The sequence below is a fragment of the Nothobranchius furzeri genome, chromosome 8, assembly GCF_043380555.1.
Source record: "Nothobranchius furzeri strain GRZ-AD chromosome 8, NfurGRZ-RIMD1, whole genome shotgun sequence".
Taxonomy (NCBI): Eukaryota; Metazoa; Chordata; class Actinopteri; order Cyprinodontiformes; family Nothobranchiidae; genus Nothobranchius; species Nothobranchius furzeri.
In genome coordinates this window covers 61,419,893-61,703,491 of record NC_091748.1, presented here as the reverse complement: position 1 = coordinate 61,703,491, position 283,599 = coordinate 61,419,893, and the positions used below count along the sequence as shown (strand labels likewise).

The 283,599-nt window shown below is 42.1% G+C and overlaps 7 protein-coding genes across 14 annotated transcripts; 4 read left to right on the top strand and 3 right to left on the bottom strand.

Moving 5' to 3' along the window:
- Positions 1–30,797: 30,797 nt before the first annotated feature.
- LOC107392739 (profilin-2) lies at positions 30,798–37,764 on the top strand. Of its 2 annotated transcripts, none has more exons than XM_054752275.2 (3): positions 30,798–31,099; positions 34,733–34,925; positions 37,531–37,764. In XM_054752275.2, exons 1-3 carry the CDS (start codon positions 30,971–30,973, stop codon positions 37,626–37,628), a joined length of 420 nt encoding a protein of 139 aa, XP_054608250.1. In that variant the 5' UTR covers positions 30,798–30,970; the 3' UTR covers positions 37,629–37,764. The 2 variants fall into 2 exon arrangements, with proteins under 2 accessions (XP_054608250.1, XP_054608251.1); XM_054752276.2 differs by lacking the exon at positions 37,531–37,764 and adding an exon at positions 37,162–37,486.
- Positions 37,765–40,605: 2,841 nt separating this feature from the next.
- Positions 40,606–74,733, bottom strand: rnf13 (ring finger protein 13). Of its 2 annotated transcripts, none has more exons than XM_015970690.3 (10): positions 74,536–74,733; positions 72,784–73,010; positions 72,462–72,542; positions 60,515–60,637; positions 47,706–47,793; positions 45,628–45,718; positions 45,067–45,172; positions 44,780–44,873; positions 41,295–41,375; positions 40,606–41,122 (listed from the first exon to the last, which is right to left on the bottom strand). In XM_015970690.3, the coding sequence occupies exons 2-10, from the start codon at positions 72,895–72,897 to the stop codon at positions 40,758–40,760; spliced, it is 1,143 nt and encodes a 380-aa protein (XP_015826176.1). In that variant the 5' UTR covers positions 72,898–73,010; positions 74,536–74,733; the 3' UTR covers positions 40,606–40,757. The 2 variants fall into 2 exon arrangements, with proteins under 2 accessions (XP_015826176.1, XP_054608249.1); XM_054752274.2 differs by having other exon boundaries at positions 72,918–73,010.
- A 4,780-nt stretch (positions 74,734–79,513) lies between these two features.
- ppp1r2 (protein phosphatase 1, regulatory (inhibitor) subunit 2) lies at positions 79,514–93,419 on the top strand. Its single transcript, XM_015970689.3, has 6 exons — positions 79,514–79,876; positions 86,834–86,941; positions 89,860–89,943; positions 91,754–91,863; positions 92,565–92,750; positions 93,086–93,419. Exons 1-6 carry the CDS (start codon positions 79,743–79,745, stop codon positions 93,094–93,096), a joined length of 633 nt encoding a protein of 210 aa, XP_015826175.3. The 5' UTR covers positions 79,514–79,742; the 3' UTR covers positions 93,097–93,419.
- A 3,678-nt stretch (positions 93,420–97,097) lies between these two features.
- Positions 97,098–147,768, top strand: acap2b (ArfGAP with coiled-coil, ankyrin repeat and PH domains 2b). Of its 5 annotated transcripts, XM_015970684.3 has the most exons (26): positions 97,098–97,369; positions 104,552–104,609; positions 112,109–112,228; positions 112,859–112,912; positions 118,035–118,093; positions 121,422–121,605; positions 125,718–125,762; positions 125,847–125,942; positions 128,594–128,668; positions 129,674–129,685; positions 133,898–133,960; positions 135,992–136,104; positions 136,340–136,391; positions 138,568–138,668; positions 138,785–138,890; positions 138,978–139,186; positions 139,837–139,906; positions 140,055–140,149; positions 140,266–140,468; positions 143,316–143,417; positions 143,907–143,999; positions 144,099–144,325; positions 144,480–144,589; positions 144,663–144,773; positions 144,979–145,040; positions 147,438–147,768. In XM_015970684.3, exons 1-26 carry the CDS (start codon positions 97,317–97,319, stop codon positions 147,539–147,541), a joined length of 2,577 nt encoding a protein of 858 aa, XP_015826170.3. In that variant the 5' UTR covers positions 97,098–97,316; the 3' UTR covers positions 147,542–147,768. The 5 variants fall into 5 exon arrangements, with proteins under 5 accessions (XP_015826170.3, XP_015826171.3, XP_015826173.3 ...); XM_015970685.3 differs by lacking the exon at positions 133,898–133,960; XM_015970687.3 differs by lacking the exon at positions 143,316–143,417.
- A 21,057-nt stretch (positions 147,769–168,825) lies between these two features.
- Positions 168,826–198,513, bottom strand: psmd1 (proteasome 26S subunit, non-ATPase 1). Its single transcript, XM_054752277.2, has 25 exons — positions 198,360–198,513; positions 197,942–197,985; positions 197,565–197,638; positions 196,277–196,446; positions 195,968–196,176; positions 195,648–195,791; positions 194,442–194,668; positions 194,269–194,329; positions 194,041–194,169; positions 193,871–193,959; positions 193,683–193,761; positions 193,417–193,590; positions 193,188–193,299; positions 192,820–193,016; positions 192,341–192,436; positions 191,844–191,908; positions 182,367–182,481; positions 180,657–180,773; positions 179,820–179,922; positions 173,904–174,073; positions 172,412–172,504; positions 172,034–172,120; positions 170,928–171,095; positions 170,175–170,340; positions 168,826–168,999 (listed from the first exon to the last, which is right to left on the bottom strand). Exons 1-24 carry the CDS (start codon positions 198,373–198,375, stop codon positions 170,194–170,196), a joined length of 2,886 nt encoding a protein of 961 aa, XP_054608252.1. The 5' UTR covers positions 198,376–198,513; the 3' UTR covers positions 168,826–168,999; positions 170,175–170,193.
- htr2b (5-hydroxytryptamine (serotonin) receptor 2B, G protein-coupled) lies at positions 184,015–188,947 on the top strand. Of its 2 annotated transcripts, XM_070554186.1 has the most exons (3): positions 184,015–184,452; positions 187,385–187,585; positions 187,824–188,947. In XM_070554186.1, the coding sequence occupies exons 1-3, from the start codon at positions 184,209–184,211 to the stop codon at positions 188,774–188,776; spliced, it is 1,398 nt and encodes a 465-aa protein (XP_070410287.1). In that variant the 5' UTR covers positions 184,015–184,208; the 3' UTR covers positions 188,777–188,947. The 2 variants fall into 2 exon arrangements, with proteins under 2 accessions (XP_070410287.1, XP_070410290.1); XM_070554189.1 differs by lacking the exon at positions 187,385–187,585.
- A 3,890-nt stretch (positions 198,514–202,403) lies between the features above and the next one.
- On the bottom strand, positions 202,404–206,919 carry LOC107392732 (uncharacterized protein C2orf72). The gene is made up of 3 exons (XM_015970681.3): positions 204,204–206,919; positions 203,821–203,937; positions 202,404–203,397 (listed from the first exon to the last, which is right to left on the bottom strand). The coding sequence occupies exons 1-3, from the start codon at positions 204,901–204,903 to the stop codon at positions 203,327–203,329; spliced, it is 888 nt and encodes a 295-aa protein (XP_015826167.3). The 5' UTR covers positions 204,904–206,919; the 3' UTR covers positions 202,404–203,326.
- Positions 206,920–283,599: the final 76,680 nt, after the last annotated feature.

Genomic DNA, 283,599 nt, shown 5'->3' with positions numbered 1-283,599 from the left:
AATGCGGTCTGCTGATGAGGCAGCAATCATTCGCCAGAGAGGCAACCTCTCATGCTTCCACAGTGACTAGGAAGGCTGCCATGTTCCTTCCTGCATCGCCGGTTCTTGCGCCCGCACGCTACAGCCGAGCGCGCCAATCAGCCACCCGAGCTTATGGCCCATCCATCCTCTGCGGCTGACATGGGCCTCCCGTCCTCCACGGGCAACCCCTTGGGTTGCCCCTCCCTTCTGTGGAGGTGGCAGTCTACAGAAAGGGCTGAGGATGTCTCGTGTGCGTCAGAGCTTACGGCCTTACCATCCTGAAAAAACCAGATCTTGTCTGATATTGGAAGCAATCCAGGGTAGGGCTTGCTCAGTACCTGGATGGGAGACCACTTGGGACTACCAGGTGCTGTAACCCAGCCTCTGCACACGCAGCTCCTCTCTCATCATGCCCAGGCATGGACATGTGCTTGTCACATGGGTGCATGGATACACAATATCTACATGGTCAGGCTCCAATATCGGTATTGCCCTTCTCCATTTGCAGGGACTGTGGAGACCAAACAGACATCAGATCAGTCTCGCTCTCAGTTCAGAACTGCTGGAACTACTGGGAAAGTCGGGAGGAATCAAGCCTATTCTCGATCTTTCTGCTTCGAGGCAGTAAGACACTTCTGCCTGTTGGCCAGGTTCTGAGTTATGTGCATCCAGGCGATCAGTTCACCTACATCAACCTGAGAGATGCCAATTTTCACATTCCGGTGATCCCAAAACACAGGAGATTCCTGCGTTTTTCCTTCATCAGAGCTCAGTTTCAGTGCAACATACTTCCTTTCGGGTACTCCCTTGCACCGTGTGCCTCAAGGTGGCGCTCCAACCACTATGCGCCCAGGGCATGAAAATCCTAGATGATCTCCTGCTTCTGACCTGCTCCAAGTCCGATGCAGACTCGCGGACGTTGGCAGAACTTCAGGTTTGGGTTTTCTGTAAACAGGGAGGTGAGTTGATGACTCCGCCTCAGGTGATTCTTGGGAGTGGAACTGAACTCCGGGATCATGAAAGAGCACTTGTCACAGTCCGGGATTGTGGACTTAACTGCGATGCTCAAGCACATGTGCACACATCACTCTGTGACGGCACTGACAGTCATTAAACTGATGAGCATGATGAGACGCATTCAACGTTGTCTCTGACGTCTCAAGGTTCGCCTGATCCACCACAAGCGTTACATCTTGTCCGTTCCTTCCTCGGTGAGGAGGGATCTGCAACATCAGGTAGTCCCCGGACCCTGAGAAGACGAGTCCCGCTGCATGGCCTCCCATGCCTCAATATTTACAGTCTCATTCTGTCAGGATGGGTGGGGACTACATGTTTGTCCAATTCAGTGGGCGACAGCTGGCCTCCATGAATTTATGCGCGCCTAAATGTGTTTAAAGTCCTGATGATCCACAAAGCGACTCTCCACTTTGCATCTCTGCTCCAATCCACAATGTTGTTGTTCACTCAGACAACCAAGTCGCAAATGTGTATCGTTAAGGCAGGGTTTACTCTGCCATGCTTCTGTGGGTAGCCAGAACACTTCTGTGCTGGGCTCAGACACACCTGTCTATAAAAGTGGTTTGCAGCCTGGGCATTTTGAATGTTAAAGCAGACATCATGTCCAGATGTGGCACACATCACTGGGGGGTGGCGTCACCACCCCGATCTCGTGTCTCATTTTGGGAGAGTTTTGGGGATGCGGCTGTGAATCTGCTTGGTCTTGCGAGAACACACTCTGCAGACTGGGGTTCTCTTTGAGCTCACAAGATTGTCCCGTTCGGTATGGACGCTTTAGCCTACGAATCATGGCTCAGGCTCCTGCTTTACATTTTTCCCCGGTTCCGCTAATTCCCAGCCTCTTGGTATGAATTGGGCAGGTACAGCTATCAATTGTTCGGGTAGCCCCTCAACGCAGCGCAGCTCCTTGGTCTTCGGAACTGCAGCTGTTGGTGACAGTGCGTCTGTAGTGCCTGTTTTGGATGGGGGATGCGCTTCTGCAAGCAGGCGGAGCCGTCAGACACCCACAAATCCTGAATCTACATTTGTGGGTTTGATTGCTAAACAGTTACACTCAGTGTCTCTTGGTCTGTCATCCGACATGATCCAGACCATTCAGAAAGCTCGCGCGTCATCCACAGTGGTCTCATATTCGGCTAAATGGGCTGTGTTCAGCGCTTATGTGAGGAGTGTACTTGATCTCCTCTCCTGCCCATTAGCCAGCATTCTGTCTTTCATACAGATGTTGACACATGAATGTGTGACTCTGCACTGCGATCTGGCTGTGGTTCTGCGCGGGATGTCATAGGCTTCCTTTGAACCTTTGTACCAGGTTCCAATAAAGGCTTTGTTCCTCAAAACCACATTGTTGCTGGATTTGACGTCATTTGAGAGAATTAGCGACCTAACTCCTCTCTCTGTCTTGCCATCTTGTCTCAGGAACTGGAATGATGGGTGTACAGCTGTTCTCTGACCCAAACCCAGCATTCTACCCTGAAGAGCATCACAGACTCTTTCAGGTCCTGAAACATTTCTCTGGTGGGGTTCTCCTTCCCCTCATGTGTCAGAGTAAGGTGATGCATCCCACCTGCTATGCCCAGTGCATGCGCTCAGACTCTTAAGTCTCTCGCACAGCTCAGCTGCGCACTCCGCAGCAGCTGTTTGTTCACTACAATGATTGTTCCAAAGGACAAGCTCTGTCATCTCAGCGTCTGTCACATTGGCTGGGTGACGTCATCACAAGTGCCTCATCTGGCTTGGACGCTCCAGTCAGATTAAAGTACATTCTAATCAGGCGGTTTCTTCCTCTGTTGCATTGCGGGCTGGAATGTCTGTAGCAGACATATGCATGGCTGCTTCATGGTCTTCACCACCGGGTTTACCTCAGAGATGTGTCCACCAGCCTCGTTACTGATGTGGTGCTAACGCACAGCTCAGCTTAATCACAGCTGTCGCTGAAAGTTCTTATCAGAAACTTTGCAGTTTCGCTTTTGTCATCCTTGTGTTCTTAAACACCTTTGTTGACATGTCCTTACAGTATGTCACATTGTGTCGTCTTGGTTGTGACAGTTTATCCCCCACCAGTTGCTAGTCAACCTTGGGGTTGATTCTCATCAGCTATGCACTTTCATATGCTGTCATCATGTCCTCCAGCTGTTCTCTCATGTTTACGCCCGCCGACAGCTGTAGAGGTTTATTAGGTGGAGCCTCTGAGTCTGCTCAGGTTTAGTTCTGAACCAGTGTGGCGTTGACTATATCTGGCTCCGCCTTTAATCCAATAGGCGATGGCTTAAAAGGCGGAGCTATACGAAATAGAACGTTGGTTACGTGTTGTAACCCCAGATTCTAGGAGTATAGCGTAGCCCTTTAAGCATCCTGGCCCCACTGGTTCTTTGGGCTCAATAAGACTTATGGAGATGAGCTATGCTCACTGGGCCCTTTTATGGGGCCAGGGCCTACCTCGGAGGTGGGCGTACATAAAAGCTCTTCAATGATTGGTTAAGGGGGATGGGATTAATCCAATAGGCGATGGCTTAAAGGGCTACGCTATACTCATAGAATCTGGGGTTACAATACGTAACCAATGTTCTGTCAGGTTGAATAGTGAAAGTTGGTGGATAGCCATTAAGTCAGGGCTCTGGCTGGGCCATTCAACTACAGTCACAGAGTTGCTGTGAAGCCACTCATTCGTTATTTTAGCTGTGTGCTTAGGGTCATTGTCATGCTGGAAGGTAAACCTTTGGCCCAGTTTGAGGTCCTAAGCACTCTGGAGAAGGTTCTTGTCCAGGATTTCTTAGTACTTGGCCGCATTCATCATTCCCTTGATTGCAACCAGTCATCCTGCCCCTGCAGCTGAAAAACACCCCCACAGCATGATGCTGCTACCACCATGCTTCACTGTGAGGACTGTATTGGACAAGTGATGAGCAGTGTCTGGTTTTCTTCACACGTACAACTTAGAATTCAGGCAAAAAAAATCTATCTTGGTCTCATCAGACCAAAGAATCTTATTTCTCACCATCTCTGCGTCCTTCAGGTGTCTTTTTAGCAAACTCTATGTGGGCTTTCATGTGTCTAGAACTGAGGAGAGGCTTCCGACGGGCCACCCTGCCATAAAGCCCTGACTGGTGCAGGACTGCAGTGATGGTTGATTTTCTACAACTTCACTCTGGCCAGACCTAATCAGAACAACACAAACCATTCTGTTGGTGGAGGTCATAGTTCTATGGGAGGAGGATGTGGAGGCTGAAATGAATGGAAGCATTCCAAGTCTGCGGACCTGGTATAAGAAGGCTGGCTGGAAAGCCATTAGCCCCACTGAAGTGGGAAGCAGGGGCTTTGTTGGGCCCTCAGCAACATGGGATGCACAAGAGCAAGGTGTCAGAAATCCATCAAATATCTGAGGTGGCTGAGAAGGGCAGCGTATAGCTGTGGCTGAGGATAAAAAATAGAAGTCTGGGGTCAAATGACACCCAGGGCATCAGTAAGGGATGGCCGGAGAAAACCCAGCCAGAATTCCACTACAAGGAGATGTACTTGGGTTAACGGAGCAAAACATTGATGACTGGTGGTCCCCAGCTGATGACCTGCTTATGACCAGACAGGTGGTTAGAAGAGCACACCTGTGCAAAGGAACCAGTAGGTGTGCAACAAGCAGCAATGCTTTGCAGGTAAACCATCAACCTCTGCATCACTTTTTAAGAGAGCCTACCACAGGGCTATTCAATTCCAGGCCTCGAGGGCCGGTATCCAGCACGTTTAAGTGGTTTCTCTGGTCCAACACATTAGATTCAGTGGTTGAATCACCTGTGCAGAAGCTCGTCAGGCTCTGCAGAAGCCTGCTAATCACCTACTGATTGAAATCAGGTGTGTTGAAGTAGGGTTAAAACTAAAACGTGCTGCATACCGGCCCTTGTGGCCCGGAATTGAAAAGCCCCGGCCTACGACCTATTTAAGGACATGAAAAAGGCCCAAATGCAGGGGAGCAGATTTTAAGAAAGAGATTGAAGATTTGTATTTAAAACCAGTGAATTTAAATTCAACAATGACGAATCAAGTAGAGCAACCAAAGGCACAAACCTGATAGAATTTTTCTTTTATTTTCTTCCTGAATTCCCACTTTTAACTAAGTTTCAAGCACAACACAAGAGCTGTTTAACATCCATCTCCAATCAAACCTGTGACTACCTCGCGTGCGTTTGACTTGCTTTTATTCATCATTTTCAGTGTGTGTGTGTGTGTGTGTGTGTGTGTGTGTGTGTGTGTGTGTGTGTGTGTGTGTGTGTGTGTGTACACAGAAAAGAACATCCAGTACACTCAACCCTTTTTAAATACATTAAAGGTCACTGGGGAAATAACTTTACTGTATTATTCCACCGCCACAGCTCACTAATCATTGAATTACGCTGTTACATAATGTCCAGTCGTCAGCTCACAAGGTCTGTACAAGGTCTGTGTGACAAAAACAATCTCATGCCCTCCTCAAGATACCGCAGAGATGAGAAACAGGACACGAGTTGACCCGCAGCAGTGGAACACACATTGTTGAGAGACTGATACGATGTGGAAAGATTATGATTGGGTTTATGGAAACATCATTGGAAGGAGATTAGATGAGTTGACAGCTAGCTACAAATGTCTCTCCTGAAGGTTTTGGTGGCTTGATTAAAACGTTTGTCAGTGGGAGGAAACGTAGAACAGGAAAGTGACTTTTTTTTAACGAGAACAAACTGACTGTAACTTATTCATGAGTGCCAAACGGTGCATGTTCCCACTCCGAATTTACCTGGAAACAACTTCCTATAAAAGCTCTGTTGCAACATCGGTCCCATGCAACAAACCCCCTATACTTAGATGCCCCTCTTTAGCAACGGGCTGTACGTGGACTTTCCCGGCCCCATCCCATCTGTTTGTGTAGCTGGTTGTGTTTATTTGCTCTGGTCTGAGGGTGAAGACTGCCAACACGCTGGCTCCACTTTCTGCATATCGCCTCAACAACAACGCCAGCTTTGTGCAGTCTGTATTTTGGGGCCAGCGGTCACTTTCAGCAGCTCAACCTTGGACACGTCGGGCCTTTAGCAAAGCCTTGTGGGGTTCGAGAGTGCACAATCAACAAACAGACCTACTAAACATCCATCAGCCCTTTCTAAAAAAATGCTTCCTCAGAGGAAAGGATACAAGGGGTTGGTTCAGATCAACCTGACCAGCCTGAAGGGGAAATAATGAAATGTGCTCGTGCACCTCGTCCGTGGTTTCGGTTTTATTGGGCTGCATTTCCACAGAAACACTCTTAGGCTTGTTAGTTTTCACCCAGACCATTTATTTCCTCGTCTTTGGCTGCTAATAAAAGTAAAAAGGTAAATAAAGCTTAAATACTGTTACAAGAATCTTTTTTTCCGAAGAAGTTCTGTCCTTTTTTAACCACATTAGCCTGACCAAGCTGAGAGTTTTGTGTGGCGTACTTTTTTAATGCTTTTTTTGCTTTTCTGTTGATGTTTGCGTGCTCGTAATTTTTGTACTTCCTCAGGAAATTTCTCAGAAGCAACCCAGGGGACTCAAAGTTTAGGAGCCGCACAGATTAGTTAATACTCTGCAAAAACTAATCCAGAAATATACCATAGGTCTATTCTCACTAAACATAAAAAGAGGACTCTTTCCTCTGTTTTAGATGTATGGTTATTGTCTAATATCCAGAATAGTGACACGGTGGTGAATAATTTCTGAAATTTCATCTTGTGCAAAAACAACATAAACAGTTCCTTTTACAAACCCTTTTACAAGCAAAGACAGGTTTGGTATAATAGTGTATTGCATAAGTTTCCAGCCTTCAATGTCAACACTAAGTTTATATCATAAGGAAACTGGATGTAAATTAGGGGAAATTTCTCCTTTTTTAACTGTGAACTACAACATTTGGGTCGTGGAACAGTTGCATATAAGCCATTTTTAATTTTCTATGTCTTAACAGTTTCCAAAACTGATTGCAACACATTCCTGCAGGCAAACAAAACAATGTTTAACTTGATCTGGGGTAATGCATCTTATACAATATTCAGTTTCAGCCCCTCAGCTAATCAGTGACATCACCATTCATCCCCATTTATTCAGAGTTGTCATGAAGGCTGAAATTGGTATCACAGTGTTTTTGAGGGATATGCTCTTTTGCTCTGATCTTCTAGTCAGAACAGGTTTATTTCGGCATGACTAGTGCAGAAGTAAGCCTGTTCCTTCTTCTGTTTTATTTTGAAAGACACGTTTTTTTCCATTAAATGTTCTTTTTCTCTTCCTGTTTATCTTAAACTGTCCCTCAGCCCTGCCATTGTTTATCCTCTCTAGCTTTGTGGGTTTTAACATTTTTAATTGAGGACTTTGTGTTTATCTTCCTCTCTGTGAGTTGCATCACATTTCATTATGGCTCATCTTTTGTTTTTAGACTGCACCGGGGGTCTGCCTTTAAACATTTACAACATTTGTTTTGCTCTGTCTTGAAATTTATGTTGCGCAATTTCATCCACCTGTTCCAATTATCATACAAACTGTTTTGACATCTGATCTGAGTCATAAACATTTATTCATTTGTTTTCTTTCATTTAATCTATTTATAATACATAGGTGTGTTTCAGACTGATTAAAACCACCACTTCCTCCCCTGGGACAGCCATAGTGATATATGTGGCTATCCCAGCAATAATTTATACTCATCATAAACCAAAAAATACATTTACGTTACAGATGCACCAATATGAAAATTTGGGCTGATACCAATTTCCAAAATTACAGGGGAACTAGACTGTTTTGGCTTGCTTTTAGCACCTCCTTGTGTCCGTTTGTAGATCAGAAACCAAAACGTATTTCCTCACTGTGAGTTTGTACTTTTTAACACCATAATCTAACAGCTGAAATGTCTCCCCAGCCTTTCTTACCTCAGTTTCACACTGAAAGCATCGGTGGCGCAGAACTGCAGTGGAACGTTACTGCTTCGAACATAATCCATTATAGTCTATGGAGTGTTTCAAACCAGCAGCGATGCTGCAACTTCCAGGCGTGTTCCAGAAGCAGGACGCTGCGCCGCTAAAGATAGGATTGGGTTCTAATTTTGCCGCGTGCCACGGATGCATCGATTTCCACAGTTAACATAAGGTTAGACAGGAAATCACACACGGTTTCAGTGTAAAGTCACTGGTACATTTCATAATAAAAGTACTGCAGTGATGCAACTTCATATAAATGAAGCATAAGTGTGACCTAACAGCTTATTTACTCACAGCATTGTTCCAGAAGTGCAACGGTGTGTATTTCATGGCTTTAATCCTGGCAGTGGAGAGGAACAACATCATATATTGCATTAAACATTGATATCAAACGTGATTTCCTTCTTTTTATTTTAATGGCAGATTGCATAAACAAATCGTGACCTGAGTCCAGCGAAGAGCACTTCAAGGAAGCACTTCGGGGGCGCTGGTGCCTATCTCCAGCGGTCAATGGGCAATCAGGCAGGGTACACCCTGGACAGAGAGCCAGTCCATCGCAGGGCAACACAGACACACAGGACAAACTATCACACACACACATCTAAGAACAATTTGGACAGCCAAATAAACCTAACAGTCATGTTTTTGGACTGTGGGAGGGAGCCGGAGTACCCGGAGAGAACCCACGCATGCACAGGGAGAACATGCAAACTCCATGCAGAAAGATCCCAGGCCGGGAAGCGAACCCAGGATCTTCTCGCTGCAAGGCAACAGCTCTAACCACCGCGCCACTGCGCAGCCCCAGATCACGACAGATTTACATAAATTATTCATTACAACCCGTTTGAAACAACAAGTACAAAGTTCAAAGCCTTAAAACTCTTACAACACAAATGAAGGCCCCCTTCTCTGAAAAGTAGACAAAATTGCTTCAGTGGAAGGACGACATTTCCGATTGGGAAAAATATTTTGTTTATCCATAATCCTGAATGAGACTGTGGGGGTTGCTGCACAGTTTAAAACTGCAGCACAAACAGCAGAAAACAGAAATTTAGCTTATACAACCACTTAGCCTGAACAGTTATTCCTTAAATGTGCAAGAGGGCAAATGTCCTGATGTCCTGACGTCACTCCAGTCCTGATGAAGTGCTTCGAAAGACTGGTCCAGAGTCATATCATGTATTTCATCCCTCCCATCTTTGATACAAGCTAATAGGTCTACAAAGGATGCTGTAGCTGTTGCTCTTCATGCTACTCTGTCCCACTTGGAGCATCATGGGAACTACGCACGCCTCCTCTTCGTTGATTTCAGCAGTGCCTTCAACACTATCCTGCCTGACAGACTGGTGTGCAAACTGTCAGACCTGGGACTCCCATACTCCACCTGTCTTTAGATAAAGGACTTCCTGACAGATCGTAAACAAAGGGTCAGGGTGGGCCCCCACTTTTCCTCAGCTATCACCGTTAGCACTGGCTCCCCCCAGGGCTGTGTACTGAGCCCCCTGCTCTTTACGTTGTACACCCACGACTGTGCACCCGTTCATAACAGCAACATCATTGTGAAATTCGCAGATGACACCGCTGTGGTGGGGCTCATATCGAAGGGAGAAGAGTCTGCCTATAGGCACGAAGTGCAGCGGCTGACAGCGTGGTGCACAGAGAACAACCTGCTCTTGAACACAGCAAAGACAAAATAAACTGTTGTGGATTTTAGGAAAAATTAAACTGATATCAGTCCACTCCATCAATGGGGACTGCGTGGAGAGGGTGTCTGATTTCTGCTTCCTGGGTGTACACATCATAGATGACCTGTCCTGGGGTGTGATGGCAAAGAGGGCTCAACAGAGACTTTATTTCCTGAGGGTCCTCAGGAAAAACAACATCTCACAAAAACTGCTGATGTCCTTGTATCGCTGTTCCATAGAGAGCATCTTGTGCTACTACTTCTGCACATGGTTCTCTAGCTGCACATCAGCACAGAGGAAATCACTCTAAAGCAGGGGTGTCAAACATGCGGCCCGGGGGCCGGATCCGGCCCGCAAGCGGGTTAAATCTGGCCCGCGAGACGGTTGTGTAAACTTTATTTTCATACTTTACAATGTAGAGTGAAAATAAACGTATCTTTGTGAGCAAGTTTTCTCTGTAATGAGTATAAATAAAACAAAGCTGCGCTCAAGGCTCACACAAGAACTTGAATCACATCCTGAAGTTGGCCGCCACTCAGGATGTGACTTCTGATATTGATGTGCTGGTGAAAGCTAAAAGATGTTAAGTAAAATGAGTCAAATATACTTTAAGTGCTGCATGAAACTGATCTTGCCATGTGATCAGTAAGCTCTGAATCACTAAGGAATGTTTTTTTTATTTGTTGATTTTTTTATTTTCCATTTTTTCAAATTTTCAAGTACACTTCAGGTGTTGTACTTGTACAACACTGTCCTCAGGCTCCAGCCTCGTTTTATATTGATTGTATTAAAACAAAGAAAACAATCTGAATTTTTTTTTTTTATTTACCGGTCCGGCCCACTTGGGACTAGATGTCCCTCAATGTGGCCCCTGAGCTAAAATGAGTTTGACACCCCTGCTCTAAAGGATTGTGGAGACCGCCCAGCAGATCATCGGCTGTCGTTCGTCTTCTCTGGATGAACTACACAACTTCTATCAGGGCACTGAATGGCAATCTAATTTCTAATTAATGCATCTAATTTCGTTGTACTTGTTGCAATGACAATAAAGGTTCTTTTATTCTATTCTATGTGTGTGTGAAGAAAATGCAGCATGCTCTCCTGCTAAACCGTGGCTCGGTGAGTATTCTTTCCTGAGAAATTGAAGATTTCTGAGCCCCAGCCAAGCTAGCATCCACTGGAACAGTTTCTTCTTTGTGTTTGTGGCCCTTTGCTGTGACAGACTTTGAATGATGTAAGCTATATTACCTCAGCACAATCGGTATAAACAAGCACTTGAGATGAAAAGGACGAGTCTTTTGTGGGGAAAATCTGCTGTTATTTTTCCCTTCCTCTTCCTCCTAGCTTAGATATTTATCTTGACTTTTCAGCGCCTCGACTTGTTGTGATAAACTTGTGACAAACACAAATTCCACAAATTATTTGCACGATGAAAGTAGTTTCGTTAATGAGCCAAAAAAACCAATTTGATAACATTTGTATCTGAAAATCCCGACGGGAACATGGAGTTCTGTTTATTGATTTATGAACATGTTTTTGACACATTAGATTAAATTAATTCTGTAAGATGAAAAATTGTCTTTAACATTAATTCGTGTTCATACATGCTCACCGCTGCAGCTGCGGCACATGATGATCAACGTGAAACGAGAACCTCTTGAAAATCTTTGAAAAGCTACTGAAGGAATCAAACTTGGTCTCTAATTTTTCTTTTCTGATGATGATGATGATGATGATGATGATGATGATGATGATGATGATAGTGACAAACCTAAAATTTCCCATAAGTGATCAGTTGGAAGGAGAACTGTGAACTGTGGAGGCTTCTGCTTGTTATTTTCACGTGGTTTTCATACTCGTCCATGGCCTCTCATGTCCTGTGGGATACGAGCAAATGAAAGAGGCCACAAACATCAGGGTAGGAAGTGTTTGTACTGATGTACTGTGAGCCAAATCCCTCTGAGGCCTAAAACACCACCAGATTCTCTCACTGTGGGAACAGCTCGTGGTTTTAATTAATTTGTCGGTAAAGCTCCAATTTTGATGATACTGTGACATTTTTTAATCCTTTGTGGACTTTTTGCCAGTTTTATTTTAATAGTGTTGTACTTTTCTTCCTCCTCTGCAGTGGTGCCCCCAAGGGGTGGTCAAGGGGGGCCTGGCCATTCCTGACACCCCTGCCCCCATCCCCAAGGAAGAGCACCTCTATCTGCCTTAAAGCTGTCATTCAGTCATTATTTTAATACATTTGCCTTCTACGGGAGCCCATGAGGACAAAATGCATTTACCGAATTATAACAAACAGTTACAAAACTTTCATCATTCTTAAATGTTGTTGTTTTACACATGTATCTCTTCACTTGTTGCCAGTGATGAAAGGGAGTCTGATGTGATTGTTATTTTGTTAAAGTTTGGACTCCCCAGGGCATTTTGACCCTAATGGGCATCCGTTGGTAAGGTTTTACTCCAATGCAAAAATACTGCTTGCTTGCAATGATTTAAGTATCTACTGCCCCATTGCCAGAAAAAATGCACACTATCACTTTAAAGTGCTCTGGGGAGTGCAAGCTTCAGCAATATGACAATCACATAAGACTCTCTTTCATCAGTGGCAATGAGTAAAGAGGTAAATGGGTAAAACAACAACATTTATGAATGATGAAAGTTTTGTAACCACTTTTTTTTTACAAATCAGTAAATGCATTTTGTCCTCAAGGACTCCCATTGAAGGAAATGTGGCATCTAATATTTTCATTAGAAAATACATATTTTCAGAAAAAGAGCATGAGCCGTTTCTCCCATAACAATTGATTGTGGAAAATAGCCATCACCCAAGTCTGCATCGCTGCGGACTTGGGTGAAATGCGGATAAAGGGTACAAAAGGGTCGTGATCAACTTCCGCTTGAGAAATATGACACCCTATGCACTCGCACCCCTGGTCGGGATTGTGCATTTGAAGGGCGCAAGGCTGGAAGTGCGAGTATTGAGATTGGCCTTAGACCCGCTCCCATGTAGTTTAGACCTGATTTTTATGGTTATATGTTAAGAAGCTGCCAATATTTTTTAACAACTGGGCATCATTTAATTCAAGAGATTAATGATGAAAACTACACATTGTCCCTTTAAGGTTGAAAGCAATGCCTCTCGTTCATAAAAGCACTCCTCTAGCCAACAAAACAGAGCTAAAACAAATAGTTTTACAATCATTAGGCCAATGTTATATTGTGTATTCATATATTTAGATTTTAAAGATTTACTTGTCCACGAGAAAGGTCGCCAACCATACATCAGCCGAGGTATATCCTTAAACACTCGCGTACGCTCTGTGATTAACATCTGTACGTAAGCCGTAGTCTAATGCTATTGGTTAGTGCTGACTGGCGCTGAGTTCATATTGTATTGAGCTCAATTGGACAGAGTGGGCTTAGGAAAAAAAAATAAAAGTCGTATTTTCTATATAACAGTAGGGGGACAATTCCAGATAGCAACTTTAATATTAACAGCATGCAAATATCTTGCCTCTGATAGGATAGCAGCACTCTACCACTGACTCTATTTGCTTTGCAATGTTGATGTTTTATTTCCACAAATAACACAAGCTTGAAATTCAGCCACAAGTTCTGCGTTGTGGATTTGCTAATGCTAACGATTAGCTTCTATTACTCGAGACATGCTAGTAGCTCTAAATAACACAGCAAAGGACTTACAATCAAATTAGATTGTGTTAAAATTTTTATAGTGAATTTACAAGACAAATGTACTAAATTACTCACTGGCTCCATATAACAAAGTTAGTGACTGAAAATCGATGAGCTAATTCACACACTTGTCCTCTATCATCCCAGCGTGACCTGTTGTGTTGTTTTGTCTCTGGGTTGACCGCTTGTGTTTTGTGTCGTGACTCTGAGCTGATTTTGCCTGCAGCAACAGAGACAGTGTTTGTAAAAAAAAAAAAAAAGAAAAGAGGGAAAGTAAAGTTCTGTATGTGTTACGTGCCTCACCACCACACTTCGAAGCTCGCTTCCAGCTAAATATGGATTCATTTCAAAGTGAGATAGACGGAATCCTAAATCTTAACTCCTGCTCTGCTGCGGTTGCGTCGGCCTTGACGGGAAATGAGCAAGGAGGACAATCATCACAGCTGCAACATGTGAGTAGCACCCTGATACTTCTTAAAGTTGCCAAACACCACCTCTGCACCTGTAATCCAATATAATCACCTCTATTGTTCAAATGAAATCATATTGAAAATGCAATTTTTAAGCAATTTTCCCTAGCAACTAATTCTAAAGATCTTTGACCTTCCTAAACTTGCCAGTGTGCTTCCGTTTTTTAATCTGCCCATTGTATTCCAAATCCTGAATGACTTAATTTCTTAATTGCACAGCTTGAGAAGGTCTTATGAGGTCTCAGAGGCCAGGGGGGCCATCCGGAGGGTTGTATTGAGGGAAAAGTTGGGGGAGAGGTCAAAACTAAAAGGCTAAAGATGTTCAGTTATATATATATATATATATATATATATATATATATATATATATATATATATATATATATATATATATATATATATATATATTCCCGAGTATCACATGTGTTTTGGATTTTTTTTTTTTTTTTGTTTTAGCATTACTGGTAAAGCAGATGATGTGAACAGTTTAATTTTTATTCAACTTTTTAAAGTATTTTATTGTAACTGACCACAGCTCTTAAAGTTGAACTTTTTCATGGACTGAGATCAAGTTCAAATAGTTTTTTATGAAAACTACTTATTTATGAGCTTGCTTTTGTTGGTGTATCAGATCAAACTAACCAAATAAATTACTGTTGTGGAAAAATGAATTACTCCTTTGTAATTAGGAGTTTTACTAATTTCTTACCAATAGAACCATTTAGTTCCCTGTTATTTTGGGATGAAATGTGCTTTGTTCCTCAGAATGTGTTTTTGCTTTGGAGAACATTGTGACTGTTTCTTTACTATTCAGCATCACAAATCAGCATTAAAGCAGCTGAAAACCAGAAAATATCTGGAAATTTTAAAGATACTCACGAGTTTAAACGTGACAATGTTCAGAAAAACAATTCTGAATGTTGAAATTATGATATAGAAACGAAAAGTACATTTCATAGCACGACCCATATAAACAATGAATACACGTGTGACATAAAGTTGTAGTGAAGTCCTTTTACCACAAGATGTCAGCGCTGAGCAGTGTAACGCCATGGACTGCACCCACAAGTTGGTCCTTACCTAATTACAGGGCAATAATAATATTTTAAAGATCTGACTAACTTCTGCTCAACTTTGCAACTTGTAAACACTTTTTTTTACCAACTTAAGAGTCTTTGTGTTTCCTGTTGTTTATGCAAATGTATTGCAGGATTCCTGAGAAGTTGGAGCTGTCCACATATTGTTTTATGGTGTTTAGACTTGTGGGGCTGAAAGTAATTGTGAATGGTAAACTGTGCCCATGGTTGTTGTTGCAGAAGGAATCTGATCTTCATCAACTCTTGTTCACTGGGACCTAACACTGGCAGTCTTCAGGCGAGTGTTGGGGGGGACACCCTGGACAGGACTTCAGTCACTCTCTCTAAGTGACAATTTAGTCTTCAGTTTGCCTGAAATTCGTGTTTTTGATCTGAAAATTCACATGCATGGGGGAACTTAAAAGTTCCAGGCAGAAAGGTTGCAGCATGGATTCAAACCTGCAATCTTCTCTATGTGAGTAGAGAGAGGAAATGGTGCAATCAACTGCACAGCCATGTGTGCTTTTCAAAATTTTCTCTTAGATTTTGTTTTTTATTGTTCCTCCATCTTCTTGTTTCACCACTGAAGAGATTATTTTTGTTTGCAGAAAAGTGGGTGAGAAATAAAAAAAACTCTGAAACATTATTGGTGCTTCAATAAATAATTAAAACAGGTAAAAAAAAAATTTAGGTTCGTTAGAAAAACTGGCTCTAATATATTAACTCTCTGGAGGCAGGCGTTGCAGATTTGCAACGTTATAACCTACCTACCTGGTTACTCCACATACGCATGTCATGAGCATTTTTTAACTCAGAAGTACCCCTGAAGGACTTAGTTGTTCGTCCTTTTATCAAAACTTATTTTGAGCCTGGGAGGGTTAACTCACACTTACTGGAAGGTTTGTCCTAAAAAAGATTTATTTCACTTGCAAATGTCCCATGCTGTTTTCAGAAGACCTTCTCTGAAGACTTTCCCAGAAGTTGTTTGTGCGTGCGTGTGTGTGTGTGTGTGTGTGTGGGGGGGGGGGACGTGACTGGAGGTGTGTTGCTCTTCAGCTGTAAGCACGTATCTTTAACGAAAGGTGTGGTAGTCAAAAGCTCAGCCAGGAGCCGAGAGCTGAGTCGCTCTAACTAAGGAGGAAGAGGTCATTCCAGAAAAAAAGTCAAGACCAGGACCAGTTCAGGAGCCCAAAGCTGTCACTCAACATGTAGGTTCAATCACACTATTTCCTTAATTAATATTTAAATTGTTATTATAAATGAATCCACCTTGGTTTCTAGGTGACTTCCTGGAAAATGACATGTTTTTTTTTGTCAGCAGCTAAACTGCTGAACGAAACCTTTTTAAACGATCAGACAAAAACTTTAAAGAATCTAAAATTCTTATTTAGCTAAAAACTTTAAACAGGACAGCCAATAAGGGAAAACTCCTGTTATAATTATTCCTTTTGGGACACCAGGAACACACAAACTGCATAGAAATTCTCATCATTTATTTTCTTTGACTGAAAGCTGTTCATGTAAAATGTTAAATCTAAATATTACAAAGTTATTAATGATTCTGTTAGTTAACTTGGCTTAAAAGTGAATTTTAGAAGACATTTGTTACTATTTTATACATTTTAATTCAAGACAGATTAACTAAATCGCAAAAATTCAGACTTAAAAAAGTGTGTTTAAGATTTCTGACACGTTGCAGTGAAAGGTCTTGATCATCAAACTTGATGCATTAAATATTTACTTACAGTGTATACAATTTCATCCTGTCAAACTAAACAACTCAAAGTCAAAACAACTGAAATTTTATTGCATCCACAACCATGCTTTGTAGTAAAACATAAAAAGCGTTATTAATATTATTATTTTTTGACCAAAGTCACAGAAACACATCAAAACTTCAGCTAAATGAAAGAAAAAATACAAATATGCATATGAGGATTCGGACAAGTCGACGATTAGTTTCCAATAAATGCATTTTCTTTAGGAGTAAAGTTTTAATTCATATTAGCTGGACTATAGAACAAACCAACAATCTCATGTGAATGAAACAAAAATCGTCGCTAGCTTCTGTTTTTTTTATAGAAGCCCTTTCCCGCCACTCAGATAAAAACGATGATCTCATAATTATGAGATAATAATGAGATTTTTTTTATCTGAGTGGTAGGACTGGGCTTCCATAGTTAACACATGAATAAGGGACATCCTGCCTTTCAAAGCTAAGGCTGAACAATGAAAAATAAGATCTTCTATTGTCTTGAATGTAAGCTTTTACTTTGTGTTATGGATCAGGTGCAGGAAATCCATTAGCTGTGGTTAATGTTTGAGAAATCACTACAATAATAAAAAAAGAGAGAGAGAACAGCGCCACCTACAGAAACCAGAGGGACGTCCATGGTTTCTTCACCACCAAGAGAAGAAACAAAACCTCAAACATAACAAAGTATGCTGAACTTTAATATCACAGCCATGCCTCAGGTAGGAATATTTAATCTACAGTATGTTGCAGCCATTTGATAAAATCTATGATTCAATTCAATTCAAAAATACGTTATTAATCCCAGAGGGAAATTGATTGCTGTAGTAGCTCAGAATAATAATAATAATCAAGTCATCAAAGAGTTATTGTATATTACAATGGCTGTTGGCAGGAAGGATCTCCAGTAGCGGTCAGTGTTGCAGCGACACTGAAGAAGCCTCTGACTGAAGACACTCTTCCGTTGTCGGACAGTCTTGTGAAGAGAATGCTCAGGGTTGTCCATAATTTTCTTGATTCTCTGGAGAATCCTTCTTTGCATTATCTCCTCCAGTGGCTCCACAGTCGTTCCCAGAACAGAACCAGCCTTTTTTATTAGGCTGTTGAGCCTTTTCAGGTCCCTGCTTCTGATGCTTCTACCCCAACAGACGATGGCTGAAGAGATTACACTCTCAACAACAGAAATGTAGAAGATCTGCAGCATCTTGCTACAGACATTGAAGGACCTAAGCGTCCTCAAGAAGTGCAGTTTACTGTGTCCCTTCTTGTAAACAGCTTCGCTGTTCTTTCTCTATAGTCCAGTCTGTTGTCCAGGTGAACTCCAAGGTATTTGTATTCCTCAACCACCTCTACATCTTCTCCCATGATGGAAACAGTGTTTGACTCCACCCCGTTTCTTCTGAAGTCTAAAATGTAGCATCATCTCCTTTATTTTGTTCACATTCAAGGTCAGATGATTGTTTCCACACCATGCCACAAAGCACTACACCAGCTCTCTGTACTCAGCTTCCTGTCCATCTCTGATACACCCGACAACTGCAGAGTCATCTGAGTATTTCTGTAGATGACAGGTCTCTGATTTGTACTGGAAGTCTGAGGTGTACAGGGTGAAAAGGAATGGTGAGAGTACAGTCCCCTGTGGTGCTCCAATGTTACTGATCGCCTGGTTTGATGCGCAGTTCTTCAGCCTCACAAACTGTGGTCTGTTTGTCAGGTAGTCTTTAATCCAGGCGATAGTTGAGGCCCCCACCTGTGTCTTCTGGAGTTTCTGGCAAAGTACATCAGGCTGGATTGTGTTAAATGCACTGGAGAAATCAAAGAACATGACCCTCACAGTGCTGCCTGTTTTGTCCAGATGACAGTGGGTTGGTTGAAGCAGCTGGATGATGGCATCTTCAACTCCAACTCCATGGCGATAAGCAAACTGCAGCGGGTCCTGATATGTTCTAGTTTGCTTATTCAGGTGGACCAACAGGAATCTCTCCAGGACCTTCATGATGTGGGATGTCAGGGCAACCGGTCTGTAGTCGTCATTGACTGATGGGCGAGTTTTCTTTGGAACTGGAACAAGGCAGGATGTCTTCCACAGGACTGGAACCTTCTCCTGGGCCAGGCTGAGGTTGAAGAGGTGCTGCAGAATCCCACAGAGCTGCTCTGCACAGGCCTTCAGTACCCTGGGGCTGACACCATCTGGACCTGCAGCCTTGTTCGTGTTCAGTCTCTCCAGCTGCCTCTTCACCTGACTTCTAGAGACAGATAGGTGGGAGGGGGAGGTAAATGGGGCAGCAGCATCTCCCGACTTGGTTGAAGACAGATTTATAGAACCAGAAGAGTCCATGACTGCGTTAGAGGACAAAAGAGCTGGCGTGCGACAGGAAAATGTTGGATCAGAGGAGGATGGTATGTCTGATTGGCTGGGGACAGGCGAGGAGAATGCTGGGTTTGTTCCTGAACTGAACCTATTGAAGAACTTGTTCAGTTCATTGGCTGCGTCCAGGCTGCCATCTGTGCAATCCTTCCTCTGCTTGAATCCTGTGATCTTCTTCATCCCTGACCAGACATCTCTGATTATTAAATTCATATTTTCCTTATTATTGTAGACTCAGCACCCCATATCGATAGAAAACACAGAATTTTAGAAATTTCTGCAGATTTTTTTAAAAGACTAACGGAGGCATCACATGGTGGCATTTAGACCCTTTGCTGTGCCACTCATACATCTAACTCAGGTGCTTTCCATTTCTTCTGATCATCCTTGAGATGCTCTTACACCTTCGTTGGAGTCCAGCTGTGTTTTACTATACTGATTGGACTTGATTAGGAAAGCCACACACCTGTCTACACCTTACAGCTCACGATGCATGTCAGAGCAGATGAGAATCATGAGGTTAAAGGAACTGCCTGAAGAGCTCAGAGACAGAATTGTGGAAAGGAAAAGATCTGACCATGGTTACAAAAAATATAGTAACTAAACTCCAAAATAACTTTTTTTTTTTTTTTTGCTAATTAACTGTATAATTGCATCTTTACACAGCTAAAATAACGAAGGAGTGGCTTCACTGCAACTCTGTGACTGTTCCTGAATGGCCCAGCCAGATGACTTAAACTCAAACTGACAGAACTAGAGAGGATCCCCAAATCCGGGTGTAAGAAACTTGTTGCATCTTTTCCAAGAAGACTGATGGCTGTGTTAGCTCAAAAGGCTGCTTCCACTAAATACTGAGCAAAAGGTCTGAATATTTACAACCATGTGATATTTCAGTTTTTCATCTTCAGTAAATCTGTATACATTTCTAAAATTCTGTGTTTTTCTGTCAATTAGGGGTGCTGTAGTTACATTCATTAAAAAAAAGTAATTTATTTGATTTTAGCAAATGGCTACGACATACCAAAGAGTGAAAAATTGACGGGGGTCTGAATACTTTGCGTACCCACTGTAAATCATAGTTCAATTGATTATTAAATTAAAAAACAAGCTATAAATCTTACAAAGTTCAAAAGCACACAAGATGTAAAAGTAACATCTCAGATTGTAAATATTCTCACTGTGTGTTTACCAAAGGTTGATTAGCAGATATTAAAGTGTCACGGGAATATTTCAGGACAAGAAGCTTTTTTTCCTGAATTTTTTTTAGATCTAAGCAAAGAGGAGCGGTTTTTAATCTGTTTATCACTAGGAAGAAAAAAAGACTAACATCAATAACAGATTTGCAAAGTGTAACGTCCAGAAAGGGTCAGTTTTCACCTACGTATTGACCTACATGCCACCGGTCATCTGCAGACATAATTCCATCCTCTAAAGTGGATTTTAAATTCTATCTTCCAACAAGCCAGAAGGACACTGCAGTGCTTGTTGACATTTCAGGGGGAACAAGATATCAGCCTGTGTTCCCAAACAACGCTTTCTTTTGATAAGACCGCAGGATTTGCACACTCTCATGAAATATTAACTTTTACAACTCATAAGTTACATAATCATTAAATAAACACATGCTTGAATGAACAAATGTTATATGAATAATAATATTAACGTTTGAATAACCTACACCTAATTCAATGAAGTTTAAATGAATTTTATTATTACAATGAATCATTTTGATGTTATGATCGGTAATGTTTGGTTTAACAAGTGAATCATTGTCTACACTCATACACAATGTTCGGACTGGCCATCGGAGGAAAACTCTCTAACCACAGCATCTCTTTGACAAGCTGTCAAAACCTGCTACACGCTACAGCTGACACAGAAACTCGCTCTTTCAGAACAAAGCTGACACAGCCAAGACTCCTTCAGAGTCCGTCCGTCTTAGACACAACCAAGCTGTTTGTTGTGACCTGGGAACAACTCGAGACCAGTCTAGCGCAGTGGCGTGTCCAGATCTTTTAAAATGGGGTGGCCCAGGTGAGGCAACACGTTGTGCATGGGTGGCACCAATGGTTATGCTATTTTTGTTTTACCCCCAAGCCTTTCTTGGACAATGAAAAGCCTATTTAAAGGTAAATTAGTGTGGTGGCACCTGGGGTGGCCAATCAGATTCCAAGGGTGGCATGTGCTACCCCAGGCCACTCCCTGGACACGCCCCCGGTCTAGTGGTACTGCGGTTGATCCTGCGGACTTCGGTACCTGGGGGTTCACACAGATTCCCGACATTACGGATCTACCACAGGGGTTCCTATCTGGGTGCATGGGCACGACAAGACTGTGTCTGATGTCGTTTTGATGAGAACCAACTTTGTTAGTTTAATGCAGACCAAATTTGTTTCACACCCAGAACTCAGTTTCTTCTAGATACAAGGTTCTGATAAACACACACCGTTCAATCATCACACATCACATTCCATCCACGTATAGTCATGTTTATGTTTATGTTTATGTTTATGTATTTAGCAGACGCTTTTGTCCAAAGCGACTTACAAGTGATAATCGGCATTTTGCCCTTGAGGCTAACAACAATAGTAACAACAACAAATTGACATCAGTCATGGAGAGTAGGGAACAAGGAGTGGACAGTAGAGAGGGGGGACGGGTGCAGGCAAGGTGCTAGTTAAGAAGATGCTCTCTGAAGAGCAGGGTCTTCAGGAGTTTCTTGAAAATAGAAAAGGAAGCCACAGTTCTGGTAGTGTTAGGAAGGTCATTCCACATTTGTGGAACGATGCATGAGAAAAGTCTGGATTGTCCTGAGCGTGGTGTAGGCACTGCTAGCCGACAATCCTGTGATGACCGGAGCGGCCGGGCCGAGACGTAAGCCTTTGCAAGAGGATTCAGGTAGATGGGAGCCGTACCGTCTCGGACTTTGTATGCTAGTGTTAGCAATTTGAATTTGATGCGTGCCGCTAGTGGTAGCCAATGGAGCTCAATGAACAGAGGGGTGACGTGTGCTCTTTTAGGCTGATTGAAGACCATTCATCCTTCACATTCGTCCTATTTAACTTGTCTAATTTGTTTAGAAAATAAATGTCTTACTTTTTATAAACCTGACTTTGTCTGAATTAACACGAAGTGTGTTTGATCACTGAAAAAAGCAAAGAATCCTAAAATCTTCTGATTAAACATTCAAAGACCAATAAGGTTGATATCCTATATTTATATAGAATATCACATCTTATTGGTCATAAGTTAAGGTAATGTATTAAGCTTAAAAGCAACAATATTTACCCCTTCTACAAAAGTTTTAAATCAAGTACCAAATCCCATAAGGGAGTGTGTGAAACAGAGATGGGTGAGAATATGAAAATAACCATTCAGTCTAAAAGTCACTCCAGTCTGTGTGAATCATGACTATTCATCCATGCAGAACACTGGGGCTTTATGTCCAGTCTGTATATGATCATACCAGTGAACGTAGGCTTGCATGTGCATCGGGATGCCCAGCAGCACTACAACAGCCCTCTGAACACAGGACTTTGTGTCACTTAAGTGAAATTTTGTTCAAATACAACAAACTTTACAGTTTTTCTGTACTTTTATTCAAGAAAAACAAACACAAACCAGGATTTTAAAGATTAAAACCGCAGCTTTATGCTCTATTCTTTTAATTTCAAATTTGATTTGTTTGATGAATTTAAAAACCATCTGAGTAAAGCGATCATAACTGTTAGCAAATGCATGGCTTTAATTTTTTTCGTTGTGCCCCGGGTTGCATGAGAGGCCCCATAGCCGCACCATCGCTATTCAAATCCAAACTTCCCCTCTGAGCCTCCGGGCTTTATGTAAAGCTGCTTTTCATATGTGTGGTGACTGTGCGTCGAGTGAACATTTGCATTCTACCATTTGGTTCATGAGAGAAAAGTTGGGTGTGTGCGTATCAGGATCTATTTGCATGTGTGTGTGTGTGACGTCCGTGCGCTGCAGTCTTCTCCGAGGCCATGCAGATCGCTGCCTCAGATGGGCGGAGTGCATGACTCTGAAAAGACTGCCTCATTGTGCATTCCACTGGGTTTTACACAAGCAGAGAGTGGCTGTTGACTATTTTGGGTCTGAGGTCAAAGGTTACTTCTCAACCTGTTAGCATGCGTCGTGAACAAAAGTGACATTTTTAACGACGGTGTCCATTTTTCTGCTGATTTCTGTGATCCAGTAGAGTAAATGCTGACCCCTCCTGAATGGACGGTGTGCCCACCTCCAACTTGTTGCTTTCCTTTGAGACAATCTTTGAAGTGAGGAGGACATTTCCAGAGAAAAGAGCACCACTAATGCTCCATCTTCTCTACCTGAAGCTGCTAAATATTTGATGCTCCTCACACAAACTGCTCTGGAAAGGAATAAAAGAAACGGTTTCTTTTAAATCATAAAATGTGTATGTGACAGCTTTAAAACAACTATCCCATCAGTGCCATTTTCTGTTACTTAGTTTAAAAATCAAACCACAACACACATGAGTCTGGTTTGGGCAAAAAAAAAAAAGTTAAAGTACAAATGATTGTTTGGAATTGAGTCAAATAAATAAATGTTTTTCGAATAATTGTATTTGAAAATACACAAACCATTTGTTTCCTGTGTGGGTGTGACACAATGAGTGAACTGGGATCGTGAATAAATCCTTTTGTCCAGTCGTGGTGAAAAATGGTCAGAGCTGTTTTTGGCTCCAGCTACATGAGACGGAGCAGAACCATCAAGGACGCCTGCAGGTTCATCATGTAAGGTTGCGTTTCATATACTGAGTTATTCTCATCCCAACAGGGGAGAGGATGAATGCATCCAGGGAATATTTAGGAAGTCTTCATGTTAAAAAACAACATGTTTATGGACATGACAAAATTATTTTAAACATCAATTCACACATCCATCCATGTTGACTCATTAAAATACCAAATTCATCCAAAAGGGTTCAAATGAAGGCAACTGGACTACTTTGGTTGCTTTCATTTGAACCCATTTGTATTACCATGACCTGGATGACTGAGAACCTTCACCAGCATACCAAATTCATCCATCTCTATCACCCATCCAATCATCTGTCCATTAGGCATCATTTATTCATCCATCCATGCATCTGTCAATCATCTATCATCCTATCTATACATCCATCTGTCCATCATCTACTGTCTATTTATTCATCCATCCATCCAATTGTCCCTTATCTCTCATCCATCCAGTATCCATCATCCATCCATCCATACATACATTCATCATTCATCATCCATCCATCTGTCCATCATCTACCATCTATTAATTCATCCATCCATCTAATTGTCCCTTATCTCTCATCCATCCATCCATCCATTATCCATCATCCATCATCCATCTATCCATGCATACATACATTTGTCATCAATCCATCCAATTGTCCCTTATCTCTCATCCATCTATCCATCCAACCATCCATCATCCATCCATCCATCCATACAAACATACATTCATCATTCATCTGTGAATCATCTATCATCCATCCATACATACATACATCCATCCATCCATCCATCCATACATACATACATACATCATCCATCCATCTGTCCATCATCTACCATCTACTCATTCACCCATCCATCCATCCATCCATCCAATTGTCCCTCATCTATCATCCATCCATCCATCCATCCATCAATACATACATACATACATACATGCATGCATGCATACATACATACATACATACATACATACATACATACATGCATACATACATACATACATACATACATACATACATACATACATACATACATACATACATACATACATACATACATACATACATACATACATACATACATACATACATACATACATACATACATACATTCATCATCCATCCATTTGTCCATCATCTATCATCCATCCATCCATCCATCCATCCATCAATACATACATACATACATACATACATACATGCATGCATGCATGCATACATACATACATACATACATACATACATACATACATACATACATACATACATACATACATACATACATACATACATACATACATACATACATACATACATACATACATACATACATACATACATACATCATCCATCTGTCCATCATCTACCATCTACTCATTCACCCATCCATCCATCCATCCATCCAATTGTCCCTTATCTATCATCCATTCATCCATACATACATACATTCATCATCCATCCATTTGTCCATCATCTATCATCCATCCATCCATCCATCAATACATACATACATACATACATACATACATACATTCATCATCCATCCATCTGTCCATCATCTACCATCTACTCAGTCACCCATCCATCCATCCAATTGTCCCTTTTCTATCATCCATTCATCCATACATACATACATTCATCATCCATCCATCTGTCCATCATCTATCATACATCCATCAATACATCCATCTATCAATACATGCATACATACATACATACATACATACATTCATCATCCATCTATTTGTCTATCATCTATCATCCATCTGTCAATACAGCCATCCATCAATACATACATACATACATACATACATACATACATACATACATTCATATATACATACATCATCCATCCATCTCTCCATCATCTACCATCCATCCATCCACCCATCCATCCATCCAATTGTCCCTTATCTGTCATCCATTCATACATGCATACATACATTCATCATCCATCCATTTGTCCATCATCTATCATCCATCCATCAATACATCCATCCATCCATCAATACATACATACATACATACATACATGCATGCATGCATGCATTCATGCATACATACATACATACATACGCATGCACGCACGCACGCACACACACACACACACACACACACACACACACACACACACACACACACACACACACACACATACATACATCCATACATACATACATTCATCATCCATTAATACATCTGTCCATCATCTACCATCTATTCATTCACCGATCCATCCATCCATCTATCTATCCATCCATACAATTTTCCCTTATCTATCATTCATCCATCCATCCATAATCCATACATACATACATACATACATAAGTTCATCGTCTATCCATTTGTCCATCATCTATCATCATCCATCCATTTTCTTCCTCTCATCCAAGGTCAGGTCAAGAAGGCTGCAGATCCAGGTGAGAAACCAAAATATCTCTCTATGCCAGCTTCTCCTGGGGTATCCAGAGGCGCTTCTATGCCAAAGGGGAAATTTAATCTCACTAGTGAAATCTGATTCTGCTCCAGATCTCCTCCTAATCGAACATACCTGGAAACCCTTCAAACCAAGCAAGCCAGGAGGCATTATCCAAGTCAGATGTCTGAAGCACCTCATCTAAGTTTGCTTGATGTGGAGGGACAGCATATCAGGGACAGCCATCCTTCTGATGAGGCTTGTTTAGGATGCCTGTATGTTTTGTCTTATAATACACATTGTTTCCATGGGAGTGGACTGGAACTGATGAGGACCAGCATTTTGTCTTACTACTTTTTTCACCACGACAGAGTAATGCCCTCATTTCTGAAGACAAAGCCCTGATCCATTGGTCTATCTTGTGCTCCATCTTACCATCACTACTGTACAATAAACCAATAACCCTCAGGCATCATTTTAATAAATTTACCACCCTCTTCTGACCTTAGAGGACAAAAACATCCTTCCATAAAAGTGACTATAAAAAACGTATACTTTTTTTGTGCTTCGTTTTCATAGATCTGTTAAACAACTTCAGTCGTGCTCAAATCAATAAAAATTTGTCATTACTGCAATTTATGAAAAAGGAAAAAACAAATGAGTTATTTTCTCAAAAATCGATTTGCCTCCAGGCAGGTGCATAAACATACTAATTATTTTTGTTTTCTACACTTTGAAGTTCAGCAAGACAGTGAAACTGTGTTTTATTTACTCATCAGAGGTCAAGTTGACCTTTTGACTTCAGTACAAACAGCAGAAGATCTAAAGAAATGTGTATAGTTTCTTGCCAGGGCTAAATGACTGAATTTGGTGGTGAACAGTAAAAATCACAAATTTGACTACTTTTCTCCAAAGTAAAACCATAATGTTACTGAATGCATGATTATTTTTGCAGATGTTACAGAATCAAAAACTGTGGCTTGAATGGAAGTCTGATGTTTTTGTCCTCGATAGAACAGGATGGGAAATTTTAAATCTGTTGCTACACAAAAACTATTGATGCAAAAATTTAAATTTTTTAGATATTTCATAACATAACCTAGACTGAATTGTAATAAATGCCACAGGCAAAAAAATTATTTTTGGAAAACAACTCTTTTTTTTTTTTTTTTTTTTACAAATTGCAGTAATGACATTGAGTAATCAAACTGGAATTTTAAGGGTTAAAATCCTCAAAATGATTACATTTTTATAGGTTTGGGCAGGGCTGACGTTTAACAGATCTGTGAAACGAAGAAAAAAAAAAAAAAAGAATGTATCCATTTTTTATAGCAACTTTTATGAGCGAGCGTTTTTGTCCTCTAAGGTCACGAGGGTTTTATCTAGAGTTTCCTTGGTCTTTTTTCAAAATTTGTCAGGAGAGAAGTTTTGCAACAACATTTTATACCAGCAGTAGCTCAGGAGGTAGAGCGGGTTGCCATGATCGGAGGGGTCATGGGTTGGATTCCAGCTCCCACCAGGGGTATTCTGCTGTTGTGTCCTTGGGCAAGACACTTCACCCAACTTGTCTGTGTTGGTGGTGGTCAGAGATGGCGAGGTGCCAAATGGCAGTCTCGCCTCTGTCAGACCACCCCAGGGCAGCTGTGGCTACAAAGTAGCTTACCATCACTGGCAGTGTGCATGAAAGTGTCTTGAGTGTCCTAAACAGCGCTATTCACAACATGCCCTATAGGTTATAAATTGTAAGTCGCTTTGGATAAAAGCGTCTAATAAATAAATAAACATAATATTTAAGTTTGATGTATTATTATTATTACATGCACAAACAATGCTGGTGTATGGAGGACTGCCCCATTGACTGACATCCATAGCAATGACCATGTCACATAGTGCATTGTCCAATAGCACACTGAGACAGTTTGAAAGACACCCCAACTGAACTGTCTCTATAAGTCATGGACAGACTATATATTTACATTTATAGGATAGCTTGCCAGGCTAGAGCTCATCAGTAAGGGCCTGGTGATCTAACCTTGGTTTATAGGTTTTTTCTATGCTGCAAGAAGCCACCTCCATGTGGACCCACCATCGGCAGGTAATAAACTCAAGTGTGCAACTGAAGCCATGTGAGAAGCAAGGACATGGGTATGCTGCACATCAAAACAGTTTTTAGGTACATGGACACAAACAATATGCATGACTTAACTTTAACCATAGCCTATGTGTTAAAGGGGACATATTATTCCAAACTCACATTTTTTAAATTATTTTCTGTTGCCATGTGGGTGTCTACTACTAACAAAACAGCAAAATGTGTCCATTCAGTTTTTTTTTTGTTTTGTTTTTTTGTCGGTGTTTGGCTTTAAGACTCATGTGCCCAAAACAAGCCATTTCAAAAAGTCCTGTTTGTGACATCATAAAAGGTAAAGGTAACATGGAACTCCCTCTCACCTGGAGAAGAGCTGATGCCATTGGACTAGTGGCGACTCTACTCAGAGCTTCTCTCAGATAACAGAGCTTCTTAGCTAATAGCAGCCTGAGCGAGGGAGGGGTGGATGTGGTCAGCTCCAGCTTGTTTTCTAAAAGTGATAGGGCCTTGAAACAGCTCATTCTGGAAGGTACTGAAACTTTCAAGAAAAACTGCTTTAATTACTTTGTGTGCGAGGAATTTTGTGCAAAGAACTTCATAAACATGTTTTTTATAAACCATAGAACTATTTATAACTTGACAAAAAGTCGTAATATGCCTCATTTAAACATTTTTATAAGTAAAATAGTTATCTTTACATCTTTTGTTTATCCAAAAGAATTTGTCCAAATAATAAAGCTACTAAACAGAGGCACATTTCTCAATAAGTATGACTTATGTGGCTTTGGATCACATGCAAGCACTGACCTTTGCTAAAGGGTTGTTTTATTCCATCACAAGGCCCTTCAGAACAACCTTAAAAACGTTACTTTTAGCACTTCAGCATCTTTTTCAGGCTTCACATTTTTACATCAGTGTGATAAAAAGGAAAATAAAAGGAATAAAAGGGAAAGAACTGAGAAGCTGTCTCGCCCAGCTGTGATGATGACAGAGCATTATTCTAACAGCCCATTTCTAAACAGAAAAAACAAGTTAGATCTTCTGTGTCTGCGTGACTCATTCTCAGGCTGAGCAGTGGGAGTTGCTAGTCCTACTATTTTGACTCAGCTGAGGTGCAAAACACAGGTGGCCATGGAAACGGCTGTCAACCAATGGGAGACAAGGATATGGGTGTGGCTGACCCACTGACAGGTTACATTTTTCAGTCTGGTCAGTAAATAACTTTTTCTGCTTTCTTGCAATTCAACAGAAAGCCAAAATTTATTAAGTATTGGAATAAAATATATGTATGTAAAACTATTTAAAAATGTATACCAGCCCTGAAAGATAAAAAAGAAAAATATGTTTTTGTTATAAGTTTTGTTTAATATGTGTGTCAGTGTGTATTTTTGTAATTGATTGCATTTTTGTGGCTGAAGGAATAAAGTTTACTTTTTTAAGTTTTGATGCACTCAGCTCAAATTTAAAGGTTTTGGAAGCAAATCTGTTTTAATTTTGATTTTTTTAAGTAATACTTATTTTGCTTGTAAAGGCCACTAAATGGTGTTCTTTTTATTTGCCCTTTGCAGCAATGCATTTGTCACGGAACACAATCTATAGCCTGTAACTGATTTAATATGGCAGATTTACCTTTGTATAAGTCTTTACCAGGTAGTTTATGCTAAAAAAAACATCCCAAGATGAGAGAGAACATTTCTTTTACAATATTATATTTAGCTGAAAGTTGGCAGTTGCACAGGTGGTGCATACAGGAGAGGAACAACAAGACCACAGGTCATGGTTTCCATGGAGCAAATACAAACACAGACATATGTAGGCCTGGTGGCTTGATATTGTCCTGCAGAAGTCAAAGGTTTGATTTGATAAATGACATCATCAGTGTGTGTGTGTGTGTGTGTGTGTGTGTGTGTGTGTGTGTGTTCTGCTGAGCAAGTAAAATGTAACTTAAAAAATTTCGTACATCTCAATTAAATAACTGGGATATTATTTAGATTGTGAACACGTCATGCATTTTGCATAAATGTGAAACACAAATAAGGGTACTTACCATCGGTACTTACATTGTGGTCAAACACTGTGTTAAGCTTGGCTGCTTCAGAGCATCAAACACTCATACTGTTTTTAAAGTGTATTTTAGTTTATGGAACAAATTTAAATGCTTAGATTGCATGTAAAAACTAACTTTTTGTGCTTTGATGATAAACTGAATTTAATAATTAATGTTTAATTCTACGAAATTTACCATTATGTGACACTAGTTATAATCTATAAACAAATAAAAAGGCTTTAACCCAACAAAGAATCAGGAAGGACTCGGAACAGGCTAGACTTTAAGGAACTGGAGAAAAGTAGTCCGTGTAGATTATTGCCATCATGATCCACGGTAATATTCCGCAGCTGCGCATGAAACGAGGGAACAAGGACGAACAACGACTCAAGCGGAGGGATTTAGGGAAGGACTACACCCAAGCCTCTGTCTGATTGCGGCGGCTTCTCTTCGTTGCCTGGACCTGAAGAAAGCCGGGACGGGACGGAGCCGGGCGGTTTGGTTGTTGGAAATCCGTTAACCACCGATAAACTTAGCTTTTCGTCTTATAATAGACGATTGTGGTTTAATTTTACTTCACTTAGTTTTCCCGTCTCAGCACCAATATCACCAACATGTCCTGGCAAGGCTACGTGGAAAGCCTGATGGGTGATGGCAGCTGCCAGGACGCGGCCATTGTTGGATACGTTGACGCCAAATACGTCTGGGCATCTTTTGCTGGTGGTTCATTTGCTGGCATCACGGTTAGTAAGGTCTTTTTGTCAGCATTTTTTACATTTGAAAACGTGGAAATCGTATTTTCCGTGTCTGAACGTTTTGTCTGCATAGCCAGGCCTTGTATTGAGTGCGGTACACATGGTATCCGGTGGACACACGTAAACTCTTTGCTATACGTTTGTATTTAATAAAGTATTTATTTGCCTTTGAGTAAGGTTCTTGTTTTGGTTTTGTGCAAGAAAGGAAAACTACCGTCACCCGATATAACCCAGGCGAGCGACTTTGGTGGTCTATGAACTAGGCTAAATCGGCTAATAGTAAAGCTAACTAGCGTGCGCTGCTAGTGTTGTGCCAAAAAGAGAACCCCTGTCGTCAGAAACCGTTCCGTCACGGAAGGCGCGTTTGAAGACATTTGTTCTAATTAAACATTTAATTGAACGTCCAAAGTAAATGCTTGTCTGTGACAATATGTAACACTTGAGAACAACATTTGTTTGCTATTTAGGATGAATGTTTAGTGGCTGGCGAGGCTGCCACAACTTGTCATGAATTTCTTTTTCGGCACGACACTGGCCAGTTTAGTTAAACTGTTAGCCGGCTGAAGAATCAAATTTAGCTCCGTATTAGTTACGTTTGTAATTTTTTTTATTCACAACTAAACAATCGGTGTTGTTACCACTTAAACCTTTTCGGGTCTAGTGCTAAAGAGGCTGGTTATTCTCATTGGAAAGTCGGTGGAAGCTAAGAGCTAGCTGCTCTGACGCGCTAACGTACCGTTGGTCTTTTTCTCTTGTTCGGCTCCTGTGAAATATCACAGTCATAACCGCCCACTTTCTCCAAAATGGCGGATACACTCCCAGTTTCATAATAAGTACTTCATACAAGCCAATCGTAACGTAAAATATTGTTCCCTGTGATCGAACAGCGTTTGCTGTTTAACAAAGCTTATTTTTATTGATTGTCGTTAGTTTTTTTAATCCTCTCTGGCTTTAAACGGTCATTTGCTGCAATTTTCCCAAATGCCTCCATTTTGTCCTTTTTTTCTTCTGAGCAAATATTTTAAAAAGGTAAATCTGAGGTTAGAAACGTGCAGCTGCAGCAATTATCTAATAGCTTTTCTAGAACGTTCTTATCGTATGAATTAAACCCGGAGCCCTTTTCCGCCTTTAGGCGAGGCTTCTTGGGAGTGTCCCTGTGCGGTTTATTGCTTATTCTAATCGATTTGTTTCCCTGTCCGCTGGAAAACGTCAAAAAAACTATCAATGTAATATTTAAAAGTATAACACGATTTTGTGATCCTTTTATTTTCTTGGGTTACGTGCGTTGTCATTCATTGCTCGTTGCTTCTGTGAAACAGTCGCTTCTGAAGAGTTATATTCAGGCTATTAAAATGAGAGGACTGAGATTTATTAGATGGTGAATATGCATTACGAGGGTAAAATTATAATTTATTCACTGATACGACCAGTACATGTAGCCTCCATGGTAATGTTATCTTAGACTGGAAATCCAAAGTCTTTTTGAAACCTTAAGTGTAGTGGGTGTGATCTTTTAAGGGCCCTTTGTTCTGGAGTGTTTGAACCTACCTTGATCAAAACTGTCTGGTGAAATTAACTTTTTTCACACAGGGAAACATTATCGTTGTTGTTACTGGGGCTGCCTATCAGGTTTGTCAGCTTTGAGCCTCATTCACAAAGGGTGTGGAATGGACAAGGATCAGAATTCGTGCAGCTTCCACAAAAGCTGACAATCATGGAGTCTAGTCAGAATTTACAGACTTCAGTGAGGAGCAGATCAATATGTGAAGCTGCTGAGTCTTTCTGCATGATTTGTTTTTTTGCAGACACCACATGTTAAAGTACATGAGACAGGAAATAATGTGGCAGCTAGGTGTATCCAGGTTATTTTAAGAAATATTTGTGTTGCATCCTTCAGTTTTCTGTTATCAATGACAAGTATATTGGTTCAGTTTATAGTACGGGATGGCGAGTGTGGCTTTTGTTTAGCTGCTTCTTTCTATACATGTAGTTATCGTAGGAACTCATGAGCAACAGTGAGATGTTCCACACACACGATTTGCAACAGGTGTAATTAACAGTTCACCTGGAAGCTGCACAGATTCCAGTCTGCATCCGTTCCATACTCGAGTGTAAATGAGGTTTTAGACTCCTGCAGTTAGCCCAACATGTCTGAGCTCCACAGCTGCACATTTCAAAGAGTCAGTACTGATTCTTTTTACCTTTAAACTAGGGCTGTAGCGAAGCCTCGACAAAGTCGACGGCTCGATTCTAAAAATTTGTCGACGTCAGATCCGGAAGTCGACGCACCGCGCCCACTTGTTGCATCCCCAGGAGTTTGTAAATAGAGGAGGAATCTGCCCGTTTTTCCTCTAGTTCGCCCTCTTCTCCGCCTTCACTAAAATCTCCGCCAAATACCGAAGACCCGGAACAACGTCCGTCCACTACTAGATTATTTTCCTGTTTTGCCCCTTCGTCTCCCGGCAACGGACAACAACTTCCGGGGTCAGATGCGCTGCTTCGTGTCTATCGCAGATGTAGAAAATCACCGGGAGCGCTTCTCCCTTCATTAAGGAGCTTCTTTCAGACATGAGGAGAGCTGTTTTGGTGGTAGCAGTCTCTCCTCCGTGCTGGTCTGTTTGCTGCTGGGTGTTTTTGGTTTATTTAAACTTGGTAACTTGAACTTAACGTTGGTAAAGCTACTGTTAGCATCTTCGCTAACAGCTTCTTGCGTTGGGATAAGCTGTTACGTTTTGGTTTAGAGTTCATCTTTTTTGTGGTGTAGATCTCCCTTTTATTACATTTAGAGTGTTGTGGGTTTTCGGTTTAGTGTAAAATATCACCTGAGTTTGGTTTAACCCGTAAGACCACTCGCCTCACGCACATAAGTGACCAAAACAAAGCAGCATGGAGACACTCCATCTTCTACCACCTCTCAGGCAGCAGCCTGCACTCCCAAGTTCTACACGTCACCAGAACATAACCAACCGCAACACAATAAAAGCAGTGTTATACAAAATGGAAGGCCTGTAGTGTTTATTCTCTTACAGTAAGAATTTATCAATTTTTTTGAGGAATTTATTTGAGATTTTCTGGTTTTTGTTAATTGTGCAATAGAAAAATAATCATTAGATTAATTTTCTAAATAGTCATTAGAATAGTCGACTATTTGATAAAATAATCGTCAGAATAATCGTTTTAAAAATAATCGTTTACCCCCAGCCCTACTTTAAACTGTTTTAATCTTTAACTTTGCTCTTATGTTTGTCAGCGTTCTGATACAGCGGAGCCTGCATCACTTTAGTTATTCTATAGCTGGGTTTTGTCTTAATTGCCCTAGGGCAGCTGTGGCTACATCATAGCTCATCCCCACCAGTGTGTGAATGGGTGGAAGGCGCTATACAAATACAGGCCGTTTGCCGTTCAAGAAGTAAAATGTTTGATTTTCAGTATAACAGGTACATTTTAAGCGAGTGTCTTAAATAATTTGGAATTAATTGAACACACCACAATTCAAGTAAGTGAGGTGGCATGTATTTGGTTAACATTTTAAATGTCAGATTCAACATAACAAACCAACAGCCCCACCCCCACCCACCATAACTAACAAGTGTGGTTGACTTGTTTCTGTTTTTGTTTCAGGCTGACGAGATCGATATAATAGTAGGAAAGGACCGAATGGGATTCTTTACCAGCGGGCTGACCTTAGGTGGTAGAAAGTGCTCAGTAATCAGAGACAGCCTCTTAGTTGACGGTGACTGGACAATGGACATCCGGACAAAGAGTAATTCAGGGGAACCAACATACAATATTTCTGTAGGCAAAGCAGGCAAAGGTGAGTTCTGCCTCCATCTTTAGTGTAGTTTATTTTTTGTTACACAGTAGTCTGCTCCAAGTTTTTCTTCTTTGTGTTGTGAATGCATGTTGTACAGGCGTTGAATGCACCTTTCCTCAATATATGACAAGCGTAAAATTACGAGATAATGCCTGTAATTTCAGTAGTTACAATGGGGTTGGCACGTGCACTTTAACAGACATTGATGTATGATTATTTATCAAGGTCCAGATGTTCTGCATGAAGTTCATTTTAACCTGGCCTCCAGACTCCTCCTGTTTAATTCTACAGAGGCACATAAGAGGCGGGACTAGCCAGCTCAAAAATAACCAGTTAGAAAAAAGACAGAAATGCTGACTGTACTGTGCGACACTGTAGTTGTTTTTATTTATTTATTTGTTGCTGTAGTCAAAAATGGCGTCTGGCGGCACAAACGTATTTTAGCCCTTCTACTTGTTGTGGTTTTAAAGACCGGTCCAGGTAATTTAGAACAGAGGAAAGAGCCGCAACTCCGCTTCAGTCGCCATGTTTATGACAAACTAGGCATTGTTGTACACTGCTCAGCGCTGATTGGCTCGGTTATAATTCTCAGGGGGTGGAGTTTGAATACTATTATTTGAATAGATTTCCCAGACTTTCTGTGTGCAGAGTTTAACAGATGAGTCTGGCAGGCCAGGCTAGTTTAACTTCATGTAGAATAAACCTGTTTGAATGATCAAATAACAAAAAATATCTGTCAGAGTAAGAACAGTTATGTTTGGTGTAATGTGTCTTGATTAGCTTTTTACTCCCCTTTCTAGTTTAGGTTGTAAACTAAATAATTGTGTCCACTCTCTGAGATCACACAGCTGCCAGACATACTGGTGAAGTTAGACGTACACAAAGTTCAGAGCTACAGAGACACGTTTGATAATACGAATGAGTCTGCGACTGTTGGTCACATTTGTCCCGGAACACATTTTTCTAGTAATGCTGTTTTAAAGTTTCTTAATCTTACATGGACACTACATGGGGAAAATTAGTTGTAGAGGCCTTTATGGACTTCCCTGGTATCTGTGCCAGTTTTCCTGTCTGAAAGTGTCCCTGCACCGTTTTCCACACACTTCCGACACTCAGATTTTGTAGGTGAAACTATTTGAGGACAAACTAATTTCAGGTTTTCCACACTGACCTGAATCTCAAGCCCAGGGTTTCCTTAAACCTTCCTGAATTGCATGCAACTTTTCCTTCCTGTTTACACTCCCTAATTGTTTTCGGGTGCTTAAATGTTCTCGCATGTATTGAGGAGAGGTTTGTCAAGCATGTTGATGCATGTGTTTTAGAGATGGTCCAAACCTTGGGTTTCTTATACTTTGCTGCTGGCTTTTTAGCTAAGTGCAGTCTTCCTGAATAACTCGTTCTTGGTCTCGTTTGCCACACTTACAAAGTAACAAAAGCAAGAGTGCCCCGATTCAGCTGGTTTGACAGAAACTGGTGTTTGCATGTGGTAACGGTGTAGAGAAATGTTTGTCAGATGTCAAACCAGAATTGTAGTGAATTGTGGCTAAATAAGTTGTTTCTAATTTGCTTCAATGTCAAATTTATTAGTTTTGTCAGATAATAACCAACTCGATTTTAAGCATTTTCTAAATATGTCTGTGGTACTTGAGTTAATCAAGCTTAGTTTGAAGTGTCCATTATAGTCAGCGTTGAGCCTGGGCACTTGTTTCATAAAGTCCTAACTCAACATTTGCTCTTTGTTAGAGATGCATTTCCTCCTTGAGCAATGCCTGATCAGCTGGCTGTGAGAAGTAAAGATGCTGGATTGAAGGAGTGTAACAGACATTCTTGTATCCCGTTAGATCTTCTCTAGGAAGGAAACCAGAATTTGGCAAAGGAAATAAGTTCCCACGGTGGTGTGGAGGGTGACAGGTGTTTAAGGCGGGGTAGATGCAAGCTTTGCTGCTTCTGCTTGTTTTGATTTTTAACAAGCTCATACTTGAACGCGTTTGCATGTATTTCCTAAGTCTTGTCAGGCTCACAGTGTCGTGTAACGTGATCTGTCTTTCATCACCAGCAGCACTGATAAGAAAAAGGTTTCGGCCTCAACATTCAAACTAAAAACTGCCATTGTCCTTCTCCGCCGCTGTCTTGTCTTGCCTTACCTGCTGCTTTTTGGCTCGGTGCTTTTTTTTTCCCTCTTCACTTGTGATTTCCACATCCTTTCTAAATGTTCCTTCTGTCTCTTTTCTTTCAGTCTTGGTCTTGGTAATGGGCAAAGAAGGGGTCCATGGAGGTGGATTGAATAAGAAGGCATACTCGATGGCAAAATACTTGAGGGATTCAGGGTTTTAGTTTAGACATATCTGTTGTAATGGAGGGAGAAAATAATAAAAGGAAAACAAAAAACACATAACTCAGAAAAATGGACAAAAAAAGTTCATCAAGCCACTTTTCCTCCCCTGGCTCGTTAAAGTCCCAGGACAAATTCTGACAGTGCGGGGTTCAGACCCGCCCCTGACATTGTAGCTCATGTTTAGCTAAGGTGGAAGTGTTTTAATTATCATCCCTGCTGTCTCATTCATTTTCTTTTTTTTTATTTGTTTTTGTCCCCTGTGTACTCCAGTATTGGTTATTGTCATGGGGAAGGAAGGTGTCCATGGAGGGCTGCTCAACAAGAAAGCATATGAAATGGCTGACTACCTGAGGAAGCAAGGATATTAAAGCAACCCATACCCAGCTAGCAGCTCACCCTTGCCACCCAGTTGCGTTTCACACTACTTCCAGCGTTAGTGTGTAATTTTTTCCTGCCTTTTCTTCTTTCCATTGATCCTTTTCTGTTATCCCCCCCCCCCCCCCCCCCCTCCAACACACATGATTTGTGTATTCTTATTTCTCATTTAAAACGCTTTGAGTTGATCACAGCAAAGATGAGCATGTTGCTAAACAGGATGCCATGACGAATCTGTACTTAACCAAGACCAGCAAAACATCCGTTCTGGCAGAATCTGTAGACCATGGACGTTATCGCATCTGTGTGTAGTAGAAGCTCCGTGCTTTTTTTTTCTGGTACCTTTCACTACATCCTCCCAGGTTTTTATCAGACACTCCCTCCTGAAGCAGCCTTTGCCTTTGGAGCACTTGAGCTCTAACCGCTCATCATGTCTTCCTTTTATTTCCTCCATTTACAGGAGGGGAGACTGTGCATATCTTGGACCACCAAAATTTATGATAAACTCTCACCTGTAGCTTCTTGCCAAATTTCTTAGTATCTTGATCATCATCCCCCCCCCCCCCCCCCCCCCGCCAAAAAAAATTTGTTAGCTAAAATCTGACACTATATGTCTTGCTTGAGACCCTTTAATGAACACTACCCTCCTGGGTCACTGTACTGTCCTGTAACCAACTTTATAAAAAAGGGGGGCTGGTGGTCTGTGCATGGGATCAGTTTAGCTAGCGGTCATAAACCAGCTGTGTTGGCGTTGGTCATGTCCGATCCATAGACTCATGGCATTGCAGCCTCCCAGACTACACTAACCCATGGACATTCCACAGTAACAATGGCTCAGGCTCTTAACACTGTTTAGTTTGCCATCTCCTGTTATGTTTTTTTTTTTTTGTTTGTTTAATTGAAAGACTGCCATTTTATTTTTTGGAGAGTAGATATCCCAGCATTTAACCATCTGGAGTATGTTCAGTTAGAATTTTGTTCTTTTATCGGACCAAGTGTAGTTGCAGCTCGGGCGTTCATACAAGTGCTTAAAATCGTGTGAGGTCACCAACCTCCTCTGATGAAAAGTAACGTCACATTATGGCTGTTTAGAATTAGAAAAAGCTACATGACAGAGGGCGGAGTATGAAGATAATATTTGTCTGTACTGTTTGGGGGGGGATTGTCTGCATTTGTACAAACCCGTACTGTGTTAACTACATAACTGTGGAATAAATTGCCTTCTTTCTAGTCAGCTGAGCGCTGGGGTATCACTGGGTCTGTCCACGCTCAGCACTGCTAAGTGTAACGTCCAACAACTAACTGCTAAAAGTAGAAATGGCACTCGATGGGAGGGGATTGGTTGGAACGAAGATGCTCATGGTTGTCCTGTTGAAACCAAATTGCAGAACCTGTGTATCCTGTGCCATAATGTAGAGATCTGTACGATGGATTTACCCACTGCTGGCGAAGGAGTCATTTCATCAGCACATTTCTTTTAGCTACAGCTCCATTGTTTAGGCCTTGTGGGATATGTGTACTCATAAAAACACTGTTTCAAATCCTGTTTGCTGATTTGTTCATTTCCTTTCCTCACCACTTTATTTTGTTTTCTTACTTCTGAGATAGTCTTTAATGCATCGATCGTATGCATAAACCAAGAATGCCATAAATTGATTTATCACCTTGTTTACAAACAGATCAAATAAATTTATTCCAACCAGATACTTGTTTAATGTCATTATTTTTCTTTAAGTGTTTTTTTTATAGTTCTGGGAAACCTCCAGTCATGGACTTGACCTTGAAGAAAAATAACCCGAATCAAACATTTTAGTTTAGTCACTTCCTGTCTGGTTACATGTCTAACAAGTTAAGTTTGACTCCTATTACACCTCCAAAGCAAAATGAACAATAACATACTTTGAATTAACTGTAAAGCTTTGAGGGTTATAAGAATAAAAATAGAAATAATTAATACAATTTTTCTAGAATAATTCCTTTAAGAAAATTCTGATGAATCCCTCTAGAAGTATATGGGGTTTATTCACTCGCATGATTTTTTAAAATCTGAGGCCTTCTCGTTCTGTCTGTTTAGCTGGGGGAGTTTTATGGTGTCCGAAAGCAATCCTTGTTTATTCAAATGAAATTTATTCAGTAATGAAACATGTTGGATGATGTGACCATTACTTTAGAGCATCTTGTTTTTAGGTCCAAAAATTGGACTGAAAACAAACTAAAGCAGATCATGATATGAAGTCACGTATCTAAGTGGGATCAGACATCCCTTTATTTGATCATGTACAACAGCAGGCAGAAAATGAGCAACATTAAATAACCAAAATAAACAGGATCTTGCGGTTTAATTTGAACTATAAAAGCATGATTCGTGACATTTTTGGACTAAGGTCCTTCGTTAACTCACATGTAACAAACTGGCTGAAATGTGTTTATAAACAAAGTAAAACCTTAAGAAATTGTTTCCTTGTACTGAAGTGGTTTGTTCTAAGAACAGGAAAAACAGAAGGCAACGATTGATAACAAAAGCAGTTTAAAAATAAAACGGCATTCGCAAACTTACACGAGAATATTTAAATGCCTGTTACATCAACCGGTAATTGAGTGTTAAGTCAGCAGAAGTTTACCACGAATTTAATCCACTCTTTCATGTGATTGCCTCGTGAAAATGCACATTCAGCAAGTTTTCACACAACTTCCTTGGGTTTCACTTCCAATGGCGCTCGCAGCTAACGAGCTGTGGCACAAAACAAGTGAAGCACTTTCTAATGCATTGCTGCAGCTTTAACTGCCTAAAGCTTCAAATGGAGCTGAGGCATGGGCCTGTATCTACATCATTCACCTTAAGGACAGAAGACAACATGTTGCTTATATACAGACGGTGCTTCTACTGGACGTGTGTGGAACTCAAGCTCCTTTGGTTGGTTCAGAATCAGATCTGCTGAGGAGCCTCCTGATGCTGCCACTTTGCTCTATGAACCGTGAAACTTTAAACTCTTACCAAAAAAAAAAAAGACCAAGAACTGGGACCATGAACCAGTTTTGCACCCCCCCCCCCCCCCCCAACTGAAGTCTACAGCTGTGAGGTGGGGGAAGGTCAGGCATAGGTGACTGATGTAGCACATCTGTCAAGCTCGGGGCAAGTCTTGCTCATGGTCCTCGGAGCATGGCTGCTGCATCTGGACCACCACAGTCTCCACCGTAACCTCCTCCTCACGGTCACTGCTGTCCAGCTCATCCTCGTACTCTGAGGAATCCTGGTCTCGCTCTGAGTGCGACGCTCCCGACATGGTGCCGAAGGAGTGAGCGCTGGTGGAGGCCAGGGAGCGAAGCAGCGGCGTGCTCTCCGACACCTCGTTCTCATCGGGGCCGCTGTCCCCCTCTTCTGAGTCAGACTCGGAATCGCCCTGAGAGGGGACCACCTTCTGCTTGCACACGGGACATGTTTTCTTGGTTTTGGTCAGCCAGGGGTCCACACACTTGCTGTGGTAGGCTAGAAACAACACAGACATTTTAAGACATTTGTTGGAATTCAAATAAACAAAAAAGGCACTTTTAAATATTTTATAACAGTATCCAGATCTGATCACACCTTTTCAGCTCTATGCATTAGTTTTAACGTTAGAGCCGATGTGATTTAAAGTTCATGCCTGCAGAAGGCTCACCGTGAGAACAAGGCAGGACTCTGAGTTTATCTCCTCCTTCGTATTCATCCAGACAGATGGCACACACATCGTAGTTATCTCCTAAAACACAGTACATGTTTAGAATTGAGCTGTTAAACAAACACATTTTATTTCTCTGCTAAAATCTAACATTACAAACTGAAAACAAGAAGTTTCTGACTGGAACATATCTGATCACTTTATTAAACTTTGACAGGAAACGGTAAATGTTCCTATTCACATCACGTCAATAGCTGACTGAAACATTTTTGCTGCTGGGATTGGGTAGCTTCATGATGTGTAAGGAAATGAGGATCGCCACAGCCTTGTGAGTCTGATTTCCTTCAATTCTTTGTCCAAATATGTCTCTGAACCCACTGGCTGTCCCACCCATCCAGACCTGTCCCCCGGTCTGCAGACAGAGCAGCCTTTTAGCTGCCAGCATCGCATTTCCTGATGTAATAGGAGGTGCAAAGTCCTTCACTGCACTGAAAGCTCAGGAATTAATCTACGTACTCCCTTTCAAATTCCTCAGCGTTCTTCTGTCCCATCCTCTTCCCCCGGCATGGCTGCAGGGAGGAGGGTGTGGGTGGGAGGGAGGGAGGCTGTGGCTCGGAGTGTTTATGTAAGCTTTAAAAGAATATGTTTTCCCTGACTGGACTTTCTGTATCTGTGCCAAAGCTGCATGTGACCGTATAAGGAAGGGGAGTCGCACCGAAACCCCCACCTCCTCTGCTCTCTCCTCTCTCTTCCTTCTCTCTCTGAGCATCAGCAACTAAACAAAACACGCCAAACCCGTTCTTCCTCTTTACTGCTGCAGCTCTGGTTTCACGTGTCCCAAAGATGGATGCAGTCGTCACCCTGATAATCTTTGACCCAACTCTTTTCTAAAGCAGTCCAGCGCCCTCCCCAGTGAGGCGGGGTGTTTTGACGCGGTAAGGGAGGGCGGGAAATCCGGGAAAACTGCTTTCTGTGTTCCGTGAACACTAAATAAATGTTATAAACAAAGTAATTCCTTCAAAGGAGAATCACTGAGTGCAGAACTCTGCTGCAAAGCATAATTCACACTGGTCCCCACTTAGCCTGATCACACAAGCTGCTGTGGAGGTTCCTCCCATCTCCGGTGTCTCACGTTCGTTTATTTGCTGTGACTTCAGTTCAAACACAAAAAGCAGAAGCTACCGAGTCCAATTTTAATTAGTTATCTTTTATTTTTTGTATTTTGATCACGCAACAACACCAGAATCCTATCTGGCGACGGTAATCTCTTGCCTTCACATTCATAGCTGTGAGAAATCAGTGCGGCTCCCCCCTCGTTTTCATTTTTCATCCTGGATGCCAGAATCCTTTTGGCTCTCAAGAGGAACAACGCTGGCCCACTGAACTTCGGATGAGCGATGAATGTGTTTAGCAGAGTTGGAGCGAGCGAATGAAAGTGTGTGTGACCGAAAAACTGCGTCTAAGGAGGAGGGGAAAAAAAAGAAAAATCACCTACAGTCTGACACAGCCTGAGCCAACCAGACAAGGCCGACTGGCAGCGAGGCCAGAGAGAGAGTCCCTCTGTGCAGACATCGACATGCTACACGCGCGCGCGCACACACACACACAGCAGCTGCTCTGTCTTCCGTGGGTCTGCTGAAGGGGGGGTAGGAATGTCCCCGAGGTCAGAGGTCAAAGACGAGGCTAGGTCCTGTGAGTGTGTCCAAGAGCCTGAAACCATGTACTCCACCAGGTTTGCCGTTGATGCGGGGGATGATGTAACGCTCTGTAATGAACGCTGAGCACAAGTCAAGTCAACGGGAGAGCAGCGGCGCTCCTACATTATTATATAACCCTGCACACACTGACACAGATCTCCTGTCAGAATCACACAGGTAGCGTGGTTTTTATTAGTGTTGTGCATTGATCGTACAGACACGCGCCCTTTTACGTTACATATGAAGTTTGGTGTTTCACATCACTCCAACCAGAGATCATCACAAAAGCTTGGTTAGAGAGAGTAAAACGAACATTCAGATGTTCAGCTGAATAAATGTGTTCAACAACTGCAGCAGAATTGTGTGAAAATAATATTAAATAACCTGAGAAGGTGGCAAGAAATGCTCATCAACAGGAAGGCATCATGCCAGAACAAAAGCACTGGCAAGAAAACGTGATTTTTCATTTCAGAACTCACAAACACCTCTGCAGCAACTTTGCAGGAGGGAACAAATCACAGCTCTAAAATCAACATGGACACATTATCTCAGTGCTTCTGGTCACTGCTGCTGCCTTTGTTTAGAGCCCCTGGAGTCCAAACTCAGCGTTAACTGCAGAAACTAAAGCCAGGGGCACAGTTAGAAATCCTTCAAACCCTCCGCAGCACGCACACACACACACATACACACACAGACAGACACAGCTGTTTTATCCCTAATAGAGCTCATAATCAGAACTGAGTTTAAGTACAAAACTGGTGCATGTTTCCTTTAAATGGCTAGAGGAACACAGATCTGTTTAATTCATGTTATTAGTCACATCTTCACTCTCTCTCACACAGAGGAAGGACTCCATAACAGCACAACTTCTAAACAGCAAACGTAGAGTCTGATTCAAATCAGGACAATTGGTTCCTTGCCAGCTCTGCATCGCTCACAGGGCTTTAAAAGGTGATCACATAGAGAGTTGGCGTCCCCTTCCTGTGTGGCTCTGACTCAGCCATGTGGAGGGCTAAAGTTGACTGCAGAAGCCTCGTGGAACCCCTGAGTCAGAAACTTCAAACACGGTGGATTGCTTTTAGCTAGCGTGCTGCTAACCAAAAAACCGCCAGCCAGGGAGGAGTAGCTTGGCTCACTATTTGCTCAGTTTGCAGCTTTGAGCGGTGGGTACTTATGATGCACCACCCATTCTCCCCAAAGCTTCCTAGTGTTTCCCTGAACAGCTGACTACAGTTAGAAGCTGCAAAATCCAGCTGCTGCAGGACACACAGCTGGCACGAAACCCCTCTAAAAGGAAGGATTTATAATCGGTATGGAGACATGCAGTTTATTCACTAGAGTATTTAAAGAGGAGGTTGGAACAATTCCTTCAAACAAAAAGCTGCAGAAGCTGCTCTCCTGACAAACAGACAACACACCACATTCCAGATCACCAGTCATGTGTCCAGCCTGTAATCCGCCGTGGTGTGGCTCGGTGGAAAAATCAAGTCCGTATTAATCCGATTAGCACCAAGGTGCAGTGCTCCTCAGAGGAATGATGTGTCATAATACATGGATTACGTTTCTGTTCCGACTTGGATCATGTGAGAGGAAGACGTTTGTGAGCAGGTGAAAGCGGCAGACACGGCTAACCGATCCCAGACCATCTTATCGCTGTTGTGCCCTCTACTAAAGTCAGACTCTGGCTCCACTGAAGCGCAGTTCTGATGTTAAAGTTACAACAACAGTTACGCCTCCACATTTCACCCGTATGGTTTTAAACTGTGACACCCACGGCCACTTCCCCACCTTTCTTGTACTTGTGGATGGGAAGTTTCTTCAACTGATCTTTGCGCAGGCGGCTCCTCCGAGCTCTGCGGCGGTCCTGGACAAACTTGGTGATCTGGTTTTAAAAGAAAAAGAAAACGGATCTCAAAAACCAAGGAAAAGGGAATGTTTTTAATCCAGCCTGGACGTTAATTTTTTAATTTTTTTTTTTTTTTTTACAAGAAGTAAAAATTTTAAAATTGTGTTTACATTTTCTTATTTAGGGAAAGACTGGGTTAGAAAATATAAAATACCCTGAATATGCCTACCATAAAGACAACAATGAGGATGAGGCAGATTCCCACGATGATGAGGAAGGGGATTAGGTAGTACTCCAGAGGCAGGCTGAAGTCTGGGACGAGGACCACGTGTCCCCTGGTCACACAGCGAGAGCATTTTCAGATGGAGGATGCATTTCACACAGACGTTATAAAGTGATAACGAGCCACGCATCAAGGCAGCACTTAAAGGATTTTTCACCTTCCTGTTGTTTAACATGGTGACAGTCACATAATGACATGTATTAAACCTCCCTCTGCATCCTCAGTGCTAAGAATGGTAACCCTCAGGTGTGAGGACACATAACAAACACCTTGTTTTAAATTCAGACTTCTGCGCCCACATGGAGGCTTTCCTTTTAAAAAGATTACATTCGCACAACAGCGGCTTAAGCTAGCTCCCGTCCTCGGCAGATTTCAGAGCGATGCTCTCAAAGCTAACCAAGACGTGCCCGAGTACGAGGCTTTACAAAACATTCAGAGATTAGCAGAAAATGGTTTCTACCTGAACTGAAGGTCAAAGAAAATCTAACAAATGGGGTTTAGACTCACCCCTTGTCATACATGTAGTCATCTTTCAGAGTATTGGCAGTCTCCTCACCCACAAACACAGAGGGAATAACGATCTGCTTCACCACATCCACTAGAAAGAGCAGGAACACGACAAGCATACAATAATTACATCATTTACTGTTAAAGAAATTCCCCTAAAACACATTTTGTTAAGCATTTCTAATGAAACTGAATAATGTTTTATTCAGAGTAAAATGTAGCATTTTGAAGATAAAATCTCAAAGTGATCTAAAGAGCTAAGATTGAAAATAAACATTTTAGCAAAACGAACTGAGTGAAATGGTGTCACACTTGTTAAGAAGGTTTACGATTATAGTTCTCAAACGGATGTCTTTAAAATCTCGTCTCGTCTTCTTCTGTCTACCCGGGTCCGGGTCGTGAGGGCAGCATCCCAACTAGGAAACTCCAGACCGTCCTCTCTCCGGCCACCTCCACCAGCTCCTCCGGTAGGACCCCAATGCGTTTCTGGGCCAGTTCGGAGATGTACTTTTTCCAACATGTCCTGGGTCGACCAGGGGGCCTCCTGCCGGCAGGACATGCCTGAAACAACTCCCTGGGGAGGCGTCCAGGAGGCATCTTAATAAGATGCCCAAACCACCTCAACTAATTCCTCTCGATATGGAGGAGCAGCAACTCTACTCCAAGCCTCTCCCGAATGTCTGAGCTCCTCACCCTATCCCTAAAGCCTGATTTATGCTTCTCCGTCTGCGTCAGTGCGGAGACACGCAACGCCATTATCCGTCCTTGCGTAGGGCTCCGGCAGGCACGCAAGTACGTACGGAGTCGAGCCCACTTTTTTAAACATCCGTCGAACGAGACGGATTACGCAAGCTTGTGATTGGTCAGGATGCCGCTGTTGTTTACAGTGCCGCCATTGCAAAGAGAGCCGAGGATAACTAGCGGCAGACACGGAGAAGCTTGAAGAATACCTCGCGAAAAAACTCTAAAAATATGAACGTTTCATCCTCCCGTGACTGGAGGAGTGAAAAGATGTGCAGCAAGCGTTTTATTTGTGGACGGAAATGATAGGAAACGTGGGTTTAGAGGTGGGGAGCGCATGAAGAGGTGGGAGAATGAGAGACAAATATGTCCGTGTTAAAAGTCTCTTATATACACAAAAAACACAATATAAACACACGATCTTGGACCGATACATGACAGGATACCACAGAACAGCTCTACGCCCTCTGTTGTCCTGCCGGGCAATTGCTTTGCAACACTCTCCAGGAGACGGAGAAGTATGAGAGCAAAATGCTTCCATCAATCCGTGCGTGTCTGTCCCTTGCGGAGCTGACGGAGAAGCATAAACCAGGCTTAAGGCTGAGCCCAGCCACCCAGCGGAGAAAACTAATTTTGGCCGCTTGTATCCGTGATCTTGTTCTTTCGGTCATTACCCAAAGCTCATGACCATAGGTGAGGACTGGGCGGTAGATCAACTGATAAATCGAGAGCCTTGCTTTCGGGCTCAGCTCCTTCACCAGACGCTGCTCCAATCCGCCTGTCGATCTCTCGCTCCCTCCTTCCCTCACTCGTGAACGACACCCCGAGATACTTGAACTCCTCCACTTGAGGCAGGACCTCTCTCCCGACCCGGAGTTGGCAAGCCGCCCCTTTCCGGTCGAGAACCATGGTCTCAGACTTGGAGGTGCTGATCCTCATCCCAGCCACTTCATACTCGGCTGCGAACCTCCCCAGCAAGAGCTGTAGGTCAGAGCCTGATGAAGCTAGGAGGACCACATCATCCACATAAAGAGGAGATGAGATTCTCCTGCCACCATCTTTAAAATCAGTTGGTTAAAACCAATTAACTGGTTTAAATGGACAATCAGCACCTGCTGTGAGTGGGGACACTGGCTGAGGAGGAGTACACCCAATCAGGACTAAAGTAAACCTGAATCCTGGGTCCATCCAGGCTGCTGCTGCAGGGCTGAAGAATAGTTTACCCTTACATAACATGCTGTGACTTCAAATGCATTTCCACTGAAGAAATCCAAAGAGATGCAATGATAAATGTTTCTAATTAGCTGGTTATGTGGTGTGAAGGGACGGGGACTTACGGTCATTGGAAGCCATGCTGATCAGGTCCTCCGAGTCCACATTATAAACAACAGCTGCCTTGTAGCCAGCTTTTTGAGCATTGAGGACCTGAGGAAAGATCAAATATTAGTAGACTCAAATCAGATGTGACCTATGAACAAGAAAGTTGGACGTCGGCTAGAAAGAAATGGTTATTTCTTTATGTAGCACCTTTCACAGATGGGAATCACAAAGTGCTTCACAACAACAAAAATAAAAAACAGGAAAAGGGGAAATCTAAAATAATTTAAAAGTGAGATCAAAGAGACAAGTCTTTAAAAGCTTTCTAAAACACAAAGAGTGTCTAGTAATCGTGTTTCCATTATAATCCCGCTCAGTCTGTGTGTATTTTGTATGTACTCAGGTGTTTAAACTGTTGCATAAACCTACCACAATGTCTACACTTTCACTGTTCCCAGATATGACCTCAAATAGGCGCCTTGGGCTTCCCGACAGGGCCGCGGAAGACGCTTTATAAATAAAGCTTTGATTGATTGATTGAAATAAATGGATAAGCTGGCACCAAGTTTGAAAACCACTGTGTGATCTAAAAATGAGGCGATTTCAATATAACCAAGGTGTGGTTCACTGAAGAACCATTTATTATTAGTTTTTCTAATTATCATTGGTTATTTTGAGTTTTTCATGCAGGCTGAACATGAAAAGTCTCCTACACCTATCTCCTGCATTAGCATCCAATTGAAAATAGATGGTGAATCGCTAGGATTTGAAAAGCCTGACAGTGAGACAACACATTGTCGCTAACATTCATGAACTTGCCCATCTTGACTTGCGATGGAATTGCCAGGAATCAGCAGAGAACATCTCGGCCTAGTAGTAGCTAACCGTTAGCATTAGCAACTCCACCACATGGCAAAACTCCTTCAGGCTTGTGTTATTTGTGGAGCTAAAACATCAATGTTGCAGAGCAAACAGAGATAGCAGTAGAGTCGCATTGTTTTCAGCCAATCAGAGGTGAGATGTCCAAATATCAGGAAGTAAGACTCCAAATCCTGCCATATGAAGCTCTCCTCTGATCTGGCAGTCTTCTAGATCCTGAAACAGGTGCACCAGGGCTTTTTGTACCCAGAGTAACTTACAAGGCCTTCATTTGTACTAGAGACAACTACAAATGTGTCAATTAAACAAGTGAATCACACCTTTAAGTAAATCTTTACAGTTTTACAAATGGCCTGTATTTGGCGCCCGTACACAGGCTCCACCGGTCGAATTTGCAACCTTCAGATTACGGGGCGAGCACTTAACTCCTGTGCCACCGTCGCCCCTAGATGTTGAGACCTGATAATCAGTAGACAATCAACTGAAATTCATAGCCTACTGAATAAAAAAACAAACATTAAAGCCACTGACATATATAAATATCTTAAACATATGGAAGACGTTTGAAAGGTGAAACTACAAGTTTTTGTTTGACTGCTGCTATGCAGGATATTTGGAAGCAAATACTGCACATCAACAGGGAATGTGAATAAAGAGGAATCAACATGCACAAAGAAAGAATAATTCCCATGTCCCTAATGTCCCGTTGACTAAAAGGCAAGTGGGACGTCAACACTCATTCTGAAACCAGGGACCAGGGGAGATTTTTCCTCTAAATGAAAAGAGATGATTACGTTTTAGGAATTTATTTGCTGGTTTCACAGTGTTTTCACAGAACATGCCATTTCAAATACTGGGTGAGTATTTAAGGACTTGTTGAAAGCATTTAAAACGAGCTAAATGGACTTTCCTGCAAAGCCAAACACGTGCTGCATCACACCTGTGAGGCCGTTGTTGATGCTGTGACAATAAGTTAGCGGTTTCCTGTTAGCCATTGTTGTGGCGAATCAGTCAGCAGATGTGATGAAGGAAAAAGGATGTGACACTATCACCCAAGAATGAATCATTGTATGTTTTTACACAAAGACATAAATGCTGGACTGTACATCTTTGTGAAACAGGAGAAGAAAAAAACGGATTAACAGAAGTGGTTATTTCAAAACTGGGAATGTGGTTCTAGTAATCTAAGTTTATTTAGCTGAGATTAAAACCAAACATGTCTACAGCTATACTGAAGCTTGTTTAAACAGGCTTTTTATGCTATTTTAGTAACAAATGCATCATTTAAAAATATATCACAAATGGAGAAGTGTCTTCCTCTTTAACAACTGAAAAGAGTTGTTCAGATCCCTCAGGAATGACCCCATAGGCATGCCACTTAGCGCTTGTTTTGGGGAAATTTCTCTGATTCTTTTGTGACATAAGTGGTTGGTTCAGCTCTTCTGGTTTCCCTGAAACAATCCTGTGTTTGTTAGGCAGTTTGCTTCAGGCAATACTCTCTGAACCCAAAAAACCCTTGGAGAAAAAAAGTTTTGGTGCCTGCCAAAGACAAACGCCCTCCCAGGACGATGCTGCCATCGCCATTCTACTACCAGGGCCAAGCCTGGGTTCTGGTTTCCTCCACATGCAGGATTGGAGTTGGGACCAAACAAGTTAAACTTCAAGTCATCATACTAACGCTAACCTTAACCCTAATATTCAGCCATGAATGATGCAAGAGGTGATCTGATTTTAGATTCTGGCACCTGAAACGACGAAATAGAGTGATGTTAATCATGACTCAGAGCATGTGCCAGCTTCCTGGGGTAAATTAACACCCAGAACCCGGGCGTGAAAGCGAGAAGGATATGAGCCTGTGTCGACTCTATCAACCAAGAACAAAGGGAGAAATCTGCATTGTTTGAGGCACACAATAAAACACAAGTGATGTGAAATAAAAGAAGTTGCTAAAAGTAACCTGGGAAATCAGTGTGTGTGTGTGTGTGTGTGTGTGTGTGTGTGTGTGTGTGTGTGTGTGTGTGTGTGCACGCGCGCCTAGCAGACTCTTTGTCCTCAACAGCGATGTGAGAAAATCTATTTAGACCTGTGAGTGTGAATATTGTGCATGCACGTCATTTTTTAAGGAACAGTGCCGTCTTTTGTCTGCTCCCTGTCGCTGTGATTTTATGCACAAGCATACGTGAAGCAGTGTGTGCATGAGCTGCAGCATTGTTATCCCATGTGTTTGCCTGTGAGTATGCTTTGTGAGGAGACATCAACGGCCACTGTGTGCATGTCTGGACGAGTGACGCACAACACACTTTGTCTGGGTGTGCGTCTGTGCGTGTCCTGAAGAAAACACTTCATTGACTATTTTTCTAACGGAGCTATGAATTTAAAGCTGCTGTAGCACATCTACAGAACAAGCTAGGTTCTAAACACAAGCACGGTCACGGAACACTCACCCCTCCCCTCGAGTATCTTCCCTGAGACGCGCTTCCGCCGCAACCAGAAACCTGCGATGCTGAAGGAAACAAGATGGCCCTAAAGACCGGTCGCTGGTTTCTGCGTCCAAATGTCTTTTGTTGTCCATGATTTCAAACGGTGTTTTTCTTTGTGGGACTCTGGTTGTTTGTTCTAAAGCTGATGTGGTAGCAGCCAGCTGTTTCTCCTTCTCAGACATTATTGTGCCACGAATCTCTCAGACTGACAACCAGAGGGTCCAATAGTTGCTTTGGGTCCAAAATGTGTTATAAGTCACGCTCATCTTCTTCTGGACCATGGGTCCCCGGAAGAACGGTAAAAGGAATGCAAGTCAACGGGGCTAAAACGTTTTTTTCTAATTCCACTTGTTATGTGCCATGGATTTCACATGATGTCCGTGAATTTTAAATGTGCCTTTTGATACCAAGAACTCTCTTATTCGTGAACGGGGGAAACGTTATTTTAGGTTTGTATGACAATAAGTCCAGGACTACAAATATGCTTCACAAAAGTGACGTCATCAAACCATACATGGAGAAAAACAAGAGGAAAATGGCTGTAAGTTTAGCGAACTTAAATCCTTCCTTCAGGAGGAAAAACCCCACCATAAATGTGGCCATGTGGTAAGTAGCAGCTACGCTAGAGGAGAAGAGATTCTGTGGTGACGTCGTATATGCGACGTGCCGATATCTAATGTGTAGTCATGCTAATTACGAACTTTTACAAGTCGATAAATCTCAAAGTACGTGACGGGCATAGTCGAAACACCCATCATTGGTTTTCATTGAAATTACAGTACAACATAGGTGTGATCCAGGGTCTAAAGCAAAGCAGATTAGAAAAAAGCTCTTTTAGCCCCGTTGACTTGCATTCATTTTTTCGTTCTTCTGGGGACCCGTGAGCTGACCGCAAAGGGAGGAGACTTAGGCTCACTGTTGGCGGAGGTTTTTAGACAAATGTGAAAGAACCAATTCATTAATTCTTTTGTTTTTTATCCTCACAATATATTCATAGCTATGTTAGAATGTTGCATGAAAAACATTTTTAAGCTAATTGTTTTCCAAATAGCAGCTTTAACAACTCTGTGTGGGAAAAAAATTGCGCTGTATGACTTCCTTGCAGAGCAAAGCTCACTAGTTGTGTTCTCACGCTGTACGACTCGATGCTCAGACGTGGCCTGTCTGCAGGTTTACGGAAGCCAGAAGAATCGTAGTAGTTCCTCTCATGTCAGTCTCATTCACAAAACCTCAAAACACCAATTACAAATGATGAAATTCTTAATTGAGATCGTCAGATGAAAAAAAGAAATCTTGTTTACTGGCTCTGTGCTATTTGTAAGAGCTTTGGACTCCGCATTTAAGAATAACTAGTCATTTTTATGGATTTGTAAGGCCTTAATTATGAAAAATCTAATTTAAGCATTTTTTAAGGGTGCTTTTCTTACCTTGCTTTCTGATTGGCTACATGTCACATTCAACAGGCTGCAGAACATTTGTCCTTGTGGGTAAACTACAAACTCTATGACATTGGGCCAAGACAATCAAGATGTTGAATATTTGTTATTTATGTTTGGAGTTGGCATGATGGCTTTCCAAGCAGACCTGAGCAAACAACACACCACACCTGGCAGGAGTTAGTGATGTGTTGAAAACATCAGTTTTTGAAAAATCAACTCTGAATTGATTTTTATTAAAAAATCCCCAAACCTAATTGAATCAATTCGTAAGTCCAAAAAGTTATTTAATTGTTTAACACAGTTGGGCCTTTTTACACCTTTTTACAGTCTAAAAGGGTTAATTCAGTCTCCCCCGGTGAACTGGGACTCACCCTGTGTTGATTGAATTACAGGCATATTATTAAGGGAACTGACCCATTTCAGAATGGAAATGGACAGATTGGACTAGATCATGATAATCAATTCTAACTCTAGAGAACTGGAATCAAATTGATTCTTGAAATCTGAATCGATACCCAGATCTAGCAGGAATATCTGATAAAATTGTTTTAGAGCCATAACGGTAATCAGGGGCATCCTTCAGCCTCTTGGAAAGGGCGACTCAGGACAAACACCTTATTATCTTGCTGTGTGAACCAGGCCTTGTTTTCTCAAAGATTCCTGTCATGTGCTCAGATTAATTCTTATGACAGATGACAAATGATCAAGAACAGTAACGTGAGAGCAAACTGGCAGATTTGGATCCTACATGATGACTTTGAGCTTAAAAATGAGGAAGACCTGGGCAGAAGGAGGTTCACCCCAGGCTTCGTTGAGGCTTGTATGGCTTTAAGACACAGAGAGTCACGTAAGAATAATACTGCTCTCCTGCCTGGCTGGCTGAGGATGTGTTGCATTGTGGGTAGAGCAGATGCCATGGTCCAGCAATGCAAATAAAACACTAGAAAGAAGATTTAAACAGTAAATCTAGTCGGGCTTCTGATATTTTCACATTTTTTGACGTTTATGTGATTAAAACATAACTGAATATAATTAGAAACTTTGCCTGATTGCCACAGATTATCCTTTATACTACCTGGTAAAGACACAAGTCACGTGTGGAAAAAGCCTGGTACAACAGGTCTCTGAAGGAGTTTACGGGTAAAATAGGAATCCGTTCTTGTTCGGAAGCCATCTGGATGCCAGTATGTGGTGTCTGGGATCTGCGGAGGAATTTAACCTCTACCGCCGGCTCAACCTTGTGTTTGAATGGGCACAGATAAGAACATTTTATGCATTCCTGAGCCGAACCAGAAGGAAGGAGGCGGAAAATGAGACATGACCGTAACTGGGAACAAAGAGAAAAAAAATCACTAACGCAAAAGCCGATGCCACCAAAAATGAATACAAATACATCACTGGTAAACATTTTGGGAACAGCGTTGCTCAACCACAACCTACAGAACATGATGCTTTTAATATAACAGATTTATAATCATCTCTGAACGATTGATCCAATTTTTGAAGGAAAAGTCATTTTAGACACATTAAATGAACTTTTTTGCTTAGTTTGTGTAATTTTTGTAATATCTATTAATTTATTATTTCTATGTCAGCGCCAGACAGTAAATACAAATTTAAATAAGCAATCAGGCTGTCAACACCTGCTTTTAAGAACCTGTTTTTCAGAACAGAGGTAGCTGCTGCCTGGAGGCCAAAAGCAGTTGACTCTGCTTTTTCAGCATGGTGTAAATCTGTGGGCTCGTGTGGTAATCTCACGAAAAGTGCTGCTCAGGAACAGATGCACGTTTCCAGCCAGCCGTACAATGTAAACAAGGTATTTCAGCGTTGCTTCTACCACAAGTCGCTGCCCTTTCCATCCTCGTGTATGTATCTGGGTCTGCGTACAACAGCTGCACACGTCTAGGACCGGAGCTGAATATCTAACCGTAACAGAGCAGCACGTCTCGGTTCTGATCAGCAGTTGTGTGTTTTATCTCTAAGATGACGACTTGTAAGGACATTAAATGTTAATAAATGTGAGTTTGGATTGTTTTGGCTCTATTTATGACACAAGATCAATGTGATGCGTATGTGTGTGTGTGTGTGGGAGGGGGCTGCTGATAGCATCACTACTGCTGAATCACAGCTGTGCATGTGTGTGTGTGTTTACAGCATCCTCACATCTTCTGCCAAGGCCCCTAATGCAGCCCTGCAGCTGAAACACACTTCTTGTTCTCTTTTGCTCTTCTTGTTTAATAAACTTTTTTCTTGTCATGTTTTTTTAGCCTGTGGAAGTTCTCAGTTTATGTAAAGCTGGTTTGACTTGTGTAAAGTATTGTATTGTGTAGGTATTTTTCACATTCTCATCAGATGGCAGAATCAGTTGTTCTTTAGGTGACGTTTGAGTTCCTCCTCCTGATCAGGTTATGCCCTTTTTTCTCTTTGATCACGTTTTCACCTCTCCTCCCCTCTCACCTTGGTTCTCTTCATGCCACCCTTTTGTTAATCACACTCCCAAACTCCAAAATGTTCCCTTTATTTTTCTTTAACCATCAAATCCTTCCTTTTTCTCTCATCAACATTTACATCTCTCTAACTACCAGCTTCTTCAGAAACACCCACACCCCATCAAATCCTTTCCTTTCCCGCCCTCCTTGGTGTTTCAGAGGAATGCTGCACTGAGCACAGTTGGGTCTTACTTTCAAGGTCCAGAGACGAATGATTAGATAAGAGAGGTCAATAAAGCTGCAGGGAGGGGCCACATATCCTCGTAACAAAGTGCTGCTGCTATTCTTGCAATACAAGTGAGCGTGTCAAAGGAACTTTTCAAACAAGTAGAAGTAATTAGCACACACTTGAGCTATGATACAAAGTATTTTCAGATTGATCTATGTAAATAAATCTGAATCCAGCTTTCTATTTGTGTATTTCCATATAACAGAACACAGTATCTGTGATTGCAGGGTGTTGATGTGCAATTAATGTCCCTCAGAGGTCAAAGAGAGCAGGCTGAGCCCTTTATTGTCACAACAAACCGAACAAGACATAGTACACATGCAAAAACACAAGAGATATAGTTAGTGTGCTGCTGCTTTTTCCTTAAACGCACACATTTGAGTTAGTCATACATCCAGTCGGCTGTAGTCATACCCTGTCACAAGACTGAGCTAGCGCGCGCAGGAAACCAGATGGTTGTCTGAGCACAGACAGAAGCCTGTGTGTGCGTGTGTGTGTGTCTTGAGGGCCATAGGTCATTGCAGCACAAACAGACTGCACTATGAAAATCATTTACTGAGAGGAAGAGGTAGGCGAGGTTAGAGGGGAAATTACCACTCAGCCAAAATCCTGACCAAGTCCGTCTGCGGCTTCTGAAAGAAAAATCTCTGACTTTTCGAACCGGACAGCCGGGACCGTTTCCCACCTGTTACAGGGAAAATATGGCTTTGCTTAAGTACCACTCCCTGCTAATCTGCAGACAAGCATCATTCGCTGATAATAAACTAAAGAAGCAGGAGCCTCAGAGCACCACACCTTCCAGTAATATAAGAGACTCTGACCTTTATCTCGCTAATAGTTTTGCATCCTTACACTGGTTGCATCAACGAACAACTTGTTGTTCCTAGTTGTGAATTTGATTCAATTCTACTTAGATCTGATCACTTCCAGTTAGGGTCTAATGATAACTTGTCATAAAACTACAGAAAAAACCTTTACGAGAACGGATAAAAGCATCAACATGTCAGGGAAACAGGTCAGACTAGCTGAATGCTTTATTTACTGTAGGCGTTGCACACAGCTAGCTTACTTACCAAAATGAAGAAAAGCACCTGTTAGCAGCTTAAACAAAAACAGAATCCACTATTCATGAAGCTAAAATATTGCATTTCAGACTCCCATCTTGACTCAATATTTCCTTTGTTTACATACTTTTATTTAGTCATTTTCATCTGTCATCCTATTTAATTTAACCAAGAGAAAATAAACAGGAGTCAGAAGTAACGATTCAATTTTACTCCCAATATCTACAGGGTTGGACATATAGTACGTTAGTTCAGTTACTAAGGCTGGGTTTTTTCCCCCACAGATGACCCATAACTGATCTTTATTTTTGTCTGAACAGAACAGATCCGATTTTTTCAAATCCATCCAGGTCACTTTCACATGTGGTACTGAATCAGATACATATCTGATGTTTTTTAAAACAACTTCAGTCTGAATGGACATGTTGCATTAAATCCACCTCCTATGTCATGTGTCAGCGGAGGTGAGCGTTGTGTGCTGATGTTCATGAGGGACTAAGGCAAAAACAGGAGGTTAAATGGGCACTCAGCAAATCTATAAAAAAGGATGAGAAGCAAAAATTTTAGAGGGGGGGGGGGGGTCCTGAATTTCCTGTCAACTCTCCAAACATGGCAGGCAGGTCACCACAGGGGCGCCCCCAAACGTCAAAGAATCCCACCAAACAGGAAGTGCAAAGCCTCACTCTCTTGAGATTCTCAACAAACAGCAGAGGAATGCTACCCCCCCCCCCCCCACACACACACACACACACACACAAAGAGTGAGTATGCTTAATAACATCTCTTAAATTGATCCCCTTCATCCCCTCGACATGCAACCCCCTTTGTGCCATCTCTCATCACAACTCTACACTTGTGAACACACACTCACACTCCATGGGGGGACGTGAAATAACACTTCAAGCAAGGTTAAGTGGGTGAGTGTGTGTTTTATTGGCCATTATGGCTGCAGATCCATTAAAACTGCGTCGGTTCTCACTGGATGCTAACAGCTAGATGCAACAGCTGCAGGAGGCTGCAAAAGGATATGAGAGGGAAAGAGAGAGAGAGAGAAAGAGTGAGCGAGAGTGAATCGGCACCATGTGGGCATGTTGGGGGCGACACCCCAGCACACCAAGTGCTTCTTCTCACTCAAAGGATGGAATCTATTAATCCTTTGTTTCCCTGCAGCTTCTGGAGGGAACAGAACCCAGCTGAAAGGCGAGGGAGGGAAGACGGAAGGGGAGTTTTTGTGCAGAGTGTGTGTGTGTGTGTGTGTGTGTGTGTGTGTGTGTGTGTGTGTGTGTGTGTGTGTGTGTGTGTGTGTGTGTGTGTGTGTGTGTGTGTGTGTGTGTGTGTGTGTGTGTGTGTGTGTGATTGAAAGGTCGACAGCCACATGGCAGCGACAACGTGTGCTCAGAAGATGGCCAAGAAGATTTAAGAAGAGACAGACAGGATAAGAAGAAAAGGAGCGAAGAGCGATGTAGAGACAAAGCCTGCAGGCAGGGGAAAAAGAAAGATTGTGTGTGTTTGTTTGTTTTTAGCAAAAAGAAGGATCACACTACATGTGTGTGTGGTGATGTCTGTAGATATGACCAATCTCTAGGGCATAGGCTGAACCAGACCTCCCAAACAGACGAAGACTGGGAGAGAAAATTGGAGAAGAAGAAAAAGAAAAAGAAGAAAAATTACAATCCATCCATTCAAAAACAACTGCAGATCTTAACCAGAACAACACAGCATCCACTTCTTCCAGAGGAGAGCAATTTGTCCCACTTTTATCAATAACTTTATATTTTTTCATATTACGGAAAATTGTACTAAACAGAAAATTTCCGTTCAAGAGTGATAATAGGTAAATGTGTCGTACTGATGTATAATAATAAGGTCAGAATGTGGCCAAAAAGTATAAAGATTCAATCATGAAGTTATTACTTTAACTGTTTTAGAGAGACGTGAATTATCAGACAAGTCTAAAATAAAAGCAAAGGCCTGAATGTGTTCTGGGTAAATCATAAAAACACAAAAACACCACTCATTTGGTATTTTTACTTTGTATGCACACACTCACACACATACACACACACACACACACACACCTGCTCAGCATTACCATAAATCCTGCTTCTGAGACCAGATGGAGTTAGCAAAATAAAAATACAACTAGAAGAAAAAGAGGAGTTTATCGTAAATGTTAAAGCTCACACCGGTCAGAAAGTGTGTCTGACACACGGCTATGTGGAGTCTAGTAACAGTTCAGCAGACATCCCAGCTTTGTGTGTGTGTGTGTGTGTGTGTGTGTGTGTGTGTGTGTGTGTGTGTGTGTGTGTGTGTGTGTGTGTGTGTGTGTGTGTGCGTGTGCGTGTGCGTGTGCGTGTGTGTGATGCAGTAAGGCCTTATAAGGACGTAGCTGTTTCAGAGTTACATCAACAAGCTGAAAAAAGAGCACAGAGAAAAAGAAAGGAGCGATGAAGTTAATGAAGCAAGATGAAAGCAATTAAAAGTTTCAGACCAAATGCAAAAAGTAAAGAACAACATTTAAGAGGTTAACCAGCAACATGACATTTGGAGAAAAAACTGAATGGTATGTGCAAAAAAGTTCCTCAAATGTCTCAAAAATGTTCTCAGGTTCCTCGTGTTGAGTCAAGGGTCCTTGTTTTTATGTTACTGCAATTTGGAATATTTAAAAAAAATCCTGAGTCTCACACCGGCTTTCCACTAGATGCATAAGCGGCGCGTAATGTACGTTTTACCAGCAAACTCAGCAGTGCGTCCTTCTCATTAGGAACGTTTTCCTGACAAGCATTGGCAGCAACAGCGTTCCACATAGCTGGTCCCGCAAGGTCACAACATTTATAGGAGAATTACAAAATCACGTGCAATTTCAACACTTCACACAATAACAGACAAGGAGAAAGACAGGAGCATGTTTTAAAAAGGTCTGTGGTTTATTTTCTGTAATTTATTTTATAGCGATGGAGGCGTCACAGCAGGTAATGATATTTTTTATTTTTCATTTTAACTAATTAAGCAATAGGAAATATGTATGTGTCTTTTATTTTGAAAGTTGGCAACGTTTTAAACTGCTCCTGGGTTTGACTTACTGAGCTTCTGGAAGCAGGTAATAAAAAGACCCGACGCATAGATCACAACAGATCACAACATGCCCTATAGGTTAAAATTGTACGTCGCTTTGGATAAAAGGGTCTGCCAAACAATAAACATAAATTTATCCGAGCAACGCAACACTATATTTCTGGGATGTCTCAAGGCCCGCCGCTCCGAGTCCGGTGGAAACACACAGCTTAGAACAGTGGCTATTAGCTGTTTACTACAACGATTGCAACTAAAATGAAAAATTAGCTAACTCAACATGTACATAAACCACACGTACTGAGCCAACATGAGCCCCCAACTCAACGAATGTAGGTCTACTAATTCATTACAATCGCTACAACTACGTACCACCCCTCTCTCTAAAGGAACACACAGACTTTTATTGACCAAAACAAGTGACAAATGAAAAAGTAATGTTCTGTTCCCCAAAGACCTGCCTCTGCCAGTGACCCAGTTCGGTCCAGATTCCAATCTGGATTGACTAATGCTGTTTCCAGCAACCTGGCTTCAACTAGAAAAAGAAGGATTTTTCTCTCTCTTTGTTGATTGACCTGACTTTTTACGCTCCTCTATTTTTGCTCTACTCTGTCAACATGTAAGCTATCTCTTCCTCCAAAGCCGTCCGCTCCAGACACACACTCACACACAAACAGCCCTCACTAGTCTCAGCACCGGGCCCGATGCTCCACTAATGCCTCGTTTTTCTTTAGCTTTTGACTGCTTTGCTAACTATTCAGGTGGACACAACTTTTTTACTCTTTTTATTCAGCATAAAAAAACAGCAGGAAAGGAAAGAGAAGCAGGCCAAGTGTGCTGCACAACCAAGCAGGAAATTGTATTTAGGGAAATAGCTGCTTCCTGTTTTTCTGTTCCAACTGGTTGATCCACAGGCTCCAGAAAAAGCTAACTCAGAAACACCCCTGCTGTCTTAAATGCACTGTAGAGCAACACAGAAGAGTGTAGGATGTCACAAAGCTTAACATTTTTATAAATCCACAGCCAATAACCTACAATGTGGTTGCTTCCTGGTGTTTAAGTTCATATAAAGAGTTTGGCGTCCCATGTTCCTGGTGTAAACTTGTGATCACACATGGGTGCTCCATCTAGGGTGTGGTCCACTTTCAGCAGGAGCAATCCAGTTCAGAAAAAGTACCTTCATGTCAAAGTTGCAGTCAAATCGTTTGATGAGCACAAAGAAAGCGCCTGTCAGGTTGTCCCTGGGAGGCGGTTCGATCGGCACGCAGGCATTTTCGGGTCGAGCGCCAATCAGGAAGCCCTGTGAGGAGGACATTTAAGAACATAAGAATTTTAATTCATCAAAAAAGGTTAAATAATCTAATCAAATCTATACATTGTTATGATTTTATTCCCACCCAATCCCAGCTCCATGACCCATCTGACAAGAGTCATCTTTGCTCCTCCCTTCTCCCAGATAAAAATCTACTACAGATATAAACAGAAAAACTAAACTAGAAGGGTATTTAGAGACAGCGGCCACCTCAATCTGCGCCACTTTTCCTCAAATCAAATCAAACTTTTTTTATAAAGCACAATTCATACAATAAATGCAACTCAAAGTGCTTTACAAATTAAAATGACCCCACATTCCCATCCTACCCATAAATATAAAAGCAGTATGACAATAATATCCCCCATTACACTCATCATCTGACACACACACACACACACACACTTATAGACATAAGATAAAAAAATGGAACACAATGGGCTGAGCTCAGATGAACCAGACAAGCTAAGTTGGGGAGCCACCTGCCCGGACAGCAGCAGATCCACAGCAGCAGCCGAGGCACCGACACACGGGGCCCAGGGGAGTGAGGGCGGAGACCCCCCACCTCCACCCAGGCACACCCGGTAAGCACCCAGCCCGCCACAGCCGACCACCGCCCCCGGGGCAGAGTGCTCCCACAGAGGAAACACTGGAAAAGGATGAAATAAGGTTAAAATATAAGATGGTAAAATTGTTATAGAATAGAACGTATAAAGATAAATAAATAAAATGAATAAATCGGTAATAAAAATAATCAGTTAAGAGCTAAGCTAAAAGGTGAATCTCTATAAGATATTAAAACTCTGATTAAATAAAACATGTAAAATAAATAAAACAATAAATAAATAAATAAATAATGGATAATAAAAGTAATCAGTTAAAAGCTAAGCCAAAAAGGTGAGCCTTGAGCCTGTTCTTAAAAACTTTCCATTCTGTCTTTCTCTATTTGTCCCATAAGCTGACAAACAGAGCAGCTGCTACAACCTGACACAAGGCACAGTTAAAACAATCAAACATGGTAACAGAAGCATGATGCACAAAAAACACACTCAAGAGATTCTCCATGTGTAACAGAACCGGATATGAAGGACGCTATTGTTCTCAGAGTTCCCTGAAAACTTCTGACCCCTGCATTTCCTATCTTCATTCCTTTCCGCTCTTGGTTCCATTTCCAGCTGCTGCTTTGAACTGAGAGATGATGAGATAGGGGGAAATGAGAGGAGTCCAACGGCAGAGTGAAAACGGGATTAAGAACACAACTAATAAGAACTAAATATGGAGGCTTGGTCTATAGAATAAAACTAAGCAGAAAAGAAAAACTTCACTTTTCTAATTTAGTCTTAAAAGCCGTTACACAATTAAAAGGGAATGAGGTTTCAGAGGCTTTGCTCCACTTGTGCAAGTGTAAACAACACCGATGTGTCTCAGAGATGGGGACGAGGAAAAGGATGGGTGGACTGCGGTGGGACTCAGCTGCCATTTCCATCTCTGCATCGATCCTGGTCTCACACAAAGCTGTAGCTTTAAAACCCGACCCTTCCTGCTGAGGAGTCAGCACTTTCTGTCACATGTATAAACCCGACATCAGCTCGCAGCAAACTCATCTCCTGGAAGTTCATCTGGCCGACCTGTCAGCAGACACGTGTGTCTCTAGCTGCTCAAATGTAAAAGGATGTGGACTTATGCAGCATCTCCTGATCGGGGGTGGAGGTAGGGAATGTGAGGAAACACTGCCATCACCTGTGTGTGCCTCCAGTGCAGCAGCTGCTGGCTGCTGGCTGAAATCACTGTGCCACTGCCACACTTCCCCCTCATGACGCTAAAACTAGCTGCGTGAGCGCCCTCTGTTGGAACTCTCCTGGCTCTGAATGCAGATACAAGATCCTGCTAAGCAACAAAAAAAAAAATATCTAGAGGAGGAAAAGCTGAGACGTGCTCCAGTTAGTTAAATTATTTTTGATATGCTGTGATTTGAATATGTATAATTAAATATGGTAACTTCTTAAAGGTTAAGGCACTAGTTACTTTGATGAGTGCTGGTCTGAGATTAGTCTATAAAGTCCTGCAGACTTTTTTTTAAGACTCAATGAGTCTACATTTAGAGTCAGGGCTAAATCTTTAGCGTTTTGGCTAAAATATTTAAAATACATGTTTATAAAGTCAGAAAATCAGGCCATGTTAGGAATTTTTTTTAATGTATTTCATATAAAGCTAAGCTGCATTTTATGTGGAAAATGTTTGTTTTGCATGGAGACTTACAAAACATGGTCCAATCCTGCTGGTTTTATTTTATGGTCATCCATCCATTTTTATCCGCTTACCCGGAGTCGGGTTGCGGGGGCAGCAGCCTAAGCCGAGAGGCCCAGACTTCCCTCTCCCCAGCTACCTGGGCCAGCTCCTCCAGGGGAATCCCAAGGCGTTCCCTGGCCAGCCGAGAGACATCGTCTCTCCACATGTCCTGGGTCTACCCTTGGGTCTCCTCTCGGTTAGACATGGCCAGAAAACCTCACCAGGGAGGCATCCTAACCAGATGCTCGAGCTAACTGGCTCCTCTCAATGAGCAGCAGGTCTACTCTGAGCCCCTCCCGGATGACTGAGCTTCTCACCTTATCTCTAAGGGAGAGCGCAGACACCCTGCAGAGAAATCTAATTTTGTCTGCTTGTATTCGCGATCTCATTCTTACGGTCACTACCCAAAGCTCATGACCACATGGTGGCGCAGTTGTTAGCACTGTTGCCTCGCAGCACGAAGGTTGCAGGTTCGAAACTCGGCTGCGGCCTTTCTGCGTGGAGTTGTGTGTTCTCCCCATGCATGCGTGGGTTTCCTCCAGGTACTCCGGTTTCCCCCACAGATCACAACATGCCCTATAGGTTATAAATTGTAAGTCGCTTTGGATAAAAGCATCTGCTAAATAAATAAACATAAACCATAGGTGAGGGGAACGTAGATCGACCGGTAAATCGAAAGCTTTGCCTTCTGGCTCAGCTCTCTTTTTACCACAACAGACCGGTAAAACGCTCGCATCACCGCAAAAGCAGCACCAATTCACTTATCGATCTCACGCTCCACTTTCCCCTCACTCGCGAACAAGACCCCAAGATACTTAAATCCTCCACTTGAGGCAGGACCTGGTCCCTGACCCGGAGAAGGCATTCTACCCTTTTCCGAATCAAGACCATGGTCTCGGATTTAGAGGAGCTGATTCTCATCCCAGTCACTTCACACGCGGCTTTATGGACACAAGAGTTTAAATCTATCAATAAGATAAACGAGACTCATATTTTTGTTAAAAGCAGGTGTTTTTTTTTTCTTTTTCTCGATTAGACAATAGCCTGGATGTAAACGTCAAGATGTAAACGGCTGTAACCTGACTTAGAGGACACACAATTTTGACCCACAGACTCATTGCTTTATACTTTCAAGTATTTTCATTTCCTCTCCATCTGACATTTGTAGCAGGTGGTAAATCAGTGCTAGAATGCCGACAGATGAGGGGAACGTTCTGTGCTGTACCAGAAATCATGAGTCCAAATTATTGTACAGGGATTACATTTAATCCTGTCAGAGTAAACCGTACTATAGGGCTTGTTTGCAGCTTTGCTGTGGGCTGAGAAGAAAAAGGAGAGAAAAAACAAAGGAATTGATAATTCACTCAACCCTGAATGAGTCTTCATTTAAGCAGATTAAACTCCGTGCAACTTCCCGTCCAGCTCTGTTGATGTTCAGAACCCATGGAGGAGACCACGACAGGAAGCAGCTGAAGCTACGGAAAATTTCATGACACGGACAGGAGGATTGGGCGTTTAACCTCCATTTTTAGATGATTCCTCACAGGATGATTCACGGGAGCCAAGTCCAGGGGCCTTTATACCGAGTTTTTCTTTTTACCTGCACAGGGGTGCTGTGGTAACAGAGGGGATGTGTCTAAATATAAAACAAAAGTAAAGTGAAAGTAAATGTACGTGTAGAACAAACTTCACACTAAGAGATACTTCCTGCTATTAACAGTACTGGATAAAATGCCTGTTTTACGGTGAGCAGGGGTCGCAATAATCAGATATTTTTCATACCGTGTTTGACCTTTTTTCTTGTAATGGTAATGGAAAAATATTAAGGCTGGCCATTATTTTGACAGATTGCAGTTAACACTCCAACTCCTGCAGGTGTGCAGAGATTTTAAAGGGATACTTTGCAACTTTTTCATATTTTTAAATAACTTTCTTGAGCCAGCATGTGCTAAAATGACCCTTTACAGGATTAATGAAAGGCCAGCCAGGCCCTATCGCCCCCTGTGGCCAAAATATTCTACTTGCAACTTCGGACTGGCGAGCTGCTCTGGTTCCAGCACATTTCCTGCATGTTTTAGATCATGAACCCAGCTGACTTGTTTAATTTAGTGATGAATCACTTATGGCGACACTAGGGAAGGCTGGGGAGGCATTTGAGCTGTTAGGTCAAGATGTTAAAAAGACGAACGCACAGCAACAAGTTTTGCTTTTGGTTCTACAAACGGACACTAGGGGGTGCTAAAAGCAAGCCAAAACTTCCCCTTTAAACATTAGCACAGAGTTCATCACAGAGGTAGCACAATCAATCAAGAAAAGATTCCCATCAGAGCATTGTGTCACATTTGGACATCTTTCTCTACGCATCTCGCCAAGTGGACAGGAGCTAGGAGTGTGTGTGTGGCAGTGGAGCGCAACTTCCACCTTCAAAACAACATTTAAACAGCCCTGAGTCTGTCGCCTCCTCTGCAAGCCCCCCAAAAGATTTCTGATCATGCAGAGCAGGTGCTCAGTTCAAGAAGGGAAGACAGACCTTGCATTTCAGACACGGCCTGTGAAATTTTCCTAATTTAAAGGGACTTTATGGAGTTTTGAATTTTTATGCTCGCAATTGCCCCCTCAGGCCAAAAGCTCAATGGCAGCTTCAATAGTAGGCTCGTGCACGAGGCGCACATGCTGTACGTGCACACTCCTTAACAAAAATAACAGCTGAGACAGTCCCGTGTCTCTGTGTGTGTGGGGGGGGGGTGGGGTGGGGGGGGGGAGGACAGAGGACAGGAGAACGCACAGCTAATTAATTAAATAATTTGGTTCTGTACCTTTCTCTTCAGCACAGCTGACAAAGGTTTATGATGGGTCAGTCTTCCTGCAGGCTCAGATCATTCCCTTCCCTTGCTTGAAAAATTGTACCAAAATGAAATCTGAACCCACATCTTTTTTATCTGTGAATTCAATGCCGTTCGGCAAGTGTCAAATAAAAATTTGTGCATCTTACTGTAAAAAAAATACCATTAAGGTAAAAAAGAAACTATAAACAAACTATGTTCACATCCAGAATCGAACCCGGGTCTTCTGCACGAGAGTACGACGTCTTAAGAGGTGAGCTAAAGCACCAGTGACGTCTTTGGTGTCTGTAATATTTATATCCTTGATAACAGCTGAAACAACGTTCAAAAAATGGTTCGGAGCAAAAATGGCTCGACCCGAGCAGCTCTCTTTTTCTGTGATTTTACAGAAAAACAGACAATCACGGTAAAAATGCCAGGGCTCATTCTACAGGACCAGGGCATTGCAGGAGAATGTATGAAGAAGAAATTTATTATTTCTATCCATGTTTTGGCTGTCAAACTTCCATAATGCCCCTTTAAGTGAAATATTAATATGTTAATGGAAAACTCTGGTCAGGTTGCTTGGACTAAATATTAATTAATGATATTCAATATTATTATTTTAGAAATGAAAGTGACAGAAAAAAAAATCAATCATGACCGAGTTTTAAAACCATGTCTACAAAAATATTTAACGCAACATCTGACTGTGACAATGATTTATCATTATAATTTTTATATTATGTCTAACTGTCAAAGTTTTGTACTTAGATTTGGACCTTCTTGGTGTCTGGTATGGAATTAAAATCAACCTCAAGACATCGATACAAACACGAGTCTCAAGAGCTCCACAGACGACAACCTGCATCAAGTTTGCTGATTCAGAAAGGTCACATAAGAAAGACTTCCCTCCTCCTGAAGCCTTTTCAGGCTAAAACCCCCTCTTGCACTGAAAAGTTCAGCAGAATAAAGCCTACTCAGGCCACCTGTAGACACCAATAATAGAGAAGAGTAAAACAGGTAGTTTAGCTGTGGCGAGTTCAACAGAAAACAGAAGAAAGACTAAAGGCTCCTGCAGAGGCTTCAACTCCATTGCCAGATCTGGGAAAGAGCCTTCAGGCAGAAACGCCTGACCTCCTTTAAGTGACTGAAACAGATGGGAGGATTTGCTCGTTTGAAAAGAAGACGGACTTGATTACTTGCTGCAGACAAAACATTTAAAAAAGAAATTGAGCAACTAACAGGTGGAGTGAGGTTTGGGATGCCTCAGAGGCCTTTTCACATGTAACTACTTGGTTTGAATCCATTTGCAGGCGTTTTCTCCTGTAGGAACAGAGTGGGCTAGCTGCCTTAAATGACTCCAAAACTGAAATGAAAAGGTCACCAGATAAACGCTGACTTTATACAATAAAAAACAAACTTCCAATCATTCAAGACTGACATCAAAGACACCTCCCACATTTTATGACAATAAGTTGCAAATTTGGTGCTTTAAATTTGTTAACAAAAACAGGCAAGAATTCATGCATTCACACAGTCAGTGTGCTAATATAATAATATAATAATGCTAAAATGCTCAGATGGAATCACTTCTTGATTTATTATGTTACATCCACAATGTTCTGTGTGTGAGGTTTACAATGTCAGAACACCTGCATGAGACAGGTGTTAATTACAATCTGCCAGAATGACTCACCACCTTCAGATTTCACAAACACCGTTAAAAATGATCAAATACGGAACATATCTTGCTATTAACGGCGTGCGCAGGCCAGAGTGCTGAAGCTCGGCGCATTATTATTATGAAGCTAGGGCACATGCGGAGGACACACACACACACACACACACACACACACACACACACACACACACACACACACACACACACACACACACACAAGCAAAATATACTTGTTTTCAATTGCATTTATTGTGTTTATTTTTCTTAAGCCCACCCACAAATGAGTTTCTGGCTATGCTAATGGTGACATTTGACAGACTTCTCTGAGCTCCGCAGCCATTACACTTTTCACCTCGTGCACCCCCTAGCGGCAGCTTGCGCACCCCCGGGGGTGCGCGCACCACACTTAGGGAATCCCTGCACTAGATGATTGGCTGGATGGATGACTTACAGAAGTTACGTTACCACATTCAAAAACATTTAGGCAATAAGAAACATGAATTTAATAACATAACTGCTAAACTCTTTCCAAAATCTATGTAAAAGAACAGATTCGAAAAAGATGTGCAATATATTTTGGCCGAGTGGTATGATGACGCAGAGCAGATCTAGAAACCACAGCACCAGAAAACTAGCATCAGCATTGTAGTCTCTCGATGGAATTACCTGAAGGACCATCAAAGTCTGAGGAGTCACGCCAAGGATGCAAGCTTTCTGCTCCACGGTTAACAACATTTAACGTTACAACGATGTGGTGTGAAACTACCTTGAGCCACACTTGCAAATTATTATAGCTTGTGGACAAGAATTCAGGGTTAAGAAATAGGTTATGGTTTATTCATATTAAACACTCTACTTTGTTTTTAATGAAATGCTTATCTGACTGGGTTTCATACCAGAACCAATTCCCTTAAATATTTGGCCAGAAACTAAATTTTCAAAATGTAGGATAAAAAATATACAAATCTAATTTCTGAAGGAATATTAATTAGCAGCTTTTGTGCAATTACATGCTAAAGTTAAATGTATTTAGTTCATAAACCGATGTAAATATGGAGTTAATGACCTACAACATAGAGGTTTTGAGCTCAGATGAAAAAAACAAGGTGCTTCTGCTGCATAAAGTGTGTTTGTTCTGATCACAAGCTTATTGTTGTGTTGCTTAAAGACTGGAGGTGAGCGTAAACATCTGTGTTATGCAACTAAAGACAGGAAAGGCTCTGTCTCCGTCCGGAGACTCCTTCCCTGTGGGGAATCCTCTGGAGTCAGAGCAGGCTTGTGCTGTCTTGTGATTCCAGAGGTTTCTTTGGGATTATAAAACTGCAAAAAAAGTGACACGATGATTTAAAATTCCAACTAGGGTTGGGCATCGAGCATCGATTGGAACCCGGTGTTTCCCTTACATAGACGTAGCCGTGGCGGCTCGCCACGGCTGAAATCCCAGCGCCACGCCTACAAGATCCCGTTTTACAGATTTTTTTTTTGCGCTGTTTGTTGAAGAAGCAGTGGGAACTACTCTGTTGTTGCTTATGATCACAGCCAGCAGGCAGCAAGAAGGAGGAGGCAGGGCAGGGTGGTTACAGCTAGGGATGAGCCGGATAAAGCATTTTTGACGAATACGAGCATGAAACGAGTAAAACTCGTAAATATCTGTAATCGTGCTGAAGAAAAATCCTCATTGGGTAACTCACTGCCTTCACGCTCTGTGATTGGCCAGTCACATGGAGCACCCACCCCACCCTACACACAAAACTGCAGCCGGAAGCTCAGTCTGGCTCATGCATCAGTTTAATCAAATTAAAAAAACAAAAGTTGTGTCTGGTTCTAGTATTTCATATTTCCTAGTTCACAATGCATGATATTAATATATTAATGTTCTGATTTTATTGAAAAACTTGTTCTGTAATAGTTCCTTTACCATTATGATCAAAAATATTTAATCTCAATTCTGAGGCTGCTCTGTAAAGTTTTCAAAAAAAAAACAATACACATAGCAACTTCTGATCAGTCCATATCAATTTCAGATTTAAAATAATGTATTGATGTAAACCACACCCACTAATTTCCAAATAATAAATAAGAGGTGCATTCATCTGTGTATCTCCTTTGATCCGCATTAGTGATGTTTTCAGCACCAGAACAATGAAGCAAAGAAACAGATTCCTGAGTTTGTTAGTAATTTTATTTATTAGGTGCATCTGATCTGTTCTATTTTTCTCTGAAATCAGATCAAATCAGTGCTTCTATGGGTTGTCTCCTCTCTGCACTAGAAAAGTTTACTTTATTATAATGTTCACTGTAATGCATCTTGATGTTCTTAACAAATAAATTAAATCAAAGATATTGGACAATAATGCCAAATATGTAAATTTGTGTTTCAGTCATTTTTATACTGGCTTAAAAATCCTTCATTAAGTCTACTAAGCAGGGGTGTAGAAGGTGTTTAATAGGGCCAGCCCAGTAATGATCTTGGACCAAAATAAAGGGAGCAGAAAGTCAAATAAAGGGGGGCAGAAGGAGATGTTTTTCCATACACCAAGAAAGATTAAATGCCAAACCCCCCCTGCAAAGTGCGTCACTGAGAGTTTAAAACAAAAATTATTCTTGTGCAAATATTGGTGTGTTCACCTTTAATACTAGTTATTAAATGCAGCAGTTGCTGGATTAGGGCAGTTCAAAGTGGAGTGCATCAAATAAAACAATATTAACATAAAGGTGAGACGTGTCATAATTCTCAACAGAAATTGTTCAGAAAGGAAATTAAAATGTTTATAACTTTGTGTGTGATTTATTATTATTATTATTATTATTGTTATTTATTGTAGCAGAAGCTGGTGTGGTCCACCACAGAGAAAGCTGCTCTAGCATGATGACAGGTTATTGTTCAGTCTTCTGACGCTCACGTGTCTGACTGCTGACGCTCCGTGTGTGTTTTTATTTCTGCAGAGACAAATTCACCTCACACCATCCAGTTTGTTCTTTAAAGCTTCTATTAAAGCCACCGTGTTGACGTATTTAACAAGTTTCCTCTACGCTGCAGGAGTTAAAGTTTACATCACGGAGTAAAAGTTCGGCAGATGCGTTTGTTCATATATGGCCGCTGTGCGCCGGGTGGGGGGAGGGGGGACGCTGTGCTGCAGACAGACAGCTGGTGTGATCAGCTCTGAAAAGCGTTGATCACAGTTTGCAGATCACGTTTATTTTTCATGGAGATCGGCCGCGGATTCCTCTTCCGTCTGCATACTAGGAATCGAAATAAAAAACGTTGAGCGATTCCGGGAAAAATGAACAGTTGGAACCGCTTCCAATCGATGCTCGATGCCCAACCCTACGCAGCTGCATTTAAGCTTCACTTTCTGTCCTGACTGAATGCAGCAGCAGCATGGAGGTGTAGTTCTCAGTCATCCTGGACATGATCATGAGAGTTTTAGCTGAAAACAGCTGGACGTTTCTGGATATGTTGGAGACATTTAGCCTCTCATCCCAGAGGCTTCTTCCAGACTTTGGTTGTGGTCAGAAACAAACTCACTGGTTGTGCTGCAAGTCTTTCCTTTTTTCTCCAAAACATGTTTTTGTCTAAATGAAGGTGATGTTGTTGTTCGTAGAATTAAAATTCATGTTGAAGTTAAGATTATTTCATCAAGTAGGACCTGTGGTTAGCTGGCTCATGTAAAGCATGTCATGTCTGCAAAGAATCGGAATCGGGAATTGATAGGAACCGGAATTGAAACGAGGAATCTGAATCATTCAAAATCAAACGATGCCCAACCCTAATTCCAACACATTGGAGAGGTTTCTAGCAAGTTAATGCCTCAAGCAGGAGGAAAAGAAACAAGAGCCACTGAAGCTGCAACAAACCTAAATATCAAAACAGCAAAGTAATCACTCTAGCTGCTTTTAGCTATTTCTCCTGTAACCTTTTGTGTATTATGAGAGTAAATGGAAGAACAAATGTCTAATTCCTCTGTGATCAGAGCAGCATGTTTGTTTAGTGTTCAGTTTTTAATCTGGCAAAAAAAAAGGAGACAAAGATTAAAATTAAATTGAAGGCAGAACAGAAGACAGAGAGACTAAGCACCGTTACATAATCCCAACATTCCTAGTAAACACAGAAAAAGCCCAGTGACAACATGATTATCCCAGCTGTTTGTCTGGATTCATATCAGTCATCATGTAAAGTCCAAAAAAATCATTAGAAGGTCCAGCTTTAACAACACGTCTGGATGGAGAACGTTTTCAGTCTTTTGTTGACAGATTTGGACAACGTCTCCATTTTTTTTTTTTTGCCAAGGAATAATTTTCATTTTACAGATAATCCAAACTAAACTTTGCTGTAAATGAAAATGGACTTTCTTCTTATTTTTATGCACCTATTTAAAAAAGATCTTAACCCTAAATGCATCATGGTGTCACTTCTCATAATGAGCAGTGTGATCATAATGACTCAGAATCACACACGTCCTCATGTGACTGTAACAACATGGTGGTAGATGATGTAAGGAAGTAATGATGTTAAAATGACACCCTTGAAATTCAACAAACAATAATTGTCCAAACACACAGAACTAAACCTCCTCATGAGCACCTAAACATTCTGCTATCAGCTTGACTCTGAGTAAAGAGCCTTTGTGCAGCAACAACAAGCTCTCGACTGTGGGAAGCACCACAATGGCCGGCTTAGATGGCAGACATGAATCATCCTCTCTGTTTGTGAGCTTTGTGCATTGGCTTTTAAGAGCGGTGCTATGTGTGGCAAGCAGAAACTTCACAACAACAAAAACAACAACACAGGGTACTGACACAGCCAACCACACTTCAGGTATATGAATGAATTCAACTTTATAAAAAGCTTTTTTATACGATTTTTTTTGGGGGGGGGGGGGGGGATCAGGAATTTTATGACAGGAAATCAAAAAACTTTCTTGCCTCCCTAATGTACGTCGATGTGGCTAAACCTTGGTTCATAGGAGCTGTAAAGTAAAAAAAAAAAAATACCACCTGACACATTTGCACTCACCTTCAATCCATCACTTGGCAAGCGGTAGCCAAATCGTGCAGGCATGTCGTCAAAGTTCTCAGTTCTGTTGTCAAATGAATACTGAAACACAGGAAGATACGATCAGCTGTGACGCTCGCTCGGATGCATTAACACTCACAACTGTTAACAGTCCAAATGCGAAACACACAACAGTACTTTCAGATTGTTTTGTAAACAAAGCAAGCCGGCTGTTACAGAAGCCCATCACTTCATGAGAGGAGGTTTGACCATCTGTAGGACTGGAACTGCAGAAGTGTATGCATGCATGTCTATTTATGCACCACTGTGACGGTTCACTCACAGCAGCGATATCGGCCTCCACAGGCAGCAGGTTGAGGAAGGCGAAAAGCTGAACGGTGAAGATGGTGTAAATCTGCGTGGCAGATAGCATCAACATTCCCAGAGACAGCAGCATCTTGGCATCACGTTACAAACCTCTGCTTCTGTAGTGCTCGCACACTCTCACACAAATATCCACTCAGACTGTCTCGTAGCAGGGATCCTATATGCCGGCTGATGCTGTTACACCTAGAAAATACAGATGATTTGTTTGCATAAGAACTTTTTGGTTTTGCATTATTGCTGCAAAGAAATTTAAATTAGATTTGAAATCAAAAACTTATATTATGGAAACATTTTTTAAAAATTAGTGATGCACTGATATGAAATTTTTGGGCTGATACCGATATTAAGATCACCGTTATGGCCGATAACCGATATTTGCCGATACCGATATACTGACATTAATGCTTCTAAAATCAGCAGATTTAGTTTAGAAAGAAGATTATTAAAGCTGAATTTACATTATTATGTACACACACCACACACATTTAAGCTTCTGAGATGATTACAATCACTGTCGCATGACTAAACAAATACACACCACCCCCCTCACCCTCTGAAACAGGCAGACAAATGGAGATGAGACAGAAAAAAATAACGGTTGTTAATATCGGCCCGGTTTTATTCATCGAACCGATACCGACGTGTTAAGAAATTACTAATATCGGCCGATACCGATATTGATGCCGATATATTGTCCATCCCTAAAAAAAATAGGTCAAACTTTCAAATACATATGTGTGTAATTTACAAACAGTTGCATATTTTTATTCTTACACTTAAAATTATTCATTTAACTTACTCATCATATTAATAATAACAATAACAATAATGCATTTTATTTATAAGCGCCTTTCAAGGAACACAAGGACACTTTACAACAATAAACAACAAAGAAACTAAGTTAAAAACAGCCCAAAAATCCATAGAAACCTTAAATTATAAACTAGATAATAAAATCAATGTGGTTTGAAAAGGTGTCACAAGCAGTAGGCAGTCTGAAATAGGTGGGGTTTTAGTCTAGCATATTAAATGTAAACATTTACTGAAGGATTTTATCAGGACACAATTTACTTTTAACTTTTTGACCTGTTACTATTTTCAGTGTATTTAAATATACTACTCAATGTATTACATTTGATATAATTTTTTAAGTCTTTTTCAGAACACAGAAACCCTATTTTAGTCTGATTGTCACGAGTAACGATGTGTTATAACTTATTTTATTTATTTATAAATAATCAACACCTTAGTGTTAATTTACTTTTAAAGAAGGACAAAATATGTTTCTGGACAGTCGGAAATACCACGGTATTTAACAGAGGTTAAGAGGTCACAACAAATGGGAACAAGTGATCAGATGATGTCTAAACATCAAGTGACAGTGGTCGCCTTTTCTGAGATAACTCTCTAAGATGATAACAACATGTCTATAGGACAAATAAAGAGAAGATGATAAGTTACAAAACCATGTAACAAGAAATAATAACATTAGTAAACTACCGTTGAACTCTCCCAAACGCGAAAATAAAAACTAAACATTTTACACACGAAGACTGGTTGCAATGATGCTGAGCATTTTCGTGATTTAGCCGTTAATGTTTAGATGAATATACGCAAATACCCTAAAATGTACAACCGAAACAGAACCCAGTCCGTTAGCATGAGACTAGCATTAGCAAACGAAGCTAAACTGTTTCTGGGTGTTTACCTTTAATTCTGCTCGGAGCCTTGTTGTTTGCGTGGAATAAGCAGCTGTCAGCGACATTGCCCTCGTTTACTGCGCGTCATATAAGACAAAACACACCACCTCAAACTACGTGTCTGTAGTTAATTTCATTTAAACAGTTGGTCACAAAATACGATCATAAACGCAACTGCTTAATCCCCACTGCTAGCTATTTTCTTTTCATGTGTGAGAAAATTAACTTCCGCCCCGTGTCACATCAATTTAAGAGCTCTGATTGGATGAGCTTCCTGTCAATCATTTTATTCCGGAAATGACTCTAAACATAAACAGATCCACGTGATATGGAAAAACTCATTTGCTTCAGTTTACAGTCGCAGTCCGAGCTTTAACTGCTCGTTAGCTGCCTACCGGAACATTTAATAGACAGTTATTTTTAAAAAGTTACATTAAAAGTCTATCTAACACGTGTTGTCATCGAGAGATGAGTGAAAGAAGAAAGACAAAATCATGACCAGTCAATTTTTAAGTCTTTCGCACCATCTATAGAAAACAGATTGCAATCTTCAATGACGTTTTGAATCTCTGTGTTTAGTTTCAGTCTACATAATTTTAGAAAAGGAACTTTTATGATAAATATAAATATACAATAAGATTTATACTGGAAAACTGATGCAAAATTAATTGTCAGTAAAAAATGTGTTATAGGGTGTCTTTCACAGATACGTACATCACAAATCAGGACAAAACATTGTAAACAAGGAGGATCACCGACCTCAAAATACTGTAAACAAGGAAAATGTACAAGAATAGAAAGTGGAAATTTGTAAACAAAATCAGAATCATTATAAACTAGGAAGATGTATCAACATAAAAAATAGTAAAGATGAAGGTATAAACATAGTCAAAATTATCTGCACAAATAAATGAGGAAGGCACATAGAAGAGGTAGGTTCTTAAATGTTTTTTTGAACCTCCACACTTAAAAAGATAGTTTGAGAGGCAAGCTGTTCCACAGTCTGGTAACCAGAACGTGAAGCAGTGTTAGACTCCACCCTGTTTCTTCTGAAGTCTAAAATCATCTTTGTTTTGTTCACGTTCAAGGTCAGATGATTGTTTCCACACCATGCCACAAAGCGCTCCACCAGCTCTCTGTATTCAGCTTCCTGTCCATCTCTGATACATCCGACAACTGCAGAGTCATCTGAGTATTTCTGTAGATGACAGGTCTCTGATTTGTACTGGAAGGCTGAGGTGTACAGGGTGAAAAGGAATGGGGAGAGTACAGTCCCCTGTGGTGCTCCAATGTTACTGATCGCCTGGTTTGATGTGCAGTTCTTCAGCCTCACAAACTGTGGTCTGTTTGTCAGGTAGTCTTTAATCCAGGCGATAGTTGAGGTCCCCACCTGTATCTTCTGGAGTTTCTGGCAAAGTACATCAAGCTGGATTGTGTTAAATGCACTGGAGAAATCAAAGAACATGACCCTCACAATGCTGCCCGCTATTATCACTGTCATTAAATTGAAGTTGGACAGATGACTTGAATATCACTTGAACATTCAAAGTTAAAGACTTGGACTTGACTTTGACTTCCACATCATTGACTTTAAACTCAACTTGGACTTGGTTGTATTTTCACTTGGACTTGACTCGAGACTTGACTGGAAAGACTTGTGACTTACTTGTGACTTGCAAAGCAGTGACTTGGTCACACCTCTGTGAAGCAGTATGTGTGGTTAAAAGCTGGGATAGGTAGACAGGTGCCTGGCTGCTTAGAGGTGAGCACAAGGACAGATTCTATAGGGAGTCAGTGTCAAATAGAACCAGGGAATGTGAGCATGTCTGCTGGATTTTGTTAGGAGTCAGGCTGCTGCGTTTTCAATGGCTTGAAGGTGTGAGAGGATTTTTTTTTTCAGACAAGAGCGTTACAATAGTCCAGACACATAATGAGACAAAGGCGTGGATTATTTTTTCCAGGTCTGCAGTTGAAAATGTTTTCAGGAGTTTTGAGATGTTTAAGAGAAGGAAACACGAACAAGAGATGGATTTGATGTGTGAATTGAAGCTTAAAAAGGAATCAAAGATAAGTCCTCGATTTCTATCACTGGACTTGGCTGATGAATAAAAGGAAGCAAATGCATGATTTATTTTAGGATGTCGTGTTAGCATTCAGAACATGAAAAGAGACGGACAGTCAGTTGCTGATCTGGGTCAGACAGAGATCAAGGACTAAATAGCTAAAGGGAGAAAATAGAAAGAAAACAATAGAAGTCACAGAACTGAGCCTTGTGGGATGAAACAGTGGCAATTGTTTTAAAATCTATGAATCTATAAAATCTTTTATTTACAAAATAAGGATGAGAAGCAACTCCACTAGTATTAAAATAGAAAAGAGAACGATGATTAGTTTAGCATTTATAGGATGGTACAAATGCACAAGGCATGACAAGCAGCAATGCTTTGAAAGTAAACAATCAACCAGTATCTGCATTAATTTAATGTAAATGTATAAATATGGATTTTTATCCAATCATAAATTTCAGTTTTTAAAATATCTTCCATCATCAAACATACAGAAGTTGAGATGATAGTTGACTAACAGCAGAAATATACAAGCTGCGTTGGCACGTGTTAATTCTCTTTCCCACCATATCTTAACAAGAGTCTTCATATTCTTTGTTAGGTATGCTTTTATCTGCTCATTTGATACAAGAAAAAAACAATAAATCAGAGTTAACATGTTTAAAAATGAAGACAGTCTTGTTTTTGGGCTTTTAACTAAACAAATTATAAAGGCTGACTAACTTTCCACATTTGAAGTCACGTTGGCTGTCTTCTTTTCAGGTGTCTTTGACACTGAACTTGTTTTTATAAGAGTCACAAATGGTGAAAACTTATTGCTGCACGTCAGGTGAGCAGCTGACCCAAGACCATAAAGCAAATAAATCAGTTTTGTGTTTCATCACATGCTACAGTGCCCTTTCATGTCCTTTCTTCTACACAGTTTCACAATGCATAGAAACACAAATGTTCGTTTTCGTTTACTCAGAAAATCTTTCTGAATTACTTTACGATTAGATTTCTTTACTTTTTTTTACCTTTTGTCTGAAACTTCTAAACCCTTTTCAGCTAACATTCATATTTGTGTCCTTTCCTGTTTCAAACAAAAAAAATCTCCAATTATAAAAACAGTTGAATCCTCCACATTATCAAACTAATATGATGACTAATAAAGGGTTTTTATTTGCAAGTCAGTTTACAGAATATGTTTTAAAGCAGCTGTTGAAAATGTGGAAAACAAATTAACCTTAAATATTTTTTCATGACTCTGAACAACGTTCTAGCATAGCATAGCTATACATATATTGTGGAGATACAAAAGAAACATAAATAATGTAAAAAAGCAGTTTTCTCACCTTCATAAAAACCTTAACCAATAGCACATTTCAGACCTAAAGCAACTACTGGACCATCCGGTTGCAGCACATACCTGGGTCCTCCACTCATAATGCTTTTTCACATTTAGCAACAGAACACCACTGGTGTGAGAGGTTCTCCGCTCAGTGATATCAGAGAAGGAGAAACAGACGGCTGCTACCACTTCAACTTTAGGACAAACTATCAGAGTCCCAAAAATAAAGACATCATTTGAAGTCATGGACAAGAAAAGAAGGTTAGGACCTAGAAAATGGTAATTGGTGTAAAGTGCTCTCTCGTATCCTCTAGCAACACAAGTTTCTGGTTCCGGTGGACGCAGAAGTGCAAGAGGGGAGAGATGAGTTTTCTGTGACTGTTTAAATTCAAAACATAGATTGTTTGCAGATTCACTTTAGCAGCTTTTTCTTTTGTGTTTGTATACAGTTTTATTGTCAGCACTTGACAGGTGGCACAGTCTGCAGGTTTTTGCGGGCCTTGTCTGCCTTCAGCTTATGAATGTGCTTCGTAAGGATGCACTTGTTCTTGAAGACGTTTCTTTTGGTACTTCAGGTAGAGGCTGTGGTACATGGTAGCGACACAGCAGATGACGCATGATCCTCAAGCGGGGCATCCAGCACAGCTTCTCTGACATATGGGCATTAGTGGTACCCTTCCTTTTACCTGTGCCTTCTCTTGCTGCATGCTGACGAGAGTTAGCATTAACAATCTTGATGGTCTTGTTGAGGTCCAGCCAGAATTTTACCTTGCTGCAGCACAGGACGCTGAGTCCAGCCTCTGGAGCCTGAGCATGCTCATGGCTGCTACTTCAACAGGAAAAGCCACTAAAGCAGCTTTAATGTGTCTTCAGATCTGTCTGTTGAGAAAGAGGAAGTTGCTGTAATAAAGACATTTCTGTCCCTCATGTCTACCTTCAAGTAAACTATTTTTACATCATTTACTACCATTATGATAATTTCAAATTGATCTTTTTTATAACACTTTTACTTCTCAGACAAACATGGATATTTCAGATGGATTTATTTACATTTCATATCACTCTGTCTCTCTAACACTGTAGAGGTCTTTAAAAATCATCTAAAAACTCACGTTTTCATCCAGGCGTTCCCTCCCTAAATGTTCAAAAAGATGGCTTTGTTCGGGTTCACACCTTCACTTTGTTTATACTCATGATTTTATTTTCTATTTTATGACTGCTATTGTTTTTCTGATGTTTTTATTGGTTAGAGGTATTTGCCCTGATCTTTATCATGTTGTACAGCGCTTTGTGATTTAAACCTGTGAAAGGCGCTATATAAATGAACTTTTACTTCCTTACTTACTTACTTACACTTTTCCATTAAAATACTACAGGTTACTACATAGTACTATAGCTTTATCTTATATATAAGATAAATATATCTTAAATACATATAAATGCTTTTTTTAATGCATGTCCTCTTCAGTGGGTGTTATTATCCAATGTGCCACTAGAGGGCGGCAGCGGACAGAGAGAAATCACGAAAAATAAATCTCGCGATGGTTTGAGGTAACCGCCAGTAGCCGTGTTGCCTGGCTGGTACAGTTGTGAACAACCGGTTGGAGAGCAGACATGCTACCACAGTCCATTCCTGCAGGGTCGTCTTATCTGGCGTTCTCTTGAGTTTGAGAAAATTACTTCGCTATGAAGGACTCTGTGTTTGGATCAGAACCGGTCTCTTGATCATATTAATCACCTAAATAAATCACGGAACCATAAAGTCGGTTGAGGAGCGGCAGTTTGAATCCAGTCGGGGTCTGCTTCAACGTCTGCGGGAATGGCAGCCCCTCGACCGATAAAAGGGATCTTGAAGAACAAGAACAGCGCCCGAAACGTGACATCGCAGCCCGAAGAATTGCCAGAGGAGAACGTAGAACACTCCCCGCCGGTTCTCTCTGAAGATGATCATCAGTAAGTTTCCTGCTGAGGGTGTTACCCTGCCAGCGATAGCTGAGCATTTGTTAGCATGTCTCAGTTTCGTTAGCCAGCTGTCTGAATCAGAACTTTGTGGGTCTTTTTCTTTCGAGTATATATGTTAAATGCCCCTAGTCACAACCTTCATGTTAATTATGTCCGTTTTCTCGCGTTTGCCTCCGTTAACCGCCTGCCAAGCTAGTTTACTGTTTAGCTAACGTTAATAGTCACGTTAGAGATGGAATTGTACAACAAACGAATAAATAAAGCTGACTAAACACACGTCACTTTGACATTTCCTTTCAACCCAGCACCGTGGGAGTCAAACAAGGTTGTTGCAAGATTAAATTGACAATCTTATTTCTTTATTTGATAACCTTCCAGGTTTTTAAACTTTCACTCAATTCTTTAACAGTCACTAGAAACGGTATCCAGTATAATCAGCTTGAATTTATTCTAGAATGATCAACCTATAGCTGTTTTAGAATTGATTTACAAAGCATCTGTGTTGTTTGCCTCATTTGTGAGTGCCACAAAATGCACGCTGAGCTGAATTATCCTTCATTCTCTTTATTGCACTAAAATATTCCTCCTTGCAGCAGCTTCTGTGGGAAATAGGTGCAAACACAACAAATGCTGCTTTAACATCACATCCTTCCTGGACACTTTCCGCGGCCCTGTCTTGGATCTTGATCCTAGTGGACTGCTTACATTTTATCGGCTTTGCTTCCATCCTGATGTTGGCCAGGATAAGTCTCGCAATAATTCCCACTGTAGTAGAAGTTTGAGTCAGTGATTACGTTTCATTAATCAATTTCCCTCTGGGATTAATAAAGTATTTTTGAATTGAATTGAATCACAGAGCAATGCAGGGCAATTACGTTGCCTCAACAGTTTTATAGTGTTAGTAAAACTTTAAAGATTGTGAAATTTGGCCCTGGAAGTGCTGAATCAGCTGTGTAACCACCCAGTGGGTACTTTGCCTCAGGGTTGAAGTGACAAGAGTATAAGGTTGGTGTCTTTTCTATCACAAGCAGTGACGCGTCGATGTTGCAGTGAAGTGCAATGCCCCAAATCGCTGCACCTCTTAGCTCATTACATACACACACAGAGAAAAAACATGGATTTATTTGGGTATTGCATTGGAATTCGCTGTTATTATCCCCATCATAGCCAGATATTGACAAGGTGACATTAAAAGGTGGAACAATCTGAATTGGTGTGTGGATTTGACACTTAAAAAATGTATTAATATCAGATATTTTTGGTTCTGTCACTGGAGAGCTGAAATCAAATCTGGGTGAATAACACCTGAAGCAGCAATAGTTGTGGGGAAACACAGAAACATTTGTCTCAAGGTTAATGCCTCTGCTTCAAAAACCCTTTCAAACTTCATACCTTCAGCAAGTTTGGAACTGAGATGGACAATATTTAAATTGAAATCATGAATGAAATAACTTTCATTTCTTTTATACAAACTGACAACTTTCAAAGCCTTTAAGCCAATATACAAGCTGTTTACTCTCTGTTGTGCAGCGACAATTTAACACCACCCACTTGTCAAATGCTGCAAATCTTCTGCTGCTAGCAGAAAATTCTGCCCTTTTGGTCCTTTCTGTGATGAAAAGTGGCCAGATTGAAATACCTTGAAAGATGCTCATCACAAATCAGGAAATAATTGTACAAATGCTCTATTGATCATCGACATAGAAATGACTGCACAAATGAGTAGCTGTTGCTGAAAAGACTCATGAAAAGAGTGTACTGCCAGTTTGAGTGTTGGCGGGTCAATCCTCACACTTCCCACATGTCAAAGTGTCCTCATGCAACCACAAATTGACCCCAATCAGTAGATCTGACAGAACAAAATCCCTGAGTTTCTTGTCTCATCTTTTTGTTGACTTTGTTGACTTGCTTTCAACATTATTTACTGAGAGCAGCTGGTTGTGAATGGGTTAATTTAGGTTATTGTGTAAATTCATTTTGAGTGGTCAACACGACTAGAATAGTGTTTTATAAATTCAGTCCATTAACATATGACATGGGTCTTTTTTTAACTAATTAAATTCCGATTGTATCTCACTTGTAAACAGATCAGATCTTGTTATTTGCTGTGTTCCCATTTTGTAACATTCCAGCCAGTTGAGTCATTAGAAACAGGTCCTCTGAGCTGCTGCTTAAGAATTAGGCCATTGAAGGATAGCAGTTATTAGTGAATTCCTATCCCTACAGTGAATGAAGCTTTTTCAATGTAGTCACAAAAATACTCTCTTTGAGTGACAAGGAAGTGGAGGAAAAGTGGATTTCCTTAAATGCAGAATAAAGCCTGACCAGGATCTACAATGATGCTATGGCCACTCAGCGGTGCGTTTGAAGCACCAATAGCCATCAGACTGTGTGATTGCAGAGCATAAAGGCTTTATATGTCTGCTTTAAAGGTGTGGAACACTGAAAAATCTTTTTTTATTATTATTATTTCCAGTTATAATTGGTCACTTTTGAATTTTCCATGCAGGCCGAACATGACAATAGTCTCCTACACCTATCTACTGCATTAGCTTCTGATAGAAAATAGATGACGAAGCTCTAGGATTTAAAAGGCCTGACAGATCTATGTCACACCATTTAAGACCTGGCTTTGAATAAGAAATTACATGTAAACAAAATTTCCTGATTGATGTAACCTGAATGTGGTCAAGTTCAGGGAAAGCAATGATCACATTAAGCTGTGTGGGTTATTCAGGCCTCTGTTCCATCATGTAGACGTCTAATAATAACATTAATAGTCCCAACTGGAGTTGGATACATCTATACACTAAATTTGTGATAATGTTTCAGCTCCTTTTATGTGGTTAACAGTCCAGTGTAGACCTCACGCATTGTCATGCATATTTTATGGATGCTTCCATGAAACACAATCTCCCCCCTCTGTCATTGAAGCCCCATCTTGGTGGACACTAACTGTCATGAATCTGGATCATTACAATCTGAACAAAAACGTAAACATGATTTATACACTTTAAGATCATTTATACAATTTTATCTCTTCAACAGTTCATATGGATACAAAAATGATTCTGGTTTGCTTTCCACCTTGTTCTTTTTTGTGCAGGTGTGAAAACAGTAATCGCACTAGAACACAGACAAAATAACTGTACGAACACCTGTTAGAGGTGGTGTGGTCTTGCTACGGCTCTAAATAAACTGGAGAGTGGTTTGTTCATAGTGTGAATTTGAAACAAATGTCCTCCTGTAGCGTTGCATTCTAGGATGCGGAAAGGCACAAACATCAGTTGGTACTGAGTAGTTTCTAGTGAGTGAAAAGTGAACCAATTGCTTTTGTGGACGATCAAGTATCTTACTAATGCTTTAAAAGATGACTAGTAGGGCTGGGCAATATGGCCTCAAATCTATATTGCGATATAATCTGAAAAATGTGCAAAAATGATATTTATTGCGGTATATTTTTTCCCTCTGTTTATATATGTCAAAATGACATGCTTTTAAAATCCTTATATGGCAAATATATTGCGGCAGAATAAAGACGTCCAAAAAGTATAGAATGCTCCTCCTCCTCTGCCCTCTCCATCCTTGCAGTCACTGCCATTCTGTTGTTCAGATGTAGGCGCGGGTAAACATCTTAGTGACGTCATGTGTTACCACGATATCGCGATAGAGCCAAAAACTCTATCATTACCCAATTTTATATAGTTTCTACCTTATATCGTTTATATTGCCCACCCCTAATGACTAGAATTATGAGCTCTGAATGAAATGAAATCATAAAAACACAAAATAGTTTAAACAGTTCATGAACATATCAGGGAGAAAAGGTTAGACCACGTTGTTATAGGTTCACTATGTGACAATAACGTAATAATGACATCTTGTGGTCAAATTTGGTTACTGCAGTGCATTTTAAAAACACACCATTCACATTCTTACTCATGTTCCCCAAGTTTGATGGCTGTTGCCAGCTACGACTCGACATCTGAAGATTCTAGATGACGAACAAAACATGAGTCATACATACTGTAATAAAAATATTTCACTGTAATATCGAGTTTTTGGTAATTGGAAAAATGTAGTTTGGGATTTGCTTCTAATCTTATATTTAGTGTTAGCTCAACATTAGCCTCTACCCGTGTTTAACCGATATTAAAAGTAAAACAAAAAGATCCTATGCCATCTCAGGGGTACGAGAAATAACTTCTTGATCGCCCTGATTTGCTGGTTTAGGATCTTTACTGCTGCATTTATCTGGCAATTGTATAACTACCAATGATTGCAGAGCATCATTAGCTAGCGCAGACTTGTCAACATTGCAGGCTCACAGATTGTAAACAAAGGCTATCTACACTCAACAAAAATTTAAACGCAACACCTTTGTTTCTGCTCCGATTTTTCATGAGATGGACTTAAAGATCTAAAATTCATTCCAGATACACAATATTACCATTTCTCTCAAACATTGCTCACAAGTCAGTCTAAATGTGTGAGAGTGAGCACTTCTGCTTTGCTGAGATAATCCATCCCACCTCACAGGTGTGCCACATCAAGATGCTGATCCGACATCATGAGTAGTGCACAGGTGTACCTTATACTGCCCACAATAAAAGGCCACCCTGGAATGTTAGTTTTGTCTCACAGCAAAATGCCATAGATGCCACAAGCATTGAGGGAGCATGCAATTGGCATGCTGACAGCAGGAATGTCAACCAGATCTGTTGCTCGTGCATTGAATGTTCATTTCTCCACCATAAGCCGTCTCCAAAGGCGTTTCAGAGAATTTGGCAGTACATCCAACCGGCCTCACAACCGCAGACGACGTGTAACCACTCCAGAGAGAGAGAGAGAGAGAGAGAGAGAGAGGAAGGAAGGAAGGAAGGAAGGAAGGAAGGAAGGAAGGAAGGAAGGAAGGAAGGAAGGAAGGAAGGAAGGAAGGAAGGAAGGAAGGAAGGAAGGAAGGAAGGAAGGAAGGAAGGAAGGAAGGAAGGAAGGAAGGAAGGAAGGAAGGAAGGAAGGAAGGAAGGAAGGAAGGAAGGAAGGAAGGAAGGAAGGAAGGAAGGAAGGAAGGAAGGAAGGATGGATGGATTTGTAAATATATTTTTGGCCAGTATTTGTTAAAATACATAGATTTTTTTTATTATTGTTTTCCAGTTTATTCATCCTTTGCTCTTGCCTTTTCTCTTTACTAAACATGCAGGATGGGTAAGAAGGATTAAAGAGATAGTGGTCGTTCTAATCCATGTTGGCCATCTTTCAAGTTTTGTGTAATTATTTACTCTGCTTTCTGAGGGCAACCCAGAGGGAACAGAGATTTGCTGAAATTCTTAATTTGGAACTGTATAATCTAAATGCAGCGCTTTTATGAGTAGTACCCCTAAAGATATCCTGTTTAGAAAATCTGCTTCTCAGAACTTGTCTGTTTTGTTTAAATATTTAACCAGAGATTGTTCATATTTGATGAAATCTGTGTGAGGGGATAAGTGGTGCTGTGAAACAGGAGGCATGCTTACTTTGTGTTTTTTAATAAGCAACATTCTCCACTGCGAGACAATGTCTTCTGCAGCCGTTCCTGCTGCTGGGTTCAGGTCACCGAGCCGGACATCTCCTCGCTGCCCTCTGACTATGCTACCTGATAGCATGGCACGGCTCAGTTCTCGGAGATGACTCACTCTATTTAATGAGTTTTCCTGAAGCGTTATGTCGCCAGCTGTTGACCACCCTGGAGAGGTAGTGATCATCATCAGCTGCTCTATTTTTAGGGTGCACTAGTAGCTGGTGTGTGCTGCACTAGTTTTGTGTTGTGGAAGCAGTTGCTTCAACTCCGTGCTACAGTTCATCCAAGTGGGGGTGAGAGTAGTTGCGGGGGAGCACGCTTTTGGTGTTGTGTAACTAAAGAAAACTACAATGTTTTAAACATTTTATAATATTACTACAAAACTAGGACAACTGTCTAAAAATATTACCTTGTGAGAATTCCATAAGATGGCAATCAAAAGAATCCAGTTCTCTCCTTGTAAGTTTTACACGCTCTTCCTCTCCAGCACACCTGATTCAGGTGGTTAAATGACCTCATCAGCCTGCTACTCACCCATTTGTTTCAAATGCAGGGAAACCTGCAACATGGTGGTCCTCGACGACCAGAATTTACTGAATTTTCCACACAATCTAACAAGTGAGCTATTTTATAAAAGGAGCTGCTGTTCATTTAGTTGACTTTTTGCATTTTATTGCTGTGCAGTGTTGGATTACTTGCATGCATATTTACAGGTCAATTTTTAAAATCACTTTGTCACTATTGTTTTTTTTAAATGCTTATAGACATATTTTCTGTCAATTGATAAACAAATCACCCTCGTTACTACTTATACTTGTCCTTATTGCATTTTAATTCCAGCCTCCCTGTTTAGCGTCTAATATTTATATGATTTAACTATTTTTGTACTTATTTACCATATAATCAATGTTCTTTTGTTCCATTTACTCTAAATGACTCACATCTCCTAGAGAGGCAGATCTTTGCAGGTGGGGAACAAGTCATCTTTTGCCATCTCCCACTGCCTTCGTGCCTCCTGTGACACCCGACCTTTTTCATTAATAGAGTTGATGGTGATGCTTCAGAGGACAGAGATGTTTAATTGAGACATTTGATCCATTTCCTCCTCACAGCTGATCAACACCCACTTCTTCCTATCTGTGGCTCCACACAAAAATAGTTTCATGTCAGGGGTCGTCTTCTTAAAGATGACATTTCTGTTTTTATTTTATTTTTGTCTCAAACACTTCAAACATGAAAGCAGTTGGAGTGAAAACTGGGCCACCTTCTGCACCACACTAAATCCAGTATCTCCTCTTGCCTGAGGTGGATTAATAACTGGTGTGCAGTGGTCCGCGCTGAGTGCAACTCTCCCTGTCTTAACCACCATTCTTTTAAAAATCTCCTTGCAGAAAGAAATCTGCGAAATGGGATGAGATGAACATCCTGGCTACATACCATCCAGCTGACAAAGACTACGGCCTGATGAAGATCGATGAACCCAGCACTCCTTATAACAGGTGACACTCTACGAGTGGAATATTCATAATCCCACACATTGTTGTAAGTCGTGGCTTGTAACAGAAGACAATACGATATGTATTACAATACTGGGAGGTGGCGTCCGCATGAAGAGGTGAATGAGAATGAAGGACAAATTTGGCCGTGTTATAAAGTCTCTGAAATATATTTAAATATATAAACATATTAGTACACTATTGTGGATCGGATACGTGGGTGTTATGGTGGCAGGATACCACAGAAAAGTGCTACGCCCTCTGTTGTCCTGGCGGGGAATTGCACTGCAACACTCCGCTACCTGAACAGAAGTTTGAATGTGAAAGTCTTTCCGACACTTCGTGTGCGTCTCTCTGTAGCGGAGCTCATGGAGAAGTATAAATCAGGCTTAAGACACATCCAGTGCTATCACAAGATGCCATTATTCCATCAGAAAACTGAATGGTGGCGCAGTGATTAGCACTGTTGCCTCACAGCACGAAGGTCGCAGGTTCGAAACTCGGCTGCGGCCTTTCTGCGTGGAGTTGCCTGTTCTCCCCATGCATGCGTGGGTCTCCTCCGGATACTCTGGTTTCCCCCACAGATCACAACATGCCCTATAGGCAGAGGTGGAAAGTAACGAATTACATTTTCTCACGTTACTGTAATTGAGTAGTTTTTTTGTATATTTATAATTTTTTATGTTGTTTTTAAAATTTGTACTTTTACTTGAGTATGTTTTTTAAAAAATTGTAATTCGCTACATTTTAAATCATATCCGTTACTGAGTAAAAATAAATTGTAGGCTTAATACACTAAAAATATTGCGAGTTGCAGCGTCGGAACAGAAAGAGACACCTGCATGAGTGCCGCGTCTAAACCGGGGGGGGGGTATACTTGATAACGAGGACAAACAGCCATTTTTACCGCAGTTTTGCTCAAAAACATCAGTTCAGTCCCTGTGATCCACTCGCTGTTTACCTCAGCGCTCTCCTCTCATTGGAACTTGCATCTTCGCGCACTGGTGTGACGTCATCAGAATTCTGCTCGGTTCGGTAGCCGGACCCCGTGTTTGAAATGTGTTTCCCTACCGCTCCGCACGGAAGCGGCAAAATAACGTTTAGCGCTCATCAAGCAGATTCTCTTAAAACAGAAGACCTGGAGGCCTCTGCGAGTTAAAACATCCTGATGCTGTTCAGTGTAAACATTGTGCTCCATCCCTGTGTTTGAACTCAGAAGATGCTCCTTGATGCCACAGATATGTGATGATCTAGCTTGTTTCTTTTTTTTACTCCAGAATAAGAGATTAAATTATTACAAAAGCAGTTTAATGTAGTTCAATTAGTCATTCAAAAGATTCCAACATGCTGCTGGTGTGTGTGTGTGTGTGTGTGTGTGTGTGTGTGTGTGTGTGTGTGTGTGTGTGTGTGTGTGTGTGTGTGTGTGTGTGTGTGTGTGTGTGTGTGTGTGTGTGTGTGTGTGTGTGTGTGTGTGTGTGTGTGTTACACATATAGGACTGCATGAGACAGTGTGGTTTAATCAAATCCATGCATCCTATATCTTGGCTGAAGTAATGGTGAACAAAAATAACTTATATTTCATAAATGACATCTCAATAGTGTCTATGATAATGTTTTATCTTATATTGGACCTATCTTTGGTCTGGGAGGTGTAACATGATGCAAGCCTTTTAAAACATGTTAAAGTGCTACAAGAGGAGATAAAAGCATGAATTTAAAGTTCTTGTTTGGAGACCAACCTTCACAGTTTGGAGGCTCATGCTGGTGAGGAGACGCCATTAGTTCTAGTAACACCTGGGCTCCCAAGGCCTGTTCTGACAGGATGGACGTTACGGGACCCTTAAGGATTCTAGTTGGATGATTGGAGGATTATTTAGGAGGATTGGAATGAACACACTGATTTCAGTGGTGAAGGGTTAAATGAGTGAGTGAACCCACTACCAAGGATGAACTCTGCTAACTATAAAAATCAGCTTCTCTAAATAAGCATGAAGGTCAGAGAGGAGCTCTAGGATGGACACGAATAAAGGAACTGTAATGTAGAGGTAAAGTAGGGCAGGGCCAACGTTAACAGCTGTCATACGGTCCATTTGAAATGTTTGACTTTCATTTAGCTTGTTATGTGACAGGTTAGAGCACAGTCTTGTGTTAGTTTTTTCATGAAAACAGTGAGATACCTCACACACTGATGGCACCTAAAAATATATTATTTTTTTCTCAAAATAAAGAATAATTTTAATCAGAATTGAAACCTACCATCCTAGAAAAACCTTGTCCAATCAATGTGCACGTCCTGTTCTCACTGATTGGATTTGATCCATCAAATTGTGTGTGTGTGTGTGCGCGTGCGCACGAGCGAATTGTGAACTGGCGTTGTGATTTTGCCCTACTTCGATGTAGCCATCCTTACGCTGACAAAAATGTAACTAAGTAACTTTTACTTTGAGTACATTTTATTTACGATACTTTTTACTTTTACTTGAGTAAAAATTTAGGCAATTACTTTTACTTGTACTTGAGTAAAAAATTATCAAAGTATTGGTACTCGTACTTAAGTAGGAAATTTTCGCACTCTTTCCACCTCTGCCTAAATTGTAAGTCGCTTTGGATAAAAGCGTCTGCTAAATGAATAAACATAAACATAAAACAGGCAGGAAAATCTGCTGCCACCTAGCAGTCGGAGTTTGAATTGCAACACACGACAGAAATACAGTAAATGTTTAATTGTACATTTTCTGCAAAACATTGACAGACTTAAAAAAAAATGGATTCAGTATCAACACAAAATATCGCAAGTAGTGTTGCAGTATGTACTGGATATATCAGAGTGAGGAAAAGTGACCAGCGGCTCAGCATCCCAAAATGAGTTAATCACTGTCTGTTTTATTTATTTATTTATTTTTTCTTCTTCCCCTTTCCAGGATGGTTGGGGATGATGATGATGAGGGGACACACAGTGACTCAGACGGCCGGAGTGGACTTGAAGCTGATGACCTGGCCTCAAAGTAAGAATAAAAACACCACACACATGTAAAACACACCAGCATAAGTTTGAGGAGAGCAGGCAATGTAAGCAAATATTTCCTCCTGTTTCGACAATGGAAAAAAAAAATGTTAATTGGTGAAATAGATCACACACACACACACACACACACACACACACACACACACACACACACACACACACACACACACACACACACACACACACACACACACACTTCTCAAGATAAAGGGAGCACAACAAAAAAAATCCTGGATCTGAATGAATGAAATATTCTCATTAAATACTTTGTTTTTCTACATGGTTGAATGTTCTGACAACAAAATCACACAAAAATGATCAATAGACATCAAACACATCAACCCACGGAGGTCTAGATTTAAAGTCACACTCAAAATGAACGTGAAAACACACTACAGGCTGATCCAACTTTGATGTAATGTGTATTTAAAACAAGTTAAAATGAGGTTCAGTAGTGTGTGTGGCCTCCACATGCCTGTATGACCTCCCTACAATACCAGCACATGCTCCTGACAAGGTGGTGGATGTTCTCCTGAGGGATCTCCTCCCAGACTTGGACTAAAGCATCCTCAAACTCCTGGACAATGTGTGGTGCAACATGGCGTTGGTGGATGGAGCGAGACACGATGTCCCAGATGTGCTCAATTGGATTCATGTCTGCCTTTGTCTTGCAGGAACTGCTGACACACTCTAGTTACATGAGGTCTTGCATTGTCTTGCTTTAGGAGGAACCCAGGGCCAACTACACCAGCATGGTGTTTAGAATCTCATCTTGGTACCTAATGGCAGTCAGGCTATCTCTGGTGTAGCACATGGAGGGCTGTGCGGCCCCCCAAAGACGAGCCACCTCACACCTTTACTGACCCACTTCAAAACCGGTCATGCTGGAGGATGTTGCGGTTTCAAGCAAGCACCACCAAGCAATAACACTTTATTCATTTGGAGTCATAGTTAGGGGCAGATGTTTGACCTACAGAAAAAACATGAGCAGATGTGAAGCAGGAGCGCGAAAAGCATTTTCCTTTAATCCTATCAGACAGCTTGTATCCTACTGGTGCGCCTGTGTTTATCTGCCACTCCAAGCTGATGTTAATGGGAGCTTGACGAGTGTTGTTGCTCTCGGCCTTCGTGCTTATGTAAGTGCATTCATGCTGGGGCTGGACCAAACAGTTCATGTTTGTTTTACTGAGAGGACACTGATTAGCTTCAGGCACGCGGGTCAATTAGCTGCTGCTTTTGTTTGCTGCTGTAGTGAATCCCCTCTGTTGTTTTACACCCCCCACATAGACATCACTGTACAACATCTGCTCTTTTCTTCTGTCTTCATCTTTCATTTATACACTCGTTTTCTCCTCCTTTGGCACTTGTACATACTTCAGCCTTTTTAAATCCATCCATCGATGCTGGTCTGATCCAGTTATTGTAGCTGACCTCTAGGGTAATACGCGCTCTTCTCCCTGGCTGGAAGGATCATGCCAGCTGATTGGAGAGTAGTAGTACAGTTAAACGGGAGTTTCCCTGGCTGGAGGCACTTGGAAGATTTTCACCACCATCCATTCAGCCAGAAACTACTCTTCCATCTCTCCAACGTCCTTAAGGCTCTTAGTGAATTTAGGAGGTTGGGATGATGACCTGAAGATGTGAGTTACCACACATCTCCACCACTGCATAGCCTCTCACCCATCTCTCTAAACCCCCTCCCCTCCATGTGTCTGCCTTTACAGTGAGCTTCGTGAGTTTATGTTGGCTAATAAAACCCTCCTAATGTAAATATGTCTCTTGTTGTGTAGGCTAGTGGCCGCTGAGGGCGAAGAACCTCGCTTTATGAAAGAAGAGGAAGAGGAAGAAGTTGAAGAAAGCAGTGAGGAGGAAGAAGAGGAGCTGACACCAGAAGAACAAGGTACACCACTTTTGTTCTTATTTGAACAGATTGTCATCTTAACAATTTGGTATCCATGGCAATGGGTACCAAAGTCTATTTATACCTGTCCTCTTTAATTTAAATGGTCCTCTGCAGCTGAGGGTGACTCCACGCTGCTCCATAGTGAGGTGTTGGCAGAAAGGGATCTGTCTGAGAAAGTGTTCTTTGACCTTATTGCTGACTTTCCTCTAGACACACACACACACACACACACACACACACGCACGCACGCACGCACGCACACACACACACACACAATGTGTCCACAAGCTTTTGACCGTTCCTTGACCTTGTTCATCTGTATGTCCTCTCAGACATTAATTCCCTGTAAGGCAGAGTTATTGGTGGAGCCGAATAGTGCGTGCACACACACACACACACACACACACACACACACACACACACACACACACACACACACACGCACGCTTGAAACTTGATAATATTACTTGATCTTGTTAAGGTTTATGAGTACAGTTGCATGAAGAAACGACGAAAGGTAGAGAGGCGTCTTTCCCAGGATTGTCATATATATGAAAAGAACCCAATGATGGAGGTGCTGTGTGTGAAGAGAGGACCAGCCCACCAGTTTATACAGCTCCTAGTGGGCAAACACGATACAGACACAAGAGGTTGATGTTTATCTGTGTTGATTAAATCATTTCTACCTTATTTTGTAGCAAAAAAGAAGCAGTTTCAGATGATGAGGAAGATGCATTATAATGAGGGCCTGAACATAAAGCTGGCTCGTCAGCTGATTGCCAAAGAGCTTGAGGAGGATGAGGATGAAGATGAAGATGAAGATGAAGAGATGAGGGACGACACCGAGGAGACCGAGGAGATCAGTGTTGACCCGCCACAGGAAGGTGACGACTTGTGCGCGCGCGCGCGCGTGTGTGTGTGTGTGTGTGTGTGTGTGTGTGTGTGTGTGTGTGTGTGTGTGTGTGTGTGTGTGTGTGTGTGTGTGTGTGTGTGTGTAAGCAGGTGTCAGCCTCTGGGTCTGAAAAGTGACTCAGATGTAGGCGTGTCTTAAACCTTAATTGTTTCTGAGGCTCATATAATTGATTAGAAATGACTGATCTGAAAGGATTTGATAAGAACAATAATGTAAATAACAAGTTTATCTAACGCTTGCAAGTGATGCTTGGTTTAAAATGTATGTTATGATTTTTGTTTGATCTCGTGTCTGTCGTGTCTCCAGGTGAATCGTAGACGAGGCCCGTCTCTCACCTTCAGCTCTGTGTCGACTCCAAACTCTTAAACATGCAGCAAACACCAGTTCAGCACCTGTAACATCATCTCTCAACAGCCAGTAACGTTCTGGTCACCTATCTCATCTTCTGTAGAACTAGTGCAATACAACCTTCCAAAATAAAACAAACCTCCTGGAGTCAACACACACACACACAGACTGTTTCCTGTCCTGCTTCTCGTCTCCTGTTGCCAAGAATGTCCTCCCTCCTCACAGCTTGTCTGGACTGGCTTTGCACTGATGGATATGTTATTCTGACCCTGAGAGGAGGATCAAAGCCTTTTCAAAAAAAAAAAAAAAAAAAGAATAAAACAAACAACAAAAACTTGAACAACGTCAATAACCGGACTAACTGAACCAGCGTGCTGGTCCTGGAAGAAGCCAGAGGAAACCCCACATCCGAGACATGAGCGTGCTCAGATGGATCTTTTATTTTTTCCTCCCTTGTGACCGACCAGGTGTTGCTTTTTGTTCTTTTATCAATACTTGTGATCAGAGCTGGTTAAGAAGACGTTTGGCTTTAAACAATTAAAGTGTTTATTTGGTTTGGCTGTTTCACTCAAATTATTCCATCCTGGCACAAAGATCAATCATCTAAAACCGAACTAACAAACGTAACTAAAGGAAAGCTTAGAACTGAGGATGTGCTTCACAGATTGAGTCGGCTCTTAAAAGGGACATCAGGAGAAACGATGAGCAGACGTGAGTATTACAAAAAAAAGCAAGACTGACCCTGTTTCAAGTTTACAGACATTTATATCTCATGTCATCAGACTTCTGGCCACGTCCAACCGGGAGGAGACCTAAAGGTAGACCCAGGACACGGTGGAGGGACTATGTCTCTCACCTGGCCAGGGAACGCCTTGGGATTCCCCCGGAGGAGCTGGCCCAAGTGGCTGGGGGGAGGGAAGTCTGGGCCTCTCGCCTTAGGCTACTGCCCCCGCGACCCGACTCCGGATAAGCAGATGAAAATGGATGGATGGATGGGTCATCAGACTTGGTGCCACTTTCAAATGGAATCAGCTTGAATCTGTTTGTTTTGACGTTACTACGACCAAACATCGTTTGGGTGTTTCTTTGCTAAAGAAGATCTGAGCTGTAGAGGGATGGTTGCTGAGTTACAGTATTTAATTATTTAAAGATATCTGGAGGTACAGTATTCAGGTGTTGCTGCTGAGGGTTAGCATGTGCTACTGATGAATAGGACCCTTTGTAAATCTCTTAGTAGAGCTGAAGCGTCAGCAACCTGCGCTCACTGCTTTTTCTCATCCAATCAGAGCTTCGTCAAACTAAATTCGTCATAGAGATGTCTGATTTTTCACCTGATGATGTCACATATAGTTTTAACGCTGCAGCGTCGGATCTACTTAAGCTTCTTGCACAGAACGGCGAGGAAAGTTGTGCTATTGATGCTACTGACGTACGTTGGAGGGGAACATTAACCACTAAAGATTACTGAAGGTGTTCAGGGACTTTTGTACTGTTCCAGGTTTCAGGAGTGTCACTGTTTAGTCTTAAAAAGCAGTCCCAGTATCAGCTAAATGGCTGCTCACTGTATGACTTCACAGACGAAATGTGAAATGAAAAGGCACGTTCTTCGTCATCTTTTTCTCCTCACTGTGATTGGAAAAGCTGAGCTTTTTAATGCTGAAACACAAATGATCCCAGCAGATTTCAAGGCCTCTGCCAAAGTTCCTTTGTGATTTTTCTTCCTCCTTAGATTTGAAGATTTGTGATGTGAAGGAAATTACTTTTTACCTGTTTCCAGCAGCTGATAAAATGCACAATTTCTTAAATGGACAGAGGAGTTGAGCAGTTGCTTAATAAAAATGCTTTTTGAAAACACAAATGTATTGAAAAATAGAATTTTTTTGGACTATTTTCTTGTGTTTCTGCCTCAAACGTTTAACTGATTAAAAAGTTCTAAAATCTTTGATTTTTGTTTTCTCACCTATAAAACAAGCTAAAACATGACTGACCTGATCGCCCACTGGGTGGTTATTACCTTTCAAATGTGCCTCTTAAGTATTCATGTAAAAATGATGAAGCTTTTCTTTAGTCTCATTTTATTACCTCATGTTTTGCATCACTTCTGCCCAGTTTTTTTCTTTTTGTTGACCCTGGCTGTCAAAACCATGTTTTATTTGATTTTCCATCTCCATTTTGTCCTGTTTGCATTTTCATAAACATCAAATTGTGTATCTTTTCCCCTGCCTTTCATTAAACATATTGATAGAAATAATTTTGTCAGATCTGTTTGCTTTGGTTCTGAATGATGCAGAAAAAAATTAAATCGGCTTCAGATTTCTTCGATTTCATATTTTCCATTTTTTGTTTCTTTGTTTTTGTACTTAAACTTTTCCCTACTGTGTTTCTCTTGTCATTAAAAGTAGATCCTGTAGATCCTACAGGACAATTTTCACAAAAGGAAATCCATTAAAATTATTCCTTATATTAATTTCAAATAATAAATGAGCATCTTATTACAATGCAGTCTAGGCTCTTTTTGTCTTGTTTTCTTCTATAATTTCCAGTTTTTTACAGGTACTACTAAATAAATTGAATGCTGCATAAACATTACATAAAATAAATATGGACAGAAATGTCAGGCTCCTAAAAAGTGTTTACTTTTATGCATCAATACTTGGTTGGGTCTCATTTTGCATGAGCTTCTGCATAAATCCAGCATGGAGACCATCAGCCGGTGGCTCTGCTGGGGTGTGACGGAAGCCCAGGTTGTTTGGATACAACCAGCTGTTGTAGAAATTGAATGACCTTTTATGGCTTCCACTCAAACTGACCCAGACTGCGAGATCATTTACAGCAGGCAGGGGCCTCCAACCCTAGTCCATGAGAGGGCCCCTATCCTACATGTTTTAGTTGTTTCCCTGCTCCAATTTACCTGATTTAACCAGTTCTGCATGTGGTCAAGCTCTACAGATGTTTGTTAATCACACACACATTAAAATTAGGTGTGCAGAAGCAGAAAAACCTGTGAATTGTAGATGTCATATGCAGAATCATAAATAGAAGTAAAGTGTTATTCGTGCTATTTCAATAAAACAATAGAAATGTAACAATTGGCATTACTCTGAGTTGTCAAATAATTCCATTTTACTTTTATGCTAGACAAATACAAAATACAAATATTTTATTAAAAGGTTAATTTAGAAAAAATTTAATCTAAACTGCCTTGGTAGTGGAACTACCAAATAAATTAAATTAGCACCACTAGATGGCGCTGTTTAACCACACACCCCAAGTCCCCACGGGGTTTTGGTGTATCTAATGGGATGAGGATGGCGCATTCTAAGGACAAACGTGTCATCTGTCGTCTTATCTAAGCGAGCAACGGCGTTACAGTGCGAGAAACTAAGACATCTGCATAATTCTTCCCCGATATAACAAAAAGTGTTTAACCCTTTTACAGCCAAATGATTGTTTTGTGCCCATTAAGAGAACTGTTGGAAAGTGTTTTAAAAGTATTAAAATGGGTCCAGGCTCCCTTTAGATCAGGAAGCTCCGGTCAACTAACCCAAAGATGCTCAAAAAGAAAGACCAATCACTCTTGTGTTGTCTTTCTACAATCACTGGTTTTTACTTTATGTGCTCTTCTTTAACACGGACCGCATAAACCCAGGTGTATTTTATTACCACATTATTGTTCTAAAACAAGAAACTGTCATTCTAATTGTTCTGTGTAAAAATGTAGTTTGTTGATTTTTGTTAGAACTGTCAAATAGTTTCCAGTGCAACTTATCTATCCGCCACCATAGACATGCGCAGTGCTCACTGTCCGGAGTGCCGTTTTCCCCATTTGCTCTAGACGATCTTTGAGAGGTTCTGGAGAAAAGCTCCTCGCGCAGGCTGCTATGATCCAGCAACTGGGCGACACTTTCTGTGTTCAGCCCTGACTGCTGCGTTGGAAACTGTTTGAGGCTTTTTTCTGGGGCACTGATACTATTAAACAAAACAACGCTTATGACTACTATCCAGCGACTTTTTAAATTGTAGCTGCTGGCCTCCGAGGCTAGCTGGCTAGCGGAGCGGTGACGGAGCGGAGCCAGCTGGTCGGACAAACAGAAACGTTAGCGAACAAGCTAATTAGCCTGAGCCCGGATTAACGTCTTCAACCAAACAGAGCAAAGCAAGTCTGTGGGCTCACTCACCACCGGAAAACATGAAAATAACTGTGGATTTCGAGGAATGCCTGAAAGACTCCCCGCGGTTCAGGTGAGTGATCACAAGTAATGTCCCCCGCTCGTTTTTTAAGGTTCCAAGCCAGAAAAGTATCCAGCTAGCTGCTTTCACAACGAAACGCACTAGCTGTTGTTTGCCTTCTACTTTTCTATTTTTGTCTCTAAGAATACTGGATCCAGACGGGGAGGGTGCTTGGTGGGGCAAGGAAACCAAACAAACTTACTGAGCTACTCCAGTGCCCGTCTTCTGTTGATAAATTATGCAAAAATTGGAAAATACATGAAATATTAATGTAGGAAACTAAAGGCTGTTGCCAATAGTAGCTTTTAAACACCGTATCAGTTTATTAGTAGTTAGCAATCACCTCTTCCAATCAGATTACTTTGGGATTGTGTTAAATCTTCAATGCTTTGTTCGTTTAGAACCTGAAACACCACACACTTGTTCTAAAAGTCTTTCCATTCATATGAGATCAAACACCTCTTTGAAAATATTAAAAGTACAAAAGAGTTCCACCATTGTCTAAGTGTTCAGTGTGTACAACAGGATATTTTAGAGCTGCTGATGTTGTATTTTTTCATAAAACCAGATATGAGGAACTTTGATTTTGCAAGAGGAGTTCTTGCTAAGATGTTCATTTCCAAATTAGTCATCACTGAGAAGAATGGCTACTTTAGTGAAGAAACTAAAGATTTACACACAGGATTTTTTTTACTGTCAGACACGAACATGGTGGTTTAAATTAAAGATAGATTTTAGTGTGTTTTGCTTGGGATTGTTATACCTTCCCTTGCTGTTTACACTCATTCATAGACTGTTTTAGCTGTTAAATGCATACTTTTTTTTATCTTCATCTGACTTTTTTGGCATCAGCAGCTTTGTTACTCAATATGCACGACTGCTTTCCTTTTTCATGTCATCGCAACAAAAGAAGATGTAAAATGAGATGTTTGCATTTAACTCTCTGTCCTCCCCAGTTGATCTGTAGTGAGAATGCCTCGTCCCTCATCCTTTCACAGTCCCACACTCTGCTGCTGAAACATCCTCTCCCAACTAAACAAGAAACAGATGTTAGAAAGTTTCTTTAGAAAGATAGTGTTTTTTATTCAGAGCATTTCTTTTTGGGTCACATTCAAGAGTTTGACCCAAAAGAAGCTTCCCAGACAGCTGAGAGATCTTATGACATGCTATTCCATCTTTTAAGTTATTTTTTAATTGCTTTTAACATAATTACATATGATCTTATTTGGGATTGCTTGTGGATAACAAAGCTTTATAAAGCATCTTTGAACTCTAGAAAAATGTTAAAATAACCTTCTTTTTATCCATTCTCAAGCATTTCCATCCCTTTGTGTTGTATTTATTAACCTTTTGGATGCACACCAAACATTGCATGCAGGGTTGTGCATGTAGTAGATTTTATATATGCTTGCACACTGCAGGTGATTCATTAAAGATCTAAAAAGCACACCACACTTGATCAAATATGGAGATTTTTGGGCTTTGGAACAATGTCTATTCAAGGTTAACAGTCTTGGGCAAAAGAAAATGGGATGCAAGTTAGTGGTAACTGTTTTGAATGTGTTGAGGGTGCAGTTTTACTCAGCATCCCAGCTTTAGCTAAGGGGAAAAGGCAGCAGCACCACTAAGTCCACATGCCTAATATAGCTGTTATAACTTAATTTGCGCAGCCACGTCACTTGTCTGTCCTCTTGTTGTCTGTGCTGATGGAGACATAGCCATTAATAAATATTACAGAGTCAGAAGTTCTGGTTATTAATCTGTTTTTAATCCTGATTTCAGATATCTGATTTCTGTTTTTTTATTCATAAGCAAGTACTCCATCATCATAATCAGTCACTAATATTTTATGGAAACATGCAGGAATGTCTGTTGCATGAGTTATAATTTGAGATGCTCATTAGACTAAATGAAAAGTCTCACTTTATACTTGTTACTTTTATTATTATTATTATTATTATTATTATTATTATTATTATTATTATTCAAGGTTTCTTCCCATGAAGTCTCGATAAGCATATCCCTCTCTGGCTTTTTTCCATACCCTTTGATCTCTGGGAGAGCCATCTGTCAACATTTCCTGTCTTAAACTCTGCTGGAGTTCTGTATTTATCAGATGCTGTCACAGCTCCGTCTCCCTCTCCAATTGTCAGTTTTACTCTCCTTTTTCCATTCTCCCCCTCTTTTTGTGATTTTTCAGCTTTAGACAAACAAACAAAAAGAGCGACAGAGAAAAGAGAGAATGCCTGAAAACATGTATTCTATACAAACACTCACTTGTAAAACATCTGTTTCCATTTTGGCTTTTGCTTTCAGAGACTATAAGAAGACCCAAATGTAGAGAAGGTTGTTTTAAGTGGTAATTTGGCACACCCACAGGTTTTTCCCCCCATCTTAATCTCATCGTCACTTTGGTTGAGAAAGTGCCTTGGCTTTCGGCTTTCAGGCTGGAAGATAAGTATTTTTGGGATGTACACTCTCGTAGTCTAGTTTCCCTCTTGAGAACAGACATCGGACTCAGCCTTGAGCTTTCTTGGCTCCTCCTCAAGTATGATGACTGAAAAACCCCTTCAAAATGTTGCGGCTTTGCTCGCCACATGTCTAGGAACAAAATTTGACCATATTTGATTCCTTTCCATCGTGCAGAGTACCAATTAGACCTAGTATGTGCTGTATAGATTATAAACCTATTTCAGCTTGTATGGGCAGCTTCAGACCTTCAATAAAGATAAGTTCCATTCAAATAACCAGAATATTTAATGCTCCTTTCTAAATAAATCATGCAGGGAACCAAGGGATTAGAGCTGGAAAGACATGTTTTCAAATGCAGTAGACATTTACTGCCCAGAACTGAGCTTATTTCTGTAATTATCAGCAGCGTTTGTCTCTCAGTTCACTCTCCTCACTAATTACAACACTACTGCATACTCCAAAATAGACTCTGCTGATTTTGAGCTTGGATGAGCGCCATTATATGAAGTCAGTTGTTGAACGTCTTCTGTTGCAGTTTCTACCTCTGACAGCAGCCAAGAGGCAGCAGATACACATGATGATGCTGATACTGAGATACGATCTGACCAGCTGGCCCCCATTCAGATCTGCTTGCATCTTCAGCTTTAAATTTGAGGGCTTTTTTTCCCCTCTTTGGTCACGACAAAGTGAATGAAATGCCAGGCCTAAGATCTGAAATTTGATTAACTGAAATGGCAAAAGCTGATACTAAATCAATTGGTTGACCTTTAAAAATGTTTTGTTCCAGCTTCTATTAATCATATTTTTATCCATCATTTATGACTTAATCTGATATGTTTCTATTAGGGCTGCACAATAAATAGCAAATGTACAGTCATCGCAATATTGGCATGCGCAATACATATATCAGAAAGTACAGAAAAAAACGCAATGGTCAGCTCAAGTGTTTGCTACACATAATGCATTTTGTCAATCAAACAGAAGCATGAAGTTTTTGACAAATTAGAAAGGGTCCTTCACCCATTTGGCCAATCGGATGGGTTCTTCTTATAGGTTACGTGCCCCCTCTAGGTGGACGGCACCTAATTTGGATGGCTACCTAACTACCCGGGCCCACCAGACTCATCCTCTGTTTAATTCTGCACAGAATTTCTCTGTGCAGAATTAAACAGAGGAGTCTGGCTGGCCAGGCTACTAGCAAACGCCCGAGTTAGCTTCCTTCTGCTTTTCCCAGGATCCACTGATTGCCTTTTCTTGTTCTTTTTCTTTTCCCCTTTTCTCACATCTTTTGATCACTATTTTTCCTTTTTCATGTTTTTTTTGTTACTTTTAAAAATTGTCATTGCAATAATAATCACTGTTACCACGCATCGCAGGTCTTCCTATATCATGTAGCCCTAGTTTCTATTACAGTCATCTGACCTTTAACTGAGCTTCAACTCATTTTACACAGTGTCATATTTGTGTGTTCTCTCCTGCAGCATCATGTTAGCTTCAGTACTATTCATTCCACTATGTTTGCTGTAGATACTGAAGAGACTAACTTCCCTCTTTAGTGTTTCCTTCCTACAATCAAGGATGTTCACCTGGTGCGAAAGTGTGAGCGGTCTATTATGGCTAGCGATTACAACATCCAGGACACTTTCCCAAAGCTTGTAAGGGGCTATCATAAAGTTATGACTTCATTTTGGTGATGCTCGTGTGTCTAATTGTAGCCCCCCCCATGTGTTACCACAGCTTCTCTGTGTAACAATTACAGGATCTACGTCACAGCTCTGAAGCTCACCCCATTCTTCACATTTCCATCCACAGTAATGGATGAATTGTTTTCCATCTTCCACCTCTGTTATTTCAGCCCAGTAGAGTATAGCAGAACCCCTTTTAGTGCCTGTTGGTTTTAGCTTTTGGAGCAAATTCTTTTTTTTAGAACAAAGCAAACACTATATATATAATTGTGTCTGCACGTTGCAACATAATTGCATGCAGATGGAAGAAGAAGTGATTACATAAACACTGCATGACTGTTTAGAACGTAACAAAGAAGTAGTCAGCTGTCTTGTAGTTAAATTTGTTGAAGTAGGCATTCTTGGTGCTGACTGGGATGTTTCCTGTAGTTTTCAAATAATTTGTACTGATTTAATCAATTTCCCTCTGGGATTAATAAAGTACTTTTGAATTCATTTGAATTGAATTATAGTAGTATGGAATCAAACACAGAATAATCTTTATTTTCTTACTATTTCTGTCAGTTTAATGATCCGTAGGTGTTCGTTTTGTTTGTTTGTTGGGCCAGCAGGGTGAATAATGACCCTGTTGGACCGCCTCACTTCTGCGTTTGTAGCACCGCAAGCTGCTGTCCAGCTGCCACATGGAGCTTCAGAGGAGGCCCACGTTGTTTTTGGAATAGTGGTCTCTAAACCACTGCTAAAGAATGAGGTCTCTCTGTTTTTGCATCACAAATGCAGACAGATCTTTTCACCAGCACTTGTTGGCTGAAGGGAGCCAGTGCAATAAAAATCCAGTTTTCTTGTTGTTGGCATAGACAGGATTTTAGTCACCCGCAGTAAAAAAATAATCTTTAAGTTAAGCCTACATTTGAAAGCTGTACCAGTTTGAGACAGATTTACAACTTGGAAAATTAAAACCTCATAGTGACCAGAAGGTCATTGAATATACAGCAAGAGTTCAGTTCAGACTTAAGTTGTACCTGGAGGTACATTTATTTTGCAGTGAGGTGAGTCCTGGCTTGTTTAAAACAGACAAATAAAAAACATATGGCACATAAATAACATAGAAACACAGCGATAGCTCAGGAGGTTGAGCGGGCAGATTCGATCCCGGCTCCGGACAAAATAATTCTGCTGTTGTGTCCTTGGGCATGACCCTTAATCTACCTTGCCTGCTGGTGGTGGTCGGAGGGACCGGTGATGCATGTGCTTGGAAGCCTCAGTGCGCAGGGCAGCTGTGGCTACGTTGTAGCTCATCACCACTAGGGTGTGAATGTGTGTGTGAATGGATGAATGATGAATGTAGTCCAAAGGGTTCAAATGAAGGCAACTGGACTTGTTTGGTTTCTTGAAGATGTTTCGCTTCTCGTCCGAGGAGCTTTGTCAATTCTAACTGGAATATGGGAGAGTCAAGCTTATAAGCTGTAGCTTCACCAGCATGATGCACTGTAGTGTAAAGTGTTTGGAGTCCTCTGACTCTGAAAGGCGCTACACGTGCGGGTAATTTATCATTGATCATAAAAGCTTAAGCTTATTTAAAAGGCTCGTGGCAGTAGGGATCCAGATGGACTTTGTACCTGTCAGGAAGACAGTGTGTCGGGGTGCATCACATAGCCAATACAATTAAGAAAACAACAGTCTTGAGTCCAGTCTGATAGATTTTTGGGAAATGATGTGTAACATAGGATGTGCCTCGGGGATTTTTGCATGCTCAACTTCACTGTAAAGAGAAGTAGAACCTTTGTCTGTGATACTGAATTAGCCTTTTAAAAAATGTGGGTAAGACAGTCTTTCCTCTTTTTAAAGTATTTTAAACCACACAGTTTGTCCTTTCTTGGGTTCACTTCACACCAAAACACTTGACATGAGACATCCCACTTCCCCAGTTTATGATAATGCACTTAAAACTGTGTTTTTTGTTCTGCAATTTAAGTTTGTTTCAATCTAGGCCAGTTTTGTCACAGAGGTGGATTTTTAGTCAGTTAGTTTATATAAGATGATTCAAATGTGTGTATTTTACTCCACGGTCAGAAAATCACTATTGAAACTTGAGGTCTGTGTGTGTTCCTGTTTGGTTCTGTTTGTCTCCCCGTGCAAAATGTGCTTACAGCATTCTGATTGATGACGTATGTTATAATTAAAAGTCTGTGTGGCTGGCTCTCTTCCTTTCTTCTACTCATTATCTAGACTCACACGGCACATGCTCCAAAGTCAGATCTGTGAGGCTATGGCCCAAATTTCCTTTTCGACATCTTATCCTGTCAGCACTTTCACAAGTTCCGCCTACAGGCTCAAGTTTCTGGAAAGTTGTTCTAAGGAAATCTAGGAGTTTGAAGATGAGTTCATCTCTATTCTGTGATTGCATTAGAATCCAATAGAAATTGCTATGGTTTGTACACACAAGCTCAGCATCTTGACCATTTCACCCTGCTAGTAAGCAGATGTTGACAGATGTCGCTCAGTGAAACCATATGGATAAACAAACAGCTGCAGGTAGTTTAGGAGCTATTTTTAATTAGCTATTATTAATCATTGTTAAATAATGAGGAATAATAATTTGTTTTCTAGAAAGGAGACCACATTTGAGCTGAAATGCTCAAATGAAAACCATCACTGTTAGTGTTTTCTTTCCCCTCTTTTTAGTTTATTGACATGAACAGTTTGGATAGAATTTATTAGAGAATAAAGAAAGTGTGCAGATTATCATCAGAGAGCAGAGATTAATTCTCAACGCCCGAGTTTTCATGAGTTCTTCAGGTTTATTTTTCTCTTGGTGGGATTTTAAAGCTTGGAGGCTGTTGATTTTACAGACAACAAATCTGTGCCTCTCTGTTTGAAAGGGCAGACCTGGTTCTTGTTATCAGGCCTGACCCAGAGCAGCAATTTGTTTTTCCACAGTGATTTTTGTCGGTGTCTTACAAATGTAGAAGGTCTTATGCTCCTCTTGTAGTTTTCACAGGTGCTTATAATAAAACCTGTGTTTTTTCCATCACAGAGCCACCATAGAGGATGTGGAGGGGGAAGTGTGCGAGTTGGAATCCAAGCTGGACAAAGTGAGTACCACCCATAAAAACATTGATTAGTTCATCACTTTCTCCACAGTGTGAACTGGCTACTAAAAAGAACATGAGTGAGAAGGTGCAGGTTTGTCCCCGTCTTCATCCCCTCTGTATTCTCTTGTCCAATTACATTTTATTAAGCAAAAAGGACAAAATGTAGGAATTCTATAGTGAAACAAAAATCACAAAACAGTCTTTGTCAGTCATGTTGGATTGAATGTTAAACTGAAACAGATTTCATTCTCAGTTGACTGGGGTGGGGTGGGGGGGTAAGTTTTTATCTTTTCACAAAAACTAAAGAGGGACGTAGACACTTTTTGCAGTCTGTGAGCCTGCGGGTTTGCTGAGTCTGCGCCATGCTAACGTTGCAGTGCCGGCATTTGTAATTTAGCATCAACAGACAAAAAGCTTCAGAGTTATTTAAAGAATCAAAGCTAGTAAACCGGAATGACCCAAAACCTTCTTCTCCTAACACCCATTTCACACTGGAAACATCAGCGGCATGGAATGGCAGCGGAATGGTTTACTCCCGAGCTTCAATGCTGTCCAGTACACACCGAGAGAGTCTGTGCCATGGATTGACTTTCTCGCTGTGCTCCTCGTTGAACTCTCAAGATCACAAGCTCCCTCGAGATTTCAGTGCTCACGGTTTGTTTATGCAATCTGCCATTAAACCAAAAAGAAGAAAATCACTCTTTATATCACAGTTTGATGTCATAAATGATGTTGTTCCTCATCAATGCCAGGGTTAAAGCCATGATAAACATACTGTTGCACTTCTTGAACGGTGCAGGGAGTAAGTAAGCCATTAGGTCACATGTAAGCTACATATATGAAATTGGATTGCTGCAATTCTTTTACTTTGAAAATTAACAGGGATTTTACACTGAAACTGTGTATGATTTCCTGTCTAGCCGTATGTTAACTGTCGAAATTGACGTGTCCCAGATATAGCTCTAAAAAGTGGCCCTAAAAAGTATCTCAAGCTGCTTTTTGAATTACCAACAACTCAATACTACAGTGAAAAGTATGTATGAAGCGAATAATGAATCAGTTGTTGTGTTTAACTTCTTTTCATGAGTCATTCAGAATTATAACAGCAAGACGGAAAACAACTGCACTTCCTTTAATGCTGGAGAAAAATGATAATTATAAGTGTAGTAAGTGCTCCTACTGTTAAACACTGATCCATGGTGCTGATCCATATCTGGCAACTCAACGGAACGGCAGTAAGACGATAACTTTTGCTTAGAAAATTGATTTACTCTGACCAAATTTAACCACATGATGTCATTTTTACGCCATTCATACATATTACACATTTAAATATGTTTTAGCATTGAACACAATTGCTGTTTTCTGGTACTGTAGTTTCCGGATCTGCTCGGAGGCTTGCGCCTGCTGATGACGTCATCATACTTTGGCAAAACCGCTCGGCCAAAATATCTCCAGATAACATCTGTTTTTCAGTTATGTTATTTTATTTATGTTTGTAAAAAGTTTGACAGTTTTGTTATTAAATTTGTGTTTCTTACCTCTTAATTGTTTTTGAACATGGTAAAGTAACTTCCGTAAGTTGTACATCCAGCCAATCAGCTAGTGTGACGTCATCAACAGGCGCAGGACCCCAAGCTGGCCAGAAGGAAACATGGCTTGCCTAAAGACACTAGACACGTGTCTTATGTACTTTAGACCAGATTTTTATGGTTAAACTGTACAAAGCCGCCAATATTTTTCAACAACTGGACATCATTTTATTCATTTTTAACAATGGGAATATTTCCAGAGATTAAAAGTAAAAACTAATGATTACCTCTTCAAGTTTTGATTAAAAAGTTGCAACAACACCATAACCCACACCCAACTACAAACTTCCTGTTTATAACATATTAATCAATCAATTCTATCTTTCCAACCCCTTCTCCGGTGTCCAACAGTCTGTACATCCCATTCTAGTCGACAAGTAGGCTCTTAAGGGAACTTATCAAGTCCATCTGAGGGTTAGAGTTTTAGAAAAATGATCGAAACGTCTTTTTTCCTGTGGTAGATTTACTTTTGTGAAACTTTGAGCCTTGAGCCCCTATGTTATAGTTTATTTGTTAACTACATTATCACTCCGATTGCCTGAACCTTAAAACCCAAACCAAACAGAGTTTTTGAACCTTATCCTAGAAGAGCAAATCAGCACCCCACCTCCCACCTCAGCACATCCCTGCTGAGCTAAAGTATGTCCTCCAGCTGTGAGTGAGACCTTGAGCTTGGAAGAAGCAGCTTCATTGTTCCTGGACTCTGTCGTGGAGTCCCAGCCTCATCCTGACCCCACCTCTGTGACTCAGCCCGGCTTCACTTCCCCTCATACTGTGGAGAGGAAAGATCTGCCAGGGAGTGGGTGTGTTTGCTGCATGAGTATGGCTGTGATAGTGTGTGTGCGTGCAGGCGTGTGTGTCACCCAAGCTGTGGGTGGAGTCAGGCTTACAGAGACTAAAGTCTCTTTTTCAGCTTTGTTTGCTTAGCCACCACGCACGCACGCACGCACGCACGCACACACACACACACACACACACGTAATGTGCTACAATGTAGCCACAACTGCATTGGGGCACACTGACAGAAGTGATTTAATTTGCTCTCACAGCATCAAAAATAAGTAACTGTTGTTAACCACCCAACTCCAGTTTCTTCTAAATCTGTTCTCCTCTAAAGGTACAATAAGTAATAATTTTACAATTAAATAATCACAAAACAGTTTAATGTCTCAATCATGTTGGAAGGAACCGTCACCTTGAACCGTCACCTTATCGTGGTGGAGGAGTTTGAGTGCCCTAATGATCCTAGGAGCTATGTTGTCTGGGGCACTTAGTGCCCCTGGTAGGGTCTCCCATGACAAATTGGTCTTAGGTGAAGGGTGAGACAAAGAACGGTTCGAAGGATCTTTCATGGCGGTTAAAACAAAGAGTCGGAGTACCCGGCCCGGAGGGTTACCGGGGTCCCACCCTGGAGCCAGGCCTGAGGTTGGGGCCCGTGAGCGAGCGCCTGGTGGCCGGGCTTTCGCCCATGGGGCCCGGCCGGGCCCAGCCCGAACCGGATACATGGGCTCGTCCAACTGTGGACCCACCACCCGCAGGAGGAACATGAAGGGTCCGGTGCAATGCGAATCGGGTGGCAGACCAAGGCGGGAGCCTTGGCGGTCCAATCCCCGGACAAGAAAACTAGTTTTTGGGACATGGAACGTCACCTCGCTGGCGGGGAAGGAGCCGGAGCTTGTGGCAGAGGTTGAGCAGTACCGGCTAGATATAGTCGGACTCACCTCGACACATTGCATTGGCTCTGGAACCCGAGACCTGGAGAGGGGTTGGACACTCTACTTTGCTGGAGTTGCTCCGGGTGAGAGGCGGAGGGCTGGGGTTGGCTTTTTGTTAGCCCCGAGACTCTCTCCCTGTGTGTTGGGGTTTACCCCGGGGGACAAGAGGGTAGCTTCCTTAAGCCTTCGGGTCGGGGAACGGGTCCTGACTGTTGTTTGTGCTTATGGGCCAAATATCAGTTCAGAGTACCCACCCTTTTTGGAGTCCCTGGGACGAGTGCTAGATAGTGCTCCATCAGGGGACTCCATTGTCCTGCTGGGGGACTTCAATGCTCACGTGGGCAATGACAGCTTGACCTGGAGGGGTGTGATTGGGAGGAACGGCCCACCTAATCTGAACTCGAGCGGTGTTTTGTTATTGGACTTCTGTGCAAGCCGCAGTTTGGCCATAACGAACACCATGTTCGAACATAAGGATGCCCACCGGTACACTTGGTACCAGGGCAGCCTAGGTCACAGGTCGATGATAGATTTTGTAGTCGTATCATCTGACATGCGGCCGTATGTTTTGGACACCCGAGTGAAGAGAGGGGCGGAGCTGTCAACTGATCACCACCTGGTGGTGAGTTGGATCAGATGGCAAGGGAACATGCCGCGTAGACCTGGCAGACCCAAACGCATAGTGAGGGTCTGCTGGGAACGCCTGGCAGAAGAACCTGTCAAGACGGTCTTCAACTCCCACCTCCGGCAGAGCTTTGACCACGTCCCGAGAGCAGTGGGGGACATTGAGTCCGAGTGGACCTTGTTCCACTCTGCGATTGTCGAGGCGGCTGTTGCTAGCTGTGGTCGTAAGGTGGCCGGTGCCAGTCGTGGTGGCAACCCCCGTACCCGCTGGTGGACACCAGAGGTTCGGGGAGCCGTCAGGCTGAAGAAGGAGGCCTACAGGGCGTGGCTGGTCTGTGGGTCTCCGGAGGCAGCAGACAGGTACCGGATAGCCAAGCGGGGTGCAGCAGTGGCAGTTGCCGAGGCAAAATCTCGGGCGTGGGAGGAGTTTGGTGAGGCCATGGAGAAAGACTATCGATCGGCTCCAAAGAGGTTCTGGCAAACTGTCTGGCGCCTCAGGAGAGGAAGGCAGCAACTCGCTCACACTGTTTACAGTGGGGATGGGGAGCTGCTGACGTCAACTGAGGCTATAGTCGGACGGTGGAAGGAATACTTTGAGGAGCTCCTCAATCCCACCAATGCGCATTCCGAGGAGGAACCAGAGCTGGGAGGCCTGGGGATGGACTGTCCGATCTCGGGGGCAGAAGTTGCTGAGGTAGTCAAACAACTACACAGCGGCGGAGCCCCGGGGGCGGATGAGGTTCGTCCTGGGTATCTCAAGGCTATGGATGTTGTAGGGCTGTCATGGTTGACACGTCTCTACAACATTGCGTGGTCATCGGGGGCAGTTCCTAGGGAGTGGCAGACCGGAGTGGTGGTCCCCATCTTTAAGAAGGGTGACCTGAGGGTGTGTTCCAACTATAGGGGGATCACACTCCTCAGCCTCCCTGGAAAGGTCTACGCCAAGGTACTGGAGAGGAGGGTCCGATCGATAGTTGAATCTCAGAGGAGGAGCAATGTGGTTTTCGTCCTGGCCGTGGAACTGTGGACCAGCTCTATACCCTTGCAAGGGTGATGGAGGGGGCATGGGAGTTTGCCCAACCAATCCACATGTGCTTTGTGGATTTGGAGAAGGCTTATGACCGTGTCCCCAGGGGCACCCTGTGGGGGACGCTCCAGGAGTATGGGGTGGGTGGCTTTCTGTTAAGGGCCATTCAGTCCCTTTACCAGAGGAGCGTGAGTTTGGTCCGCATAGCCGGTAGTAAGTCGGACCTGTTCCCAGTGAGGGTTGGACTCCGCCAGGGCTGCCCTTTGTCACCGGTTCTGTTCATCACTTTCATGGACAGAATTTCTAGACGCAGCCGTGGTGTGGAGTGTGTCGAGTTTGGTGGCAGGAGAATCTCGTCTCTGCGTTTTGCGGATGATGTGGTCCTCCTAGCTTCATCCAGCTCTGACCTTCAGCTCTTGCTGGGTAGGTTCGCGGCCGAATGTGAAGCGGCTGGGATGAGGATCAGCACCTCCAAATCTGAGACCATGGTTCTCGACCGGAAAAGGGTGGCTTGCCACCTCCGGGTCGGGGGAGAGGTCCTACCTCAAGTGGAGGAGTTTAAGTATCTCGGGGTCTTGTTCACGAGTGAGGGTAGGAGGGATCGGGAGATCGACAGGCGGATTGGTTCGGCATCTGCAGTGATGCGGACGCTGAGCCGATCTGTCGTGGGGAAGAGGGAGCTGAGCCAGAAAGCCAGGCTCTCGATTTACCGGTCGATCTACGTCCCAATCCTCACCTATGGTCATGAGCTTTGGGTAATGACCGAAAGAACGAGATCGCGGATACAAGCGGCCGAAATGAGTTTCCTCCGTAGGGTGGCCGGGCTCAGCCTTAGAGATAGGGTGAGGAGCTCGGACATTCGGGAGGGACTCGGAGTAGAACCGCTGCTCCTCCGGATCGAAAGGAGCCAGTTGAGGTGGTTTGGGCATCTGGTCAGGATGCCTCCTGGATGCCTCCCCGGGGAGGTGTTTCGGGCATGTCCTGCCGGCAGAAGGCCCCCGGGTCGACCCAGGACACGTTGGAGAGGTTACATCTCCAATCTGGTCCGGGAACGCCTTGGGGTCCTGCCGGAGGAGCTGGTGGACAAGGCCGGGGAGAGGACGGCCTGGAGCTCCCTAACTGGGATGCTGCCCCCGCGACCCGGACCCGGATAAGCGGAGGAAGACGAAGACGACGAAGACGAATGTTGGAAGGAAGGTTACAATGAAACAGATTTCATTCTTAGCCGGCTGGGGTATTTTCAGTTTTTCTCCTTTTAAAATGGCCAAACAGGGATGTAGTTGCTGTTTACAATCTGTGAACCCACAGGGTTGCAGAGTCTGTGTTGGCAAGCGCTGCTGCGCCGGCATCCGTAGTTTGACATCGGCCGGCAAAACACAGCACATCCTTAGCCAGTAACAGGAGCGACCCAGAAGTTACTGTACTTTTAAGACGAGTGGAAAAGAGTGACCAACATTGTTTTTACTGTACTTTTTTATTGTTTTTAGGAGAAAATGTAAATAAAAAACATCACAAGCATGACATTATTACATTACATAATTTTCCCGTAAAAGTCTATCACAAATGCTGTGAAGATAGCCTGAAGTGCGCCCTCTTGACACAGGGGAACAGATTTCAGGGGAACAAAATTTCTCAACACTTGTCCCGCAGTGAATCTTGGGATTTATAGAGGTGAGAAAACTACACTGTACTTGTTCTCAAAATTAGGCAAAAGAAGAATGGATTTCAAGACCATATTGAGCACTCTTTGAATTTGGACAGTCTTTGTCACGGCGCTGTGATGTCTCTGGCCTTAAAATCCAACCTCATGAGTACGCAACCCCTGAATTTAGACACAACGGCAATCTTCCCAGCTTGTTGCAGGCCTACAATTTTGTTTCTGGTGTCCTTTGACAGTTATTTGTTCTTGGCCATAGTGGAGTTTCAATTGTGACTGTTTGAGGTTGTGGACAGGTGGCTTTTATACTGACGAGTCCCAACTGGTGCCATTAATAAAGGTAACGAGTGGGGGACAGAGAAGAAATTTCCATTCTGTGACAGACAGAAATATTGTTTGTTTGTAGGAGACCAAATACTTATTTTCCACCATAATTTACAAATAAACTCTTTAAAATTCAGACATTGTGATTTTCTAATTTTTTTTCTCATTTTGTCGCTTATAGTTGAGAGTAAAGCTATGAGGAAAATTACAGGCCTCTCTCATCTTTTTAAGTGGAATAACTTGTGCAATTGGAGACTAACTAAATACTTTTTTGCCCCACTATTTCTCAAGCTACCTTCTCAATTACCAACAACTTGATATTATTGTCAAATGTATTTATCTACATATCAACTTACTGTGGATGACTCATCTTCAGTTGTTACTCAGTGTGTTTACGTGCACATCTAAGTCAATCTAAAGCAGCAAAGTGTTGGCTTAAAGCAGTAGTTCGGTTTTCTGATTCTGCATTTAAACACTCTGGTTGGTTTAATACATACAATTTCTGACATGACTTTCCTAATGATTTACTCAAGCATCTTTCATTTTTTTCCCCTCACTAGATGGTGAAGCTGTGTATTGGGATGATCGATGCTGGAAAAGCCTACAATGCAGCCAACAAGCAGTTTGTTAACGGGATCCGCGAGCTGGCCCAGCAGTCTGCCAAAGATGAGGTCATCGAGGTAAACGACAAACAAACCTGATCAGTCTGGGTTGTAGAAAATCCCCAAGCTCTGCTTGGATTCTGTCTCGTCTCTCATGGGCCAGGGTTCATTCAATATTATGATAATCTGTTGGGAACAGGAAGCCTCAATTAGGCAAAAGATGAGCCTGACTTCATCATTTTTTCCTACATGTAGTATCCTGTACTTCCTCTTTGTTTGCATGCACTGCCCTATTTCCACTCATTAAACATTACATTAAGTTTTAAAGAATGAGCTAACGGGACTCTGTGATGCCCTCTGCATGTTGTAAAGGTCAGATCTTTTTATTTTCCTCACATGAATTAGCATGACAAGACACATACTTCCTCTCTGTCTGTTTACGTGGTTCAACGTCTCACCCTAAAGTCTGAAATTTTACCCTAGCATGTACTTGGAGATTGAAACTCATTTCCATAAAAACTTTTATCAGCCATACCCGAGGAGCTTTTGTTTGTGTGGTGTGATACCAAAAAGGAGTTTTCCTTTAAACAGTTTTTGTTGTGCTTTATTTTTATGTTTTTACCCATCAGAAGTGAAAAGACATGATCCCGTTCTTCTTTTCTCCCTCTCTGCTTGTGTTCATGGATTTTCTCCATTTTCTCTCCACAGTCTAGTCTCACAAAGTTTGCAGAGAGCCTCCAGGAGATGATCAACTATCACACGGTACGCTGCCAACCGGGGATGTATTGTTATTTCCCCCTACAGCTGCTGGAGGATGACAGAATCCAGATGTGCATCTAGCTCAGCTCTTTAACTGTCAAAGTTTACGTTTACTGCTCCACTAGATCGAGTATTACAAAGAAGAAAAACATGTTATGTCGTAGACTCTGGCTAAGCAGAAGGAGAGTATTTATGGATAAATGTCACTGTAAAAACCTGCTGCAGGACATTTCTTCATGCAAACATTGGTTGCCCTAAGAAAAAATAGTGAAACCCTGTTTGGGTATGCTACATTGTTGGGATGAATTATGCATCAGTGGGGTAAGCGTGGTCATGGTTAATGTTTTATGATGTGGTTATCATCTTTCAGAACAATTTAAGGCTTTAGAGGAGCAGTTCAAGGCTGTAGATTTGGGATTCTGTTGTTCTTAAAGGTTCTACCGTCAAACACAGGGTGATAAATATAAACGTATGTTAGCAACCAGGTCAGACTCAGTTTTCTCTTAAAGTCCCACTTTTAGATTGCTTACTTTTTGGTCTTTGGTTGGCATTAAAGTAACATTTAATAAAGAACCAGCTGTAGCCTATTTGTGTTTTTCAGTATTACAAACCCAACAGCATTGGATGCTCTAATTTCCTTAATGTCCCTTTTAGCTTATATAAGAGCTAGTGTGAGATTTTGACATTCAAACATCTCAGAACAAAAGAAAAAGGTCAGGCTTACTTCTCCTTTGTATTTACTCATATTTTAATGTGAGTAGCTCAGTCTGGTTTCAAAGGTCAAACGTTTTAAAGCAGGTAAAATAATTTAGAACCTGTGTATTTTTGTGTGTGTAATTTTTAAGCTTGTTCATTTAAAAGTTGGATAGTTCAGTAATTTTGTAGAGCAAATTATAGAATAGATGTATTTTCCTTTAAAAGGTTAATTTTGCTGACAATGTTTTCAAACCTCAAGTTGAAATGAAAGGGATGCAAATGTTCAAGATCTCTCCCTCTTTTTTTTTTTTTTTTGCATTTTCACTCTTTATTTTTTTTATTTTATTTTTTTACACCTGTATCCAAAGATATTGATAACGAAATAAGAAAAATCCCACAAATGAGTACCTGATTCACTCACTCTACCTCACCAGCAGACAGACAAAGTCAAAGTCTTTTAAGGGTTTTCATATGTGCCTAAAATATGTTCATGAGTTGTTCACTTTGTCTTTGTGTCATGTTGTTTGATCATGTAGTTGGCACTGACATCTTCTCATGGTGTCACTTGATGTTTTTCTGTCATAATGACCTGTGGTCCTCCTCTGTTGTTATGTAAGGTTGTCTTGTTCTGCACTTCCAACTCTGGTCTTGTGAGCTGGAAGTACTGGTACAGATGTTTATCATGGCAGCAGCGTTGGTGATCGGTTTAGTCATGAAGCAGGGCTTAGCCCTGAGCAAAGGGGTAGGAACAGTCAGAAAGGTGAGGAGTTATTAGTGTTTTAACATCAAACACAAAATAAAGATGAAACCACCACCAGCTCTGTTGGTCCCACTAGTCAGGTCGTTACAATGATGACACAAAATGTCACCGCAAATGGAGCAAGATGGCATCAGGTGGCACATGGTTTGCCAACAGAGGAAGATGAAAGGTTGTCAACTCAATGTCAAGTGACAACAACAGAGGAAAACAGGTTCAGCAACATGGTCCAACACAAGGGACAAAGGGATGTGGAAGAGTATATTTAGGACTATACAAGAGTACATTCCACTTTTAGCAGGTGGACAGACGTGGGGAGCTTAGCTAAGAAAGCAAGAGGAAAGTTAATTCTTGAGCTGTATGATGAACATTTTTTTTTCATGGTAACACCTTATAGGCTAATTCCATTTCTGGTTCTTTTTAAAACACAGGAAAGGTTTTTCTTTACCTTGCTGACATACGTTTCGTTTGCCGACTGCTAAACATCCTACTCCGTTTATCCGCAGGCAGTAGAGGACGTTGTCGCCCTCTGCTGCCCGCTCTCCCCTCTCCGATGATGCAGTCCCATGCGCTATCCCAATGAGTAAACTCCATCGTCTCTGTTCATGGTCCCGCATCCACATCTCCTTATCTCCATTGCTTCCTTAATCCATCTTTTGTATTTATGTTGTTCGGTGTTTATGATCCTTGTGTTGTCCCAGTCCATTATATGGTTTTCTCTTGTGCAATGATCTGTTACGGCTGACTTCTTTATTGTACTTTCTGCTTCTTGTTTTGCTGCTCTTGTGTGTTTTCGACTTGTTTCTTTCTCACACTCCTTTCTATGTTGTATTGTTCGTGTGTTGAGTTGGCGTCCGGTTTCTCCTATGTATGTTTTATTGCAGAGTTTGCATGGGATTTCGTTAACGACTCCACATTTTTGTCCAGCTGGTATCTTGTCTTTTGGGTGTACTAATCTGTTTCTAACTGTTGTGTATGTTTTTGTGGGTGTGTTTATGTTGTTTTTTCATTGTTGCTCTTATTTTTTCTGTTATGCCTTTGATGTATGGTAAGGTTATCACTGGTTTTGGTTCTTGTCTTTCTGGGTTTCTAGTTCTTTGCTTTGGTTGTTCTTTTCTTTCTGTTGTTGTTTGTTGTTTTCCTTTGTGTAATGCCCATGTCGGGTATCCGCAGGTCTTTAAAGCGTGTTGTATGTGTTTGTCCTCTTGTTTACGGTCTCTTTCTTCTGTTACCACGTTTGCTCAGTGATATAATGTTCTACTACTGACATTTTGTGTATGGTAGGGTGTTCTGATGTCCATAATAAGTATTGGTCTGTGTGTGCTGGTTTCCTGTATGTGTTTGTCCTTTTGGTATGATTTCCAGTATGTTGTCTACGTAGCGTTTCCATAACTTTATTTCACAGTTTCGGGGGCAGTGGCTATGGCTTTTTGTTCTAGGTCTTCTATGAAAAACACATCCCTGTTCACAAAAACACCAACCCAAAAAAACGTAGACATAGTAGTTAACAGAATCAGACAGGACAAAACGTTACACAAAAGAACAAACCTCACAGCAGATGACATAGCACAACTGATAGGACTGATAGCTAACTCCACTTACTTCACATACGATGACACAATATCCAAACAACTGGAAGGCTTCGCCATGGGTGACCCGTTATCAGCCACCCTGTGCGAGTTTTTCATGGAAGACCTAGAACAAAAAGCCACTGCCCCCCAAAACTGCAAAATAAAATTATGGAAACACTACGTAGACGACATACTGGAAATCAAACCAAAAGGACAAACAAACACTAACACACTTGAATAACATTGACGACACAGGCAACATAAAGTTCACATATGAGACGGAAACAGATGGCAGTATGGCATTTATGGACATGAAAATAACCAGGCAGACCGACGGGACCCTAAACATAAACACATACAGGAAACCAACACACACAGACCAATATTTATTATGGACCACAGAACACCCTACCATACACAAAATAGTAATCAGAACATTATATCACCGAACCAGCATGATAACAGAAGAAAGGGACCGTAAACAAGAGGACAAAAACATGCAACACGCTTTATAGACCTGCGGATACCCGACATGGGCAGTAAACAAAGGAAAACAACAAACAACAACAGAAAGAAAAGAACAACCTAAGCAAAGAATCAGAAACCCAGAAAGACAAGAACCAAAACCAGTGATAACCTTACCATACATCAAAGGCATAACAGAAAAAAATAAGAGCAACAATGAAAAAACACAACATAAACACACCAACAAAAACATACACAACAGTTAGAAAGAGACTAGTACACCCAAAAGACAAGATACCAGCTGGACAAAAATGTGGAGTCGTTAACGAAATCCCATGCAAACGCTGCAATAAAACATACATAGGAGAAACCGGACGCCAACTCAACACACGAACAATAGAACATAGAAAGGAGTGTGAGTAAGAAACAAGTCGAAAACACACAAGAGCAGCAAAACAAGAAGCAGAAAGTACAATAAAGAAGTCAGCCGCAACAGATCACTGCATAAGAGAAAACCATATATAATGGACTGGGACAACACAAGGATCATAAACACCGAACAACAGAAATACAAAAGATGGATTAAGGAAGCTATAGAGATAAGGAGACGTGGATGCGAGACCATGAACAGAGACGATGGAGTTTACTCATTGGATAGCGCATGGGACTGCATCATCGGAGAGGGGAGATCGGGCAGCAGAGGGCGACAACGTCCTCTGCTGCCTGCGGATAAACGGAGTAGGATGTTTTGCAGTCGGCAAACGAAACGTGCGTCAGCAAGGTAAAGAAAAACCTTTCCTGTGTTTTAAAAAGAACCAAAAATGGAATTAGAAACTAAACACAGTAAGAACGCATCAAAGACCTTCTAGGCTTCTATAACCCTCCAAGGCGCTCCACAACAGTCATTCATCCATGTACACACACATTCACACACTGGTGAAGATGAGCTACATTGTTTCCACTCCTGCCCTGGGACGTACTGACTGAAGCAAGGCTGCAGAACACGGGAGCTGGGATCCTACAACCCTTCAGTCATTGGGCAACCCGTTCTACCTCCTGAGCTACTGCTGCGCACATGTTAAAAGATCAGATGGGAAATCATGATGTCTCAGTAGTAGCGTCACTGTGTCTTCTGATTAGCTTTCCAGAGTTGTTTAGGAGCCACAGTGACTGTTACTCATCAGAGGGGACTGTAACCAGCTGACTGATTGCTTTTTGTCACTCAGCGGTCTTTGAGCACATGATCTGCTTCAACACAGTGCTCAATCTGTTTGTCACTGGAAGCCTTTCCCAGCCACACTGCTCACATTGTCTTGTCAACAAAATATTGCCGAAGCCCAACTTAAAGTTGTTTTTTTTTTTTTTTGCTGCCAAGCTGATTTTTGAGGAAGCTTGCAGGTTAATGAGGGAATGACTCATAAGCACTTACATCATTTGTCCCGTTTATGTCTTTATGAGGGGAGTTTACCAAGTCAGTGTGTTGGTGTATATTTAGCTGCTTAATTACACCCTTTAACGTCAACAAAAACTTCCCTAAACAGAGATGATGATCGCTGACTGGTGTAGACAGAAAATGTATTGCGTTTTTATGCCTTTCTCCGTTTTGATGCTCACGATGACTTGATTTTCTCCACAGATTTTATTTGATCAGGCCCAGAGATCGATCAAGACTCAACTGCAAACCTTTGTGAAAGAGTGAGTATAAAGTGGCTAAGGACAAAAAATTGTGCTCTTGAAGATGTGAGGTTGTGTTACCAATCATGAGAAAAATTGGGATTTCTGGATGTTTTTGATGAATTATTACAAAAATCTGAAATGAAAGATTTAAAATGAGGACACAAAGTTGCACAAATTTAAATTTTGAGATAATAACTTCATATTTCAAGTTTCAGATGAGAGTTTGAGACTGCTGGCATAATTACAAGGAGCAAACACAGCTTTGGTTCATTTCATTATAAGGATTAGCAGTTTTTTCCTCGGGCTCATCAGAGTTGAACACCCACGTTATTAGCACATCTTAAGAAAAAAATTTCTTCACACTTTCTCTGTATGTAGCCTTCAAGGATGGAATAAAATCACACAGATTAAAAATTCCAGAGAAGAATGTGTCGAGCTGTCTGGGGAATTCACGGTCACAAGGTCAAATAGTTTCAGCAAATACTGTTTGGTTTTGACCTTCAGGGATATCAATTGTGCAAAGTTTTATAGAATGACCTTTAACCTTTGAAATGTTCTATTTCCGTGACTACAGTATGGTTCTGTCAAAGCTGAGATAGGCTTATCTCCCCTAACAAATCACCTTTACCCCCCACAACACTGTTGCAGATAAAAATACCATAAATCATTGCATTTCTGTTGTATCTAGATAGCCATGAAAGTTGAAGTTATTTTAAATATTTTCTGACGTGTTTCAGAATTTTTCTCTCATGGGGAGAATTTATTTTAAAGTCAAAAAGTGACATTTGACACTGGCTATTAATGGTGATTTGTAACAAGTATTGAATAAAGGTAGAGTTGTCCCAGACAGGTCAGCCCAATTCTGCTTCATGCCAAGTAGAATTAGTACAACTATGATCCAACAACAGAATATTTAAAGGTACAATACTTTTACAGCGAACTACGCACTAAACAGTCTAAGGTCTCAGTCATGTTGGAATGAAGTTTAGATTGAAAGTTACACATTTACTTCTCAGCTGGCTGGGGGATTGTCAGTTTTTCTCCTTTTAAAAAGGCTTCAAAGGCCTCACAGGGACATGGTCATTGTTTACAATCTGTCTCGTCTCAATTGACCCTTTGCACCTACGTCACCTGACCACGTGGGTCCACCAATGGAGGGCAAAAGCATAGTTACAGGATACGTGAGCAACACGGGTACAAAAAATTGGGAAAAGTAGAACCTGAGATTGTTTTTGGGTTGTTATTTTTTGCAATCTTTAGCATGTCTTCAGCTAGTTGAAGCCCAGTTCAGAAATCGCAAGCAATCAGTGGGGCACTGGGGCACTGGACTGGACTCTTTTGTCTTTATACATGAACTGCAGTACCCAAATCTGACCACAATATGTCGGTCTTACACTGTGCATCTTTAAATACTAATTCGTTTTTAAAAATTTGAATTGGAGGGGCAGTCAGACCATCATAGATGGTCCCCTCCACAGAGCTGTGATAGCACCATCTCCCTGCTGAACGAGCTGAACACCTTTTTTGCTCGCTTTGAAGTGCAAAACGGTACCACAGCACAGAAGATTCCACCTCCTCCTGGTGACCAGGTGATGACTGTCCCCGGACAGCATAAGGAGATCCCTTAGCAGGATCAATGCACGTAAAGCTCCGGGTCCTGATGATATTCCTGGCCGGGCACTGAGAGACTGTGCAGTGGAACTAACTGATGCCTTCACAGACATTTTCAACACATCATTTATCCAGGCTGTCATCCCCACGTGCTTTAAAGCCACATCAATTATTCCGGTCCCAAAAACATCTCCCTCCTGCTTTAATGACTACCGTCCTGTTGCACTTACTCCCATCCTTATGAAGTTAGTCATGCAACACATCAAGTCTGTTCTGCCCCCCTGCCTGGACCCCTTCCAGTTAGCATAACGGTCCAACCGCTCGACCGATGACACCATCTCCACTGCACTCCACTCAGCATTCACACATCTGGACAAAAAAGACTCATATGTCCGAATGCTGTTCATAGACTTTAGTTCAGCATTCAACACCATCATCCCCCAACAGCTTACTCAAAAACTGGTCCAGCTGGGTCTCAACACCTCACTGTGTAACTGGCTGTTGGACTTCCTCACTGGAAGACCACAAGCAGTACGGGTCGGCAGAAACACATCCAGCACCATCATTTCAAACACGGGGGCCCCTCAGGGATGTGTGCTGAGCCCCCTCCTCTTCACTCTGCTGACCCACGACTGTACACCATTACACAGCTCTAACCTCTTCATCAAATTTGCAGATGATACAACAGTGGTGGGTCTCATAAACCACGGGGATGAGACAGACTACAGGAACGAGGTGAGCCGCCTTACCACATGGTGTGCTGACAACAACCTCTCTCTAAATTTGGAGAAGCCAAGGAGATTGTTGTGGACTTAAGGAGAGCACACACTCAGCATGCTCCTCTGACCATCGACGGTGTGTCTGTGGAGAGAGTGAGCAGCACCAAGTTCCTGGGTGTGCACATTACAGAGGATCTCTCCTGGACGAACAACACCATAGCATGGGCTAGGAAATCACTGCAGTGTCTCTTCTTCCTCCGCAAACTAAGAAGAGCAAGAGCACCAGCCCCCATCCTGTACACTTTCTACAGATGCACCATCGAGAGCATCCTGTCGTGCGGCATCACAGTGTGGTTCGGAGCCTGCAACGTTTCCTGCCTTAAAACCCTCCAACGTATAGTGAGAGCAGCAGAGATCATTGGGGTCTCTCTCCCCTCCCTACCAGACATTTACAGCACCTGCCTCATATAAAAGGCCCTTTGCATTGCGGCTGATCCCACTCACCCAATGCAAAGCCTCTTCGAGCTGCTGCCATCAGGGAGGAGACTGCGGAGTCTCAAGGCCAGGACCAACAGACTGAAGGACAGCTTTATCCATCAGGCAGTTAGGAAGCTAAACTCCCTCCTGGCTCTCCCCCCTCTCCTCTCTTTCCCCCCACAGTCTCTCTGAACTTGGTTACTCTTTTTATACTAAATGGTTATTTTCTATCTAGCGAGAGTTTGAGAGTAACGTAATTTCATTTCTCTGTATGTCCTGTACATGTGGCAGAACTGACAATAAAACTGACTTTGACTTTGATTGAGGTAAAAAAAAATCTTATTTCAGACAACTAATTGTGTAACGTTTTTGACCTGAGCCTATAACAAACTTGTCAAACTCAGAGTAACTTTCCTGTTTTAACTTTTGCCCACATGGCCAATCATTCCACAGCTGCCACCTAAATATTCTGTTATATGTTTTAGAGGTGAAATAAGATTCTTCAACAAGGAACCATTTCTCTCTCCTTTCTTTATCAGTGACCTTCGCAAGTTCAAAGAGGCCAAGAAACAGTTTGACAAAGTCAGCGAGGAAAAGGAGGCAGCACTTATCAAAAACGCTCAGGCTCCCCGTAACAAACAGCATGAAGTGGAGGAGGCAACAAACATCCTCACCGCCACACGCAAGTGCTTCCGACACATCGTCCTCGACTACGTCTTACAGGTACAAGGCCTCTGCTGGTTTTAAACTGAACATTCTGTAAATGGCAGCGATAGACCAGGGAACAGATTGTTTCTGATGTAAGAAAGATGTTGCAGAACCATTTTACAGAACATCGTCTTCCTGAAAGTGACGCAGCTTCTGAGATTTTGAGATTGTGACAGAAATTAAGAAGAAGAAGAATAACGTTTAAAACCCCTTAGTCACAAGATGATTAGAAAGACCAGGGATAAACAGAAATGTTAGTTTCTTTTTGATTTATATACTTTTTTTGTTTTATACTTAACTGGGCACTTGTAATAATTAGTATGAAATATTAGTAGTTATCTTCCCATGATATAACAAAACTATGTTGCCTACATTTTTTTACACTCATAGCCACTAAAGTCTTGATAAACTAGGACACAGCATTAATTTAGAAAAGTAATTGAGGTATCCCACCCACTCACGTTGATGTCAGTTTTGACACCACTAAGACTTACATATCCGCCTGCACTGATGGAGGATATAAAAGTAATGGCTTCTGTCATATTATTCCTGCCAACATGATGTTTGGTAAGGCGCAGGAAAAGAGACATGACTAATTTCTTCATTATTTCTGTCACCAAAATTAAGTTAAAGAGGAAATTTAAAAGGGGAAGCATCCAGGAGAACAGCTAAAGGTCCATAAATATGAAAACACAAAAATAAAAGAACGATTGCTTATTATTGTTGTTGTTGTTATTTTTATTATTATTGTTGTTGTGACTAGTTTCTTTTTCCGGCAAATGAAATCTAAGTAATTCTTTAAAGGCTTGTACTCTAACTTATTTACAGGTTGGTAAATAAATCAGCCGTGTCTCCGAATAACAGCAGCAGTGTCTAATTAATCAGCTTCCATATTTATTCCATCCACCCATCCATTTTCAGCCGCTTATCCAGAGTTGGGTCACAGGGGCAGCAGCCTAAGCAGAGAGGCCCAGACTTCCCTCTCCCCAGCCACTTGGGCCAGTTCTTCCAGGGGAATCCCAAGGCGTTCCCTGGCCAGCCGAGAGACATAGTCCCTCCAGTGTTTCCTTGGTCTTCCCTTGGGTCTCCTTCTCATTGGACGTGCCCAAAAAACATCACCGGGGAGGTGTCCCTGGGTGTCATCCTGACCAGATACCCGAGCCAACTCAACTGGTTCCTCTCTACATGGAAGAGGAGCCAGTCGTATCAAAGGGCCTGGTGTCTCTAACTCCTGGAGTACCCCCCACAAGGCCCCCCAAGGGACGCAGTCGAACGCCTTCTCCAAATCCACAAAACACTTGTAGATTGGTTGGGCAAACTCCCACACACCCTCCAGGACCCCCCCCCCCCCCCCCCCCAAAGGGGTAAAGATCTGGTCCAGGGTTCCACAGCCAGGATGAAAACCACATTGATCCTCCTGGATCCGAGGTTCGACAATCCCACGGACCCTCTTCTCCAGAACTGCTGGATATACCTTACCAGGCAGGCTCAGGAGTGTGATCCCCCTGTAGTTGGAACACACTCTGCGCCCCCCCCCCCCCCTTAAATATGGGAAACACCACTCCACTCTGCCAATCCAGTGGAACTTCCTCCAATGTCCACGCGATACTGCAGAGCATCAACCAACACAACATTCAGAGCCTTGAGGAACTCCAAGCTGATCTCATCCACCCCTTGGGGCCTTGCCACCGCGGAGCTTTTTGACCACCTCATTGATCTCGGCCCCAGGTCCAACCCAAAGTACCAAGGCTCCGCTTCTTCACTGGAAGATGTGTTGGTGGGGTTGAGGAGGTATTCGAAAAATTCCGCCCACCAGTCCACAATGTCCAAAGTAGAGGTCAGCAGCACACCATCACCACTGTAAACTGTGTTGGTAGTGCACTGCTTTCCCCTCCTGAGGCGCTGGAAGAATAGAATAGTGAGTCCCCAGTGAGTCGTGGCGGATGGCTGCTTTTACTGAGCCAGGATCCTCTGGAGGTTTCTTCCTGTTAAAAGGGAGTTTTCCTCTCCACTGTCACTGCATGCTTGCTTAGTATGAGGATTGCTGTAAACTCGATGCAATTTGCTGGGTTCCTTATATAGGAAACTTTTTTCTGATTGGCTTAATGAATCGACCTGTATAGGAATGTTTATAATGTGAAGTGCCTTGGGACGACGCTTGTCGTGATTTGGCGCTATATAAATAAACTTGAATAGAATAGACTTTATTGATCCCAAAGTGGAGAAATTTACTTGTTACGGCAGCAACAACACTTAAGAGAATATTTTGCAGAAAAATAATAACAAAGGTACAACTAGCCCAACTATATCTAGCTGTAACCTCTCAACCTCAGACACCAACTCCGGTTCTATCCCTACCAGAGTGGTGACATTCAACGTACCAAGAGCTTGTATTCAATCAATTTCCCTCTGGGATTAATAAAGTATTTTTTAATTGAATTGAATTGAACTGAATTTGTAGCCAAGGATCAGACAGTCAAGGTCCCTTCCTTTGGTTACCACCCAACCCCTTTGGCCCCTCCCACGAGTGGTGAGCTCATGAAAAGGGGGACTCACATCTTCTCTTTGGACTGTGCCTGGTTGGACTCCATGGATAAAAGCCCAGCAGAGCATTAAGCCTCAGACAACTTAGCTCCTAGGATCATTGGCACACTCAAACCCCTCCACCATGGTTAGGTTGCAGCCCAGGGGAGAGGTTCCGTATTTTGTGTTGAATATCTTTTTCAAAAGAGCAAAAATGGCCCCAAAATCAGATTGATAATAAAAATAGACTATGTTCAGCTTCAATTCAGTTTATTTAAATTCAGTTTATGTAGTGCCAAATAAATGAGTCCAAATCACACATAATCACTTTACAATGAGAGGAGGCCTGACTGAGAGGAATCAGGAATATCTTTACTAGCTCAGCTGATTTAAATGAGCCCTCTTTTAGAGCTTCACATTTGCTTAGTGCTGTCAGCACTTTTGAAAGAAAGCAGCTAACAGCTGCAGCTGTGCTCACAGGAGACATTTAAAAGCAATTTTAGCTTTATTTTCTTAGAATATTTTTTGCTGTAATTTTGCATAATTCCATCGTCCGTAACATGCAAGTCAGTAGAAGGAAAGATAAAAACTCCAGACTTGCATTAACAATGGAGGTACGCTCTTTTACGATTTTAATTCATGTAAAACTGCAAAAACATGATGCCTCAAAAATTCAAGAGTTGTTTTTTTTCCAAGACCTTTCGGGTTTATAGAAAATCAATCAGTAAATCAGTAAAACCTGATTTAAAACCCTTTCCCCTTCCATCCTAAGAGAATGGATTTATCACAACTAAACATCTAATTACTGGCTAATTGACTGCAACCTTGGCCTGTGGCTGCTGTCCTGACCCTGTATTGCACCCATCTGTCTAAACGTCCATTGTTTGGTGGTGCAGCTCCGGTCACGGCTCCTGAAAGTGATCAAAAGATCTAAGAGGCGTGTGAAAGTTGGGATGCATCAGCTACTGTGGCTTTGAGATATAAAAAACTGAGCTCCCTCTGAGTCCAGATTGCTTTTGGATGCGTGGTCAGTACAACTCGAAGCTATGAAATTACAGCCGCCCACATAAAGGGATTCAGACTTTTGTTCTCTGACACACCGAATTAGGGCGACGCTGCTTTGGTGACCACAAACATTTCCTGAACCGTTCAGAGATTCCCTTAATTTTTATAGCATCACAACACCTACTGGTGCCTCTCTGTTAAAACGCGAGAATCAACATCTTTGTTCAACATCCTGCTTAACTCATCCCTCCTCTTCAAGAACAACCTTGAATGGTCTCCCCCTTGGGCCTGATGAGCAGCACAATCTGCTTCACACACACAAATAAGATAAAACATGAAAAGGGCTTTATATTCTGAAGCTTCCTGCTCCCTCTGGTGGTTGAAAGATGAAGCGCTACCAGGAAAAGATTGGAGTGATAAAAAAATCACTTTTACATGTTTTATTGTAAAGTTTATTTTAGTCCTGGAACTTTTCTGTCATCTTTCTAAATGCAAATTTCTCCTTGAGGTCTCTTTGCATTTGTAAGTTTTTTTCCTGTTGTATTTTTTTTTTTTTTTGCAATTATCCCCATTGCTTACAGTTTATGTGTCATTTACAGATAAATGTTCTACAGTCCAAGAAAAGGTCTGAAATCTTGAAATCAGTAAGTCTAGTTCCTGATGGCTTTGAAACAAGTCAAGTTAAACATGTGTGGGTCTGTTTAGAATAACCACTGTCCTCTCTGTAGATGCTGTCCTTCATGTATGCCCATCTGACCTTCTTCCACCAAGGTTATGACCTCTTTAGTGAACTGCAACCGTTGATGAAACAGCTGGGCGGACAGGTACGAGCCACTTCCTTTATTGATCAGTTGAGTTTGGAGCTGTGTGTGTACTCTGGGAAAAGTGCCTCCCCTCTGAGCCAGAATGTGGCCCAAATGTGACTTTTAAGATGATTATCACACCAGAGCTGCTGGAAAGAGGAAACTAAAACAGTCGGAAGGCTTGAACAGGGTTTTCCCACAGGCAGACTCACAGGCATGTCAGTCAGCTGAGTGAAAACGGCAAGAAAACTCTGACTGATGCTTTAGCTTGTGTCAAATCTGAGGCTTAAATGGGCGGAGTAGCTCTCGATGGCGTACGAGGAAGACAGGCAAGTTAGTCCCAGAGTGGGGATAGTTTAGAGCAGCTAGTAAACATTTTTATGATGTTTGAACCAGATAACATACGAGTAATGAGGTTTTATTTAGGGGGGAGAAAATTTGTTTTTGGCAAAGTTGAAGAAGTGAATTCTCTAAATTGTACTGGAGAGAAGAGGATTGTATTTTTACCCTCAGCCTTCATAGCTGGACACATCTGATGGTGATACCTAGACGCTGACAGATAAAGAGAGAAGAAAGGAGGGAAGACGGGAGCAGCTTTGAAAGACAGATTGTTTTAGGGGACGAGTGGCAGATCGTGATCATTTCCAAGACTAAAAAATGGGACGGAACTCAGCGGCGAAGGCACGGACTCTAAGCCCCAGACTCCGCTTCTCAAAGAACTGATGGCAAAGAAGCTTGGGTTTGTTGGAGAATTGCAAGAGAGAATTAAAGAAGACTATTTCAGAAACTAAACGTCAAAGAGGGAGGGGAAAGAAGATGGAGAGCTGGTTTCAAACTGACTACGAATTGCTGTGGATTACAAGCATGTCACGCTGAGTTTGGAAGAAAGCAAGAGGAGAGGAAGATCAGAGACGGAGCTGTGGGAAGCAGCAACAAGAGGATTGTGTGTTTTTTTTATCTGTTCTCCATCATGAAGTTAAAGAAGGTGGAGAGGCTGTGCAGGGAAGTGTGGAGGAGCTGTCAACAGGTCTGGTAATACAACACAATACCTGTGCCCAATTAAAATGATAATCAAGAGTGGGAATGTTTGCTGATGTCAAAACTAATACTCTGAGCTTTGGGGGTTTGAGTCCAAGTTAAATTTTTCATTTTGAATTGATTACATGATAGACAAGAAAAATAATGATTGACTGATTTACAGTGATTAATGTCTAAGGTGCTTTTTTCTGACACGAGTGGAACTGGTTCAGCTACATCTAAATATAGGATCTCATTCTGGTTGTATATTCTGACACTGAACCTTGTGACTGAACACATGACTCTGGAGAACGTCTTTCGTCTTCTGCGTGAATCATGAACCTCATCATTGTAGTTGAAGGATGTGAGCAGTGTGTCGTTGAGTACATCATGAGGAGGGTTTCTGCTGAAACTATGAAAGAAAGTTTGACAGATGTTTAGGAAGAGGGAAAAGAAAACACACACCTGCCTTTTCATAGTAATGGGACTGATGGCATGGTCCAGACTGGATGAGCAGTCACCGGACCACAGGGAAAAACATTTCCCATCTGATGTTATCAGCTGCTGTTTGCTCACCCACCCATTTCCGTTCTTAAAAAAAAAACAACTCAAATTCAGTTTTCTCTAAAACGGTCAGATCACATTTGTGAAGGTTTAGTCATGTTTATACGTTGTGTTGCCTGTATGGCTACATCTAGAATGTATTTGTCTTCTAAAGCAAACAGATTTAACCTATGGAGGTGCTTTCAGGTCTTTGTACAGGTTTAAAAAACAAAAAATTGATTAAATATTAAACTACACTCTGTTTTTTCTTTTGTTAATTTTGAGACCTGTTTCCATTGTCCGGACTTCAGGGTCATTTTACTGGAACTTGCCCCCCCCCCACCTCACCGGGTGGGGGGGCAAGTTTACCGAGCCGGCCGAACAAGCCGTTTACCGAGCCATTTTCAGGAATCAATGGAGTACTTTAACAGGGGTAGACACTCGGAATACCCCCACAGAGTGACTGAGCAGAACGTTTGGTTAACTCACGCTGATTGGTTGTAACTCAGTAAGAAATGACATCAACAGACATTGTTCAGACATGTTTCAGGCAGTTGGAACAACAGCAGCAGTTGTTGTCTGCAGGTTTCTGATGAACCCTTCTCATCTCTCACTCACATGGACCCTGCACCCCTGCCAAACACTGACCTCTGATCAGATACAGACTCTTGTGTGTGAGGCTGCAGACATGCTGATTTAGGTCATGCTGCAGCATCAAGAGACCTAGTTAAGAATTTCACTGCTGTAAGGCAAACTGGCACTTTTTCAGCGACACCCTTTGAACCCAAGGTCCTTTAAAAAATTTGTTTCCTTCTTCTCTGCTCAAAAGGGCCTTTGTGTTCTTCCTTACATGCATGTAAGGAAGACAGGAATCATTCATCTCTCCACAGCTTCACACGTGGAAAAAATAAATCCATTTATAAAGAGGAGATGGTTTGTTTTTTTATTTGACAAAGACAAACTTTTCATCTTCCAGTCTCAACTGACCCGTCACACCTCTTGTTTCTCAGCTCAGTTTTCATCACTGAATTTAGATCATTTTGGCTGAAAGAAGCTTTGCATGAGCAGTCAGTTTGGTGAGCCTGACTAATTTGTTGTTCCGTCTCTTGCAGTTGGACCAGCTGGTGGTCGATGCTGCCAAAGAGAAAAGGGACATGGAGCAGAAGCACTCCACCATCCAACAAAAGGTGCACACACACACACACACACACACACACACACACACACACACACACACACACACACACACACACACACACATACACACACACACACAATTTCCTTGTCATCCTTTTGTTTTAGGCAAAAATGTTCCAGTTGCATCCAAACCAAAAAATAAATAAAAATCCATCACATAAATAGCATTTGGTACACAATCTGAGACATAATTAGCATAAAATAACAACTTTTCTCTAAGCTGAAAACACATTTCCATATAAAATGTGTTCATTATAAAGAGCTTCATCATCCATAGATTTATTTAATGTCTGTTAAGTTCTCTTGCTTTCGTCTTGAGTGTGTGTGTGTGTGTGTGTGTGTGTGTGTGTGTGTGTGTGTGTGTGTGTGTGTTATGTGAGTGAATGGAGGTAGTACTCCAGCATCAGGTGTAAGATGAACCTGCAGGAGGTTCTCAGCTATGTGCACATGCATTATTGACAGCTGACAAACTAGGTTCAGTTTCAGCGCGCTAACTCTTCCCACACATCCCTCCTAGCTTCGACAAGTTATATTTAAACATTTTCATCATGGATTTAGACTCATTTATGCACATTTCACCAGAGTGTTTTTATTCTGACCTCTAAACTCTTTGCGAGCTCAATGAGTGATGATTAACTTTATTTGTAAGTCACACGTCAGCATTAACAGCTGTAGTCTCAGCGTCTCTCTGCCTGTCACTGGCATTGGTTTTATGATGCCCTTTATGTTTTCTGTTCTGTTTTTTTCCCTCCGTCTTCTACATCTGTGTTTTCCTCTCATCCTCTGCTCTCCCTTCTCTCTAGTTTAGTCAGATGGTATGTGCTCCAGCTTCCAACTTTCCTACTCTCTGCCTCCACTCCCTCATTTTAGCTAGATGCTATTTTTACATTCTCTCAGTGCTGTCCATCTGTCTGCATCCACACAGACACGTCTAACCAACTGTCTCCTCTTTTCCTTTTCTTTTGTTCTTTCATCTTTTCTTCTGCTAACCCTAGGCCGCCCTGCAGGTAAGCTGTGCTGCTTTTCCTGGTTTTAACTCTCTCTCCCTCTTTGTCACTTCTCTGTAGTATCTGCATTAGTGTGTTGGACACTCGGCTGTCCAAGGTCAGACTCATTTCTGCTGCTCACATCATCTCTGGTGAGGCACCAGGGAGCTGGATGATCACAAGAGATGATATGATGCCATGATTTCATGGGCATGCTTGCTCTTGTGTATGTTGTTGTTGTTGTTGTTGAGCTTATTCATTTTATTGATGAACCAACTCTTAGCATATTGCCCTAATGCACATTACCTAACATAATTGGCTCATACTCTGGCGGGTTCAGTTACCCACAGATAGTAATCAGCCTTTTTAATTGTGGCTTCTAATAGAGGTCGACCGATTTTGGTTTTTCTATTGCTGATACCGATGCCAATATGTAGGGGACACGGTCAGCCGATATCCAGACGTTTTCCACCTTATTTTCATGCTGAAATGTCATCAATAACATTGGTTGATGCACACAATTGCCAGTACTTAATTTTTGAAATGTGGAGGTGTCACAAGTTTGGTTTTGCTTCTTCAGTTTTCTCTTTCTTTGGCTTTTTATTCATTTATTTATTTATTTTTTATTCAGTGGGTCCATGATGGGTTTTTGAAGTCTTAATTTAACTAACTGTTAATTCTTAACTTTGTGCACTGCTCAGTGTTAGAGTCAGACACCTAATTATTACGTAGATGTTATTAGTGAACATAAACATACATTTGAGTAAATTCTGCAACAGAATCGGGCTGCCAAGGATGTGCCTGATTTTAAATCAGCTTTACTAAGGACACATATCGGTCCCATATATCTGTCTACCCCTAGTTTCTAGTTGAAAAATGATGGAATATTTAGTGCCCCTGGCAAGATCAAGACGCTTCTTCATAGCTAACAATTGTCTCAAATATTTTCTGTTTTAGGTTCATCATTAAATTACTTGACCACATTTTTTGAGGAAGCATTTTTCCCAAAGATCTAATTATTCCCAGTAGTTCAGCTTACAGAAATCACACGTGGAGCAGGACAAAATCTTTAATATCAGGTATATGGGAAAAGATTTGGGGCTGCACAGTGGCGCAGTGGTTAGAGCTGTTGCCTTGCAGCAAGAAGGTCCTGGGTTCGCTTCCCGGCCTGGGATCTTTCTGCATGGAGTTTGCATGTTCTCCCTGTGCATGTGTGGGTTCTCTCCGGGTACTCCGGCTTCCTCCCACAGTCCAAAAAACATGACTGTTAGGTTAACTGGTCTGTCTAAATTGTCCTTAGGTGTGTGTGTGCGTGATTGTTTGTCCTGTGTGTCTCTGTGTTGCCCTGAGATGGACTGGCTCTCTGTCCAGGGTGTACCCCGCCTGATTGCCCATTGACCGCTGGAGATAGGCACCAGACCCCCCCCCGCGCGCGCGACCCTACCTGGACAAAGCGGGTTCAGACGATGGCTGGAAGGAAGGAAGGGAGGAAGGGAAGGAAGGAAGGAAGGGAAGGAAGGGAAGGAAAGAAGGAAAGAAAAGATTTGTGTCCAAAGGATCAACCAAAATAATACAGATTTGTTCAAAATATACCTCCAAGCAACCAAAGAGCTGCTTCACACTCGGCTGCGAACCGCTCCAGCAAAAGCTGAAGATCACGTTCTGATGAAGCCAACAGGACCACATCATCTGCAAAAAGCAGAGACCTGATCCTCAGGCTACCAAAACCACACCTTGGCTGCACCTAGAAATCCTGTCCATAAAGGTTATGAACAGAATCTGTGACAAAGGGCAGCCTTGGCGGAGTCCACCTGTCACTGGGAACGAGCCTGACTTACTGCCGGTGTCGGTACAGGATCTGCTCAGGTGCAGGATCGGCTCGGGGTCCTTCGACTGCTGATGACGTCAAAGTAGTTGGTTGACTGAACAAGAAGCTTATGGAAGTATGATTTTGATTGGTCAGAACAAATTTGCGGTCATAGTCTTAGCGGTTGTAGTCCAAAAATCAACACTTTTTGGAGAAAATGTTTGAATTTCTAAAGGAAATGTCAAATATAAGCAAATGATAAACGGTGACCCTCAAAAGCTCTTGATGTTGATGAAATGGGGCAAAATAAAATATAAGAACTTTATTGAAAGACACCAAGCAATATTTTGAGTCAAAGAATGCATTTAGATAACAACTAAGGAAATATACAGACGAACTCCACATTAATACAAACAGATGTGGTTTCACATATAAGAACTGTTCTATTTTTTTGTCAGTCCAATGTTGGTTTTATGCAGTTTCACATTCTTTACAAAACAAAGATAATCGTCTTCGTCTTCGTCTTCCTCTGCTTATCCGGGTCCGGGTCGCGGGGGCAGCATACCAATTAGGGAGCTCCAGGCCGTCCTCTCCCCGGCCTTGTCCACCAGCTCCTCCGGCAGGACCCCAAGGCGTTCCCGGACCAGATTGGAGATGTAACCTCTCCAACGTGTCCTGGGTCGACCTGGGGGCCTTCTGCCGGCAGGACATGCCCGAAACACCTCCCCAAAGATAATATGGTGCTTTATTAACAAATTACAATGATAAAGAAAACATTTATGTGTTAACAAACAAGAATTTATTAACAAAACTGCTGATGTCTTTCCAAAACGTATGTGTGAAAGCCGAGTAGATTTGCAGTAATGTGACGTCATCGGCAGTCGAAGGACCCCGAGCCGATCCTGCACCCGAGCAGATCCTGTACTGACACCGGCAATGCGGACCAAGCTCTGACACCGGTCATACAGGGATCTAACCGCCCATATCAGAGGGCCTGGTACCCCCCTTAAATAAGAGAATCACCAACCCGGTCTCCCAGTCCAATTGGACTGCCCCTGATGTCCAAGCGATATTGCAGAGCCGCGTCAGCCAACACAGCCCTACAACATCCAGAGCCTTAAGGAACTCCAGCCAGATCTCATCCACCCCTGGAGCCTTGCCACAGAGGAGCTTTTTAATCCACCTCAGTGACCTCAACACCAGAGATTTGAGAGCCCAACTCAAAAGTTTTATTCAGGTATATTTTTAATGACACTTAATTTTTAGGTTGATCCCTTTGGCACAAATGTTGTCCTATACAGACATCAGTGTAAAAAATCCAATCTTGACCAGATCTTTGACTTTACGCTTATCAGATACATTTTTACAATTGAATTGTTTATGTTCCTAAAAGTCCGAGAGCTCGTTTTAGTTTGAAATTGTATTTTACAAGTGTCTCTGTCAGTTCTGTCCATTTATAGTTGTGTTCTCTTTAAAGTACTCCTTGTCTTCATTTTGCTGATGAAACGTTTCTTCCCTATGTGAGTTAAAGGGTCCTGAGGGTGTGTTTAGTATGCTGCCTCTCTGCCTGTGTGCATTATTCAGCAGAAACACTGAGACAAGAGATCATGACCGAGTCACATTGGCTTTAGGAAACCTGCTGACTCGAGCATTTGTTAGATTTGTAAGGAAGAAATTCCTTTTTGAAACAACTACCAATTTCTTTTTAACTAAGTTTAAGTTCTAGTTTTCTCACATAAAAGCTCAGGTTCCTCACATTTTCATCACGCTCAGTTGAGTTAAAGGAAAAGCTGAAGTAGTTCATAAATATTTTATGATCGAACTCCTCCTCATTGTCCATCAAATTATTCTCACCCAGCATCCAAACCAGCATCACGCACGCACGCACGCACACACACACACACACACACACACACACACACACACACACACACACACAGGTGACTAGCTTAGAGCATGAGTCCGCTGGAGGAGGCGCAGTAGCTGAGGCTGTGATGGAAAGAGTGACTGTGTGGTGAAGGTTTGTGGAAGGGACGGGCCACGCTGCTCCGAGCGACTTCGGCCACCGAGATGCTGCACAGCAAAGCTTTTAGACTCTGATTGTTTATCCAGAGAGCTGACCCACACATTCGAGTTAGCTCACAAGCAACAGTTGTGACAAATGAAGATTTTCAGCCGTTTCCACTATGTTTGGTATCTGGTGAGTGCATCTAAAACAAACTCCCTGTTGGTTTTTAGCGTCAGTGCATGAGCAGTTGTCACATGTTTGGTTTTGCTTCTTTTGCTTTCTCTTTCTTTGGCTTTTTATTCTTTTGTATTTTTTTAATGGGTCCATGATGGAGTTTTCAGTGTTGGCATCAGGAAATTCTCTTTTCCTGTTCTTTACGTGGTTCTCTTGATGTGTGTGTGTGTGTGTGACGTTTTAGGAGGTGACAGAGGTTGACTTGTTACCAGACTGCCGCAGCTTTTGTGCCTGGAGGTCGACCTCCGTACGTAGTCGATGCATTGATTCCCACCTGATTTGTGTGTTGTAACTCCACTCTCCTTGTTCTTTTGTCTTGTCTTTGGCTCATGATGAGAGACTGCATTGCAGTGTGTAGATATTTGCACCTTTGTTACCTCTTAAACACATGCATCAGTGTTGATGTCTTGGTATTGCTGCATGTCTTTAGTGTCTGTAACGGGAAAGTTTGACTTGCTGGTTTGGTGCCTGATTGGTGCGTTGTTGTGATGTTGCTGCTCATCATCAGCCCGTGAATCTTTCCATCTCCTTTTGTGTCATAAGTGATTCAGGAGCTATGAGCAGCGTTAAAGTTTGACCTTGTTTCCAGGCTCTTGTTTCAGGTCAAAATATTTACAAAATGTGACATGTTTACAAAAGCTTCATAATTAAAAGGATTTAGATTGCTTTTGGTCGTTTGTAGTGTATTTGTAGGCGTTATAGACCATATATAACTTACAATTGGCAAGTTTCATTTTATATTGTGTTGTCTTTAAAAGGGATTTCTAAATGTTTGAGCTGCTGCATTTAGAAATCTAAAACAAACAAGTGCCTTTGTTTCAGTTTTGCAGTGAAAAAAGAGCAAAACTTGTTCTGCTTCCATTTGTATTTCAGTACAGACATGAACACAAACTTTGAGAAGTGACAATCAAGGTTCAAGGTGCTTTATTTGATCAAAAACAGGATCAGGACACAAAGAGGACTATGCAGAGATAAATCGGAAGAGATAGATAGTTATGGTTAATTCCAATAAGTCTGATGTGATATAATATTAATGTGAAATGGAGGCTGAGGTGAAGCTTCAGCATCAATAACGATGAAGCAAAATGTAAATTAAGCCTTGGGATTCAGAATCAGTGTAGGCATGCATTTAATGCTAAACAGAACAGGTCACTCATGTCAGGCGTGTTGGATGCATAAAATAGGTTATTTAATATGGCTGACATGAGTGACTTGTTCTGTTATTTTAAATAACAAAAATGTATAAGCACCCTGTGTTGATCCTTCTTCTAGTTTCCGATCCTAGGAATGTGTTTATCTGAAATCTTTGTGTTTAGCATTTAGCTTTCCAGGAAGTAAACAGGAAGTAGGGGTCATTGTGACCTCACTGAATCGCTGAGGTCGTTTCCAGCTGACAAATGGAATGAGATATTTTACTCACTCAAGTCTGTTTGATGCTTTCAGTAAAAGTCAAAGCTCACATACGCAAGCTATGCTATTATCATGAATCTTCTTAAAATTAAACTAAATATTTTGTTGTTGCATTTTAATTCAGAGCAAACTCACGACAAATGCTGCTTTGACTTAATTTTACGAGTACTTTGGCATGAGTAGGAATACCTCGTAGATGTTTCTGGAAAGATAGGACGATGCCTCTGATCGTCACGGTAACAGATCTCTCTACATTAGGCTGTAATTACTTGAGGAGACGCTGACGCTGAGTGTAAACTGACTCCCAGAAGGACACACACTGTTGCAGATCACTGTGCATCATGTCGCTTGAAGGTGAAGGAGTGTGTGTGAAGGTTTGTGGGAAGGAGCGTGCATGCGTGCGCCCAAATGGACCGACCCATGAAGTCACATGAGGTTGAATTACAGCGGAGCTGCTGACTCACCGAGGAAGAGGATGTGTGATAACTCTTTAGTAAACCTTCTGTTGTGTAAAAATTTATTATAACACCATGTTTATTAAAAATTCATTGGCTGAATTTAGGAAATCCTTCTAGGACTCATATGTTGTTATTTTCTTCAATATCAATCTTCAAAAAATTAAAATAGTCAGCACTTGTTACTGAATCTGTTTCTAGTGTTTAGTTCAGAAGCGAGTAAACTAAACCATTTATATTAATTAGTGCAATACAAACGACACCTGTAGTGGACTATAAAGGTGTAAATATACACTTTTGGCTATGTTTGAGGGACATAGTTGTTACATGATCATTATTTAAAATAATGCAATTTATTATACTGGTTTGATGTTTTTATCTATTCTCCTTTTCTCTCTCTGTTTTGGTATCAGGATTTTTCAACTGATGACACCAAGCTGGAATACAATGTGGACGCTGACAATGGCATCGCCATGGAGGGTTATTTGTTTAAGAGGGCCAGTAATGCCTTCAAGACATGGAACAGGTGTTGCCTTTATACCTTATGATTACTTTGAAAGTCAGCTTACAGTAGTTGCTTATTGCTTAGGTGGCTTTAAGTGTGTTCTTTACTGTGCTTTGTTTAAATTGTGACTTTTTGATTTGGAGATTTGGAGATTGGTGCAGTTGGTTCCACGCTGCATCAAAACTTTGTCAAAAACAGTTGTTTTTAGTGTCTAAACCGGACTAGTTTCTCCAATAAACATGTGATCTCCTTTCAGACGTTGGTTCTCCATCCAGAACAATCAGCTAGTATACCAGAAGAAATTTAAGGTATGTCAAGCGACTATCCACACCGACCACACAGAAAAATGCTTCTGCTTGAGGTCCATCACAAATATGCCTTTAAGTATTTTTAGCATATTGCAGTAGTTTTACTTTAAGGTGGTTTTTATTGTGCGGCATGTGAGGATATGTTTGTTTTAGGGTATAATGAATGTATTTTACTAGGAAAGTTGTCACATTTGTTGCTCAGACAAACTCGTTTGTGCCGTTTATGCATCAGGTTTTTGTCTTAAATGCCCTGAAGCTCTGGGCAGTGCTATATTTCGAAATCATTTGGTCAAAAACATCATGTGAGTTGGTTTGACACTGTCTGCAACATTCTGGAGGAAAGAAAATAAACTACTTGAATTATTTAAACCATTTTTATGTTCAGAGAAGTGAAACAACTGTCTCTTTTATACTGAATGGCTTTTATTTGTGGGTGTGCTTGTTCTATCCAGGATTTAGTTAAAATTATGGATTTACTTTTAAAGACCAAGTTCACTGGGACAGAATTTATTTTTATTAATTCTTTCTTTTAACTTATTTTTTTAAATACAATCGCGCTGAGTTTAACATGAAGGCTAAATGTGAAAATGGTCTGCTTCCCCTACTTCCTGCATTAGTTTCCAGTAGAAAGGAGACAGGGAATCGCTCGGATTAGAAAAGCAGGTGATAATTTCAAGTTAACATTCATGGACTTACCCATCTTGGGTGATGGAGAAGGATTTTCTTGATTTAGCATCCAGGAGAGAGCAAAGCACGTCTTGTCTAGCAGAAGCTAACCGTTAGCATTAACAACTCCACCACGCAGATATTTCATCTGAATATCAGGAAATAAGTAGGGATGGGTACCTTTGACATTTGAATCGATCCGGTACTAATTACCGGTACCTACGAATCGATACCGGTACTTAACGGTACCAATTTTCGATACTTTTGAGTGTTTATTATTTGAATTCTCTTTTATAATTAAATATATATTTTTCTCAATATATAACAATATTTGATAAATATCACGATAAATAACATATAACTGTTTGTATTTTAACATTGCCCTTGTAGTTTTATAAGCTGATAATTAAACTGAAGCAAAGATCTTTACTGTGAACTAAATTTACTGTGTCTTCATTCCTTTTGCCGTCTTTTTTCATTTGATTTTTCCTACTGGGAAGTTAGAATTTCCGAGGAGAAAGCGAACGCACCATTAGCTGATAACAATGGTAGCAATGGAAGCTAACATATCAAGCTAACGATATCTTAAACAGTTTATTTAGCTGCTGGAGCAGATTAAAACGATGATGCCTCACACTTAGATCGTCACTGGTTTCGTCTTCACCCGTCACATTTAGTAAAGTGAAGCCAAACTTTAGAGCGCGTTCATGTTTTTCTAGTCGGAAATTCGGAGTTCCGAGGAGAAAGCGAACGCACCATTAGCGAAACGGAAGCTAATATATCAAGCTAATTATATTTACCTACCGGAGCAGATTAAGATGAGGATGTCTCACTTAGATAGTTGTCGCTGGTTTCATCATCCAGTTACCCATCACATTTAGTGAAGTGGACCCAAGCTTTAGCCTGCGTTCTCTCTACCATGCTGCTCTGTTTACACCTGGTTCACAGCAAGCGACGACAAAACGCTCCTGCGCATGCGCAGCTGTCTTGGCAAGTTCTCGTTAGGATGGACGGGTACCGAAACGAGGCACCGTTTGAAATGACGTGAATCGGTGCTCGGTTGGTACTATGGAATTCGGTCGGTACCTTAAAAAGTACCAAATTCGGTACCCATCCCTAGAAATAAGACTCCAAATCCTGCCGTCGTCTGCTCACCACTGATGTGACTCACTTCTAGTTCCTGAAACAGGAGTGCCAGAGCTGTGTTCCCCACACAGATCGACTCACAAGGCGATCATTTATACTAGAGACCACTGCAAATGTGTTGAAAAAACAAAACAAGCAAACTTGATCTTTAATATTTTTCATGTCTGGATAATTCTAATATCTGGAAAATCACCTGTTGTTTTGTTGTAAATTTTAACACTTAAATACTAAAATATTGAACTGATTTTTTATTACAAGAGGAACAAAGACTATGATTATTTGAACTTTCACATAAAAAACTGTTTTCAATTTGAACATGTAATAAATACTTATGTGTAACTAAAGACCTGTGTTGTCCCCTCAGGACAACCCGACAGTCGTGGTAGAAGACCTGAGACTATGTACAGTCAAACACTGTGAGGACATCGAGAGACGCTTCTGTTTTGAAGTGGTTTCACCCACAAAGTAAGTTTGAGCCACTTAAATGTCTCACAGTCTAATAAACTCTAGAAAGCAAAGTGGACGCACGCACACACATCTTAGCTGACAGCTGCCGTGTAACCTTCATGACCTCCCTGAAGGAGCTGCATGATGCAGGCAGACTCGGAGAAGCTGCGCCAGGCTTGGATAAAAGCCGTCCAGAACAGCATTGCCACTGCCTTTCGCGACAAGGGAGACAATGGAGAGGTAGAATCCAAAGCTGCTCACATCCGAGTCGATGAATCTTTTATAAGATGAAGAGTTTAACTTTCAAATGTTGTTCCCTCACATCAGAAGCTGGACAGAAAGTCGTCCACGTCAACGGGGAGCCTGGACTCTGGAGGAGAGCCAAAGGAGAGGTCCCTGAAAGGGGAGAGCGCCCTGCAGAAAGTCCTGACCATCCCCGGTAACGCCTGCTGCTGTGACTGCGGCCAGCCGGATCCCCGCTGGGCGAGCATCAATCTGGGCATCACCCTCTGTATACAATGCTCTGGCATCCACAGGTGCAGCAACAAGCTAATCCAGATCCTAAACTCATATTAAAGTCATAAACTGTGTGAACACAAAATATTTAGGAGCAGTGTGGTTCATGTGGAGTTCAGGATACCTCTGTGAAACAGCTTTTGTTAGTTTTGGAGAGTCTTTTTCATCACAGTGGGGGTGTTAAAGGCCTCCATTAAGTGTTGGTCTCTGGGGGGTTACGAAATGAAAACTCATCGCTATGTAAACTCCCATCTGTGTGGAGATGCTGGGACATTCCTGATTACTTTTCAGGGTAAAGTTAATTAAAGTTTAATCCAGTTAAAAGTAACCGGGTCACTTCCCACGCTCTCCATACAAGGTCATTATCAACTGACTGGGCTTGTAGCTCGAGTCTATGAATCAGTGGAGATTCAGACAAGACATTTGGCTTTAGGAAGTTTAAAAAATGTAATGTTTTAAAAAAAATTAAAAGTTACAAAGTTATTTGTTGGAAAACATCAGGCATAAAATATCAAAGTTTCTGTCCTTTCACCAAATACTCAGATAATATTTACCATGAGAATACAGCTCAGATATGTGCACATAAATAAAATATGTCTTTAACCTAATGAAAAAGAAAGTAACGAGATTTGTTGTCATTGTGCTTCTATGCTCATTTTTGTGTCTACAGGAGTCTGGGAGTTCATTTCTCTAAAGTTCGATCTTTGACTCTTGACACGTGGGAGCCAGAACTCCTCAAGGTACCTTGTTTTATTTGTTTATAACCCTTAAAACAATTTTATTAATATAGATCTTCTCTTCAGAGTCTTCATGAGATGTTTTCTGTTCAGTTATCAGTTTTCAAACTAAGCATTGACGGGTCTTGTTTCTATTTGGCAAATTTTGCAGTTGATGTGTGAACTGGGAAACAAAGTGATCAACCAGATTTATGAGGCTCGACGAGAAGAGCTGGGAGCCCGCAAACCACAGCCAGGAGACCCCCGGTATGCAACGTTTGGGAGCTTGATCTGACGTTCCTGCTGAAATACAAATGTGTTTGTCGCTGTGCAGCTGATGAACCATAGATGAAACTCTGATTCTGTCTCTGGTTTCCTGACAGACACGAGGTGGAGGCCTACATCAAAGCCAAATATGTGGATCGACGTTTTGTCCGCCGGCCCTCGGATGAGGAGCTTCGTAACAAAGTGGTTTCTCTGAGCAAACAGGAGAAGAGGCTGAGCAGCGGATCTGAGCATCTGCCACCTAAAGCTCCTCCTCCTACACCAAAACTCCACCCTGGTTCTGGTGCATCCGGGCAGCCAGGTCAGTAGATAATAAACATAAATATACACGCCTGCCTACCTGCAGCTCTTAGGAGTGAAAACTCTTAAGAGTCCAACAGAATCCTGAAGTTAGTGTCTGTGTGGGGTAGAGCTGCACAATACATTGCAAATGTATCGTCATCATGATATCAGCATGCACAATACTCTTATCGCTAAGAACAGAAAAAAACAATGAATGGTCAGCTCAGATGTTTGCTACACATAATGCATTTTCTCAATCAAACAGAAGCGTGCGTTTTTAACAAATCAAATAGAGCCCAGAGATTGGAAAGTCCATTCTCAGACCTCCCAGCTCTGGTTCCTCCTCAGAATGCGTGTCGGTGGGATTGAGGAGCTCCTCAAAGTATTCCTTTCACCGCCCAACTATAGCCCCAGTCGACGTCAGCAGCCCCCCATCTCCACTGAAAGTGTGGGCAAGTCGCTGCCTTCCTCTCCTAAGGCACCGGATGGTTTGTCAGAACCTTTTTGAGCCGATCGATGGTCTTTTTCCATGTCCTCACCAAACTCCTCCCATGCCTCAGATTTTGCCTTGGTAACTGCCACTGCTTCCGGAGACCCTCAGGCCAACCATGCCCTAGGCCTCTTTCTTCAACCTGACAGCTCTCCTAATCTCCGATGTCCACCTGTGGGTATAGGGATTGCCACCACTCTGACCTCCAGCTCTTGCTGGGTGGGTTCGCGACCAAGCGTGAAGTGGCTGGGATGAGAATCAGCACCTCGAATTCCGGGTCGGGAGAGAGGTCCTGCCTCACGTGGAGGAGTTAAAATATCTTGGGGTCTTGTTCACAAGGGAGGGAAGAAGGAGATCGACAGGCGGATTGGGGCAGCGTCTGCAGTGATGCGGACATTGAACCGGTCTGTCACGATGAAGGAGGAGCTGAGCCAGAAGGCTCGATTTACTGATCGATCTACGTCCCAACCCTTACCGATGGTCATGAGCTTTGGGTAATGACCAAAAGAACAAGATCGGGGATACAAGTGACCAAAATTAGTTTCCTCTGGAGGGTGGCTGGGCTCCTCTGCATCGAAAGGAACCAGCTGAGGTGGTTCGGGCATCTAGTCAGGATGCTGCCTGGACGCCTTTCTGGGGTGGTGTTTCAAGCATGTCCTGCTGGCAGGAGGCCTCCAGGTTGACGCAGGACATGTTGGAGCTAGTACATCGCCAATCTGGCCCAAGAACGCCTTGGGGTCCTGCTGGAGGAGCTAGTGGAGGTGGCTGGGGACAGTCTAAAATGCCCTACTTGAGATGTGACCCAGACTGGATAAGCAAAGAAAAATGAACTAACAAACAAAAAGAGTCCTTCACTTATTTGGCCAATCAAGTGGGGTCTTATAGGGTAGACGCCCGCCCTTTTTAGCCTGAACTCTTCTATTCAAATAACCCCAACCCGTCAGATTTCAAACCAAGCCAGTTGGCACTGAGCAGCGTACGCCACACACCGCAATGTTCAGTTTCTCATAAACAATGAAGATGGCGCCTGAATGTGGAGTTCGCTGCAGCTCTTTCCTCTCTACAGTTGGCATTTCTGCCTTTTTTCTGATTGGTTATTTTTGACTTGGCTAGTTCCGCTCCTCATGTGCCTCTGCCTGTGAGTAACCAGACTAGTTCTCTGTGTAGACTGAGGATGAGTCCGGCAGACCAGGCTACGCCCTTTTGGCAGACGGCACTTAATATGGATGGCTAGCAAATACCTGAGTTAGCTTAGGGAGAGTCGCAATGACTCAAGGTAAGGCGTATGCAGTGTTTAAAACGGCATGTCTCTTATTTCAAGATATTATGATTACAAGAGAGACAATGTTCAAGAAACACAAATACTTTGCAAGATATGCCGAACACTTGTGGCAACCAAGAGGGGAAACAAATCTCTGATGTCAACTTGAACACAACCATTAAGCTCTACATACAGGGCTCCAGAAAGCTAGCATTAGCAAACCCAAAGTCTCTGACGTTAAGACAAGTAAGAGCATGACAGCCCACCAGATGCCCATCTATCACAGTTTTGCAGGTGGAACTCCTTATGGGAAAGCATCAAAGCGGTACAAGGAAAAAGCGGAGGTACTTTCACATTATTTGGCTAAAGCTATGATGCCAGTGAATACAATGAGCTGAACAGCTGGGTCAGGGTGCACAGCGCAGTTAGTAAGTGTAATGTGGCTACGGGAGTAAACAAATCTGTTTAGCTCTGTAAATGGTCTACAGCGTTGTCCTATTTTCTAATAGCTTGCAAGAGTTAATTTTGTTACTGTAATGATACTAATGATAGAAGATGGAGTGGTGTGTCGAAAGTATTATGCACAGAAACGAAAGAAACACTGCAGATTTGTTAATCACAAATCATATCGTCATTGCAATATTAATCACTGTAATCGTGCATCGCTGGTTTTCCTAATATTGTGCAGTCCTAGTTTGGGGAAGTTTTAACAAAAAAACTTTATTATTTCCCTTTCATGCCTTTAAACGGTCTAAAATGTTCTCCTGAGCTTGTTATTCCTCCTCGCTACCAGATGAGCTGATTATGAACTAGATGTCCAGGAGAGAGAAGGCTGCATGATGACTGATTGGCTTGTTCTCCATCAGCGTACTGAATGTTTGTGACGTCTGAACCCTCCTTTATTTGCTTTTTGTAGTTTTGTCTCTTCCAGCCTCTCTAGTCTAACCATCGTTCCCTTACCCTGCTTTCTTCTCTCTCCTCTTTGTCGTACGTCCTACATCCCTTCTCTGGCTGTTCTGTGCTTCTGGACTAACCCCTGCTTAAACCGTTACCCTCCTCATTTTATTTACACCCTGCACCCTCTAATTTCCAAACTCCCATCATCCCTGGCGCAGCTGCTGCCAGCAGCGCGGAGGCTCGCCGCGACTCTCTCTTCTGTCCTGATGAGCTTGACTCACTCTTCTCCTACTTTGACGCCTCCTACAAGCTGAGGAGCAGTAAGTACTTAAAGCTGAGTGTTGCTTGCTTTCCCTCCCCTCCTTTTCATTCAGATTGACCACTTTAGTGGCGTAACACCCCTTTATTTACCCCTCTGTTTCTGTCTCATCCTGACCTTCTGAAAAGCCGTGTGTCCAGAACGTAACGCGTTTAGTGTTTGCTGACACGGAGGGCGATGTTTCACTCATGGTTTTGGTCCGTGTGTCGTTATTCTTTTGGGTTTTAGGGACCTGGCTCTTAAGGTGATTGAGTCGATCTGTCATCGAGGTCTCGTTTTATGTTTATGGTGGAAGAAAATATTAGGAGTGTCTTCCCTTACTGTTTGATTGGCTCTAAAACCATAAAAATTCTGGGTTTGATGATGTGCCCTTTATCAACAAATCGATCACAAATACATCAAAGGGAAGGCGTTCCTTTTATTTTAACACTCTCGGTCAGTAACAGCTTCAGGTTCTCCCTCATAATGACTCAGACTGTTGGTTTAACAGTGAAAAGTGCAGACAGCGGCATTCAGAACAATGCTGATGGGAGCAGAGAGATGCTCGTCACCACAGCGCCCACTAACAGCCTGGCAGAAGCAGGTCTGTGGTTCTCTTTTTTAACCAAACGCTGTTTGTGTTTAGGAATGATCAAACATTTACTCGTGTGGATGCACTCACATCTGTTTTCCTCTGTTTTAGAAGCTGCCGAGTCTCCGCCCATGCCCGCCCCCCTCCCCCCTCCATCACCCTGCAAAGAGGTGCTTTTCTACGAGCCCAAAGAGTACAGCCCAGGTCTGCAGCTCTACTGGGCATCATGCGCCCGCAGCCTGCCAGACATGGCCGAGGCACTGGCCCACGGAGCCGAGATCAACTGGGTCAGCACGGAGGAGGACAAGAAAACACCTCTCATCATGGCTGTGCACGGGGTTAGTGAGACCACAGGAAATGAGTTTTGGGTGGATGTTATTGATTTGGTCTATTTATTTGGTTCGTTTTAGTCTTCTAAGAGCGCATCAGTAACTCGAGTGTGTTTCATTTGAATCAAGCGGCTCTTCTGACACCCGAAACTGCTGATTTCAGGGCTCTCTGGTCACCTGTGAGTTCCTGCTCCAAAATGCAGCGAACGTGAACCAGCAAGATGCTCAGGGCCGAGGTCCGCTGCACCACGCCACCATGCTGGGGCATACTGGGTTTGTTTACACACACACTCCAACCGCTAACATCCAGGATTACACAAATAATTAGACTCTTATTGCTTTACAGGCAAGTCTGCTTATTCTTGAAAAGGGGAGCAAACCAGAACGCTGCCGACATCGATGAGAAGACGCCCTTGAGCATCGCGGTGGAGGCAGCAAATGCAGACATCGTCACACTGTGAGCTTTGGTTACTGAGATGTTATCTTCAGATACTGATGTTTATTTACTCCTATCTATAATAAAATAAAGTATTTTTTCATATTGAAGCCTTGTAATCAGCCCTTATTTAGAGGTGATAAAATCCTGTTTGTTTATTTTAAAAACAGGCCAGTCTCTGGTCCTTTTCTGCCTGAACCATCTCGCTTCTTCCTTCACTCCTCAGGTTACGATTGGCCAAGATGAACGAGGAGATGCGGGAGGCGGAGGGACCCTACAACCCATCAGGTCATTATAACTCCGACAGCCCTACGGAGATGCAGTACAGGAAGTGCATGCAGGAGTTCATTAGCCTGCAGCTGGAAGAATCCGATTAGATGCTGCAGAGTCTGCCTGAGTTCACTTAGATTACATCAAACAACACATAGAAAGGCAGTTTTTTTCTCTTAATGAGACCTTCTGTTGACTGTATTGACTGACAGTGAAGTCTGCAGGTGTTTCTGCTCAGTCCTGTAAGGCGCTGCGCAGCATTAATGTGGCAGGATAAAAGCCATCCAATCTGATCTACTGTTAGATCTCTTCCTTTAGCACAAAACTGAAAGAGTAACTAGATTTATTTTTCAAGTGTAAAGTTTACAACTGTATGTACTTGTTTCTTTTAGAGGGTTAATTTCTATCAGCTGTCAGGGAATTGTTTTAACACTAATAGTATCTAGACTAAAACCGCTCCCAGTATTCAGACCTGTTTCATCAAAGCTTCTGGCAATAATCAAGACTTCTGAATGACAAGATGCGTGGTGTGTCTATAAATCATTTAGTTTTAGATCGATTGGTTTTTTTAATGCACCAAGGAAAATATGCACATTCCTGATGATGGTTATGCAACAACTTCTTTCTTCTAACTGAACACTTCTCGTTTTCAGTCTTAATTTCCTTCAGGGCTTGTTTACTTGTTTTATTGATCAAACTTCTATTCTGTTTTTACTTGCTTGGTCAGAATATATATTTTAGAGCTGTTTTCTAAAAATAACTATGAGCTGTATTATAGATTTCCTATTGTACCTGCTGTAAATGATGTTTAATATATTTGCTTCTAGTCTGACGGACAGAATGAGCAGACTGGCTTCACAGGGATCGGCAGCGTGAGGGTTTCAGTCTTACCTGAAAGTGTTTACTTGTGTCGGTTTAGTGTGCTCGCTTGTTTGTAATCACATGAAATCCTAAATTGTAAGATGGAAAAACCTGTTGGTGCAATAGTTGTGATCGACTGGAATGTTACTGGATTTCAAATCGTAAGTGCAATAGTGTAGAAACGGTTTTAAGAGTGCTGAGCTTTTTTATCTTCTACTTATGTGAACCATGTGGGAGCTTTACAGAAGAGTGAGTACATTTAGATTTTCAGAGTGAATGTGGAATCATGCTGCTGACTGAAATGTTTTCCAGTTGCGTCTCAAGTTTGAAGCACTTTTATGTCTTAGAAAAGGGACAGCTCCCCCTGCTGGACAACATATATATATATATAGAGAGAGAGATGTCTGCACTTACACGTGCCAACCACTAGAGGGCTCACATCTGATGTTTAGGAATCCTGAGTGGAATAGCCTTCGTGGTCAGGTTTGAAATACTTGGACTAGAATCACAAACGATTGTTCATAATGTTTGTTTTTTGTTTTTATTAACAGCATTAGGGTGTTTGTTTTAAACGTGCAGATCTGTGTTTTTATGTTTAGAGAGTGGAATTGCTCAGCTGTGAATGGCAGGACTGATGAGGGATGTAACGAATGTAAAGGAGAACTAAACTCGTCCATCTTTACTCCTTTTTAAAAATAAAAGTCCAAAATTCCTTAGATAACGTTGTTTCAGTAAAAAAAAAAAGTGCAGCTCTGTGGTTTTCAGCTTGTTTCTGTATCCTGTGACCTGCTTTGATCTTTTGAAATGATTTCAGACCGAGACCCACTAAAGCTGAAACTTATCTCTGGTTTGTTTCCTCGCACTCCTCCCCAAAGTTTGTGCCTTTTTTTCTGTTCTGCTCTTTATTTCTTTGGGGTGTTGAGGCCAACACAACTGTATCTTTGTACATAAACTCCTGCACTTTAAACTCAATACAGTTGTTGATGAAAATCAAACGTCTGAGGGCTCTTCTTCCTGTTTCTGACTGTTCGCTGGCTTTTCTTCCACTTTCACTAGTTTCGTTCTTATTTTTACTACTCTGCATTTTTCTCTCTTATGCTTTGAGCCACTCCGACGCTCTTAACAGGTAACTCTTTTTATTTTTGTTTATTCCTGATAACACTTTCTCTGCATGAGCCTCCCAACTGGGACTCCTGGGGGGTTTAAGCCAGGGATACTCAATTCCAGGCCTGGGGGGGCCGGTATCCAGCATGTTTTAGTGGTTTCTCTGCTCCAACACACGATTAGTTGTTGAATCACCTGTGTAGCAGCTCAACAGGCTCTTGCAGAATTAATTACCTGCTGATTGAAATCAGGTGTGTGGAAACAGGGTTAAAACTAAAACGCGCTGGATGCTGGCCCTCCAGGACCAGGATTGAATACCCCTGGTTTAAGCTAACTCACCGCAGAAGTTTGTCATGTGATGTAAAAAAAGATGCAGTTATTCAGAAGAAGAAGAAATGAGATTATTTGGTGATTTTGGCAGTTGCTCATATGTGTGTTTCTTATTTCCAGGTGATGAAACCTACCAGGACATCTTCCAGGATTTCACCCACATGGCCTCGAACGACCCTGATAAACTCAACCGCTACCAGCAGTATGACGCGCAGAGACCCTGACCAGCGGCGCTCTGGTGAACATCTGGAGCGTCGTCCACCCCTGATGTGACCAAAGCTTCTCCTCATCAAGTCGTCCGAAAGGTTTAGTAGAAAACTAAAAGCACTTGGCCGAAGAGGACGACGCCCGTAGGAACGGTACAGCCGTTGAAAAGGATTCTTGTAAAGTTTTCAATCCTAAATGACAGAATGTAAAACGCTCGTCAGACGTTTCCTGCTTTAAACGTATGAAATGTGTCGGATCTGTAAAGGAAAAGCGCTCGATCAGACTCCTAAAACGACCGTTTCCTCTGTGGGATTTGTTTTAGTTTGTTAGAAAAATGCCCTCTGCAGGCCTGTACATACTTTTACTCTGGAAACAAACCTGTTATGATTCATTTGTAATTTTAGAATTTTTTATGCTTCTTTTTATACGTTTTTCTGAGAAATAATTAATTTTAAATGTTAGCATCAGCAATTTGTGTTGAAAGATTTTGGGATAATTCAGTAAGCTGTGAGTCCATCATTTCTAAATTATATTCAGCTGATTGATCCTGAGGTTGAAGCATCGTCGGTTTGTCACTAACAGCAAAAAGGATGGCATGAGACGGATAGATTATTACATCCTAGAGGGCGGGCGGGCGAGAGAAAGATAGATGGATAGAGAGATAGAGAGATAGATAGATAGATCCATCATTTCCTGTGTAGGAGGGTTTTATTGTAGCAGCAGCCTGATGCTTGTTGCTCTGCTCCTTACTCCAGTTTTACATGAATTCATAAACCATAAAGACACCTTTCCCTGGTAAACTGGATGATTTCAGCAACAGGATGATGTAAACAAACAAACATTAGATGGCCGTGCTGAAAGACCTCAAACATTTACTGAAATGATGATCTGGATGAGCAGCAAGCAAGTTCCTCACATGCAGTCAGCTTCAGTGGTGAAACTTCATCTCTAATAAGAAATATTAACACCTAGATCGGCTCTTGTGCAATAAAATGTGACTTTTCTGTTAAAACTTCATTTTTAGCACAAATTTAAAGACAAGTGGTTCGGCTAACACCATGTGGGATACAATTCTTGTACGTTCTGTACTGATGCTTTCAAACTCTGGATCCGACTGAAGGATGAAGTTAGTGGTACTTGAATCATTCAATAAGCTTTTGTAAATGCTGTTCTTTGTATCTTTTGATAATTATAGCCTGTTTTATATGTATACCACTATACATGTACTGTATAATGCACCTGTAATGTTTAAGGACTTAAATACAGAGGGACGACACTCTTCTGATTGTTGACTCTGGTTTTATTTAATAGATCTCGTTTTCAGAGGACTATTACAGTTCTAGTCGAACAAGTAACTTCTGCTCCTCGATGGATGAATTAAAGATGAAGATGTTAATTTTCTTTGTAACAGAAATCGTTTCTAAGTCAGAGCTTTAATGCATCCTGACACTTTTCCAGAGTTACTCTTATCTTGTGTGTGTGTGTGTTTTATAGAGGCTGTGATTATGTCATAATGAAAACCCTGTTGCATTATGACATTGAGTTTTTCCTACAACACTTTTTCTAGTATTTCTTCTACCATTAATGTTTCTTTTCAGTCTATTTTACTTCTGGCTTTTTGTTTCCTGAAGAAAGATGACAGTCAAGTATGAAACTAAAACTTCTTAAATGTTCCTTTTTTGCTTTTCAGACTATGGATAATTGTTGGGGGGGGGTTGTCTTTTCTTCATAGAAAGTTTATTTATTTATTTATTTTTGTCTCAAAAACCAAGTTTCTGTTAGAATTTTTAAATTATTTAGTTCTGGTGAAGTTAAAGGTACAATAAGTAAGAATTATACAGTAAAATAATCCCAAAACTAATGTCTCAGTCATGTTGGAAGGAGGGTTACACTGAAACAGATTCATTCTCAGCTGTCTGTGGTGGGGTGTCAGTTTTCTCCTTTTTAAAAAGCTACAGTGCGTCCCAGGGGAGCTGTGGCTACACTGTAGCTCATCACCATCAGCCTGTGAATGGATGGATGTTTAACTTTAGTGCAAGGGTGCCCAATCCTGGTCCTGGAGGGCCAGTATCCAGCATGATTGTTGTTTCTCTGCCCCAACACGCTTGATTCAGTGGTTGAATCACCTGTGCAACAGCTCATCAGCTCTGCAGAAGCCTGTTAATCACCTGCTGATTGAAGACAGGTGTGTTGAAACGGTAAAAACTAAGATATGCTGGATACTGGGCCTCCAGGACCAGGATTGGGCACCCTTGCTTTAGTGTAAAACGCTTTGGAGTCCTCTGACTCTGAAAGGTGCTGTACAGGTGTAGGCCATTTATTATTTAGGTGTAAAACAAAAAAAAAAAGGCTGGAGAGGGATGTAGTCTTTGATTACAATTAGTGAGCCTGTGGGGTTTCTGAGTCGGTGCTAGCATTTGTAATTTGATATCGACCGCCTAAAAAGCATCAATGTGGAAATAATGTTAGCCATTAAAAGGAGCGACCCAGAAGTTATTTCTTGTACCCCTAATGAGGCTTACACATTAGTGTCGAAATTTGGTTTCACACACAGGTCAGATTTGTGTTTTCAGTTCGTACTATCACCTCCATGGGTGACCCTCTGCTGTCAGTCGCACTTGTCGCTGGTCCAGCCGCGGGGGTGGGACACTCAAGCCCGTCTCCCATGGACGTAATTTTGGGGGGGGGGGACATGTCCCCCCCACTTTTTCCAAAGTCAAGCTTTGACCCCTGCACTTTTTACCATCCAAAAACAATATTACGCTATATTAAATTGACACTGGTTGAGCTCTAGGACCAAGCAGAAAACAACCATTTGTGTTGAAGCCTGTTTCCCATTAGAACATACTGTAAAGACACCCCCCCCCCCCCCCCCCGTGTCCCCCCCACTTCTAAAGGGAAAATTACGTTACGTCCATGCCGTCTCCACATGGGTCCTCCAACTCTGTTGATACCTAATCAGCAATCTCAGGACACACCCGTCTCAGCGGGTGACTGTCATTTACCAGAAATGTCCTAAAAGGTCCACGGTGGATCAGACATAAAACACTTCAAAATCATGCAATAAACATCAAGCTCACGAGCTAAAATCATGCAAATAAAACAAAACTACCCAAATCGTTACACAGAATATACAATTTTGCCACAATGTGACGTGTGTGACATTTAACTGTAGAAAAAATTCCATTCCATTTCATTAGTTTTTGACTTTCCAGTAGTATAATTACAGTTGTGGTCAGAAGTTTACATACACTTGTAAAAAATATAATATAATGGCTCTACTGAGTGTCCCGTTATTTCTAAAACTCTGATTTTTCTCTGATAGAGTGATTGGAACAGATACTTCTTTGTCACAAAAAACATTCACGAAGTTTGGTTCTTTAATGTCTTTATTATGGGTTAACAGAGAAAAGTGACCACATTTGCTGGGTCACAGCAACATGATCTAGCAATTTTGGTGACAGAAACGTGTCAGTGAACTGAGCTTCATAGCATGGCCTCTTAACTTCTTGTGAGGGATTATGAGTGACTACAGCTGGTGACTTCTCTTAGGCCAGGTAAATAGGGCTCATTGGATACAAACGGCCACAAACGCTACAATGGGAAAGTCAAAGGAGCTCAGCATGGATCTGAAAAAGCAAATTATTGACTTGAACAAGTCAGGAAAGTCACTTGGGGCTATTTCAAAGCAGCTGCAGGTCCCAAGAGCAACAGTGCAAACAATTGTTTGTAAGTATAAGGTGCATGGCACTGTTTCATCACTGCCAAGATCAGGAAGAAAACGCAAGCTATCACCTGCTGCTGAGAGAAAATTGGTCAGGAGGGTAAAGAGTGAACCAAGAATCACCAAAAAGCAGATCTGCCAAGAATTAGAAGCTGCTGGAACACAGGTGTCATTGTCCACAGTCAAACGTGTTTTGCATCTCCATGGACTGAGAGGCTGCCGTGCAAGAAGGAAGCCCTTGCTCCAAAAGCGGCACCTTAAGGCTCGACTGAAGTTTGCTGCTGATCACATGGACAAAGATAAGACCTTCTGGAGGAAAGTTCTGTGGTCAGACAAAACGAAAATCGAGCTTTTTGGCCACAATGCCCAGCAATATGTTTGGAGGAGAAAAAGTGAGGCCTTTAACCCCAAGAACACCATGCCTACAGTCAAGCATGGTGGTGGGGATATTATGCTGTGGGGCTGTTTTGCTGCCAATGGAACTGGTGCTTTACAGAGAGTAAATGGGATAATGAAGAAGGAGGATTACCTTCACATTCTTCAACATAACCTCAAATCATCAGCACGAAGGTTGGGTCTTGGACGCAGTTGGGTGTTCCAACAGGACAATGACCCCAAACACACATCAAAAGTGGTAAAGAAATGGCTAAATCAAGCTAGAATAAGGGTTTTAGAATGGCCTTTCCAAAGTCCTGACTTAAACCCCATTGAAAACATGTGGACAGTGCTGAAGAAACAAGTCTATGTCAGAAAGCCATCAAATTTAACTGAACTTCAATTCTGTCAAGAGGAGTGGTCAAAGATTCAACCAGAAGCTTGCCAGAAGCTTGTGGATGGCTACCAAAAGCGCCTAATTGAAGTGAAAATGGCTAAGGGACATGTAACCAAATATTAGCACTGCTGTATGTATATTTGTGACCCAGCAAATGTGATCACTTTTCTCTGTTAACCCATAATAAAGACATTAAAGAACCAAACTTCGTGAATGTTTTTGTGACAAAGAAGTATCTGTTCCAATCACTCTATCAGAGAAAAATCAGAGTTTTAGAAATAACGGGACACTCAGTAGAGCCATTATATTTTTTACAAGTGTATGTAAACTTCTGACCACAACTGTATGTCCAGCAGAGGGAGCGCTGCTTTCTCCATAAACCTCTTGGCTCACCTGTGTGTAGCTTTCTGGTGTGTATTTTCTCTACAGCGATGGCCTCTGATTTGTCTGTTTTGAACTGTCGCTGCAGATGAACAACCCTTCCACAGCTACATCAATAATCTCCAGATTAAAGACTACTACTCACCTCTGTCTCTCCTGAACTAGCAACATCGATTAGGTCATGAATCCATTACTCATCCCAGCTTAATAATTGTATTGTGTTTATTTATGCAGCTGTTTTAAGAGGCTAGCAGCACCCACCACTTCAGATGAGTTACAGGCATTGGTGTGCGTACGGAAAGCCAAACGCATGCGTTTAGTCTGCCACTAGCTAATGTTCCTGAAAACATGTCATAATTCACCTTGGCAGGGACCGGATACACTCCTGTTAAACACAGATCATTAGTTGTTGCCCCTGCTTGTTAAAAACCTCCAGAGATGCAACAAAGCTACAGACCATCTGACATTTTCTTCATTCTCACAGATTAGAGATTTTCTTTTTGTTCAGCTTCAGATGGGAACCTTCATTCATCTCACACCTGGAAGTCATCCTGGAACTCTGGGATTGGAGACGTTGCATGTTTCGGGACCGTTGCGAGCTTAAAGAGATGATCTGATTTTGATAGAAGTGCATGACTAAAAAGCTTTGAAGATCCTTTTTTTTTTTTTTTTTTGCTCTTGAATGTTTTTCATGTCTGCATCTCATTTTCTCATCTCTTTTTACAGAGAAAGCTCCATTGTTACTAGTTAAAGGTCCCATATTTATTTTATTTGTTAGCTGCAGGATTAAAATGTGCTGAAAGATGCAGATGAGTGCATTTTACCTTCTACCTTTTCCACATCCCAAAAATGCTGAAAGCTCAGGGAGATTCTTCCCTCATACCTGCAGGTTGACATGTGATTTGACTTAAAATGTGTGGCACATCTGGCCCCTAGCACCGTGCCCACACCACACTCTGCTCCGAATCATCCTCCGAGCCCGTTCCAGAAAGTCTGCGGTCTGAGCGCCTGTGGAGAAACGGAGGGCCGCCGCTGGAGATGTTTCCCTCCATAAAAGCAGCACATGAACAAACGCTGAGAGGGGCCAAGCCCCATTAAGCCTGCTGCGCCTGCCAGGGCCCAGATCTGCAGAGTGCATCCATGATAACAAGTCACCACGTCCAGCGATGGCTGGGGGCTGATTTTCCTCAAACAGAAAGGGCTCATTGCAGGTGTTGTGGGATGAGATCATCTCTCTTACTTAGAACGCAGAAACCAGGAATTTATTGGGTTAAGTAAGAAAGTCAATGAGCTCAATGTGCTGACGTGTTATTGTACGTTTTGAACATTTTGGCCATCACTTATTTTTATTTCAGGGCTCCTGTCTAGAAGTTTCTTTATTCTGTTCTCACTGATTAATGGAGAGGCTTGAAGAACGTATGTAGCAATTTTAAAAGAGGATGTCTAGCAATCAGATGATGTTTGATGTATGCCATGGCTTTTTTTTCCAAAATTATGATAGTTTTATGTTTGATACCAAACATGTTCATGAAGTTCTTCGAGCTAAATCACTCTCACGTAAAGAAGTTGCAGCTGTTTTTTTCTTAATAGTTTCAATACTTTCCAGAATGAGCCGTTTCAGGGCTCTGTCACTTTAAGAAAACAAACTGCACTGGCCACGCCCACTCTTTCCCCACTCAAGCTGCTATAAGCTGAGAAGCTCTGATAACCAGGAGGGACTTGGGGTAGAGCTGCTCCTCCTCCGGCAGCTCTCTCTTGATCGTGACAGCTGGGTCGAAGCAAAAAAAGTCTTCATTTGTGAAGACTTTTTTAAAATGACTTGTTTAAGGCACGTTATTCCTAAAACCAAACACTCACAGGAAATGGATTGATGAATTTCTGTCATGTTTGGGTTCTTTATAGAGGCAGTAGAGACCCACATGGCAGCACAAAAGGAGATTTTTGAGTAATTTGTCTTCTTCGGAGAGTTGTTACACCTCCAATTGTTCATTAAGGCAATTCTATCATGAGGAAGTGGACAAAAATGTCTATAAATATGTTAACACAAACTATGCTTTTGCTCATTTTAAAGTTTCACACAATCACACATTAACCAGAGACACCAGCATGATTTACTCTGCAGTTCTGCTCCAAACCAGACAAAGTTTTTTTTACTAAAGTATTTTGTAATCTTCTAGTCACATTTTCATCGTTCTTTGTTTAGTTATTAAATATCAGGCATTAAAAGTCCCACAAAGTGAAATTAAATCTCATCATTTAACCTGTTTATTTATAACTACAGCGGCTGAGACGAGGCAGCATTTTTAAAATTGCATGAACGGTTTTGTTCTCGATCAACGAGACAAATCGCTCCTACTGATCTCCATCAATCCCAGTTTTCATCTCTTATTTCAGCACATCATAAGCTTTTCTTTGTCCTTCCTACTGATTCTACAGGGGGTCAGAGGTCAGCAGGGGTAATCTGCAGGAAAAACATGCTAGCTTTAGTTTTGCAAAGCTACATCTTTTGGTCGTCCTGCAAACAAGCAGAAATGTAAGAGGGTGTGTGCGTGCTCTGTAGAGGTAAAAACACAAGCATCCTTTGTGTTTGTTCATTGTAAGCTGAACCGTTTCTTATTGCATTTATGAATCTAGAGAGGAAACAAAAACACAATTTTCAACGCCTACTTAGTTTCTCTTCTAAAAGACGTTTTCCTTCATGCAGCGGCAGCAGATGGAGCTGCTTTTATTTAAACAATTGCTCTAACTTCACGGTTTTTATGTAATCATTTTGTTTCTAAAAGAATGGCTGCCTGGAGAGCAGACGAGGGTTTGACAGACTCATCCTGCTGTGTTGAAGAGGAGCCGTCATCCTGCCTGAGAAGTTTGTGCTCCTCGGAGCTACTGTGGTCTCTGGACCCACTGGTGTTTACACCGCCTGCCCTCACACTGAACCAAAGGACTCGGGTTTCAGATTCTGGATCTGAGAATCCAAACACTCTTGCCTGAATTCTCTAAATGCTGATGATGAATGGACGAGCGGCATGAATAGGCTCAGTGTTAAAAGCACACGTTGGAACCACAGGATCTTCCCTCTGAGGTGTGAGCCGTGCAGCAGAGTGTTTGTATCATGCACCACCTTCACCGGCCTGCAGATCCACGCTTCACTCTCCACTAATTATGCTTGTTTAGTTTATGTCTCTGCCGCCTGCTTTCCTGGGACATTTCCAGTTTTTGTGAAGATTTTCTTTTCCCTCACAGAGCAGTGGGGTTTTTTCCAAAAGGTTTCCCTTTTGCTGGGAAAATGAAGCGTTCTACTGCTGCTCCAACAGGTCTGCTCTCCAGCTGTTCTGACAAAAGGTCTCCTCCCAGCCAGCTGCAGGGGTCAACAGGAGCTCCAATCTGTTACTCACGTTTTCAACAAATGATTCACATGATGAGTCCAGAACGAACAGAAACACGTAGCTTCTCTGCAGCAAATCAAACTCAATCATTTTTACGGGAAGAATCAAAGTTGAGATGTTGATGAACTTTGAAGGTAAAGTCCGTGAAGGATGCTGGAAAAATATTACATTTACCGTTTTGGGATTTTCACCCATTTGTCGACTCTCTCCTGATGAGTGTGAGGGTTGTGTGTGGCCTGAGAGTTATGGGCTCTTTTTATCAGTCTGGGCGAGTCAGGAAATGTTCACATCTGCAAAACGTGTTCACGCTGCTGGGAAAAGCCTCCAATAAAACGAAAGTTCCCTCACTTACCGAAAAAGCTGTTCACGGAAACTTTTCTTCAAACAGGCATGAAAGCAGGTCAAGGGTGGAAAAAGGTGAGAAGGACAGAAGGCCTCTAGTCTGGGGGCAGGCTCCCTCGAAATTTGTTTAAAATCTAAATTAAATTTAGATTTAAAAGATACAGTTTTAAATTTAAATTTAAATTTAGTTTTAACTTGATTTCGACGGCTGAATCAAGTGTGCTGGAGCAGAGAAACCACTAAAACGTGCTGGATACCAGCCCTCCAGGAGCAGGATTGGGCATCCCTGCTCTAGCCTGTATAAAAGGGGTCAGTGAGGTTGCTGGTCTTGGTATTAGCAAACTGTGGTTGGGGGACATTTAGAGCTTGCTTTGGCAGTAGATGGTTTTCAGGGGAGCCCATCACCCTGAGAGGGAGCCAGGCTCCTCTAAAAGTGTGATGGGCTCCCCCAACATTTGAACCCTGATTATATGTTTGTAACACTTTACAATAAGGGTCCTTTATTAATTAGTGCTTTATTAAGCTTTAATAGAGGGGGGGGGGGGGGGGGAGCTTGGTTAATGGTCTGTATTTGACATAGCGCCTTGTAGAGTCCTGGGACCCCCCAAGCTGCTTTACAACACAATCAGTCATTCACCTATTCACACGTTGGTAATATTAAGCAGTTAATACTTTAGTTTATTAATTAATATAGTTAATTAATGCTTAATAATGCACTAATTAACATTAATAAAAGGGACCCTTTTTGTAAAGTGTTATCTGTAAGTCTGAATTCTAATATATTTCTAAATTATAAGCATAGGTGTTTCCAGCCCTTTACAGGGGAGCTGAAGCTCCTCTAAATTGAACCACGGCACCCATCAAAGTCCATGAAGTGAGAATAATGACAGGAGGCTAGGCTTGAACCCTAAATTATAAGATAGAATTAAAAGTAAAGTAAAAAGGTACGTGGAATTGTTCTGAGGGTGTTATGTATAATTTGGAGAAGGGCTGAATGATCCAATCTGAAATGGGATGCTAACTCAACAACAGCCTGTTGTCGTTCTTTTTAAAACACAGAAACAGTTTTGTTTACCTGTTTTGTAGCTACGTTTCGCCGACGGCTGCCGACTTCTTCAGGCTGACGCTGATGGTGGCAAGACCCATCACTCTGGATGAGCTTAAGGCCGCTATCGAAGCATCCTGGGCCTCCATAACACCTCAGCAGTGCCACAGGCTGATTTCCTCCATGCCACGCCGCATTGAAGCAGTCATTTCTGCAAAAGGATTCCCGACCAAGTATTGAGTGCATAACTGAACATAATTATTTATTTATAAGGTTGACTTTTTTGTATTAAAAACACTTTTCTTTTATTGGTAGAAACAATACAAGGCTTGAACTACTTCAGTTGTGTGTGATGAATCTAATTTATATGAAAGTCTAATGTTTATCAGTAAATTACGGAAAAATAATGAACTTTATCTCAATATGCTAATTTTTTTAGAAGAGCCTGTACTTGCTTAAGCAGGGGGACATGTCTGACACTGCAGGATTGAGTCCCTGGTGGTTTTCCTGATGGTAGCCTCTGTAACTTTGGTCACAGTTCTCTGGTCATTCACTAGGTACCCCCGTGTAGTTCTAGGATTTTTGCTCATCGTTCTTGTGATCATTTTGACCCCACCGGGGCAGATCTTGCGTGGAGCCCCTGATCACGGGAGATTATCAGTATTCTTGTATCTCTTCCAATAGAGCTCCGGACCCCACGTGACTCTCAGTTAGTAGACGCCATATTGGCAGGCAAAAAAGGTAAACAAACACGGATTGTAAACATGAACATGAACGGGATCGGCTTGGATTTTACTTCGTCGGAGTTTACTTCACACTTTAAAACTGAAGAAATTGCCATGTACAGTCAGAAATTAAATAGACTAAACATCTCCGGCCCTTACCGTGCCCCTGGGATACTTTTTAAAAACGCCAGAAGCCGTGGGAGCGGACTTCTTACCGGACCTGGCCGGGGAACGCCCTGGGATTCCCCCGGAGGAGCTGGCCCAAGTGGCTGGGTAGAGGGAAGTCTGGGCCTCTCGACGCTACTGCCCCCGTAACCCGACTCCGGATAAGCGGATGAAAATGGATGGATGGATGGATGGACAAATAACAGATTTACACGTAAGAAGTTTAAATGGAGTGTTGTGCTGTTTGAATGTATAAACTGAACGCCAAGAGAAATCACTAGTCTGATTTTTTCCGTGAATAAAATAAATATGTCAGGCAGGAGCGTCTCAGGATCTGTCTGAGATCTGTCTCGGTGAGACAGATAATAGCAACCCAAAGTGCTTTTTATGTGTGATCTGACAATTGATCAACCATTGCTTAAAAATTAAATACAGCTTAGCCGGTTAATTGCTGTGATCATAAAACACGTAAACGGTAGCACGCAGAACTCACGAGGCAACGTTTTACGTGATGTTTACTTGTTGCTATGAGTAATAAGACAGAAAAAGCCACGCCAAAATAAGTTTAGGAAGCCCACTAAGAATCGTAATAAAAGCATTTAAAATAAATACCATATACTGTCGAGGAAACGTTGGTTTAAGTACCTGATATGAAGCGGTCGCGGCATAAGCGAAAACCTTTACTCTCGGGATCCCACAGCTTCATTTCAGCCCGGTCACTAGTGCGTTTTATTACAATGATCCAACGTTTGCGGCGCTCCAGATCTTGGGGAATCCTGTAGATGGCTCATTCCTTATGTTGTCTGCATCTGTTCTGCATCCTGGGGCACAACAGGAATCTACCATATTTCCCATTTGATTGAGTTTTCTGACAACAACAAATAGCCTAGCTTCTGCCTGCCATTATGGCGCCGTTTCGATTTGAACTGTTGCATGCCGGGAGAAGTGACGTCAACTCCCGGAGCTCTATAGCTAATAATTGCTCCCACAGTTAATTTCTTCACACCAAGCTGCTTACCTATTGCAGATTCAGTCTTCCCAGTATGATGCAGGTCTAAAATGTCTTCCTGCTGTCCTTTGACAGCTCTTTGGTCTAGGCCATAGAGGAGATTGGCTTGTGACTGTTTGAGGTTGTGGACAGGTGTCTTTCATACTGATAAAGAGTTCCAACAGGTGCCATTAATACAGGTAACAAGTGGAGGACAGAGGAGCCTCTAAAAGAAGAAGTTACCACTCTGTGAGAGCCCACCAAATATTTATTTTCCACCATAATTTGCTAATAAATACTTTAAAGTTCAGACAATGTGACTTTCTTGATATTTCATTCTCATTTTGTCTCTTATAGTTGAGATGTGCCATCCATTTTCTTCCACTTATCAGGAGTCGGTCGTGGGGCAGTAGCCTAAGCCGAGAGGCTCAGACTTCCCTCTCCCCAGCCACTTGGGCCAGCTCTTCTGGGAGAATCCCAAGGTGTTCCCTGGCCAGCTGAGAAACACGGTCTCTCTAGCGTGTCCTGGGTCTTCCTTTAGGTCTCCTCCCGCCCAGAAAACCTCACCAGGGAGGTGCCCAGGAGGTATCCTGATTAGATGCTCAAGCCACCTCAACTCTCAACGTGGAGGAGCAGCAGGTCTACTCCGAGCCCCTCCCGGATGACAGAGCTTCTCACTCTCAGGAAGAGCACAGCCACCCTGCGGAGAAAACAAATTTCAGCCACTTGTATCCGCGATCGTGTTCTTTTGGTCTCTACCCAAAGCTCATGACCATGGGTGAGGGTTAGAACGACCGGTAAATCGTCTGGCTCAGATCTCTCTTCACCAAGACAACACCCGCATCAGTTGAGGTATCCCTATGATGGAAATACAGACTTCTTTCATATTTTTAAGTGGGAGAGCTTCTCGTCTCTCGTCTCGTCTCTCGTCTTCCTCCGCTTATCCGGGTCCGGGTCGCGGGGGCAGCATCCCAACTAGGGAGCTCCAGGCCGTCCTCTCCCCTGCCTTGTCCACCAGCTCCTCCGGCAGGACCCCAAGGCGTTCCCGGACCCAATTGGAGATGTAACTTCTCCAACGTGTCCTGGGTCGACCCGGGGGCCTTCTGCCGGCAGGACATGCCCGAAACACCTCCCCAGGGAGGCGTCCAGGAGGCATCCTGACCAGATGCCCAAACCACCTCAACTGGCTCCTTTCAATCCGGAGGAGCAGCGGTTCTACTCCGAGTCCCTCCCGAATGTCCGAGCTCCTCACCCTATCTCTAAGGCTGAGCCCGGCCACCCTACGGAGGAAACTCATTTCGGCCGCTTGTATCCGCGATCTCGTTCTTTCGGTCATTACCCAAAGCTCATGACCATAGGTGAGGATTGGGACGTAGATCGACCGGTAAATCGAGAGCCTGGCTTTCTGGCTCAGCTCCCTCTTCCCCACGACAGATCGGCTCAGCGTCCGCATCACTGCAGACGCCGAACCAATCCGCCTGTCGATCTCCCGATCCCTCCTACCCTCACTCGTGAACAAGACCCCGAGATACTTAAACTCCTCCACTTGAGGTAGGACCTCTCCCCCGACCCGGAGGTGGCAAGCCACCCTTTTCCGGTCGAGCACCATGGTCTCAGATTTGGAGGTGCTGATCCTCATCCCAGCCGCTTCACATTCGGCCGCGAACCTACCCAGCAAGAGCTGAAGGTCAGAGCTGGATGAAGCTAGGAGGACCACATCATCCGCAAAAAGCAGAGACGAGATTCTCCTGCCACCAAACTCGACACACTCCACACCACGGCTGCGTCTAGAAATTCTGTCCATAAAAGTGATGAACAGAACCGGTGACAAAGGGCAGCCCTGGCGGAGTCCAACCCTCACTGGGAACAGGTCCGACTTACTACCGGCTATGCGGACCAAACTCACGCTCCTCTGGTAAAGGGACTGAATGGCCCTTAACAGAAAGCCACCCACCCCATACTCCTGGAGCGTCCCCCACAGGGTGCCCCTGGGGACACGGTCATAAGCCTTCTCCAAATCCACAAAGCACATGTGGATTGGTTGGGCAAACTCCCATGCCCCCTCCATCACCCTTGCAAGGGTATAGAGCTGGTCCACAGTTCCACGGCCAGGACGAAAACCACATTGCTCCTCCTCTATCTGAGATTCAACTATCGATCGGACCCTCCTCTCCAGTACCTTGGAGTAGACCTTTCCAGGGAGGCTGAGGAGTGTGATCCCCCTATAGTTGGAACACACCCTCAGGTCACCCTTCTTAAAGATGGGGACCACCACCCCGGTCTGCCACTCCCTAGGAACTGCCCCCGATGACCACGCAATGTTGTAGAGACGTGTCAACCATGACAGCCCTACAACATCCATAGCCTTAAGATACCCAGGACGAACCTCATCCGCCCCCGGGGCTCCGCCGCTGTGTAGTTGTTTGACTACCTCAGCAACTTCTGCCCCCGAGATCGGACAGTCCATCCCCAGGCCTCCCAGCTCTGGTTCCTCCTCGGAATGCGCATTGGTGGGATTGAGGAGCTCCTCAAAGTATTCCTTCCACCGTCCGACTATAGCCTCAGTTGACGTCAGCAGCTCCCCATCCCCACTGTAAACAGTGTGAGCGAGTTGCTGCCTTCCTCTCCTGAGGCGCCGGACAGTTTGCCAGAACCTCTTTGGAGCCGATCGATAGTCTTTCTCCATGGCCTCACCAAACTCCTCCCACGCCCGAGATTTTGCCTCGGCAACTGCCACTGCTGCACCCCGCTTGGCTATCCGGTACCTGTCTGCTGCCTCCGGAGACCCACAGACCAGCCACGCCCTGTAGGCCTCCTTCTTCAGCCTGACGGCTCCCCGAACCTCTGGTGTCCACCAGCGGGTACGGGGGTTGCCACCACGACTGGCACCGGCCACCTTACGACCACAGCTAGCAACAGCCGCCTCGACAATCGCAGAGTGGAACAAGGCCCACTCGGAGTAAATGTCCCCCACTGCTCCCGGGACGTGGTCAAAGCTCTGCCGGAGGTGGGAGTTGAAGACCGTCTTGACAGGTTCTTCTGCCAGGCGTTCCCAGCAGACCCTCACTATGCGTTTGGGTCTGCCAGGTCTACACGGCATGTTCCCTTGCCATCTGATCCAACTCACCACCAGGTGGTGATCAGTTGACAGCTCCGCCCCTCTCTTCACTCGGGTGTCCAAAACATACGGTCGCAGGTCAGATGATACGACTACAAAATCTATCATCGACCTGTGACCTAGGCTGCCCTGGTACCAAGTGTACCGGTGGGCATCCTTATGTTCGAACATGGTGTTCGTTATGGCCAAACTGCGGCTTGCACAGAAGTCCAATAACAAAACACCGCTCGAGTTCTGATCAGGTGGGCCGTTCCTCCCAATCACACCCCTCCAGGTCAAGCTGTCATTGCCCACGTGAGCATTGAAGTCCCCCAGCAGGACAATGGAGTCCCCTGATGGAGCACTATCTAGCACTCGTCCCAGGGACTCCAAAAAGGGTGGGTACTCTGAACTGATATTTGGCCCATAAGCACAAACAACAGTCAGGACCCGTTCCCCGACCTGAAGGCGCAAGGAAGCTACCCTCTTGTCCCCCGGGGTAAACCCCAACACACAGGCAGAGAGTCTCGGGGCTAACAAAAAGCCAACCCCAGCCCTCCGCCTCTCACCCGGAGCAACTCCAGCAAAGGAGAGTGTCCAACCCCTCTCCAGGTCTCGGGTTCCAGAGCCAATGCAATGTGTCGAGGTGAGTCCGACTATATCTAGCCGGTACCGCTCAACCTCTGCCACAAGCTCCGGCTCCTTCCCCGCCAGCGAGGTGACGTTCCATGTCCCAAAAACTAGTTTCCTTGTCCGGGGATTGGACCGCCAAGGCTCCCGCCTTGGTCTGCCACCCGATTCACATTGCACCGGACCCTTCATGTTCCTCCTGCGGGTGGTGGGTCCACAGTTGGACGAGCCCATGTATCCGGTTCGGGCTGGGCCCGGCCGGGCCCCATGGGCGAAAGCCCGGCCACCAGGCGCTCGCTCACGGGCCCCAACCCCAGGCCTGGCTCCAGGGTGGGACCCCGGTAACCCTCCGGGCCGGGTACTCCGACTCTTCGTTTTCACCACCATGAAAGATCCTTCGAACCGTTCTTTGTCTCACCCTTCACCTAAGACCAATTTGTCATGGGAGACCCTACCAGGGGCACTAAGTGCCCCAGACAACATAGCTCCTAGGATCATTAGGGCACTCAAACTCCTCCACCACGATAAGGTGACGGTTCAAGGAGGAGGTGGGAGAGCTTAACGACTAAAAACGTTTTTACCCCACTGACAGTTATTTCTCTAGTTCTAGCTTTTCCCCGTCTGTTTTATATCGACTGCTATGTAGGAAATAGGGGTTGAAGAGTATTTGCACGTTCAGCCTGCATGTGAAACTCAAAGGTCGTATTTAAAAAATAAGTACAAAAATAAATATGTTCCTTTGTTCTTGAAACTATGTTTTAGGATTTGCTCATATAAAATCTGTTGTTTCTCACCACCTACTTGTTTTTATAAAGGATTTATCACAGGGAATAACTAAGTTTTGTGACAAAAATTAATAAAGTAGGAAGTTTTCGAAGCAGGAGGGTTGGATTTGCGTCATGTTTCATTTTTTAAATCCAGCTGATGACAGTGCTCTTAGGACAACAATTAGTAAATGTGGGAGTTTACAAAAATAAACTGAAACGAGTTAAGAAAGCACAAAAACCCAGCTTGTGTTTGTGAAACTCAACTGGAATGAACTGTCACAGGAACTGGGAGCTCTCCTCCTCATAGCTTCCTTGTAGGTCTCTATCTTTTAGAAATTGAAGGAAATTTATGAACTGTCGTCTGCTGAGGCCAAGATTAACAACATCCTGGGTTTGTTTGACGAGAACGTCCAGATCTAATTCATGGACCACTGGTACATCACTCGCTAGCCTTCCAGTCCTGCCTGGACCTGGTCCGACCCGAGCCCTGTGGTGGGTTGTTCTGTTTGCTTTAACAGCGCTGCTGACCCTCCGTCTTTTCATCAGCATGGTCACCATGGTTGCATCCAGACGGTGACCACATCTGCTAAGCCCAAACTGTTTTCCTCGACAGATGCTCCTCCGACCCGCTGATGGACGAGGATGAAGTTTTCCTTGTATGGAGATCTGGAGGAGCACAGCTTGGGTTTTTGAGCTCATGGTTACAGAATTTTAGTCTGTTTGTCTTTTAAATATTGTTGAAACAAGTCTGAGGATATAAAGTGTTTTTATTCATTCTGCTGGCTGATGACCTTTAGGGGTCACATATGACTCCTGGATAGAGGACAGGACCTTTAAATGGGACGTATGACTTTTTTTTTCTTAAAGGGGAGGTGTACTGAGAAACGTATGGTACTTGTTCTTTGTGAAATTGGTAACTCTGAGTTTCACATGCATGCAGAAAGTGAAAATTGTCTTCACCCCCCACATGCTGCATTAGCTGATAAAATATAAAATAGATGGAAAAACGTTCGGCTCAGAAAAAGCCACATTACATTCACTGACTCACGACCATGGGAGTCTGTTGTTGATTTAGCATCAGGAGAGAGCAGAGCGTGCTAGAACCGTTACCAGACTCCACAACATGGCGGCTCTCCTTCAGGCTCGTGTTGTTTGCAGAGATAAAACATCAATGTTGCAGTGTGAACAAAGGCAGCGGAGGAGTTACGTTGCCTTTAGCCAATCAGAAGCATGCTTATAATGAAGATTATGAGTAAGACTCCAGATCCTGCTGTTTTCTGCCTCCCTGTCCTCTGACTAACTTCTACGTTCTGAAACTGGACAGCCTGAGCTTTCCTTCCCCACAGGAATGACTCACAAGGCATGCATTTGTTTTAAAGTTATACTCGTGAAGTCCTTTGCACTAAATACCCCTCATAGAAAGAGACAATCGTCATGCCGATGATTGTCAGCTCTACCTGCCACTTTGCCAGGGGGCAGGTGGCTCGCTTTCACCACCCCTTGATTGCATACCGTACCGTACCATTTTATTCACAAAAGCACTTCAACATGACATCACAACCAACCAAAGTGCTGTACAAAATAAAACAACAAAAGCATAAAATACTGGAGTCATAAAATCAATAAAAAAAATACAGCGAACGGTTCCAAACAAAACAATAAAAACAATAAAAAATATTAAAATTAGTCAGACCACAAATTTAAGATGGGAAAACCACAGTGGAAGGAGGTATGACAAATTGTTGATGCTAAGAATCGAAGGCCATGGAGAAGTCATGCGTTTTCCGCCTCGATTTAAAGACGGGAAGTGAGGGTGCTCGTCTAACCGGAAGGGGAAGTGAATTCCAAAGTTTTGGGGCACAGATACAAAAAGCCCTTTCCCCAACGCGCCTTAGGGATGGTGAGGAGGAGTTCATCTGCAGACCTGAGCATGAGAGGGGTGGTAGAAATGGAGGAGTTTGCTCGTATAGGGAGAGGCCTGACTGTTTAAACATTTGAATGCAAGTAGTTGAAGTTGATCCTGAACTGAACGAGCAACCAATGCAGTGTTTTCAGAATGGGTGTGATGCATGGCTGAAATGAAGTTATGGATGAGCTCCAGTTATTTGCACTTAAAAACTGAGGTCATTTTGCTGACCCCGGTAGGGCTGCTTGTACAGCCCCTGAGGTTGTCCTCTCTTCGTTAGCCCCTCGCGTGATGACGGTTGTCACCAGCCTAGGGGTAAAATTCGATGCTGCTCTCAGGTTTGATGCACAAATTTCGATGGTTGAACGTTCTTGTTTTTTCCACCTCTGACGGGTCGCTATGATGAAGCCAATGCTGTCGAGGGCCCATTTAGAAACAATTTTACATGCATTTGTATTTTTATGCCTTGACTATTGCAATGCTGTGCATGTTGGTGTGAGCTCAGGTGCACTTGCCCGCCTTTAACTTGTCCAGAACTCAGTGGCGAGATTCTTGTCTAGTACTAGGAGGAGGGAGCATATCAGTCCTGTATTGGCCCAACTTCACAGGCTCCCAGTTGAGTATCGGGTTTAGTTTAAAACTCTGCTGTACGTGTACAGTATAAAGCCCTACAGAGCACTGCTCCATAGAAACACCCCCTCAAGGGCCTTGATTTCCCCAGACAGGGAACTCTAGGAATTGACACGCTCCAGATACAGATCTAGGGGTGATCTGTGGGGTGATTGTGCATTCTCTGTGGTGGCCCCAAGCTTTTGGAACGTGTTGCCTTTGCTTGTGAGGCAGGCACCATCTCTCTAGTCTTTTAACTCTTGTTTAAAGACACACTTTTACCAACTGGCCTTTTCCCATTGAGTCACAAGACAGTCTTGGTTTTATTGTGATTTTGTTCTTTTGCAGTTTTTTTAGGTTCATTTTTATTATTACTAATTTAACAATTGTTATTGTCTGAGTGTTTTTTTTAAATGCTTTTGGTTCATTTATTTATTGTGAAAGTGTACAACACCTTGGGCTTCTACAAAGGTAGTGGAAGGGGCCATAGAAATAAATGACAATAAAGCAATTTCACCAGTTTCAGTACCTTCCAGAATGAGCTGTTTCAGGGCTCTGTCACTTTAGGGGGAAAACACACACACACCCCTCCCTGCTCAGGTCGCTATAAGCTGAACAGCTCTGATATCCAAGAGGGGCTCAGAGTAGAGCTGCTGTCTCATGCCTGTGGCCTATGGCCTGTGGGGCAGCAGTAGCTCAACAGGTTGAGTGGGTTGTCCAGTAATCGGAAGGTTGCAGGTTCGATCCCGGCTCCAGGCAGAGAATTCTGCTGTTATGCCCTTGGGCAAGACACTTAACCCACCTTGCCTGCTGGTGGTGGTCGGAGGGACCGGTGGCGCCTGTGCTCGGCAGCCTCGCCTCTGTCAGCGTGCCCCAGGGCAGCTGTGGCTACATCGTAGCTCATCACCATCAGTGTGTGAATGTGTGTGTGAATGGGTGAATGATAAAGCGCTTTGGAGTCCTTACTCTGCGAGGTGCTATACAAGTGTGGGTCATTTATTTATCATGTGAGGTGGTTCTATTCCAACTTTTCCGTTTTTCTCAAAAGACTTTTGAGAAACACATCTTTTATTTCATGTTTGGTGTGTTCAGAGAGGCAGTAGACCAAGGCGGCGCTGCATCTCCCGCTGGCACAAACGGATGCAAAATGTGAGCTTTGCACATTATTTCTCCTTTAATGAGACAAGGAACATCTAAAAGAAAAACAATGACAAACAGCTTGGAAAGATTCCTGGTTGTTACCGATTCGGGTCAGTCTTTAGTTTGCTGGATAGAGAAACATACGGTGAGGAAGAGGTCTGTTTCATCACAGAGGAAGAATGAAAAATATGAAATGTGGCTGAACAGAGGCAGATGTTCCACATATTTAGAGTCGGCCCCACCTGTAACTTAATGAGACACACTGGACACACAAAGTCAAACACCCCTTCAGGAATGTGACTCCATATTTAGGATTTTCTGGAGCAAGTTCCACACGCTGAAGGACAGATGATAGATTTTGGGGTCAAAGTTCAAAACCAGACCTCAGAATTTCCTAATGTGCTTCCAAACACCAGCTAAAGGTTTGGAAATGCTGCAGAGTTGGTCAGGTTGTTCGTGACGGAGTGTGGAGGGATGCAAAGAGAAGAACCGATTAGGCTTTGTGTCGGCGCCAAAAGTGGAGCCGGTTCTGTGACCGCCAACGACAAGCAGCAAATCATCTCCAACAGGCGCTCACTTCAGATGTTTTCATTCCACCACGCTTATGAATTGAGTGACATTCCAACACATGATGCTGAAAACAACTTCCTCGGTGACTCCCAAACCACTTTTCCACAGGAAGATTGATTTTCCAAATGCAATTGCTCTCTGAGCGATGGAATCTGGCCCAGAGGAGACGATGAACCTGAGCTGGTGTCGAAGAACCACAAACTGCAATTCCTCTGCAGCCTCGAGTCCACTGATGCCAGGGGGCTGGGAGTCAGGATCTCTCACTTTATTTAGTTTTGGTGCAAAAGTTATCACCACCCCTTCCGACTGTACACTATCAAAGGAGTCGGATTTTGTTACCATAAAATTGATCGAGTATTGCAATAAAACCAGCAGTCATGTTCCCCTGAACTATTTGGCTCCATGAAGGTGGTGGGAGTTAAGTCAAGTGCCTGCCGTGTTACCGGAGGGCTGCGGGTTCACGCTCTGCTCAATCTATGCTAAAAATAACCTCCTTCATGTGTTCATTTTCCCAGCAGAATGATACAAAACCCACTAAATTAGTTCCCGTTTACAGCTTCTTAAAAACACTGCTGAGTTTGACAGGAAACAACCTCTTAACCTTCTTTGTCAAACTGATGGGAGCTTTCTAGGAATTTCTCATTTTAAAGACATTCTTAGATTTTCCACGTTCTTTTATTTTAAAATCAGTAAAAACTCGTCTCCAGTTGACCAGATATCTGGTTCTCTTCATGTAGTTAATGAACCAGAGGAGCTGCCAGTGTCATTGACCACAGAATTGGAGACTACAATGTTAAATAAACTATTTTTATCTAGTTTTAACCACCAACAAGCAGTAAAACTAAACAAATGTTTGCATCAGCACCACTGTCACCTCGCTCTTCCTCCTCTGCTCCAACACATCACATGGTTGGCCTGGTTTTGAGCATCTGCTGCGATGCTCCTGCCACTCGGAGCTGCTAGCGCTCAGATGGGCTGTGGCTGTTGAACGTATAAACCTGATAAAATGTTCAGAATCAGAGAAACGCATGGCCGCTAAAGTAAACACTCTCCAGGCTTTCGTATATCCAAGTTTTTTTATTGAACGGACCAAAACAAATTATACAATACAGGGATGGATAATGTTCCTGTGTGGTGTAAACAGGCAGCTGGAACAGGAAAGAAACGAGTAAAAGGAGTGAAGCAGGGGTCGTCATGGAAACGCAAAAGGGATCAAAATGACTTCTTATACCTGAGGAAACAAAGAGAACAAAAAAAGCCATCAATATAAGACAACATGTCAGTAACTCCGTGTCAACAATTTTCTCTATTTTATTCAAGTAAAAAGGGTCAAATGTTCTTTAAAATAGTTGCCAAGTTATTCTGGGCATCTGAATTTAGTCCGCATGGGTCAAAAATGTGAGGAGGACTCCATCAGGTATAGAACATGTGGGGGGGATAAGTGATTCTGATCAAATTCAGCCCACAGTCCGAGCTCGGTTTGCAGAGTTTAGAGCGTGGACGGGTCAGGAAAATCTGTTCTAAATCTGGTGTTTGATTTAAAAACATTGTTTCTTGGGTCAGACTCAAACAGCCGTGATCAAACAGAAAAACGTGGAATACCGACGGCAAAACAGGAAAACTTTCAAGACTTTTGTTTGCTGCTGGTGAATTTTTAAAACAAACTGAAGCCCCCCGACACCGTCCCGCCTCGGTGCAACATGCATCAATAACCTGTTAAAACTCAAAAGGCAGGTTCCCTTTAGCTCACGATGTGAAAATTCAATCAGGAACAAATGCGTCCAACATTCCCGACTGTAGCTCTAATTCTATTGGAATAACGGAGCCAGGAATCAAACCTGTGACCTCTGAAACCACCTGCTTCTGAGCTGCAAGGATAATCCAAGCCACACTGATGAAATCACCCCGACTGTGTTTCCCCAGTCACACTTCATATATGAATGACATCACTCGGTCTTCGGCACCTCATCGATCTCTTCACGTGCAGCCGTGCGCTCCAACACGGGAGGCAGCCGGCAGCTCGTCCAACATAAACACAACAAGCAGCCCGGTACCGTCAGGGGCTCGGTTTACTTTGTGAGTCGGCGTGTGGAAATGGTCGTTTACATTCCTCAGGCGGCGGCGGCTGAAACACGGTTAGCTTTTAAACAAAAGCACAGACGCCGCGTTGTTTCATAACGAAACGTGGCTTCCTCTGAAGAGACGTCCGACAGCCATGAGGGAGAACGCAGCTTTAACTCCACGTTCACACCAAAACCAAACTTCTATCCAGAGATTTTATTTGCTAGCTGTTAAGCTAACGTTGTGGTTTCTTTAAAGGCAATGAAGGACTTGAACAGAATAGCTTTGACGGATCACAGACCAGACAAACTGAGACGGTTAAACCAGAGGCTCAGGGTGACGGACCTTTGCTGCGGGGTCATTTCTACTCATCGATGTACTCAAAAGGCTCAGGGGGCTCGGGCTCCTGCTCCTCCTCCTCTATCTTAGGTCCGTGTGCTGAGACGGGCTCCACCAGCTCCTCCTCCTCTTCGCTGGTGTCCTTAAGGATGATGATCCCGCCTGTGTGCAGCTGGTGAAGAACAGGACAAACAGCGGGTTAAAGGTCAACCATGGCTGTTTTTTATATACAGGAACACTCCCAAACCACTGAAAGATGGGGTCACACTTGTGTGTGTGTGTGTGTGTGTGTGTTTGTGAGTAAGGCCCTGTCATTTCAGTTGTGTTTAAATCCAAAAACAAGCTCTCAATCAGTGACTGACTAAACAGTTTTATGTCTATGGAGAACAAAAGCAGGAAACCCCCAAAGGTCAGCCCTAATTAAACGCCCTTACACTGAGCAGATTCCAAGATAAGGCCGTAAAACCTCTTCACTTCCTAAAGGCAGCTTTTAAATCAGAAACAGACCCTTAAAAGGACAGCAGCATCACCAAACCTCAGACAACCGAGCTCCGTGCAGCGCAGCGCAGAAACCCAACAGCACTTCCTCCTGACGGTGCCGTTTGGGCGACTGCACATCATCTTAACGTTTACTGCAGAGAGCTGTCAACGTTTACAGCAGGACTCTGCTTTACGGACTTTTAGAAACCAGCCCCAAGCCAAAATCAGCCGACAAGCTGAATCCTGATCTGTGAGATCATTGAAGTTGTTTGTGGGTACCGGTTTGAACGGCTGGTAGCGGCAGGTCTCGGGCATCGTGAGGACTTTGAGCTGAGCCGGCATCGCCCTGGCCGGGTTCTCCAGCAGCTGGAAGCTCGGCTCTGCTTCTTTCTTCTTCTCTTTTTCCTTTTCTTCATCCTTCTTCTCCTTTTCAACCTCCTGGACTTCCTGTTGGAAGAGAATTAAAGTTCCCCTCATCAAAGCTGCATCTTTAATATTTGATTTAGAAGCACACGTTTATCAGAACATGCTCAGAACTCTTCTGGGAACTTTGCTTTCCTGTTTTTCAGCAGAACATCTTGATAAATACAACAACAGACACTGTAAATCTCAGATAATGAACAACAAGCACTCGTACTATAAATAGGAAAAGCTTTCAAGCAGGAGAGCTGATCTCTGAATGTAAACAACCACAGTCGACGGGTGGACTTTGAGCCATCTGACTCCGGTTTCAGTCGACAGCTCTCCTTCAAACACCAAAACAATAAGTTGGGTTGAATAAAAATCAAAAGCGGCCCAGAGAACCAAACGCGCTGCTCGCCCTAAAAGAAAACCCCTGTGAAGGTTGTCCTGGCTCTGGCGTGTGGGCAGGAGCAGGAATAGATGCTGATGATCACCATCAGGTCTCCTGGAGTCTAATGGAACATTCCCATCTGTACCGGGTCGGCCGGGCCGGGTAGCGTAGGTTGTTTACATATCTGGGCGGCCTGGTATTTTTCCGGGCCAACCAAGGCTCATTCTCAGCCCTCTTCTCGAGGGGGTCTGCTTCAGGCCGACCAGGGCCAACACACCCACTGCTGACAGCAAATTCACACCTTCCATTAGAGCAAGCCTCTGATTGGTGGGTAGAATCAGCCCACATGGGCTTAAGGCAAGGATGTGTGGAATCAACCGGGCCGACTGGGGCTACCTGGCCCGGGCCGACCCGGTACAGATGGGAATGGCCCATAAATCAACCAACGAGGAATCCCAAGCTCAGAAAATTAGCCCAAATACAATCCAATGAGGATTATTTGTGTTTCATCAGTGTTAGAATAAAGCTTTCCTTCAAAACAAGACTAAAGCGCTGGGAGGAGAGGTGAGCGGGTTCAGTGTTTTCCACTCACCACTTCCATCTTCTCCTCCTCCTTCTCTTTCTTCTCCTTCTCCTTCTTCTTGGCTTTGGCTGTGATGGAGAGAACGGCCGTAGATACCTGCCACGCAGACAGAGTAGAGACGTTTCCATCGTGTAAGACAATCTGACTAACTCTTTTTTTTTTTACAAACACGGCTGAAAACGGACAAAAGCTCGTGAACCACAACATAAACATCTGCTGCTTTTTTCTCAATGAGAATCTCAGATTTGGAAAAGAAGCGACAGGAAAAACGGGATGGAGATGCTGGAACAATAAACAAGACAGGCGGAAAATGAGCAGAATAACTGGAGGCTTTCCTGGATTAGAGATCTGAGGAGGAGGAAACCAAAGCAGCGCCACAGATCTCACCTTCTCCTTCTCCTTCTCTTTGGGGACTTCCAGGGCGGGTGGGTAGGCGAAGGTGGAGGGCTTACAGTTGGAGCGGTACTGCACCTTGGGCATCTGAACGGAGACACAAGAAGAATAAACCTCAACGCTCCTTAACTGTTAGAAGAACATGAGAGGGTTAAGATGTTAACAAGCAGAACCAGAGCGCCGAGCATGATGGGGCGTTCGTTTATGTAAATATAAAACTTGATAAATAAAAACAAATGGTAAATGGCCTGTATTTGATACAGCGCCTTCTAAAGTCATGGAACCCCCCAAGGCGCTTTACAACACAGTCATTCACCCATTCACACACACATTCACACACTGGTGGGGATGAGCTACAATGTAGCCACAGCTGCCCGGGGCACACTGACAGAGGCGAGGCTGCCGAGCACTGGCACCACCGGTCCCTCTGACCACCACCAGCAGGCAACGTGGGTTAAGTGTCTTGCCCAAGGACACAACGACAGCGACAGACTGAGCAGGGCTCAAACCTGCAACCTTCCGATTACGGGGCGAGCGCTTAACTCCTGTGCCACCGTCGCCCCAAAACATTTGTTTTGTGCTCTTGTCCTGCTTGGTGTTGGTCCTCTCCAGTTCGGTTCAACTTGCAAACCAGATCCAGGAGGAGATTTGGGTCAGATGTCTGGAAACCTTCTAAACTCAGCAGCTTTTACACCTTTAATTAAAGACGAACTGACCTGATTAAACTTTCAGAGCCACAATAAAATGATTTGTGTTTGTTTGGAGGTCACAGGCAGGACTTCCCGTCTGAGCAGAAACTAAAGAAAAGCTCTTTTTGGGAGGAACAGCCTGGCATAGGTTAGTGAAATCTCATGATGAATTCACAACAAACGGGCCGACCTGTTGCACATTTAAGCGGCTCCCTCTCAACAAACCTGAGTTTATGTAGAAGTGAAGAAGTGCTCTGTCAGACCTAGACAAACATAACAGAAGATGTGCAGCCGCAGCAGCACCAGGTTCCTTCTGGTTAGTGTAAGTTTACTCCGACTGAGGGATTCAACAGCTTACAGCTGCACCGCTGCAGCAACAATCTCTCCATTTCTATAACAAAAAACCCTTTTGGAATTTTCTATCAAAGTCTTGGAGTGAAGCTACAACTTTTCTCTTAATTGGACCAGTTGTGAGAAGCCAAGACTGTGCAGACTGAGTAAAAACCCTGGCAGAGCTGAGCATCAGTGGCCTCGATGTCATGTGATCCTGATTCAGGTTGCAAAGACGAGATGAGGCTGATCTGATGTCAGTTTTAGATATGCCACGCTGAGTCTTTGGCACCGGCGTTCCAGTGGCAGGACTCCAAAACTGAGCTGCTGCTAACAGTTGTTCCTGCAGAACGAGGAACCCACGACTCCTAAACGCTAACCCAACCCTGATGCAGCAGCTAAATAAACACGGTTTACGTTAAATAACTTTTACACACGATGAACAAGGACAGAAAACACTTCAGTACCTTGAGATCCTTGTTGAGGCCGATGATGGCGGTCGGTGTGAAGGCCAGTGACAGGAAGTGTGAGAGGGGAAACCAAAACCAGAACTGGGTGAAGACCAGCAGGCCCACCACTGACGGCATGTGAGTGTGACCGGTTCTGGACTGTAGCGAGATGGTCATGTTACGTCCACCTGGTGCGAAAAATAAAAGCTTAAAAAAGAAAACTACTCTAACACACCAAAGGAGAAACGTCGTTTGTCTTTGTTCATGAGGATAACCTGGGGGAGTTGTGGTAGGAACCGGGACGTCCACCACCCAAGGGTGGATGTCTTTTGGCTCCAACCTGCCTGCTGTATTATTTCATGAGTCATGATTTATGGGGACTTGATCCCACCCAGGAATGCATTGTCTACAGCATCTTGAACTTAAATGAACACATTCATCATGATCATGGCTCGGCTACACAGGAAAGTTAAAGGTGATCAACTGGACCAAAAATAGACACCCGTTTTTAAACTAAACGTAGCCGAATGCTTTTAAATCTGTACGTTAGTTTGTAGATTTGCACCAACACGTAGTTCTGTTTTTGTTTGTTCTTGATTTGTCACTTTGATGAATGAGTTGCACATTAGGTCAACTTTACTCATAACTGTAATACATTTGAGGTGGTCTCTGGTGGGAATGAATGCCTTGTAAGTCGTACTTGGGGTGGAGCCGGGGGGGGGGGGGGGGGGGGGGGGGGGGGGGGGGGGGGGCTCCAATGTGACAGTGTGAGGACATAGAATGGAGTACAAAGTAGCTTCAGATGGCAGCATTTTAGAGTCTTATTTCCTGTTATTTGTACATGTTGCCTCTACCACTGACGAAGTTGCTAATGCTAACGGTTAGCTTCTACTAGCCAAGACGTTCTCTGCTGTTTCCTGGACGCTAAACCAACAACAGCCTTCCCCATTGTGAGCCAAGATGGGTGAATCCATGAATGCTGAGTGACAGTGTGAGGTAGGATTTTCTAATCCTGGAGTTTCACCGTCTATTTCTGATCAGAAGCTCATGCAGGAGATAGGTGTTGGAGACTATTTTCATGTTCAGCCTGCATGTTAAACTCTGAGTGACTGATTATTTTCAAAAATAATAAAGAAAAAATAAGTCTTAACATTTCTGAAAGCCCCAGTTGGTACTTTTACATGCTGTTTGTTTTATTTTAATTAATTAAATAAAAAATGTGATTTGATTAATTATGAGTTTGTAAAGTATTTTCTAAAGTTTGGAAAAGCGCGGTTAACGTTTGTTCTTACTGACTGGCTCCTCTGGTCTCCACTAAACTACAGCTTAGACAGTGATGTATAAAAAGGTTAACAACTCAGGTCAAACAGAACCAGAACAAATAAAGAACATCACTGCGTCTTTGTCCAAAACAAACAGAGAAGGGTGGGGGAGGAAGAGAAGAAAGCAGGCAACCGGGATGAACTTGTCATCCCTACAGGAGGAAAAAAAAGGAAATGTCACAAGGGGAGAAGCTCTTCCAGCTGAACTAAACAATACCCCGTATATCATCTGCTGCCGTCTTGCATCGGACCCACTTTGATCTGACTTCAACACAAGAGCCTAATCTTGACATCTGAACTGGTGTTGAAACCCTTCCAGTTTAACAGATTGAATGGCGGCCAGGAGACTAACGAGGTCTGTTTGCTGCTCTGCAACTGGGTGCTTAAAAATCTCTTAAATACTTGAGGGTCTGAGTGCACTTGACAAGTGTGCCCCCCCCCCCCCCCCCCCCCCCCCCCCCCCCCCCCCGGACCTGCTGTTTTGGCCAACTCTTGGTTTGGAGGGCCAGTTATCATTCCAAGGAATTGTTGAAAGAGAGTGTCGGGGTAGCGGTGATCCCTCAGAGGTGGAGCGTAAATGACCGACAAAAGTCTGACTGGGTTTTGTCTCTTTAATTTGGGCACAAACATCTAATTAATGGTTTGTGTCAATAAGTGAGGGGAGTCGAGGTGAGAAAGAGAAGACACGGATACAGAGAGTGAGACAGAATGGGCCATTTCCTGTGTAATGAGCACCAGGCAGTGATCATGAAGCTCGGCTCTAATCGCTTCCGCCAGTCAAATGAAACACAGTTAGCCTGCACCTCACACACTGCTAACGACCTACATGAGGCAGAATATTTAAACATTTATACTAGGGATGTCCCGATCCGATCACATGATCGGAAATCGGCCCCGATCACGTGGTTTCAGACTGATCGGGACTCGGGATTTACTTCCCGATCCAAGCCCCGATCCGGACTCGGATACTGGGTCCAAATTACAGGAGAGCAACTTGGTTCTCCTTGAAGGTTGTCAGGCTCCCCTGATGCCCTTAACTTACACACCCAGAAGGAGCACAAAAGAGATCCAGTTTCTACCTATATTATATTATTTATATGGACTCAGCATACTTCTTTTGAGCAGAGATGCAGAGCAGCAGGCAGACCGCTGATTATTCATGAACTCCAGCTGCGTTCTGCACACGGTCACAGTAACATTTTCTAAGTTTCTAAGCGGCGTCACCAAAAAATATATAATTAACACACAGTCGTTCGTGTCCGTTCATTTTCTCTCTGGTAAGTTCTGTCTGGATTTGAGCATGACGTGTGGACGCGCTCGCGCTGTCCTCGCTGTCCTCGCTGCAGCGCGGCGCACACACCGCATTTTTGCGGTCAATAGATCAATTTTATCTGCTGGTTAAAAAGTTATTTGTGAGGTGAAAAAGAAGGAAGCTGGCAGGAGTTTCTCTGGAGGACTGGGAGATGCAGGAAGATCAGAGACAGACAGGACAGGAAGACAGGAAAATAAAAACCAAGAAAACAAAACAAAGTTCGTAAAAAAATAAAATGTAGGTAGATTGATCCCACTACACGTCTGTATCTGTATAAAGCAGTGATTTATCAGCATGTAGTATTTATATAGTTACAATTCAGATCATCTTCCAAGCTCCGTCCCATGCCCAGGGACGTATCTAAGCATTTTGGGGGCCGAGGCAAAATAGCCCCCTGCCAGGTATTTTAAGTTGAAGTGCTATCTGTTTTTATATTAGACTTTTTATATTTGCAATAAAGTCCTAAAGTGAAGAATTTTTGTTATTTATTGCTTGATTGTTCAAGCTACCTCACAGAAGTGATCTGTTGTTAAAAATTAAAATAAAAAGGTAATTAAATAGAAAATAAGGAACATTCTGGAACTTTTTCCTCCGTTTCTTTCTTTTTTTATATGTATTGAAAGTATCGGATTGGGACTCTGGATCGGCAGATTCTCAAAATCAAATGACTCGGAGGCAAAAAAACCTGACCGGGACATCCCTAATTTTTACCACATGAGCCCGAGCATGTCTGACATCCAAAACCCACAACGATGTTCTGTCTGAAGTGTTTGAAGACCGTCCTACTTCACTGGGCGGAGGTCACTGAAGTGGTCAAAAAAATTCCTTCTCTGGTAAGGTCTATTCAGCAAATCTGGGGAGGAGGGTCTGTCGGATTGTTGAACCTCAGATTCAGGAGGAGCAATGTGGTTTTTGTCCTGGCCGTGGAACTCTGGACCAGCTCTATACCTTTAGGAGGATCCTGGAGGGTGCGTGGAAGTTTGCCCAACCAATCTACATGTGTTTTGTGGATCTGGAGAAGGCGTTCAACCGCGTCCCCCGGGGTGCCCTCTGGGAGTATGGGGTACCAGGCCCTCTGATACGGGCGGTTAGGTCCCTGTATGACCGGTGTCAGAACTTGGTCCGCATTGCCAGCAGTAAGTCGGGCTCATTTCCGGTGAGAGTTGGACTCCGCCAAGGCTGTCCTTTGTCACCAATTCTGTTCGTAACCTTTATGGACAGGATTTCCAGGGATAGCCAAGGTGCTGGGGGGGGGGGGGGGGGCACTGTTTTGGTGGCCTAAGGATTAAGTCTCTGCTTATTTTTTTTCTCAATATTTACTTGACAGAGACATTGCTGTCCAGCAAGAAGTTACGGATGCAATGCATTCAGAGTTCATAGCTAGTGCTAATTTACAACTCCTGTCCCTGGTTGCAGATGATGTGGTGCTGTTGGCTTAATCAGAGCGTGATCACCGGCTTTCGTTGGAGCGGTTCACAGCAGTGTGAAGCAGCTGGGATGAGAATCAGATCCTCTAAATCTGAGACCATAAAAATGTTTTTATTTATTTAGTTATCTGAGACCATGGTCTTGAATTGGAAAAGGGTAGACGGTTTCATCCAGGTAAGGGATGAGGTCGTCACAAAGCGTGCGGTTCCGGGGCCACAAAGACATCGCCGGACCCGGCCCACATACTGAGCACCGCTGCCATTTTCATTTTAATTCTATTTATTTATAAAAGAGCCAATTTACAACTCGAGTTGTGTAAAGGCACTTCACAAAGTAAACATTCCAACTGAACCTACTTATCAGTGAGTTCAGTTCTGTTATGTCCTGGAATGGTGGAAAAAGGAAGGACAGGGAGTAACACGGAGGCATGTGCTCCAGGTGTTAAAAATCCTAAACAATATTTTTATTTTAGGATTTAAAAAAAGCACGAAGCTCCAAATCTAAAAGTACTTCAGTCACATTGTTAAAAAGGCCATGGCTTTATGTTTAAAACAGACATCGAAATGAAAAAATAATCTAATGGAGATTAGAAAAAGGCAGGAGAAGAATTTGCTTCAGAAATTCCAGGTGGACACCTTCACACCTGCCTGAATCTCTCACACACACTCTCTCTCTCTCTCTCTCACACACACACACACACACACACACACACACACACACACACACACACACACACACACACACACACACACACACACACACACACACACACACACACACACACACACACACACACACACACACACACACACACAGAGCCAAGAATAGAGGCTGTGTTCTGTATGACTCGCAGTCGTGTCCTCTGCAGGAACACTCAGGTGACACGACTGTCGTGGGGGGTGTCATTAGTAAACAGCTGTAACGTAGTAGTGTATACGTCACGGATTTGTTTAAATAAAAGCACCCGTAGCCAGTCTGGGTTTATTCACACACGTGAAGCTCACAAATTAGAACACGGTGCAAAAGTCTGTTTATGTCAGTAATCCTACTTAGACTGAGAGACCATCTAAAGGCTCAGCAAGTCTTTGCAGATGTTTATGTTTATGTATTTAGCAGACGCTTTTGTCCAAAGCGACAAAATGATGTTGTGGATCCATCCACTGATTAGAGTGTGACACTTTGAATCTACAATAATGAACCTTTTCACAATATTCTGAGTGTCTGAGATTTTGTGTGTGGGGTTTTCATCAGCTGTAAGTCACAATCGTCATCACAACGATAACAAATAAAGGATTGAAACATCTGGCTCTGCATGGAATGCGTCCGTCTCATCTGTTTCACCTTTAAGTTGACCTACTGAAATAAATGAACTTTTGCATCATTTTCTAACTTTTTGAGTTTCACCTGTACATGTGAACGTATTGTGGACGTGTTCTCCATGTGATGCTGTACAGCTCTCAGAGACCTCACACACACTTATGCAGGCTGCTCACTTGCGTCCACAAACACGGAGGCAATCGGACAAACAGTAATCACCGGGTGGAGGCCAGCGGGCCATAAGGTGGAGAGAAGTGCGGAGCTGAGGTAGAGCCGCTAATGTACCTCAGCCTGATTTCTTCCAGAGCCGGAGTGCACGGGTGGTCAGCCTGAGAGGGTTGCTTTGTGTTTGTACGTGTGTAAAGAAACTCTCACAAAACCCACGATGCATTTAGAGCAGTTTGCTTGTTGTGCCGTGTAATTAAGAAATGTGGATCTTTTTGTTCCCCCTGAGAGGTGAGACCACATGGGGCATGCACAACCACACAGCCGTTTCATCTCCCCGCTCACTGACAGAGAGGGGTAAACCCACAGAGGCTCTGTTTGGAAACTGACCTGCATCCAGGATTCCCTGGGCCAGGATGGCGCCAAACTTGGCCATGACATCATCGTGCTTGTCATTGATGACTTTGGAATAAAGCTGCCTGAACTGGTTCACCTGAAAAGAAAGATTTAAAATCTGTATTTAGGGGGAAAAACGTTTTTATCCAAAGAGAATCTGAGCCCACGTTAACATGTGCACTTTAGATTAACGTGTGAAATACCGGCATCACAAGCTGAAATACATTTGTCAAATTGGCAGAAAACCAGCAGAATATCTACCCCACAGTAGTGATGGAGTGGCTGAGAGCCCCAGTGTCGGGCGGTCCTGTAAAACCGAACACATGCTGGGCTGCAAAATCCTCAGCCAATAGGTCCACTTAACCTCCAACTGCAAGCCCGACGCAGAGGCCTGTAGATGTGCTGCATCACATCTGAATGTTCAGCTGCTTGAAGAACAAAAGCTTCTTGCACAACCGTGCTTAAATAGAGAACCGTTTAAAGATTGAGGAGTTTTATCAAACGTGTCTGGCATTTCTAAACCATGAGAGTGTCGGGACAGATCATTAAGTCTTCCTCGACCCAAACAACTTCTCTCGTTACATCATCCTCTTTTTGTGTAATTTACTCACTAAGGGATTTAATGGAATAAAGCTTCGTTTTACAAGTCAGTGAAGAGTTATTTTAAGAATAATCCAGAAAGCAAGTCACCAATGTTGTGCACTTGTACATTTTTACAAGCTGATTCACATTTAAAAGAAAATTCCTCTGCTGCTTCACTCAAAAGTTAGATAAACTATTGGATCCTGGCTGCGATGCGACGATAAGCCGGTTTACTGCCTGTACACTTACCTTGGGACAGGTGACTTCAGTCTGCTGGATCATGATAAGGGCTGAGGCGATGAGGGCGCCTTGTCTCACATAATTCACCGGGTCGTTGGTCATGGGCTCCAGCAGATTAATTGCCTCCTGTGTGGAAGCAAAGCAGAGTAAATTCACATGAAATAACATAAAAGCTTCCAAAAACCTCAGAACGCTTTAGTGAGGATTGCTTTTCAACCGTCATAGACATCTAAAGCTGTAATAAAAACCTGTCATTTCATATTTTACAGACTTGTACCAAAATGCTATTTTCTCACCACATTTTTTAACTATGAATGTATTTTAGATTTTTTTTTCTCTTCCCAGTGAACTACAGCTGCTACAGCGGCGCTCCTGTTTGGTTAAACACAGGAAAAGTGATCATCAGCAGAGGCAACAGACCACACAAATTAATCACATTACTGGCCTCCGTATCTGGTTGCCCCAGACAACCAAGTCAGCAATTACTCTGTTCCAAGGAGGACTCTCTCCTTTTATTCTGGGCTATTTGTTTCTGCAGCAAGTCCATGACAGTAACTTTAATTACTTATGAACAGCTCTGCTGTAACCAACACCAGCCGGCTTGGACGGAGGCGTCGTCCCCGCCGAGAAAACAGAAACGAACCAGGAGGACGACAGCGGAGGTAAAATAAACCACGGCTCATCAGTGTTCCTGACTCAACGGCCTTAGACAGTCCTGCTCTGGTCTGGAATATCGTCCTCACTGACCCATGATAATCTGCACCTTGGTGGACTGTTTTTAGCTCATTTGTAAATGAAATTACATTAATTTTACTGTGGGGGTGTTTATGTTGAAAATTAAAAGCAGCAAGCCATATTTAACCAGTTAATTTAGAGTTTTTTTAATGCCTAAATAAAAACAGATCACCTGATATGACTGGACTGTAATATACCTCTCCATTCACAGGCTGAAATGTTTACGTTGGAGCACAAGTTCAGTATTTTTTCCCTCAACAAGTTCTTGCTTTTCTTCTTTTGGTTATAAAACAAACATCAGCCCAGTAAACGTTTTACTGGACTGATGTCGCAAAGAAACACTCCCAGTAAATAGCGGATTGAGTTCACCATCACCCTCGCCGTCTTCTAATGTCCTTGAGGTATTGTTTTGGAAAACAACAACACTTAGAGCAGCACTGGAGCTGCTCGGAGGCTTAAGGTGCAGCGAGCCACATCGGCCTGGACAACTTAGGAACTGGCAGCAGCCCCAACATTCGCCGTTTTCACACATGTGAATGAGCCTGAACACATGGACAGAGTAAAGCCCCCGATGACTGAGAGCCATCTTGGATCATTTTATTGGCTAATCTGCAATCCTTCCCTTATTAAAAATTACAGTAAATCCTAATGGATTAGAAGAAATTAGATGAGAGAATTTCTTACTAAATGCTCCAATTGCTGTAGAACTCAAATATTAGCCAAATGGCTAAAATAATTCTACCGTAAGGAGGCAACTCTTTAGTTTTACAGATGAACCATTAAACAGCTGCTGAGTGGAGCAGCCTTCATTCAGCAAATGTGATCTTTGATGCACAGGTTGTACCAGGAGGAGGAAAAAAGCACACAGCTAAAATGCAGTTAATATTTATTTTATCTTTTAGAAACAAAAGCTCGTCAAAAAGGACAACGATGATCAAATGGTTTGACTTGAAGAAAGAGGATGTTGTGATGGCAGGCTCTCACCTTGTTGCCTGTTCCGGCGCAGCAGATGCCCAGAGCCATGGCGGCTCCGCAGCGCACGTGAGGGTTGTAGCTCTCCGACAGAAGTGACACCACACTGGGGCACTGCTCCGGAGTCCTGCAGAGGCACGATGAGAGGATGAATATGGAGGACTGAGTGAGGACACTGGACATGAAGAGTCAAAGACATTTTCAGTCTTTAACTCAATTAGACACAGACTCTAGAGGTGCACAGACCAAAAGACAACAGTATCAGACATACGAGCAACCCTTTAACACAACCTTCACTAGATCTGTTATGAACCGATTCTGTATTTGCACAAAAACAACAACGTAGGTTGTGGATTGTCCTGTGTGTCATCTTTTATCAATGGGCATGTTCTCAATCATTTCAGCACTTGTTAAAACACAAATTCTTGGTTTCAGTGGAAACACGCATAAAAGAGTGTCTGTTTAGCAAAAGAAAGAAGCTTGGAGTCTAAAAATCTAAGAGGTAAAGTTCCTGTCTGACTGTAACAGCGTGCATCATATCTGAGAGTACTGACACAAAGCTGACTGTGTTGGATTTTGTTAGCCCAGAAGTCTGATTTCACTGGGAGAAAAAGGAAAAAGCTGTGCAGTACAGTCATCACACAAAAGGGTACCCCCCTTAAACCACTGCTGCACCAGTATAACTGCTTGTTTCAAGAGGGGGGGGGGTCGTCTAAACAGTGGGACAGCCGTGTTGAAAGGAATTACCTCCCTAAGCCACTGGCATGTGTCCAGCAAGAGGACATTCATCTGTTTTGTATAGAGTTTGACTTGCAAAACGAAAAGGGAAGGTGGGGGGAGACAACGACTGACACAAGAGGAGAGTGAGCCGACTGCAGGCAGTAAGAAAGAACCAGTGAGTAGGAATGAGAGCGAGGCGGAGGGGCCACAGCATCTGAAAGTTTTAAACCTGTCCTGCAAAGCAAGACCTTGTTCTAATTCGCTCCAGCGTGTGGAGCTAACCCCACCCCATGGATTACTAGACGTAGCTGCTGCAGGAGGTGATTCAGTCACATCACATTCTTACCTTAGGAGCTTCGGAGTAGAGCAACGTGGACTCTGAAGAGCACCGGCGCCGAGCTGCATGGCTGTCTGGACTGAGCAGCCAGGAAAGATACTCGGGAATTTACAAGTCAGAGAACTTCAGACAATAAAACCCCGACAAGAAGGTAAGAAACCAACTCTTTAAGGTTCAGAACTGTTCCGACTCTCACACAACCACACAACTCTGTGTGAGCGGAAGAACGGGAGCACCGAGAATTATTCTGAGCATTTCTAGTTACAAACGCCTCACAACATCATCTGTAGAAGCAAGTGGGCCATTATTAATTCTTTGTTATAGCCGAGAGATTTACTAGAGAAACGAAAGGCCTCTAGGTTAATGTTTATTACATCACTCTTAAGACAAATGAAATCAGGTAACAGCATCAGCATTTCCTAAACAGACATTTCTCCTTCTTACACACAGATGACTGGAGTATGAGCAACGTGGGAATGTGAGGTCTCCAGCTACGGGTCGCCAAGGAAGTATGACTTGCTGTGGGATTATTCTAGCTTTGGACTTATTAGATCTTCTTATTTTCGTGCCTCTCAAGCAGTGACTATCTGAGAGTGTCAGCTGTTGGTTTTGATTTGTATTCTTTGCTGGAGATGATGCGTCTCATGCACACGCCTTGAGTGGTCCCGCCATACCCTTCGCCATTGCCCGTGGGACCCAGTGACCATGCTGACCGAGAGTCCAAAACCAGAAAGATCAGAGCCTCCACCCACGCTCAGGCCCGCTGGGATCTCAGCAGCAACACGCCCCTGCCAGTCATGGCGCATTTCAACAACAGTTTGCACGCAGGCGAAGCGCCTGAGATTCAGCTGAAATGGGCCGCCCTGCTCATCGTCATGGTTATTATCCCCACCGTCGGAGGAAATATCCTGGTCATTCTTGCTGTGTCGCTGGAAAGGAAGTTGCAGAATGCCACCAACTACTTTCTGATGTCACTGGCTGTGGCTGATCTGCTGGTGGGACTTCTGGTGATGCCCCTCGCACTCATCACGGTTCTCTACAGTAAGTTCAGCAGGAGGGCCTTGTGTTTCATGCAGCGATACGATGTTCTATCTCTAAACATCTACAATACCAAACCTCAGATGTTCGATACTACAGAAAGAAGTTCTGCTTAAACTGAACCTTTATTTTTGATGGTTTTAATCACATTTGATTCATATGAGATCTTACTTTGCTTAACGTGTCCAATTCCCCTCCCAAATTCCAACTTGACGTTACATTTTAACTTCTATAAGGACCTAAAGCCGTTTACCATCACTGGTCAGGTTGGTCAGGTTACACAATATAATAAATGCATTCAAGTACATTAGAAAAGGATCCCAATTTTTGAGACAAGCTACATATAATCATGACCACTTGTTAAATTATTACAATATAACTGTATAAATAAATGCCTCCTTCTGGCCCGGCTGACCCAGCAGCTGCAGAGCCAACCGAGGGTTAGAACACATGGGCAGAAAAGAGCCAACTAATTTATTTAATCCCTCTAATTGTGCAAACTAAATACAGCTGCACAGGAAATAATTTACACTTCTGTTCCCAGTGTTCGAATACGACTACGAAACTCAGGGTGACGCTGAAGCCCTTACTCTTCATTAATTCGATTGTAGGATAATGAGCCAGATAGTAATTATGTCTCTCACACAAGAGTGGAGGATAGAGCAGCACAAAGCTGCTTTTGTAGTCCAGCCTCTCCATCACCACGGTTTACATAAGAACCGAATCCTGCTTTTGACCATTTTTTCCATTTTTACGAACAAGAGCTTCGTAATTAATCCGTGATTGCTTCCATTTTGTACATTTTGTCCATCTATGAGACTCGGATTTAAATTTGGATGCTATTAATAAGATGAAAGGTGAAAAGGCTTGGCTTTTATAATGGACTTGTTTGTCTTTATACTAAGACGATAAATCCGTTTTTAATGAGAAATAAAAGTATGACACCAAATAAATAGTTATACAAAAAATGTACATTTAATTTGACAGAGAAGTTAATTCTATTGCCTTTAGTAAAACAGTAACATCATTCTCGTCATTGGTGTTGACATTCAAAATAACAAGCATAGACCAGCTCAGTGGACTAGTGGTATGCGTGTCCGCCCTGGGACTGGGAGATCGTGGGTTCAAATGCACGGTCAGGTCATACCAAATACTTAAAAAATGGGACCCAATGCCTCCCCGCTTGACACTTAGCATCAAGGGGTTTGATGGGGGGGGGGGGGGGGTGTTGTTTAAACCACCAAATGGTTCCCAAGCTCAGTCGTGTCTGCAGCTCGCCGCTCCACCTGGGGGGATGAGTCAAATGTGGAGAACAAATTTCACACACCAGTGTGACAACTAATGGGACTTTAACTCAATATATTTATACAAATAAATAATCAATTTCTTACCATTACTTTACAAGCCTAATGACATTATTACTGTACCCTCATCAGGAGAGCTGTAGCTCTGAGTCCTGCAGTCCTGCTTACATGAAGAAACGAGTCCAAAGAATAATAAAGCTAATTCACAAAAACACAAACTGCCAGAGGAGGGATCAGCTCCTCATAACAGAACTGAAGGACATTAGGACACAGCTACACAGGACAGGACGGGCTGCAACAACACTAATAACAAATACCGGGCCATCCCGTTCCTAACGGATACACACTCCAAATTACTGTGGCCTAAAGTGATGTCCAAGTCAGTGGGCTAGCTTTAGATCTACTCTGGATCAAAATAAACATGAACTCAGCCACTGATGCAAGTGTGCATTTGATTTAAAAACAGCATTGTGTGTGAACTGCAACGCTAAAAGATGTTAGTCATTTTATATTTATACTGTAATGAAGAGAACTTTCTAAAAGTTTAGCTGGGTTGTTAAATAATACAGAGTGTTCATTAATATAAAAAAATAAAAAAACTTGAGCTGAAGTCTTTTCAAAAGTAAAAACACACGAACATTTGTCATTGATGTTTTAGTTCTAAACTTGTGCTTCACAACAAACAAAATAAAAAACAACTGTAAAAGCAAAGTGTTAAACTTTCTAAATGAACAAATGTAAGACCGATTAAACTCTAAGCACCGAAGACAACTTCATATAACCAGAAACTGCTGGATTTGAAACTACATGGGTTGGTAATTTATAAAACAAACGAGCTCACCAAAAACAAAAGCAACTCTCCTGTGTTGAGAAGATATGAAAGCTTGTAGTACAACATTCAATCTAAACAGCAGATCCACAACAGCGAAGTTCTAATGTTTCAAAGTTTCTTTCTTCACCAAAAATAATAATAATAATTAAAAAAATTATTAAATACCCTCGTCTTTAGCTAGTTTGACTTCACAAGCTATGCTGTTAATTGACTTTGGCGTTGAAAGAAACATTTCATAAAACGGGGACAGAAGGTCTACTTTGGTAACGAGAACAGTATTTATCAATGAAAGCCTTCCAGATGAAACCGGACCAAAACTGTGACTCAAAAATTCCCCCCAGCGTGACAAGAAAGCGGTGCAAGTAAAAGGCAAGAGGGGAGCATAATAAAAACAAGCGAAAAGAAATCTTTCCACCAACAGTCTTTTGCAATGTTAATGGACAGGGAGACAAAAGCCAGAACAAATTTCTCGCCAGTTTTATGCCTGGAACTCAAAATAAACACTACTGTTGAGCATAGACCCAGCCACAATCTACATAAAGAGCCTTTAGCTCCATAAACAATGAACTCTTCAGTTTCCAGCAAAGACATTCCTCACATATAAACAAACACCCATTTTTACACAAGTGCTGCTCCGAATTTTGTGCTTTTGCAGTGCATCTGTCACATTACTGGTAAAACCTAATTTTCTTTAGCCAGGAATAACAATACAATATTTAGCTACTAACTGCAAAAAAACATAACAGGTAATGCCAAAAGTTTATTCTCCTGATTAATTTCCAGCTCACTGTCTCTTTAGACTCTAGATGGCCACTTCCAGATTTCCTCTGCCCCATCTGGCTCTTCCTTGATGTCCTTTTTTCCACTGCGTCCATCATGCACCTGTGTGCCATCTCACTGGATCGCTATGTCGCCATCAAGAAGCCAATCCAGCACAGCCAGTACAAATCCAGAGCCAAAGCACTGGTCAAGATAGCGCTGGTGTGGCTCATATCCATTTGTAAGAAAACTCAACTTTATTCAACCATTTTTAACACAAACTTGTCTTAGATGGCTACCAATATCTTTCATAAAGCTTTTTTTTCCCCTAACAAACAAACGTCTTGACATAGAATCAGTGTGAGATTTAGACAGTACCCATCTACATAAACACCAGCGTGGTAATGCATTAGAGATGCACAAACATTACTCTATTGGCTATGTTTGCCTGTACTAAATCACTTTTGTCCCTTTTGCAGGTATCGCAATATCAATTCCAATAAAAGGGCTGAAGAATCTTCATAACAACATCACCTTCAACAGCAACCACACGTGCCTGCTGAAACCAGAAACATTCTCCAAGTTTATCATCTTTGGATCCTTGACGGCTTTCTTCATTCCTCTAGCCATCATGATGATCATCTACCTACTTACGGTGCAGGTGTTGCGCAAAAAAGTTTATTTGCTCAGGTCAAAGGTGACTCAGCGCTTTGGCTCCCCAACAATCTCAACGATTTTTCAAAGGGAACAGGCTTTGGCTTCACCTGAAGCCGAGCAAATCAATATGTTGGATATCAGACTTCTCAAGATGCACGAAAAAACAAACACAGGCCTAATGAACGCTTCAGCGGGTGATGAGATATCTTTTCGGAGAATGTCAACGATGGGCAAGAAGTCAATGCAGACTCTGAGCAATGAGCAGCGTGCCTCCAAGGTACTGGGCATCGTCTTCCTCCTGTTTGTTGTCATGTGGTGCCCTTTTTTCATAACTAATATCACATCTGCACTTTGCACAAGTTGTGACGAGAAAGTGATTTCCCGCCTGATGGAGATCTTTGTGTGGGTTGGCTACGTGTCATCAGGCATTAACCCCCTGGTCTACACTCTTTTCAACAAAACCTTCAGGGAAGCCTTCACACGTTACATCACCTGCAATTACAAAAACTGCGCAAGCAACAGGGCAGCACAACATCTGGGGTCGACAAGTATGGACTGGACCCTCACAAGGATTTCATTCAAATCTTCCATGGCAGAAAACTCAAAACTGCTCATGAAGCGCGGAATGAAAAACGGCATCGGAGCAGTGAATTACCAAAGTCCGCTCAGCTGTCAGCAAGCACCTGAACAGTCGCCTGGTGGTGTGATGTTAAACTCAAAACTTCTGCCTGAAAATGATGATTTTAATCAGGAAGAACACGTAAGCCGCGTGTAGAGTGACCACAGGGATTAATCTATTTGAATTGTGGCATGTATTCAGTCTCTACGACGAAGGCTTACCCCGTGAAACAGAGAAAAGTATTAATAATGAAGAGTGAAACAAAGCAGACACTCATGAGCGGACGTCAGCGTAACAACAAGAGGTGATCTGATGTTGTTGGTGACCATTTACATAAGGAAATGTGTTCCATTGATAATTAAACTTGAGTAAAAGGATACTTTGCTGTTAGCTGTTAGCACACAGCGAACCTTCTAAATGTGCCACATCAGTAATGTGAATTATACACAAAGGCGAAGTTTTCACACCCTACCAAGTTCTAGGTTGAGAAAAATAACCAGTGCCAGGCTCATTGAAAAGAAACAGGAGAGTGAGAGTGTAGTGTGACGAGGCTTCCACAAAAATTCGGGCAGCCAGACATGACAACCTGGAAAATATCTGAATGATGTATATGATATACTCCAGCGAACTTGGACTGTTTAAGTTAGCTGTAAACCATCTCAGACCACGTGCTTATGTTTTGTTGAGACAAAATAGCTCCAACTTTGAAATCCCTTCTGCAAAAGACAATTTTTGCACTCTTGAAATGATTCTAATTTAATTTGCTGAACTTTTGAGAAGCTTTGTTGTACTATGTGTATTGCAGCCAGCTGTTTTGACATGGTTTCAGAATAACAGATTGTGCTTTGAAAATAGCAAAAAGTGGAAACCTAAAAATGCTTAATAAAATATATTTTTTGTTTTGCTGACTTGAATCAAGTGCAATACTTCTAAACTTCTCTTTCCTTATGTTGTCTGCTTTAATGTTTTTCTAATACTGAACCCAAAACAGATCAAAGCACAACAGAACAAAAGGAAGAAGGGTACAAAGGACTGCTGCATTGCCACTGTATTCAGCAGTATTACAATATTGTGTGTATAAATCAGATCGAGGAGATTTTGGGCCAGGAACAACGCAAAAACATCAAAGATTGATCTCCATTTAAATTCTGCCAAATTAGCAAAACATGAATGAACCAATCAGGAATAATCATGCTAATAAACACGCATCTGCCCAGTAAGACCCATTAATAAACACGCATCTGCCCAGTAAGACCCATTAATAAACACGCATCTGCCCAGTAAGACCCATTAATAAACACGCATCTGCCCAGTAAGACCCATTAACTCATTCACTGCCAATGACGACTAAAGTCGTCATTTGCATTTTTTTTACTGTTTGAGCATTGGAACGAGCCCCCGCGCTGAGAGAACAAACATCTCAGCCCTGAAGCCGATCTTCATCCGCATATGTCACTGATCACATGATCAAGAAGGAACCCATCCATGTGTTTGGAGATCGTTTTGGGCCGTTCCTGTAAAAAAAGTGAGGCACGAACCGGAAAAGCGTCTGCCGATCACAATTCGACAACGGATTATGAAAGAATGGATAACGCTCGAAACACACGGATTCTTCCTGATGTAAGAGGTGAGTCTCCTCTTTGTTTTTGGTTGTTTTGGCATCGACATCATGCTAGCGCGCAACGTTCTGTGACTCTTAAAATAACAGTAAAAACGGTGAGAAACGCTGGCAGCGAAGGCCGTTAGTGATCAGGAAACGGCTGGCAGTGAATGAGTTAATAAACACGTATCTGCCCAGTAAGACCCATTAATAAACACGTATCTGCCCAGTAAGACCCATTAATAAACACGTATCTGCCCAGTAAGACCCATTAATAAACACGCATCTGCCCAGTAAGACCCATTAATAAACACGTATCTGCCCAGTAAGACCCATTAATAAACACGCATCTGCCCAGTAAGACCCATTAATAAACACGTATCTGCCCAGTAAGACCCATTAATAAACACGTATCTGCCCAGTAAGACCCATTAATAAACACGTATCTGCCCAGTAAGACCCATTAATAAACACGTATCTGCCCAGTAAGACCCATTAATAAACACGCATCTGCCCAGTAAGACCCATTAATAAACACGCATCTGCCCAGTAAGACCCATTAATAAACACGCATCTGCCCAGTAAGACCCATTAACTCATTCACTGCCAATGACGACTAAAGTCGTCATTTGCATTTTTTTTACTGTTTGAGCATTGGAACGAGCCCCCGCGCTGAGAGAACAAACATCTCAGCCCTGAAGCCGATCTTCATCCGCATATGTCACTGATCACATGATCAAGAAGGAACCCATCCATGTGTTTGGAGATCGTTTTGGGCCGTTCCTGTAAAAAAAGTGAGGCACGAACCGGAAAAGCGTCTGCCGATCACAATTCGACAACGGATTATGAAAGAATGGATAACGCTCGAAACACACGGATTCTTCCTGATGTAAGAGGTGAGTCTCCTCTTTGTTTTTGGTTGTTTTGGCATCGACATCATGCTAGCGCGCAACGTTCTGTGACTCTTAAAATAACAGTAAAAACGGTGAGAAACGCTGGCAGCGAAGGCCGTTAGTGATCAGGAAACGGCTGGCAGTGAATGAGTTAATAAACACGTATCTGCCCAGTAAGACCCATTAATAAACACGTATCTGCCCAGTAAGACCCATTAATAAACACGTATCTGCCCAGTAAGACCCATTAATAAACACGCATCTGCCCAGTAAGACCCATTAATAAACACGTATCTGCCCAGTAAGACCCATTAATAAACACGCATCTGCCCAGTAAGACCCATTAATAAACACGTATCTGCCCAGTAAGACCCATTAATAAACACGTATCTGCCCAGTAAGACCCATTAATAAACACGTATCTGCCCAGTAAGACCCATTAATAAACACGTATCTGCCCAGTAAGACCCATTAATAAACACGCATCTGCCCAGTAAGACCCATTAATAAACACGCATCTGCCCAGTAAGACCCATTAATAAATATGTTTTACAGCATTTAAAGGAAACTTTATTCAATGTCAGACTCTAAAAATAAATAAACTCAATAAAAATTAAGCTAATTTACGTGAAAACTGCTATTAAGGCCAAGTCTGAGTTCAAAAGTAAGAAAACTCTTTGAAGTAAAAACTCTTTTGTTCACAGTTGAAGGAATTACACCTGGAGCCTACCTAAAAAGGATGAAGCCAATGGACTCGACGGCAGCCCTCCTGACGTCATCGTTCACGTCACTCACCTGATTAAGAAAAACAACGTTCACGTAAACAAACAGGCACATTAACATAAACTGATCTAAATGATGTGGCTCCCTCAAAAAGTAAAAGTAGGTCCCCTTTGAGGATTGATCAAAAGTTAGGCAGGCACACAGCGCCACCTACTGGGCAGCAATACTAAAAAGGAAGGACTACAGGCCTATGCAGGTTTCCACTTCCTGATTTCCACCTTAAGATTTATAAAACAACCTTTTGCAACAGTTGCTTTCAAGTTGACAAATGACCAGTTAGATTTATTTACAAAATGAGATGAGAAAACAAAACTATATGATTATCTTTCTTACTTTATTAAGTTAATTTACTTCCTGCTGACAAATATTTTAGTTACAAGTCCTGAAACGTGGCATCTGCATCACTGCTACTTTAGAGAAAATAGAAAAGAAAAAAACACTCACAGCAACATGCAGCAGGCGCCGGATGGCCTTGTTATTCCCAGAACCACAGTAGGCCATTCCAACAGTGTACATACCAGATCGCCGCAATATGGGGTCCTATCAAAGACAGTGAAATAAAGCAGAGCTTAGAGAATGTTTTGTGTATGTGTGTGTGTGTGTGTGCACAACAAAGACCAACACGGTTTGACTTATTTCCCCACATACAGCGCTTATAGAATGAATCCTGGCTAACAGCCGCACGTGTGACAGAATAAAGTGTTACAGGGTTCATAGAGTACACAGGACATCAAACAGGTGCACACTGAAACTGTAGGTCTAATAAAGAACAATGGCCACCACTTCCTTTTGTGTGGGGATTGATCGGGTTTGTTTTGTTTGGAGAGTATGGTGTTAAATATACACAGACTACACAAAGCCATGTTGTTCTAAAGAACAAAGACACTGTCCTGGTGGTGTAGAAGCTTTGCTTTCCGACGTACCTTGTCTCTGCAGAGGCTTTCAATGAGAGCATCCGCCTCCTCCATGCGTCCATACATGACCATAGCAATTCCCACTGCCAGGCCACGCAGGATCTTCTCATGTTGGGTCTCCTGAGCGTAGCCCACCATGTCCTCGATCGCCTGAGCAGACTTGGAGCCCAGCATGACCAGACCCAGGGCCAAACCTGCAGCTTCACCTGAGAGGTCACAGTGAATCATAGCGTAGTATAGTAAAGTATGCCTTGTTTGGACATTTTAATACTGTACTGTGTATGTAAAAGACTTACAAAAAACAAAATGACAGATTTGTTGTTTTTGGACATTATTTGCTTTGCAGAAGGAGTGTTTAGAAAATGTGAGAAGCCTACCTGTAACAGCATCATCTTGGTAAAGGTTTGACTTGAGTAGATCATAAACATCCTGTCTGGCTGTGCCCAGAGCAGCCAAACCCAGACCGAGAGCTCCACCATGACGAACAATCTGCAGAAGACCAGAGAATAATACTATGAGATTTCACATATAGTGGATTATCTGAGTGAGATAACAACAATACAGTAATTTCAAATACTCAAGCAGACGTTAAACAAAAATACTTACATCATTGCTGGCATTCTTGAGTTGACCAAGCAGATAATCGATGATGTCTCCACCGTGATTGGCATGAATGAGTCCCAGAGCGTACAGGCCTCCTCCTTCCTGGTAGGCAGAGCCAGGTGAGGTGTCTTTGGGCAGGTAGGTGGCCATTAGCTGGAGCGCCTCCTTCTCGTGACCCTGAAATGAAAAACCAGAAACGCACTCAAAATGAAAAACAACCAAAAACCAACGGTTTACTAAAGGTTATCCTGATGGTGACAAAACGTTACCTTGTGAATGACGCCCAGACTTGCTGTGGCTGTGAACTTTGCCCAGTTGGTGGCTCTTGCTAGCCATTCTAAGTTTTCTCTTCAGGAACAAGAAAAATAGGGTCAATTCTATTACAAAATAGCACTTTTAAATGCATCTTGGAAACCTTAAGCTTGTTTAGAAGACTGATCATTTTTCCCATCACTACCTGAGGAACTGATCACTTGTGGTTCCTGTGTGCATAAACGAGTTGGCTATAACTGTGGCTGTGTGACACACCGAGTTCCGAACAGCATCCTGTCGTAATAAAGGCAGGTTTGTTTTAAACATTTAGAAATCTGATGTTCAACTGAAACACTGTTTCGTGTCCCATATTACTTTAGTATTTTTTAGAATCATTAGATCTGTGTTGTTATTTCGAATCAGGAACTGTAGGTGCATCTCAATGGCCATCTCCCCACTGAGAATCTTGACCATCTTGGCGTTCTGGTCTTTGGGTTCTTCTTTCTACAAAGAGTCAGAGAAGCAAGGATGAGAACCAGGCTGGTTGCTTTGTTTAGACACACACTGGCAGCCCCAGAAAGCTGCGCAATCAAAAGCACTTACCGCCTCTGCTGACTTTCCAGCTGGGGAGCTGCCAGGCTTTTCATCCGTCTCCATTGCATCACTGGAGCACAGAAGTAATTACTTGTAAGGTTAGCAGCCTCAAATCTAACATTTATTGGTCAAAATAATTAGAAAAGGTGAAGTTGTGTTGTTAATTGTCCACTCCTTCCTACCTGTCATTTTCTGCCGTAGGAACAGTGCCTGTATTTGTTGAGCCAGGAACAGCAGGGATGGGCGTTCCAATGGTGTGCAGGTTCTGAATGACGGAAGACAGAAACTGCTGGCTGGCACTTTCATACAGGTCAAAGCAGATCTGGTAGGCCATCAGCAGGTTGTCCTCCTTCACCAGCTTCTCTAAGATGTCACTCACAGCCTGCGGGTCATCGAGGAAGATCAGGCACTACAGAGGGGAGAGAAAAGAACACGTTAGACAGGTGTTTGAAAGTATCAGAGAGTAAAATAAAATAAAATTCCTCATGATGGCTAGATAATGTTCACGAGTCAGATGACTGAACTATACCAGATTGAACCTTTTTTTAAATTCACAATGTGTAGGATTATGTTCTTAATACATTTACACCATGTTTCTCACTATAAAAACGTACAATGTGGTATCAGTTTTTAACTCATTAACTGCCTGCCGTTTCCTGATCAGATTAGCCTCTCGCTTCCAGCGTTTTTGAGTGTTTTTACTGTTTTTTGAACAGTCACTGAATGTTGGGCTCTATGATGATGTCAACGCCAAAACTAACAAAACAAAGAGTAGACTCACTTCTTACATCAGAAAGAATCCGCAGGTTTCGAGCGTTATCCATTCTGTCATGATCCGTCATCGAATTGTGAGAAGCAAAAGCTTTTCCGGTTCGCGACTCACTTTTTTTCACAGCAGCGGCCCAAAACAATCTCATGGATTTTCCGCTTCCTGATCACGTGACGCATGACGTACGCAGATAAAGATCAGATTTTAGAGCCGTGATGTTTGTTCTCACGGTGCAGGAGATCGTGCCGACGCCCGCTCAGTAAAAAAATGCAAATGACGACTTTAGTCGTTAATGGCAGTAAAGGAGTTAATATCCAGATGTACAAAAATACTGGGGGGAAAAATCCTGATTTAACAACTGAGCTTAAAATAAATTAAGATAGATTTTTTCTTTAAAACTTGATTCATCCTGTGGAAACTTGGTTTGTATTTTTTTATCAGTCCTTCTCAACTTTAATGATCTGTGTATTCAACAGTGCTCATCTTTGACAAAAATCTAACTACGAATAAAAAGAAAATTATTGATTCAAATTCAATTCAATAATACTTTATTAATCCCAGAGGGAAATTGATTAGATTGAGATTAAGTGTCAAAATGATTTTACAATCTAATGTTTACCTGACAGACGTTGATGAAATCAGGCTTCTCTAAATTCATGTAAAGTTTGACCAGAACTCGCAGGACCTCATTGCGAAACGTCTTGTTCTGCATCAGAGACATGCAAACCTTCAGGCTGTACGCCAGGAGGCCGCTCACATCGTTCTGCATTTGAGAGAAAAACAAACCAGTTTTATCCCAAGAACAAAATGACTATGACAGCTGGAAATAATTGTTAAGAAATGCTGTAGAAGATTTTAATTAGCTAATAAAATGCAGAAGAAACTTTATGATGACTAATCTTTTGATATGTTAAGAAGCAAATGACTGAAGATGCTCACCGATTCCAGGATGGTCTTCTCAAACATGTCAAGGCGTCTGGTCTCCAACGCAATGCCAATGGCTTGCTTGTACTTGTGATTGTCCAGGCAACGCAGAAACATTTTGTTCACTATACCCTCCAGGCGAGGGTCGATGCTCTTTTTCTCCTCATCCTCAGACAGCTCAGCGTTCTCCACCCGCAGCTTGGTATAGTGGTCAATGCATTTGGCTGAAGCACACAGGAAACAGAAAACAACTCATGAATTCATGAGAACACACTTCAAATCTACATTTATCCACTTCAGAAAGCCATGGTGACAGTTCCTCACCAATGATGGTTTCTACATATTCTGAGTCATCTGTGACACTGAAAAGATCTCCGGCACCAAGAGCATAATTTAAAGATTCTTCGAATGCTCCTAGGTGGTAGAAAACCTTGGAGGCCACCAGGGCAGCAAATTCTCTGCTGTGAAAGGATTCATCCTCATACAGGACCTCGCTGTAAAGGGAAAATAAGATTGTTATATAGGACTGAACAAGAGGTTTTCTTTAATATTGATAACACACCCTGAAACTGTGTGGGAATAAATATACTTGAAATGTTACTAAATTATAGGTTTGGATCAAAGGGCAAATTCTGCCTGCCGAAAGTGAGTCGAAGTGACAAAAATTGAGGTTACCAGCTATTTTACTAGAGGCTGAGTTCCCCTTGAGACCCATGTTAAAAATGCCAACTTCACAGTGGGATTAAACATGTTTACAGCCTGGTACAAAAAAAACTGTCAGTTATGTCCTCTGTGTATTTGTGTTTGGATGTATTTAGTGCAATTATTGGAGAAAGATGGCAATGTGGTACTGATTGCACTAATGGGCGATCCAAGAATTCTCTGCTCCATCCATCTTTATCGGTAAGTAAAATAATTTTTCTGTACTTTACTTTGCTGGTTGAATAAGCTAAAATGCAGTGCACTTAACATAAAGCTGCCTGGTTTAAAAATAAGATGAAATGTGACATGTTGGTTGAGCTGGGTATCAAAAATTGGTACAGTCTCCCTCCCTTCTGCAACAGCAGCTTCGTGTTTTTCTGAAAGTGGCAGAGCGGTGGCAGCTGCGTGCTCTGGCCACCCAGCTCTGATCACTGCAGACTGAAGCTGTAGCTCCATCAGCTTCATTTAGCTTATAGCTATATCTGCTCAGATTTTGATGGGTGCCAATAATCTTCCCACATCCTCACAGCCTGGCTCTCAGCTCCACCTCTTTGCCCATTTTTGTTGTCCGAGAGTGACGAGACGTGTGACATGGCATTGATGGCAGTGGTCGGAAGTTGGAACTGTCCACTGGGCTTCAATTCGGCCCTTCAGAAACCGTGGTGACACCATTGAGGGTTTGTCCATCTTATATATACAGTTATTGATTTTGATAAACATCCAGCATTCAATGCGCAACTGTGAAGCAACATTTAGAATGCTTTAACCTTTTCTACATTTCTTCTAGTGCATTTAATTGTTATTTTAAACTAAGTCCTTTCACCAAAACATTCGTAAAAACAATCCGATTATGAACTATGTTGCATTTTTATATTAAGACATCATTTCAGAGCCTGTTAGTAGTACTTACATTTTATCTACAGATCCTGAAATCTCAGCCCAGAAGTCATTCACAATGGAGTCAAGTTTGTGTAAAGCAAATTCCTGCAAGGAAAAAAAGCTGCCTTACTACACAGTCATTCCCACACATTAACTATGGGGTAGCTTTGCTTACACTGCATACACCATCTTTGGCTAAAGCTGGCGTGCAAAAAGTGTAACTGTCCAATAATATGAACCGCAACGTATAACTGTTTCAGTTTAATGAAGTTTAACTTTTATTCCACTGGGCCTTTAACACAGATCTTTAATCCAAATGATCAAGAGCCAATGTTCAAAATTCTGAATGATAATTAACTTTGAAAACTCCTGTTTAACATGATTCAACCTTCATGCAACAGTTTTTACCTTGAGCTGCGGCTCCTCCTCATCGAGGAGTGAAATTATCCCAGCTGTAAACACACAACCACAAAACAGAAGCACAAAAGTTGTACCATATGGGTCAGCTTAATTGCGATAAATGTTCTGCACTCAAAATCATAAACATGGAAAACAAGCCGCTAATTGTAAAACTGGGCATGTCTACGTCTGGTAGCCTGATGACACAAGCATTTACAACTTGTTTGAAATTTGAAAGACCAATTCGGGGAAATTACATGTATTGTTTACTTAAAAATACATCTTACGATTTTTAGACAGGTTAAGCGTTTTATTTAGTGTCGGTGGCCAAAACCCCGCTGCCAACAGCTACCGCTGTGTGACTCAGCTAAATCAATGGCAGCTAGCTAGAATTACAGCTAAGTAAAACACGTCTTCGATGACTTACCGGCAGATGTTATCATGTTTGTTGTCTTTTCTAATACAACCTCAGCTCTTTTCGTCTATCTCGATCGCAGAATTTCCGTCTATCAATGAAAATATACGACTTAAAAGATCGGTTAAGCCCTGACTTCTGAACCACACTCCGCCGCTGCTAAATTTTGTTCAATAAGCGCATACACACAACATAGCCCTCAGTGCAGGACCATTGCCTTGGCTGACCTCGCCTGTGCCTAACTATAAATTTCCGTTAAAATATTACAGTGTTCAATGTATGTCAAATACTTTAATTTGTTCTTCACCAATCAATGCTCATTACAAAATAATGATATTAATAGTAAAGTAAAATAAAAAAACTTACATTATAGGTTCAGAATTGAACGGTGTCGGTACAGGATCTGCTCGGGTGCAGGATCGGCTCGGGGTCCTTCGACTGCCGATGACGTCCCATTACTGCAAATTTACTCGGCTTTCACACACGTTTTTCGAAAGACATCAGCAGTTTTGTTAATACATTCTTGTTTGTCAACACCTAAATGTTTTCTTTATAATTGTAATTTGTTAATAAAGCACCAAATTATCTTTGTTTTGTAAAGAATGTGAAACTGCATAAAACCAACATCGGACTGACAAAAAATAGAATAGTTCTATATGTGAAGCCATATCTGTTTGCATTAATGTGGAGTTCGTCTGTATATTTCCTTAGTTGTTATCTAAATACATTCTATGATTCAAAATATTGCTTGGTGTCTTTCAATAAAGTTCTTATATTTTATTTTGCCCCATTTCATCAACATCAAGAGCTTTTGAGGGTCACCGTTTATCATTTGCTTATATTTGACATTCCCATTAGAAATTCAAACATATTTTCTCCAAAAAGTGTTGATTTTTGGACTACAACCGCTAAGACTACGACCGCAAATTTGTCCTGACCAATCAAAATCATAACGTGATAACGTAACTTCCGTAAGCTTCATCTTCAGACAATCAACTACTTTGACGTCATCGGCAGTCGAAGAACCCCAAGCCGATCCTGCACCCGAGCAGATCCTGAACCGACACCGGCATAAGACTATGGCTTATCTCGAACACAGGTGTTTTACAGACACTACAGTGACATCAACTTGATTTGGGACCAACAACTACATCTCTACTTCTGACTGGAGAAGTTTCTGCTTCCTTTTAAAGCTGCCATCTGGAGAGAAATCATATCGCTGAAACTGGAATGGTGACAATATAATAGTTAGTTTATTGATTTATGAGCTGCATTCCATACCATTTCTCATTCAAATTTTCTACAGCGTTTCTTCACTATAGGAGTCCACGGTGTCGCTTCATCTTTGTTCACCTCATATTTATTGGACCGTTTGCACTTTGTTAAAATTAAGTCACCTAACTCACGCTCCACATCTGTCTCCAGCGGGGTCCCACAAGGCTCTGTCCTGGGCCCTCTGTTTGTTATTTACATTCTCCCTCTTGGGCGTATTCTAGCTGGATATTCTAGGGCTGCATGGTGGTGCAGTGGTTAGCGCTGTTGCCTCACAGCACGAAGGTTGCAGGTTCGAAACTCGGCTCGGCTGCAGCCTTTCTGCGTGGAGTTGCGTGTTCCCCCCATGCATGCGTGGGTTTCTTCCGGGTACTCCGGTTTCCCCCACAGATCACAACATGCCCCATAGGTTATAAATTGTAAGTCACTTTGGATAAAAGTGTGTGCTAAATGAATAAACATAAACATATTCTTAGGAAACATAACACCACTTTCCACTTATGCTGATGACATCCAGCTATATCTATTTTCTTCCCCAAATGTCTGTCCATTGCTTCACTGGCCAACTGTCTGAATGAGATAAAAACCTGGTTTTCTCATAATATTTTAAAACTAAATGGAAATAAGACATATATTCTTCTTGTCGGAACTAGATCTATAGATTACTAACTCAGTTTTTCCCTCTTTTCTATTTGACGATAACATCCTATCTCCTTCACCGGTTAAAAGTCTGGGTGTCATCTTGGATAGTAATTTGACTTCACAGCTCACGTCAAAACTGTTGTTCGTTTAGCAACTGCGCATTATCAGTCGGCTACGACCATTTGTTACTCAGACCGATGCCAAAATTTAGTTAATGCATTAGCCACATCCCATCTTGACTACTGCAACTCTCTCTTTCTGGTATCTCTCAGAAACTCCTGCATAAACTACAGCTAGTGCAAAACTCAGCGACTCTTGTTATCACCAAGACTCCACTTTCTCAACATAATGCACCGGTTCTCCCTGAGTTGCATTGGCTCTCAGATGATTCTCATATCCAATTTAAAATTCTCTTAACATTAAAAGCTCTAAATAAACTTGCACCCTTCTACCTAACAAACATTCTATACCTCATCGTGCACTCTCCGTTCATCTACCAGCAACTCACCGACTAGACCACAAGTTCGCTTGTCATCTATGGGTTTTCGGTCCTTGGGCTCACAATACAAAGTTTAAATATTTAGAAGGCCAACTAGAAGTGTTCATGTAAGAGGTGTTTCTAGCCATAAATATGGAAGGGGGTTGAATGGCTTAAGGTGTACATCTTTCCACCATTGGAGGAAAAACTCCAGATTTCGGCTTTAATAGCCCAAATTTAGGGTATTTACGTTCTTCCCAGTAAAATATTTTTATTCTATTTTATGTAAAATAATAGTCATAAAAATATAGAATTGAGTTATCTAGTTTTAAATCGACATCTGTATAGTAAAAGCATTATTATTTGATGTCTTTTCTCTTGTAATTTTGTGGGTTAAAAGCTGGGAAACAGACGTCCGCGGTACTGGGACTGTTTAGAGGAAAGATTTGCTGCTGAGCCGGTCTGAGCTGTGGTCACTTTAACTGGTGTGATGACATCTTGCTACAGATGCATTATGGGGGAGGGAAGGAGTTCCATTTGTGCTGGTAAACAATTAGAAACTTAAGACCTGTTTGTATGACCATCTTTCACGTCTAGTGTCCGAATTTTTTTTACATAATATTTTAATTAACATTTAATGGTTTAGTGGATTCTAATTAGGGTTGATCAGCTTTTTCTGTCTAGTGCGAACACGTCCAAAAAAATTATATCAGTCGGTTGTAATTATACGTTCTGCATTATGTAATTTCAATGTAAATTAAAAAAAAATACAGTTCTAAATTGTTTGTACGTATGTGATGAGAAACAAAAGTAGTGTTTTACTTGTGCTGTTATGTACGGTTTATTCTTCAAAACTGTTTCCATAATAAATTAAATTATTAATGTAATTAAAACCACTACCACAGGAATGCACATTTATTTAAAACATTTATTCAAAACAAAAACATATTATTATAAATGTGTTTATTTAAATGGATGGGAAATTATCAGTATAAATAAACACCTAAACTGGTACAAGTGATTTAGTGTACTACATTTCTGTTGCAAAATAGGCTTTACTGAGAAACACAAATTTAAGACAAAAACTTTTATTAAATATGTATATTTTAAAATGCCCTTGCTTGGAATTATAAACAACAATGCAAGATCAGTTGCTCAAGGTTTCTGTGCAGCAGTTAGCATTTCTGACTGAAGTGGTCTCACATATTTGAACTAAAACAGACAAATGAAAAATGGTATGAGGCGAACTTTAAGTCTTTCAATAAAACTATGTAATAAAAAAACTTTCAGGTACAATAAAACTAGCAGTTCACATTAAGGTTTATACATCAGTTGTGATAGTTTATGGCTTGAGGGCCGATTAAGCACAAATGGACCAGCGGGCAGGAGAGCCCATCTCTCCAAATCCCTGGGGTGCTCCCGAGATGGTAGAATTTCCACCAATGTTAACCTCCATAACCCCAACTCTATTAAAACAAAAACCAGAATGGATCCTAAAGAGGGTGCGCTCCTACAGCCTATAGGGAATTCACTCTGTTCACTTTAAGATTTAACAAGCACAAAAGAATAAAACAAAAAGAACATACTCACAATACCTGAGAGAACACGGCTGACCACACATCTTAAAATTCTATGAATAAAACCTGTTTGCAAAAAGCACATGCCATTAAAAGTCCTTCATAGAATGGTTGAATATCCCGGACGAGCCCCCATTGTGTTACATCCTCTATTGGATAAGGAGAAGGACAGGGAGTAACACAGAGGCATGTGTTTCAGGTGTTAAAATTGTAAACAATGATTTTATTAAAAGGATTTTAAAATGACAAAAAGCTCCAAATCTAAAAGTACTTCAAAGTGTTAAAATGGCCATGGGTTTATGTTTAAAACAGATATCCGAATGCTCCCAAACATTCACACACAAAGTCCACTGACTATACACAAGTTTGGGAGCCAAGAGGAAACCAGCACTCTGGTCCCTCGTCTGTTAAAAACCTCTAAAAGTTGTTAAGCTTCACCAAGCTTAAAACATCTTAAACCCATTTAAAAGCCATTTAAACACAAACAATTGGAGCACATGAGAGAACTGGCACTGATCCAGTCTCTCCTTCCTCCTGGCAGCTCTCCCGGCTGCTCCGGAGGTGATCAGCCCAAGTGAGTGCAGCTGTGCAGGTAGGAGGAGGAGGCAATGCACTGACTGTCCTCTGCAGAGTCAACTTTCTGGGACAAAACAGCAACAGCTGTAACAAAGAATAAAATTTAAAAAAAAGTGTAATCTTCCCAGAGTTCTTTCTATTTTTATGTGCACTTGCATTTTGTTTACCATAGTGCGCTTGTCAAAATTCTATAAGTTTAGGGGAGAATATAGCTACAACAAATGCTGATGCAATAAATGTTTTAAGGCAAAACATTGCACAGAACAGCAGCAGTTTTCTTCTTTTGGCTCAGATAAGCACCATAAAACAGTGTAAAAAGGCCATGCTACACCATGCAGTGCCCCCTTTTTTTCCCACAGTGAAAACATAATAATCCTCTGGCTGTGAGGCCAGTCATGTGTCCCAACATCAGCTGCCATACCAACTTCATCTCATCATCCATTCACATGAGGCTCAGCAGTCAAGGTTTTGAGAGGAAGGCCTTCATCTTTACTTCCAGCTTCACCTGAAATGATTTAAATGTTGTTTTACATTGAAACCAAGTGTTATCCCACACTAACACACACTGGCTACATTTTAAAAAATATGTAATTTTGTGTCTTTTTTCCCAAATTTCTTCTTTCCTTTACTTGTAACATCACAGCCCCCCAAGATAGAACTCAGAAAACTGACCAGAAAACCAATTTTTATCTTAATGCGGCATAATTAGCAGTCAAATTACATGGCTCTGCATATATTACATAACATTTGATCAATTTAGAAGCAAATTCTCTTTGCATGTGTCTTCTCCCATAATTACAGTCCCAGCTTTTAATATTGTAAGCTAACAATAATAATAACATGTCAAAATAATGATAATAAATCAATACCCCAATAGAAAAACAGCATATGTGAGAGCAGACTGAACCTTTAGAGGGGTTGCTGCTACCTTTTTGCCTGCAGTTTGAAGGTCTGATGTTGGTCTGGCCTCTGGCTTCCCTTCTCTCTGGCCTGAAACAACATTGGAATGGCCACAAAGACTGGTTCCCTCTATCCCCGGAATTATCTGAAAGGCAGGCAATAATAAGCATTTAACGGCTTGGCTGCCTGATTGTCCCATGAATGGCTCTCTTTGTTTCTCTACAGCCAAGCCTGGGAAGAAAAAGGGGGGAAAAACAACGCGTGCAAATGTGTACCCTAGGAAACATTTGTTATTAACCAATTAGCTGCAATCATATACACCATTTATGTGCCCTATAAAAGGTTCAAACTTCATGTTTTCTGCAAACCCGCTCTATTGCTTGATCATTGGCTACGGCACGATGGTTACACCTGCTGTTTGAGACGCGTAAACAACGTTGCAGGCGCTTTTCTTGATGTTCTGTATCGTGGCCTCCGTCTTGGGAATGAAACAGCCGACCCATATCATCTCAGGCGAGTGTCTGTGGAACACCGAGCGCATCAGACTCTCCAGGACTTGCGCACAGCGGTGCGTCTCTGCGCACTCCTGCGTGGCGCGTATTAATCCAATCAAAGCGGGCCGCAAGATCGTCGAGGCACGTTTCGTACGTGCCTTTACGTCCTTCAGAATCTCCTTTAAACTCCCCTCGTTGGAGCATGTGCTTACGAACGTCTGTCTGAAGATGAAGACGATGACAGGGGAGTCTATCGCCCGCTTGGAACTGTAAATGTTAGCCCTTTTCGTTGCTGTTCTCGGGGTTTTGCGTGCCGGTCGCTTCTCCTTCCCTCCGTCCTCATCCATTCCTCTCATGGTTAAAGGAATCGCATCGCTTTTCCCCGTCTGCCCATCGCGATCGCCTTGCTGGGAGTTTGGACCTTTGCTGATCTCAGGGTTGCTGCTATGAAACATGTCACAGATGAACTCCTGAAAAATCCCCACGTCATCTCCGTCCACCTTTTTTTTGTCACAAGCATCACCGACCAGATAAATCCGCTCTCTTCCTCCGATCTGAGCGACAACCTTGAGGAATTCCCTCTCGTCCTCATCGGTATTCGTGTCTGAATCGGCCATTGTGACTGTTTTAGTTTTAGAGAGTCATGAAGCTGTCAGAGCGCGCTCCTCTGTCAGTCCGGAGAAACTTCCTCACGCTCGTGCTGAGCACCAATGGGGAGTCCGAGGGTGAGCGCGCATCGCCTGCTCCATTGGGTCATCAGTCGGGTGGGCGGGACTAATACTAGACAGACACGTTTGAAGGCGAGTGGGTAAACCTTTAATGAAAAGTTGACAATAATTTGAAATACACACACACTTTTTATTCTAACACAAACTGAAACAAACACTTTAAAATAAAATCCTCAAGGTTGTTGAAATGTGCGGGAGTTCACTTTCTTTAATCCCACCACCTTCACGGTGAAGAGTCCAGACTTCTCTCCTGCGTTGTAGAGTCCAGGCTTATCAAAGAACAGGAAATAGTATTCACAATCAAACCAGTCGAACCTGCCTTTCATCCAAACAAACTAAAGTTCCACTCATCGGTTCCACTCTAACTGGAACCCAACATCAAAACGTCTGCTGAGACTGTAATACTTTAATCCACTCAGACATGTGATGAAGTTGGGCTGTGACTCAGAAACAGCTGGGTTCCTTTAAAATGAAAAGTAAAAAAGTTCTGCTTCAGGGTCCACGTGCGTGTTTCGTAATAGTTTACTAATGAATGAAAGATAAACCTGCAGAATCAATACAAAGGCTTCAGACAAGGACCTTTAGACCTGCAGGGCATGGATCTGCATTCAGTTCCTTCACCTTTTCTAAACACCAATAAGCCTGGTTTGTGTGTGTACACGTTTTGACAGAAGAGCACTTTTATATAAAAAATCTAATAATCTTGAAAAATTCCACATTCAGTGATGTCCTTTTTCAGAGGAAATCACAGTCTCAGCAGTAGTTTTTGTCCATTTTTGTTTTATTTGTGTAATCTTGGGGCATACCGACCTCTTTGTAGAGGAGATGGGAAAGCTGGGACTCAAGGATGTCCACTGGTCCAGCAAAAGAGACACGCAGACCTAAGTAAACTTTATAAAACAAAATGAACAGAAAAAAGATAAAAGCTTCTGCACAATCACACATTCTCAGATTAATCTAAATTTGCATGACTGATTGTCCAAAGAACAAAATGTGCAGAACAGATTACACACGCTAATCAGACGTCAAAATGTATTTTATACAAAATAAACTATGAACTTAACTGAGCATCCCACTTCAGACTAAAAAGTTTATTTTAATAGTACCTTTCAAGATAAAAATCACAAGGTGCTTCACAAGCACAATAAAAGCAAAACAGGTGGACAGAAATATACAAAAATTACAGAAACAAACAGGGAATCCAGCTCATGTGCAGCAGAGTGTCAACAGGAGTTAACACAAAATCCAGACTGAAAAGATGGGTTTTCAGTTGTTTTTTAAAGAAAACCATTGAGTCCACTGATCTCAGGCTCAGGGGGAGAGAGTCTGGGAGTCACGCAGCAGCAGGAGATTATGGAGGAACAACAAAGGCCCAGCACAGAACCTTGTGGGACACCACAGGCGAGGTAGAAACAGCCACAGAGAATGAAAAACTAATGTGTGTGCAATGATGAGCAGATCTTTTTTTGTTTTAAATGGGTTGGTGCCATCTTACTTGGCAGCCTTGCTACAGCCTTATGCCCCTGCTCGGACGCTCCGCTCAGAGAACCTTCTGCTGCTCTCAGACCCTAGGTCACGCTTGGTGGAGAGGGGATAAAGCCTTCTCAGTAGCAGGTCCATAAAGGCATCTACATTCTGCGTCGGTTTTTAAAACCAGGCTGAATATGTACTTTTATGATTTGATGATTATCTCTGATTGTTAGTTTTCATTTGCTCATATCATATAACTAGTGTTGCTGTTTTATTGAGTTTTATGTCTGTTTTATCTGTTTTTATCAGTTTAATACGTCTGTGAAGCACTTTGGTGTCATATCCTTTGTCTGCAAGGCGCTGTACAAAAAAAGTCTGGGTTGAGTTGAGATCAAGGGTAGAATTATCTGAGGTCAGGCACTTCTGATGCTACAACTTTCCAGACAAATCATCTTCTCAATTGCATCCAGTTTAATTAAATATAAAACTGTTAAACATGTTCAGTTCGACACAGCTTAAGCTTGCGGCAAACTTTAAATGACAAAGAAATAACATTTAGAGGAAAACTTCTTCATAAAAAAATAAAAACACATAAAACTGGCTGCATTTCTCTCTCAGCCTGGAGTCCATTCCTGAAAAGTTGTGTTTTGCTGCCATCTTGTGTCTAGATATAATTAGGACTTGCGCTATTTTTGCAAATCCTCCACACCCAGCCTCAGTTGCAGAGATTGTGTCAACTGATGCAAACGATTTGACATTAATAATATTGGAAAAGGAAAAAAAGGGAATCAGAATACTTGACTGGGGACTTTTCTCTTCTTGTTTTAATATTCGTGAGCAGAGTGAGGACTTTCCCAACCTGTGATTTTCCTTTCGGACACCAGATCTTTTAGGGAGGAGAAATGGGAGGCGGTCAGGATATTCATAGATTCTGTAGGATTTTTAGTGGAGGCCAACACAGAGCTTGTTCCCGTGGCTTCGGTCACGTTGGGGTCAAGTGTCTGGACCATTGCTGCAGAAACATCACAGTAATAAATAACATTTATTAGTTGCAATCTTCTGATTTTAGTGCAAACAAGATGTGTAAAGTAAAAAAATTGCGGGTTTTTAATGCACTAATATAGACTTGACCTATTTTATGCAAGGATAAAACAAAAGGAAGAAAAAAAGATAATAAAAATAGCCTGGAGGTAATTCCTCACTTTGTCCCAGATTCCTAAATGATTTTTCATAAATCACACAAATAATAGCTGCAATGTGGACGTGACATAAATAAAAGGAAAAGGAGGGGAGTGTGTGTAAAAAAATCATCTGATTAAATGAATAAATCTTTGAGTTTATGTATTTAGCAGACTCTTTTGTCCAAAGCGATAAATGTTTAAAACGACTGTGTTGTGTGACACACACAATCAACAGGTTTGTGGTAATTAAGAAAATGTAAGCTTCTGATCACCCAAAAACAAAAAAGAAAAAAAAACCTTTCCCATATTTTAAGTAATTTTTACACAACTTCTGGTTTTCTTCAAGTTCTGCAAAATGGAAGCAAACTTTTTGATCTATTTAATCCTTAAATAACAGTTTTTAGAGGATGAAAACTTCACAAATTTCCCAAACCTCAGTAACCACAAGCTTCTTCAAAGAGCCAGAGAATTAAATGAATCAACCTCCACAGAGCAAGAACATAAAGTCACATGTTGTAAAGTGCCTTGGGGTGTGTGTGTGTGTGTGTGTGTGTGTGTGTGTGGGGGGGGGGGGGGGGGGGGGGGGGTTGTAGAACCCTAGATGACGCCAAATCAAATTCAGGCAGTTTACCATAGAATGTGTTATAAGTCTGTTTTTGATAAGGTCTCTACACATACCTCATCAAACGTCATTTGCCCTTCAAAGCCACAAGTCACAACCTTTTTCCAGGAACACCATCTCTAAGGTGCACCCTTTAAGCTTTTTGTCTACAGAAAATACTCATAAATGTTCAAATGTTACAAACAACAGATCATTTGCTTCATCTTCTTTTCCAATAAACATAGAAAAAAAAATTGAGGATTTTACCCTTTTCGGAAACCCTTTAGCACGGGAGCAATGTTCTATGAACATGGCACCAAAGAACATCCTGAAAAGATGTTTCTAATGTTACTTAGTTCAAAATGATTGCTGATTTAAAACAGTGAACATCTTACCAACAAATACAGTCGATAACAGCAATGAAAACAGCCGTTGTTGCAGAAGTCCAGACATGGTGAAAAGAAGGACAAATGCAGGACTAGAAATGACGTTTCTGGGATGTCCCAGTTTCAAACAGCACACAAAAGACCAGAGCAGGAATCAGGTTTCAAACAGGTTTCGTTGTTCTGATGTAGAATAAAGTTCTATTACACTTATTTTCCATACAGGCAGAGATAAACAAAAAGGTCATAGATTTTCTGGGAAGTGAAATGTCAAAATGAGAGTGAGAATTTGTTCGAACAGTGATAGTAAGATTAGTCTTGATCTGCTCACCCCTAAATAAATGTTTTCCAGTCTCTGTAGGTGGACAATTGTCCTTTGAGTTGTTCATATAGTTAACTTCTGGTGTTAAAGGCAGGGAATATGTAACTTGGTCACTATGGAGCATTGGCTCTAGTTCAGTGACTGGTTCAGATGCATGGGTATCCCTTCCTAAAGATTCCCCAATTTTTGCCAGTTCCTCCATTAGAAGGTCTTTAAATGATTGATTGCTACGCGCAGCTATGTCCCTGAGCTCTGACAGATAGGCATCAGTGGCAGATGTGCTAGTTTCTAGACTGTACGCGCTGGCTAGGTCTTGAATATGGAAGAAAACATCTGGGTTCCTAGTACAAGGTTTGTCATAGGGTAAACATTGTTTCTTTAATTCCTTAACAGTGGCTTCATGTTGAAACTCCACAATAATCTGATCACAGTTTGGTAACTTAATGCGCCTGTTAACTGGTCCGAATCCTTCCATAAACCCAAAGATTTCGTTATCAAGGTCTGTATCAGTTAACCCACTGATTAAAACAGCATTTGAAACTTTGACCTTTTCTGTTTTCACAACTTCCATTTTAAAACACTCAAAAGTACCAATAATGCCAAAATGGCAAACCACTGTGACCTCCAGGCACTCTTATGATGTCAGTCAATGGTTAGCTAAGGTAACAACTCTACAATTCTCCTGGCTGGCTCGCCAAGTTTTATGTAACCGGATTACAGGATACAATAAGATAATTAAAAGAAAAAATAAACAAATGGGCCAATAATTAGGTTCGGGGAGAATTGGAGGTTGTTTAAGAATGACTGGAGTCACGGGTATAGCATGAAACGGTTTATATACTAAATTTTAATAATAATGGGAAATATAACACATAAAGATAACACACAAAAACAGATGAAAACAATCGACAATAGTAAAATGGTCGGTATGAGATTTGATCATATGAGTCACAAGTCAGCCGGCGTCAAGTCAAATCCCCACGCTTGGGGTGAAAGTCAGAGTCCGGTGGTGCGATTTTTTCCTACCACACCGTTGAGAATGTTCACAGAAGAGAGCAGTCTGCTCTTCAGTTACTTGAGATGTCCTGGTTCGTTCAGTGGTTAAGGCTCGCCATCTCCCTCGTCAGGAAGAAATCCAGTTCTCGTTCCAAGTGAGTGATCATAGGAGTCGGGATCAAACCCAAGGAAAAAAAAAAACCCAGCCTGTAAACAACAGGACTGTTAGCGAGTTGGCATCGACCCTTCTCGTCACATCACAGCATAAAGTCTTACAGACTTAAACAAATGCTTCACTCTATTGGCATAGCCAATCATGTTTGGGTTCACAGTTCAACTAACATAACATCAATTTGATTGTCTATTAAAATAATTCTCAGTAGCTCTGGAAATATAATTACATATGACAACAATTGTTCAGCTCAATAGGCTCAGTTAGATTCTATTACTCTACACTATTCAACAAGAAATACATTCATGACAACAAGGATACATTTAGTTGTGTTTCTATACAGCATTGTGACACCTTGTATATCTGTAACCCAATAAATAAATAAATAAATAAATAAATAAATAAATAAATAAATAAATAAATAAATAAAATGTTCTATAACAAAATTCAACAAAATATAAATTCTGGTCCTTTGGTCCACCTTTGTAAAATAATTCCTCCCTAATCAGTTAGCTTTTATTTATTTTTATTTATCTATTTTTTTTATTATTAAATGTTTGGTTAAGGGACGCATTGCTAATTCTATGGCGTTAGCTATAACGCCCCTGAGGACCTTGTACATCTAGGCCGTACCACCATTAACTGGCGGTTTGAGCCGTTAACTCCTGGGAATCCCATATGCCCTACCGCCGTTAACTGGCGGTTTGAGCCGTTAACTCCTATATGCCCTACCACCGTTAACTGGTAGTTTGAGATGTTAACTCCTGGGATCTAACGTCTAGCAGCCCACTGCTGTCACCTCGGTTGCTGTAATTAGCTTTTTGAATTTAATAATTTACTGAATTTAATCTCATTCACTCACCAACGCGCTCCAACGGTTCCCTCCTACAGAGGATTGGTTCACTCTGTCGTCTCCACACAAATCTATAAGAATGGAATTAATTTGATAAGCTATTTAAGTTTCCTTTTTTTTTTAAGTTGCATCGTTAGCTTTTTCTCTTCTTTTTTTCTTTACTCACCGCGTTGGTTCCAAGTTCCTAGCTCTTATTAGAAGGAGTCAAGTCCGCCTCTCCCTCTATCTATGCGGCACCCAAATCAGGGTTCTTCACGGCCTCGACCGTTGTTTTTTTTTCTCTCTCTCTCTCTCTCTAACCGCTCAGTCTTTGCTTTCTGTATCTGCGTGCTGCACAGCCGTTTGTCTCTCCTCTCGCTCAGCTGCGTCGCACGGTTTTATTTCGCGGAGGCGGGACTTATTTCTCTCAGCCAATGAAATTTCAGATTCCCACCTGGACCAATAGTATACAGCTTTCCTTCTCTGTTTCTGTTAGTGATGTTCAAGATTCTTGTTTTAACCGATGTTTAATATTAAACTCGTTATTTTAGTTATTCACCCTTCCAATAATTCATTATGAAATTATCTATTAGTTAATTAGATATCTATTAATTAGTATTGTTAATTTCCTTAATTTATATTTTATATTTTATCTAAATTGAGGATGGATCATATTAGTAAGCCAATTAGTTAATACCTCATTAAGGTTCTAGCTTCTGGGTTACATCCTCCCCCATTAAATATCATGCACGTCCCTGTGCATTGTTTCTACGGGGTACACAACTTCTTGAGTAAGAGAGTCAATAAAAGCTTTATTAAGTCCTTGGAAAAGGGACCTAACTACGGTCACTAGTGGATTGCCCAATTGAGAGTAAGTTAGTCTTTGAGGAGGCTGACTACTTCGTTCAGATCTCCTGACATACATCTCTGGTTGCACAGTATCATGCTCATCCGTTTCGGTTTGATTCTCAACTGAGACAGGACGAAGTGAGCTCTCTGTTTCCGACAGAGCTGATGAGCTATTCTCTAAGACTTTGGTCTTTTCAGATGTATGTGTCTGATCGTGTATGATGGGTTCAAAACTTACATCACGTTGCTGCGACTTTAGGACACCATCCAATTGAGGTAGGTTTGTGTTAGTTTCATCCCCCGTTTCTACGTCAGGTAAGTGTACTTCGTTTTTTTTCGTTTTTTCAGGTAAGTATGTTGCTGCTTCTTTCACTCTTTCAGGTAAGAATGTCGCAGTTTCACTCATTCTGTCAGGTAAGAATGTTTCGGTGTTGATGCCTTTGTCAAGTAAGGACAATTCAGCATTTTCATTACCAGCTAAGGTTGGTTCCTTGCGATCCCCTGTGTGTAAGGATAGTGTGTTTTGTTGTTGAATATTATTTACCGGTCCTGAATCTGCTATGAGTTCCCTATTTGGCAAGGTGACCGCTATTTGATAGGATGGTCGGTTTAGCACTTGTGGAAGATCAGAGTAATAAAACTCATCTACCTCTTCGTCAAGTGGCTCATCTGGGTCAGGTTCTAAGGCTGAACTCTGTCTTGTATGAGGTCTGCTAGGTTTCGTAACGCGTTCTGTTTCATTTTCTAATGAAGAGAGAAAACCACAAGGCAGTAAAAGATCTCTGTGGAGTGTTCTGTTGGGTCCTTCTCCGTTCTCTGGTTTTACAGTGTATACTGGCAAGTTTTCCATCTGTTTGAGAACTATATACACTGTTTGCTCCCATTTGTCTGCTAATTTATGCTTTTCTCTTAAGCGAAGATTTCGGACTAAAACACGATCTCCCACACCTAGTGTGGACTCACGAATGTTTCTGTCGAACCGTTCTTTGTTCTTCCTCGCTGTTTTTTGAGAGTTTTTTATGACAATGTCATAACTCTGTTCCAGATGACTCTTCAGTTCTTTAACATACTGAGAATGAGTTATAGAGGGCTTGTTCAAATGCGGTAACCCAAAGGCAATATCTATAGGCAACCGAGGCTGCCTACCGAACATTAGCTCGTAGGGAGAGTATCCCGTCACGTCATTTTTTGTACAATTGTACGAGTGAGTAAGTGGTTTTACAAAATCGCGCCAGTGATGTTTCTCAGTGGCTTGTAAAGTTCCCAACATGCTGAGTAATGTACGATTGTACCGTTCAACGGGGTTGCCACGAGGGTGATAAGGGCTCGTTCTGACTTTACGGATACCAAGTAAAGAACAAAGTTCCTTGATTGTACGTGATTCGAAATCCCGTCCCTGATCACTATGAAGACGCTCAGGAAACCCGTAGTGGACTAAAAAATGTTCCCACAGGTTCTTCGCGACGGTGGTGGCTTTCTGATCTTTGGTTGGGATGGACACTGCATACTTTGTAAAATGGTCTGTAATCACTAAGACATCTTTAGTGTTCTTACTGTCTGGTTCTATGGAGAGAAAATCCATGCAAACTAACTCCATAGGTCTGGTGGTGGTAATACTCACCATTGGAGCAGCTTTGTCAGGGAGGGCCTTCCGACGGATACATCTTTCGCAAGTTTTAACTTTGATTTCGATATCACTAGCCATTCTTGGCCAGTAAAAACGGGACCGAATGAGATCTGTCGTACGTTCAACCCCAAGATGCCCCATATCATCATGTAGGCTTTGCATGACTGTTGAACGTAATGAATCAGGCAAGACTAACTGCAATGATGTCTCTGGTCCTAATTGGCGTCTCCGGTACAGTAAATCATTTTGAAACTCAAACCGTTTCCACTCTCTCAAAAGGTTAAGAACCACCGGGGGTTCTGCAATAGTATCAGTTGGTGGTTTATTGTCAGTCATAAGCAGCTGAATGACTCGGCCAATGGTTGGATCTTTCCTCTGCAAGGAGACAAGGTCAGCATGGTTATACTTGGGCACAGCAAAGAAACTGTCACTATTGTCTTCCAACTGGAATAGGTCTGGAATGGCCGCTGCAGACATGGCAAGTGACTGAACTAAACCACAAGGAGAATCAGTCTCATCCAAGACCATGTGCTTTTGGCATGTTGCCTTCACTGCTTCGGCTTGAAGTTGAAGCTCGACTTCTTTGACAGAGGATAAAAGATGAGATCGGAACTCATCTAGTCGTTGGCATTCCTCAGTGAATTTTGAGTTGTCTTCAGGTTTATCATGCAGCCTCCTAGACAGGCCATCCGCGTCAACGTTCTGTGTACCTGCACGGTATCTGATGTCAAAATTATAGGTGGACAACGCAGCTAGCCAACGATAGCTCGTTGCATCGAGTTTTGCCGTTGTTAAGAGGTAAGTTAACGGATTATTATCAGTAATGACAGTGAATGTGTTCCCATACAAATAGTCATGAAACTTATCTGTTATGGCCCACTTTAAGGCTAGAAACTCCAACTTGTGCGCAGGGTACCTAGTTTCACTAGAGCTTAAACCGCGACTTGCATAAGCGATTACCTGTGTGACACCGTTTTGCACTTGGTATAGCGCTGCACCGAGTCCGGTCGTACTAGCATCTGTGTGTACTAGATATGGGAGTTTTGCGTCAGCGTAGCCAAGAACTGGCGAAGTGGTAAGTTTTTCAATAATAGTTTGAAAGGACTTCTCACAGTCTTGGCTCCAACGATTCCCAAAGGGTTCTTTGGGGTTCAAGTACTTTGATCTACATGGTGGTGTTTTAAAGTTTTTCCGTTTGGGTGGATAACCAGCCGTGAGAGACGTTAGTGGCTTGACAATATTTGAGTAATCTTTAACGAAGCGTCGGTAATAACCGGTAAATCCTAAGAAAGATTGGAGGTCCTTCAAAGTCTGAGGCTTCGGCCATGTTTTGAGTGCTTCCACCTTATCTGGATCGGTTTTTATGCCATCTCGAGATACTATATGTCCAAGATAACGCACAGATGTCTGGAAAAAACGACACTTATCTGGTGATAGCTTGAGTCCGTATTCTCTAAGCCGTTCAAGAACGTGAGAAAGTCTGGTTTCGTGTTCTTCCAAGGAGTTGGAAAAGACGATCAAGTCGTCTAGGAAAACTAACACTTCCTTCAGATTAATGTCCTTCATACACTTTTCCATAACCCGTTGGAAAGTGCTTGGAGCATTTGTTATTCCTTGTGGCATACGGTTAAATTCATAAAACCCAAACGGGCAAACAAAAGCAGTTTTAGGTTTATCCTTTTCACACATCTCTATTTGATAGTAACCTGACTTGAGGTCCATCACAGAAAACCACTGTGATCCAGCGAGAGCAGAAAAGGACTCCTCCAAGTTAGGCAGGGCATATGCGTCGCGAATGGTTTGCAGATTAAGCTTTCTATAGTCTATACATAGACGTACCTCACCATTCTTTTTCCGAACTACCACTATTGGTGAGGCAAATGGAGACTCCGACTCTCTTATTATACCGGTTTCCAAGAGGGCTTCCAAATGTTTTCTCACGGCTTCATAATCATGTGGATGGATCGGCCGAGATTTCTGTTTGAATGGGGTCTCGTCTTTTAAGTTGATGTGATGTCTTATCTGTTGTGTATGACCAAAATCAAGATCGTGGTGCGAAAACACATCGGAGTAAGTGTTAAGTTTGTTGGTGATCCTCCCTTTCCATTCTTCGGACAAGGGCGAAGTACCGAAGTCAAAACTGAGAGGAGGGTTTGAAGGTGAAGTCTGTTGCTGCGAACTACACGCCGCAAGTACTTTCTGATCACTTTTGTCAGGTTCTGGATATGGCATAACACGATCGGCTTTAACTAACTCAGCGATCACACAGTTAGTGGGTAATGTGATGTCATGGTTAGTTTCGTTTCTTAGTACAACAGGTACTTTGTATGGACCATGTGAAGGTAAGGAAATGAGGCAACAGTCTACAATTATACCCCCTGGTAGAGAACCATTGGTGGGTTGTTCAATGAGTGCATAAGGCTCATGCTTGTTTTGGCTGGGTTGCATAAACCCTTCTAGTAACAGTTTTTTATTTGCAGGGAGAACTTCTTGGGTTCTCCCTCGAAGCTTCACCACACCAACTCGTCCATCTTTGCTTTGTTTTTTTCTGACTGCTAAGGCTTTTAGCACGTGTTGGTACCCATAAGAGAGTGCCTTGGAATCAGGTAAGTTATTGGCAGACAATTGCTCATACAAAGGATCGAGTGTGTTTGTGCCAATGAGTAGTGGTGTATCAGAGTTTGAGCTTATATCCGGAACCACTAACGCAAGGGTAGGTAACTCAAGTCCAGACTGATCGAGCTCTTTTGGAAATGTGACACTTATCTCTATGTATCCTAAATAAGGAACTGCTTGACCGTTTGCGCCCTCGACTTCTAACAGATTACTGATGGGTTTAATTGAGAGGTCAGGTAAGTGTTCTTGGTAAAAAGAATTGGCAATGGTGGTTACCTGGGACCCTGAATCCAGTAAACAATTACATTCAACACTGTTAACTGAGACTGTAGCTGTGCATCGCCCACCCACTAATCTTTTGGGAAGTTTTGGCACTGAATGAGCGTGAACTGGCTTGCAAAAAAGTCTCTCTGTCCTTTCCTTAGAGGGACTTGGTTCTACTTTAGCACCTATCTGTCCCACGATAGGAGCTTCTACCGGTTTAAAGGAGGAGACTGAGCAATTGGCTTTGACATCTCCCACTCGCGCTGCTTCTGTCTAAGAGCAAGTCTTTTAGTTGCAACTAGTGCTGGATTTGGCTCGTTGCTACAGCTAGAAGCTATGTGCCCATCTTCTCCGCACTTAAAACAGTATCCAGGCTTTGGTCTGGGCACCACTGCTGTTATCTGCTGAATCTGTTTGGGCTCATCTGGAATTTTAGTCCCCACACGGGGTTTTGACTCTTTTTGAGTTTTCTTTGCCTTTTTATCTGTGTTGTTAACCTTAAGCTGTGCAATTTGGCTCCTGAGCTCAGCGATTTGTTTGCGTAAGTCATCACAGTTATCATCTATTTCCAGTTCACAAGTGTTTTTACTCTGAGAGCATGTTGTTTGCACATTTGAATACACTCTAGTTCGTTGTGCCCCTAAGTGTTGTTTCATGCGTGCTGCTTTAGTAGCCTGTTTGTCTTCTTCAGTGCGCAGTTTGAGGAGAAGTGCTGTAAAATGAGGCGGGTTGTCTTTCTTTTGTTCGAGTTGCAGGTTTGAAATCAGCGAGCTGTCCCAACAGCCTCTGCAAAACTGCTTGAGCAGCTGCTGGTCGGCATCACTGGAGGAAATTCCATTCCTCTGAATAACTAGGTTTAACAAGGTGTATAACCTCTGAAAGTAATCGGAAGGTTTTTCACCACTGTCCTGGTTTGTGTTTAAGAAGCGAGCAAAGAGCTCGTCGCCGTCTTCGACAGCTGCGTAAGCTGAATCGAGATGTTCAAGGTACGTTTCCGGGTCGGATTTTGGACTAAGAGCTTTAACGATGCTCGCTGCTGGGGCTGACAGACTCTCCACGATTCTTCGTACAATTTGGGACTTGGTGAGTGAAGGATCATTTATGCATAACACTACACTACTACGCCAAGTATCATAGTCAGTTTCAAAAGAAGGGTGTGGAACTCGCCCTGAGAACGGTTTTAGTCTGTATTGTGAAGTAGGCGGAGGGATAACCTCACTGCTTTTAACAATGTGTTCCACAATAACTCGCTGAACCTCAGGTGTGTTTAAAAGATTTGGTGGAATGCAAGGGTTTTGTTTTCCAGTCTCTGTAGGTGGACAATTGTCCTTTGAGTTGTTCATATAGTTAACTTCTGGTGTTAAAGGCAGGGAATATGTAACTTGGTCACTATGGAGCATTGGCTCTAGTTCAGTGACTGGTTCAGATGCATGGGTATCCCTTCCTAAAGATTCCCCAATTTTTGCCAGTTCCTCCATTAGAAGGTCTTTAAATGATTGATTGCTACGCGCAGCTATGTCCCTGAGCTCTGACAGATAGGCATCAGTGGCAGATGTGCTAGTTTCTAGACTGTACGCGCTGGCTAGGTCTTGAATATGGAAGAAAACATCTGGGTTCCTAGTACAAGGTTTGTCATAGGGTAAACATTGTTTCTTTAATTCCTTAACAGTGGCTTCATGTTGAAACTCCACAATAATCTGATCACAGTTTGGTAACTTAATGCGCCTGTTAACTGGTCCGAATCCTTCCATAAACCCAAAGATTTCGTTATCAAGGTCTGTATCAGTTAACCCACTGATTAAAACAGCATTTGAAACTTTGACCTTTTCTGTTTTCACAACTTCCATTTTAAAACACTCAAAAGTACCAATAATGCCAAAATGGCAAACCACTGTGACCTCCAGGCACTCTTATGATGTCAGTCAATGGTTAGCTAAGGTAACAACTCTACAATTCTCCTGGCTGGCTCGCCAAGTTTTATGTAACCGGATTACAGGATACAATAAGATAATTAAAAGAAAAAATAAACAAATGGGCCAATAATTAGGTTCGGGGAGAATTGGAGGTTGTTTAAGAATGACTGGAGTCACGGGTATAGCATGAAACGGTTTATATACTAAATTTTAATAATAATGGGAAATATAACACATAAAGATAACACACAAAAACAGATGAAAACAATCGACAATAGTAAAATGGTCGGTATGAGATTTGATCATATGAGTCACAAGTCAGCCGGCGTCAAGTCAAATCCCCACGCTTGGGGTGAAAGTCAGAGTCCGGTGGTGCGATTTTTTCCTACCACACCGTTGAGATTGTTCACAGAAGAGAGCAGTCTGCTCTTCAGTTACTTGAGATGTCCTGGTTCGTTCAGTGGTTAAGGCTCGCCATCTCCCTCGTCAGGAAGAAATCCAGTTCTCGTTCCAAGTGAGTGATCATAGGAGTCGGGATCAAACCCAAGGAAAAAAAAAAACCCAGCCTGTAAACAACAGGACTGTTAGCGAGTTGGCATCGACCCTTCTCGTCACATCACAGCATAAAGTCTTACAGACTTAAACAAATGCTTCACTCTATTGGCATAGCCAATCATGTTTGGGTTCACAGTTCAACTAACATAACATCAATTTGATTGTCTATTAAAATAATTCTCAGTAGCTCTGGAAATATAATTACATATGACAACAATTGTTCAGCTCAATAGGCTCAGTTAGATTCTATTACTCTACACTATTCAACAAGAAATACATTCATGACAACAAGGATACATTTAGTTGTGTTTCTATACAGCATTGTGACACCTTGTATATCTGTAACCCAATAAATAAATAAATAAATAAATAAATAAAATGTTCTATAACAAAATTCAACAAAATATAAATTCTGGTCCTTTGGTCCACCTTTGTAAAATAATTCCTCCCTAATCAGTTAGCTTTTATTTATTTTTATTTATCTATTTTTTTTATTATTAAATGTTTGGTTAAGGGACGCATTGCTAATTCTATGGCGTTAGCTATAACGCCCCTGAGGACCTTGTACATCTAGGCCGTACCACCATTAACTGGCGGTTTGAGCCGTTAACTCCTGGGAATCCCATATGCCCTACCGCCGTTAACTGGCGGTTTGAGCCGTTAACTCCTATATGCCCTACCACCGTTAACTGGTAGTTTGAGATGTTAACTCCTGGGATCTAACGTCTAGCAGCCCACTGCTGTCACCTCGGTTGCTGTAATTAGCTTTTTGAATTTAATAATTTACTGAATTTAATCTCATTCACTCACCAACGCGCTCCAACGGTTCCCTCCTACAGAGGATTGGTTCACTCTGTCGTCTCCACACAAATCTATAAGAATGGAATTAATTTGATAAGCTATTTAAGTTTCCTTTTTTTTTTAAGTTGCATCGTTAGCTTTTTCTCTTCTTTTTTTCTTTACTCACCGCGTTGGTTCCAAGTTCCTAGCTCTTATTAGAAGGAGTCAAGTCCGCCTCTCCCTCTATCTATGCGGCACCCAAATCAGGGTTCTTCACGGCCTCGACCGTTGTTTTTTTTTTCTCTCTCTCTCTCTCTCTAACCGCTCAGTCTTTGCTTTCTGTATCTGCGTGCTGCACAGCCGTTTGTCTCTCCTCTCGCTCAGCTGCGTCGCACGGTTTTATTTCGCGGAGGCGGGACTTATTTCTCTCAGCCAATGAAATTTCAGATTCCCACCTGGACCAATAGTATACAGCTTTCCTTCTCTGTTTCTGTTAGTGATGTTCAAGATTCTTGTTTTAACCGATGTTTAATATTAAACTCGTTATTTTAGTTATTCACCCTTCCAATAATTCATTATGAAATTATCTATTAGTTAATTAGATATCTATTAATTAGTATTGTTAATTTCCTTAATTTATATTTTATATTTTATCTAAATTGAGGATGGATCATATTAGTAAGCCAATTAGTTAATACCTCATTAAGGTTCTAGCTTCTGGGTTACATATACATATTGTGATAAAATCAAAAACTGCTGACTTGTGTTATTTTGGTCTAAGCACTTATAGATTATATTCTATTTCAAAATCAGAAAATGTGCATATTTACTGCGTTGTCGTCTTTTCTGTTTAATAAAACTAGTCTTGTTGAAATTGTAATGTTTTGTTGAATTTTAAATAGAATAAACAATTTAAATTAAATAATTTGATTAAAAACAAAACTTTTCTGGACAATATTTGCCCTCCTGGGGCAACTGTGTGGTATTACACAAACATCTTTACAAAAGTTTATCATGATTTTGTTTCTAATAAAGCTGATTCACAAGACGTCAGTCCTGGACCCTGGATTCAACTTCAGTTCTCATGGGATAAAATGCATGGATCACGCATGATTTGATTTAGACTAATTAGCTTTTGCTAACAAATCACTGGAAAGAGTGTGTGACGAAAACATCAGATGGACCTGACAGAATCGTTGACTTCATCCTTGTGAGAATGCTGCATGTCTGCTTTGGCCTTTCCATGGAAAATAATTTGTATTTAATGAGGTAAAAACTCCAAACACATCATGTCTGCCTCTTTACTTGCAAATGACTTGCATCAGCAAATGATAAAACAAACCAGTTGAGGTTGTTGAAACATTTGGTAAGACCTGGGATTTTATTTGATGTGCATTTAAACTTTTTCTAGGACACCAGAAAAATAAAAAAAAACAATTTTTTTTATGAAATAATAAAACGAAACACAAAAAACTAAAATGTAAAATAAAATATAAAAAATTGAAAAATCTAATAAATTATAAAAAACAATAAAAAACGTTGTTTCCCTGACTAATAATAATAGGTCAAAGATAAACAATGTTAAAAATCCTATGAGGCAAGAAGCAAATGTCAATAAATTAAAAGGCAATTACTCCTTAATCTTATTTTAGATAGCTCATTTTTATTGTGTGATTCTAAATTCCTCGCATTTCAAATGCAGAATAGCTGTTAAGAGGACAGTATTTAATCGTAGTTTAAGAGTGTAGTTTCATCTGCAAAGCTGTGAGCAGATCTCCTCACTAGATGGTGGTATTTGTCTTCCATTAACACCAAGCCCTCAGAGCCCCTTTCTCACAATCACAGCACACCCTAGTGCTCAAGGATCAGCACTAAAACAGCGGCTCACTCCTGCATTCTAAAACCAAACTGGTTCCTCTTGGAGATTAAATTATGAATCTGAAAAGAAAAAAAAAACACACACACTGGCCATGCAGTCAGTGTCATAGCCAGCTCATCTTTTAATTAGTCAAGGATGACACATGACTGTCAGAGGACATCCTGGGTGAGTGTGAGGACACCATGGCACCATCAGGCCTTCAGGACACGCTGTTGATCTGTGTCACACGGGATTCAAACCACACAGACGTCACTGATTTCCCTTCAAAAGACGTTTCTCAGTTTAGGTCAACCTCAAGTGTCAGTGACATGTTTGTGGCCGTTTTGATGAATGCAGTGGCTGTTCAGGGGAGAAACTTCACGTATGAAAATGTGTGAAGCTGCTCTCAATTCTCAGACAGGAGTGTTTATGTCAAGTGCACTGGAAGACTCAGTTTAGTCAAAGTGCCAGTCAGATCACCAGCACCCTGAATGACCTGAGGCTGTAAACACACACAAAACATGTCAGACTGAGATAACCTGAGTAAATGCCACAAACAGTTTACAAAGGAGGACAACTTAACCAAACCAACCTGATTCTATATCAAAGAAAAAACGTTTCTTCCCATTTTTGAATCACGAATTAAATGGATTAATCACAGTAACTGAAAAGCCGAGCTTGGTTTCACCTGCCAAACCCTTGCCGGAAACATGAAGTAGGCTAAAATAACTAAAAAAGCAAAACATGTTGTCTGTTTTAAAGACATTCAAGAGCAAAAGAAACCAGAACAACATCTGAAGGCCTGGATGGTCAGAGGTCCAAGGGGAAATCTTTTTTAAACCTTTCTTTAACCAGGCAAAAACAGATTAGGAAGAGTTTCTTATTTATATCTGTGGCCTACCGAAATGCAATTCCCTTTAAGGGAAAAGAAAACAAGGCTGAAAGCAATAAAAATCCCAAAATTTTTAAACCACTCAAATATTCATTGTGATAACATTTACTAATACAGAACATTAAACCTCTGTTTGTCTCATATGTTCCAAAAACAATCTGGATGGAAACGTTTTTACAGAAATGATCAAAACTGTATTTTAAAGCTGAAAACAGCCTCGAGTTTCAATTGCCAACATTTCAATACTTTGATTTATTGTTTGTCTAATATTAAAAAAATAGATCAATCTATTTTAACGGAATGGCACAAAACTCTTTGAAAGGTTGGAAACTAAAGGGATTGTTTAAACACACGCTCAGACGTCCTTGGCTTAACCCAAAAGTCACTCAGCAGCCACGTTAGTCAGAAGAATGATGAGGAAAAAGAGAACCAATGCCCTCCAGGAATTGTGATCCTCTTCTGTCCAGTTTTCCTCCTGGGCTTAAACACACACACAAAGCAAGACAAACAGTCTACTGTAGGCAACTTTTCCAGCCCAGCGGGCCCGACACGGACCACTTGTTCCTGGAGACACAAGGGGGTCAGGGACACACATGGCCACACCTTGGATACGTCAGACCAAATCCACAGTGTGTGAAGGGGCAAACCTGAGAAGAGCATGACGTCGGATTACAGAAAGATCTTACTGAGCTAAGCTAGATGCTTTGGAGCATATATATTGTAGTGAATTCAGCCAGGGGTTGCCACCTTTGAATCAGCCGCTGAGTATGTTCGGAAAGAAAGGCTCCCTGAGACAGACTCTTTGACTTCAGAAACTTTATTAAGTCCACATCGGTACAGGTTCGATGCATCAGGAACCAGAAGGAATTTAGCCAAATGAAATCCCCCGAACAACGCCCAAATGCTCCTTTTTATTTACTTGGGGAGCACATTTCCACTCCAATGGTGGGAGGGGATAGCATCCACCCAGATTGGACGAACCAATCCATACCTTTACTATATTAACTTTAAATATCACAAGGCTCTTTCGTCTAAACAAGACAAGCTTTATGCACACAAAGAAATGCTTACGTGGACCAGAGTGAATCCTCTGACCGCATACCAAGTTCTGCTGCTGCAGTATTTACTTTAGATACCACAATATAAACAAGAAAACAAGGACATCATGACAGCTTCATGATTTTAAACAGTTAGAAGCATCGTGCAACAATGATAAATAAAATGCCTATTTCTAAGTTTATAAAATGGATTTTGAATAAACTATAAACCAGATTTGACTGTAAACTAGAACAAGAAAACTAAAACTCCTCTGGTTCTTAATGACCAAGTTTAGAGTTTTGCATAAATTGTGTTCTTGTGAAATTAAAACCCTTTTTTCATTTGAATCCTTTTCTGTGCGTTCTGTCTGAAAAACTTGACCTTAAAACCCCCAGACAGACACTTTTACTTTTCAATGAGCCACCAACTTCAAGCAGTTGGGAACCATTTCCTTGAAAACACAAAGACATCTTGTTGTCAAGGTGACCGTCGTGTTTGAAAAGTCTTGCAATCGTAATATTTTCCAAAGTATAAAACGTCAGAGGACTCTGGCGAAGGTTTGTGATGCTGATCTCTGAGACGAAAAGGCAAAGGTTCTGAATTGGACGCCTTGGCAGGTTTCATTGAATCACCTCTTCTGAACTTCAGGCACAGAAATGACAAAGCAAAAAAAGAAAAATGAAATAAAAACGCTGTGTCTGTGATCAATGTGCTCCCCTGTGAAAACATATTCATGTTTGTTGGTTAGATTTTATGCATCAGACATGACGAGACCCACAATAGATGTCGCTCAAGTCTCTGTTTCACCCACTAAAAGTGCTGCGTCAGTGCTCATTCACCAATTACCACCACTAATTGCTGCCTCCCGAGGAGAGGTTAAGAGATGAACCAGCGACTCCCCGGATGCTGCTGACTTGCTCTCTGCCAAAATGTCATCCGTCCTGCAGCCTAATCGAGTTATCGTATTAACAAATCTCTCAATGGGGGCTCCGTGGCTGACGCCCCCAAAGGAACACCCAGAGGGTGACAACTAATTTCAAGCAGCAGGGCACTGAGGAACAGTGTCCATGAAAGCGACCTGCAGCTGCAGATCGAGCTCCCCTCTGGGACGACACTAACTGGACAGTCCAACCCTGCAGCCCTGGAAGAACGCAGGGGAAAGAAAAGATGCTTATTGCACATAATTTAGCACTGCACACAAGGCGGGACAATAGAATGAGGCCTCCTCCGGAGTTTAGAGGGGAAAGTGATGAGTGCAGCCCCATGTGGTGGTGTCAGAGGACAGGGGTCAGGTTTTAGGATCCAGTTCTGCCTCACCCACAGGGGGGGGTTGAAGAGACAATGTGTATTTTTACCTTAAATTTCTGGAAATATCCAATGTAATGTTGTTGAAATGAATAAAATTATGCCCAGTTGTTGAAAAAATATTGCAGCTTTGTAACATATAACCAGGGCGCAGGCCTAGCATCTTTGGGGAATGCCATATTAGATGCCATGTTTCCTTCTGGCCAGATCACGGTCCTGCGCCTGGTGATGACATCACACTAGATGACTGGCCGGATATACGACTTCATAAGTTACGTTACCACATTCAAAAACACAAATTTAATAACAAAACTTCTAAACTCTTTCCAAAACACATGAGAAAGAACAGAATCGAAAAAGAGATGCAATATATTTTGGCCAAGTGGTATTGACGTAGTATGATGTCGTCGTCGGCAGGCGCAGGATTCAGAAGCAGATCCAGAAACTACAGCGCCAGAAAACTACAATCAGCTTTGCAATCTCGATGGAATTAACTGAAGGACCATCAAAGTCTGAGGACTCACGCCAAGGTTGCATGCTTTCTGCTCCGTGGGTAATATTTACCGTTATGTTTTTTTTAAACATTGATATAGTGGAAAACTACCCTGAAATATATGTGCTGCCCCCTAGAGCCAGCAAACTACACACTGCTATTGTAAAGTGTTTAAAGGTCTTCCCTCTCATATCACCAGGCAAACAAATGACTATAACCATGTTTTTTTTTTTTGGGGGGGGGGGGGGGGATGTCCCCCCATTTTTTATGCTTTATTAAATAGACACTGGTTGAGCACTAGGACCAAGCAGAAAACAACCGCTTGTATTGAAGCCTGTTTCCCATTAGAAACGTCCAGAAGCTCACCTATTGACTCTCCTGATACTTGCTAACGTGTGATTGGTCGTTCCTGCCACCTGTGTCCTTGACAGTTCTGCATTCCTGACATTGCATAAAAGAGCCTCTAGGCTGTAGTTTTATACATATTTTTGTATACTTACTGTAAAGATTCCCCCGGTCCTCAAGCCAGTTGCCCCCCCCCACCACCACCACCACACACACACACACACACTTTTAAAGTCAAAACTACATCCATGATTATCTATCTACTGAAAAAGATAAAAAAAAGTATTTTCATGTTTTATTCTTTACTTTGTGTCAGAAGCAGGGATCTAGGCTGTCATAAAAGTTCAACAAAATTGCTCACTTAAGAGGGGATTTTGTTGAATTTTCAACAACAGTAATTTTCCAACTAGAGTTAAATTGCAGTGGTTGAGGAGCAGACTTGTGTTTTATAGACAATGTTGTTGCGGTTCAGCAGAAAGGAATCAAACTAAATTAAAACAGAAGCTAGGCTCAGATTTGGTCTGGGCATCCCTGCGGAGTAAAGTCGAAACAAGACGAAACCACAATTGTAAGAAACGCAGTCCACTCGCAAGAGATGAAATTAGATTCCTGTTTTATTTTAATTCTTTATAATGAATCAAACCCATAATGGCTGTGTCTGATGTGCTGACAAAAGCACGAGCGTTCTCTGAATCCACAAGGTGATAGGGGTGATACCTGGCTCAGCAGCAGTGTACTAGCATATCTCCACTTGTCCACACTGCCTTCCTGCCCACATCAACAACGCTGATAGCTGAGATGTAATGAAAAGTGTTTTGTTTTGAGCCTGAGATAAGATTTTTATCGTTCTCCAGTGCTGATATGTGGCCTTGTAAAATGCAGAGGGGGGTGCCACTGACCTGCCTTGCATGTTATTCCCTCTCGTGCGCTCATTATTCGAATTACCTATTCATCGACGAGTGGAGAGTGTACTGAATTAGTCTCTTCGCTCTGCTACCTCTCAGTCTTAAGAGTCTCCATAGTAGCGTGATGACTGGCTTCCATTGTTCGTGGCCTGGCCTCCTCGAGCCTGTGAAAGTGGAAGGGGGGCAGGCAGGGCAGGGCAGGTATGGAGCAGCTACAGGGGGTCTAACCTTTGACCCTGTTTGGGAGAGAGACTTGGGTCTATCTAGCAACACAATACTTCCAGCATACAGCCCTCGGTGGCTGCCTGTGGATACCCATTTTGCAGAGGTCTCTCTGGGTAGAAAGGCCCCCTGGAGTGCCGACTGCCATCCGGAGGTCTTTCACCACGTTTCCCCCCTCTATCTCCGGCTGTCACCCAGGATGGGAGTAAAAAAAACCTCAATAACAGCAAAGACGCAAGGGAAACAATAGTCTTTAAAGGGCATCTTAACCCAAAACAAACTGTGTCAGCATCTGTGGGAGTTCATAGATGGATGGAAAGCTGCATTTGCCGTGGACAGAGAAAGGCCTTTCCTTGTGGGCAGTCACACTGAAAAGGCTACAGTGTTGTTTTGTTGCGCATGAGAGGGATTTGGTCCCCGTCTCTTTTCAGCCGCAGTTGAACCGCGCCGTGGTGCTGGTGAAGCAATTTTGTCTGGCTGGAGAGCTGGGGCAAAGATGAAGCGAAGCTTCAAGAGCGGGGCCTTTCTTCCCATGGTCCGCTTTTTCTGGAGGGGTGAAGAAGATTATTGTCGAACACATGGAGCAAAAAATGCATCAAAGTCGGCAGGGAGCGTGGCCCGGATTCAGAAAGCACAGAGTTGATGTTACGAGGAGGGGAAGAACATGAACACGTAGTGTGTGTGTGTGTGTGTGTGGAGGCCACACACCAGCACAGACGCGTGGGAGTGTATTGGAATCTCATGCACTGTCTGGGAGAGACACTGTCCCTCTCTGCTCTTCTATCTCATTCCTCTCTCAAGCGTGCGGTCTCCTCTCATGTGAGCACGCTGCCACTATAAAGGCTCTCTTCATCTCTCTCTCTGGGCTTCTTCTTTGTGAAAAGGCTTCTTTCACTGAGGCCCTGCAGTCTAATTTCCACTCATCCCAATTTATCAGTTACTGCCAACTAGATCTAACTGGGAGCTTGTGGGAATCCAGGTGCTTATCATTAATGCTGTGTTTTTGTGGTTTGTGAGGATACGCTGGAGGAACTATGTGTCATGTTCCTGCATGTCGGCGAGGGGTTTCGCCAAACCCTGGCTCCCTTCAGCGCACGCAGCACCCAGAAACACACACATGCGCACACACGTCCAAACATGCATGCATATATATATATATATATATATATATATATATATATATATATATATATATATATATATATATATATATATATATATATATATATATATATATATATATATATATATATATGCCTGTGATGAGTCCTCTGACCTGTCTGACAGGTGTACGTTGAACGCCCAGTGCATGATGTTCTGTCGGCTTCGTGGATCTTCATCAGGTCGGCTTATAACAACATTGTGATAACTTTGCTGGGATAAGCATACGGTTTCATCTCTACATGCAAAAATATGCCACTTTTGAAAAAGCATCAAAGAACATGAGCTAATGATCAAAAAGACAGACTGTGGCCAACTGTATCATCTGAGATCTAAATCCCCTCCAAAAACCACATCCTGAAAACTCACCGCCGCAACAAATATAGAACCCGAGATAGACTTCCTGTATGGAGTTTTAGAAGTGACACAAATAGACACAGTCATGCTGGGATCAAAGAGCGGGTTGTGTGAACATTTGGGCAGACAGAGAGAGCTTGTGTTTTCTTTGGGCACGCAGCGCCTTCACGGCTTCTTCACTGTATGCGTTGGTAATTAAAAACATCATTACTTGAAATTTGTGAGAGGACAGTGTTGGATGTCTTCATCCCCACATGTATGTGCAGTTCTACAGTAAAAACACTTCATGTTGGGTTTTGTTTCTGCTTTACAGTACGGGGTCCAAACTTTTCAAGACGAGGGCAAAAATGGTCAAGGTAATCGTTCTTAAAGTGACAGTGTGTAGTGTCCCTGGCGATAGGGGGCAATACAAACCTAAATGATTGTAAGCAAGCATTACTTTTGTGTTCATATAAGACCTTACCAATGGATGGCCATTAGGGTCAAAAATCCCTGGGAGCGCAACCTCCAGCGAAATAAAAAGAACATCAGATTCCCTTTCATCACTGACAACTAGTGAAGAGGTAAATGTGCAAAACAACAATGTGATAAATGGTGAAAGTTTTGTAACCATTTGTTACAAATCAGTAAATGCATTTTGTCCTCACAGGCTTCCATAGAAGGAAACATGGCATCCAAAATGGCGTCTCCCAGCGACATAGGCTATGTTCACACTACAGGTCTTGATGCTCAATTCCAATTTTTTGAGTAAATCAGATTTTTTTGAGTGGCCGTTAACACTACGACTGAAATGCAACATCAAACTCTCCAGTGTGAACGCTCCATGGCCCGAAAGCAACTCGCATGCGCAGAAGACAAGAAGTCACACTCAGTGGAGCCGAAACTTGTTCCCGCCGTCTCCCTGAATTGTTATTCACCAAAAATGTTCCGGTATTAATTCATTCATGGAGAATCCCCCCCTCACGGAACACCCCCCCCCCTTCCCTCCCTTCACGGAGACGGAAAACAGTGCTTCGCTCCAGCAGCATCTCCACCTCCCGTTCACATTGTTTCTTGTATGTTTGATTCCTAAACCTAAAACAGGATGTCCAGACAGACTTCTGAACCCTTCTGTCAGCGCTTCCCCTCAGGAACATGACTCAGTGAAGTAGGAGACTGATTTAATGCAACATGACCGTTCAGACCGCAGCTGCTTTCAAAAAATCTGATATGTGTCAGAACTAGTACTACATATTCAAGTGACATGGATTGCATTTAAACAAAATCGGATCTGTATGTTCAGACTGTCATAACAAAATTAGATATTGCTCGCATGGGGGGAAAAAAAGTGGATTTACTGTATTTTCCGGACTATAAGTCACACTTTTTTTCATAGTCTGGCCGGTCCTGCAACTTATATACCAAAGTGACTTATATACCAAATTATGTATATACCGCGCTGCTGCGGGCCAGTGTTCCGGGAATTTCTCCTACCCCGTAAACCGTCCTACCCGTTGTTATTGAGCATGTGCGCGCATGCGCACAACACATAAAGGGAATGCTACTCCGCTGTCATATTTGCAGGAAAATAGATAAGTAGTAAGTATTAGTACTTTTTATTGACGTTGATACTTGATTTTTTGGGTTAGGGTTAGGTGGAGTAGGTTAGGGTTAGGGTTTGTGTCATGTAAAACACAGTAAAATTATCCTATGGGTAGGACGTTTTGCCAAAGTAGGACGTTTTCCCAGAACACCGGCTCCGGACCAGGAATGAGCTCCCCTGACCCGCTGGGAGGGTTTGAAACACCGCCATCCTCTGCTGGAGACCGTGGCGCGCTGCTGCCTACTGCTGATGCAACAGCTGGTTGTTTATTCTGATATTGTTACCGGTCCTCGTCTTGCAATGTGAAATGCTTGGTCTCAGATTTTGTAAGAAAAATAATACAGTTTCACCCCAAAATGCGACTTATAGTCTAGTGCGACTTATAAATGTTTTTTTCTTCTTCATTATACATTTTATGGCTGGTGCGACTTATACTCTGGAAAATACGGTAATGCGCTTTTGCCTGCAGAGTGAACGTAGCCTTAGACCCGCTCCCATGTATTTTAGAACCGATTTTTTATGGTAATATGTTATGAAACTGCCAATATTTTTCATCAACTGGTCATCTTTTAATTTATTTACAACATTTCGATGGATATTTTCAGAGATTAATGGTAAAAACTACACAGTGTCACTTTAAGTGCTGCAAAAATGTTAGTTTATAACTTCTCATTTCAGCCTGCATGTGAAACTCAGAGTGACTGAATGGTTTCAAAAATAACAAGTTAAAAAGGGTTTCTCTGTAAATTTTCTCTTAAAGCAGATATTTGGCTTGTAACGATCACTAAATACACATCTAATCAGTTTAACTGTGTTCTACAAAATCAGGATGGTACCATGACAGAAAAAACTAAAGTTTCTTATTTTAATTATTCTGGAAATTCAGACAACCCTAAAACGTTTTTTTTTTTCTAAAACAATTCCCCCTGGTTTGAAAGACATTAAGAGAAAAAAGAGTTACTTACACAAGAACACCAAATTGATGCTTGTGCTGACTGTAAAACTCCTTAGCGGTGTGAAGACAATCTATTAAAGCAGGAAGCTGTTTCATGGGTTACTTTATACACCAAACAAATGCTAATTTGAATGCCTGAGCATGAAAACCAAATCAATCACCAACACTTTTCCGCTCCCATCCATTCCAGGGCAGCAGGTAGAAGTTTAATGTGTGCATGCACAATCTGAAAAACAAAACAAAACAGCGATCGTTCAAAACCCCAAAAGAGCTAACCCTGTTAACCTTAATGAGGCTGGAGGTATGTGTGTAAATGTGTGCATGCGTGCATGCAGAAGCTAACACCTGGAGCAGCTGTTAGCTATAAAGTGCTAACGCTGTCAGGGACTATTAAAGCACCTTGCGGGCAGCTTTCTTTCTTCCTTCCCCTTTATCTCCAGCGAAGCCTCTAAAATCACTTAAAAGCATCCTGCATTAATAGGCCTCCAACAGGCTTAAATGAAAGGGGTCCCACATTTCAACATGTACGTTCAGAATAAAAAATCGTTCTCACTCTCATAAACACACCCTCAGGTGAGTCAAATATGTATTTTTTTTTATTTCTAGTTTCCCACAGCAGACGCAGGCGGTGGGTGGAAGGGCCGTGTGAGTGTTAGAGACAGTGCGAGGAAGTGTGAAGCAGGCTTATCTGGCTCAGCATCAGTGCTGGGATGACTTGTTCACAGTCAGCCTTACGCCGGTGCAGAGAGGGAGAGTCTGTGTGCTCCTGGCAAAGGGCAGGCGGGATCCTGTCTCAGCAGACACCAGTGAGATGAGGCAAAAATCACACAATTATCTAATAATAGAGGAACTTGTTGATTTTAGTGCAAGCGTAAAAAGATCAACAGAGTCGATGACATCACTGATATATAGATAAAAGACTTAAGAATCAGTTGAGCAAAGACAAATTTGAACTTGAGGACTCTGTGAACTCATCTATGAAAAAAACTTAGGAAAAAAAATCCACATACGCTAAAATAGTGAAAAAAAAAATCTCTCCTGTAAAACAGCGTAAGTGTGGAGAAATGCTTCTGGTGCATACTGATTTCCTACATCTGAACAATTAGAGAAGAGGCAGGAATTAACTCCAAAAATGAGGTCTAAATACTTTTCTGCTGGTGTCTGACCTTTGACCTTAGCTGAAATGTAGTAACCCCTACACCTGGTCCTCCATTAAGGAAAAACAAACACTGGGAATCATTTGCAAATGTTATTTGACTCTGATCGCCTCTGCAGCTCAGCTGGGTGCACGCCATCCACAAGTACGTGTCACGGTGAGGAAGATTTACTACCTCTGAGCTGGGGCCCGTTACGCCTAGGAGAGAGACGCTGATTGACTGAGTACGTGTTGGGATGGAGGACGTGTGAGTGTGCACGAGGGGGTTTGTGGCAGTGCACATAAGTGTGTGTGTGTGTGTGTGTGCTGGCGATGTGACGTCTGTGTGTACACTTGGATCATTTTCTTTCCCATCATTCCACTGAGGGTGTGATAGTGTATACACTGGTGCTGTTTTAGAAGCCAGGGTTACTTGCTGGAGCAGAGTTAACAGCTCATTAACACCAGTTCATTATGCGCCAGTTCCACTTCCCTTATGGTCTTACACAGTGAGACTCAGCCAGTCGCCATCTTTCACACACAGCTTAATTCACTGAGGTCCAACTCATCAGCAAAATAAGGGAACTCAGATATGCACTCTCAGAGAGAAATATTAGACGTGTTTGTTTATAAATAATACGTACAGATTGTAACTGACTCAAAAGCAGCCAAACGATTAGGCCACTATCTCACTGAGAACTCTGGTGAAACTTACAAACATTTTAATTCTTCATGACAAATTTCTGGCAAACTTCTGGCCGTCCAAGCGGATTGCGGCTCAGGTGGTCGTGGAGGCACAATCTTGGCCATGGGAGGAGTAAGGTGAGACCACGGAGAAAGATATCCATACGGCTTTAAGGAGATTCTGGTTCACCATCCGGTGGCCAACTGTATCTTCTAGTTGCAGCCAAAGTGTGGTTGTTTTGGTGGCCTGAAGATCTCTGCTTTTTGTAGATGATGTGGTCCAGTTGGTTTCATCAGAATGCGATCTCTGGCCCTCACTGGAGTGGTTTGCAGCCAAGTGTAAAGCAGCTGGGATGAGAATCAGCTCCTTTGAATCTGAGACCATGATGCTTTGATTTTATTCAGGTCATATTTTTAAGTTATGGTGAACTCGTGGTTTTTAGATAAATTAACTTAAAAACTTTTATGTAATCAGTTTCCTCATAAACCTTGTTCAGTGAACTTATTCGGTTTTACAGTGTAGAAGGCCTTATGCGGGTTTGGGATGAGGTCCTGCTTTAAGTGGAGGAGTTTAAGTTTCTCAGGGACTTGTTCATGAAAAATGGAAAGATGAAGAGTGAGATCAATAGGCAGATTGGTGCTGTGTCTGCAGTGATGCAGGCGTTGTACCGGTCTGTTGTGATGAAGAGAGAGCTGAGTCAGAAGGTAAAGTTCTCGAGTTATTGAAGTTACTGGTTCCTGCACTCATCTGTGGTCACAAGCTTTGGGTAGAGAACGATAAAATGAAATGAAAGACCACCTGGGTATATTGGCCTCTTCGTTTGTGTTACTTTTGACTCAGAGATGTCTTTAATACAATACACAAATCAGTAAGTCAAAAATGGTCACTTCCAAGTCAGAAATCCTTCAAAACTCAGTTTGTCTATCACTTTGTTGCGTGAAGCACTTTGTGACTCTATCTGTGAAAGGTGCTACAGAAATAAACATTACTTACTTACTTACTTCAGGCCATTTACCATTTTACTTACTAGATCATGGATACAAGCAGCCAAAATGAGTTTTCTCTGCAGGGTGTCTGGGCTCACCCTTAGAGATAGGGTGAGAAGCTCGGCAATCTGGGAGGAGGTCGGAGTAGACCCGCTGCTCCTCCACATTGAGAGGAGCCAGTTGAGGTAGCACAGGCCTCTGGTAAGGATACCTCCTGGATGCCTCCATGGTGAAGTTTTGGGGCAAGTCCACCCGGGAGGAAAACTAAAGGAAGACCCAGGAAACGCTGGAGGACAATGTTTCTCAGCTGGCCAGGGAACACCTTGGGATTCCCCCAGAGGAACTGGCCCAAGTGGCTGGGAAGAGGTAAGTCTAGACCTCTCTGCTTAGGCTACTGCCCCCTGCGACCTGACTCTGGATAAAAGGAGGAAAATGAATGGATGGTTGACAAATTTCCTCTCAAAATCACCAGATCTGGTGTGGTTGTCTTCAACCTGTCTGGAACAATTTTCATATTAGTTTCAGTGAGGCAGAAAGTGAAGGAGACGTGAAACAACTTTGTGAAGTGTGATTACAAATAAACTGAGACACAATTGAAGGACCATATTTGTTAAACTACATGATTTAGGTCTCAAATTTGCAGCCAAACTCTGAATTTTTTATTTATTTAAAAGGAACCTATAATGACATTTATCTTAAGTTATAATAATTCTATGGTCAATACAAAACAAGGTCATGATGTTCTTTACACAAAATCCCTCTCGATTTAGCCAGTTTTTTTCTGAACAGTTTCAGTAACTTCTGAAATGAGCCGTTTTAGGGCTCTGTCACTTGAAGAAAAACAGGCTCTACTCTTGCACATAGGTGGTTCTATTCAATTTTTCCTGTTTGTGATGTCACAAATCGGGACGTTTGAAAATTACTTTTGTTAGGCGACGAATTCCTAAAGCCTAACACTGACAGAAAACAAATGGATTTTCAGTGTGTGGCTTTTAAAGCTGTCAAAAGCTTTGTGTCTAAATTGCAACTAATAGATTCGAATGAGTGCCATGTGAATGTTGGTTCTCAGTTGCTCAGCTTTGTGTAAAAATTGTTGCAAAAGGGTCCTAAGCTCCAGTTCAGTGTGATTAAAGGTCAACTTCACTGAAAAACCAATTTTATTTTTTTATTATCGTTTTTTCATGCAGGCTGAACATGGAAAGTCTCCTACACATTTCTCCTGCATTAGCTTCTGATTGAAAATAGACGGTGAAACTCAAGGATTTGAAAAGCTGACAGATCTACGTCACACAGTCACTTAACATTCATGAACTCACCCATCTTGACTCCCGACGGGGAAGTCTGTTGTAGGTTTAGCATCCAGGAAACAGCAGAGAATGTCTCGACTAGTAGAAGCTAACCATTAGCATTAGCAACTCCACCACACAGCAGAACTCCTTCAGGCTTCTGATATTTGTGGAGTTAAAACATCAACGTTGCAGAGCAAACAGAGTGAGTGGTAGAGTCTCGATACTGTTCGCCAGTCAGAGGCGAGATGTCCAAATGTCAGGTAATAAGCCTCCAAATCCTGTTGGCTCAACTCTGATCTGGCTCACTTCTAGTTCCTCAAACAGCCCCCCCAACATATGTTATGCTATCTAGGATAGAGGAAGGGATAGAGGGACACCCACAATTTAATAAACATTAACATCAAATCTGAAATCAATCACACATTCTGTAAAAAAACATGAGCAGGATTATTTCCCAGTCCCTGAAATTCTCCATAGCCAGAACCATTATTTGTCATTTTTCACACAGCTGCAGGGTGAGTCTAAAACACAGCTGTTAGAGGTGTGGAGGAGCACTGAGGGAGTATCTCTGAGTATCTGGGTGTCAGTAATATGGCCCTTGGTAGTTTAACCCTCTCAGCACCTTCATTTGTAACACAGGACAGGTTCATACAGACAAGGAGCTGAGAACAGACATCAAAGAGGCAAACCAGAGTATCAGATGCATAGATATGCAGACTAAAAAAAAAAACACCAGCAGCCTACAAGACCCCGACCTTTGACCTTACTGGGACTACTCTTCAGTGTGTTAACACAGACTCGAGAAACTTAGATGTAATTTATTTGGCTTTATTTCATCCAGAGATCACATCAGTGCTGTGCCAAAGTGTGTTAAGAGGCGACAGTTCAAAGGTCAGGTCCTATACCCTGAGCAAACATGTGCACACTTCTTACCCACAATGCACAGGGGGCTTTGTATAACTGTCATCAGTCCTACATTTGAGGACATCTCTCAGTCTCAATGGCAACTGATGGCCCTCTTGAGGACTATCATCTGTCCCTGCTTCAAAAGCTGCCCATTGTGTCGAGAGCCAAGAAGAAAGAAACACAATCCTCTTATTATGGCACAAATAAATAGCAGCATATGGACTCGCCACTCACAGTCCCCTTCTAGCTTCTTTATATTAGGCTTTGGGCTCAATTTGAAAGTAAAATGTATTTGGACTTCAGCTGATGGGTTGATGAGGTGAGTGATTGGTACCTCCTATGATTTCTTATTTAAAAAAAAATCTTTTTGAAGCCTTTGTTTCCCTGACCTCCAAAAAATGGGAAAGAATAAAAACCCTAAAAACCTATTTTCCATTATGTCTCTTTAAAGCGGTGCCCACAAGTGAAGGGATGGAGGAATAAGAAGAGAAAAGAAAATTGGCTTCTGATACAGTTTATACCACTCACATGTCAATGCAAATTAGGTGATCTGGCTGCTCAGCACTTCGTTTGCCCCCAAACAGAGAACGTTAACAAGCTTCTTTATCTCCGATGCTGTGATGAATGTGTTTGTGCCCATATATCTCCTTTCCCTCTTAATTACAATAAGTTGGTGCCATAATAGGATTGTCAAGCACCAAGGAGTGACAGCTTAAAAGAAATGCTTTCCAGTTGAAATGTGCCTTTGAGGACCGATTTTCCAGAGCTTTCTTGCTTCACTTTAAAGCTCCATCCAGTTCTGCCGTCCTTTCAGTGTAGCCGGGATACAAATCCATGCCACCGCAGCTATCACAGGGCCAGAATGAGCATAAAAAGCTGCATTACATCTTGCTTCATTTTTAAAGGTTCCCTTTGGCTTCTCGTGCGCTGGAGCTCTCTATAGCGCAGAGTGGCCCACTTTGGTCTGCCAAGCGTCCGTGTTACTGGGATTCGTCATAGGGAAGTCAAAGAATTGCAACGCGGACAATGCTAGAGGCCATCTTGTCTTTTCCCAGTGCAGGCTCTCTATCCTACTCCAGGGATACCAGTGTTGTGCTGCAGCCAATATTTGAACCAGGTGCCAGCTGATTTCTTTCTTGAGTTTCTAACTGTTACTTTACCTCCACCAGTGTTTAGTCAGATTCCAAAACTCTTGTGTTTTTGTTCTTTAGTGTGTTTGTGAAAGCTATGGCAGCGAGCGATGACCATCCACAGCCAAGGGCCACCACTGCGCTTTGAATCCATTAGCGGTTAATTTCAAAGCCCCAGCCACCCTCCAACTACCGTCTCCAAAAAACGGAGAATGTTCCAACACGTTTCAAGGGGGACCGGGAGCGCAGCGAACCTGCTGATGATTTTCACTTGCTAAGCGACGGACTTTAGCGAAGCAGAAACAGATGTGAGGAAGGAGAGGTTGTAAGAGAGCAGCAAAGATGGCCTGCGGCTCTTTCAACCACACAAGTGTAACTTGCACAGCACACTAATATATTTAGATTTTAACTTTCTTGTATGAAGGTAGATTTTCTACTAGCTGGCGCTGGTTTTGATCAGACAGAGGTAGTTGTTCCACAACAAGAAGCCGTGTTATGCTTTTTGAGTACTCCCCAGCTTGGAAAATATCAGGTTCAGGAAGAAAACATTGGTGCATGCATGATCTCTCAGGCAAACACTGAACAAACACTCTTGTGCATGTGTTTGAAATAATATGTTTATATTGAGTGCCTGCAGGAATACCCAGAGATTTCAGGGGATGTAGTTCCCAGCACCTCATTTACCTCCTGCTCCCCCCTTTTCGTTTTCCTAATCCACAAGTCAGATAAAGCTCAGAGGCCCAGGGACGGAGCAGCTAGACATGGGAATGAGACCAGCTCGTAAAACATAATCAGACTTTATGAGGGCCCTCAAGAGGTTCGTTGAAGGAAAGGACATTTCTGACTTGCTGTTTAGCTGTATTCTAATGGGAAGGAGGTGGTTGGTTAGAGGCTAGTAAAGGATAGCAGAGATATGAACAAGGTAGGATTTGATGAATCCTGATCCTAATTAAATATGGATGTCTGGTTCATGATGTAAGGGGAGGAACTCCGGACTTTGTACCTTTGTTTAGAATTTCTGGTAAAAATTAACCTTTCACCTGTCAAAGTCAACTGTTAACTCAGTATTACTGTTTGAATGACACAAATCAGATCAATAAAACCCACAGATTATTAGAATACATATTTCATGAAAAAACTTAAATACACATTTGTAAGTTTATTCTTTCTACTTTTGAACATTTTTCGTAGTCTGTCTTCAGCGCTGCTCTTGAAGCGGACGAAAAACAAAAAACAGGATTTAAGATGAGCAAATCTTTCCTTTGATCAAATTGCTATCGGCAGAACAAAACTTGCATCAGTCCAGGCGGCATCATTAGCATTTGAAATGGACCTCATGCACGCTTAATCAAGATTTATAAAAAGAGACAAAAGATAAAAGAAGCAGGAGGGCACAAAATAAAAGGCAAAATCTTAAAAAAAAAAAAGCAAACAGAAAAGTTGGATATATGTGAGTGAGTAAACAAAACGACCAACCTCAAAAGGGAAAAATACTCTGTGCTGGTTAGTTGGTGAGGAAAATGAGCCAAGCCCCACAGACATTACCTCAACCTTGTCTTCATGGTCAGAGCCTCCTCCTGCTAGTCCAGCCCTCTGGCCCTGAAATAAATACATTTTCAATCACAAGCACTAAGAAACAAAACTAGAGACTGTCGGGGGCCTTGAAGTGGTCTGAGAGTCTTTCCTGGATGACACCTCTGGCTTCAAGACTCAGATGTGCTGCAAAGAAGATGCCTCCAATGTGCCTCGGCACACGCGCATGCCCCATTTAATCGCTGGCTACATTTCTGCAGCCACTCAGACGTTTAACAAAGCCCAGAGGTGCACTAACCAACACTTTGATGGAACACCTGCAGTGAAATGGGATCTTTACTGGACACAAAGCAACCTGAACCGCACACAGATGGACGGTTACAGAACCCGTCTCTGGGTCAAGGGCATAGCTGTTCAAGTCCAGACAAGGCCAAAGGCTTTGAAGATCATTACAGGTTGTCGAGGGCATAAAGTGACGTCAGGGCCACTGGATATAAGAGTGGAATCAGAAACCTGTGACACAGAGTGCAGCTGTCACATACCACACCCTGTAAGCAACAGCTAAATCTGGGATTGACCTGCTTTAGTCTGAGGTTCTGTCTGGACTTAAAGTCAGATCAGTGAAAATGTTAATTCATTACATGCCAACACGGGTGGCTATTGGGTAATTCTCTGATATATTATATTGGGAGAAGTCCTGAGTAAAAACACTCCGAAAAACCTGAGTTTGAATCCTGCATTTTAAAGACTGCAAGTTCACCCATTTTTTTTCAATACACTTTTAGTCTTTACAATCAACGAATGCTTTGTGAGTCGATCTCTTTGTGCAGAAAGTGCTGGCACCCCAGTTTCAGGAACTAGAAGTAAGCCAGAGGAGAGATGAGCAGAAAAGAGCGGGTTTTAGAGTCTTACTTCACCATTTTCAGACATTTAGCCTCTCTTGACTAACAGCAACATGACGCTACCACTGACTCTGCTTTGCAACATTGATATTTTATCTCCACAAATAACACAAGCTTGAAGGATTTCTGCCATGTTGTGGAGTTGCTAATGCTAACAGTTAGCTTCTAGCCAAGATGTGCAATGCTCTCTCCTGGCACTAATTCAACAGCCTTCCCTAATGCAAGCCAAGATGGGTGACTCATAAACGCTAATTTGCAATGTGACATAGATTTGACTGGCTTTTCTAATTCTAGCATTTCCCCGTTTATTTTCTTTTGGCAGCTAATACAAGAAATAGGGGTAGAAGACCATTTTCATGTTGGACCTGCATGTGAAACTCAGAGTGACTGAAACTCAGACTGAGCACAGTAACAAACTGCTTGTCACTGAACTTGGTCTTTGATGAAAACATTGGTTTTGTTGCTGTATGGCAGAAGTCCTCAACTAAATTAGTTCAAGGGCTAGCTTTTTTTCCAGTGGACATCGTGAAGGCCAGATACTCTCTGAGAAATTTGCTGCTAAACTTCGAAATCCTCCAGTTGGGGGACGTTAGGGCCCAAAGGGTTGGGAGGCCGCGTGAAAAGCTCTGCATGTGGCCTGCAAGCTTCTAGTTGGGGTTCACTGGTGTGTGGGTTCAAATCAAGTCTTCATCAATAAATTAGTATATTTTTTTTATTATTTTACCAGAAAAGATATGAATAAAACAGAGCATTTATTTGAGTTAATGATTCTAATTTGATATTTATTTCTGAATTATTTGTTGACTTTTGTGGTTTTATGGTCATTTTGTGAAGCTGGATTGGTGAAGAGGGGGCTATAAATGTAAAACTCTTACACCAACAAGTGACCAACATTTCTTCTCATTGACAGACCTTTGTTGATGTCAATGTTCACCTCTAAATCTCCTTAAACGTATCCATACATCAGAGGAGTAAATAAATATTAGCTAACTTTATACTTCTACTCCATACATTTTAAAATAGCCTTGTTACTTCTACTTTATTTCAACTTGTTATTTTTGAATAAAAAACAAAGAAAAAAACCGACCTAGATCTGGATGGAGTGAATTATGTGTGGTTGGATTATAATTTCAAACATCAACCATTTGGATGTCCTATTGGTTTTGTATGTGACCCATCACACATTACCTGACACAAAACATGTCACAGTCCAGTTGGGACACATTCATTCTAACATAAATAATGGGTAACATTTTACAATTAGGGTCCCTTTATTACCATTTACCATTACTTAGTGCATTATTAAGCAATAACAAACTATTAAATAATGTATTAACAACTGCTAAACCACATTATATTTTCTTATTCTCTAGCTTTCACCACTGACTTAGATTTATTTCCCTCTTTAAAAATGGGACCCAATGCCTGCTTGATACTCAGCTTTAAGTGGTTGGATTGGGGGGTTAGACCAACAAATAGTTCCCGAGCGCAGCCACTGCTGCAGCTTACCGCTCCCCACGGGAATGGGTCAAATGCGGAGATGAATGGGACTTTAACTTAAAATTTATGGACCTCTTCTGTTTACCTCCCGCCATGTTTTTGACTTGTCCTGAGCATCTGCAAAGACGTCACACTGAAGTTGCACACATGTGGGCATTATTTTACTCCAACAATCCAAATGGGTGTGAACATGGATGTCAGACAAAAGCGTACCGTATCAGATCAGAATATTCTGACTGATAATTTTACATGAATAATTTTTCATCTGACAGGGCATTCATCCCGATTACTTGTGCCCGTGTAAACGGAAAGTATTTATTTCATTAAAATGCATTCATTTTCAATGTGCATAAAAACAGCTGAAGCAGGAAGCCAGTGTATCCCAAATTTATCAATAATCACTTTTCTTAAAAACAGTGAACATTTCACCTCAGCCTCTGGGCCTACTGTTCACCAAATCTCCAGAACTTTGCAAGTAGCTTTGACCTCTGTGATGACCTCCTAAAGTTATAGGACATCATTTAGTTCTTAATGGGGGATAAAAAAACTGGTTCCACAGGGTGAAAAACAAGACATCAGCTGTTTGTAAAAACCCAAACAAAAAGCAGACTTCATCATTTAGCCTGATGACCCAGCAAAGATGAGAACGATAGCTCCAACTATTATGGTGGTTGGTGGCTGAAGGGAACAACAAACAGGCCCGGTCAACTGCACACACGTCTATTTGGACAATAATAAACAACATCTGGAAAAGGCTCTCTCATCAAATCAGCCACATTCCTGTAAGAGGAGCATTCAAATCCAGACATTTCTGAAGTGTAGTTGCTTTTCAGAACAGAACAGTAATGCAACTACTTTACCACATCTACAGTCTTTGAAAATGACCTGGTGGATTTAGGATTGATGTCTGCATCACTGAGATGTACAACATTGGTGCTACTCAGATCGACATTCTAAACAAAGAGCAAATTAGCAACGTGTTGTTCAAAACAAAATAAAAATGAACAACAAGCTTACAAAATATTTCATGTTTTACATGAGGAGTGATGCGCACTACATGGGAATGCCGGGTATCCCGACACAATGCACCAGTCGGCAGGCATTGCATCCACCAAATGTGGGGTGTTGCAGAGAAGTCGGTGATGAATTTGTCGGCAGGTTTGGTTTCGGCAGCACAATGCAGAGAGCCGCCTCAGATACACAGGCTGTCGCTCCGCACCGCCCAGGGTCACGGTTTCTGCTCTGAGCACCGTGACAGTTGTGGTAATGAGCTAAATTGGTGAAAAAATAAAAAGATTCAGCATTTCAAGAGTGTCACAGAGGCTGGGTTTATGTGGGCCGAATGTGAGTTGGATTCGCTCTGACTCCTGGGTGGATGTGAAGGGCTTTAAGTGCTCAGGAATTTTCCCTTCTCCTTACGCTCTCCTGTCACCATCCCATCCATCACCCCACCCATCCCTTGATCTGCCTCTGGTTTCCAACAGAAGAAGAGAAAGATGGTGGGAGGAGAGACGCGCCAGAGGTCAAATAAATTATGTGGTCAGCCTCCCTGAATCAGTACAGGTCAATGGATTGGAAACCCAAAAGCCAAGTTGATGGCAGTGCTGCAGATACCCTATCTGGACACAGATAACACTAATTTGACATTTTTGCTTCAGTTCTTGGCCTCATGGTTATATATCGTAGTTAAACTCTTAAACTCATGGTAGTTACAACAGCCACACATGCTCCTCAGAGACGACAAGGTATCTACTGTCAGTGGTGATAACAAGAAACACGCTTTTTCAATTTCCACCAGGCGTGCCAACTGTTTCGAGACAGGACCTCATTTCACGCTTGCCCGCTCAAGGTGTGTGACCACGTGTGCACCCCACTCTTGGTTAGTGTTATGACAAAAGAATCATTTGTTTCCACAAATCAAATTTGTGCTTGTGTCAAAGCATTCCGACTAATGTGAGTACTGTAGCTACAGTTTTTGGTGTCTTTCATCTGGGAATTTTTATGTCCCTTTTATCCAATCAGCTGGCCACGGGACTCCCCGGTCTAGTCATGCTGGGGTGGTGAGAAGCACAGTTGGCCTGCTGGAGTTGATGTAATTTAGGCTTTTAAGCTGCACACGGCTATTCTGACAGATGCTGGCCTCCTGCTCGGACTGAGGTTTGCAATTACACAGAACATAAACGTGGTGCGCCGTGGCCATGCTGGCGCAAGACAAGCCGCAGCTCTGAGGGCCCCTGGGAATAGAAATCGGACAGATCTGTGAAGGCCACATGAGTCTGGCAGTCATGGCTGTTGCGTGACTGTGGTAGAGGGACGACTAGTGAGGAACACAGGGGAACCACAGTGAGACTTTCAGTGATGAGAAAAACAAAAAAGTCATGTTTTGCTCAATAAAAGTGAACGTTTCTGCAAGGAGGTTCCACTGGACCTAAAACAGCTACACATTTAAGTGGAATGAATTGATTCATGTTGTGGAAACACTGAGATGGCTTCTGTTGCTATTAACTGTATCAAGCCAGTCTCTTTAGGGGAATTTTTCATTCAAGTAGGAAAAGTGCAACAAGCGCAGAATGAATGTCCCGATGCATAAACTTTTTTGAGCTACAGTGAGTGTTGTCTTCTAGATTAACAGGGTGGCTGCGGGATCATTTTTACTCACCCTTCAGCTTCATGCATGCTCATCGTACACTTCCTATGGATGAATCAAGGACAGAAGGAGCTGCCGGCACACTTGAGTATATTCTCCACAGTCACTTCCGACTGGGACCCGACATAAGCATGGGAAAGCAAATAACCAGGATTAGGCTTCTTCAAAGACCCGGCTCTGTGAGGGAAGGGAGTGGGAGGAGAAGACACGGGTCAGACTTTGCAGGAGATGCACACACAATGTGGGTTTGTTTGGCTGTTCAGGAGCTTTTAGCAAGGTGCGTGTGAAGGTTATGAGGGTGGAATAAGTGTGTGGAGGCATCCAGGCAGAGGGATCAAACTTGGCCTCACCTGGCGTGTTTGTGTTGCATCAGCCAAGCCAATCCGTGCTTGCCAGATTCCCGCTTCCAGGGTGTTTGTTCATCTTTGTGTAGAAACTTGTCTGTGTATGGTTAAAACCATAAGTGCACCTCGGCTGCTAACAAACAACAAAGACCATGACGCTAGCTTCCCGCTGAACGTGAGGGAATCTGACTGCTGCCATGTTTAAAAGCTTACCGAGTCTGTCCAGGGCAATTTATAATGTACACACAGTTTAACTGCACACGCAATAAATCATTTCAAACCACAACAAAATTAATGGTGCAGCAGGCTAATTTCTCTGCGACGGCGCTGTTAGTGCTGTCAGAGGAATTCTGTTACACATATGTGCTGCGCACCTCTGCAAGCAGACTCTGATACATACACACAAAACCTTCAACAGCAGGAATGTTCACAGAGTGTGTGTGTGTGTGTGTGTGTGTGTGTGTGTGTGTGTGTGTGTGTGTGAGAGAGTAATAGGGGCTTCAGACTTATTTCCTCCCTTTTCTATGGTCGACTTAATCTTTCCCTTCTCCATTTCTTATCTTATCATTTCAAAGTTCCCACCATCCTTTCTCAGGATCATTGTAGTTTTCCAGCTGCAAGAAAACACACACTTTCATGCACAGAGAAATGCAAAACACACAAACCTATGAGCGCACCTACACACTTGCACATGCAGGCACGCTGCACTCCCTCAGGCGGTCTGGCTGTAAGATGATACTTCATCCCTGAGCATTTCACACATGCCTTCCCGGACAGTTCCCACACTCCCAGCCGCCTCAGCCCGTCTGACCTTTGCCAAGCCTGCCACCCTTCCTGCAGCCCCCCCCCCCCCCCCCCCCCCCCGAGCCTCCTTCCCCAGTCTTCCCTCCTCCTTTTCCTCATCTTCTCCCAGGGCTTGTGGTTTGGACAGCTGTGGCCAAGCTGGCTGCTCAGCTTGTGGAAAACATCCGCTGCACATGGAGGACTGCGGTGATGCTTTTTGACCCCTGCCAGCTGGCTGGCTGGGTGACTGGTTGCCCGATTCCCAATCAACACATCATTTAAGTCATCCACTCCTCCATACGCCCTAATGCCCCATTCAACTCCAGGAGCTCACCTACTAAACATCATTTCCAGGACATTTTATAAAGTGAGGGAAACAGGATGTGTGGGTGAAGGAAGGAAAAACCTGCCAAGCGATGGTTTGCATCATCAAGTAGCTAAAGGGTAAAAATGACTATTGATCAAACAGCTAGTTCTTTTAAAAAATGCACAAGCTTTTACCAAAACATATAACCTAGAAATCTAGACAGACCGTAACAGAAGGCAAAAGGATTTTGCTCCGCTGGGCGGTCTAGCTACCCTCCAACCTCAGCAGGTCTTGTTTCTTGTCAATCATAGTGCTCTATTGGTGCGGTGGGCCAGTCATGTGATTGACCAACCAAACCAATAGAGCCACAGTATTATATTGGTTTGGTGGGCCAATCACAGAGCTCTATCGGTTTAGTGGGTGGGATGATGCAACGGAGCGGAACAACTAAGATGTCGATGGTTCATTTGAAACTGCTTAGGCATCAACTTATGACTCTTTAGACTTGGGCTTTTCTTTGATTCAAGAGCAGATAGACATACTTAATTTCTTTATTTATAAAAAGGACGTATTTGCATTTTTTTTGACAGTTTACAGTGGACTTCCCCACTGACTGGCATCCATAGCGATGGGGTACATCACTTTAATTGTTGCCCAATAGCAGATGGAGACAATTTAAAAGACAACTGTAGGTTCCGCCCCGCAATCGAGCTCTGTCTTTGAGTCACTGCCAGACTATATATTCACATCAATAGGAAGGCTTGCCAGGCTAGTAAAAATACAAAAGTTTCTATGTAGAATTTTTATTTAAATTAGTTTTCTAGATGAGAAACGAGTGAACGTCTTGATGAGTCTGATATCTGCAGCAGTAAAGGTCTAATCCCCTGGAGCGTGGCTCTAATTTAAGGTTTCACCATCAACACAGCACAGCAGACTCCCTCCCCACCCCACCCAGTACAACAGCCATCCATCACCACAACCTCTTCCAGCCTTCAAATATGAGACTAATTTTATTTTGGAAGTGTTTTCTGGCCACTGCTTGGAGCTTTTTTTCCTTTTTGTAAAAAAGTGTGTGCATCAGTGTAGAAGAGCAAACACACACGCACGCGCGCACACAGCTATTGTAGTAAACGTGTGTGAGGAGGAGAATGTTGAAGCATAATCTGACGGAGGAACTATAGAGTACTTTGTTGAAGCTGCAGACAGCCTCCGACTGTACAGACTAAATGTCTATATTGCACTGGCAGATATAGACAGGCTCTCTTTGAGCTCCCTCTGTGATTGCGTTGTCGGCGACATTCTCTTTGTTGCTCATGCAAACATGGCGAAGTGTTTCCTCCAGTTTCCTCACCTTCCCTTCTTCACACGGGGATGAAAAATGAGGTGTGATGAATAGAGGGAATTGTGTAAGGAGGAGGATTACACCCCTGGATGGAATTTTGAAGGGAGTAGCTTTACAGTAAAGACAGAAAAATACAATCTTGATGGTGTTGCTGACACCTTGCATCATCATTCCCCTGTTTAAGAATGGATTATGGAGTGGAACCGGAGTCTTTGCAGAGAGCTTGCAGCCTGACCTGTGAATAAGGAGATTCCTTGGAGTTTGAGGACAAATTCTTCCATCCTTTATATTTACCTACATTTTCACACATACGTAAATACACCCACACACTGTATTAGGTGGGCTGTAATGAAGGGCAGCAGGATGTCTCAAACTTAATGCATTTTACTAATTTAAATCACAAACAAGAAAAGCAAAACAACTCACCTCAACTGGCTCCTCTCGATGTGGAGGAGCAGCAAATCTACTCTGAGCTCCTCCCGGTTGACTGAGCTTCTCATCCCGTCTCTAAGGGAGAGCCCAGACACCCATCAGAGAAAACTCATTTTGTCAGCTTGTATCTGCGATCTCATCCTGTCAGTCACTACCCAAAGCTCATGAGCGTAGGTGAGGGTTGGAACGTAGTTTGACCGGTGAATTTAGAGCTTTGCCTTCCGACTCAGCTCTCTCTTCACCACGACAAACCATTACAACGCCCGCATCGATGCAGGCACAGCACCAATCCGCCTATTGCTCTTTCGTTCCATCCGTCCCTCATTCGTGATCGCCTCCAATTGGGGCAGGACATCGACCCTGACCCAGAAAAGGCATTTTACCATTTTCCGGCTCAATACCACGGTTTTGGATTTGGAGGAGCTGATTTTCATCCCAGCTGCTTCACACTTGGCTGCAAACTGCTTAAGTTCATAATAACAGATTAAAAAATGCAGAAGAGAGAGGCTTCAAGTTTAAAATTATGCACGATCATGCAGTCTTTCAAAAATCTAAAACACTAAGAGACAGTTTCTCAAAACAAGTATGTAGGAAAAGGATGAACAAATAACCCAAATACAAATACAACCAGCAGTAAGGACATACAACTACACACAGAACTGATAAAAGTGTAGTCATCCAAACACAGCAGTAAACCCTCCTGCCCCCATCCTCTCCTGGCATTCTGATGTCTAAGGTCTAATCTGGGGCCTTGAGTGCCCTTGCAAACCCCAAACCATTGCAGAAATCAATTTATAATTCAAATCGTTCAAAAAATCCAATAGTTAGAAGAAATTTTTCAGGAAATAGAACAAAAAACATAACAAACCCAGAGCAACAATTTCAGACCCAACAGACATTTAAACTAAATAAAATAAATCACTCCTGAATGAATTAATCACACATTTAGTTGCAGCATCCTTAAAGCACTGTTATGCAAATGTAACTTATTTAGTATTTAGAACAAAAGATCCAATAAATGTGAATGATTTAGGGATTAGATTGGATAGAAGAATAGAAGGATGGGAAAACTTGATTTAGTCCTGTTTTTTTTTTGTTAAAGTATATTTGCTTCCATTAATAAAGGCTGTACATTTTTATCTTTATCTGAAAAACCTTAAATTAGTGTTCTGAAATTGGAATGGACCTGCACAAAAAGCTGCACACATACATTCAGCTTGCAGCCACAAAATTGAAACGTACATCGAGCAGTACACAGACCCACATCAGCTCTCAGCTCTCAGCCCATCTTTATGCACTCCTCCTCTTCACTGCCATCCATCCACCCATCTCCCACGAGGAGCTCTTGCTCCAAGGCGGCAGTGCAAGCGCTTATAGGAGAAAAAAAATTGCTTGGCCCAATAATGGAAAAAAAATAAGATACAAAAAAAAAAATAAAAAAAAAGGCAAGAGAGAAGAAATGTAGCAGGAAAAAAAGTGTTAAGTTGAAAAGCGAGCATTTATTCTCTCGCTCTGAGCTCTTGGTCCAGGCACAGAGCATCCCTGGATGCCAGAGTCTTTCATCATTTGGCAGCTTGGCTCTGAGGTTCAGTTTTACCTCCTGGCTGGAGGCAAGAGAAGCACCACTCGCTGTCCTCACGGCAAGCAAGAAATAAAAAAGAGGGAGAGATGGAGACAAAGGAAGAGAGAGCAAAAAACAGTCTTTCATGCAAAACAACCTCTGGAGTCATCCTTAGCCTCACATGGGCCCCAGCCTTTTTTTTTCTGTGCTCTTCCCACAGCTTCTCCATCTCGCTCCTCTGTTTGCTTCCTTTTTCTGATGTGCTTTTGCACCAGAAGTAAAATGCTTATCATTATATAATCTTCAGCAACGGATAGCTCCCAGTGATGGATATGTTGAAAGCAAAAGTGGGGGAGGGAGACGCTGGCGAGGCAGAACAGCGTGACCTCTGATGTGCTCCTCTCCTTTTTGGAGAGAAGCAGAGTCTCGCTGGTATCATCGCTAACACACCAAAAACAGACATGTTTGAGGGCTGGAAGACTGCAACATCTTTGTAGGCTTTTTCAAAGTACACCTGACACCCAGTTTTGCCTGTTTTAAGTCTCTCTGAAACCAGAACTCCTCTCCAGCACTTCAGGCTGTTTCATCCTCTTTCCACAGAACTTTTGAATTTTTGGTGAAGTAACGAAACCCTTCAGCTCTGTTAAGACAACTGCAGCTAGGACGCCTGATTTATAGCTTCATATCTTAAGAACGTTCAAAATCAGATCCATTTAGGACACTGATTTAAAGTCAAAGACGACAGTTACGGAGCACCACACACCAAAGAGGGAAACAGTGTGTGGCGAAATAAGATCAAAACCTCCCGCCAAGCAAGTAAACTGCCCCAACTGCGCCGAGCAGTGTTTAACTGCTTTGCACTGCTGAGAGTGAACACAGGTTCCCACAGGGCTTCATAAAGCACCCCTACCACATGCATTCTTCCACCCTGGATATGCCACCATGAACAAGACTTTTGGGCATGTCAGGCCAGGCTGAGAGGAAGACTGATGTGTCTCATCATTTTGTGCCATGACTTTCCCCTGCAGCGAGATGTATGTTCCCACTGTGGTGGCCCAGCGGGAAGTGACTGGCACCCCGCTAAGAGTTCTGGGAGCAAGAGCATCTGGTGGAAAACGCCTTCTTCCCACTTAGACTCGCATGCATATCAATGCAAACACATATTCCTGTGCATGTGTGCTGAGATCTCTTTTTAGGGGTTCACAGACACATATGCAAACACATAAACAAAAGCCTGGCGCAAAATGGGTGCAATCTGGCCCCTGGGGAGCTTGCCCGCCGCCTGCTGAGTTTGCCCAGTGGGAGCTCCAGGGCTAGTTGCTAGCTGCACAGTGGGGTGTCTGGAAGATGCTGTCCTGGAGACTATAAGGGTAGAAGTGGTGTGGTGACCATGAAGGCCCTGTCCCTTAGGCAGAACGTTTCTCAGACTTATACTCTTAAGCATGGATGACTGTGTCGCTGTTCCCATGAACTTATTTAGAAGGGTCCTGAGAATTTGTTTCATAGTCGTTAATCACCATTTTGATCTTTAATGGCTGATGGGGCAACAAACAAAGCTAAGAAGTCTCTATGTGTGTCCGAGAGCCGCTGCTGGACATGTGATGCGACCTCTGATGGCGGTGCAAAAGAATTAAAAAAGACCAACTTGTTATTGTAAATTCTGAAACTTATTACAGGATAAACTGGAAGAGGTATTTGCCTTTACATTATAGAATGTAAGCGGCTGGGATGAGGATCAGCACCTCCAAATCTGAGACCATGGTTCTCGACCGGAAAAGGGTGGCTTGCCACCTCCGCGTCGGGGGAGAGGTCCTACCTCAAGTGGAGGAGTTTAAGTATCTCGGGGTCTTGTTCACGAGTGAGGGTAGGAGGGATCGGGAGATCGACAGGCGGATTGGTTTGGCGTCTGCAGTGATGAAGATGCTGAGCCGATCTGTCGTGGTGAAGAGGGAGCTGAGCCAGAAGGCCAGGCTCTCGATTTATCGGTCGATCTACGTCCCAATCCTCACCTATGGTCATGAGCTTTGGGTAATGACCGAAAGAACGAGATCGCGGACACAAGCGAAATGAGTTTCCTCCGTAGGGTGGAGGGACTCGGAGTAGAACCGCTGCTCCTCCGGATCGAAAGGAGCCAGTTGAGGTGGTTTGGGCATCTGGTCAGAATGCCTCCTGGACGCCTCCCCGGGGAGGTGTTTCGAGCATGTCCTGCCGGCAGGAGGCCCCTGTGTCGACCCAGGACACGTTGGAGAGGTTACATCTCCAATCTGGTCTGGGAACGCCTTGGGGTCCTGCCGGAGGTGCTGGTGGAGAAGGCCGGGCAGAGGACGGTCTGGAGCTCCCTAGTTGGGATGCTGCCCCCGCGACCCGGACCCGGATAAGCGGAGGAAGACGACTACAATTATAGAATGAGATTTCTCACCTTTACTCATCTTTGTTTGGTAAAACTCTTCTAGTTCAGAAAATGTATTTTAAAGGAAAGGTCTTAAATGATCCCAGATGTCTTTACACTTTTCCCACAAACACGTTTTTCTTGAAATTTCAATAAGGCCATGAGTAATATGTTTTTCAGAATGTTTTCCAAAGTTTTTATTAGGAGTTAACTGGTTTTTAACTCATGGCTGGCTGATTTCAGAGGATTTTTTTAAATTCAGTGTTTGTTAGTAAAGCCACTCAACTACCTATGCATCAAGAACTCAAATCTTAAACTGAATAAAAGACCCAGAATCATTTTTATTTCAGAAAACTTTGACAAATAATTCCTTTTAAATGGGATCATATGCATTTACCACCAGCAGACCATGTTTTTTGTTTAAAATGAATACACGATACATCTCAAACATGTCATAGGGAATGTTGTCACCACACAAAATCACATTTTAGCACCAACAAGGTGATTCTGAAAGACAGATGATCGTCTGAAGGACAATGCAGCTCCAAGATCCTGTCTGTTAAAGACACAACTTTCAGATTCTGTTCATTTGATGTCAGTCTCATTTTAGGCTTGTGGAACATTCCACTGATGGCTTTAATAGGTGCTGGGATTCAATGTCAGCTTCAGCGACCCCAAAAATGAGTTAGAAACACCTATGATTGCACTCACTATTACACATGCTGTCATGGCTGGGTCTGAGGAGTGGACAGGCAATAAGTGAAAAAGCAGCTAAAGTCCAAAGAAAAGTAAAGCAAACAAACAAAAAATTATTAAACAAAAGAACAATCAATCAATCAATCAATCAATAAATCAATTAATTGGACCTTTTTTCCTCTATAAAATAGTTAATCAACTGTTTCTAAATTTGAATATCCTTCTGCTTAATTCAATCCAGAATCAATGATTTGTTACTTTATTTCTGTTGGCGATTATTTACGTCTGAGTTTATCAAGCTACAAGTTGAATTTGGTGAATTTTCATTTTCTTTGAAGTATTCTCACTTTCACTAACAATAAATAATTCCCAGAACCATGTGCTGCTCTATCATTATGCCTATCTCTTTGTCTGGTAGCTTTGGGGCAGAATGTCTTATTTTAATTAATTTAGGCATTATTTTTACGTTTTTAGTTTAGCTTTTGTTTCTTATCACCACAAACCCTTTCTAAACTGTGTTTGTCCTTGATCCTCAGCTCAGTGTATACCATAGCTCATCTGGCCTGAACAATAAAGATCTGACTCACCTGCAGGTGACTTCATCCCTGATGAGTCCATAAACCACCAAGCAGAGCTGGAGGGCTATGTCTACCACTCACTAGGAAAGCAGAGACTGAGTCATAAAATCTGAAGAGAATACATGAAACTCTTTAAAGAAAAAATAACAAGCAAGAAGTTGTTTTAGTAAAGCTAAATATATAAAAGTGCATCAGCTACGATGCCTGCATCATATCACCTGAAAGGATCAGCTGGTGATTGATGATCCATTTCATCACGGTTACCTGCCACTACTCACAGAAGACAAAACTTTTGGGCTGGGCCAGAACTAACTTAATTCTTGTCATACGCCCCTTTGCAAGGTATGGGAAAAATGGTCTGAAGCGAAGAGCTTGAGAGATGAGAGAAGTGGGGCTTGAATGGAGCAAAAAAAGGAGAAAAGGACTAAAAGGGAAAAGGGAACTTGGTCAATGGGAAGGGGACAGCACAGGCTGAATGCACCATTCCTTGGTCCACAGTGTTGATATTTCCCTTTATGGTCTTTCTAAAGTGAGTGTTTTAAACCACCTCGACACACTAAATTTGCCCTTTGTGCACCAAGAGGCCCCAAAATGCAGTGATGCAAGGTGAGGAGGCACTGGGGGCAGATGGAACCTGCTTGTCACCTCAATAGTCTCTATTCTCCCCCTGTATGCTCTGCATGGCCCACCCCGCCCATCAGGACCATTCACCCAGCACTCCAGTGGGAACGTCCAGAAACCGGGCGTTTTAGGATGGCCACATATAATGAGCCCCTCTGGATGGCTTGAATGTGGCGCCATTGTTCCACACAGGACCATTAAACCACCTCCTGGGCAAACAAGAGCGTCCCTCTTCCTTTATGGGGCCCAAGAAGGCAACAAAGAGGAGTCATTGAGACACAGAGGGGCCGCCCTTTGTTTGGTGTCCTTTTTGCTGCTCCTCAATGCCTGGGCTGGGAAGGGGAGGCTCCTGTTGGTCTTTAGCACTCCTCATTTTGCCATGATCCCTTGTTTGGCAAAAGTGGAGATGTGAACTTAATTGACTTGAACTGCCCCGCTACATCATGTATGAGCATCTCAAATCTTTAGGTGTCCGAAGGGTGGCGAAAACCTGTGAGGAGCAGTTAGAAGCCTCTGTGGTGCCATTTCATAAATATGCCACCTGAATTCAGCTTTTATGTAAGATCACACACATCCATCCTGTCACCTGTGTGGCACCTTTGAGAATATTCTAGCAAATATCGATTGTTGCTTTTTATTTCTTAAAGAGAAAAAAAACAGGCTAGCTTATTCCTGGATTTCCTTTAACCCTGTAAAATGTTGTATGTGCTCTTCTGGTGGTCATTTTTATAATAAACCATTGTAATAAGCTCCCCATCACAATGAAAGGGTCACATGCCCAAGAAGCGGTAAGTGGGATTTCATTTTACTCTAAAATTGTAAAAACTATTTGGTGCAGCATCAATGTGTATACTTTTAAGTGTCCTAAGTGACCAAAGGTTGATGTCGGGCTTTGTTTTTGCTCACTTGCTCACCTCAGCCTTTCCCCCCAGCCACCATCCCGTCCTATGTGGCTCATTAGCCAAGAGCAGGTGCTGTACGCCAGGCTCCTGAGGAGAGGTTAAAGAGAGGAGTCATCACCTCCCTGTGTGCCGCTGCCTGGCTTGCTGCCACCGTGTCATCCGTCCTGTAGTCTAATCGAGTTATCATATCAACAAATCTCCCATCAGGGGCCCCACAGATGACACTTGGAGAAAGGAAGCCAAAGGGGGCTGACAAATTTCTAGCAGCGGGGCTCTGGGGAGAGGAGCCGTCTTGCCACGCAGCAATGAAAAGTACCTGCAGCCTGCGGTCAAGCTCCCCCGTGGGGACGGCGCTCACGCTGGGCGCCATGCTGAGGCAGTTATTCGATTAGGCTGCGTGCTATGTGGGCAACTCCATTCTGCAAGCCTGTGGCCATGTGAACCACCCACTGGGAAAACAGTTCAAGTTACCATGGGGAGTGAAAGAAAACCGTCCATGATCAAAAAAAAGCATCAAATCAGTTAGAAGACCAATGTGAAAGTGAAGGCTGTTGAGGCTAAAGACGCACGCGTCAGAACAAATACATTACCCAGGTTTGCATTTGTACATTTTAAACTAAGGGTAGCAAAATTCATTTCATAAGATTATAAAAGTAAGTTAAACACTTTTGAATTACAAGTTTTAAAAAAATCCATAGTGTTTTAGCTATTTCCATGTTTTTTATTCTTATTTTTTTGTGGCTTTCCACACATTTCTCCTTCATATGTCGCAAACCTTTATACAATATTACACGTTCAGTCTTGGACAGAGAAATCTCAGCAGGGGTGAGGGATAGAAAGGGGTTTTGGTGCTGGCCTGGGAGTTGACCTGCCACTCCATCGTTACCTGCTGCTCCGACACAAAGGAACCCCTCTGCGAGCTGCGTCAGAAAGAAAAGCAAAGAAAAGAATGAGTCAACTCCAGCTCCGCCGAGAAGAAGACCCTCGTCTATCCTCCATGACCACTCTGTCATCCATGAATACTATTTACTCCACAGGAAGTCTTTTCTCTAACAGAGCCACCCCCACCCACCTCTTCGCTCTCACCAGATTCACAGGAGTTCTGTCTCGTCGTTTTCTCTCACTCATTCTTTTTTTTTTTTTACTGTCTAAATCAAGAGAGATGCTCCCCAAGCATTGCAAATCGATTAACGAACCAAACATTTATTACATGACAGCTGGGGGTCTGCGTGGTGAAGATGCGCGAGAATGGGAGCGTGCAGCGTGGAAGAATGTGAGCTCAGCCACCGGGTCATCACAGGGTGGTGGAGAGACATTTTAGACGTCTGATGAAGGCGATTGTATCGTGTTTCCTTATGGAAGCTTCTAATTTAGGTGTCAAACAGGTCTATGCGAGTGAGAAAAAACACTTTAATTTATAATCCAACTGTGTTTTTGATTAATGCTCTGCTAACAATATGAGAAAAGAGGAATAAGAGGTAATCCCAAAATGCGTAATGCTCCTATGTCAAATAAATTCATAATGTTATGTTTTTTTAACTCCTGGAAGAATTAAATTGGTGAAAGTAATTCATTCCATGCTCTCTGATGTTTAGATTTGAAAATGAAGAGAATAAAACCCTGAATGTGATCATCAATCTGAATCTTTCTTATGATAACTTAAAATCATTCAAGTTTCTACCTTCAGTCAACTTCCCGTCTCTCTAGTGAGACATTTGACTGCAGCAGATGTAATAATGTCATCATAAGCTGTTGCACCTGATACTTTCTTGTGACACGTCGCAGCGTCTCTGCAGAGAATAAAAGCGGTGTGTGTGGAAAACAGTGGCATTCTCATTGGGATTTCAGCCGTCTGACAGTCTGAGGATGCTGCACAGACGCAGAAATTAAGCAGTCTGACTGCAAAGTAATTCCACATGAAAGAAAATCTATAACAAACTTTTATTTGGAAATATAAAGTGTTTTCACATCATGAACTGATGAGAATATCTTTTTAGTGCAAGACTCAGCTGGGAGCTGTAAATTCTGTCACTGTCATCACCAGTGAGTGTTCAGGTTCTTTCAGAAGGAGAGAGAGCTTCTTCAATGTAAACACATCATGTAGGCATAGTTAGATATAACAGAAAGTAATTTTTGAAAACATAAACAAAGTTTTTTTTTGGATCACAATGTTTTGGATTTGATGTTCCTCTTCAAATGACCCAAAACAGACCAAAAGGACAAAGCCAAGGACAGTGATATTTAGTATACATTAAACAATATGAAATGCTGAACATGAAAATTGTCTTCTACCCCTGTTTCCTGGATTAGCCACCAAAAGAAAACAGACGGGAAGAAGCTTGTCTCAGAAAAAGCCAGTCAGATCATCACACTGTAAAATGGCATTCAAGAGCTCACCCATCTTGACTCATGTTGGGGAAGGTTGTGCTGATTTAGCGTCCAGGAAAGAGCAGTGCATATCTGGGTTAGTAGAAGCTAACTGTTAGCATTAGCAACTCCACAACATGGCAAAATTCCTTCAGTCCTGTGATATTTGTGGAGATAAAACATCAATGTTGCAGAGCAAACACAGTCAGTGGTAGAGAAATGTTGATATCACCAACGAGAGGTGAGATGTCATGGAATATCATGAATAATAGTGAATGAGACTCTAAATCCAGCCATTTTTGCCTCCTAATCCTCCTGTGTAACATTTTGGAGGTGGTTAAATTGTCAATAGAATATAAAGGTATTCAATAAAATGTAATATTATCAATATTATTGAGCCTTAAATATTCAATTGATGATGATACTAGGTAATTACGGTATGCCAGGGAACACTTTATAAAAATTAGACACAGAGACAAAAATATAGTTTATAAAAATAAATGTATTACTATATTTCTATTATCAATGATGATAAAAGGCAAATTATTATAAATAGTGAGAAAAAGTTATATCAAATAAGACAAAGAATGAACTCATCTAATGGGAGGTTCCGATCCATTTGGACCAGAACCTCTTGCTACATAGTTTCTTCCCCTCTGTGGTCGGACTCATGAATGACAAGTGTAAACCTGCCCACTCCAGCTGCTTTGTTTCAGTCACATGACCCTGTGTTGTGTTTGCACCTGAACTGACCCGCTCTGACCAGTACCTACACTGACTTGCAGCAATTTTCTAATGTTGTGATTCTCGCTCATATGGTAATAAAACCCTTCTGACTCTGATTCTATGTTTTAAGACCTTCACTAAGTGAAGGTGTGATGTCTAGGTTTATGAAATAAATTTGGCTGTTTGTTTGATCAAGTTATCAAATTAATATCAACCACTCTGACGCCATTGGATAGCCTACGCACCAGGTTAGTTGAAGTTTTCAGGGATCTGGTCTGCAAGCGAAGCCGTCTTGACAGAGAGAGTGAGTGCACCTCTGAGGTATCTGAAGGTAAACGGGCCCCCTCAGAACACACAAGACTGGTCGAAAAGATACTTCCCAGGTGACTTATGGTGGACGGTTTTGCAACTGAAAAGTTGGTGTTGGATTGAGCAAATAATAATTGGTTCATCTAAAAACGGATGGTTCTTTAGGCCGCTACAACTATTCCACTGAAAAATCTGTTTGATTCCCCATAGGATGGTTATTTAGCATGAGCTTTGAGCTTGGCTGAACTCGGAGCTCTGGCTGGAACTGGGGAATATAGGAAGTTATTTCACTTTTAAGAAATGGTTGTTTATAATCTTTGACCAACCAGATCTGAGAAATTTGTATAGGTGTTTACCAAGACCCTCAGACGTCACACATTCCTCAGACACGCAGAAGAGGCTGATTTCACTTAATGTGAAATAAATCTGTTAAACATTCATTTGTTAATATACTGATAATAATATGTGAATGTAACTAATAATAACTCATTAAATCATCAAGTAGACTCATTTAGTGTATTTAAGATCTGAAATACGTCATGAAAGAATACATATTTATGTTGATTAATTAATTAATTAATTATTAAATCACTTTAGCTAGAACATTCATTGTAGATAACACAGAATATGATTGTGAACAACCTGTGGAGTTGGGAAATCATTTATGAGACAAACAAGAATCATTTTATTAAAAGAGCAAAGTCTCGTTTTCTGCAGTAGACCTTGGAGTTTGCAGCTCCTTGTAAACATGGGAGATTATATAGGCGAAGTATCCAGATGTTGCTACTAGAGAAGTTAAGCGTAGAATTGTTTTGGTACAGGGAAGAACACAACAATCCTAGCCGAGGAAGCTGCTGGACACTTGACGGTCTGTTGACCTCTGACATTGCTCTGAACAAATAACCTTGTTGGAATTCTCTAATGCTACACCTGCTAACTTCAACTTCCTGAAACAGGAGCATCAGAGCTTTTTTTCCCCCACAGAAAACAACTCACACAAGACATTCATTCAGACAGAAACCACAGCAAATGCATTGAAACAAACAAACAAGTGGATGAAACCTTTAAATGCTAACATCAATTAAAAATGTCATGAAATGTAGAAACTGTATTCAATGATTGCATAGTACTTTAACACTGATCTAGACCAAATATACCTGATCATGATACCAGACTCTGCTTAATCTACACAGACCCCACCTGACCTGAATTAGCTGCTGATACAACATGTGAATCAGGTTACTCCTCTGGGAATTTCCCTTGCAGGTATACCTTTCACCTCAGAAATGGTGCAATATTATGCATTTGGTTTTAACACTGGGGCTGATGGGAGAAATTTTCTTTGTTGCAGACTAGGCAAAGTTTGCCTTATTTCTTCCATATTCAGCTATTGCAATGCACTTTACCCTGATTAACACGAGTAAAGGGATCAGGTAAAAAAGGCTTCCAATCAAATCAGTACTAAAAATAAGCATACTAATGCAATTATTAATTAGGGACAACATAACATGCACATTTCTTGTAGTAAATTTTCTTTAAATTCAAACACATGTTAACAAGGTTGCTGTGTCACTTTGTTTTACATTTCTTTGGTGTTAGCATTGTGAGTCATAGAACCCCGCCAAGGCGCTTTACAACACAATCAGTCATTCACCCATTCACACACACATTCACACGCTGGTGGGGATGAACTACAATGTAGCCACAGCTGCCCTGGGGCGCACTGACAGAGGCGAGGCTGCTGAGCACTGGCGCCACCGGTCCCTCCGACCACCACCAGCAGGCAAGGTGGGTTAAGTGTCTTGCCCAAGGACACAACGACAGCGACAGACTGAGTGGGGCTCAAACCTGTAACCTTCCGATTACGTGGCGAGCACTTAACTCCAGTGCCACCATCGCCCCGTGTGAGGTGTGAAAGTCATTCAGAACAGTGAGTGCGTTTACATGCAGCCAGTAACCCTTTTAAAACCCGAATGTTCACAATAATCCGGTTCCGCAGGTCCATGTAAACACCGCCAAAAACCCGGATATGTTCATAACCGGGTTTTTAAAAACCCGGTTACTACACCTGGGGTAACCCTTTTCTAACCTGAATGTTTGGTCGTGTAAACGCATATCGGGATAGCCCCATCAAAGCGTGTGCTCTGCGCATGCTCTGTTTGCAAGGAATCTTGGTCTTTTGAGTAGCGAGACGTCTTGTATGCGCCAGAACACCGGAAGTAAACAACAAGTTGGGAGCAACATGGCGAGTCGCGGCACAGCACCACACTTTTGGAGTGACGAAGAAACTAAAGCGCAAACAAACGCGGTCGCCATCTCTTCCGAACTGGGAAACGTTGTTTTCACGGATACCGGAACAAGAAGAATCGGAAATGACGCATATTGCGTCTGGACGTAGTCCATACGTCCTGACGCTACCCCAACGTCCGCATTTATGTTTATGTTTATGTTTATGTGCTTAGCAAGACGCTTTTACCCAAAGCGACTTACAATTTTTATTTATTTTTTTAACCTATAGGGCATGTTGTGATCAGTGGATTTTATACTCTATCTTCCTGAAGCCAGAAGGATACTGCATTCCATCAGCTAGAATTCAGAGCCTCTCTGCAGCTCTGAACACATGATAATGTATTGTCAACATCATGCCCTTCCTCAAGGCCTTAAGCTGGCCTTATCTTTCTGCCTGCTTCACAGGAAAAAGATGAACTTCCACAACTAATAAGTTAAATAATCATTAAATAAATGTTTGTTTATTGTCACTTATAATAATTATAATATAAATGAAATGCTTTCATTAATCTGTGCTTAAATTAATAAGGTCGATTAATCTGTGCTTGAATGACTGAAGTTTGAAAGGACTTATATATGATGAAATTAATGTTGGATATGACAAGGTTCATTAGAGATGAATTAAATTTAAGTTAAATGTCATGACAGATATTTTTCTTACCACCACAAATCAGAATCTGAAAGAAGGTGTGTTTCTGAGATTCTTGGTAATATCCCTTAACATGGCACACTCTGATTTGTTAAGAAATGAATATGAGAATATAAAAACAGACCTCACTTTAAGGTGACTCAGTTCTAGAGAAAGCTTCGGACAGGCCATCCGTAGTGAAATTTCTTTAGCTCCGAGCAATTTTGGCAAGCTGCCAAAACCATGCTAAAAGCTGTGTACAGCTGACACAGCAAGACGGTTCCTTCAGAACCAAGCTGAGACAACTTGAACTCCTTAAGAGTCATTCCTGAAACGCAAACTAGTTCCAACCTGTGTGCCTGGTGACATCTCTGGACTGAGGATGTCGGTACAGAGGTCAATCTACTGGACCTGGGTGCCCAGAGGTCATCCGACTTCCCTGACCTCCGGATCAGCGACGAGGGTCTCCAAAAGGGTGAGGTAGAACACAGTGACATCACGTCTGATGTGTCTTTGATAAGAACTTCATAGTTTTTGCAAACCAAATTCTTTTCACCAGGAACTCAAGTTCTTTTAGATACAAAGGTTATGATAATCTCATTCACACAGTCACCATACATCACATTCTCTCCACCTAGATTCATCCATCACAGTAGCCTTGGTTAACTTGTCATGTTTTTAATTGTTTGGAGAATAAAGTTTCCTATATAAGGAACCCTGCAGATTGCATCAAGTCACTGACTAGTGTAAGTGTCTTTACAGCAATCCTCATACTAAGCAAGCATTTAGTGACAGTGGAGAGGAAAACTCCCTTTTAACAGGAAGAAAACTCCAGAGGATCTTGGCTCAGTATAAGCAGCCATCATCCACGAGTCACTGGGGATCGAGAAGACAGAGCAGACACACACACACACACACACACACACACACACGCACGCACACACACACACACACACACACACACACACACACACACACACACACACACAACATATATACATGAAGGGGTATGGACATATAAGTTTCGACTTCAGCCTACTCCTTTTCAGACACAGAAGAAGGAAAAAAATGAAGACAATTTTATATATTTTTTCCATATTTTTTTCTCTTTAAATTATGTATGTTTTCTTTGTTTGAAATAAAAAAACTAACACACACAGCATATATACCAAGTGGTGCGTCCATGGTTACATTGTGATTTCTTAGTTAAAATTCTATTCGGTGAGAGATAAACTTTATTGTATGTATCTTAGTGAATCTATAATTAACACAGCTCAGCAGAGCATCACTGTAGCTTCTTCTGGGGAGAAAAACAACAGCATGACCATAAACAGCTGTAACCCTAAAACACAGAGTTGAAGTCCACATCAGCGGCTGTAGATGGAAGTACAAAGACTTTTTTGAAGATGAGGACCAACACAGTCCATGGTTATGCATTCAAAAGGTTCTCCAACAACAGGAACAGGGTGGAGTGCAGCATGATCAATAGTTTGTTCATTTACAGGTTTGTAAAACCTTCAAAAGCAGTTTCTTTCATTTTCTTTGGTTAAAAGGAAGATTCTTGTTGTTGTAAGAAATCAAAATTTGTGGATTAAAATCATGTGTACAAATAAACACATTTTAACTAACAAGTATAGCCACCATAGATTTAGAAAGCAAAACAATCATGATCTAGTTTTTGAACATGCAAACATGCAAATAAATAAAAATAAAATGAATAAAAATGAAAAAAAAAAAAATTAAAATTTGAACATGCAAAAGAAGGCAAATGGTAATTTAACCAATTACATCTGTTGGAGGAATAAATGTTGCATGTGGTAACTTTAATTTTACCCCAAACCTTTTTTACTCTAGTCTTCCTTTCACCCAGCAGACACAACCCCAAAAAATCAGAGGGATAGATTTTTGGGGTGACCTCTATTGTAGCTGGTTTTAATCCCGACCGTGGCACCTTAGTTGGACAAAAGGGACATTGAGCAGCAGGATGCCAGTCCTCAGTCCCCCAGTGGTACACACAAAGCTACTGCCACAGCATTATGATTAGAACGCTACAGAGGTCTGCAGAGATCTTGCTGGAAAGGACGCAAGCTTAGACCCACGCCAAGCCAGGGCTCCGGCAGAACATTGTGAAAGAGCAGACCACAATGAATACCCAAGAACTGTCATTCAGGGAGACCTTGAGAAGCTCAGGTTGCCTCTGTGGTCGGTCCTTCTCTGTTCTCCTGCTCCTTCTGTTCTCCTCTCCACCTTGGGATGAGAATTTGCTGAGGTCTGCAGCTTCCAGAGAACTCTTTGAAATGGAAAGAAGCCCAACAAGACGGGGGGCAGACATTTACAGAATGGCTTCGTCAAAGCTGGCGTGACCCAGACCGGACCCAAAATGCTCGAGCTACTCCTCTAATAGCCCGCGTCAGCAAAAAGACAAAAGAAACTGCAGCTAGTAGATTGCAAGGGCTGGCTGCTGTGAACTGGGGAGCCCAAATAGAGTCATTGTACACAGATGGAAGAACTGGGGGTTAGCTGAGGTTCATCAGCAGAGTAATATCCAGGTCTGAAATAATTAACCAGAGACAGCTATTTGTCTTTACTGATGACAGCGTCCACTCAGGGAGACCAACTTACAACTTTCTGAGGTATCCATGACACTGAGGTGCAGAGACCAAAGCAATTTAACAACAATACATCAGCTCCACTGAACACAGTGATGGATGAAATGTGGTTCTTTGCAGACAAACAGAGAGACAAGTCTTACAAAGACAGAGGGACAGATTTATCCTCAGTGCTTCCCTTAAGTAAAAACTAGACTCTTCAACATGTGAAGCATTCATTTGCAAGAACAGATAACTCCGTTTTCAAAAATTAGCACACAAAAAAGGAAGTATTTGTTACTGACTTCAGATGATTTCAGTCAAAATAAAGTTAGTCTTTTATCTGTTTCAGCAAATTATTAATATTATTATTAATTTGTTAAACTAGGGCAAAACTCATTGAGATATCAACTCTCATTAGCAAGAGTGACCTGGTCCAGGAAGACAGCACAAGAACAATAAAGATAATTACACATAGTCACTAGTGATGAGACTTGTGGCTTTTTGAACGGAGCTGTTCATTTGAGCGCCGTTTACCTCAAAGAGCCATTCTGGCTCGAATCATAATGATGTAAGTAGAAGTGTGTAGCACACAGAAAGTCTTAAAAAACACCAAATCTTAAAAACACGGCAGGTTGAGACGAATCACCGAGTAAGGCAGACACATTTGCCTAGGAATCATTTTCTGAGCAAAACCCATTAAAAGCTCTTTTACCCAGTTCTGTTCTGTTACAGGGATGAATATTTGGAGGGCAGCATTAGATCGAAGACCATGACGGTTTTGACCGTTCAGAAAATACACAAACAGATAAGGAGGGGTCAGACCAAAGACAGACTCAAACAAAAGACACCCAATGAGTGATAAAACGTAGTGATACCATGGGTCCAGTTTCTTCAAAAATGTATCAGCTGTAGTTAAATTCAGCGAATCAGAATAATCTAACAAAGGTAGAAAGGTTGCAGAGACCCGGTGTTTCTTTGCCTTCAGAAAATAAGTATCCCTGTAAAAGAAACCTAGTTTTTTATATGTAACTGAAATAAAAGGATTTGATTGATTATAATCAGATCTGGGTGTTGTGATTGATGAACACCTGAGCTTTAAAGATCATGTTGCCTCTGTTGGTCGTTCATGCTGCTTTGCGCTGTATAACATACGAAAGATCAGACCATACCTAACACAACATGCCACCCAGCTCCTGGTGCAATCTACTGTCATCTCCCACCTTGATTACTGCAATGCCCTTCTAACTGGTCTTCCAGGCTGTACTGTGAGACCTCTTCAAATGGTCCAGAACGCAGTGGCACGTCTGGTTTTCAATCAGCCAAAAAGAGCACGCGTCACCCCTCTGTTCATTGAGCTCCACTGTCTACCACTAGCTGCACGCATCAAATTCAAATTGCTAATGCTAGCATACAAAGTCCGAGATGGAACGGCTCCCATCTACCTGAATCCTCTTGTAAAGGCTTACGCCTCGGCCCGGCCGCTCCGGTCATCCCAGGATCAATCAATCAATCAATCAATCAATCAATCAAAGCTTTATTTATAAAGTGCCTTCCGCAACCCTGTCAGGAACCCCAAAGCGCTGAACATGGTACAGTTGTAAGTAATTATACTGAATAAATCAACAATAAAAGAAATTCAAATTACAAAATACAAAATGGAAATTACAAGATAGATGAAACATTCTGGTAAAATACAAATGTGTGAAACACAATAGGATTGAATGTGGATGGATTGAGTGTACCAATGAAAACTGGAATGGATTCAACATAATAGAGGGCCATAATCAAACATGTTCTGGAAACGCCAAGCGGAGGAGGTGTGTTTTTAGGTGATTCTTAAAGACTGGCAGAGAAGGGGACAGCCTAACTGAGGGTGGCAACTGGTTCCAGAGTAATGGTGCTAGGACTGAGAAAGCCCGGTCCCCACGGGTACGACACCTAGACCGAGGGACAGCGAGCAGGCCTTGGTCAGAGGAGCGCAGAGCGCGTGATGGGGAATGTCTGTTCAGGAGTGTGGCCAGATAGGGGGGACCACCACCCTGGAAGAAATGATAAACAAAGACGAGTATTTTGAATTGTGAGCGATAGGAAATCGGAAGCCAGTGCAGGGAGGCCAGAACTGGACTGATGTGTTCCCGTTTCCTGGTCCCAGTCAGGAACCTGGCAGCGCTGTTCTGCACAACCTGTAGGCGACGCAGTGTTGACTGACACAACCCTGCATATAGATCGTCGGCTAGCAGTGCCTACACCACGCTCAGGACAATCCAGACTCTTCTCATGCATCGTTCCACAAATGTGGAATGACCTACCAAGCACTACCAGAACAGGGGCTTCCTTCTCAATTTTCAAGAAACTCCTGAAGACCCTGCTCTTCAGAGAGCATCTTCTTAACTAGCACCTTCCCTGCACCCGTCCCCCCTCTCTACTGTCCACTCCTTGTTCCCTACTCTCCATGACTGATGTCAAGTTGTTGTTGTTAATGTTGTTGTTAGTCTCAAGGGCAATATGCTGATTATCACTTGTAAGTCGCTTTGGACAAAAGCGTCTGCTAAATACATAAACACAATACGCAGTTACCTGAAGACTGTAACACATAACGCCATCCTGGGATGTTTTTTCAGGTTCCTTTTTAAAAAATTTGACTCGTTGTTTTTAAATCCCTTACATGGCTACATCTCTGAGCTGCTGACTGCCCATGTTCCCACTAGAGCCCTGTGTTCCAGCTCCCAGACTCTCTAGATCGTTCCAAGATCTCATCTGAAGACCTACAGTGACAGGGCCTAAATTATGGAATAGCCTGCCCTTGCATAAGGACTGCTCATGGCCTTGAGCATTTTAAATCTTTGTTGAACCGCCCCGCATCACTAGGTCTATTTTTACAACCCGCACCGCCCCGACCCGCCTTATTAAGAACACATTATTGATTGAATGTGCTTTTATTCAGACAAAGGTGCGTTAAACAGGTCCCCAAATTGGCACTGGAAAATGGTAGTAACATTTACATTTTTAAAGGCTAAAACTAAAAAAATAAAAAAATAGGCAGATAAAGAAAGTTTAAAATTAAATTAAATAAGGGTTATTTTTGTTTGTTACCCTACTAATAGTGCAACAAACCAATACAAAAACAGCACCTAGAGCCGCTGCTTGGGCAAACAAAATAGTAAAACATTTTACATCTTTTATCAAACATTTTAAAAGCCAACAAACGCATTACCTGTTATGTCCTTGTTTTGTCCAGCTAATGCTGCTGTTGCTGTCTGCGCTGATTACCTCGCTGAATCTTTCCCAAACACACGATTTAGCAGTTTGTCCCCCCTTTCTTTTAAGAATGTAAACTCCCGTACGAATTTTATCCAAAATATTGTCCTCCATCGTTTTGTTGATGTGGCTGACTGCCACCTGCTTGGAGCTTAGGTGCACTTCACTGGCGCGTTCTGTATGTGCCTACGTCATGGGGTCGAAGGTTATCTGCACGGAGTTATGCTTTAAAACGTGACCGTGTTTAAATAACTGTCTTAAATATTGTGTTTTACAAAATTGAGCATTGATTGTTTTTATCCTCAGTGTGCAAATGTATATAATATATATATATATATATATATATATATATATATATATATATATATATAATATATAGATATTTCATGAACCCGCCCCAAACTGCACCGCACTGAAGTGAAAATTTATTGACCCGACCCAACCCAACCCGACCCGCGAGTAAACTGCGGGTACTGCGGGTTAGAAATCAATCCGCTCATCACTAGAAGACACATCTTTTTAATCTGGCTTCAATGCCAGTTGACTTGGGTATTTAAGTTTTCTTCCAGACAGGTTGTAGTTTATTAGTTCTTACTATTTTCATGTGTCTCTCAATGCTGTGGCATACATTAAGCCTGGGTGACCATGTAACATTAGTTCTTTAACAGGCCCAAAACAACCCTCACACTACAGAAGAAATAGTAATAATTCCCGTTAAATTAATCAGCAAACCCTTTGCTACAAGACTATTTAAACTAGTTTACCATTAAATACCATTTTTACCGTTTTTTGAGGAATAGGCTTCAGAATAGGCCTGGCTTAACCCTTTGCTGCTTTTATTGTTTGCGTTTTTGTTATGCAGCACTTTAGGGCAGTGTGAACTCTTACACACGTGCTATCACTTGGCCTTGCTCCAATGATTACTAAGATGCACCCATTGCACTAGGAACCCTTGAACATTTGAGATTATTGTTTTGTTTTGTTTTGTTTTGTTTTATATTTTTGATGGACTGGGCAGAGATTCTAGTCCTAAACAGTCCTAAAAGATCACAAAAATGACAGAAATGATAAAAGAACAAAAATAGTTATTATGAACACAGAGAATGACAGAGTGATTTGAAATGAAAACAACAGGATATGTGAAGCAAATTCACACTCTCATCACCAAGTTAATCCATTTATGCTCACGTAGAAACAGACATTTTGTTAGATAAAGAAAAAGAACACAACCTTCTATATCATTTAGCAGTAGTGAAATGATAATTGACCCGCACTTGTATAGCGTCTTTCACAGTCAGAGGACTCTAAAGCGCTTTACACTACAGTGTATCATTCAGCCATTCACACACACATTCACACGCTGATGGTGATGACCTACGATGTAGCCACAGCTGCCCTGCGGCGAGGCTGCAGGCACAGGTGTCACCGGTCCCTCCAACCACCACCGACACGCAAGGTGGGTAAAGTGTCTTACCCAAGGACACAACAGCAGAGTTCTCTGGTCAATTGGGACCAAACCTGCAACCTTCCGATTACTGAACAACCTGCTCTACTTCCTGAACTGCTGCAGTCGCAAATAAGAATAAAGTGTTGCTAACAGTGAGAGAAAGTTCATACCAACAATCAGATCAAAAACATGATAATATAAGCTATTCTTCTCTTGTTTAAGACAATTTCCCACCCCCTTATCCATTCATTTTAAACATTTAACGCTGTTCACTCATCTGATTTGATCAGTTGGATGCAATATGTGAGAATTGTGAGTGATCTGTTTCTGCAGCAGGCTCTGTGCTATAGTTTGACCTCTCACTTGAGAGATGGGTTAGGGATAGGGTAGAGGGAGGACAAGAAGTGGTTGTGTCTATTTGTGGAGGTGTACAGTTTGTGGCAGACCCCTGGCACTCACTCCACCTCCACTTTCCACGCTGCTCACTCCCCTGATGCTCTGCTCCGCCCATTGCCCTGCTCTCCTCCCAGCACTGCTTTGTGCACCCGCATAATCTCCCAGCAAAGCAGGCGACGCAGGTGGTCCCATCCCAGTGAAGACTCACCTCCCCCTCCATCTTCTATCATGCCTTTTCTCAAACTCCTGCCTCGTCTTGTGTCTCCTGGCTGCCTGCATCCTCTCCTTCTTCAGCCCCCAGCATGGCAACACAAAGAGACACCTCCCTGGCAGAGATAAACCTATTTCAGAGATGCCGAAGGGGGGGAACTTGATGCTCCCCCACCTCCTCTTCTCCTTTTGCACCCTGTTTTCTTGCTTCAAGGGAGAGCTGAGCTGCACTGGGCTTCAAGCACCATTAGAGCCACAATGGTGTGTGTGTGTGTGTGTGTGTGTGTGTGTGTGTGTGTGTGTGTGTGTGTGTGTGTGTGTGTGTGTGTGTGTGTGTGTGCGTGTGTGTGTGTGTGTGTGTGTGTGTGTTTGGTGTTTTGGTGCATGGAGGATCAAAATGTTCTGCTTCTTTAGCTGACTACTGAACCTGATCCGTAGGGTTCTATGGAGGCAGCAGACAGTTTAAAGGTTTAGATTACGCACAGCAGAAGAAACGTCCCATCTCAGTTTGATAAAAAATGATATTGATAGGAAGAGTTTACTAAAATAAACTTTATAGTCAAATGTGAGCTTTAAGTGCAGATTTCCAACTTTAAACTGTTGACTTTAAAAGGTTGGATGTTTTTAAACCATAATTGATTCCAGTTGATGTTTGCTGGTATTATGTACCCACAACGTGCATTCAAACAAGCTTAAAGGGAAGCTCAAATGTCTCTAAACCACACAAAAACAAACACACTAATACAAACAAATACAAGATGGCACACAGAGTTCATCCAAAGTTGTAAACTATTCTTATGAGAGACCAACAACTTTTAACTCTGAGCAGAAGATCTCTCAAACCAGAGCAGATCTGGAACAACATCAATGGACAAAATCCAGCCAGTACATAAATCATGCATAAACTTGTTCATGCAGACGTCGCCGATCACTCGCTGATTAAAATCGATTGTGCTGAAGCAGAGGAACCTCTAGAACATACTGGATAGGGCCCTTGAGAACCTGGGATACTAAATGATGACTTTAGATAGATAGATAGATAGATAGATAGATAGATAGATAGATAGATAGATAGATAGATAGATAGATAGATAGATAGATAGATAGATAGATAGATAGATAGATAGATAGATAGATAGATAGATAGATGATAGATAGATAGATAGATAGATAGATAGATAGATAGATAGATAGATAGATAGATAGATAGATAGATAGATGATAGATAGATAGATAGATAGATAGATAGATAGATAGATGATAGATAGATAGATAGATAGATAGATGATAGATAGATAGATAGATAGATAGATAGATAGATAGATAGATAGATAGATAGATAGATAGATAGATAGATAGATAGATAGATAGATAGATAGATAGATAGATAGATAGATAGATAGATAGATAGATAGATAGATAGATAGATAGATAGATAGATAGATAGATAGATAGATAGATAGATGGATGGATGGATGGATGGATGGATGGATGGATGGATCGATCGATAGATGATAGATAGATAGATAGATAGATAGATAGATAGATAGATAGATAGATAGATAGATAGATAGATAGATAGATAGATAGATGATAGATAGATAGATAGATAGATAGATAGATAGATAGATAGATAGATAGATAGATAGATAGATAGATAGATAGATAGATAGATAGATAGATAGATAGATAGATAGATAGATAGATAGATAGATAGATAGATAGATAGATATCCTTTATTGTCATTAAATGATTGTCCATTCAACGAAATTTCCTAGAGCTCCACATTAGGCATCCGCTAAAAATACTAAGAAAAATATCTAAAACAAGTGCAATATGCACCATGCAATAAAAAAAAACATTACAAAATACAATAAATAATATCAATAGAGTTGATTTTTCTGTCCATTAAAAAAACTCTTCCTAAACTGCAACGATGGAAGAGGAGCTCATGTCAAATATCTTCTGAAAAATGTAGATTATTTGATAACTTTCTACACACTGAAAATTTTAAGTACAAAATTGTACCTTTAGGGGTACAGTGTCTTGTCACTGGGGTGGTACCCTCAAGGTACCATTTAATACCTTCAACTTTGGGTACAAATTTGTACTCTTGCAGTTTGTACCTTTTTACATGCCAAACCTGTACCTTAGGGAGCACATTTGTACCCTTAATTTAAAGTACAAAAATTCCCTTGCAATAGTAAAACATGTTAACTCCATGCAGAGAGACTGCAGGCCGGGATGCAAACCTGGGACCTCCTTGCTGCAAGGAAACAGAACTAACCACTGCACCTTTATGAAGGCAGAAATAAAAGAAAACAAAAACTGCAAACACAAGCTCAGCGGTCAAGTCATATCTTTATGAGGTACAGCCACAGAAGAAGAAGTAACAATATTTTATATAGCATTTCTCAAGATAAAAATCATGAGTCGCATAACACTAAAACTCCCAGGAACCGTCAGTTTGGCGGCTGTCATTTTGGCGGCTGTCATTTTGGCCATTAAGTGCAGGTTGATGATGACGTTGTGGAGCAAAACAGTTCAAGTGCATTATTAACTCTTTATGGATGTGTGAACCTAATAAAATAGTAAGAAAATATAATTTTAATCCAAACCTTGAAAAGAGGTCTCTATTGTTCACTTGGTGACCGACACGGATCTTCTCCGTGGGTGGGGGTGGGGGGTCCCAGATCATCTTCCGTGTTGCTGTCAATCTCTGCCGCTTCCAGTTTTCATCAGCCTACCCCTCCCCGCCTGAAGCAGATTCATTTCTCATGCTTGTTTCACTGAGAATGATCTTGTAAAAGCTGTTTCAGCCACTACTTCACACACGCAGTACGAACGGAGAGGGAACACCTGCTCACTGGAAAGTTATTGCTTAGCAACGGCGACGCTGCCCGTTATGCGTGAGAAAACTTTACCATGTAAACACATGGAGCGGTCAAATTGACGGCTTATGGGAGACAAAGACAAAAACAGCTATATTTATCTTTTGATACATTATTTTATGGAAATTATAAGGCAAAAATAAAGGACACATAAAAATAGGAAAAGCCAGGAAGCCAGGACAACATGAGATCCATCTGACTAAAGTTATTATATATCAAAGTATGAAAACAGTCAAAATGACTGCCTTGGGAGTTCTAGTGTTAAAATAAAATAAATGTTAAAGATAAAAAAATGATTTAAAAACTCATTAAAATGATAAAAATACAAATTTTTGAACCAAAAATGTGAGGAAAGGGAACAAGAAAACGAATAAGAAAGAGGTAATCAGTGGATCCCGGGTAGGGCTGCACAATATTAGGAAAACCTGCGATATGCTACAACAGTGATTAATATTGCGATGACGATATTACTTGTGATAAATAAGAACTTAGCTCAGGAACAAAAATAAAAAAAACAAAGAAATAAAAAAAATGACTAAAAATCATTAAAATGAGAAAAGCAAAAGATGTGAGGAAAGGGAAAAATAAAATGAACAAGAAAAGACAATCAGTGGATCCCGGAAAAAGCAGAATCAGCAGAAAGAGCAGAACAAAGCTACCTCAGGTGTTTGCTAACCATCAAAATGAAGTGCCATCCGCCCCGGGGGTGGTCATCTCACCTATGAGAACACACCAATTGGCCAAATGGGTGAAGAGCTGTATTTGATTTGTTAAAAAAACACAATGCTTCAGTTTGATCGACAGAATACATTATGTGCAGCAAACATTTGAGCTGACCATTCATTGCAATATTCATCTGTTTTTTGCGATATGCATATTGTGCATTCTGATATTGCAATAAAGATATATTTGCGATATATTGTGCAGCCCTAATCCTGGAAAAGGTGGAATTGGTAGAAAGAGCAGAGGGTGGTGACGAAGGTCACGCAAAAGTCAGCTTGAACAGTTCAAATCACAAAATCTATACAATACCGTCATACCAGATGTTTATGAACTTCACTCAAAGCAAAAAAACTGATTAGAGCCAAGTAACAAAAAGATGCATTAAAAAATGATAAAGACTGACTTAGTTGATTTGAAATTAAAATACTTATTAAAGAAAAAAATTGCACAGACAAAAACTTGCTAATATAATTCTTAGAAATCTGAGGTTTTTCAGCAGTCTGGTGGTGTAATAAAACGGTTAGAAATTCACCCAGTGGAGTTCAAACTGCTCTTACTCAGGTAAAGGCAATAATTTCTCTGACTAAAGAAATGTTTAACTACGTTCTCATGTCATCACAGGTTAATTCTAGCCTCCGAGTTTCACCTGAGTCACATTTAACATAAAGCTGTGTGAGAGAAGTAATTACCTCCTTCAAGGATATAAAAACACTCAGTGGGAAAAACATTGCTTGCCTGTACATCATTATCACACCCACCAGCCCGTCCAACAAATCAGACATGGAAAATCGTCTGGTATTCCCCCTTGGGTGCTTCCAATCACAGCATCAAAGACATGACGCAAGGCCAGAACAAAATGGAAGCCATTATAGATAATTAGTCGCTGCCCCTTAAATTAGGAGGGACCTGCTTGCTGCTGGAACTCAGCATGTGTCAGAGCAAGTGTGGGAAGGAAAGTAAGGGGGGGGGGGGGGGCTACTTTAATGCAATAAACCTCTGCAATAAGGAAGGAGATATGGAGAAATAAATGGGGAAGGGAAAGGTCAGGGGGGATTTTTCAGGGTGCTTGAAAAAGCAGAGAGGGGTTTTTCAGCCCTGAGATACATGCAGTGAAAGAAGCTCCTTCTGTCCCTGCCAGGATCTGTGCCGACATTCTTCAAGCTCATGCAAGCAGAACCACACACCCCACACACTACCTACACATTCACTTTTACCTGCTGCATCCTTTCCACCATGCCTCAGCTTTATCACACACCTGAAGCTCAGCCTGCTGCCTCATTAACCGAGCCGCCCTCACCTCTGCTCGTCTGTCATCGTGCTTCTATGGTTACTGCTCCAACTAAAAACGTGCACGCACACACACACACACACACACACACACACACACACACACACACACACACACACACACACACACACACACACACACACACTCACACACACAGATGGGAACTGATATGCAGAGGACACACATGGTTAAACAACACAAACATACACTGAGAGTCAAGCATGTGCACAATTAAACACTGCGTGCCTCCCTGGGCTGGCAGCTCGTCTCAGCCTGTGTGTGCAGGTATTTCAGAGTAATTGCTGCTTTGTACCGGAGTTTTTTTTCATATTGTATCCATCTTCATTTTGTTCTTTTAAAAAATTTTACTTATTTTCTCAGTTTTTCTGCAATGCCAGTGTGTTTAAATTGTACAAATACTCCATAGAAGTTGATGCTTGGTTTTACTATTTTTAAATGACAACTTTTCTTTGCCTAAAACAGTAAACATTCAACTCAACATCAATGGCAAAACCGGAGCTTACAGAAAACATAACCTTTGTCCAAATTAATGACTTAAACTAAGCCAATTCAGCTAAATTCAACTAAACTACAAAAGTTATAAAACCAAAAACAATAAATATTCTGAAATGTGATTTTAAATGGGACATGTTATACAAAATTCATTGTTTGCATCCTTTTTTGCTGCCACGTGGGCCTCTATTGCCTCTATAAACACTCCAAGCATGAAAAAATCCATCCATATGTTTTCTGTCAGTGTTTGGTTTTATGAATTATGTGCCTAAAACAAGTCTTTTCAAAAAGTCCCTTATTGTGATGTCACAAATGGGGAAATTAGCATAGAACCACCCTTCATCTGCAAGAGAAAGCTGCTGCTGAAGGCAGCAATTTTCCAGGGGTGGCCATTGGGGTACCCCTTGGGGCACCATTGGCAGCAGTCCTGAAACGGCTCCTGCTGGAAGGTACTGAGACTGTCAAGAAAAAAAAATGCTTAATGACTTTGTGTAAGAGGAATTTTGTCCCAAGAACTATATACATGTTTTTCTTTACCATAAAACTATCACAATTTAAGAATTAAAGTCATAATATGTGCTCATTAATGTTATAGTTTACAGCATGTGTGCATGCTGGATTCTCTGTAAATATTTTGTATTTTGTTTACTATTTAATAAAACTTTCTCCAGCTAATACCGTGTCACACCTCTGAAAATGTTCTGGACAACAGAAGTAAAGGCCTCATCCACCCAGAGGTCCAATCTGTTCCTCCTAAACGAGTGTCGACGGACGGTTTCCTTTGTCCCACAGTCCAGAACCTTTAGCTTTTAACACAAAAGCTGGAAGGAGACTTGAGGTCCTGCATCTTTTCACACATCTTTACAGACATTAAAAGAGCAAACAAACCGCTGGGCCTTTATCACTGAAATCTAAACCCCTCGGCTGATTTCATGTCTAAGGGTCGAGGCTGGGGGGACGCGGCGATGGCCACCTGTTCTCTGTTTCGCCTCGTGGACGCTTTTGTCGTGGCCTTTGCATTCTTTTAAACTATTACAAGCCCAGGACGAAACCTAAGCTTGGGCCAATTTCTCCCTCACTGCCTACATGTATGGGAACCCATTCGGTCTCCTTTCAAAGGCTTCTTATGTGTCTGTCTTCGTGGGGGGAAAATAAAATGCAGGAGAAAGGGTCATCTTGTCGTTTTCTATAGGTCTTACAGTTGCAGGACCAAATCAGAAGAATCACTGCTGCTAAATGATATTGAAGGGTGTGCTCTGTGTTTATTTAACAAAAGCAACAATTTACGGGACGCTCTCCTTTGTGCCAGTTCATTCAAATAAACTAAGTCATGGAAGCATTTACTGAAGATCTTTGGTCGTTTACCAGGAGACAGTGAAAAGGGTCCCTCATGCATATAGATTCCATCAACCAGCTGTAAAAACTGAGAGGAGAAGAGACTTATTTATGGGGTAGCATGGTTCTGTTTTACTGCACTGGGGCATAGAGGCAGAGGAGGCAGAGAGGACGCCTCTTTTGTTTGCTGCATGGCTGCTGCTGACAATGATCCAGGCGTGTGGAGCGGAGGAATGTCCTTACTGTAGACACTCTCGGAAGTCGGGTTCGAGTGCATGTCTGTCTGTGGCTTTGTCCGCGAGTCAGTGTGTGTCCATTTTCCTGACAGATAGGACTGTGGGAAAAATGTCCTTACAAACAGCTACTATTGTCTGCCCACCATTTATTTGGACAGCAGTTCACTGCGCTGATAGGTGATGGAGAGGACCGTAGATGAAACAAATTCAATCCACCGCTTCATAGTGAGCTGCTTACATGAATCACTTCTGATTAGTCTCAAGCTGAGCCCTCAATGAAGCAGCGCAATCACACTGAGGACATGCATAAAAAATAAATATCAGGACCCTCCATTCCGCTGAGCACCAGTCACTCCTCTGTCCCTACTGAGGTGTTCGTCAACATCAGTCAGCCTGACTGTCACTGTCATCATAGTGATGGCTTCTCACCATTATTAATAGAAAGCCTAAAGCACTCCAAGCTACAGCCAAGAGCTAACCATAAAATATGGTAATAAAATCTGGCCCCTTGGGGCCCCTCAAAGGGAACTATAACACAAATTGAATATCACTGATGGCTCCGTAGGAGGGGTCGGTTGCCAAGAGGGGGAGACTCTAACCCTGTTAGTCACACGGGTCGGAGCTCAATGATGCTGCATATTTCCAGTCACTGTCAATTACCCTGATATGGTCTGTGGAGGGTCGCACGCAGCCAGCGCCGCAGGAGAAAAGAGATGCTGTCCATGATCTGTGGAGGATGTGGGAAAATCTGAGTGTCTGTAAAATGTTGTGGTCTTCAGAGCAAAATGTCAGCCTAGGAGACCACATTCTAATAACTGTCTAGTGGCTGTGCATGAGGGGGAAGTAAACAGTCCAACTTCAAATTTAAAGATTATCAAGTTATCTCATTGTTGGTGACAGGATAATGATGACAGCTGTAAAAGTTTCAGCTTGAATTAATTTGGCACGTTTGTTCACAGATCGGAAACTCATCATGATAACTTATAGAGATGAATAAAATGCATGCATGAAAGCACTTTGTTCTTTTTAACCTTGAAGTTAACTGAAAACACATTTTTACTGAAGATGAAAATAGTCTTCTACCCCTATTTCCTGCAGTAAAACAGCAAGGAATTGCCACATAGTAAATTAGCCTTTATGGACTTATCTATCTAGACTCAGTAAGGGCTGTTTTGTTTATTTAGCATCCAGTAGAGAGCAAAGCGTGTTTTGGCTAGAAAGCTAACTATTAGCATTAGCAACTCCACCACATGACAGAACTCCTTTAGGCAGCTGTCTTTCTCCTTGCTTATTATTGTGTGTGGACTTCTGAAATCACACAGTGTTGCAATTCTCCTGTAATTTTGTGACGTCACAGGTTAAGCTGTGTGGAATGCTTTCGCTCCCATTTTGTAAAACGCCGCTATTACATTAGCTACTGCTTTCACGGCCGGAGCAAAGACGGGGTAAAGCCTGATTCATGCTTCTCCGTCTGCGTCAAGCATTTTATTTGTGGACGGAAATACCAGGAAATGTGGGTTTAGCGGGTTTAGCGGTGGCGAGCGGTGTTAAAAATCAGTGTTAAAAAGTCTTTTATATACAAAAAACACAATATAAACACACGATCTTGGACCGGATACATGACAGGATACCACAGAACAGCGCTACGCCCTCTGTTGTCCTGGTGGGGAGTTGCTTTGCAACACTCCCCAGGAGACGGAGAAGTATGAGGGCAAAACGTCTTCGTCCGTGCGTGCGTTTCTCTCCCTTTTGGAGCTGACGGAGAAGCATGAATCAGGCTTTAGTCTCCAAAAGCTGTCGTCTTCTACTCACCTGCGCTCTGGCTAATTTCAAATCCCTGAAACAGGAGCACGAGAACGTTTTTCCCTACAGAGATCGACTCACAAGGCATTCATACAAGACACCACTGCAAAAGGATTTGGAAAAAACAAGTGAACTTGGTCTTTAACCCTTTAGACTTTTCAGGACATTTAAATTTGAAATTGGAAGTTAAAACCAGTTGTCTGGTACAACATCCATCCATCCATCCGTCTTCTGTACCCATGTATCCCCGCAGGGTCGCAGGGGGTGGGGGGGGGGGGGGTGCATGCAGGCGGGGTACACCCTGGACAGAGTTCCAGTCCATCGCAGGGCAACACAGAGGCACACAGGACAAACAAAAAGCACACACACCTAAGGACAATTTAGAGAGACCAGTGAACCTAACAGTCATGATTTTGGACTGTGGGAGGAAGCCGGAGCACCCGGAGATAACCCACGCATGCACAGGGAGAACATGCAAACTCCATGCAGAAAGACCCCAGGTCGGGAACCCAGGATCTTCTTGCTGCAGGGCAACAGTGCTAACCACTGCACTACTGGTGCAACATATTTACTATTTTATACAAACCAAAAAGAACAAATGGTTTGTAGGACCAGAAAAGAAGAGTGAATATAATAAATATGAAGCAAGCTGAAGCAACTTGTAAAATTAAGGAATCAATTAGAAAATAAGCCATGACATCACTGGTGCTAAGATGTAAAACAATGAGAGCTTTAAGGAAAGCAGATCCATGTTTTGTGCATCTGACCACACAACAGTGCAATCAGAAATATGAAACATTTTCTTCTGGGGTTTTATTTCCCCTGCCCACATAGGTGGATGCATTACAGCCTGTCGGATAATCACTTTGGACCCATTTCCCTCAAAAAAAGATCAAACACCTGGGTTTCGGAGTTCAGACTGAGAAAAGCTTGCATGGAAGTTCAACATATTCATCATTCATGATGCAAAATGAAGCTGAGATAACAGGGCCTTGTGGGAGTGTTTGGAGGCACGCTTCACAAAGGTGAAGTTACACAGATGTATGAGGTGGGAGGCGAGGAACACACACATATAGAAGAAAAACACCCTCAGTCTAGTATAAATTCACACTTTGGCTTTGTTGATGTTTCTGGAAGACAGCTACACGAGCAAAGACACCCAAACACAGGCTGCATCACACACTCACACTCTCTAAATGACTTGGACAAACTCTTTAGTGCTCAGACCTTAAAACACTCACACAAACACACATGATTCCTTTGTGTCTGCGGCGTCTTGTGGTCGTATCTCTGTGACCAGCTCTTCTGTGGTTCCTGCTGCTGCCTCCGAAAAGGAAAAGAGGATTAAGTGCAGGTCCATATTACAATTTATACTGCTTTTGCATGGATGCAGGAGAAGGAAGTGGGATAATGCCATTTCATGTCTCTGAATACCAACATGATGCAATGGTGGAGCACAAAGAACAATCAGCAAGCAAACTGAAACCAACTAAAATAAACAAAAAAGTCAGCTTCAGATGGATGAGTGAGAAACAAATGAACCATGGAGCAGTCTGGGAAAAATGTATTAAAGTAATTCCGAACTAACATGAGAAACAGCCAGGAAAAGGATGTTGATCCATAGAATATAAAGAGCAACAGTTTTTGAGAAGAAGTGAAATTTCTCATAGTCTCTCAAATTGTCAGGTCTTTGAAAAGTCATTGAAGTAAAAAAATATGTGAATCTTCTCTTTATGGCAAATCATCAGCTTTAAACTTATAATGTTAAAAAAAACTCTGATTAAAGAATATTGCTGATAACTGAACACACGTCCGCTGTCTTCTGTGCATTTAGCACCAGGTTGTTGTGGCTGCACCAGGACACCAGTTGTTTGACCTCCGTTCTGTAGGCAGACTCATGCCCGTCAGAGACGAGTCTGATGATGGTGGTGTCATCTGCAAACTTGATAAGCTTGACAGACTCGTGGTTGGAGGTGCAGCAGTTGCTGTACAGGGAGAAGAGCAGAGGTGGGAGGGGAACCGGTGCTGATGGTCCGCTCAGCAACCTGAGCTCTGTCCCCAGCCTAAACTCTATCAGTATCTTGACCCACAGCACCATCCTCCGCTCCCTTCCGTTGACCTCCATCAAGATCCTCAGTTCCTGTCTGATTCTGTTAGCATATGCTAGCTCATGCACGTTAAGTTCATCTGTAATTTTCATTGGATAAATACAGAAGCGTATTGCATTCACCCCCCCAAAAAATAAAATAAGCTCTGTTTTTCCGAGTTAACGTGATAACTTAAAAAAAATAAGCTCTCTATTTCTGAATTAATGAGATAACTTTTTAAATAATAAGAACAAAAAAATAAGCTCTGTTTTTTCAAATGAATAAGATAACTTTTCAAAAATAAAAATCAGAATAACCCCTCTGCGGTACTAATGATGCTCTGTGGAATCATTGACTGGCTAGTAGAGGAACTCAAATCAGAGAGAGGGCGAGGGTTTGGAAAACTCTTTTGAATGTAGCAGGATGACCGCTTGAACCTGCGCCTGTTGGTTCAGACGCAAATACACATCAGATCTTCTGGATGTGGCTGTGTTTCTCCAGGATCAGTTGACTAAATACCGGACGCTCCATGGTTATAAGCTGACGAATCTGAAGCTGCTACATAGGTGCACAGGGAACAACCAGAAGATTACTAAAAATTCTAGATCCTTGTGGAGTGCACCATAGAGCATCAGTCAACTGATCCTGGAGAAACACAGCTACATCCAGATGATCCAATGGGGATTTGTGACTGAACGGGCGCAAATCCCTCAGGTGTCTGCACAAAATCAACAAATAACAGTCCCATCTGTGGGTTTTTCTGGGTTAACACCCAGGTCTTTCTGGCTGTCTGTTTGCCATTGTGGATTGGATCATGCTTTTTGCATTTTACACAGACTATTTGCTGGGTGGCAGTATATGACACGACACCCTGGAGTCCATCGTAGCTGCTTATGTGTAAGTATTCTATGGACACCCACACATATTGAAGACAGCAGCTTTTAGCTGTGACCCCACATGTGAAAGTGTTGGAGAAGAAACAGAAGAAACTCGTATAATCAGTCGTTTATGTTGACAAATTGAGAGGAACTCTTTCCTTTTAGCCCACTGTATTGTGACCACATGATAGAGTGCAACACTGGATCACGACATAATTACTGGCTTTAGAAGAGTCCAGGAACAAGTGTGTGATTTCCCATCTAAGTAAAAAATGGTCAAACTCTGAATGTTTCTACACCATTTATTGCATTATGAAACTCATCTTGTTACTGGCAAACAGAAAAGTTGCATTCTCCGTTACACTCAGGTACTCTTTGTGTGTCTTTCCTCATTTGCACTGTTGGCAAAAATTACCGGAGATTTAGAACAATTGCAATAAAAGCTTCTGGAAGTAATATAAAGATTTTCCAAAGTGTTAAATGATTTTATTGTGATTGTTCTGACACACTTGTGGCTTCACAATTAACACCATAAGTAGGCTGAAAAATTAGCATTTCTTTAAAAAGAGCCAGACATCAAGACCTGTTTTATATGTTTCTCAAGGGTAAAAACAAATAGTAAAATCTTTTTTTTTCTATTTTATGTTTTAAGTCTTCACCAAGGAACGTTTAAAGCACTAAATAAAACCATGTGAGAAAAGGGGGCGATCAAACTGCAAAAAAAGCACCAGAAGGTCAACTTCCCTGCTGCACCTCATTGGTCTCCCAGGGCTGTGCTGACTGATCTATTCCTCACTCACAAGTGTGAAAACATGCAAAAGCCAACACAATCCTAATAAATGTGGTGTGCAAATGGCTGAATAAATACAAACTTGCTCAAACTTTTCTTAAAGAACTCCTATTGCACATGAACACGAGCCGGGACCAACCGTAATCACTCATGCACACGTGGTTGTCCAAATCACTTCAAGATTCTCCCATAAAAAAACACAAGTATAAGAACTTAATAAGATTCAGACCCTTCATGCACGCAAAAACTTTTATGATATAGAGTGAAGTGCTGAGGATACGCGCTGCAGCTCCAGTCAGCACTGACATAGGGACATGACACATGTGTGCACACTCTAAATATGAACACATGGAGGCTCTGAAACTGAAAACAACCTGTCAAAGAGACAATTGAGATTATCCAAATAGGTGTTCTGTTTGAAATCCAGTGAAAATAGTGAAACTCAACTAATTATCTGAAGAAGTGATTTTTAGAAATTGCAGTGCAACACAGCCCACGGTCAAAACTCACTGGTTTGTCATGTGAGAGGCAAACTGGATCAAACACCATTGAATTTTTAAAACATTTGTTTTTCTAACAGTATAAACAGATGTACCTATATTACTGGATGCATAAGCGGCACGTAATCTAGACACATTTTACCCTGAGCTCCCTTCCCATTGCGTTTCAGATGCAAAACGGAAGTAAAAACGTTCCACGCATAAATAATTGGATCGAAGCGTAAGCAACATGTATGGTAAATGGTAAATGGCCTGTGTTTGATATAGCACCTTCTAGACTCCTGGAACCGCCCAAGGCGCTTTACAACACAATCAGTCATTCACCCATTCACACACACACTCACACGCTGGTGGGGATGAGCTACGATGTAGCCACAGCTGCCCTGGGGCGCACTGACAGGCGAGGCTGCCGAGCTCTGGCGCCACCGGTCCCTCCGACCACCACCAGCAGGCAACGTGGGTTAAGTGTCTTGCTCAAGGACACAAAGACAGTGACAGACTGAGCGGGGCTCGAACCTGCATCCTTCCGATTACGGGACGAGCACTTAACTCCTGTGCCACCGTCGCCCACAGGAGGGGGATGGCCCATCGACTATAATGGCGGCTAATTGCTGCGTACTACATTTTACGGAAGTTTTGACAATGTTATGTGACGCTTACACATGCGGTGGAAAGTCCCGGTTTAGGCCTTTTATACACGGAAAAAAGTTTATCGGAAATTAGTCTTTTTAATTGTCGTCTTTATATTAAAAAATGTATTCTTCCATATCCAAAACCAGCTTTCATAATAGGCTCAGGTCTTGACATCTATAGTAATTATTGACTCATTAAAAGAGTTTTCACCTGTGGATGTATCTCAGCAACAACAACAAAACATGATAATACATGAGAAAAGGATGTAGCAGTCGAGTGAGGACGAAGTCAAAAAGGTAAAACTGAAACAGAGGATAGGGAAGAAAGAAGATGCGAGTAGGAGGAAGTCGTTTTTTTGTAAAAATGTTCCGTCATTTCACTAAAATGCTGCAGAACCACAGACACAGCATTTTAATTTGCTAACATCACATATCTCCTATCATGCATGCTTTGAATATTAACATTTTCTATGTAAAATGACATCTATTTCAATTGAAGTTAGTGATAGGAAAAGTGCCGTGTTTACTTAGTCTCCAACAGTAGCTGAATCCCAGTCTCCCTGAGTGTGATGCTAAGATGTGTGTGTTAGTTAGTACCACATTTTTCCTTTGTATATATTCCAGTTAGGGTGATAAACAAAGTATTCAGATAAGAAAAGTAAGTCTTGGGTAAAGATTCTTGTTTTTGTTTTAGTCGTTTGTTAGCTGGCTAGCTACACATAGCTACGTGCTGTGAGAGTGAGGACAGTGTACTTCATTACACAAATTTATACTTCACAAGTTGTGCCAAATAAACCAGAATATCTCCCAAACTTTACCCCAGATCTGTCATTTTTTAAATTCTGACAGAGGGCAGAAGTAGTTGAAGAGTTTTATGTATAATATATGCATGGAATGTAAATGTTGTGTCATCAAAAACTGAAAACCGATACAGATATTTTCCGATATTAAATTTTGATGCTACTGTTATCTAATATTAATGGTAGCCCGGTATAATCGAACATCCCTACTTTTCATCTGTACTCTTCTGGAGGTGAATCATAAACAAGCATGAATCTCAGAACAGGAGAAAGTGAATTTCTGTTTAGAAAAATTGGACTGCGATACCCACGTTTTATCACAAGATGTCAACTTTACTTCATTCTTACATATTGCACCTTTAAAGGCAACTGTTTAGAACATGTAGATATAAAAAAAACTCAGAGGGAAAATAGTGTAAAAAGTGTATTGAATGTTTCAAATATGTACGACTGTAAAGAAACTGAGAATTTTTAGAGTTCATACAACTAAACTGGCTATTAGTAATAAATAATATTGTTGGGTAATTACACATCGCATTCCAAAACTTGGAGAAATAATCAAAGAGGCTCACAGGCATCCCGGAAAGAACCTTATTGTGTTCCATCAAAACCAACCAAACTGTCACCATTGGCAGTTGTTTGGACTCTAATGTGGTGGGAACTTGTTTTCCTGTTCTATTTGTTTGTTGTGATGGTCTCAGAAGAGGGTGGGGGCAGACCCTTTCCACACAGTTGGCCTTGGGTTCCAGAGTAACTGGAGGACATGTCACACAAAGGCCCAGTTTGACGGGGTCATCACTGTCACCATTCACAGCTGAAGGATGTGCCAACTTTGTAATTGACAGCTGCATATGGCTGCCATGTCCCGCTCCCTTCGAGTCACCGTGCCCCTTAAACCGTCCACCGAAAAGAAAAAACGACAGAAAGGATGTTTACAAATCAAATCTGAAAGAATAGATGTGTGAGATGAAAGGAAGACTTCTAAAGACTAGAGGATATAAAAGAAAACTATCATCTAGCATTAGAGGACCACCTTTACTGGCGCTGTTGTTTTGAAGTGCATGTGAGTGGCTGGGCTGGTGAGAAACACTGTGGATTTACATAGTGGTCTGCGACTTCAAACGATGTGGCTGACATTTGAATGGGCTGCTGGTGGGAGCCTCTGGTGGGGGTTTTGTTGTCATGCAGGGTGAGCCAAGAAAAGTGGGCACACAGCTTTTCCTGTTTACTGGGCCCACAGGTTACCATAGGAGCCCGGCACAAACCGAGCTCGGACGGGACAATGACAGTATGGGAAAGAGCGATGGGGACTCTTGGAAATTAAACCATAAGAGGGGTACACTGGATCTAAATGGGTACAGAGTCACTAGGTGTAGAGCTCAGAGAACAGAATATGAGTAATGCACTAATAACAGAGGTGTGTGCCCTTTGGTAAGCACAAGTTCTCATACTCTGTACGTGGCTACAATAGGAGTCATGGACGAGTGGCAAATGTGAGTCAAGAGCTGTTTATTAATAGCTCATAAAGTTAAACGTTAAAATCAGG

Coding starts and splice junctions, on each gene's coding strand:
- psmd1 (XM_054752277.2), bottom strand. Junction 195,792..195,967: donor AGAAGACCATCCTGGAATCG/GTGAGCATCTTC, acceptor TCTCAAATGCAG/AACGATGTGAGCGGCCTCCT. Junction 192,437..192,819: donor AAAGCCTCTGCAGAGACAAG/GTACGTCGGAAA, acceptor TGTCTTTGATAG/GACCCCATATTGCGGCGATC.
- acap2b (XM_015970684.3), top strand. CDS start 97,317: ATGAAAATAACTGTGGATTTCGAGGAATGCCTGAAAGACTCCCCGCGG. Junction 133,961..135,991: donor GTGCCTGGAGGTCGACCTCC/GTACGTAGTCGA, acceptor TTTTGGTATCAG/GATTTTTCAACTGATGACAC. Junction 136,392..138,567: donor TATACCAGAAGAAATTTAAG/GTATGTCAAGCG, acceptor TTGTCCCCTCAG/GACAACCCGACAGTCGTGGT.
- ppp1r2 (XM_015970689.3), top strand. CDS start 79,743: ATGGCAGCCCCTCGACCGATAAAAGGGATCTTGAAGAACAAGAACAGC. Junction 86,942..89,859: donor CCCAGCACTCCTTATAACAG/GTGACACTCTAC, acceptor TCCCCTTTCCAG/GATGGTTGGGGATGATGATG. Junction 89,944..91,753: donor GCTGATGACCTGGCCTCAAA/GTAAGAATAAAA, acceptor CTTGTTGTGTAG/GCTAGTGGCCGCTGAGGGCG.
- rnf13 (XM_015970690.3), bottom strand. CDS start 72,897: ATGCTGCTGTCTCTGGGAATGTTGATGCTATCTGCCACGCAGATTTAC. Junction 45,719..47,705: donor CAGCATGGCTTCCAATGACC/GTAAGTCCCCGT, acceptor TGCTCTTTCTAG/TGGATGTGGTGAAGCAGATC. Junction 41,123..41,294: donor AGTCCTGCCTTGTTCTCACG/GTGAGCCTTCTG, acceptor TGTTGTTTCTAG/CCTACCACAGCAAGTGTGTG.
- LOC107392732 (XM_015970681.3), bottom strand. CDS start 204,903: ATGGCCGATTCAGACACGAATACCGATGAGGACGAGAGGGAATTCCTC. Junction 203,938..204,203: donor TTACGCGTCTCAAACAGCAG/GTGTAACCATCG, acceptor CCTGCCTTTCAG/ATAATTCCGGGGATAGAGGG. Junction 203,398..203,820: donor TTCAAACTGCAGGCAAAAAG/GTAGCAGCAACC, acceptor AAATCATTTCAG/GTGAAGCTGGAAGTAAAGAT.
- LOC107392739 (XM_054752275.2), top strand. CDS start 30,971: ATGTCCTGGCAAGGCTACGTGGAAAGCCTGATGGGTGATGGCAGCTGC. Junction 31,100..34,732: donor GTTCATTTGCTGGCATCACG/GTTAGTAAGGTC, acceptor TTTTTGTTTCAG/GCTGACGAGATCGATATAAT. Junction 34,926..37,530: donor TGTAGGCAAAGCAGGCAAAG/GTGAGTTCTGCC, acceptor TGTGTACTCCAG/TATTGGTTATTGTCATGGGG.
- htr2b (XM_070554186.1), top strand. CDS start 184,209: ATGGCGCATTTCAACAACAGTTTGCACGCAGGCGAAGCGCCTGAGATT. Junction 184,453..187,384: donor ACTCATCACGGTTCTCTACA/GTAAGTTCAGCA, acceptor CTGTCTCTTTAG/ACTCTAGATGGCCACTTCCA. Junction 187,586..187,823: donor GGTGTGGCTCATATCCATTT/GTAAGAAAACTC, acceptor TCCCTTTTGCAG/GTATCGCAATATCAATTCCA.